The sequence below is a fragment of the Camelus bactrianus genome, chromosome 6 (assembly GCF_048773025.1).
Source record: "Camelus bactrianus isolate YW-2024 breed Bactrian camel chromosome 6, ASM4877302v1, whole genome shotgun sequence".
In the NCBI taxonomy this organism is placed as follows: domain Eukaryota; kingdom Metazoa; phylum Chordata; class Mammalia; order Artiodactyla; family Camelidae; genus Camelus; species Camelus bactrianus.
The window spans coordinates 64,262,772-64,524,851 of NC_133544.1; the positions used below are offsets into that span (position 1 = coordinate 64,262,772).

General features: G+C 37.8%; 5 protein-coding genes, 2 non-coding genes and 1 pseudogene across 26 annotated transcripts; 7 read left to right on the forward strand and 1 right to left on the reverse strand.

The window, feature by feature from the left end:
• Nucleotides 1–381: 381 nt before the first annotated feature.
• On the forward strand, nt 382–54,729 carry CHD8 (chromodomain helicase DNA binding protein 8). Of its 10 annotated transcripts, none has more exons than XM_010949637.3 (38): nt 383–485; nt 17,583–18,640; nt 19,513–19,884; nt 20,794–21,179; nt 22,130–22,244; nt 27,856–28,038; nt 28,120–28,188; nt 28,549–28,604; nt 29,121–29,238; nt 32,134–32,217; nt 34,727–34,864; nt 36,166–36,287; nt 36,431–36,674; nt 37,619–37,795; nt 38,788–38,931; nt 39,192–39,447; nt 40,040–40,250; nt 40,490–40,685; nt 41,184–41,351; nt 41,533–41,712; nt 41,878–41,988; nt 42,339–42,535; nt 42,788–42,987; nt 43,068–43,248; nt 43,337–43,426; nt 43,753–43,856; nt 45,125–45,254; nt 46,391–46,466; nt 46,921–46,975; nt 47,155–47,362; nt 47,792–48,000; nt 48,090–48,809; nt 49,026–49,177; nt 49,458–49,760; nt 50,599–50,712; nt 50,900–51,079; nt 51,471–51,587; nt 53,750–54,729. In XM_010949637.3, exons 2-38 carry the CDS (start codon nt 17,798–17,800, stop codon nt 54,314–54,316), a joined length of 7,776 nt encoding a protein of 2,591 aa, XP_010947939.1. In that variant the 5' UTR covers nt 383–485; nt 17,583–17,797; the 3' UTR covers nt 54,317–54,729. The 10 variants fall into 10 exon arrangements, with proteins under 10 accessions (XP_074221926.1, XP_010947939.1, XP_074221924.1 ...); XM_074365823.1 differs by having other exon boundaries at nt 49,029–49,177; XM_074365824.1 differs by having other exon boundaries at nt 43,092–43,248.
• On the forward strand, nt 45,732–45,842 carry LOC123615228 (small nucleolar RNA U6-53/MBII-28). Its single transcript, XR_006722797.1, has one exon. It is a non-coding gene; the product is annotated as a small nucleolar RNA U6-53/MBII-28 (small nucleolar RNA).
• LOC123615229 (small nucleolar RNA U6-53/MBII-28) lies at nt 50,290–50,398 on the forward strand. The gene has a single exon (XR_006722798.1). It is a non-coding gene; the product is annotated as a small nucleolar RNA U6-53/MBII-28 (small nucleolar RNA).
• A 1,154-nt stretch (nt 54,730–55,883) lies between the features above and the next one.
• Nucleotides 55,884–87,846, forward strand: SUPT16H (SPT16 homolog, facilitates chromatin remodeling subunit). Its single transcript, XM_010949647.3, has 26 exons — nt 55,884–56,070; nt 68,608–68,700; nt 69,706–69,876; nt 70,761–70,913; nt 71,473–71,619; nt 72,004–72,155; nt 72,834–73,006; nt 73,966–74,056; nt 75,019–75,092; nt 75,229–75,341; nt 76,787–76,852; nt 76,970–77,065; nt 77,149–77,264; nt 77,355–77,508; nt 77,999–78,126; nt 78,667–78,802; nt 78,907–79,033; nt 79,286–79,404; nt 79,936–80,061; nt 80,397–80,509; nt 80,801–80,876; nt 81,290–81,459; nt 84,800–84,929; nt 85,544–85,673; nt 85,801–85,878; nt 86,528–87,846. The coding sequence occupies exons 1-26, from the start codon at nt 56,005–56,007 to the stop codon at nt 86,671–86,673; spliced, it is 3,144 nt and encodes a 1,047-aa protein (XP_010947949.1). The 5' UTR covers nt 55,884–56,004; the 3' UTR covers nt 86,674–87,846.
• A 250-nt stretch (nt 87,847–88,096) lies between these two features.
• Nucleotides 88,097–148,228, reverse strand: RPGRIP1 (RPGR interacting protein 1). Its single transcript, XM_074365826.1, is given in 27 exon segments — nt 88,097–88,235; nt 90,560–90,690; nt 93,983–94,067; nt 96,580–96,772; nt 106,127–106,224; nt 119,549–119,684; nt 120,231–120,434; nt 120,727–120,908; nt 122,204–122,549; nt 123,008–123,159; nt 123,322–123,774; nt 125,808–125,925; nt 126,344–126,487; nt 126,952–127,112; nt 128,342–128,487; nt 130,044–130,117; nt 130,593–130,739; nt 131,616–131,639; nt 132,222–132,327; nt 133,810–133,941; nt 134,455–134,554; nt 135,714–135,735; nt 135,738–135,917; nt 135,919–135,988; nt 138,471–138,603; nt 146,576–146,674; nt 148,007–148,228. Coding segments are annotated over 26 exon segments (3,687 nt in total). The 5' UTR covers nt 146,613–146,674; nt 148,007–148,228; the 3' UTR covers nt 88,097–88,122.
• Nucleotides 110,827–116,160, forward strand: LOC141577842 (NACHT, LRR and PYD domains-containing protein 2 pseudogene; annotated as a pseudogene).
• Nucleotides 148,229–161,151: 12,923 nt separating the features above from the next.
• Nucleotides 161,152–206,788, forward strand: HNRNPC (heterogeneous nuclear ribonucleoprotein C). Of its 11 annotated transcripts, XM_045512615.2 has the most exons (11): nt 161,156–161,306; nt 161,923–161,967; nt 165,536–165,699; nt 166,029–166,054; nt 184,417–184,694; nt 189,283–189,397; nt 190,018–190,065; nt 205,110–205,270; nt 205,801–205,914; nt 206,159–206,319; nt 206,419–206,788. In XM_045512615.2, the coding sequence occupies exons 5-11, from the start codon at nt 184,454–184,456 to the stop codon at nt 206,500–206,502; spliced, it is 924 nt and encodes a 307-aa protein (XP_045368571.1). In that variant the 5' UTR covers nt 161,156–161,306; nt 161,923–161,967; nt 165,536–165,699; nt 166,029–166,054; nt 184,417–184,453; the 3' UTR covers nt 206,503–206,788. The 11 variants fall into 11 exon arrangements, with proteins under 11 accessions (XP_045368570.1, XP_010947955.1, XP_010947961.1 ...); XM_045512614.2 differs by lacking the exon at nt 161,923–161,967 and having other exon boundaries at nt 161,152–161,306; XM_010949649.3 differs by lacking the exon at nt 165,536–165,699.
• A 24,062-nt stretch (nt 206,789–230,850) lies between these two features.
• Nucleotides 230,851–243,322, forward strand: OR5AU1 (olfactory receptor family 5 subfamily AU member 1). Its single transcript, XM_074365836.1, has one exon. The coding sequence runs from the start codon at nt 232,853–232,855 to the stop codon at nt 233,786–233,788; it is 936 nt and encodes a 311-aa protein (XP_074221937.1). The 5' UTR covers nt 230,851–232,852; the 3' UTR covers nt 233,789–243,322.
• Nucleotides 243,323–262,080: the final 18,758 nt, after the last annotated feature.

Consider the following 262,080-nt stretch of genomic DNA (forward strand, 5'->3'; position numbering starts at 1 on the left):
TAAGTAGCCCGTAGAACGCCAAAGACGGCTTCAAATTCTTAAACACTCCTTCCTCCGGGTCCCAAGGCACTAGCCCGATCCAAGATGGCGTCCCAGAAACAGGTTAACTAAATGTTTTAGCTTAGAGCGCCCCCAACGGCGAGGGTCATGCTAAGATGCCGAGAGCTCTGTGTACCAAGCGGTCAGAGGCGAGCTACCGCCAGATTTTATTTTCAATCAGGCATATCTGTGGTTGCCTCAGCCTTCTAGGACCTCCCACCCTCAAGAGACTTCCTGGATGGCACTCACACTACCCTGCTGGGAGAGGCCGGGCGTCGGCCCTGCCATTGGTGGGTGGGAGCGGAGGTGGGCGGAGCCAAGGGAGAATGGACTACTAGCAAGCTAGATTGAGGCGAGGGCTGGCCATGCTCCGCCGGAAGGCGCCTTGTTCTCCGAAAGGGTGAGTTTAAACGCTGGCTGGAAAGGAAGCACCAGGACTTGTTCAGGTAGGCTTTCCGCTCACGCCCGCCGCACAGTCCTGGTCCAGGAGTCTTTGCAAAAGCTGAGGCTCTTAGAATTGGTTTCCATAACTCATCCTCCTGCTCGCTCCCCCGCCCTTGCCGGTCCCCCAGTTGTCGGGGATCAGGTGCTGGGTGATGCTCTGGACTGAACCATTCTCCTTTGTGAGAGGCCGGGGGAGAGGGTGGCTGCCGGCCCGCGGCGCCCGAGCCGGGCCGAGTCGCGTACGGAGCAGCCCCGGCCCCTGTGGAGTTTTTAGGGCTTGTCATTGAGTTACTGGGCATCGTGTGGATTTGAGGCAGCTCCTTGTTCTCCTTGCCCCTTCAGAGGAGGGAAAACTCCCCGGCTCCGTTTGGTTACTCCATACTTTGGACTCAAAAGTGGGAGGTTAGGGTTTTTCTTTCTTTCTTTCTTTCTTTGCTTGTTTTTTACATTTTAGTAGTAAGGTGGGTAGGAAAGCATGGAGTGTGCAGATTGTTTTACATTATTAGATGTAATTTCTGTGAGTCTTTGGGAGAGCAGAGCAGGCTTTGGGAGAGTGTTTAGGGATGGTGGGAAGAGAGGAGCTCAAGCCTTGCATTTCCACTGACAGGTCTGCAGAGCTCCCTGGTTTTCTCTTGCATTATGTAAACTCTTCACTGGCAGAAGACCCCTCCCCCTACCTCAGAGCAAATGCAATTTCTTTATTTACCTGTCTCTAGTGTCGCAGGAAATTTCCCTGCCATTGCAGCAACCGTGCAAATGCAGCAGCTCGTACCTTTTAAGTAGGAATCCGAAATGATTAAGGTCTTCAAGGAAGAGGTGAATAGTGATGTATAGATGTTTAGTGGACTAATGTCTTTTCAGTGACTGAGTGTAGTCAGTCAGAAATCGAAGACAGAACTGGATGTCTTTTTCTTTTAAAGAATAGACATAGTGGAACGTCCCCAAACACCAGAGGAACTGCATTATCTGTGTCTACTGCATCCTACCATCACGCCGGCATCCACAGATTATTTACTCTTCATATTGTTCTGAATCTGTCAATTCAGTCCGGGATTCTCTGACTGGGTTATCCTTAGCATCAGGTGAGGTCCTGTCTGGGGTGGGGCACTTTAGATACTAGAAGGTGAGTTTGTGATTGGAATAATGTTCTCTGTTGATTAGATAATGTCTGCTTAGGAATTTTTGTCTTAGTCACCAAATAGGTTTCAGAACAGACTGTGGTCTGTTCTGAATGTGGGAAGCTTCTCATTCTAAGTATTTTGAATGATCCCACCCCTTAAAAGAAGTTATGATAAAGAAGACACCATTTTTCATTTAAGAAGATAGGTTGCCAAAGTGGCATACCAGTAGGTCTGCAAGGCAAGATGAAGGACATTGGATAAAGAGAGGAAAGGGTAGGGGTGTGTGTGTGTGTGTGAAGAGACAGGCTTAGGGGAAGGTTTAAAACTGAAGTAGCGAAAGAGTAACGGGTTGGGATAAGGGATTTGGTGGAGCGGCGTATGGGTGCTCGGACAGTTCTCACCTTCTGCATGTTTGATCTATTCCATGCATCTGGCCTTTTGAGTGTGTCACTTCCCCAGTTGACAGAATCCACTTAGACATGGATAGAAAGTGATAGAAATCTGCTGAGCTAGTTGTGAATCACTAGGAAGCACAGATCTTGTATTTCCCGGGACAGCCTTCTCTGCAGTACCCGCTGGGTGATGGGCTGGAAGAATCTTGGCATTGTGGTAACCACCACTGCAGAGTTTTGGTTGTAACAGGAAAAAATTGACATTTTATGTGAAGGGTCAAGTTTCTGATAGGTAAAGGAGGATGGTGAAGGGGATCAGTCTTTAAAAGAAACCATAATACACATCTCCTTTAAGAAGAGTGAGATTTTTCTGGGCGAAACTACCATTTAAGATTAATTTGTGAGTGCCAAGAACTGTGCTTGCTTACTAAAGAATGAGATTTGATATTCTCATCTGTAGAAGGACTAACATTTTCACAGCATTCAGATGAATGCTGAGTGCTTTGAAGATGCTGTTTGTCTACAGCCCTGAAAGGTTTAAGCTTTATCTTCTGAGCCTAATGCCTGAAAAATAAACAGAAGACAGATATTTTTCTGGACCCTCCACCCTTACCCCTAGAAGTCAGTCTGCTTCTGAAGTTCCATTTGAGCAAGTCCCTGATCTGCAAGTCTTTGTGCGACCCACCCTTACACTATTGTAACCAACTTAGTATTTCCTATTTTACCTTTAGCATTAGATCCATTGATAGACTGTGGTTTCATATCTTACTCAGTTGAACTTTTTATATCTCCTCTTTAATTAATTATTCTTTTTCTTACAAATTGGTGGTCTTCCTTTCATCCTCCTGTTACGATTTTGTTCACTTTGCCTTTTGTTTTAATCCACTGACGTGCCTTTTTGCATCTGTCTTGTTGAGGCCTTTTAAGAATACAAAGAGACCCTAATTTTCAAGAAGCAGTTCTTTTGGTACCTAGTACCCAAGTAACAGTTGTATGCCCTCTTTACTACTGCCTAAAGGTTTATTTAACCATTTATTACACTCTAAATTTTATCCTGGATAACCTCCCTGCTCCCCCGCTATGTTGTTTTGTGTGTGCACGTGCATAAAGTTGTGATTTAGCTCTTTTTTTGCATTTTCTGACTAATTCCAATTGCCTTTAAGATTTTCATTGTATTTATATTGCAGAATAAGTCCACTTCTTTGTAGTTATTAGATGTTTTAAACTTAAATTGCAAAGTGTGTTAGTCTCTGAGATTTCTCATTAAGCTGTTCGGTAGGTGACATTTCTTTTGCCCTTTTTATTATCCATCTCTTTCTGTCCTTCACTACACTCCTGGTTGTTTAGTGTCACATGAAGCAAAATGGTCAACTTTAACATATCTTAATTCTTGCCTTTAGATCGCAGCAGGAGACTTTTCAAAATAAAGCACTTTATTTCTACCCAGTAATGCGTGTTACATGACAATTAAAAACCCAGCAGGCATAAGCAGAAAGACTGGCATAGATAATTGCTTTACATTCACCTTCAGCAGGGATGAATCCAGGAATATATTTCCAAGCAGTGGAGCAGTGTAGGGAATCTAGACACAGATCTAGCGTTTTCATGTTCAGATTGTCCAAGTATATTCTTATTAGTTGTTGGAAAACAATTCCCAGAACATCAGACTGACTCCTATTCAAATAGAAGTACAAAAAAATTTCAAAGACAAACCAAGGATTTTAAACATTCCATACTGTTAAGCATAATTTTTAAGAAAAGATTGGCTTTGTCATTGAAAGAAGGAAACATTCCTGATTTTGTTCCCTCAGTACATTTCCAGAGACATTTATTGTCTGACTTCTTTTTATTTGGTATTTTCAGACTTTATTTCATTTTAAAAAGGTAATTAAATGACATATTACTGAAATTACTATGTAATAATAGGGCTGTGTTTCTTTCTTTCCCTGCATGTCAGCCCCCTAAATCCAACAGTTCCAATCCTTTTGATGATGTCCCAATATTCCAGTAATGACTAATTCCGTACTGACACCTTTTTGTTTTGGTTTGGTTTGTTGTTCTAAAACTATGTCAGTAACTTTCTGTGAAAGGATATGTATTAACTGAATTTTTAATTTCATCTGAGAGGGAGGATATTCAAGATCTGTAAAGTCTTTGGGGTTTCTCAAACGGTCTCTCACAGTCATTATATACACTTTTGGAATATCCTGCCTCCTTTTTTTCTTCCCCTGTGTCTTTTGGGGATACACTGTATCTTTGGGAATTATTCCTTTGGGACATGGGTATTCAGAGGTACACGGTCCCAGTGGTGATGAGAATTTTTTTGTTTGGTTCTAAAAGAAACTAGTGATTTCAGGAGTTTGGCTGCTTGTTTGGAGCCCCAACTATAATAGGATTTTGTAATAGAACATGAAAATCATAGACTATGATAGCCAGCTATCAGATACACATCCGTCTAAGTGAACTGAATGGGAAGATTTTTCTGGATTTTTGTATAGGGGCTACCAAGTTGCATGAACACTGAACTTTCACTCTGTTCTATTCTTCATTGCTTCTGCTTAGCACCCAGTCATTCTTTGTTTATTTACACAGTCATCCTCCTATAAAGTATAGTGTTTTTCCCCATTTTTCAGGTATGCCTTCTGTTAGGGGGACTTTTTGCATGGTGTCTTAAATATATAGCAATAATAGTCACTTCCATTCACTGCTCTCCTGAAAGTCATAGGAGTCAAAAGTTGAGGCACCTGGGCCTGGACCTGTGAACTACCAAGGGACAGGCTAGTCAGTTGGAACCATAAGTTCCTATAGGCAAACACTGTGAAGTAAATGACACTGGCTTCATTCTCACAAACACAAAAAATGATTAATTGCATTACCGGCATGCTGCCCGAGATACCACTGCTGGTTGAAGTCTGTTCCGCGGTTTTGAGGTTAAAGGGTTATACTGCTCTCTCAGCACAGGAGTACTCGTCCTTTCATCCTGCCCAGCAGTCCTGCTATTCTAATTGTGCAACTCCTGCGTGTATTTCAGTATCCCACCATTCTGCTTAGCAGATCAGCTCAGCCAGATCTCTAAGGAGTAATTCTGCTTTGAGAGAAACCTTTAGTGGTACTCTTTTAAATTACTGGACAGGGAATAATAAACTCCTTTTTATTTGCCTACTATGTGCCAAACATTGTACATCACTTTTTAACCTTCAGAATAATCCTGAAAACGTACGTGATGTTAGTGTTGTTTAATAGAAGAGGAAAAATAGGACTTAGTGAGGGTAGGTAACTTAACCAGAAGTAGGATTCTGGTCTGTGGGACTTCAAAGCTGGGTTCATTATCATTTCCCCGCCTTTAAAAGTTCAGTGCTGACTCCTGTAGAACTGTCTTTGACCACAACATTAGACAAGGAGGCATTTTGTAGCCTGTTAAAGCTGTACCTTGGCAGTCATAGAACCTTGAGAATGTAAAATTTCTTTTTGTATCTGTTTGTCAAAAGGGGGAAAAAAAGAATAATAGTTTCTTTTATTTAACTTTGTAATTTTGAAGATAAGATTATGTGAAATTCTTTAAGCTTTGCAGTGGAAAAATCACTTGGTCATACTTGCAAATAACTCCATTTTTTTAGTCAATGCAAGTCAAACTAGCCCACTGAATTTTCATCAGTTCCATGTCACTGGGTCATTTTTTGTGCCTAGGGGCACGAATGTGAAAATAACAGTGTTTCTCCTCCCCTACTACCCACAATTTTTTAACATAAATGTTGCAGTGAAAACAATCCCTCATAAATAATTAAGTAAATATTTATATTTTTCTGTTAGGCTGAAAAAAATGTATGTATACTTGGTCCAGTTAAAGTACGATGTGCTGGGTAGTATGGGAGAGCATAAAGAGGACCAGGACTCTGTTACCTGAATTATATATATTGTAAGGGGAGGGTAAAATGGGCAAAGGGGACAACTGTATGGCGATGGGTGTAAGGTAAATTTTTGGTAGTGAGCACTCTGTAGTGTGTACAGAAGTAGAGAAATAGTGTTGTACACATGAAACTTACCTAATGTTATAAACCAGTATTACCTCTGTTAAAAAAAAATTGTATATATCATTACACTGGATATCCAAAAGTGGTATCATACAAGGTGGCTATTGATCCAGTTAGATATTCTTCATCTGGAACCCAAAATATTATTTTCATCTTGGTGAATATGTGCCAGTGAAGAGACCTTCTCCACATCCAGTCTAACTTGACCTAAGGGCAGTGATCCTTAAAGATTAGGCTTTTATTTCCTGTCTTCAGACTTAGACCAAAACTCCAGGGCATTACTGGAAAAAAAAAATCTACAATGAGGCTGACTCAAAAATGAATCCATGCACTATTTTTGAATCATATGGGTATAGTTTCATCCATTCAATTCTTGGCACAGGTTTAAATTGGCCACCACTGAGGCTTTATGGTCCCAAGCCTAAAGGAGGTAACTAAAATTTCATTGCTTTCAATAATGATTATTACACTACAGAAAATAGTCTTTGGAGTGGGTGGGTGTAGCTCAGTGGTAGAGTGCCTGCTTAGCATGCATGAGGTCCTGGGTTCAATCCCCAGTACCCCAACTTAAAAAAGAAAAAAGAGGAAATAGTCTTTTATGTGTATTGCATGCAGCTTCTTTGCTATATGAAAAAGCTGTGTCTGCTACAGGTCCTAAAAAGTGGAGATGCTTATGATTTTATGACGCCTCTTCTGAATGTTTCTGCCTGTGTACTATCCCAGTAGTCTGAGAGAAGCCCTTGCTTTTGGCCGGATGCCTCCGTATTACCCCTCTGCAGCCCTACTCCCACACACCGTTGGCTGGAAGTTGAGAATGCATTCCTTCAAGGAAAGTACTTTGAGTACCCATTACCACCTGATAAGCAAAGGAAATATCGTAAGAAGTCATATATAGCTCTTGCCTTTGTGCAACTTGGATTCTAATACGGGGGTAAGGGAGAATGGATATCAAACAATTAACTATATAATCATTTATTCAGTCTGCTATGAAAAAGTAATTATGGATGTTACAAGAGAATTTAACATACACCATAGTAGAGTTGGGTGGTTAAGAATGTGACCTCTGTGCCACATTACCTAAATTGGAGTCTGGCACCACTTTTCACTGGCTGTGGGATGTTGGGCAAATTACTTAACTCTCTGTGCTCGGTTTCCTCATCTATAAAGTAAAGATAGTTATTTCAAATTTAAGAAAATTAAATCTGTTAATCCATTTTCATCACTTGGAGGAGGGCCAGTTGTGTAATGTACACTCAACAAGTTTTTTGCCTGGGTGGTCAGGGAAAGCTTTTCTTCGAAATGACGATGTTGAAATCAGCTTTAAAGGATAAGAAAGAACTAAATAGGCAGAATGGAGGGGAGCCAGTAAGAAGGCAATTGGAATAGTCCGGGGAAGTGAGGATGGCAAATTGATCCAGAATGGTAGTAGAGGCAGAAGTGGATGGGTTTGAGGGGTATTTAGGAGGTAAAGGTAGGATTTAGAAATACTGGATGGAGTGGTAAGGAAGAGTTTCTGGGCTCTGCAGCCATGACTGAATAGGAGATGCTGGGTGATGATGACCCTCTGTGTGTGCACGCGTGGTGGTGAGGGTGGAGGAGACGAGAGAGACTACAAAGGAACCAGTCTTCTCAAGATCATAAGCCTCTTGGAGAGGTGGGGCAGCCGAGGAGCCTGGGGAGACTACCAAGAAGAGCTACTGAGTAAATAAACAAATGCATAAACAGGCCTGGAGTTCAGGTGTCTTGCACAGGGATACGAATGAGACATAACATACAGACTGTTGAAGAAAAGAATGAATAATAATTGAGGCCATCCATGTGAATTAGACACTCTTGAAAAGAAAATATAGAATGAGAAGAAAAGAGGGCCTAGGACCAAAGCTTGGTGAACTTCAGCAATTAAAGGCTGGTGGAGGGGAAGTGTAGCAAAGGAGAATTGGCCAGAGAGGTAGAAGGAAAACCAGAAAAGTGTGATGCCCTGGAAGCCATTCAAAGAAAGTGTCTGCAGGTGGGAGTGGTTTTTTCTGAAATCTTTATGACCTTTCCTTGGATCCCTGAAAGTTTTAATTTAGTTCTCTCACTACTCTACTCATTTTGGGCACCAGTGACTTGAAACAGCTCTAGCAGGTTTAGGCTGACTGAAGCCAGTTGGTTGAACATGATTTTCAGGCTCTAGAATCTAAAGTGTAGTTATTCCTGTGTGCCTTAAATTAGATTTAATGTAGAGGAAGCAAGAGCTGGAGTGCATATTCAAGCTCATAGATATTAGCCTGCTGAAATTAATGAATTATCTTGAAGGCCGTTAATCTAGGTGGTGATCCCCTCTAAGGCTGATTAGCATCGCCTAGGCAGGTGGAGACACTGGCAAAAACAAGTTTTTTCCCCAGCTATCCATCCAGTAACATTTGTACCTCCTAGAATATAGTGTTTATATACCAAGAAGTGTGCTAGGTATTACATTAATCCTCATTAATGGCCCTGTAATTTAATCCCACTTTGTACAGACTCAGAAAGGTTTATTTACTGGGTAGGACAGAAATCTGAACCCAGATCCCTCTGACTTTAAGTTCGTTATACCTCCAGTCCATATAACTAAAATATGAAATAGAAGATAATTATCCTAAGATTACTTAACAAAAATGCTGTGAAAGCTCCTATGGAGCTAATTACTTTTGGCTTGACAATGAAAAGTAGGGAACCAAAAGGCTTTCAGTTATTAAATCCAATGGACATTTTAAAGTTCTTATATTGTTGGACGTTTTTGCTTTGTTTGATGTAATTAATTACTCTTTCCCCCTCCCACACTCTACTCTCTTTGCTTCTGTGACATTGCACTCTCTGCTTCTCTAGCGTTTCCTTCTCTACCTGCTTAGTAGGTGTAGCTTATTCTGATTCTTAAATCCCGATGTTCTCCTGGGTTCCTCCTTACCTTTTCTCACTCCACACCCCAAATCTCAAATTTGGGGGCTTCCAGGTAAGGGGTTTGTTTAGCCTGCATGGTGTTTAAAATATTTTTTATAATTAGTTATCTACATTTAAAACCCAAAAGATTTACATAAAACTCCTTATTTCTGGCTTTTGGAAAATGTGAAGTTCTCTCTCAACCTTGGATGTGTGTTTCCATATGGCAACATTTCACTGGAGCTGAGTAGCAGCTACTCTCTTTGGAACAGACATTCAGTTCTAAACAGACCCCAACATTTTCCATTGTCTCCCCAACAGTAATTGGTGTAGTGATTCATATTTTTGCTCCATTCTTCATACACCCTGGGTAATACCCCCTCTTCAAACTGCCATTTGATACTGATAACTCTAAACCTATCATCAAGCCAACTAACTGTTAGATGTGTACATCCAACCTCCTATTGAATATCACTACTTAACATACTATGGGAACTCATACTTAACATGGCAGAACTCATCATTCCCTGTAAACTCTAGGTCTACCAATTTTTATCCCCTCAGTATTATTACTCAGCTCTGTCCCTTCCTTCCTATCGTTACATTGCTATGATTCAGGCTCTTACCCTCTTGTTAGGATTCTTGGTTAGGATCCTTTTTGGCTAACTTAAGCAGGAGGGGAATTTATTGGAAGAATATTATGTGGCTCACAAAATCGATGGGAATGCTAGAGAACCTGGCTTAGAAAATGATGTGAAACCAAGGGAGGTTAGGGACATGGAGAACATGACCAGGGTCGTACCACTGAATACTCTATGATGCTGCAGAATTCCAGTGTCTGCCATTGCTAAATATTGTCTAACTGGTTGGTTCTGGGTCTTTGTATTACCACTGCAAAGTCAAAGTTCTCCACAGGAGTGTTCACTTAAACTAGGCTAGGTCATGTGCAAACTACTTCTCTGACAGGAAGAGGAGGTAGGACACCCTCCCCTTCCCCCTCCAGGTGTTTCAATCCACCCCCCAACCCTGGCTTTGTAGTGGAAGGTAAGAGCCAGCCTTCCATTGAAGACTCTTACCTTGAGCTATTCCCCTGGTATAGGAAGGGGGCTTTTGATTGCTGAGCAGGAAAAAAAATAAATAAATAAAATATCCACTGTACAACTCTTTTGTGGACTACGTGGACTACCACAGCAGCCTCCTAGCTACTTCTGTGCCCTCTGCCCACTCACCCTGCAAATCTAGTCTCTCTCCGGCAGCCAGAGTTAGCTAACTAAAATGCGGTTCTGATCTTATTCCATATTTCAGTGGCTTCTCGTCCACCTATAAGAAAATGCTTTAATGTGGCATTGAAGGGTTTCATTGAAGGGTCTGGCCCTTACCTGCTCCTTCAATCTTACATCCTTCTGATTAATTTCTTTTTTCTTATTTACACTTTGGCAAGACTGAACTGCAGAGCTATTTAAGAGTTTCCTGTAACCAACTCATGCTGTTTTTCATTGCTGTGCTTTGTTTTGCCTTTCCTCTTTCTGTCCCTGAATACCTCTTGTAGCCCACCTTACCTTCCCTAGTTAATGCCTCCTCACCCTTTAATATATTTTTATTGACGTATATTCAGTTTACAATGGTGTGTCAATTTCTGGTGTACAGCACAATGCTTCAGTCATATAGGAACATACGTTTATTCATTTTCATATTCTTTTTCACCGTATCTTCCTCGCCCTTTAAGAAACAACTTCCTTGATACCTTTTCTCCTAAGTTATTAACTCCCTTTCATCTGTGTTCCTGAAGCAACCCCCTGTTTATGTCATTGCACGTTATCACCTCATAATTGTTTACATTTGCCACTGTTATGATAGTCCCTGTTCTTAACCCTCTCCCCACATTTATACACAAATATCCTACCTCTTGTGAGTTCTTTGTATTAGAAAACCAGAGAGTTCATCTCTGGTTTTCTAATACTACCATATTACTCCATTTATTGTATGCTCAGTAAATGTTGAGATAAGGAAGAGGCATTTGATGTGGATCTTAAAGGATAAGTAAGATTTTGATAAGGCAAAGAAATGAAATAAGGATGACATATAATTTGAAGGCAATGGTATTAGCTAGGCCCAGATGAGAAAAAATGTGACAATAGTAAGTTGTCTTTGGCTAGCATGTAAGTGTATATGTAGAACAGTGGGAAATGAGAGTGGAAAAGCAAAACGTGGTCTTAAGGATTATGTCTTAAGTAACAGGAAACTTTTGAAAGTTTCTAAGCAGGAGACTGATTTGGCCGTACTGTGTTTTAGGAAGTTAATCTGGTAGCAGAAAGGATTCATGGGGGAGAGATCAATTATGAGGCTTCTTTCTCTTACACAAGCAGCTGCATCAATGGAGAGGTGACAGCAGAAATAGAAGAGTGAGATATATGAATCCTGGCTTTGTCACTAAGTTTCGTAGTTGAATCACTCCACTCTAAGCCTCAATTTTTTCATCTGCACAAGAGGACTGAGTTGATATAATTGGCAAGTCTTTGCCAGTTCCAAAATTTGTAATATATTTGCAAAAGAGCCAGTGGGATTTGGCAGATGATTGGATGATGAATACAGGAGGAAGTTTCAGAGGCACCTTTGAGGTTTTGAGCCTGAGTGAATGGGAAAACAGTACTGCTGTTGATAGGAGTGGGGATTGGGTGTGTCCCTAGCAATAGTGGTAATGCTAAGATCTTGAGAAATAGGAGATCTAAGGCCAAGTTGATCTTCCTTGCTTGTGTCCTAGAGCACAGAAAATAGGATTTCAACGTTGTGCACAGAAAAATGGACTTCATTGTTGAAGGTGGTTACATTTCAGGGGAAACTAGTGGTGAGGAGGTAAGCAGCTATTTTCATTAAGTTTACTTTGGGAGTTTTAAGCTTACATACTATCATTCGGGGGCTGACCACTCTCGGGAGTTAGAGTGATCTCAAGCGGTATTGCAAACTGGATATTGGCCCATATGTCAAACGGGCTAAGTTTCAAGGGAAGCGAGGTGAGGGCCGGAGACCGGGTTTGGGAGTGAGGAGTGGGTGTGTGTTTTGGGCAGGCGCTGGGAACTGGTCGTGGGTACCTGGGATTACTTTCTAGGAAGTGATACTGCTGCCCAAGAGTTGGAGTGTCAAGAATGCAGTTTGGGTTGTGACAGAGAGAGTGCTTTATCTTTAAAGAGTAAAAGGCCCCGTGTTCCAGCAGTTGGGCTGACTCACTGCCATGATGGAGGGAGATTTGGCCCCTTTTAATGAGTAGAGAGGGATGAGGTGTAGTCGCTTCAGCGGAGGGGTTGACAGGGCTGTTAGAAGGCAGGGGATTCAGAGGGAGGCGGAGTTGGCCCAGCGTGGAACCCTCCCTCCCGAGTTTACGCTCTCTGCTGTGCAGAATACAGTGTAGGTGGTTGGAGAATTTAATCCCCAGCACTAGTTTTCCGCAGCTTGAGATCGTTCCTCTGGTTAGGCCACCCCTCCCCTTTTTTGCCCCCCCAAGCAAGCTGCAGGCTTCGCCTGGGCCCTAGAAACCGGATAGGCCTCTCCGTGCGCTCTCAACCTAACTCTGGGGTGGCGGGGGAGGGGGAAGTTCTGTTTAGTCCCGCCCTCTGCGCTGTTTTGCGTCTTTGCGCCTCTGTTGAGTGGCAGCGGAGCTCAGCCAATGAGGCCGCGGGGCGGGCAGGAGCATCAAGTTAGGCTGCGCAGGAGGAGGGGGAACTGGTGCTGGAGAGACAGCGAGAGGGGCGAACCGGCCCCCCACGGCCGCTGCAGGTAAAGGCACCTCTCTTACCCCGCTGGGGTGAGGCACAGCTCCTTTTCTCTTTCAGGGCTGGTCGGGCCTTCCAGCCTGTAGCTTCCGCCCTAACATTGTTCCCACCCGGGCATCCACACCCCCCCACCCCGCATCTTCCCGTCTTGGCCATCCCCACCCTGGAGGGCACCCTGCTAGCTCACTCCTTCAAGTGCATGTACCTCATCTCCATTTTGGGGGCTCCAGTTGCTAGAAATCTCCCGCCTCTGCTGTATGGGCCTTACTGGCACCAACCCCGGCAGTATGAGCAGGTAATGTACCCGGGTCCCCGCCACCCCCACCCCCAGTCGCGTTTCCCTCTCCATCAACCCCTCACTTCCTTACCTTGCCCCTTCCCTTCTTCCACATGAGTACATAATTTCTGTAGTTTCACCTTTACCCCTTGATCATACGTACATGCTTTTAGCGTTCATAGTTGCCTATTTTGCTTTCCCTGTTTATTCAGAAGGACTCACTTTACCAGCCATGTTTGCCCCAAATGTCCATACCCCTGACTGAGGTTTGAGTGCTTTTTCTTTCAGTATTTGGGAAAACAAAAACAGAGTGACCACACATTTGGCAGTGAGAATGGTGAAGATAGAGAAAAATGGCCTAGGATCTCGATCTTGAGAAAATCTCCGGAGTGGCTTCAAGTTAATAGCTCCATTTCTTATGGTCTCTGTCCTTCCATCCTGATCCTTTGCTGACCCTAAATTGTGATTACATTCACCTTGGATGTTTATAAGATTTGAGACCCCTTGGGTCTCACAAATGTCTTCGTGGTACAGTTTTTAAATCCTTCTCTTTTAAAACTATGTTGGTGATTTTCGTTTTAAGCCTTCTGATTTATTTTATTTTAAAGGAATTTCTTGAAACTGCTTCTACCCATCTTTTGTTTCAGTAACATGTGTTTATGTCTGTCTGCCACTGATCCTCTTGAAAGGATACAGTTTCCAATAACAAGACTAATACTTTGAAGTGAAATAGTTCTTTACTGAATCTGAGCTGTTAGAGGTTAAGGGGGCATGGCTGGTACTTTCTAAAAGTGCATATTACCAAAAAAGGTTAATGTGAACAAATATGGCATTCATTTATTATCCTCTAAGAGGATGGGCAGTACAGAGAAATCTGTAAATGGAGAATGGATGTCTATAGTTCAGTTTATATAATTTTTATCTATTAGACAGCTAATCTCTGTTGCATTGTTTTTCATCCGTCATAAACAATGAACTATGATAAACTTCTTTTTAAGAGACTATAAGAACTATTAATCTACCACAGAGATGTTGATAACCCTTCCAAACCAGTCATGCTGCTTCTTTCCCACCGCCCCCCCCCCATGCTGGCTTTTACAGAGCCTCACTGGCCAAGAGATACTGTCTAGTTTTACTGAATATAAATAACCTAAACATTGTTTTCCTTTTCCATGTGATTAATATAAAATTATGACATTCAATACACATTTTCAAAGTTTATGTACCTTCCACCTCCCAGTTGAGAATCACTGCTTAGTTGAAAGGTATGAGAAGATTGAGTTGGAAAGTACAGAGTAGAATTAAAACAAAGTCATTAACGATCAGACGGACAAGTTGTTACTGAAATGGGCAAGAGTGAGGAGACACGTGAAATAAGAACAGGAGAGTTGGTACTGTAGATTTCCAAAAAAAAGAAAAAGAAAAACACTCAGATGAACTATATTTAAGGTGGTAAAGTATTTCTCTGGATTGTTACTTGTAAGTTATAGATGGGTGGCCTTGGATTTTAATCTTCACTGACTAGTTAATTCTGCTTTCCCCAACTCCCACCTGCTAAGTTTTCTGTCATTAGTTTGGAATTAAGGAAAGTGATTAAGTGCAACCATCAAACTCTGTTTTTCCTTTTAGCGTATATGTGTGTTTCTCTTTGGGGCAATGGTGGGCAAAGACTGGCTTTTCATTCTCAGTTTGACAAAAGTCTACTATGATTTTTTTTTAAGGCAGTTGCTTTACTTAGGGATATCTTAAATGTTTCATATATTTGAATATTTAACATCTATTTATTTTTATTACCAGGATTTGAACCATGGAAGGAGAATTCATGGGATGGATGAGCTTGGTAGAATAGGCCAGATACTGATATAGCCAGGATGACCTATAAGTAGGAATAGAAGGAGGGGTGAAGAAAGTTGGAGGTATGTTTGGAGAAGTTTTAATTTTTCAAAAGTCAAGGACAACTTAGGTCAGTAGAGGTGAATTGATGGGATGGGACTGAGAAGCAGTGAAACTTGATGGTGTGGCATTAAGTCAGGTGGTAAGGTTTTTAAATTTTGAGGCCTGGACTGAACCAGGACAACTAGAAATTTGGCCCCCAAATTGGGAAGGGAGATAAATGATAAGTGCATTGACCTTTGAAAACTTACACTTGAGTTATATGGCGGTAAGGAAATACTTCAGAAACTGTTAGCCTTGTTTCTCCCATTAAAAAATGAGATTGCTCTGTATCTGAGATTGGGCAGTTGTGGAGGGAAGGAAGAGCATTTGGGTGAATAAACTGCAAGGAGTCATGGAAAGGACAAAATACCCCATGGAAGAAAAGGCAGGTTATAAACTGTTACCAGCATAAACTTCTAGCTCATGGAAACTTTCAGTGTAGTTTTTTTGTGATACCTAACTGTTAGATATTTAGTGTAACTTCTCTGACAGTGAATAGGAGATGAAAGACAGTAAGTAGCAAAGTAGGGTCATTAAGTAGAAAAAAGCTGATGGTGGTGTTGAGAAAATTTAGAAAATTACGGAGTAGATTTTGATTAAATCAAGAGACCCATAACTCTTCTGATCACCATTTTGAGTACTTTGGGGGCAGGTATTAGATAGGAGAGGCTGGAATAGTAGCCAGGTGTGGGAAGTGCTATGGACCCTGGTTAAAATGGGAAGGGTGTATATACAGTTGCTGAAGCTAGGAAGGTCTTGTTTAACATTGGTGAAGGTGCCATGTGTGCTTTGTAATTTTGACTGATGTGCTAACTACTGATGAGTCTGTTCTCTTTATGTCTGACTTTCTGGCTATTTACCCACATTATATTGTTTTACAAGGATAATTGGAATGGGTTAAGGAAGGGGGAGAAAAAAAATCTGGCGATTGTGTGGGTAAGTCTTCTTCAGTCAAGTCCGTACTGTGTCACTGACAGATTTCTTCTCTGATGTCTTCTGAAAGTTAGGAAAAATGGTGTTTTCAAGCAAGGCCCTCCTGGATTGACAAATAGTGCTATCATATACAAAGAGCAGACACTGCAGACACTACATTTTCATATAGTTTAGTTATGTGGTGATGTCTTAGTTTTTCCTTTTCCCAGCATTTTAAATGAACTTAAAGCCCCAAATGTGTATTTATTAAACATACTTTCAGTTATTTTAGGACTGTTTTTCAAGATGGGAAACTTTCTACTGTCTCATCTTAGAATCAGGGAATACCATTTAGCTTCTCTAAGGAGTGAATGGTTCATTCCAGACACTGCAAACAAATACTTTTATTCATTAAAAACATTTTTTTTGAGTAACTGCTGTGTATGTGATATCCTACCGGTTCTTTAGGGATCCACAGATAAGTAAGACATGGTCCCCACCATTCAGAAACTCTTATCTCTTGGGGAAAGGGGAGCTGGGCCACCATGCAGGATTGTGCAGGGTGTGCATTACACATGTTCATTATCATAGATAATATATTTAGTATGACAATTTTCCAGCAGATGGCAGACAAGTATCTTGAGGAGCAGGCAGCTTTTTATAATTTGCACAAAGGAACCATTTGGGCCTTCAGAGGAAATGGACAAGAGAGTTACCATTTTAATAAAATGTTAAATATAAATGCCTTAAATAAGGTGCAGACAACATTGAGTATTTAAAGAAGGTTAAGGGACCAAGTCATCACAAATTGCTCACCTTGTAGAGTTCAGGGCTCACCTAATGGAGTAGAAGACCTTTGAGGGTGGCAGAGATTTCAGCTGGAATAGATGTTGGGGGGGAGGAGGGTGAAGGGTATGTTCCAGGAAGAAGCTACAGCATAACAGGCAAAGTCATGCCCATAGGAATGTCATTGAGGGAACTGTATTATCTAGTTGGACTGAAATGTAGGGTATATATAGGAAGTGATAAGAGTATAGGAAGTGAGGAAAGTGAAAGTTGGGAACACAAACTGAAACTAAATTGTAGAATTCTTTTAATCCCTTGCAAAAGAAGGTTTTGATCTTAAATATGAGAAAGTGGGGAGGGGACTTCATAACAGAAATACTGTGTATACACTAATTGGTAGGTTGACTAGAATAAAGTTTGTGAAACTTCTTGGGTAAAATTATACTATAAACTTAGCGGGGTTGTGCTGTAAGCTTGGTCAAAGGTGGTAATTTTTGCCAGTAATAAGTTAAAGTATCTAAAATGCGAGGGAAACTTATAAAATACAGTATATCCAGAAACCTTTATCTACATTCACTGAAATGTTGCTGGTATATTGTTAAGTTCTGTCAGCTTAAGAACCTGAGATAGAAAGTAAATGAATATTAAATTTCCTGAGCTCCACCTAAGAATGAGAATTGTAAAAGGAAATGGACAGGGACAGCTGAGTGACCTTGACAGATAGAAACTTCAAAGTGTGTAGGTGTAAGAGCCCCCGAAGGGGGTTGGTTTGTTTCTTTTTTTTTTCTTTTTCAGTTTTAGTTTTGAAACAGAAATGTAGATGTTCTTTCTGCTGTGTCTCTGTCCTCAGATTACCTCACATTTCCCTCTTCTCTTATTATTTTGATGCTACTTGATATAAGGGTAGTACCTAAGAAGGAGAAATTTTCCCTGAGGTCACCTACTTTGCTTATTTGTCATTTGTCTTCCTACAACAGGAGTTCCACCATCTTCCTCTGAAGACCTAGCCATCTTGCTCCATGAAGGTCAGGACAATCTGACATGCACTTGTTTCTTGCCTCTTTACCTGAAGAGTAGTCCTCTTCCATTGTGTACATTTTTTTCTTAATAGGGGAGGGGAGGGGAGAGCCAGTACCCCCCCTCCCCTTCCCTCCCTAGACCTTGGGGAAGTATCCCTGATTGCTTTCCCAAGATGGCAGACCCCATCATGGATCTGTTTGATGACCCAAATTTATTTGGCCTGGACTCTCTGACTGATGACAGCTTCAATCAGGTCACACAAGACCCTATTGAGGAAGCCCTTGGACTGCCAAGCTCTCTGGACTCCTTGGAACAGATGAACCAGGATGGTGGAGGTGGTGATGTGGGGAATTCATCAGCAAGTGACTTGGTCCCCCCATCAGAGGAAACAGCCCCCACAGAACTTCCCAAAGAATCAGCAGCTCCAGCTCCAGAATCCTTAACCTTGCATGATTATACCACTCAGCCCGTCAGCCAAGAGCAGCCAGCCCAACCTGTCTTGCAGACATCGACGCCAACATCAGGACTTTTGCAGGTCTCCAAGAGCCAGGAGATCCTGAGCCAAGGGAATCCTTTCATGGGTGTCTCTGCCACAGCTGTCTCCTCCAGTAGTGCTGGAGGGCAGCCACCTCAGTCAGCCCCTAAGATCGTTATCCTTAAAGCCCCACCCAGCTCCTCAGTCACTGGTGCCCATGTGGCACAAATTCAGGCCCAAGGTATCACCAGCACAGCTCAGCCCCTTGTGGCTGGCACGGCCAATGGTGGAAAAGTCACTTTTACCAAAGTGCTAACCGGCACCCCCCTTCGACCTGGTGTTTCCATTGTCTCTGGTAATACAGTGTTGGCCGCCAAGGTCCCTGGGAACCAGGCTACTGTTCAGCGCATTGTCCAGCCCAGCCGACCAGTAAAGCAGCTGGTCCTACAGCCAGTTAAGGGTTCAGCTCCTGCTGGAAACCCTGGGGCCACAGGGCCCCCACTGAAGCCTGCAGTTACACTGACCTCTACACCTACCCAGGTGACTTGAGTGAAAGGGGGAGGTGAATTTTGGTTTAGCAGAGGGCCCAGCAACTGTGTGAGAGCAAGCACATGAGACCTGTCTCTAGGAGATCCTACTTAAATTCGGTTTTGCTTTTTATCAGTTAGTGTTGACAGCCACGTGTTTATTACTTGCTAGTAGAAACAGTGTTAACAGATGTTTTGAGTTCTTGCTACATGTTTACACTGTGCCTAGCTAGTGCTGAACAAGATAGACGCGGTCTGTCCTTACAGAGCTCACAGTCTGCCAGGAAATACAGACCTTAAACAGGAACTCACAATAATGTATGATGTCAAGTTTTACGAGAAATACAGGACGCTGTGGGAACAAAAAATCGGTTTTGGAAAAGTGTATTTGCAAGATTTAATAGAAGCTATGTGTATGTTTTCCCTGTTCTTATTACTAAGATTGTCCTCTCCCAGTGTTGCCCGGTGAAAAGGCTAGTTTCTATTGTAAGAAAATAGAGGCCCTAGCCTCTGAATCAAGGGACAGAAGAGCGTAGCAGGAGGGGAGGGCAGTACTAAGTAGGGCTGGTGGAAAAATATGTAAGGACGTGAATTTTAATTCAATATAAAGGCTTACTCTAATAGATTTCAAAAAATGGAATGATTGCCTTAGAAGATAGTGAGCCTCCCACCAGTTTTTCAAGGATAGGCTTGGTACCCACTGGGCAGAGGTTTTATAGAAAAGATTTTATCAGGACAGATAGGAGGATAAACAAACTGAATTGTACTGTGTCTTCTGACCCTCAGTTTTTATAATTCTAGGATGAGGAGAACTGGTATATATATTAAGGGGTATGCCATTCTTTAATGTTGTACCTCTCTTGCAATTTCCTGTCTTCACTCTAGGGTGAATCAAAACGCATCACACTGGTCCTCCAGCAGCCGCAGTCTGGAGGTCCCCAAGGACACCGACATGTCGTGCTAGGGAGTCTACCAGGCAAGATAGTGTTACAGGGCAACCAGCTAGCAGCCCTGACTCAAGCCAAGAATGCCCAGGGGCAGCCCGCCAAAGTGGTCACTATCCAGCTGCAGGTGCAGCAGCCCCAGCAGAAGATCCAGATTGTACCACAGCCTCCATCATCGCAGCCGCCACCCCAGCAGCCACCCTCAACCCAGCCGGTGACGCTCTCCTCTGTGCAGCAGGCTCAGATAATGGGACCAGGACAGGGCCCGGGACAGAGACTTTCAGTGCCACTCAAGGTGGTGCTGCAGCCACAGGTGAGGCTTCAGTAGTTAAGAAGGAAAACAAATCTCTAGTCCCTTTCTATTGTCTTCAGCAACCACTTGTTGAATGTGGGCCCAGTTAGACTCATACCTTGGAAATGAAATGCAGACTTTTATTTCTTTCACCCATGGAAACCTTGTTTTCATTGTATCATGGAAAGATTTGAGGGTTACTGCTGGGTTTGGGATAAGAGATGATTTGTCTGATGTTTGCCTTTGAGCTGTTTGATTTACAATCTTCTCCTAATATTCTTGTGAAATAAAAATGGAAATATCCTCTCATTTGAAAGATAAAGAAATAGTCTTAAACAGGTCAAGTGATTATCATTCCTCTCACCCCCAGGGAGGTAAAGGTAGGCCAAGAGTAGAACTTGAATTTTTTTACTTTTAGCCTAGAGACCAGTGTTGGCTGTATTGTTTGGAATTTTTCTAGAGTTGTGGAGATTAGTATTGACATTAGGAGCATGGCTAAAGGATATTGAAGGTTAGTTTGGCACAGTTCTTGCCTTTTCTTATCTCCTTTCCACCAGGAAACACACACACACACACACACACACACACACACACACACACAATGTGTCTCTAAGTTAATTCAGTAAGAGTTGGTCTGAGTCCGGTTCTTTTTTTAAAAAATGTATTTATTTTATTATTTTTGGGGGGAGGAGGAGGGAGGTAACTAGGTTTACTTATTTTGTGTTTAGAGGAGGTACTGGGGATTGAACCCAGGACCTCATACAGGCTAAGCGTATGCTCTATCGCTTGAGCTACACCCTCCCCCGGTCTGAGTCTGGTTCTTAAGGAGCTAGAGGCTGAAGTTTCTAGCCTGCCTGCCTCAGAGCTGAGTTTTCAGTCAGGTCATTTAGCTACAGGAGTGTTGAAATTTTAGTGTTTTTATTTCTGTAGGCCGGCTCTTCCCAAGGGGCCTCTTCTGGGCTCTCCGTTGTTAAAGTTCTAAGTGCCAGTGAAGTGGCAGCTCTGTCTTCACCAGCGAGCTCTGCTCCTCATACTGGGGGCAAGACCGGAATCGAGGAAAACCGTAGGCTGGAGCACCAGAAGAAGCAAGAGAAGGCAAATCGGATTGTAGCAGAGGCCATCGCTAGGGCCCGTGCCCGGGGTGAGCAGAACATACCTCGAGTGCTGAATGAGGATGAGCTGCCCAGCGTTCGGCCTGAGGAGGAAGGTGAAAAGAAACGCAGGAAGAAGAGCAGTGGGGAGAGGCTCAAGGAAGAAAAGCCAAAGAAGAGCAAAACAGCTGGTACCTCCAAAACCAAGGGCAAGAGTAAGCTAAAGTGAGTACCACCCTTGCTGTTTTGATGGGACATTTGAGGACAGTGCACTCGTTTTAAAGTTAATGTTGAGAGGAACTACTTGTATTTAGCAGCTGCATAGTTTAAGGTGATCTATCTTCCCTTTTTCTGACCCAGGTGAACACCAAAACACAGGAAAGATAGCCAGTCTTGTATTGGGTTACAGTGAAAAGCTGTGACTGTTTTTCTGTATTCTTCCTGATTTTGTATCACTATAGTGTGAAAGAGACTTCTCACCACCCCCCTACCACCCACACCAGTAAAGAGAGACATAGCTGCCCTGTTCTTGCATCTCATCTGTGAACTGGAGAGGATTGCAGGAACCGCTGTCAGCCTTAAGCAGTCTTGACAGATCCATGGCTTGCCACCTAATTCTTGTCACAATTGAGTATCCTCTCTTTCCCTTCCACATCTTGTAGCTCCGATCTCCCTGTCTTGCACTCGCTGGGATTCTTCAGGTTTTGTGGTGTAATTATAATAATGCTTTATTTGTATAGCGTGTTTCAGCTTCAAAAAACAAGTATCATATCTTTTACCATACTTGATCCTCAGCAACCGTCAGGCCAGGTATCATCAGTGTTTGCAAGTTAGAAAACTAATGCCAGGCTTGTGACAGAAGTGAACTAAAATGAGGCCTTGTAATTCTTAGTCAGGATCTGTTCTGCTGTGTTAGGCTCCCTTCCTTCAGGTATCTGTGAATTCAGTGGTGGCAGCGATTTGTCAAATCTGGTGTAAAGGTCTCCTAGTAGTTTAGGAGCCCCTGTATCTTCTTTGTTCAAACACCTCAATCAATAGCTGTATGTCACACTGACCGAATATCCTAGATACTAATGTATTGAAGCTTCATATGTGATGATTTAAATTAATTACATTTTCTTATTCCTAAATTTTCCTTGCCTTCAGTGTAACTAAATCTGGCCTTTCCTTTTTAGCACCATCACTCCTGTGGTGGGTAAGAAGAGAAAGCGTAATACCTCATCTGATAATTCAGATGTGGAAGTCATGCCTGCACAGTCACCCCGGGAAGATGAAGAAAGCAGCATTCAGGTAAAAGGATCCCTAAGAACTTAGTTTAAAAAAAAAAATCATGTTTAATTATGATAGACAAACCAGGATTAGATACGGAGAAACGATAAGCCGATGCACATTTTTCTAAACCAGTGGTAGGCCTAAAAGGTAAAAGAGGTAAGATTTGGTCATGGTCATATCTTTTTCATTTTAATTTTTTTCTGGCAAAAAGCATATTACTATAAAATTAGCAACACTCATTTTCTCAAACTCTAGTGTTTCAGAGGCTAAGCAAATATGAAACTCTGTCACAAGGTTATTGTTAGGGCTCTGTCAATACTTGGGTTTCTCTTAGAACTGTCCAGTTGTTCCTTTTGCCTTACTTCTTCCGCCCTTCAGGGTTCTGACTGTGAGCTGGGTACTTAGGCACAATGTTTTTGCTGCCTTTTGAAGATGAGAGGCATTGAGGAGAGAATAAAAGAAGCTGGACCAAAAGAACTTTAGTCTTCTATCTCTGTTGCTTTATGGTACCATCTTTGGCTCTAGTTTCTAACCATGAAAAGAACCAGGTATTAAGGTTCAGGAGACCCATGGTACTTCTAAGTAGCTCTAATGGGCCTGGCCGATTTACTTAGCTATATCTAAATTCCTTGTATGAAAATGGACATTTGGACTAAACGAACCTCAAGTGCCTCACTAGCTGTTAAAAATTATAAATGCCTCCCCTCTTGCTTAGTATACGTTCAGTTCATTGACATGCTGATATTTTGATTCTTCTTGGGGATATCAGCATGTGAGAATAGCCAAGACATTTTTGAAAAGGAAAATGAGGCAAAAACCAAGTTTAACAGACTTTAGAATATATTATGAAATAATAATTACTAAGAGTTTGAAATTAGAAAAGAAATAACAGATGAATTAAAGATAATAGAGACTAGAAGTAGATTCAAATAGTTCTGAGAATTTAGTATATGAGTTAAAAGGCTATTTTACATCAATGGAAAAAAGATTATTTAATGAATTGTGTTAGGACAACTGACTATCCCTTTAGGGAGAAATAAATAAAACTGGATTTCTTGCATTACTCTTCAAACAAAAACAAATTATAGTTTAATCAAATGTCTAAATGTAAAAATTGAAACCATGAATCTTTATAAAACACAGATGAGTTTTCTTTATAATTATCAAGTGAGATAGATCTAAAGAGAGTGTTAAAATTCAAGTCATAAAAGGAAAGATTGATACATTTAAGTGTATAAAATTATGCATTTATAACACCAGCAAAAATTCTGTAAACAGCAAAGTGGTTAAGACAATAGACTCTGGAGTAAGATTTCCTGGGTTCTCATATTAACTCTACTAGTTACTAACATTGTCACTACAGGGAAGTTTACTTAACCTCTTAGTGTGTCTCAATTTCCTCATCTCTAAAATGCAGATAATAGTATGTACCAAGTAGAGTTGTTAGGAGGATTAAATGTAAACATTTATAAAGCACATACAACAGTGCATAGATAGGAGAGCTTACTAAGAGTTATATATGTGTTTGTTAAATAAATAAACAAAGGGTTAAATAAAATATTTGTTAAATAATCAAAATACAAACTGAAGGCAGCTCTTTGTAATACAAGAGATATAAAAATTAGGAAAATTTAGAAAATGGTATATTAATTGACTAGCATTGCCATAACAAAACACCACAGACTGAGTGGCCTAAACAAGGGAAATTTATTTTCTTACAGTTCTGAAGGCTAGAAGTCCAAGCTCAAGGGATCAGCAGGCCTGTTTAACTCTGAGACCTCTCTCCTTGACTTGCGGAAGGCCACCTTCTCACTGTGTCCCTACATGGTCTTTCCTCAGTGTGTATATCCCTGGTATCTTTTCATGTGTCCAAATTTGCTCCTCTTTCAAGGATACCAATCCAGTTGAACTAGTGCCCAACCTAATTCAATCACCTCTTTAAAGACCTTATCCCCAAATGCATTCACATTCTGAGGTACTAGGGGTTAGGATATCCTCAAGCTAAGAATTTGAGGACATACAACTAAGTCCGTAATGATTGGTAATACCAGTGTTGGCAATGGAGTTGAGGGACAGACACTTTTCACACAGTTGATGGGAGCATTGAGACGATCTACTTGGCAAGCCAGTGTGTCAGTGTGTAACAAAATTTAAAATGTTAATACCCTGTGACAATGGTTCTGCACTTAGGAAACTACCTCATGAATGTATTCTTAATGTATGTAGTGATGTATATATTGTAGTAATATTTGCAATAGCAAAAATGTCCAAAATTTTAATGTCCACTGTTGAGAAATAGTTAAATAAAATTATGAAAATCCATGTAATAGAATACTACATGGCAATTAAAAACAATGAAGTAGGGGGAGGTGGATATAGCTCAGTGGTAGAGTGCGTGCTTAGCATACACAGGGTCCTGGGTTTAAATCCCAGTGCCTCCATTAAAAAAAGATCAAGAAAAAAACAAAACAGAACAGTGAAGTAGAGTAGAGTGTGCTAATATGGAAAGCTCTCCATATTAAAATGAAAAAGTCTGTGTAGAATAGCCTGTATAATGAGTGTGTTTATGTGCATGTATATGCATCCTTCCCCCCACCCCCCTCTGTGTAAGGATATACAAGAAATTTAAAGTATGTATCTTTGAGGAGAGGGGTTGAAGGGTAAGTGGGTCATGATTACTGTACTTTCATTTTTGTTCTTTGTAACTGAGATTTTTTTTGACACCTGGACTATTTACCATTTCATTTTCTAGGCTAAAAACATGTATGTATATGTGAGAAAAATTACAACAGTGCAAAAAGTAGACATTATGAAAGTCTTCCAGTCTAGACCCCAAGCTCACAGTCCCCTAGTTCTCTTCCCCAGAGGTAACCTCTGTTACCATTTTTGTGTGTCCTTTCAGAAATACTCTACTTTCATGAGCGCTCTACATCCGCTTCCACTTAACATAAGTATTCCATACCTAGTCTTTTTCAATAATATATCTTGGAGGTAGTTCTTTATCAGAAAAGATAGATGTAGCTGATTCTTCCTCCCACCCTCTTTTTTTATTATGAAAAATGTGAAATATACACCAGAGGACAGAGATTATTTAATGAAGTCCTATGTTCCATCACCCCAGAAGGTTCCCTTATAAACTCTTTCCAGTCAATTCACCATCCTCTTCCTCCACTGACCCCCATGCAACCACTGTTCTGATTTCCATTACCATAGACTAAATTTAGCCTGTTCTTGAACTTCACGTCAATGGAATCACGTAGTATGTACTTTTGTGTCTCACTTTTTTCAGGATAATGTTGTTCAGATTCATTCCATATTGTTGATGTACTAGTAGTTCATTCTTTTTTTTTTCTTGAGAAATACGCTGTTTTATGAATATACCACAGTGTTTATCCAGTCTTCTATTAGACTTTTGGGTTGTTTCCGACTTGGAGCTATTATGAGTAAGGCTGCAGTGAAGTCTTAGTACAAGTACTTTGTGGACATAGGTTTTCATTTCTCATAGCTAAATCCTCAGAAGTTGATAGACTGTTGGGTAGTTACACATATAACCATATAATTTTATGAGAATCTGCCAGCTTCACAAGTAATTGTCATTTTACTCTTCCACCAGCAATGAGATCCCGGTTCCTCATCTTCAACATTTGGTCTTGTCAATCACCCCACTCTTCTTAAATAGTTCTGTAGTATTCCATTTTTGACTATAGCAAATTTGTTTAACCATTCCCCTATTGGTGGGCATTTAGGTTTTCTCTGGTCTACTACCACAAGTAATACTGTAGAGATTTATATATATGCACAAATTTATCTGTAGGATAATATCTTTGAATTGGTATTGTTGGATCAAAGGGTTATTGTCAGATGTTCTCTGTAGGCATGTTCTTCATGCCAATATGTACTCTCACAGTGTATATATTCCTGTTTCAAATATCTGATCAAACTTTCTGATTTTTGGCATTCTGATAGGTGCAAAAAAAAAAATAGGTATCAGTTTAGTTTTCAGTTGTAAAATTTTATCATGAATATGAGCACCTTTTTACATTAAAAAGCCATTTGTATTTTTTTCTGTGAACTGTCTGTTCATTTTATTTGCCCATTTCTATTGTATTGATCTTTCCTCAGTTATTCAAAAGAACTCTTTATGCTTGGGAAATGTATCATAGCATTTTTCCCCCTAGTTCATTGTTTCTCTCAACTTTGTTTATGATGGATTATATTATGCAGATATCTCAAAATTTTTATAAGGTCAAATTGATCAAGTTGGTTTATTAGAAACACCTCTATTCCAGGATTATAAAAAAATTTTATGCCTTTTAACTTAAATCTTTTGATCCATTTATAAATTTGTTTCTTTCATCCTCTAGATAGCTAGTCATTTGTTTTTAATCCCATTTATAGAATAATCCACTTTTTCCTAACTATTTTTATCATGTTCTAAATCCACATAGTATTTTTAGTCTATATTTCAACACTGTTTCATTGACCTGTTTATCTCTTCTAGGAGAGGTACCAGGCTGTGTTAATTAGTATAGCTTTATATTGTCCTTAATATCTGGTAAGGCCAAGTATATTTTTTCCATATTTTTCTTGGTTATTCTTAGATATTTAGTTCTTCATTTGAGTTTCAGAATCAGCTTATCTAATTAAAAAGTTTTGTTAATTTTGTTTTGCCAAATTTATGTGATTAGGGAGGATTAAATCTTCTTATTCCAGAACACTGTATTTTACTATTTATTCAAGTCTCTTTTAATGTCTTCCTGTAGTGTTTTAAAGTTTTCTTTATATAGATTTTATGTATTTCTTACTAAATTTAATGTGTAAGATAATTAATCTTTTTTATATATAGAATCTTTTATTATGTTTTCTGACTTAATCTATATAAGAATGCTGTTGATTTTTAAAAATTAATTTTATGCCAGGCAAGTTTGCTCAATTTCAGTAGTTCTGCTGCTAATAGCTCATTTGATTTTGGGTTTTTCAGAGGTTATAACATGATTGAAAAATTATAATTTTGTCCCTCCAGCCTTCCCAATTTTTTTATCATGAGCTGCAAGTATTTCTTAGGTTACTTAATTAAAAATCCTTTACTCAACCACTTGAAAGAATAGGGTAGATATAAAATGTCTTCTTATGGAAAACACCTCCAAGAAAAACATTGACAAAAAAAGTAAGCAGCAGAACAATACATATGGTATGATCCTACTTATTAAAACCAACCAAAAAAAACTAAAGAAAACTATTTAGAACTAAAACAAAGAAAACAGTTAAAAACAAAGTATTCTTGCACTTTTGCACTTCAGGGTTGCTCCTGGTGTGAAGCTCATTTCACCCTGTAGGTTGAGAGTCCTGTTTCAGTTTTTCAGAGGCTCTTGAAAATAGTACCCAGATTACTTCCGGGTGAATTCTGGTTTTTTGATAAAACAATTCAGCAAATTAATATATATTCAGTACATAGTGTAAATTATGTAGTTTGACGTCACACAGTTTGGTAAATAAGCTCTTTACCATCTTTCGGTTTAACTTTTCATTTTTGGAGTCAAATCTATGTATATGACCATAGGCAAGTAGTGTTAAAGGTTTTCTGTTTGAGAGACCAAAGCAGTTATTTTAACCATTTTTGCCTCTACAGAAGAGACGCTCAAACCGTCAAGTCAAACGAAAAAAATATACAGAGGATCTGGATATAAAGATCACGGATGATGAAGAAGAAGAAGAAGTGGATGTAACTGGTCCAATAAAAACTGAGCCTATCCTCCCTGAACCAGTGCAGGAACCAGATGGCGAGACTTTGCCTTCTATGCAGTTCTTTGTGGTAAGCTGAGAACTTAAGCAATTTGAGAGGTTTGTCTTGCTGCTCACAGTCCCTGTTGACTGACTGCATCTTTTGCCACAGGAGAATCCCAGTGAAGAAGATGCAGCCATTGTAGACAAAGTGCTTTCCATGCGGATTGTGAAGAAGGAGGTGAGGTCTCAACTTTTACTATCAGCCCAAAATGCTACATTCACAGGCTGTATTTAATGAGCACATTAGGATGTCAGGATGTATTGCTGCAGTGTAGTTCCAAGAGATGGTGGAGAAAAGTTAGATAGAAAATAGGAACTGTCTTATTGCCTCTTCTTTCACTGTCTGTTTAAAATGCATAAGGGCTTACTTTCTCCAGCTATGGGTCCTCTAGTATTAAAGTTCCAGATTAGTTCTTTAATCCCTTAATCAGTAATATATCTTGGGAGCATTGGTATGAAGTCTACCATGTGTGCTTAAAATTAAAGGTTCTTTTTAACAAATAAGTTACCAGTAACTATAATTTCTTTTTTTTTTCAGCTTCCTTCCGGACAATATACTGAAGCAGAAGAATTCTTTGTCAAGTACAAGAACTAGTATGTGATCTCTGCAAAAAAGCTTTTCACCCCTAATTCCACAGGGTTGTAAAAAGTTCTCCTGTAGTCTATCCTGGGTGGGAATGTGTCCCCTTTTATATAGTCTCCTCACCCAAATTGTTTACAGTAAGGAAAATGTTAAGAGAGAAGTTCATGAATTGACATTACTCTCGGTATTACTTGTCGGAAGGTGGAGTGAGGGTGGTTCCTGATAGAATCCCTTGTGATCCTCTGTACCTTAATGCTTAACATTAAGACCTTGCTGTTCAATGTGTGATCCATGGACCAGCAGAATTAGCGTCATTTGGGTGCCTATTAGAAATGTGAACTTTGAAGCCCACCGTAGGCCAGGCGGTTTGTGTCTAAAACCAAATTTAAGACAGCCTGACCTAAGAGACTGTCTCTTCATTGAAGCACATGCATGTATGTCTGCTTCTGGCTAATCCCCACACCTCCAACACTAGCCTCCCAATTCCCCTTTCTCACACCCTGACTGGCTGTTTCCATCCCCTTCAGCTCCTATCTGCACTGTGAATGGGCTACCATCTCCCAGCTAGAGAAGGATAAGAGAATCCATCAAAAACTGAAGCGCTTCAAAACCAAAATGGCTCAGATGAGACACTTCTTCCATGAGGTAATTAGGAATAGGTGTTGCCTAGCATTTACTTCATAGACACATACATTACTCAGGTTATTGGCCTTGACTTGTTCTTCAAAAGACTTATAGTTGCTTTATACCCATATATATATATATATATATATATATATATATGGGTATAAAGTTTTCATTTTGATTGTTGGACTTTCCTTGCCCCATGCTTTGTTTTACCAGGTTTAAATATGTTTTTTTTTTATAAGTTATTGGGTATTTTGGAACTGCCTGGCTTGATAATCATGAAGGATTTTCAAAACAGATGATAAACTGACCTCTGGTCCACTTGAGGCATTCTTCTCCCTCTAGTGTCAGTCCTCAGTGGTTGATGGCATCACTAGACATAAGCAATCATATCATTAAGAGAGAACATTTATTTTCTCAAATTTCTAATCCAATATAACTAGAAATAGTGATAAAGGAACTTTAATTTCTAATGTCCAAATAGTGGATCATCTGTCAGGGTCTCCTGAGCATATTTTAAGTCTCCATTTTGCTTTGAAAGATTTGTATACATATCCACTTGCCAAAATGGGTTTTTTCACCTTTATTCGATATAAGTGCCTTGAGAAGAATTCTTTTCCAAAGCTTTTTAAGAGCTAAAGGGAAAATTCTAGTAAAAAAGATTGAAAGAAAGAATAATGTATAGCTTCAGCAAGAAACCAGTTATGACCAAATACATCTGGTAAAGCCAACTTTATATAGCAGGTTTGCTAAGTTAATTTTCCACATCACTTGCAGAGGGCAAGTAGGACCATGTAGGCTTTATAATTTCTTTTTATATGAAAATAATGCTAATTGGGTTGTGGGATTTTTTCATGAGCTTTTAAAGTTTAATTTGTGAAACGTACAATGAAACTGTAATCCCCATCCAGCTGTTATTAGATACGTAACTTGTGACCATTGAGCCAGGCTCTACTAACTCATATGCCAATCAGATTTGCCTTTGTAGGCAGGCCATTTAACCAAATCAGTCATTCATTTGTTCATTATTTATTATGTGGTAGTCAGTGTGGTAAACACACCGGATGTGGTCTGTGTTCTCATCTAGTTCACTGTCTAATGGGGAGAGAGATTTAAAAATAATTCAAATTGTGGTAAGTGCCAGGAAAGAAAGAGCACAAGAAGACATAAGAAAAAAATACCTACTTTGGTTAATTAGGGAAGTCTTCTCTGAGAATTGAATTATGAATAGGAGTTAGCAAGGCTATGAACACATGTAAATAGTTTCCCTGGCATGGGAAATAGCATACGTGAAGGCCTGAGACAGGATGAGGAACTGAAAGGACTGTGCGATGGTGAGTGAATGGCCCAAAATGAGGTTGGAAATTTAGGCAAGCAGGTACTTACAGACCTTTTAGTTCTGTTTCTCTTCTAAGTGCAAAAGGGGGAACCCTTGGATTATTTAAAACAGGTCAAAGGCATAATCCAGTTTTTACTTTTAAAAGATCGTGCTGACTTTGAAGAATGGATTAGAGAAGAGTAAGCATGAAAGGGTGAGCAGTAAGGAGGCAGTTGAAGTTTTCTGCATGAGAAATGATCATGGCTTACAGTAGAATGGTTTCAGTGGTTAGAGAGAACTGATAGGTTTGAATTTATTTTAAAGTAGAATTGACACGGTGGTGTGATGGCTTATATAGACAGGTTTGAGCAAATGGCTTCAAGTGGGGTCATTTATTGAAGTATGGAAGATTTTACAAGCAACTGATTTGGAGAAAATCAAGATTTTAGTTTAGACCATGTAAACTTAAAATTCTCTGACATGTGTCTAGTAAGGAGATAGATAAACAAACCTGGATTTTTTTAGGCTGCAATTAAAATTTGGAATGTATCAGCATATAAATAGTTCTTGAAGCCTTAATAGTGCAGCGTCACCTGAGAGAAAGTTCTGTACTTTCTAATAGTTCTGTAGTTTCTTATAAAAAGTTCTTTCTATAAGAGTATGGATGTAAGCCCAGAACCAAGCCTTAAGCAATTCTCTCAAATTTAGAGGACCAGGTGAAAGAGAAGGGACTATATGCCAGAGTGGTAGGAGAAAGATTAGGGGAAAGCTATGTCACAATAACCAGGGGGAAAATGTCTGAAGTTTTCTTTGAAGTCTTTCTTTGAAGCCTTGGGTTATTTATCTTGGGATACTACCCAAAGTTGGATACCATGACTTAGGAAAAAAAGATCCAGTGAGACTAAGAGTTGACCAAAACAAAAAACAACCAAAATAAAAGCTACCAAAGAAAATACGGTGTCTCAGAAAAGTCAAGGGAAGAGAGTGCTTTGGGGAGAGGTTGGTGAATTGTTGAGTACTTTGTAGAGGTAAATTAAGGTGAGTACAGAAATGTTTCCATTATATTTGGCAACTTGGAGATGGTTAATGACCTTGAGAAGAGCAGTTCTGTTGTGTGATGGAAGTCGAAGAGTGGAATATGTGGACAGCTGAGTGAAGGAGGTGATAAAATGGAGGTGCTGTGTCTTTTTCAACTCTTGGGAAAATTTGGCTATAAAGCAGAAGAGAAAAATAGTTGCAGAGGGATGTAGAATTAAGGAAGGTCTTTTTAAGGTGTGAAATAGTATAGCATGTTTGTATGTTATGAGAATGCTCCAGCAGAGGGGATTCCTAAGAAGGCAAGAAGAGATGGAATCCAGGACATAAAGAGAGAGAATGGCCTCTGTTAGGGAGAAGAGGCGCTTTATCTGGTAACAGGCAAGAAGATTGGTGCAGGCCCAGGTAAGTGTAGGACTTGATACTGTGAAAATGAGTAACTCTCTTATTTCCTCTTAATAAATTTTGAAGTAGGGTTATCAGCTAAAGGTGGGATGGAGAAGTGGGTTTCCTGGACAGTGGTCTTTTGGTCTTACTGTTTGGTTTCATAATTCTTCTAGGATGAAGAGCCTTTCAATCCAGACTATGTAGAGGTGGATAGGATATTGGATGAGTCTCACAGTATCGACAAGGACAATGGAGAGGTGAGTTGGGGCATGGAGGAACATGCAAGGCCACTTAAAGATTTCTGCTAGTCTGCTTGCCCATCCTTTAGTTTTTCAGATATGGCTGAAAAATCACTTGGATTAAAAAGCTACTTTTGAATTTTTCTGAGGGATCCTTAGAACGATATTGGGAAGATAAGGGAGTAGAGAGAGAGAGGCGAAAGGAAAGGTTCCTGTAAAGTCAAACATCTGGGAGCTATATATTACAAGCACTCATTCATCTTAGTCTCATTTTCTCTCAGATGTTATGTAGGAGACCCTTGACATTCAGCTGGGGGTGAGAGGTGGAGATGGGGAAAGGGATACTTTACAAATCTCCAGATTTATGAATATAGAAATACTTGCATAGACTCATAGCTCTTTCCATGTTGTTGTTCAGAATTGTTTTTTACCTGGACTTAATACCATTAGTTAAATGCATTTTCATTTGTCACTAAAACAGATATACTGCATTTGAATCTGTACTTTTAAACAAATTGTGGAGTCCTACTCCCAGAGATTTAGATTCAGTAGGTCTGGGGTGGGACCCAGGAATCTGTATTTTTAAGTTGGTTTTCCAAGGGGTTCTCATGTATAGCTTGATTTGGGAATTGTGGCACTAAAGCTTTCTTAGATTGAGGAGCAGATTTTACACTGGCTAAAACACTTGGTGATATGTTTTCATTCATTTTTTTTTCACTTTCCAAAGAAGAGGCATATAGATCTAAGCCAGTGAATTCAACATTCTCTCTTGTATTCAAACTTACTTAGACCATGAACCACCATTTTGTTAGAACTCTTCTCACTTCAAGTCGTGGTTGTTGGTTTAACTTTGCAGGGTCACATTTCACCAAGTGTTTATCACTTCAGTTAACTGCTTGCAGAGTGACTAGTAGGGAATAGCAGAGCCTTGTTAAGATGTCAATGCCGGGGAGTGGGCTGGACTCACTCACAGGCTAAGTGACTTGCTCCCACATATCATCCTTACAGGACCTAAAAGTCAAAGTCTTCCCTCTGTAAAATTTTAAGTTTATTTTACAAGCCTTCAGAGTTACTCAGAACCTTAGGTTTCAAGGCCCATTGCAATTCAGTGTCTTTAGATCCTAACAGGCATGCTTCAGATAACATATTTTCTATTTTGGGGGTTAGGGGTGGGAGTTACTGCTTGTTCATTTGTGGGAGGTGTATGTGGAATGGGCCAGTTATTAGACAGGACAGGTTAGCTACTGTTGAATTACTCTCAGCACTTTCAGGGTTTCAGCCTTCCCAGCCTTGAAAACCTTAATCCTCTCCACAGTACTTAACACCTTGACTTTCCAAAAGTAACTGGCCTCTGATTAGACCCCTCTGTAATGTATTGCAACTGGCATGACAGATGGAAATGCATCCTGGTAGTAATTTATGCTCTCAATATTGGATAAAAGCATTCTGTGTACCCATTTTTCCTCTCTCAAAAGGAGTTTAATTTGTCATCCTTTTTACATTACCTAATACTGGAAATAAATATTATAATAAATATTAAAGTTCTTGGAAAAGCAATTATGCTGGAAATGTGTGAACTGGATAAATGCCTTTATGTATAAAGTAACTTGAATACAAAAAAAAAAAAAGTGAAAGAGAAACTAGATTAATTCTAAGGATTCCTTGATGTAATTCTGTTGGGACACTTGCATCTTCATACTTCTTGCTGGCTATTTTAAGGGGTATTTTATGAATTGGTAATTAGAGATTTCTTTTGACTGCATGAGGCCCAGTCTAATTCTTTTTGCCCCATATAAGCCCAAAATGGAAGTGCAGTCAGTGCAATGATCATCTTGAGTAGTGAGAATAGGGGAATATTGGTCACTGCCCTTTGCCTTGTACTGGAATGCCTACAGAGGGCATCGCTCTGTAGTTGCAGCTCCAGCATTTCCCTTTCCTCTTAGTTCCTTTCACTCTTAGTTCTCTTCCGTGATACCTCTTAGAGTTCTCTCCTAGCTTCCTAGGGGTCGCAAGGAAATCTTTTTACCACCATATGAGTGCTCTTTGAAATAGCATCTTCACTCAAGCTCCAGGAGCGCAAAAGCCCAGTGATTTCAGCCCTGCTCTGCTCCTATGGGTTCAGCCTGTTCCTCATGTCTGAGTAACCTGGCTTCCACTGTATCATACTTGATGCCAGGAGACTAGTATGGAACACGGTCACCATATCTTTTAATCCCAACCTAACTCAACATAATAGAGGATTTCTTTTTTTTTCCTTCATCTGCTTAGTTGATGAGTCTAATGTTTCAGTGCCTTAGTGTTCTAGGTACTGCTAGGTAGAAATTTCACTTTTAGATTCTGATAAATTGCCTTCAAACATGATCAAAGCCACAAATAATACAGTGTCTCAGCAGGTGAGCCTGTGGTTGGTGTTTTCAGCACCTTTTTGGTTTGACACTTTGTGATCTGATTCTTTAGTCAAATTCTTATCTTTTAATCACAGCAGAGAACGCAGAATCTGTTAAGGCTTTGGCTTCTTCTCTTCTAGCCTGTAATTTATTACCTGGTGAAATGGTGCTCTCTGCCCTATGAGGATAGTACCTGGGAGCTGAAAGAGGATGTTGATGAGGGCAAGATCCGAGAATTTAAACGGATCCAGTCAAGGCACCCAGAACTCAAAAGGGTGGTAAGTATATTTGCATTTAGCGCATGATGCCTAGATAGACAGTTATTTAATTTTTCTTCTATAGAAGTTTGTGTTGTTGTTTTAGCTTTTTATTATGGAAATTTTCTAATATATGTAAAGGTTGAAGAAATAGTATAAGGTACTCATTACCTAACTTTAACAATGAACACATAGCCAATCTTGTTTTGTGTATTTCTCTACCCGCTTATCTCCATTTCAGATTATTTTAAAGTAAATCTCAGATCCCTTTATTTCATCTGTAAAATTTCAGTGTTTATGTGTAAAAGATAAATAATACCATTATTTTGCTTTAAAAATTTAACCGTCCGTAAATAATAATCAAATAACCAATCACTATATATTTTCCCGTAATTATCTTATAACTTCTGTTAAATTGTTTGAATTGAATTCTAAGTAAGGTCCATATATTGCTATTAGTTAAAATATCTCAAGTCTTTAATTATAGTTTCCCCTTGATCTCCTCTTCCTCCTTTGCACTTTTCCCTTAAAGAAACCAGGTGATTTGTACTCTAGGGTTTTCCATAGTCTGAAGTTGGCCAGTTACATTCCCCTTGTTACCTTTTCTGTTCGTTGTATTTCACATAAATAGTTAGATGTAGAGCAGTGCTGTCCATTAGAACTTTTCAGAGCTGTGCTGTCCAGTACAGTAGCCACTAGCCACATTTCAAATGCTCAGTAGTCACATGTGGCTCATGACAGATATAAAACACTTTCTGTCACTGTAGATATTAGATATCTTTGTAGTCATTAGATATCACTGTTCGAGAGGCTTGATCAGGTGGAGGAGAGAGACCAGTAAGTCTGCTTTATAGATGGTTCTAGTAGGTTGTCTCGTGCTATTATCAGCCATTTTTTGCTCGTTGCAGAAATCTATTCTTTAAGAATTTTAAAATGGTGATTCTGTCATTTCTTCATTTACTATCCAGAATCTTCTATAAAAAGAAATATGTTTTACCTACTCTTTGATTACCCAGAGGTACAAATGGTATAGGAATGGAGGATAAATACTTCATTTATTTATTTTCTCCTTTATATCCCAGTTTCAAAATAATGAAATACTTCCTTAGCATTCTCCAAAAGTGACCAATGGAATTTTCCTTTCTTTTTTCCTCTTTTTTCTTTTTTAAAGTGTCATTATAAACTCCTGAATTTGAATATATTTAACATGTGTTAATCCAAGCAATGTTTTTGAATTGACTTCAACTACTAGTACTACCTAGTAAGTTTGCCTAGTTTCGTTAGTGTCTCCACCTCATTTATGCAAGTTTCGTATTTTTTAGAATCGTCCTCAGGCAAGTGCCTGGAAGAAGTTGGAGTTGTCACATGAGTATAAAAACAGAAATCAGTTACGTGAATATCAGTTGGAAGGGGTCAATTGGCTGCTCTTTAATTGGTATAACAGGTAAATAAAGGTGGACCATAAGATATATAGACTTAGTCTGGGATTATTTTTATTTATTTTCTGTTGAAACAGTTTTTTTTAATGTACTTTTTAAAAAATGGTATCTTTTGACATGCTTTTCTTTTTCCATGATGAATCTGCAGGCAGAACTGCATCCTGGCTGATGAGATGGGATTGGGCAAAACTATTCAGTCCATTGCCTTCTTGCAGGAGGTATATAATGTGGGCATCCATGGTCCCTTCCTGGTCATTGCCCCACTGTCCACAATTACTAACTGGGAGCGAGAGTTCAACACGTGGACAGAGATGAACACCATTGTGTACCATGGCAGTTTGGCCAGCCGGCAGATGATTCAGCAATATGAAATGTATTGCAAAGACTCACGGGTGAGTTACACATCATGGGAATGTTACAGTTTAGAGAGCAAATACCTGGTGTTTTAAAGGCTTTTATGTGAATAAAAGACTTCTATTGATACTCTTTATAATTAAAGGCATTTTTGTCTAGACTGTGCAGGGCATTTTTTTGGCTTTGCTATTTTCATCCAGTGGACATTCTGATTCAGTGGGAGCTCTGACTTTATTTATGAATGTGTACATTTTAAATAGAATTTTATCAGCATTGAAAAAGTTTTCATTAAGAAAGTATATTCTAGAATGAAATTTATGTAGCTACTTTAATTCCTTGATCCATATGGTGGTGAACTAAAGCCATGTCCTTTTTTTAAAGTCTACTAAAATTTTCATCAAGATCAGTTCTTTTTTCTGTGTAAGTTTGAAAATATAAATTTGAATCATCCATCCTTAATGTTGAGTTAGAAGAGTTTTTCTCCCATTAGTTTTCTGTGGTTTTTATTTCTACCAAACCAAATTTATTCAAGTCGTATTTTGTTGCTTTTAATTTTGTTAAGATAATTCAATTACTTTGTCCAGTTTTAGATAATAACCAATTTTACCACATACTACATGAGCTATGTTCACTTTTAGTTTTGTCTTGTATGTTTCAGCAGTGCTCAACGTTTGTGGATTTTAGTGATGTAGGACTGAAATACAAGAGGTGGGCACGCAGCAGAGTCAGAAATGTCCAGCTTCATTCAGTGAGGCCTGTCATTTTCCCAAGAAGCTGAGTATGTTGAGGAGGCAGTGTATCTTAAATTCAGTGATTTGGCACTGTTTATTAGGAAGATAAGCAGAGGCAGAAGTGGGTGGTGGTGCAGTTTGTATTTCCTATTAAGTCTGCCTGAATGTGAAAAAGAGAATGTGTAGTTCAGAAGAGCTTGTCGTTTAGGTCCACTTCAGGCCTTTTTTGACTGCATTGCCTTCCTGCTTAGGGGCGCCTCATCCCAGGTGCATACAAGTTTGATGCCCTGATCACCACATTTGAGATGATTTTGTCAGACTGTCCTGAGCTTCGTGAGATTGAATGGCGTTGTGTCATTATTGATGAGGCCCATCGACTAAAGAACCGTAATTGTAAGCTGCTTGATAGTCTCAAGCACATGGATCTGGTGAGTCCCTCTCACTGACATGTGGGCAGAAACACCTGGAATTAAAATACCCTAATTCCCTCTGGAATTAATATAACCTTAATTTAGCAGAGAGGAAGAGAATCAGAATCTTGGTATTGGGGGTTGGGTATGGCCTATGGGAATGGTAACCTCAAAGTCAGATAAAATTCACATAAATTTTAGGGTTGGAAGGTGTTTATAGGTTAGTGGTTCTCTAGGTGGAGACGTGGGATATTTTATTACTTATTGCTGCATAACAAAATATCCAAAAATTAGTGCTTTAAAACAACTTATGTTTTTCATGATTCTCTAGTTCAGCAACTTGGGCTGGGCTCAGTGAGGCTATTCTTTTGGTGGTTTTACCTGGAGTCAGTAATGCAGCTGCAGCTGACGATTGGTGCTGATTGTTGGCTGAGTCATCTTCCACATGGCCTGTCACCCTCAATAGGCCAGACTTTGCCTCTTTACATTGCAGGGTCAGGGCAGTGTTCTAAGAGGGCAAAGGCGGAAGCCTTGTGCAAGGCCTTTGAGTTACAGGCTCTGAAACTCACATGATGTCACTTTTGCTACATTTTCTTGTCAGAGCAGGTTACAGTGCAAGCCCATATTCAAACCTTGATGGGAGCAACTGCCAAAAATGAATGGCCATATTTAATCTAGCATGGGTACATTTCCTAGAGGGGGACGTATTAGGGTATCTGTGGGAAGTTGAGTGTGGAGAGGTATATGTAACTGGAAAAAAAAAATTCCAAACGTTTCTTTATTGGCTTATAATCACAATATTAAAGATAATTCAATATGTTAAATAACATCAAGAGTTTTCTTGTGTGTTTTGTGTTCATCAAAAGAGGGAACAAATAAAACAAAAGTTAAGATAGTACTTGGTCCATTCCCATAATTTTATAGTTAAAGAAATGAAAGCAAAGTTAGAAAACCCCAGAAGTCCTTTGTAGTTTTGAGTTTCATGATTCTTCTGTTTTCTCCATTTATAGGAGCACAAAGTGCTACTCACAGGAACACCATTGCAAAATACTGTGGAAGAACTGTTCAGCTTGCTTCATTTCTTGGAACCTTCACAGTTTCCCTCAGAATCAGAGTTCCTCAAGGACTTTGGGGATCTCAAGACAGAGGAACAGGTAAGAAGTCTCTGTGATGTGATACTAACCCAGGACAAAAAAGGTCAAGTTTGTACTTGGCAGATGTCTACTGTCATAGACATCAAGGGCCATTCTGAACTCCTTGCATGAACCTTGTACCTACATCATTTGTGACATTGTCTAAAGTCTACATTTCTCAGATACTGGAAAACTCCCATTGTATTTCTTCATGTTTCCACGTAATGTGAGCATGTTTGTCCTCATATTGTTGATTTCTTTTCTCTCTGTATTGGTCACAGGTTCAAAAGCTACAGGCCATTCTCAAGCCAATGATGCTGAGAAGACTCAAAGAGGATGTCGAAAAAAACCTGGCACCCAAACAGGAAACTATTATTGAAGTAGAGCTTACCAACATTCAGAAGAAATACTACCGTGCTATTTTGGAGAAGAATTTCTCCTTTCTTTCCAAAGGGGCAGGTCACACTAACATGCCTAATCTACTCAATACAATGATGGAGTTGCGCAAATGCTGCAATCACCCATATCTCATCAATGGTGAGGAAATTCCTGGAAAATACCTGCATTTCTGTGTTACCTTATTTGCTTTCTAAGTGGTATTTCTCAGGATCAATAGATCTGTTGACTGATCATCCTCATTTGGAAATGGAGGAGGTTTCTCCTTTTAAAACAATTCTCATGTCGAATATGTTTCTCTAGTTCTTTTTACCCCCTTGATCCTGCATAATCTCCAAAATTAAAAAAGATTTGCTGTTTAGAATTTCATGAGTAAGAACTAAAGTCATTCTGTTTTCCATTCTCACTGGTGCTCTATTTTGCTGTTTCTGTTTTGGATGCCAGTAGGGTGGTAATAAATAGTAGTTTGTATATGCTAGTCTAGTCCTTGTCCTAACATTTACATATATTTTATCAAATTACAATCTTAAGCCTGACTTAGTGAAATATTTTGAATTGACAGAATTGAGGATGATTTAGGATTTGGGGGGGTGTTGAAATTCTGTGTGTGAGAAATGTTGATATCAAGTCAGATTACTTTTTTTCCTTTGCTTCCTTGTCTCAGTTATATGAACTGCAACTTTGGTTATGTTTCTCTGGAATTCACTGTTAAGTTTGATTTTTCTTTCGGCAGGTGCAGAAGAAAAAATCCTAACAGAATTCCGAGAAGCTTGCCATATTATACCTCATGACTTCCACTTGCAGGCCATGGTTCGTTCAGCTGGCAAATTGGTTCTTATTGACAAGTTACTTCCAAAACTTAAAGCTGGTGGCCATAAGGTTCTCATCTTCTCCCAGATGGTACGCTGCCTAGATATCCTAGAGGATTATCTAATCCAGAGAAGGTGAGAAAAGAGTCATTCTTCGCCTTTTGTGTACTCATAAAGTTGCAAAGAGTAGGAGGGCTGGATTTAATTAAAGTTGATCAGGACTGGGATAAGAGAAGTATTTAAGACTCTCACTCTCAACTTTCTGATAAACTTTCTGATAGAAATATAGCGATACTGATACTGATCTCAAACTGCTTTTTTGTTCTCTTTTTCTGCTTAGCTGATTAAACTTTTTTTCTGGGATTTCCATACAGGTACTTATATGAGCGTATCGATGGGCGAGTTAGAGGCAACCTACGGCAGGCTGCTATTGACCGCTTCAGCAAGCCTGACTCAGACCGATTTGTCTTTTTGCTCTGCACCCGGGCTGGTGGGCTTGGTATTAATCTCACAGCTGCTGATACCTGCATCATCTTTGATTCAGACTGGAATCCACAAAATGACCTGCAGGTAAAGGAAATCATTGTCTTAGGGCCTAATTACCTAACCTGGGAGGTTTTGCAACAGGATCAGAATCTCTTAGAAAGAGTTTTCCTTTAGAGAATATGAAATTGTTTGGTTAATTACGTGTGGCAGTCTGGATCAGAGGTCACCAAACCTTTTCTGTAAAGGACCAGATAGTAAATGTTTAGGCTTTGCAGACCAGACCATCTCTGTTGTAACTACTCACCTCTGCTCTTGTACTGCAAAAGCAGCCATAGACAATATATAAATGAATGGGTAAAACTGTGTTCCAGCTTTATTTATAGAAACAGGTGACTGTGCAGACAATAGTTTGCCAACCTAGGTCTACATGATGGGGCATTAATTTCATCTTGAAACTGACTTGATTTTGAGTTGGTCTCATGGCTGCTTTAAAGATGTGAATCGGTACTTTGAATCCTTCCCCTCCCCACTCCCTCTAATTTTGTTATCTTTGCCCTTCCTTCCACTTTTTTTTAAAACTAGGCCCAAGCACGGTGTCATCGAATTGGGCAGAGCAAAGCTGTGAAGGTGTACCGTCTCATCACTCGTAATTCTTATGAGAGAGAGATGTTTGATAAGGCTAGCCTCAAGTTGGGATTGGATAAGGCTGTGCTTCAGTCCATGAGTGGTCGGGATGGCAACATTACTGGAGTGAGTCTTCTTAATCTATAGTTTGTAGCAGGTCACAGTGATAGAGGGAGCTGTTTTTGAATAGGAACCTGACCTCTTGTTGAGGTTCTCAATTATTATTTCTTAAAATATAATAAAATGTCATGACATGGTTAGATAATATTCTCTTGTAGTCTTTTCATCTTTCTGTTGGATTTTGTAGATTCAGCAGTTCTCCAAGAAGGAGATTGAAGATCTCTTACGAAAAGGAGCGTATGCAGCCATAATGGAGGAAGATGATGAGGGCTCCAAGTTTTGCGAAGAGGACATTGACCAGATCTTGTTAAGACGAACCACTACTATCACCATTGAATCTGAAGGAAAGGGTTCCACCTTTGCCAAGGTATGTTCTGTCGGTGCTAGAGGCTAAAGAAGCAGAGGGAGGGAGAGAGAGACAGGAATTTCTAGAATTTAAATATATTTTTTAAATGCAGTTTTTAGATGTACTGTTTTTCCATTACTCAAAAAGAGTTATTGTTAACTTTACTGTTTTTTTGTTCCACACAAGGCAAGCTTTGTTGCTTCTGAAAATAGGACAGATATTTCTCTCGATGACCCCAACTTTTGGCAGAAGTGGGCCAAAAAGGCTGACCTGGACATGGATCTACTCAATAGCAAGGTGAGCTTTCCTTTTCCTGTAGGGAGAAGGTACTGCAGAAAACACGTTACTTTCAGGACTCTTTATAGCTGCTCTTGATTCTTCAGTACTGACCTTGGTTTGTGATAGTATATTATACACAAAGGCTATTGTAAAAATTTTCTACATAGGAGGCCCCAGAAAACTACTTAGATAACTCCTACTTAATTTTGCTTCATGAGTCTCTGTAGATTATTTTGCATGTCCAAAAAAAAAATCTCTTTGAGTATCTACATGTTACATCCAAGGCTGTTTCAATCTATGGTTGTCTTTCATTCCTTTCCCATGATCATATTGTGAAAGAGTTACTTCTGCTTCTGTTTCCTGCGTAGAATAACTTGGTGATTGACACACCTAGAGTACGAAAACAGACCCGCCACTTCAGCACTCTGAAAGATGATGACCTAGTGGAATTCTCTGATTTGGAAAGTGAAGATGATGAGCGGCCACGTTCTCGCCGACATGACCGTCATCATACCTATGGGCGCACTGACTGCTTCCGGGTGGAAAAGCACCTCTTGGTATATGGGTAAGAGCCCACCTTGCCATCAGAGGTAGTGCACCCCCATCCTGATTGACACCCTGTTTGATTTTCACATTGGAAGCTATGATCAAAGAGGGGATAATGGGAAATACTTTATTTTGTTACCATATTTTCCCAAGATCTTTTTGTCTCCCACCTTTTGGGAATTTTGATTCAGAGGGACTGGGGAATATCACTGAACTAGAGTCTTCAGGAAATTATATATAATGATATAATTTCTTTTTCTGTTTTTTCTAGTTGGGGACGGTGGCGAGATATTCTGTCTCACGGGCGCTTCAAGCGACGTATGACTGAAAGAGATGTGGAAACGATTTGCCGGGCCATCCTTGTGTACTGTCTTCTACACTACCGTGGGGACGAAAATATCAAAGGCTTCATTTGGGACTTGATTAGCCCTGCTGAAAATGGCAAGACAAAAGAATTGCAGAATCATTCAGGTAATTATCAACTCTTTGCTTTTCATCTTTCTGTAGGTTACCTAATACTTTTCAGGTCTAAGGGTTTTTCTCAATCCAAGTCTTCGACGTCTCCACTTTCCCAGGTCTATCTATCCCTGTGCCCCGTGGACGTAAGGGGAAAAAAGTAAAGTCACAAAGCACTTTTGATATCCATAAGGCAGATTGGATCCGGAAATATAACCCTGATACTCTGTTCCAAGATGAGAGTTATAAGAAGCACTTGAAACATCAGTGTAACAAGTAAGGACAGAATTTAGCAAGCTAAAGCATTTTCCACCTCGAGCTTTCTACACTATTATTGAGCCAGTTCTTCCTCTCTCCCTTCTAGGGTGCTGTTGCGAGTACGAATGCTATACTATCTGAGACAGGAGGTTATTGGAGACCAGGCAGAGAAGGTGTTAGGGGGTGCCATTGCCAGGTAAAGTTATGCTGTATTTTTCTTTATGCCCTGTCTTATTCCAGAAAAGATTGGTTTATTTATTTCATTCTAAGCTATGTTTGGGATACCTGACAATGAAAATCTGTATATCAGATCTTCAGTCCTGTATGGTTGACCTTTTGTGTCTGTGGGTTTTGCATCCTTATTATCCACGGTTGGTTGAATCCATGAATGTGAAACCCATGGATATGGAGGCCAACTGTATTCATTGTACTGCACCATTTTATATAAGGGATTTGAACATCCATGGATTTATTTTAATTTCCTGAGTTGCTCTGCTGACTCTGCCCTCTTCTAACCTTTAGTGAAATTGACATATGGTTCCCAGTAGTGGATCAGCTGGAGGTTCCAACGACATGGTGGGACAGTGAGGCTGATAAGTCCCTGCTCATTGGAGTCTTTAAACATGGTAGGTACCTTCTCTTAGTCTATTCCTTCCTTATTGTAGATTTATGTCCACAGATGGAATATTTAGCAAAATGCTCACGACCAGTAACTGAATTCTCTGACGTTCAAAAAGCTTATGTGTAAATGGGAAACTAGTTGTTAAATATCCAGAGCAAAGCCATTAGCTCCTATGAATAGATGTTCCAGAAAGACCAGATGGATAGTTAAATCCCAAGGTAGGGAGTCTCCCATCTGTTCTCTAATCACTTACCAATCTGCATGTTGTGGTAGCTAAAGGTCCGCAGATCAGGGGAGGTGTGTATGCCCACTCTTGTTAATAATAATCATGTTTAATTTGTGTTGTGTAAGTTTCCCGTGACTTGCTGGAAGTGTTCTACTTGTATAACATCCCATTTGTCAAAGTATTCAGCAGTCACTCTGATATAGGGGTGAACAACTGTGTTTGAGTGAAACAAAGCTAGAGTATAAAAAGGGAGGAGACTCCCTTTTCGGTCTTGCCTAATAACAAATTACAGGCAATTGAAGCAGTAAGTGCTAACTTCCAACCTAGTGACTTAGTGAGTTGGCATAGTGTTTCTTTTTTAATATACTTTTATGTTTACTTCTACAAAATAAAAATAATGGTACTTAATCCATGTTTTTGCAAGTTTATTGGATAAGAAAAGCTGGGCATTTGTAGTCTTAGATTTACTTGTGAGACATGGGGGTTTTAGAAGTGTCCAAACACCCTGAAGTGTGTTCCTTTGTCATTCATCAGGCATTCAGGGTGCCTGTTTATTTGCCGGTGCAGGTTTCTTATCCTTCATTTGAAAATGTGTGACCTGGGGCACCTCTCATCTGTGTGCTCGCTGTTGTCTATGGCAGTGTACCCCTAATAAACTCCTTTACCATTCTCCTCCTTAGAAAAAAAAGAAAGAAAAGAAAATGTGACTTAACCCTAAATTATTTGACTTTTCAAATTTCCTCATCTATGTAATAAGAATGTAGAAAGATTATCAGTTAAGTGGTTATGTAAACCTATCACTGTTTTCTATAAACACTGATTAAATTACTATTTTCGATAACTGCTGATAAAACTGTTTATGACTCTAAATTGCTGTAGAAATCTTAAATATAGTAACATAACCTAACAGCTGTCCAAGTTAATATTTTCATTGTACTTTGCATTGTGAGCAAAGTAGCCCACATTGTTATTCCAGCAGCATACAAAGTAAACATAAAGGCAAAATGAATCTCTGATTTTCTTCAGATTATGGCTTTTTCTCCTAGGCTATGAAAAATATAATACTATGAGGGCGGACCCAGCCTTATGCTTCCTGGAAAAGGCTGGTCGACCAGATGATAAAGCCATTGCTGCAGAACATCGAGTGTTGGATAATTTTTCCGACATAGTGGAAGGGTAAGCAATTAGTGTTTCACTCTCTCAAAGTCCTGTGTCCACCGTGTGAAGGTTGTCTGTTGCTTGTGCTAAGAGACAACATAATCCTAGCCTTGACTGAACCCACTGGGATTCTTAATGGTGGTTATAGTCTTGAATGATAAACTTTTAACAAAGAGCAGGACCAGCAGAAGGGACAGCATAAACTGGCCATACATACATACGTACACATTTTAACCATACATTGCCCTACAGTGCAACTAAGGGTGAAAAGTAATGTTATTTCCAGATGGCTTATTTGATGTTCTGTTCGATTCTCTTTGCAATGCTTTACTGTGCAGCCATAGTAGCTAAGAGGATCACTGGTTCTCTTGAAAGATAATAGCCATGCAGCAGTCCCACGCCACTTATGTGATAGCCTCAGGAACTTTTAGCCCTAGTTTATCATTTCCCAGTGGTAGCTGACACATGAAGACACTTACTCTGCCTGGATACATGCCTCAATGATGAGTTGCCATGCTAATACTGAGCCACCAGGTTAGGGCAGTGTTGCCCTGGTTTGGGTGCCAGTGAGTTTAACAAAACTTCTCATGTGGAGACCTGAGAGGCATGTAAAAGGGTTGGCTTAGTTCACGAATATTATCCCACTGCTTTGTGATTGGGAGATTTCTCTTTGATGATCACAACCTCAGTTTGCCTATTTTATGATCCTCAAAGGAAATTGGATTGTTTATTCATTGCAAATCATTTATAGTATCACTGTTCTGCTCAATAAAGCAAAGTAGTGAAAAATAAACGAGCAAGCATAGACCATTCAAGTAAAATGATAAAAGTAAATACTAGTTGGGAGGGAGGGAGAAAATGTGTTAAACAATAGAAAGAGTTTTTAAGAGAGAGGAAATGTGCTGATCAAAGTGTTTCATTTGAAATTCAAGCAATTTAGAACCGCAATTTGTCATTTTCTTCCAGTTCCTTGTTCTGTTGGATACTGTACCTAAATTACTCAAAGCTTAGCACCTGGCCTACTATTCCCTTGAGCATGAAAGAAAAGACTATTCCATGCTGGATTCTGTGTTTGGCCAGGTCTTCATCCTAGGTTCCTCTTAGTGAAAGAGAATATATTGTTAACATTGTCTCATGCCTCTGGATGATTTTAGGGTTGACTTTGATAAGGATTGTGAAGATCCTGAGTATAAACCACTCCAGGGTCCCCCAAAGGACCAAGATGATGAGGTGAGGAATTTTCATTTGAGTCTAGCTTTTCTCTGTTACTAATTAGTGCTCTCCCATTCCCTGAGTCATGAAGTATACTGATTATAATACAAACTGGAAAGTGCCATTTGAGAATATAAAGTACTAATGGAAAAGATTGTAATGTCAGCTGGGGGAGGTCAGGGGTGGCTCTGTGGAGGAGGTAAGGCCCAAGCTAGACAATGAAGTATATTATTTGACTTTTAAATTCTTGAGTCCCATTGTCTTCAAGCCATTGATAAGAACTGACTTTTCAGATTTTATTGTCTTATTCTTTTAGTTGGTTGCTTCGAATTTTCTGTGAGGGTTCCCTTCATTAGAAAATTTTCTTGATCCCTTGGTGCCATAGAAGGACACACAAGAAAGTGATTTCAGAGTGCCAACTTTCCCCCTTTCCCTCCCCCCTACATCCTGTGGGGCGGATCTCCTTCTCTAGGGTGATCCCTTGATGATGATGGATGAGGAGATCTCAGTGATAGACGGAGATGAAGGTAAACTTCTACGTCAACTAGTACAGTTTTGTGTGGGGCGGTGGGGTTGGGGAATTAACTGAATTCTATCCTTTTCAGGGATTTCTGAGAGCTTTTCCTTGGGGTGGGTTAAAATACCAGTATTATTAGTTCTACCATCTTTCCTGTACTTCCTATTTATTGTATTTTGGTTCCCACAGCCCAGGTGACACAACAGCCAGGCCATCTATTCTGGCCTCCAGGCTCTGCTTTAACAGCTAGGCTTCGACGCCTAGTAACAGCCTATCAGCGCAGCTACAAGAGAGAACAGATGAAGATAGAGGCTGCAGAACGTGGGGATCGGCGAAGGCGGCGTTGTGAGGCAGCCTTCAAGCTAAAAGAAATTGCACGGCGGGAGAAACAGCAACGGTAAAATATGGCTAGGAATTTGGACTGAGCTGTAAGCTTGTCTTCAACTATGGGCCCTATGTTGAAAAGCACCTTAGGAAGGATTATTTGGAATTCCCTGCAGAGGGACCATCTTTTTTGCATTTGTTACACCTCTACGGCATAAAACCACACTTAATCATAACTCCCGGGTAGGTCTCCTGTGTAGCCATTCTCACTGAGTTGTTTGCGTGCATCATTTTCCCCCTTCGCTTACTAATTCTTAAATCTTACACGTTATCAAGTACCTCTTACCACGTGTTCTGTTGTCTTCTGGGCTTTTTTTTTTTTTTTTTTTTTTTTGGCCCCTACTTTCATTTTTTGTGTACTCAGATATTCTAAGCCACACTAAGAAGTAACTGGTTTCTCTGTGTTCTCATCAGTGTTGCCTGACTCCTCTTCCTTTTGTAGATGGACAAGGCGTGAACAGACTGATTTCTATCGAGTAGTGTCAACCTTTGGTGTAGAGTATGACCCTGACACCATGCAGTTCCATTGGGATCGCTTCCGCACTTTTGCCCGACTGGACAAAAAAACAGATGAAAGCCTTACCAAGTATTTCCATGGCTTTGTGGCCATGTGCCGCCAAGTGTGCCGCCTTCCCCCAGCAGCTGGAGATGGTGAGCAAGACTGGAGAGTCTTGGGTGAGTGGGGATTGTGACAGAACCAACTCCTGGTTCATTTCTCTTTCCACTCCTATCTCTTGCAGAACCCCCAGACCCTAATCTGTTCATTGAGCCTATCACTGAGGAAAGGGCCTCACGGACTCTTTACCGTATTGAATTGCTTCGGCGCTTACGGGAACAAGTTTTGTGCCACCCTCTTTTGGAAGATCGGCTGGCATTATGTCAGCCTCCAGGTCCTGAACTGCCCAAATGGTGGGAGCCTGTTCGGCATGATGGGGAACTTCTACGAGGGGCAGCCCGCCATGGGGTGAGCCAAACAGACTGCAACATCATGCAGGACCCAGACTTCTCTTTTCTGGCTGCCCGTATGAACTATATGCAGAACCATCAGGCAGGAGCACCAGCTCCATCCCTGTCACGCTGCTCTACTCCACTGCTACACCAGCAGTATACCTCGCGCACTGCCTCACCACTGCCCCTGCGCCCAGATGCTCCTGTTGAAAAGCCACCTGAGGAGACAGCTGCCCAGGTGCCCAGTCTGGAGAGTCTAACTTTAAAGCTAGAGCATGAGGTGGTGGCCAGGAGCCGACCAACCCCACAAGACTATGAGATGCGAGTAGCCCCCTCTGATACTACCCCTCTGGTTTCCCGGAGTGTTCCACCAGTCAAACTGGAGGATGAGGATGATTCAGACTCTGAGCTGGACTTGAGCAAGCTGTCACCATCATCCTCTTCTTCCTCATCCTCATCCAGCTCCAGCTCCAGCACTGATGAGAGTGAGGACGAGAAGGAAGAGAAGCTAAGTGAGTGCATGTGACAGGCTGTTGGCCCTCTTCCCCATTCTTCCCTCTGCTCTTTCCCTTCTTTTCTAAATGCATCCTTGGAGATTCAGATTTTGATTTGATAGAATATCAAAAGAGATCTGTTATTCTTAGGGCCTTCATTTAAAGCCTATATAACACCATTTCTGTATAACTTTATTCTTTCATCTTTGCTCACATGTTCTGTATGATCTCTAGCAGCTGACCGGTCCCGCTCAAAGCTCTATGATGAAGAGAGTCTTCTGTCCCTCACTATGTCCCAAGATGGATTCCCAAATGAAGATGGAGAACAAATGACCCCTGAGCTTCTGCTGCTACAAGAAAGACAGAGAGCTTCTGAGTGGCCCAAGGTAACAGCCTCATTCCTGGATAGGTAGACTCTGAAAATACAGTGTGACATATACAGAGAACAAGGAATAGATGGTTCTGGATTTCTTTGATTGTGTTTAGTGCTACATGATTTTTCATGAAACTTCCCAGTTGGCTTCAGGATTTGAAACAATTACCTCCCTCCTTTCTGCCTAATGATTTTTGCTCGTCCTGATAATGATGGCCCTATTATTTGTCACAGGATCACGTACCTAGTACTCAGGCGCTAAAACCAGTATTGATTTCTTTTTCCCCACTCAGGATCGTGTCCTGATAAACCGTATTGACCTCGTCTGCCAGGCTGTACTCTCAGGGAAGTGGCCTTCTAGCCGCCGGAGCCAGGAAATGGTGACAGGAGGAATTTTGGCGCCAGGCAACCACTTGTTCGACAGTCCCTCATTGACTCCAGGAGAATATGGGGACTCTCCAGTCCCCACACCACGAAGTAGCAGTGCAGCTTCCTTGGCAGAGGAGGAGGTGTCTGCAGTCACCACAGCAGCAGCTCAGTTCACCAAACTGCGCCGAGGCATGGATGAGAAGGAGTTCACGGTTCAGATCAAAGATGTAAGCTGAGCATTTAGGCACTGGGAAGTGAGGAAGAATGCTGTAATTCTTGCTAACTAGTGTTAGGAACACAACACTAAGTTTGTTTGGTCAGCTAACTTTAAAAATGAGAGGAGAAAAAAAATTAGAGCTCACAAAGATCCATTTAGGAAAAGTCATTGTAGTAAATAAAGGAAAGGATCTTGACTTGTATCTCCTGAGGACTAGATTAAAAGACACCGCATTTTTAAAAGAACTTTAATTGACAAAAGGCTTTGAGTGGCTTGTTTCTAGATCCCAAAAACAGAGTTTTTAAAAATTGAAATCAAACTGTGGAAAAGCTATTAAAATGACACCCAAGTATTATAGGCCTTATTAAGTTTAAAATAAAAAGGAGTCATTCCAACTGAAATTAAATCAGTGTTAATTTATAGAGGGAAAACTTTATTTTTCCTGATGCTCTTCCCTGTTGAACCCTATTAGCTGGTCAGTAAGTACTCAATAAGAAAATTTTTTGAAATTAGTATGTGACAGGATTATCAGGATTTTGCCCCTGTGATGAGTTGCCATGCTAATTCTGAGACACCAGCTAGGGGATTTTTCCCGGCATTGGGTGTTGTTGAGAGAAGTTCTACTTCTCTTAAATCTACCTGAGGGGCACTAGGTCAAGAAAGGAAGTCTTTCTAAGGAAAAAATGTGTAAGATTTGTTGTATTTCTAATTTCAACCCATTAGTCAGATGGCCTTCCCTCTCACCATCATTGAACCAGAGGATGACCCTTACCCCAAGTCCCCCAAAGCATAATTTTTATTTAAAAATGTGCCTTATAATGTCTTGGGTGGGTGGGTTGTCTTCCTAGGAGGAAGGATTGAAGTTAACATTCCAGAAGCACAAGTTGATGGCTAATGGAGTAATGGGAGATGGACATCCTCTTTTTCATAAGAAGAAAGGGAACAGAAAGAAGCTAGTCGAGGTAAGTGGTAGAGAAAGTCTTTAATGTGGTGATTAGATAAAATATTTTTATTCCCAGTAATTGATGAAGGCAGTTGGGATTGAGGGAGTAGAAGATACTATTTTATGGCTGCCATTGGCTCTGCTCCCCTTCCCTCCCTGCCCAAAAGAAGAGTATGTGCTCATGGGGGTGGATTCTGGGTTTGCAGCTGGAGGTGGAGTGCATGGAAGAGCCTAATCACCTTGACGTGGACCTGGAGACCCGGATCCCTGTCATCAATAAGGTGGATGGTACTTTGCTGGTGGGTGAGGATGCCCCTCGCCGGGCTGAACTGGAGATGTGGTTACAGGGTCATCCAGAGTTCGCTGTTGATCCCCGATTTCTAGCGGTGAGTGGCAGTTCCATCCAGCAAGATTTAAAGTCATTCCCTTGGTATTTAAGCTGTGTGAGAGGAAGAAAGCATGCCTATTATGTCCCTGTTTCTGCATTGGCAAAATAGAATAATTATACCCAGTCTCCCTACTTCACAGAGTTATTGTGAGGAGGAAAGTAATGTTAAAGTACTTGTTAAACTAAATGCTAGGCAAATCATTACCATTAAATTATATAATCACCTTATTTTTTTTGGAGCGGTCTGGTTAATGTCAGTTTTCCACTAGGACTAATCCTTTATCCACACAATAAGCATTTATTGTCAAACTCTAGACACTACTACCTTAATAATTACTCCAGAGAAGATTTTTGATTCCTTTAGGATAACTGCAGCTTTTCTATTGCAGTATATGGAGGATCGCAGAAAACAGAAATGGCAGAGATGTAAAAAAAATAATAAGGCAGAATTGAACTGTTTGGGAATGGAACCAGTACAGACAGCTAACTCTAGGAATGGAAAAAAGGTGAGTGAGACTGAAACATTACCACTCTGTTCCCACACTAGGTATGACTGGAGAAATTAATGTTACTTATTTTTTTCCCAATGTACGTTTGAGAAAATTTATCATTAGTTCATGAATAAGGAAACCAAAGTATTTTTAGTGTATTTTTACAGTCCTGTGGCATCGCCATCTCCCGAAGAGCATAAAATTCTAAAAACTAGCTTTAGCACTTTAAGCATACTGAAATATAAGAATTAGTAAGACATGTTAGAACATTCAAGGCCTTATCTTGCTCTTCTACTAACTAAGGGATTTTTGGCAAATCCTTTAACTTTTTCAATTTGCATGTCCTGAAAAGTAAGGGTTTTGGAGCAGATAATCTCTTAAAAGTTTTATGATTCTATATATTTTAGAAGTGATTTGGGGCCTACTTAGGAAAATAGTCATGGGGTTTCCCAAAATAGAAGTTGAGAATCACTAATAATATATAATGGAAAAGGACAGAAAATCATGTTTTATAGTTTATATTAACAATTTGGGTCATTAGGCTATTCCATTATTTTCAAATGTACTTATGTTTTTATCATGGTTATAGACCATTTGGTAGATTAAGAACCTGTACTCCTTTCCACCAAAAGATAATTGCAGAAGTTCCTCTTGACTGTGTTTGCCTTACTTTGGGCAATAGTTACATTTTCTAAACATACAGAAGTCATGGTTTGGTTTGGTGAGCAGTCATTTAAAATGGATTAGCATTTGTATACTCACCTTATCTAATCATTCTTCATTTGATCTTTTATATACTTCTTTATATGTATGTGATATATATGTACACATGCACACGTGTGCACACACACACCCTATTTTATCTTCTAACAAAATTAATTTCCAAATGAAAAAATCTTTTGCATTTAACAAATACATTATTTTGCACATATTTATTTATAAATGTATACTTATTTATGAGGTGAATTATGAGGCTTGTTTATTTTTATATTGGTAAAATTATTGATATATAATTATTGATACCATAGAAGAATGTTTTAATTTTCCCTCTCAGCCTCCATGGGATCAAGGGTGTATGTAGTAAGCAGACTGGTTTATAGGGGAGGCTGATGGCTAGAAGGCTGATACCTTCTCCGTCTTGAATTTAGCATTATAGAGAAGCCTGTAAAAAGGCTTTTCCTCCAGGATTACCTATTTTTACCTCAAGTACTTTTGTACTTCTTTGTAGTCAGTTGATAACGCTAATAAAAGATGATAGGAAATCACAGAAAATTATAATATGATTAGTACAGAATTCTTAATGTAGAATTGATGGAGTATCTGGCACTACATGATTACTGGACTCTGCAGTAGTTTGGTGCTATTATAGTTCTATTTTTTAAGCCTGTACAGATAGAACAGTGAGGTTTTTTTCAGTCAGAAAGGTCAGGCTTAGATTGGGCAAGTCCAGAGACACAGGTACTAATTGTATGAGTTTAATGCCAGTTTACCCAGTATTGTATTTAGGTCTAGCAAAGTCAGAAGTTCCAGCTTTAGTGAACTTAATAAAAAAATGTATAGGGAGAACATCTAGAAGAAGCAATTTAAAATTCAACAGACATGTAAGTTTTTTTTATCAGTGTGGAAAAAAACTTAGTAAATTTGGTAAGGAGAGCTACCCATAACGTTTTTGGTGTTCCAGACATCTAGAATCTTAATCTGGTCTATCTGAGTTTACCCCATTGTGATGCAATGAAGGATAGTACTGTAAACGTCAACATAGTTGTGCTGCACTTCACATGGTAAGATCATGTGAACAACCTGCCATCAGTAAAGCATACTGTGCAAATACCGATTCATTCACTGTCTTACTCAGGCCCCTTATTAACAAAGGTAAGCAACTGTCAAATGGTTGACCAGAGTAGAGGTATAGCGTAATCATGGAAAAAACCAAAGCTCTGGTTCCCATGAGTATCAGTATCAAATCCTTGCTCTTAGCTTCAGCACCAGAATGCTTCAACCAGCTACATCCTGTTTTTCCTCCTCCCCATTTCCATCAAGCTTCATCTGACTATACTGGTTTTGCCCCTCCTAATGATAGATTCAGTGAAAAAGCATTTGCAAGCTAGGACTCCGTTGACTTCTGTTTTGCTTTTTTCCTTCCTTTCCTTTTACTATTTTCTATTCCTTCCTCCTAGGGTCATCATGCTGAAACTGTGTTCAACCGGGTTTTGCCAGGGCCTATTGCTCCGGACAGCAGCAAGAAGCGGGCCCGTAGGACGCGACCAGACCTTTCTAAGATGATGGCCCTGATGCAGGGTGGAGGCACTGGGTCCCTATCTCTGCATAATACCTTCCAACACAGCAGTAGTGGCCTGCAGTCTGTGTCTTCTCTGGGTCACAGCAGTGCCACCTCTGCATCTTTGCCTTTTATGCCGTTTGTGATGGGTGGTGCAGCATCATCCCCTCATGTAGACTCCAGCACCATGCTTCATCACCACCACCACCACCCCCACCCCCACCATCACCACCATCATCATCCAGGCCTGAGAGCCACTGGCTACCCTTCTTCACCAGCCACTACCACCTCTGGTACTGCCTTGAGGTTGCCACCACTGCAACCTGAGGAGGATGAGGACGATGAGGATGAAGATGATGATGATGATTTATCTCAGGGCTATGATAGCTCAGAAAGGGACTTCTCACTCATTGATGATCCTATGATGCCAGCCAACTCAGACTCCAGCGAAGATGCTGATGACTGAAGCCCCAGCATGGTCCCCATCGCTTGGGTGGCTGCAGTATTTTCATTTACTCTGGCCCTTGGACTATGGAAAAGTGGGAGGGGCAGGGGAGATGTGGGGATACCCAGGACTCCAGGAGGTGAAAAGGAAAAAAGAAAACTTGTACCTGATTGCTTCCAAATTTGAGAGGATTGGGTGGGCAGGGGAACTCCTAAAATAATACATGACTCCTTCCTCATTTCTGGGGAAGGAAAGGAGACTAGAGCAACTGATGTGCTCACCCCTCCCTAGACACCTCCATTAACCACAGACTATGTAGCGCTGGCACTAGCCTCTGGCAGAGCCTGTTCCTGACCGAACTGTGGATACAGCTGGAGGGTCAGGAACTGTTACCTTCCTTCCCCTTGGCATTAATAAATTTAAGTTAATCCTTTCCCACTCTTCCCTTGTTCAATATTTGCTCAAACCCAATATAAATAATTAATTTTAAGAGTTGATGTTCATGATGGATAATTTCAACACCACTTTCCTAAAGTTCATTATTGTTCATGCGAAATAACCTGGGTAAGGCAAGCAAGTCATCCTACTTCATTAAAGGATTATATATAAGCTAGGCTGTCCAGCTTGCCCAAGGCAAGGGAATGATCTAAGCTAAATAGGCAAAATGTTCCAGATTCAAACTCCAAATTCATGGAAGAGATGGGAATGAAGAATTTCGCCGAGACTGACACATATTTTGTTCCGAATTAACTGAAATAACGGTGCTCTGGGGAAGCCATAAAAATGGTGTCACTTCATGAACTGCGCCAAGGACTGGCTGACTTGAAAGATGCTGTCACGACTTGGGCACAGAGGAGTGGATTCTGTGAATTCCCTCAAGCCATTTGTTTCCTACGACTCTTACCCTACCATCCCAGCGCTCAGATGAAGCCTGGGCATTTTATTTCCCTCTCCAAGGCGAAACCTTTAACCCCATCTCGCGGGTCCTAGTGTTGTTAATTGGCAGGGTGGGCTCCCGCTCCCGGGTTTGAGCTCTCGGTCCCCGCAGAGCCCCTGACCTAGTGTCCTAGCACCGAGGTTCCTTCCAGCCCTGTAGCAGCCAAGAGTATTGCCTCCCCACCTTTTCTAGGAGGGGAACGCACCCAGTTACGCTGTAATCTTCCCACTCCCATCCCAAGCCAGATCCCGCTCTTTCCGCTTCCCCTTCCTTCGCCGATGGGTGGGGCCATTACACCCGCGCGCGGCAGCTAGTGTGGGGCGGGGCAGGCACGTCAGGCCTCCCGCCTTCTTCGCAATGCCCCGCCGCCGCCGCCGCAGCCCCGGCGAGAAGTCGGAGCTCCTGGGAACCGCGGCCTAGCGGAGAGTAAGGGCGGGGGCAGGGTGTCACGTGACGACGTCGACTCGCGTGCGGCCGTTGCTAAGTTGACAAGAAAACCCCGCGAAAATCTAGACACTTTCTGCGTTGCACATTTTGTTCATTTCTCCACTCTCTTCCTTCTTATCCTCTCCCTAACCTCCGGAGAGAGGATTTAAAAAAAAAAAAACCTAAAAATCCCGAGCGTTGCCGGGACCCGGAAGCGGAAAGGGCATCTTTGAGGTCGATACTTCCGGGTCACTGGGAGAGTGCGGGATTCCGGGGCCGAGAGCGGGTGGCGGAGCCGGGACCTCGCGTGATTCTCGGAACCCGAGGAGGAGCGGCGTCTGTGGCTATGGCTGTGACTCTGGACAAAGATGCTTATTACCGGCGAGTGAAGAGACTGTACAGCAATTGGAGGGTGAGATAGATCCCGTAATTTTCCCTAGGGAGCCCCCCATTTGCCATCCCATAATAACCCCGTTTCTCGGCGCCTTTTTTTCCCCTTTCCTTCGGGAATTCCCGGGTTCTGTTTCGGGCCCCGTTAGCTGCTCCAGGATCATTCACTGCAGGCGGCCCCGAGCGCCACCCGGTAACAGGGAATCCCCCTCAATCACCCTGCTCTGCGGCCACCACCATCTTCCCCGCGTGCCGGACCCCGTCATGCATAACAGCCACCTCTCTTCCCGCCCTAGAAGAGGCATCATCATCATTCCCTCCCACTCCGTAATCACGTCTTGCTGCCCCCTCTTGCAGTGTTCACACACACCCACGCACTCGCTCTGTCCTTTCAGAACCAGAGTGTTCCTCCCCAGGTCCCGCCAGTATTACAACCATTTCGTAAAGGATGGATGGAGGGGCTAGGAGGATGTGAACCAGTCTCTTCGTGTTTATCGTTTGCTGGGCTGTTGCTGGAGTTTAAAAAAAAAAGAAAATACGGCTCACGCGCAACCGCCTCATGTTCTGGGCCCTGCCGTGGGTAACACAGAAACCTAACGCTGAAAACCTGCAGGCTTTAGTAATACGAAAAACGATGTAATGCCTAAAACCTCATTAGTTTTCCTTCTTGGTTGAATATCCGGGGCACGTGTTCAGAAAAAGAGCTGTTAAAGTTCCCAGTCATTTAAAGATTGGGCGTTTTTGTTGCTTGAAAGATCCATAGTTAAAATTTTATTTTTATGATAGTAATTTACCAGTTGAAACATTTGATTACATTCTTTGGTGCATTGTGAGCTGCCTAGTTTGTCTGGCCTCTGAACTCTGTCCTCAGGAACAATAAAACTAATGAAGACTTTTTAAAACCTGAAAAGCGCCCTTAGAAAAATGTTCAGTTCTGATTTCAGCATTGTAAATTGCCTTTCAGATCAATCCTCTACCAAAAACTAAGCTATAAAAATTGGTCATTTCCTCTGCCTTTCATGTTAAAGGTTCTTGTGCATGCTTTGTTTTTTTGAACATAAATGCATTAGATATTGAAAGTAAAATGGATTCTCTGCATTTTATGAGAAACAAAATCAAGGACTCTATGCTAGACAGATCCTGAACATAAATCTTAAAAATTTTATTAATTCCTACCCAGTGTTTTTACAGCTTTTCTCACTGTCCCATTTTAAAATTTGAACCTGATTTATATTAGAAAATCTCTTTGTAATTACCTCAATAATTCCTAAAGATTAATAAGTACTGTTGTGTAAGTAATAATTGAAAGCCCTCTCTTCCATCCACAGACCCTGAAATTAAACACCTTTGAGGTGGACGTTGTTTCTGGTCCCAGTAATTCAGCTTATCAAGTTAGCCCCTCGACCATTCATGAAAGCTAAGATTAATTTAGAGCTCAGAGTTCCCCTACGTGATAGATGAATGCAAAGCATAGAACTGGGAAAAACTTGAGGCCTGAAGACAGATTGGCAAACTTCATTTCAAGTGACAGCCTTTAAATCCATGAAAGTTATTTGCCGTCATTTTTTGTTTGTTTCTCAAAAATCATTAAAATTTATCTTGGCCCTCCTGTTTAACTTGGTGAAATCATTTGAACAGGGCATCTTAGATGTTGATAAGGTCCTTATAAAGTTATGAGCCAGGTCAATATAAAAATGTACTCAGTAACAAAACTAGTGGCAAATCATGAAAAATCTTATTTGAATAGACTTTCTGCTTTTTGATAACTGTAAATTTTAATAGCTATGTCAGGACCCACCTGTAGAACTTCTTTCTGTATCCATTGTCTTTCCAGATTACAGTACTTTCATTCTCATCTGCTTAACTAGAGGTTTTCTGGGATAAGTTCTGGTTACGTATCCTCTAAATTGTAGCAGAAAGATAGTGAAGTATATAGGTGCAAGCTATATTTGTTTTTCTACATTTTTTCCTTTTATTGAGTAAGAAAACTGGCACAGAAATAAGAATAACTTGAAGTTAACTGTGTAAATCCCAAGCCTTGTGTTGTCAGCTCCTGTCTTCAAATAAATAACCTGTTACAACAAAACTTAACGGAAAAATTAGTTTGGGCTGCACACCCACTTTTAATACCCCTAAGCATTAACCTTTTAGTACTGTGGTTGTTTCCAGCGCTCTGCAACTGCCTAGAGTTGTAGAGAAAAACTACTAATCTTTTTTTTTTTTTTTTTCCAAAGTAAGAGTAGGTGCTAATGTGTCTCCTAATCTCACATATCTGCAAGTTGAGTTTGGGTAAGGTACATATTGTGAGGTTATTGTAAGTAAGATCTATTTCTGAATCACAGTTTTCATAACTTATGTTCTAGCAACAGCTGCAGTATCAGTGTATGAGTAGAAATTTCTAAAACATGAATTACCTTATACCTGACTGAATAGTCTCATTTCAGAGATAAGAAGATAGGCTCAGTCAGAAATGAAATAGGAGACCACTAGAGTGACTAGAACTTATTACTGTTTTCTGACTCTTCCTGGATGTTTGAGTCTAGTCCGGCCTCTTATTTTTAAATTAGGACTGCTACGAGAGAAAGGGCTTGTAGCACCTGTCTGTCTCTGCATTAGAAAGCCCCAGGTTGTGCTGTTGGCTCCTGAGAGTGGGCTGAGGGCTTCTCTGTCATCTTACACTTACCAGGTTCTTACTCAGGGCTTCCCAGCCTTTCATGATTGTGATTATTTTTAACCAAGTAATAGGCTTAGTACTGCGTAGGGTACAAGGAGGGAGGTTACCCTCTATCCTGGGGTCCCAGCTGCTTTGAGAGCTGAGGGATAAAGTATCCGTGCACACCTGTAACTCTTTTGAGACCTACCTGTTAGGACATTCTGCTGTGTGTGAACCTTGACTTCAGTCATCTGCCCTTTGTCCCAAAAGAATTCTGTTAAAAATCAAAACAGCAGCTATTTTCAAAAGAAATGCTGATCCACTGCATTCATTGATGAGGCTCAACACCACTGCTCCGGATTGAGGTGGTGAGTGGCTCCAACCTCGAAAAGGAAGTTTGTGCCTGTGGAGAAAGCTAACAAGCTGTAGTGTCAGTGTTTCTCTTGAGTGGTGATTGTTGGCTCTTTGCTGATTTTTTTGTGGATAAGTTTCTTGTTCTGGATTGCTAAGATTTCTGTGGTTTAGGAAGGTTCTATAAAATATGGGCATATTCCCATATTTCAGCAAGATAATGGCTTACTTCTACCCATCTCATTTATCTCTGGAGTGAGATAGGGAAGTTTTCTTAAATAATGCTTTGGTTTCAAGCTGGTTAGAAGTAAATGCCTGGACAGGTTGGGATTCGTTTATTTTTGGCTTACTCAACTATTTATTTTTTTATCCCTATTACCGAGTGCAGTATGTGGCATGTAGTAGGTGCTCAGTGAACGATGATGACTTGATTTCTGAGCTTTCATTCGTTCCTTTTTTGGTCTGAAGAGATTTGATGGAGGCTGTACTTACAGTGACTACAAATCCTGCCTTCCCTGGAAGTGTTCACTTGTTGTCCCTATGTAATTAATGACATATTCTTTTATTCTCAAAATTGTCTCAGATTGGATGAGGAATTAGATTGGTATCCTGGCTGTAACTAGAGACTTCAAAAATGTTTCCTCTTTTAATGCAGTAGTCTTCTGGTTCAAAGAAGATAGTTGTTCCTCTGCTGCAGTATTTCCCCAACTTTTATCCTTCAGATACCACCTTCACAATTTTTGCCAATTCCTTACCACCTATATTATTTACCTTTTGCTCTAAAAATTAGTTTTAATCAAGTAATAACATACCTAGGCTTTAAAAAACCAAATAGTTCTAAAAGCCTGAAAACAAAAACCAGTCACCTGCTCCAGAAGCACCCACTTGCCAGTTCTCCTCTTTCTTTCATATTTTGAAAATATCTATATAGTGTCTTTTCTTGATTTGTCAGTTTTAGATGTTGACTCTTGTTTTGGTAGATAAGGATATAAATGTAACTTTTTTGTATCATCACATACTTTCCAACTTCCCAATCTCCTGATACTCCCTGTAAAATTTCTTCTTGATACAGTTATGAAAAATTTCAACATGCAGGAAGATGAAAGAATTTTTCAGTGAACACCCGTATACCCACCACCTAGTTTATACAATTAATATTTTATTATACTTTATCACATGTGCACCCTTCTGATACATTTTTTCACAATTTTTAGTAAAAATCAGTAGTCAGTTTACATTATTGTGCTCATATAAATATTTTCACTGCTGGCTGAAGTAATAGAGTACAATTTCCTCTTTGCAGTTTTTCATTTTTCCTGGTATTAATGATTACTTCAGTTTTTCTTCTCTGTTTCATGTCGTTAGCCTTAATTTTTTCTGCAGATCTGTTATAATCTCATCAATCTTTTATTCTAAAATTTTCACATTCATCAGATATTTTCTTAGTTCTGTGTTTGTGTTTTAAACACCACCACCACCCATTCCAACCTTACATTATTCTGCTCTATCTGTACAGGTTGCTTTCCGGGCCTATTAAACCTTTGGATTCTTGAATGTTGGGTCCCTTATATCCTATAGCCCATGTCAAGATTTTTCGTTCTTTCTTTCTTTTGTTAGAGGATTTCTCCAAGAGCTTCTTAAGAAGGGATGTAGAGAATAGATGTTTCCTGAGCCCTTGTGTGTCTTAAAGAGTTTTACTCCATCTCCACTTTTGGTTAATGAAATAGTTCAGTGGGTATAAAACTCAAGGTTGAAAATCTCTCAGAATTTTTCTCAGAATTCTAAAGCTGTTTGTCAGTCTTTGAGCTTTCACTATTACTTTTGAGAAGGCCAATGTGATTCTATTTCCTGTTCCAGTATGTATGGCCTGTTGTTCTCTGTAAAACATTGAGAATTATCTCTTTATTCCTTGTGTTTTGAAATTTCACTGCCTTAGTATGTGCCTCCCCCCTCTGCCCCGTTGCATAAAGTTGGTAAGTGGGGGGGCCATTTTAGTCTCAAGTCAGTGCAGGACTTTTGTATTCTTTGATCGTTTTCTCCCCTTCATTTCCTCAGTGATCTCCTCCCCCTCCCCTGATTGATATTTAGTAAGGTTTAGACCTCTTGGTTTAAATTTTTTATCTTTCTATTTCATTTTCTACCTCTTTGTCTTCTACTTCCAGATATTGTTTCTTAACTTTATTTTACCACTTTTTATTAAAAAAATTTTTTAAATTTCTTAAGTCTTTTCTTGTCCCCTATCTTTTCTTATTTCATGGATGTACTATGTATATTTCTCTTACGAAGGGGTGGTTAATTTTTTATTTTCTGTTCTCTGCTGTGTCTGTTTCTTCTAGATTTGTTTGCTTTCTCTCTTACATGTTGGAGACTTCACAAAAATCAAAATGAGACTTGGCTACCCATCTTTATTAAGAATAAGGTAATAAGAAACTGATTGGAAGCTCTACACAAATAGGTTCTCTCAACTAGTAGAGAGGGGTTACCGCAGAGTGAATAGGTTGGCTTGTTCCATGGACTGTCAGTATCTGAAGTGTTTTCTCTGAGTTCAGTGATGTGCAAAGAAAAACCATCCAGTTCTTGTCTGGGGCAGTTGTTGTCATTCAGGAAACAGACTTTCATTTAATTCCTCAGTGTTCAGTACTTGCCTTCTGCTGGGCCTAGTGTCTGCATCTTGAGCCTTCTTGAGCCCCTTTATCCAGAGAATATGTTAAGTCTTTTTACAGAAGGATTAGGAGTTATCTCAGGGCTTCCGAGAACTAGAGACAAGCTTGCTGACCAAACCTCCTGGTCTTAGCCCTGAACTTATCCATGTACAATATGTCCCATTTCCCTTCTCTGATATTTGATGCCTCCTGCGTTTTGAGCCTATTAGGTAGGGTTCTATGAGATAGGCACACTTACCATCAGTTATCTTCTCACTGAGAAAGCTTGTCAAGCACTTAGTTGTTTACCACTCTGTCCTCTTTTCATTTCCCCAAAACTCTTTTAACCTTCATACATTCAGAAAGGGTACTTTGTATCACTATAAATGGAAAATTGTGTTGCTTTCCAAAAATAAAGGATAGCTGTTAAAAAATAAAGATCATGTAAGCACAATTGTGTTACTAAATTGTAGCAGGTGTTAAGGACTAGCATTAAACAGATGTATTCTTGATGTGATCAAGTAGACTAAAAGAGAACTAAAATATATAACTTTTTTGCTCTGTAATTGAATATTTAAAGCCATATCTGGGATCACCTGAAATCATCTCCTACATGGAGTTGTATACTTGGAGAAAATCTGCTCTCCTGTACATGTTGTGTACTGATTATGTAATCAACAGTGCATCTTTGACATCAGGAACAGTAGTGGTGTGATACAGTAAATTTCTGGGAAATAGCCATTTCAAACTTTTTGGTTGCGGTATGTGGGGGGGGTGATTTTTGAAATCTTTTTTTATTGCAGTATAGTTGATTTACAGTGTTCCATAAGTTTCAGGTATACAACATAGTGATTCACAGTTTTTAAAGGTAATATTCCATTTACAGTTATAAGATATTGGATATATTCCCTGTGCTGTACAATGTATCCTTGTAGCTTTATTTTATATATAGTAGTTTGTATCTCTTAATTCCTTACCCCTATCTTGACCTACCCCCTTCCCTCTCCCGACTGGTCACCACGTTTGTTCACTGTATCTGTGAGTCTGTTTCTTTTTTATTATATTCACTAGTTTGTTTTATTTTTTATGTTTCACATATAAGAGTATCATACAGTGTTTGTCTTTCTCTGACTTATTTCACTAAGCATAATACTATCCAGGTCCATTCATATTGTTGCAGATGGCAAAATTTCATTCTTTTTTTAATGGCTGAGTAGTTTTCCATTTTATGCACACACCACATCTTTATTCATTCATCTGGACACTTAGGTTGGTTCCATACCTTGACTATTGTAAATATTGCTGCAGTAAACATTGGGGTGCATATATCTTTTCAAAGTAATGTTTTCATTTTCTTCAGATACATACCCAGGAGTGGAATTGCTGAACATATGGTAGTTCTTTTTTTTGTGTTTTAAGGACCCTCCATACTGTCTTCCACAGTGGCTGCACAAATTTACTTTCCTCCCAGCAGTACACAAGGGTTTTCGTTTCTCCAGGTCCTCACCAACATTTGTTATTTGTGTTCTTTTTGATGATAGCCATTCTGACAGGTGTGAGGTGATATCTCATTGTGGTTTTGATTTGCATTTCTCTAATGATTAATGATGTTGAAAATCTTTTCATGTGCCTGTTGGCCATCTGTGTGTCCTCTTTGGGAAAATGTCTGTTCAGGTCTTCTGCCCATTTTCTAATCGGCTTGTTTGTATATTTGATATTTAGTTATATAAGCTGTTTATATATTTTAGATACTAACCTCTTTTTGATCATATCACCTGCAAATATTTTCTCCCATGTAGTAGGTTTTCTTTTGTCCATAGTTTCCTTTGCTGTGCAAAAGCTTTTAAGTTTAATTAGGTCCCATTTGTTTATTTTTGCCTTTATTTCCATTGCTTTACAAGACAGATCCCAAAAAAAATCTTGCTACAATTTGTGTCAGACAGTGTTTTGCTTATGTTTTCTTCTACATTTTAGTCTTTTATAATAATGATGACAAGTGCATAGTATTTACTGTGAGCTAGGCACTGTTCTAAGTACTTTATACACATTAGCTCATTTAATTCTCACAGCAGCACTTACAGATGTGAAGATGGAGGAGACTGCAGCACAGAGAACATTAGATCACAGTAAGTGGTGGGGTCATGGCTTCAAACCCAGGCGGTCTGGCTTCAAAGTGAGCCCTTACCCAGAAGGCATACTGTCTCTCTAAACATAGAAGGCAGACTTTGTTACCTATTGCTTGCAATTGCTGAAAGAAATTTTCGGTAATTTAGGAAGTCACTAATCCTAACATCTTACCTGAAGTGTTTGTCTGATGACCCTAGGTCTCCTTAAAGATAGATATCAGAAACCTTCCAAAGAAATTCATTTTTATCTGTAGGACCCTAATAAAAATATTGTCTTCTCTGATTTGTTAACTAAAGAGATAGAAAAGGTAGAAAAAAATACACCTTTGCCTGTTATTCTATGTTAATTGCATCCTAATGAAAAATATATATCTTAAACTTACTAGGTATATTTTATTTAGACTTTCAGCACCTTTTTTTTCAGTCTAAATCATCATTAGTGTGAGAACTGCCTATTTTGTGGGGGAGTTTTAAGTGTGCTAGGTCTTGATTTGGGGTTTTGGATATGATGATGCATGTACTGCAGCTAAAGTTTTATTGTAAGGATTACAGATAATAAATGCAGGGCGCATACAGAAAGTGCCTGCTCAGTGGATGCTGTTCCCATCTAAAACACCTGTTTCAGCAAGACTTGGCTGTTAAGTGTACCAGACAGACTGGAAGGCGGCAGAATTTGGGGTCAGAAAGGGTTTGGTGAATGTTGAGAGTCTGTACACCAGGGGTCACTGCTGCAAAATGGTTCGTCTAGAAAAGGGAGCACAGGAATCGTAGGTCCAGATTTGAGAAGGGCTGAGATCTGAGACCTACAAGTCCTCCCATGCAAAAGAGATCAGGTAGGAATCTGAGGCCGTTTAAGCAGCAGAGTTGAGCCCCAGCTGCCTCTGACAGCCAGCACTTGGAGCTGGCTGTAGGACGGGTCCGGGAGCAAAGGCTGCTAGTCTTGTGGGCTTTTTTTTTTTTTTTTTTTTTTTTTCTGCCAGACCCCTCCACTCTAGTATTTTTTTAAACAATTTCCAGACATAATTTAATCTGAAAATATGTTAGTATTATATGTAACTTTATGATAACGTTACTTTGGGTAACTTACCATGTAAGTTTTACAAGCAGATTATTAAAAATCTCCCACAGTTTCAGAAGACTATCTTCAGATGTAATCTGTATAAAGCATTTATAGTCCTCATAAGGTTTGAAAATACAAAATAGCATCCCAGATTTTGCTGTCCAAATATTTGACTTTATTTTAATATTTGACTTTTTCACTGAATCACATTTTAAGAAGAAAATTATTTAAGCTTTTTATCTTTAGATACTAAATTCTGCTGTTATTTATTTCTTCTGGTGTTAGAGCCCACTGGTATTTGTAAAGAATCAATCAGATATGTTCTGTGAAATGATCAGAGCAACTGGGTTCCAAATTAGGATTCATCCTCTTACTTTTTTGATCAACAGTGGAAAACCAGGCATTTTATATGAATTGAAATCCTAGAGATTTGATGGATTTGTTTTTCCTGCCTTCATTAAAAAAAAAAAACTGAATATGTGGGTCATTTTTCTCTCTCCCTATTTTCAGTTACATTGAGATCCCTTTGAATGATTTTCCCGTATTATTAAGAATTATTATATGATTATACTCTTCGTATACTCTTAAAAATGTATTACTGTGTATTTTTAATTTTCATACATGTTGATACCCTTTTTTTTGCTGAAAAATTTTGACTCAACCAAAATTTCAAGTATCAAAAAATACTAGAGGGGACTTTTTGGTTAGTTTCCATGCTGTGTTTTGTAGATAGATGTTTAGGAAAAAAATTATATATTTGTATTCAGAACACATAAGCATTAAATATAGGTAGTACCTGCTGCTAATTTTGGGAGATTAAGGTGCTGATAATACTGTTGCCACAAAATCCCATGTTTACTGAAGAATTGGAATGTATGTAGCAAAAGTTTGGGGAGGAGAGAATATTTGATGCTAAAGTTAGTGTTAATATATGTTATAGGACTCATATAGCACAATGGTTCTCAAACTCTGATATCAGAACCCCCTTACATTCTTAAATTATTCAGGTCCCCACAGAGCCTTTCTTTGTATAGGTTGTATCAAGTATATAAAGCAATTTGGCCTCATACATACATGAAGCTGGAAAAAAGGAGACTATTTTAATAAACTTTTCAGATAATTATGGATATTCTTTGTTATTACACTAGAACTCTAGAAGTGGTAATCTCTTAAAAGTTAGTTGTAATGTGGAATCCAAAACCACAACAGTGAACTTTTCCTACTCAAGTTATTGGTCTATCTTGTGTCTTTGATCCTTTACCCATGAATGACTTTGTAACACCATGCATTGCTTATTTGGGAAATACTGGTTCCCTCAGTTGTGCAAATCTGGTAAATGTACACATTTCATTATATGGTACTAGAGAATCATGTATGTTAATATCACCACTGATCTCATCAGAAAAGTCTTAAGTAGAAAAGCCATCAAGTTCACAATGATGGGTTCAGGTACAAGTATTTTTAAATTTTAAATTTTTTGCTTGAAAGCTCAGATTTTATCATTGACAACACATATATCATTCTTTTCCCTTGAAGCGATAGGCTCACTTTATTCATTTTCAAGAAAATGTATACCAGATACCCAAGAATGTTTAAATGGTTAGTTCAGTTTGTTACTCATGTGCTTTTCCTTGAGACAGCCATCATATTCATTGTGCTCTTGGAAGTGCTTTGTGTGTAGTTCCTGTTTCTTTACACAGAATATTAAAAAGACATAGACTCAAGGGTTAGGATTTATAATATTAATCATTTTTACTGTGGCAAGAACATTGTTTAGTGGAACTTTTTTCCCCTCGTTTTTTCTATGAGTGTGTGGTAGTGGCACTATGTTTGGTGCCACTGCTTTGATTGCTGCTAAAGCACTAGCACTTTTAATGACCATTGCTTTGTATCATCAGTAAGAACTAATAATAAAACTTAACCAACCTGAAGGGAAGCATTTTCTCTTTGAAAATCAGTGTGAGAATGCATACAGTTTGTATATAGTAACTTCTTTAGGTTACATATTTTGTTGTGGTAGAGAAATTCATTAGAACCCTTAATTGCTATTATATTTGGATTCTTACTGGCATCCAGAAGCCTTAAAATGTGGAAGAGTCTGAAGTGGATTTTTTTAATAGATAACATTGATTTGTAACATTATATATGTAGATGTTTTTCTTGACTTTATAAGGGAAGTCAGACTCTAGAGTTCACAATTACCAGTCCTTCGGTCTTACAGAGCTGTTCAAGAGTAGCTAATGGTTGGAGGACTCCACACACTTCTCAATTTCAGAACTTAATACAAAGCTGCAATAATCAAAACAATGTAGTATGAGTGTAAAGATAGACATGGAAATCAGTGGAATAGAATTGAGGATTCAGAAATAAACCTTTACATTTACATCATTTGTATTTTTCAGTGGTGCCAAGACAGTTCATTCACACCATACACAAAAATGTACTCAAGATGAATAATAGATCCAAATATAAGAGCTAAAACTATAGAACTGTTATAGAAGAAAGTATAGATAAGTCTTCATGTCCCTGAGTTAGGCAAAGCTACCTTAGATATGACATCAAAAGCACAGGAAAAGAATTTAGACTTCTTCAAAATTAGAAACTTTTGTGCTTCAAAGGAAAACATTAAGAAAGTGAAAGACAACCCACTGAGTAGGATAAAAAAATTGCAAATCATATCTGATAAGAGACACATATCTAGAATACAAAAGGAACTCTTACAACTTAATAATAAAGCAGTAACTCAGTTACAGAATGGGCAGAGGCTCTCAATATGCACGTCTCCAGAAAGGGTATACAAATCATCAGTAATCACGTGAAAGGGGGTTCAGTCAGCATCATTAAGCATTAGGAAAATGCAAATCAAAACTACAGTGAGATACAGCTTCACACCCATTGGATGACTGTAATAAAGATAACAAAGATTGGTCAGCATCTGGAGAAATTGGTACTCTAATACATTACTGTTGGGAATTTAAAATAGTGCAGGCACTTTAGAAAACAGTCTGGTATTTCCTCAGAAAGTTAAAGTTACCATAGGACCTGTAATTCCTCACCTAGATGTGAGGAATTCAAGAGAAATGCCTGCACACAAAAACTTACATGAATGTTTAAGCAGCATTATTCATGATAGCCCCAAAAAGGAAACAACCCAAATATCCAACAATTGATGAATGGATACATTGTGGTATATCCATTAAATGGAATATTACTCAGCAGTAAAAAGGAATGTGGTATTGATACATCCTACAACATAAATGAACCTTGAAGCGTGTTAAGGGAAAGAAAACAAACACAAAGGCCACATATAATTCCATTTATATGAAATGTCCAGAATAGACAAATCCTCAGAAACATGTGTGATTAATGGTTGCCTAGGGCTAGGGAGGGAAGGGGAAAGATGGATAATCATTGCTAATGTGTTTTATTTTTGGAGGAGGTGAAAATGTTCTAAAACTAGATTATGATGGTTGCATAACTGAATACACCAAAAGCCATTGACATGTACACTTTAAATGGGTGGACTGAACAGTGTATGAATTCTGTCTCATAAAGCTGTTTGTTAAAAAGTAACTAATGGCTGTGAGGTTGACAAGCAAACATGTACCTTAAATTTGGGATTTCTGTTAGGAAAAAAAATACGAATATCTTAGGTAAATACTGAAGTGTGTATTCCTGTTTTGCTAGTGTGAAAAGAAATGACCAGATTACCTACTCTGCTTTTCAGAAAGGAGAAGATGAATACGCCAATGTTGATGCCATTGTTGTATCAGTGGGTGTTGATGAAGAAATTGTTTATGCCAAATCAACTGCTTTACAGGTGAGAGATTTATAGCAGTTTTTAGCCCTGAGAGTCATTGAATCATCTGCTATACTGTTCAATATGGTAACCACTAGCCACATTAAAAATTGAATTCCTCCGTCCTCTCAGATACTCAGTAGAGGCTATCACATGAGACAGACAACATACAGAATATTTCTGTCATCACAAAAAGTTCAGTGAACAGCACTGATTTAGAACATAAAGCAAAAAGAAGAGAAATACATAAACTGGGATATATTTACCTTTAAATAACAGAAAAGCCTAAATAACAATGGGTTAAATAAAATATTTCTTTTTCTCTTGGATAGTCTTCAGGTACCCTGGTTTTTTCCAGGTCTCTACTCTGCCATCCATAGATGTACTCATTTTGCAAAATTTGCTGGAGCTCCAGCCATACCATCTGCATTCTAAGCAAAAAGAATGGAGAAAGGGAAGAAAATGGGAGACCACTTCCTTTTTAAAGGAGACTTGGCCTTGAAATCCCACAGAACACTTCTACTTAATAACTTTTGGCCAAAATTTAATCTAATGGTCATGCTTAGCTACAAGAAAGGATAGGAAATTGTATTTGTGCTGAGCATTGTGCCCAGCTAAAAATCCTGAGTCTTCTTAGAGAAGAAATGAATCATTGGTAGGCAACTAGCAGTCTTTTGGGGAGCTAGAACACATGATTTCCTGAAGTGCTGCTTCATCTCTTGTTTTAATGCATTTCTATCCAGTAATATACTTTCTGTGAAGGCACATTATCCAAATGGTCTTTATTATGGAATGTTTCAAACAAATAAAAGTAGATAAAATAATACATTGAACTCCTGTGTACCTATTATCCAATAAATTGTCAACTCCTGGCCAGTCTCATCTCATTTGAATCCACATACAGGTCCCCCAACCTCAGATTATTTGGAAGTTAATTCCAGATACCTTATTTTATAAATATTTGTGTATATGTACATTAATCTTTCTATCTGTACATACTGTTGTCACTGTTGTCTTTTTCCTTAGACATGGCTCTTTGGCTATGAACTTACTGATACTATCATGGTCTTCTGTGATGACAAAATCATCTTTATGGCCAGCAAGAAAAAAGTGGAGTTCTTGAAACAGATTGCTAACACTAAGGGCAATGAGAATGCTAATGGAGCCCCTGCCATCACACTGCTGATACGAGAAAAGGTTAGAACTGATTAATGTGTCGTAAACGTTAAAGAAAGTTTAGAAGTGGTAAACAGTAGATACACATTACTAGATATAAAATAAGTAAACAGTAAGGACCTACTGTATAGCACAGGGAACTATTCAACTTCTTGTAATGAGCTGTAATGAAAAAGAATCTGAAGTATATATTATATGTATGTATATGTATAACTGAATCGCTTTGCTGTACACATGAAACTAACATTGTAAATCAACCATACTTCAGTTAAAAATAAGAATTAAAAAAAGCAAAAAAAAAATAGCGAAAGAAGTGGTAAACAGAAAAGCCTTCTAGGAATTTAAAAAATACAAAGGGAAGATTGACTGTCATTTTTTTAGTTAGGAAGGGAAGAATTCAGTAGTTCTATCCAGTTTTGCAGCAAAACAAATGGGCTGTGAAATTCTGGTGAACGCTAACTTTATCCATTCTTCAGGACGCTGTCAGCTTGTTCTCATCTGAATACCTTAATTACAATAGATAGCTGTAAGTACCTTAAGGAAAATTAGGTATACCTTATTTCCAGTTTCTGTCAAATTAATTTTTTTTTGTTATACTGCCCACCTGACAAAGATTTTCTTTTCGAAATATTGTTCATCTGTACTTTAGAGTTTCTTAGCTATTCTAAAAGAAAAAGAATGGTCTTGCCAGCTTACCTGGCACTTCACTTAAGCATATAAAAATACCTAAAGAAATATTGTGTTAACTTCTGGTGTGTTACAGTCTGCTCTAAAGAAGTAAACAGGGGAAGGGGACGGTAGAGTTTATTCTGTCCATAGTTTAGAATATTCTCTGCCTGGTACTAGTAGAACATAGATGTCTAATTCTAAAACTAAAGCCCCTTTCCTCTCTGTGATGCTGATAGAATGAAAGTAATAAGAGCAGCTTTGACAAAATGATTGAAGCCATTAAAGAAAGCAAGAATGGCAAGAAGATTGGAGTGTTCAGCAAAGACAAGTTCCCAGGAGAGTTCATGAAGAGCTGGAATGACTGCCTCAACAAAGAGGGCTTTGACAAAGTAAGACGGCTCCCGGAAACACGCACGTTGAGAGTTAAGAAGACACACTTGTGACGGGCTTCCATAACGCGTAGTGCAGAGGGTTTGCTTTGGGAAAACTGTATATTCACAGTTCCATTTTTCATTCCCTCTGGCTGAGCAGTAAGTCAGTTTAACTTTCCAATTAGGAATGATGCATTCAGGAGATAGTCCAGCTTCTTCAGAGGGAAACTGAAAAAAATCTCTTGCCCCCAAAACTTTCTGATTTTTTCTTTTTCTTCACTCTCTTGTCTTCTTTCTTCAGCCTTTACAAAAACCTCAAGAGAGAGGCATGTACATTTGCATTTTAAGTGGTACATTAGTTTAAAGCATCTTAGAATATGCACAGTGTCATGGTAAAGGGCTATCTCAGATATTTATTCAATCCCAGAAGAGAATATTTATACATTCTGCAAACTGTTGATGAATAGTTTGCTAAATAACCAAATATCATCACTGATAGTATTCAGATTGGGAGAGATGTATTTCTTGAGCAATTCTGTATCTGCATGTTGGAAACTCTGTATGACTTTGACTGCAGATAGACATCAGTGCAGTTGTGGCCTATACCATTGCTGTGAAGGAGGACGGAGAACTCAACCTAATGAAGAAAGCAGCCAGCATCACCTCTGAGGTCTTCAACAAATTCTTCAAGGAGAGAGTCATGGAAATAGTCGATGCAGATGAGGTAAATGGAGAAGGGGAGGTCTTTCTGCTGTTTTAATGAAGGAGAAGCAAGTCCCTGCTGTGCAGCGTTTTTTGATGTGTGTTCAACTTCCTTTAAAACATAAGTTGATGTGTAATTGTGCTGGCTCTCTTTCAAAACAGTGATAAACCTGCACTGTAGTTTCTTGAGGTTACCCAGTATTCTATTTGCAAATCCACGTATTCTTTAAATTTGCTTTGCATGTACACCAGTGTATCAGCCGGCGTATAAACCAATCCATAAGACTTCTATAGCATCCTAAATGATATCAAGATATATCTTGTCTTCAAATGGTAGTGTCCAAAAATCCAACACCCGTCTGCCACCCTCTAGTAAGAATTATTTTATTTCTGTGTATACTTACAGAAAGTTCGACACAGCAAACTGGCCGAGTCTGTAGAAAAGGCCATTGAAGAGAAAAAATACCTAGCTGGGGCAGACCCTTCTACTGTGGAAATGTGTTACCCTCCTATCATTCAGAGTGGCGGCAACTATAACCTCAAGTTCAGTGTGGTGAGGTGAGTAGGAAAATTTCAAAATAGAACAACCACCAGGGCATTTCAACTTTTAGCTTATTTTTTCTTGGATTCATTCTAGAATTCAAAAAAGTAGGAGTAAAAATAACCATTAGTCTGCCTTCTACATTATCTTTTTCTCTTATTCTCTGCATATTTTTATTTTGTTTCACATAGTTACTTATTTCTCACTTGAGCATTTGACTGTAAGCATTTTCTAGATGATTAAAAATGCCTCAAAAAAGTGCAACGCATGTTGGAGAAAAACATTAATATCTTATTAGATGTATCATAGTGTAACTCCCCTCCTAACTTTTAAAAATACCGTAAACAATGCTGTTTGTCCTGGTTGGAAGGAAAGGACTAATTCAGAGAGAACTCATGGTGGACTGGTGGAAAGATGATGCCTCACAGCCATGCTGTTAGACCGCGATGAACAAGACCCAGTGTATCGTCTGCATGTTTAGGATGCAACAACTTTTACTGAATTTTTATCCTGAAAGTCTTGGTCCCTAATTTTGCTCCAGAACCTTTACGAACTGTTTTTTAAATTTAGATCCATTTTCCACTTCAGCTTTGGGGTGTAGCAGGGAAAGGCCGTGATTGCAGGTGCTGTGTGCTAGTGATACTAATGACTTCGCCATTTTGAGTAATGAAATGGTTTCCTCTTTTGGTCTCAAGTGACAAGAACCACATGCATTTTGGGGCCATTACCTGTGCCATGGGCATTCGCTTCAAATCTTACTGCTCCAACCTTGTTCGCACTTTGATGGTCGATCCTTCTCAGGAGGTTCAAGAAAATTACAACTTTCTGCTTCAGCTTCAAGAGGAGCTGCTAAAGGAATTAAGACATGGTGAGGTCCCTTAGAAAAGGAGGTTTAGCATTTGAGCAATCATGTAAGAAAAATGTCTGTAGTACTTTTTATTCCTGACGCCCTTGTACTATAAATAGAGTTAGATTTTACTAACTCAAATCATCCCAGCAGTTAGTTCTTCAGTCTCCTTTTATGCATGAGTGGTTGTGGTTTTATATTGATGTTTATAAACACCTTTCTGACTATTTAGGCTACTGTGTCTAGATCTTCATAAAATACCATGGCATTATTACTGTTTAGAAAGTCCTGAGGAGTATCTGTCCCAACAGAGTGTGTAATGTTAATCCTACATTGAATGGATACCAGGAATCTTAGTTTGAGAGCAGAACTAATAGCAACCCTGCTAGGCAAGCAACCGCCTACCTCGAGAGCTTGATACCTCTTTTGCCTTGAGACTCTCCACTCCCAATTGGCTAAATGGGACTTTATGTTTTCTGCCTTTAAACCACTTTGTAAGCCCACTCGTGTTTCCCAGAGCTTCCAGACACCATTCGCCCATGATTTCTCACATCAGTGAGAATAAAGACCCTCGGAGGCTACCCTATCTGGGTTCCTCTGGCTGGGAGTACATATTCATATCCTAGGTCCTGAACAATTAAGATCAGAGTTCTAACAGTGATTCACCCATTCAGTCCAGCTTTTCAAAATGTGTAATAACTTTAATATGATGCCATTATCAACTCTTAAATGATTTTACTGAGACCAGGTGGGGTTTCACTGGATCAGTGATTCTCAAACAGTGTAATTAAAGAATGACCAGGTAGTTTTTTAAAATGCAAATTTCTAAGCCCTACCACTCCTGCAGCTGCATGCCATATTTGATGCTTTGAGAAACCTTGCTTTAGGGGGACTTAATAGGTGAAAAAAAATTGATTTAAAAAATGTGATTTTTTTTCCCCCCAAAATGCTTTAATGTCTCCTTTCTGTCTTGTCATTAGGTGTGAAGATATGTGATGTATATAATGCTGTCATGGATGTGGTTAAAAAGCAGAAGCCAGAGCTGCTGAACAAAATTACCAAAAACCTAGGGTAAGATGCTCTGATGTACGTTGTCACTCTCAGTCAGTTTTCATGACTGGCAGTGGTCAGGCAAAATATTCTTAAATGATTCAACCAATATTTATGGACTGTTAAACTTAGTTGTGCATCAGACACATAGTGTTATCAGAGAATGTGAGGAATATTTAAGTTCTACTCCCAGTGATTGGGTGGAGATTTATCTAGACCAATGTAGAGATGCTAGTAGGTGTTCCAGGCTTAAGTTCCAAATATGAAGAGACATTAACATTACATACTATATTTCCTCTCTTAGAACACCTTAGCTCACGTTTACAAATTACTCTGAGATGTTCTACTGTTTAATGTTTTTTAAACTTTTATTTAATCCAGTGTTTCTCAAATGTATTTGACCATTGAATACCTGAAAGTACCTAATAACATCTTACAGAACCAAAAACATTTGAGAAACAAGAACTCTAGACAGTCTCCTTACATGGAAGCTAGTTGGGTATATAGTTTATTTCTGAACTTCTATGATGGACAGGAGGAAATATATTGACCTATACCAAGTCTTGGCCTAGCTGACTTAATGAATCCAGTTGTCAACATTCTACTAAAAATTCCTCATTTTATCCGATTATTACACATTCTTTTAGTAATGTGCCCTTTAACAGTCTCTGCCAAGTTGTTTATAGGAAAACTCGCAGCTTGATTTCATGGTAGATTAAAATGTAAATATCAATGAATAAGTTAAAAATAAAAGCTTGATATAGTAAGTGTTACATGTAGTACTTAATTAGGAAGTTATTTTCGATATATTAATGACCTGAAGACTCCTCATATTCACTTCCTTAACTGACTGATCAGCAGGGACAGATCACTCAACATGTTTGCCTGCTTTACCTTGAAAATTGTAATAGGATATATTGTACTTGACTCAGGTTGGAGATCTTTTGGCCTATTGTTGAAGTTTCTCTTCATTTCATTTTTAGGTTTGGAATGGGAATTGAATTCCGTGAAGGCTCTTTAGTAATTAATAGCAAAAATCAATATAAACTGAAGAAAGGTGAGTTTTACACATAGGCAATAGCAAAATAACTTTTTTTGAATAATCTCCTTTAGCTTCATCTCCTTTTCTGTATAAAATCTACACTTCTCCATCCTTCACAGTCATTGACTGAATTCCTGTTTTGCTGTTTTAGGAATGGTTTTCAGCATCAATCTGGGTTTCTCAGATCTGACTAATAAGGAAGGGAAGAAACCGGAAGAGAAAACCTATGCCCTGTTCATTGGTGACACAGTGCTTGTGGATGAGGTGTGTGTTGCTTCTTCAGCTTTGAGTGTTCATGAACTGACTTTGGAGCACATTTTTTACCCTATGGTTCCCCCCCCCCTTTTTTTTTAAATTGAAGTATAGTTGATTTACAGTATTCTGGTAGTTGAAGCAAAGTGATTCAGTTTTATATATATATCCTTTTTCAGATTATTTTCCATTGCGGACTATTACAAGATATTGAATATAGTTTCCTGTGTTACACAGTAATTCCTTACTGCTTTTCTGTTTTACATGGTTTATTCCTTTTTATCATTTGTTGAATGCTAGATAAGGGGAAAGAGATCCCTGTGACAGCCTGACCTAATATAGCTAGGAATAGAGGTTATAGTCCAAGCACAGGGTGTATATATATATTTCTTTTTTTTTAGAAGCTTTTTTGTTTGTTTTTTGAGGTATAGTCAGTTTACAATGTTGTGTCACTTTCTGGTGTACAGCACAGTGACATACATAGATACACATGTATTCATTTTCATCGTAAGCTGCTACAAGATACTGAATATAGTTCCCTGTGCTACACAATATAAACTTGTTCATCTATTTTATATATACCAGGCAATATCTACAAATCTCGAACTCCCACTTTATCCCTTCCCACCCTCTCCCCGCCGGCAACCACAAGTCTGTACTCTATGTCTGTAAGCACAGGGAATATTTAAACAAAACAAAACACTGTATCACCTTGTGACTTGAGCCTTGATGATGATAACATCAGGAACTGGTTCTAATAATGGAGGTGATTTTTTTTAATAATGGCTTTATTGACCTACAGTTTACATACCATGCAATTAAAGTATACAATTTAGTGGTTTTTAGAATATTCACAATTATGCAGCCATCACCACAATTTAATTTTAGAACATTTCATCACCTCAGAAAAAAACCCTGTGCTCATTAGCAGTCACTCTCCAATCCCCTCCCTCCCTGCCTCCCCAGGCCTAGGCAACGACTTTCTGTCTCTAAGGATTTGCCTTTTCTGGACATTTGTGGTCTTTTCTGACTGATTTCATTCACTTAGCAGGAACTGAGTCTTAATAATAGTAAATGCTTATTATAAGCTGAGGACTTTAATGCATTAATTCATTTAATCCTCACAATAACCCTATGAAGTACATACTCTTATTCTCGTATGCAGGTAAAGAAACCGAGACACAGGGAAGTCTTTAGTAACCTGCCAAATGTCACAGAGCTAGGAAGTGATTGAGCCAGGTTTCAAACCAAGCCTGTATTCTTAATCATTATCCCGGTGTTCCCTCCCAAATTGTAGTTCCCCGTGTGTGGTTGAGAAGATAAAAACTGTTTTTATTTGTTGTCAAAGAGTTTTTAGTATCCAGAAGCTTCAGAGCATTGCCCCGCTATTTACTAGGTTAGAAAGTGAAAGTGCTGAAGTTCTCTTACAGATGTCTGACTTCCTTCTTTTCTTCCAGGATGGCCCGGCTACTGTTCTCACTTCTGTGAAGAAGAAAGTGAAGAATGTGGGGATCTTTCTAAAGGTAGGAAGGCGGTAGATGAGTGGTAGAGGAAGTTTGGTACAATGAAGAGGACAGGCAATATTGGCTAAAAAAAAATTAAGGCCTGAGTTTCTGATTGTGATTTTTTTCCTCCCCTAGAATGAGGATGAGGAGGAAGAGGAAGAGGAGAAAGATGAAGCTGAGGACCTGTTGGGAAGAGGGTCTCGAGCAGCATTACTTACAGAACGAACACGAGTGAGTCTGCTGTCTTAAACTGCATGGATCTCCTATCTGTCGTGGTTCACATTTTCTGAGAACTTGGGTTTTCCCTTCTCTAGAATGAAATGACTGCAGAGGAGAAGCGAAGAGCACATCAAAAAGAACTGGCAGCTCAACTCAATGAGGAAGCGAAGAGGCGGTTGACTGAACAGAAGGGGGAACAGCAGATTCAGAAGTAAGAGTCTGCACTGAGCAGTAACGTTGTCTTAGGGTTACACATGATTTGCAGAAATTTCTCAAAAATATTTTTTTATTCCCACTTCAGAGCTCGCAAATCTAACGTGTCCTATAAAAACCCGTCTTTGATGCCTAAGGAACCACATATTCGAGAGATGAAGATCTATATTGATAAGAAATATGAGACTGTAATAATGCCCGTGTTTGGCATTGCGACGCCTTTTCACATTGCCACAATCAAGGTACTGACGTGGACAGGTTCCGTCTAAACTATTTAGAACCATAGATTATTGTTCCGTCTGCATCGTCTCCCCGACGCTCTGCTCCTTCTGACTCTAGCTTCCCTCGTTACTGGTTTCCCCCCTCCCTGATCTTTTGCTGTCATTTTTCTCTCCTTCCCAGTTTGCACTTTGAAGAAAGTTAAATGATCTAGTCTTAGAAACATAATTTGCCTGTCTCTCTTTAAATTTTAAGCATTTTTTAACATGTAGTCATACACGTGGCACAAGGTACGTTAAGAACTCAGTGATTCTTTTGGAAACACACATTCGGTCATATGAAAAGATAAGCTAAATGCTCAGTTTAGTAGCTTTAGATTAAGATTTACAGGCTAGGCTTACCAGTCAGCTTGTAACTACTAACTTAATTTTAGTATCTCTGTAACTACTTATCTTTATCTAGGGACAAAATCTATTTGTTTCTTTGGCTAATGCTTTTCCTTTGTTTGAACAGAATATAAGTATGTCTGTGGAAGGAGATTATACTTACCTGAGAATCAACTTCTATTGCCCAGGCAGTGCTCTGGGCAGGAATGAGGGCAACATCTTTCCTAACCCAGAAGCCACTTTTGTCAAGGAAATGTGAGTACCCAGGAAAGCAGCCCTCCCCAAATCTGTTGGCTGGAGTGGTCGGTACCTGCATTCTCTGTGCTGTGTCCTCCCCCATCCAGTGAGTGGCAGCGCCTCCCTCTGTGGCACTTGATTAGAGTCACCTTCCTGGCTTTGAACTGTTTTGAGGATGCAACCTAATTTAGAATCCTCATGAAAATGTTTTATCCTTACTATACATATTTTGTGATAAAATCTCAAATGTGTGCCAATTTGGAGTCTGTTCATTCATAATGTGGAATAGGACAATTTGGGGAAGTTTATGCCACATTTGAAAAATAAGTGTGATTCCCCCACCCTGTGGATTAGCCATTTGTAATATTTTCTGTTTAAAAGAGAAGAAAGGGAAGTTTGTTTTGTTTTATTTCGTATTCAGCTTTCCGGGCATTGTTTCCCCAGTCAGTGGTACCTTTTTCTCCTAAAAGATACTAAGCCAGTTATGAAACATAGTAGTAGATGCAGGTTACCTCGCCTGATAGAGCACCTTTCATAAGTGCTTCCCCTTTTCTGCAGTACATACCGTGCTTCAAATATGAAGGCACCTGGAGAACAGACAGTACCGGCCTTGAACCTGCAGAATGCTTTCCGAATTATAAAAGAAGTGCAGAAGCGTTATAAGACTCGGGAAGCAGAAGAGAAAGAGAAGGAGGTGAGCCTGAACACCCGCAGAGCACCCTTGTGCCTAAGGACATGTGGGTTTGGGGGGCATGGAAAGATACGTGAGGATTCACACTGATTTTCCCTCCTCCCTAGGGCATTGTGAAGCAAGACTCACTGGTGATCAACCTAAACCGGAGTAATCCCAAACTGAAAGACCTGTACATTCGCCCCAACATTGCCCAGAAGAGGATGCAGGGCTCCCTGGAGGCCCACGTCAATGGTATGGCTGCCCCCTCGCGTGCCTGGGCTTTGTTTTCAGGGGCTCCTGTGCGGGAGTGACAGATCAGGGAATGTTGTACGACACGGAAGTGCTGGGAGGAATCTGCCTTTACGCTGCTGTGTAGCCAGAAGGAAGCTCTGTACATCATTCATGTTTCCTCTGACCCTGTTCCTGTCAGCCGGGAAAACTGCAGTGCCTTTTGGCCCAACCTGATGTTCCTTGATACCCAGCTGCTTCCTTTTTTCCTACCAGGTTTTCGCTTCACCTCTGTCCGAGGAGACAAGGTGGACATTCTGTACAATAACATCAAGCATGCTTTGTTCCAGCCGTGTGATGGGGAGATGATTATTGTCTTGCACTTTCACCTCAAGGTATGCCTTCCTCATCGCTAGCTCGGAGCTTTGGGGCAAGAGCTTTCTGTCACACTCTTCCCTTGAGAATAGTGATGAAAAATACCACTTATCACATAAGATCTTCGAGAGGACTGAATAAAATAATGCTTATAAAGTCCACAGTGCCTGACATCTAGAAGGTGCTAGGCATGTTGGTTCCTTTGGTGTGATACGTAATGACCTCCGAATCATGTAAGGTTTTCTCCAAATTCCTGTTTCTAAAATAGAGAATTTTTACTTTAAACAGTTTATTACCAACATAATGTCCAAAGTCCATTCTGATGAATAGGAGTGCTTTTAAAAATTCTTACTCTTTCACAGTCGCAAAGGTCATTTATGATGACACCAGGGATGGTTTAACTGTTTGTACATAAATGCTATCCATGGTTACCAGCATAGATGTTTTAATATTTTTACATTTTGTTGTTATCTTGCTTCTTGGTCTGTCATGTAGACTTTGTCAAGGAAGTCTTACGAGTTCATTCTTGCTCTTGTGCTCTGTGCCCTCAGAACGCCATCATGTTTGGGAAGAAGCGGCACACAGATGTGCAGTTCTACACAGAAGTGGGCGAGATCACCACGGACTTGGGCAAACACCAGCACATGCACGACCGAGACGACCTGTATGCTGAGCAGGTGAAATTCGGTATTTCATTTGCAGGGTAGTGAGATAGGATGCAGTCCAAATCTGAGCTCGATAATTGTTATATTTTATAAATCACCCCTGAAACCGTCTGCAGAACTTGCCAAGTATCTGCTCGGGTGCTGTGCCTCCATGGCTTATGGATTAGACTTAGGTTTTGCAGGCTCAGCTCTGCGGTTAATGGTCTGGCGGCCTGTGAGAAGGTATCTGTGTTAGGGTCAGAGCTCTGAGAGTTCAGGGCTACAAAAACACTTCAGACTTTTTGAAGGGTTTACTATTAACAAGAAAAGTGATAGCTATCGTTAATTAGTATTTTTTTCTTTTACAGATGGAAAGAGAAATGAGGCACAAACTGAAAACAGCCTTTAAAAATTTCATTGAGAAAGTAGAGGCTCTGACTAAGGAGGAACTGGAATTTGAAGTGCCTTTTAGGGACTTGGGGTAACGTACCTCATCTTTTGGCCTTTAGAAAAATGTTATTCTTCCTTTAATAGTAATTTAACATATGCTGTCCTTTTTCTTATGATTAATAACTTGAGACATCCAATCCCTCTTCAGAATTTTTAAGGGCTGGGATGGATGGGTAGGACTGAGAGGCTTCCTCTGGAAGTCGGTCTCCAGCGAGCGGCTGGAGTTGTGTTTGGAATGGGAAAGGGCAAGCAGCTTACTGTGGGGACAGCAGCTTCTCTTGCAGCGAGCCCCGTCTTATGCGAGTTTCCTACTCTCTTTCAGGTTTAATGGAGCGCCCTATAGGAGCACCTGCCTCCTTCAGCCCACCAGCAGCGCGCTGGTAAATGCTACAGAATGGGTGCGTATGTCCGACTTCCTTTCAGTAAGAAAATTGTTAGAGAAAAGAAAGCAAGAGGGTAGGTGTTCTGAAAACTAAGTCCTCAGTATTTTTTACAATTTTAATTTTTGATATTTACTTATTGTAGATATAAAACTTATTGAGGAAATAATTCTTAAAATGTCTCTTTAAATAGTTTTTAAAAATAGTTTCTTTATGTAATTTCCTTAAGTGTATATTCCCCTTGAGGAAAGATTTTGATCTCACAGATTCTTTTATTAGGGCTTCTTGGTATGTTGTATTGCTTTTAGTGTTTACTCCAAAACGCAAACAAACAAAAATAGTTCAGTGATTTTTAGATCCTGGAACTGTTTGAAAATGCAGTGCTTTGTGGGAACTAGTTTTATGAAAATAATTCTGTTCTTCCCTGACAGCCACCTTTCGTGGTGACGTTGGATGAAGTGGAGCTGATTCACTTTGAGCGAGTCCAGTTTCACCTGAAGAACTTCGACATGGTGATCGTCTACAAGGACTACAGCAAGAAGGTGACGATGATCAACGCCATTCCCGTAGCCTCCCTTGACCCCATCAAGGAATGGCTGAAGTAAGTAAATCTGCCAGCAGCCTCCTATGTACCCCATGAGCGCTGTATTATAGAAGATAAATGCGGCATGTCGTCCATAAAATCTGCTGGTGTACTTAAGCGAGACTGCCTCTGGGTTGAGTTGCAGACCAGGACTTAAAAAGTGGGGATCCATTAGACGTAGAGCACTGTTTCTCGATTACCAAATAAGAGTTTGTGGGTACTTATGCAAGGAAAATCAGTCTAATACATTTTTTTGACTTGATAGATGTATAAGAAGATTTACACGTGTGTATAATAAATAATTTACAAAAAGTGGGTGCTGTTTCTTAGTAGTTCTCTATTTTTACTGAATGATGAGATAGAATATATTTTTACTTTAGCCTTACACATCCATATACTTATACTTCAACTAAAAGAACTTCTCATGGAAGCACCAGAATCCTAATAAAGAGGGAGCTGTCACTACCTAGGTAAAGGGTGAGGCTGGTGTAGCCATGAATCTAGTCGGCTCTGCCCTTCTTCCCCTCTCCAATTATCTGTGAAGGGGAGGTGCTATAAATTTAAGTCTCTCCTTTCTTAAGAAATGGATTGAGAGCTTAGAAGTAGACTGTGAGAAAGATACAAATGTATGGTTTCCATGAGGATTTTCCTAAAAAACATATGCAGGTAAGTGCTATGGTATCACAGATATTTATAAATTTGCATGACTTTTTAAAATCAGCTCTGTTGGAATATAGCTTACATATAATAAAATTCATCAATTTAAGTACATGATTTGATGGGTTCTAACAACTGTGTACACATTTGTATCTACCATCATTATCAAGATATAGAATGTTTCCTTTACTCCTAAAAACTCCTCATACCCCTTTGTAGTCAGTACCCTCCCTTCCGCCCTGTCACTGGTTTCTGTCACTGTGTTTTCTTCTAGAATTTCACATAAATGGAATCATTCAAGTATGTAATCTTTTGTATCTCCATCCTTCACTTGGCATAATATTTTTGAAATTTACCCAAGTTGCTGTACCCATCAGTACTATATTCCATTTTATTATTGAAGAGTATTCCACAGTATGGGTGTTCCATTCTTTGTTTACCCATCTACCAGTGAAGAGACGTTTGGGTTCTTACCATTTGGGGGCTCTTATGAATGAATAGCTGCTGTAAATAAGATGTTCAGGTCTCTGTATGGACGTTATGTTTTCCTTTCTCTTGGATAAACGACCTAAAAGTGGGATCGCTGGGTTGTATGGTGCATGGTTAAGTGTATGTTTTGCTTTGTAAGAAACTACCAAATCATTTTCCAAAGTGGCTGGAAAAGCTGCAGGATATGAGATTTGTAGTTGCTCCGCGTTCTCACCAACACTTGATGTTGTTAGTCTTTTCAGTATTAGCCGTTGTGATGGGTGGTAGGGCTGTCTCCTTGTGGTTTCAGTTTGCATTTCCATGATGACTGTTGACTTTGAGCATCTTTTTGTATGCTTATGTGTCATCCTATACTTTTGATGAAGTATATTCATGGTTTTTGCCTGTGTTAAAAATAGACTGCTTGTCTTATTGCTGGATGGAAGTCCATCGGACACAGGTTTTGCATATATTTTCTTCCAGTAGTTTCTATGCCTTTTCGTTTCTTTAAGTGTCTTTTAAACACAGAGTATAGATTTTTCATGAAATGTGTTTGATCAACTTTTTCTTTTGTAATTTGTGCTCTGTATGTCTTAACCTAATACATTTTGCCTAACCCAAAGTCATAGAAGTTCTCTATTTTCTTCTAGAGTTCCACAGCTTTAGGTCTTATATTCAGGTCTGATCAATTTTGAGCTAATATTTTACTGTGGTGTAAGGATCAAGGTTCATATTTTGCATGTATGTAGCCAATTATTCTAGTACCATTTGTTGAAAAGATTATCCCTTACCCATTGAATTACCTTGACATCTTTATTTTTTAAAAAAGAAAAAAAGCCATGTAGGAGAGGGGTCTATTTCTGGATTGCACTCTGTTCCATTGTTTTATGTGTGTCCTTACACTGGTAATGCACTGTCATGAATATTATAGCTTTATAGTAAATTTTGAAGTCAGGTAGTGTAAGTCTTCCAATTTTGTTCCTTTTCAAAGTTGGCTATTATATTGGCTGTTCTGCGTGAATTCTAGAATCAACTTGTGTCCCTCAACAAACTAGTTGTAAGTTACAATATTATTTCTGCAGTCTATGTTGATGTCCCCTTTCCTTCCCAATAACTAATCATTTCTTTCTTTTTATTGGCTAGAGATTTATCAAAAGTGGCTTACTTGGAGACCCTATATATTTGGGTCTCACTTTAATCCATTCTGAGAATGTCTGCCTTTTAATTGGGTTGCTGAGAACAGACCATTTACATTTAATATAATTATCAATATGGCTGGGTTTAAGTCTCCCATCTTTGTTTGTTTTCCCATCTGTTCTCTGTTGCTTTTCTCCTCTTTTTATGCTTTCTTTTAGATTAATTTTATGACTCTTCTTGATTATCTTCATAGTTGGCTGATTAGCCACGCCTCTTTATTTTACTTTCATAATGATTATTCTGAGATTTATATACACATCTTTAACTTAGCACTTTGAGTCTGTATTCAAATAAAGTTCCACCTCTATTGGAAATTCTTATGCTTCTGTTTATCTTCTGTCCTTTCTGCTGTTATCATATATTTTACTTCTAATATGCTATGAATTCCTCAGTTAAGTGTCATTATTTCAGCTTCAAAACAGTTATCCTTTAATTTACAAAATGGGACGGTGGTCTTCTATATTTATTCACATATTTACCATTCCCAGAGCTGTTCATTCCATTGTATAGTTCCACAAGGGTTTTGGTCCTATGCTGCTTTTTATCCAATATTTGAAAACTTGTTTCATATTTTATTCAGTTTTTTAGTTGTTTAAGGGGGAAAAGTAAATCTAGCCTTGGTCTCTCCGTCACGGCTAGCAGCAGAAGCTGCACTGTGTCTGATAGTGCATCTAGTGGATTCATGCCGCGCGCTCAGACAGGTTTTATGCTGAAGGTTTCTTGTGATCCTTTGTTGTTTTTTGGGTTTTTCTTTTCTCTTCCCACCCACTTTGATTGATTCTGTTCTCCTCAGTAGAAGTGGACAAATGTCATTTGAGCATTTCTTAACATAGTGCATTTGAAGTACTAAAGAAAAAACATGGTTACTTTGTCATGAGGGCCGGTCGAGTACATCCTGGTGGCTTAGGGCAAAGAGTACCTGCTCCTACCTATGAAAAGATTATCTGCTCTTCAGAGATGCGAACGACCTAGGTGACACAGGATATTCTCAAAATAGGGAGGATTGATTTTGACTCTGTAATGTTATTTTTTTCAGTTCCTGTGACCTGAAGTACACAGAAGGAGTACAGTCCCTCAACTGGACTAAAATCATGAAGACCATTGTCGACGACCCTGAGGGCTTCTTCGAACAAGGTGGCTGGTCTTTCCTGGAGCCTGAGGGTGAGGTGCGTGAGTGTGGGGTTTCTTTTCTGGTACACAGTGCTGCCCGTCATCATTTGAAGGGCGGTCAGGAGAATGCCAGACAAGTAGTACCTAAGGGACCAGACCACATGGGAGAAGCTCTGGACACAGCTTGGTATTGTTGTTTCGCAAGTTAGTTTGACAGGTAAATGATAAATTAATTGGGCATCGGGTAGCCACTGACAAGAGTTCTTTGGAATTCCTTCAGAACTTCCTTCAATTAGTTTCTTAGTACTGGGAAAAAATTCTTCAGGTCATCTTGCAAAGCAGTTTTCTGGAAAATGGTCTTCCCACCTCTGCATAAGGCATTGTTACCAAGCGTATTTCTGTGGTTAGTTTTCCTGGGTAAAAAAACAATGAAGTGAATCTTTAAGAAATATGAATTAGATATTTAGGGTATTTAATTGATTATTGTCCCTTACTAGTAATTTTAAGTTAAGTCTTTTTATTTCTTGATCATTCAGGTTTTTGGTCGTTTTATTTTTTCATATAAAACAGAAATAATGCTGGTTTGCTAAGTGGGTTGAATTAATTCATTAAGTTAATGTAGTGAATGCCAAAAACCTCCCGTCTATAGTATTATGCTCTGACTCACCAGGGGAGTGATGCTGAGGAAGGGGATTCGGAGTCTGAAATCGAAGATGAGACTTTTAATCCTTCAGAAGATGACTATGAAGAGGAGGAGGAGGACAGTGATGAAGACTATTCATCAGAAGCTGAAGAATCAGGTTAGTCTTTATAGGGAAAAGTTTTCACTACTTCTTAACCTCATGTCATTTTTGGAGGCTTGTAGAAAGGAAGAATTTTATTCCATTTCCATGCCTGTCTAATAACTAATGCTTAATTTTACTCCAGATTATTCCAAGGAATCATTGGGCAGTGAAGAGGAGAGTGGAAAGGATTGGGATGAACTGGAGGAAGAAGCCCGAAAAGGTAAATTTTTGTTGTTTTATCTTTTTTGAAGCACAAATTTCATTATTTCAAGAAACTATTTGCCTAGTAAGAGTAACATAAGAACAATGTAAAACTGGTGTGGAACCACAGCCACAACTTCATTGACCAAAGGAGAAATGAGGTCTGGAATGTTCCATATTCCCCACGTGGCGTGACTCTGCCAGCTTGGATGCTTTTTTCATCTGCTCAAGCCCTTGGTGGGCCCTTAGCCATGATAATCTTGTGAGACTCCAAAACTAGGCTATTAAGTTACCAAATCTAAGTCCTGTAATAGCCTAACTTTCTGGGCCTCTTCCGAGTTAGGAATGTTTTTGTAGTACTAGTTTTAGTTACTCTGAAACCAAATGCCAAGTGTAAGTTAAAAGATAAAAAGGAAATACCACTGTGCTGTATCCCAAGCATCGAGATGGGTACTTTGCATAGATTACCTTATTTAACCCTAAAACAGTTTTCCACAAAGCTCAGAAAGGTTAACTGCTTGCCCAAGATCACACAACTGGTAAGCAACCAAGTAAAGATTAAAACTTAAGTCTGACCTCAAGGTACAGTGTCTGTGTTGTTTCATGCTGCCCAATAGTATTAGGGACCTAAAGCTAACCTCCAGCTGACAGCGCCACTCTCTGTTTAGCCGACCGTGAAAGTCGTTACGAGGAAGAAGAGGAACAGAGTCGAAGTATGAGCCGGAAGAGGAAGGCGTCTGTGCACAGTTCAGGCCGAGGCTCTAACCGAGGTTCCAGACACAGCTCTGCACCTCCCAAGAAAAAGAGGAAGTAACTTCTGAACTTTGGCTCTCAGCTCCATTCTTCCTCCAGCCAATCCCTGAAAATTTTACATGACATAGAAACTGTATTTTTCCTTTTTTTCCTTTTGAAGTTTGGCCATATGTGTTTATGGGTTTAGGGGGCCATTTATGTGGACCAATCTACTCGGGGAATTCCAGGCCCACCAGGACACGTGCCAATGGCCCCATCCAGATGGCAAGGGAGGAGGTGTTCTTGAAGAAGGGCAGAGGCTTCCGCTGTTAATACCGTTTCATTCCTCTCTCTTCCTGTCACCTTCTGCCAGGACATCGTTGGCTTCCAACTTCTTGTCTTTCGATGTCTCAAAGCTCTATTTCCAAGACATTGGTACATGGTGACCCTTAAGTACCTGTACCATGGTTCTTGACCAGCAGATTTGATCCTCCATCCTTCCCTCCTGCCATGACCTTCCTCACATCTCTCTAAGTTCCCTTTTTGCAGTGCTCAAGAAAAGGTTCTTGGAATTTGCTAATGGTGTGATAAACCATGCAACTCGAGCTAGTGAGGCTGATCGGGCTGGGACCTCTGTCTGAGTTTTCCTGCTCTCTTGCCTCGTGCAGTTCCTGAGGTGCACCTGCTGCCTTGGAAGGCATAAGCAGCAGTGATGCTCCCTGGTTCGGTTTCATCTTCCTTACAAATTTCACACATGGTACAATGGTAGAAGCAAAATTACCACTGTTTCTTTTCTGATATGTCTGAGGAAGAATGGTGGTGCCTCATTACTGCTTCTAGTGAAATCTAGGAGGCTCAAAGGAGTCAACATTTAGATCTGGAAGGGGCAAGTCATGCCTTGGGCCTAGAATATCCCGGTGAGAAGAGAAGAGGAAGGGAGGCCACAGCTACAACACAGCCTCTCGTCACTGCTGCTCCTTATTTTTACTTGTCTTGCATTGTCCTGTATTTATCACATTTCTGTTGAACAGCTTTTTAAGTATTTGGGGAGTTTATCTTGCCATCCTCTCCCTCCTGGTTCTCTGTACCCACCTGTCCCCCTGCAGTTCCTTCTGTGTTCTGTGACTTTAAGAGAAGAGGGGGGAGGGGTTTCAGATTTTGTTTGTTTGTTTGTTTTTTTCTCCTTAGCAGTAGGACTTGATATTTTCAATTTTGGAAGAACTAAAAGATAAATAAACTGTGGGGTTTTTTTGTTGTTGTTTTGTTTTTGTAAATTACCTTTTGTGACAGTTCCTTTGCAGTCTAAAAGCAAGCCTGCTTCTCGCCTGGTAGAGTGCTAAAGTGTCAGAGAATAATCCTCTTATCCAGCTAGGATCACAAAAAAAGAAACTTTCATTATTCTAAGCTTTCATCGTTAAGTCGAGCGCTACTAGACATCACAGTAAACCAAGTTAAGGGTATAGCAAGTTGCTTTATAAGAGACTTTTTACTATGGTTCCCTCAGTCTAGAAATGGAATAGCGCTTGTTCCATCACGAAAACAAATCTCCAGTCATCTCCTTGTAAATGGCCTGGAGGGCGGCGGCCGCTTGAAGGGACACCTTCAGCCTTCCTATTGGGGTGCTCTGGTCTTCGGGGCTAACAACTGTTGGGAAAAGAAAGAGAAACGTGTCAGACAGCAGCGTCTTGCAGTTAAAAAAACACTTAACTACCTGGTGTTTTCCATGTCAGGTACTGGGGATGCTAAATAAACCAAGTTACTACCTCATTGTTTAGTGGGACTCAATTTGGTGGAAGCCAAAGGACAACGTGGTCATGGTAGTGCAGTATGGTGGGTGCTGTGGTGAAAACTCGGGGTGCTTTGGGAACACGTGCGAGTGGCACCTACAGTCTCTCAGTCTTCAAAAGTTAAAGGTATTCTCAGCAGGAAAGCGCATGCCAAAATGAGGGCAAGTCAGGAAAGCTGCAGGAAATGGTGGAAGTGAAGCTGTGCTGGTAAGCAGGGGCGAGATCATATCAGGCCATTTGCCTTCTAAGGAATTTGGTTTTAACTGAAGGGATTAAAATGGCAGTTTTTATTTGGATTCTAGAAAACCATTCTTTGGAGAGTACGTTTGAAGGCACAAGTAGATCAGGAAGGTAGGTTAAGAGGCCGTCACAGTAATTCAGGAGAGAGAGGAAGGGTTCTCAAGTAGGACAATGGAGGTGGGGACAGATTCTGAACATTTAAGAGGTAAAACCAATGGAATTTTGTGATGAAATCTTGGCAGTGAAGAAATCAGAGTCAAGGAGGACCATTCTGGATGGTGGGTAAGAGGAAACACAAGGTACGAAGTTGTAAGAACAAAGTTTAAGTGCTTCGATGGAAATCTGATCTTAATTGAAGAGTACAGGAGGCCCAAAATAAGTGCTGTGGACTGAACGGCCATGCAGCAATATTTCAAGGAGCTGAGTCCTGAAATGATGAGAGAAGGGAGCTGCAGGGTGAGAATGCAGAGGGTTTTTTTGTTTGTTTTTGTTTTAATTCAGACCAACATGTTTAAAGCCTGAGTGGAAGGAGGCCATAAGGAAATTACTACAAGTTTTTCTCTCGATGATTTAAAAAAAAACTCAAAAAGATGCATTCATTGGCTTCAGGGATTGTGAGGTCATCAGAAAAGGCTTAAGGTGGGTGTCCTCACGTGCAAGGGGCACGGGGGTCAGGAAGAGCGTGGCGTGTTTAGGGAGCAGGGACGGACAGAAATTGGGAGAGTTGGGAAACAGCCAACAGAGATGGCACTTGCCACGTGCCCCGAGCACTGTCCTTAAGCATTTTACTTAATCGTCCCTTAATCCTTATGACAACCCTGTGAGGTAGGATCTGCTGATATTCTCATTTTATAGTTGAGGACATAGGTACAGAGAGGTTAAATAACTTGCCCAACATCACAGTTGGTAAGGTACTAGAAGGATATAGTCTTTTCTACCAGCTGAAGTTGAACTTTGTAACCCTTGGTCTAAGAAGTACTCATCAAACATTTTTTATTACGATCAGTGAAAACAATTTTATATCATGACTCAATAAACATGTACACATGATTCACAAAACACTTACCTTATATGCAGTGTACTCTGCAATTTCCTACAGTTTTGGTTTGTTTGTTTTTTTCAAATTCTGGTTGTGATTTACTCCTCTAATGTCACCATCCACCAGTGGGTTGTGACTGGAAATGTGGAAACCATCGGTCTAGTGGGCAATGTTAAACGCCTGCGGCAGCCTAGCAGGCCAGCTAGATGAGCAAAGTCCCAGGTGTGTGAGGCGAGGGAGTACAAGGACTGCACGCAAATACTCAAATGCAAATATTTAAAAAATATCCTGGTCTTACAACAATCAATCTTCAAGACAGATGTAAAGAAGAACGCGGTGGTCACAACTGTACAGAAACACTAGTAGATGGAAATGAGGAGGAAGAAACCATGGACAGGACACCAGTTTAGGAAACCATAAGGGTAGTGGGGATGGAGTCCAAGACGCTTCTGCAATAGGAGGGGCGAGCTTTAGTAACAACACTGTGAGACATGAGGGAGGGGGAGAGTTGGTGTCTACTTAAGAGACTAGGTGCATGAAGACGCATTAAAAGAGAAAGAGTATTAGCTGCCTTTCCAAACCTTACATGCTTAGGAGAGGCCAGAAATTCTGATGTTTCAATTTGATTAAAATTTTAGAAGTGTGTCTTCAAAATTTCCCTATCTTAAACACCAGAGATTCATAATAGATTCTAGTTGTCATAAGGTATATGGGCTAAAATATACAACTGACTACATTCACGGTAGATCTAGAAATAACTAGCTGTAGGGATTTCCACCCACTGGGAACCCCGTCAGCTTCACAGCCGTAATTACGTAGTAAAGGTGTAACAGGGAAAGTACTACTGGGGTGACTCCCTTAGGAATAAGTGAGAGTGAGAAGCACAAAACTGTGCTACCCACCGTGGAGCTCTCGCTCTAGAATGTCCCTTCCGGAGTCCATGACCGGCCTCAGTTCCAGGAACGCGTATCCTACTTCTTGACACTCTTTCTCTTCCTCAGCCATAGGATCGCTTACCACCGTAAACCTCAAACTGAAGGGGAGAAAAATCCATTTAACTCAGTATTGCTGGTAGCTTTGGGCTATCAACAACAACAACAAAAGGATAAAAGTAATCATAAATTACACATTGTCTTCCCCGAATCTCTTTTCCCCTTTCCTCCATTTTATAAGACGGCAACAGCAAAGTGAGGAATCGGTATAATTTAAGGTAACAATAAGCCTTGAGGGAAATAAGACTTGAGATGGTGTAGTTGATTACACTGTCTCAAAACTGTTGAGATAAAATTCCTTTTAAAATGGTTTACAATTTTGATGAAAGATTTGATAGGGGCAGTGGAGGTGTTGCACAAAAACCAAGATTATAGGAGAAGTTAGAAGAGATTTTACATTTCTAAATAATAGTTTCTTTCTTTAAAAGCTTGTAGCAGGCCTGAGCAGAGTAAAGGAAACAGAAGGAATACAGAATTGCAAAGTGAATATAGAAACTGTATTAAGAGTTGTAGGTCTTGGTAGATGATACTATAAACAACACAGCACAGTTACTCCCAGTGAGCAGTTGACAGCAACTTCAGGACCCCACTCGCGATGCTCAAGTCCCTTATATAAAATGGTGTAGTACCTGCATATACGGTATACTTTAAATCATCTCTAGATTACTTATAACACCTAATACAATGTAAATGCTATGTAAATAGTTAGAAATATAATGTAAATATTACAAAAATAGTTGTCAGTGCATGGCAAATTTAAGTTTTGCTTTTTGGAACTTTCTGGAACTTTCTTTTTGGAACCTTCTGGATTTTTTTTTCCAGAAAGTTTTGATCCACTGTTAGTTGAATCCATGGATGTGGAACTTGCAGATACAGAAGATCGACTATATTATTACCTTAACTTACTCTAGCAAAGAATGATAAAAACAGAAACTGGTACCTATTAAATTTTTTTAGGTAAAATTTACATAGCATAACTTCATTATTCTCTCCATTATAAAATATACAATTCAGTGGGGTTTTTTAGTATAATCACAATGTTGTGCAACCATCAACCACTATCTAATTCCAGATCATGTTCATCACCAGAAAAAGAAATCCTAAACCCATTAAGCAGCCACTCCCCATTCTTCTCTCCCTCAGCTCCTGGTGACCACTGGTCAACTTTCTGTCTCTATGGATTTGCCTCTTCTGAACATTTCATATTCCTATTAATTTTTTAAAAGCAAATATCAGTGGCTAGTAGAGAGCGCTGAGGGAGCAAGAATAGGATTAAAAGGTCAAGTGTTTAAAATCACAGCTAAACACGATGAGACTGACAAGAAGAAATCCTGAAAGTGACACATTCATAGCCATTAAGTAACATTCATCCACGATGATGCTTCTGCATCGTTACTGAGAATGTCAGCAACGCAAAGGGAACACGCTGACTCGTCCACCCCAGTTTCCCCAGGAAAGGAATGGTAACCAGCATCACTGCACGCTGGGCACAGCACCCAGTGCTCCAGGCACAACACTATGTTACTTCAGTTTTATCTTCACAGGCGTCTTCAAGTTAAGTGAGATCTCAAAGATCACAGAGCTAGTAAGTGGAAGAGTCCGGACGCAAAACCAGCTGTGTGTGATTGCAAAGGCAATGTTCTGTCCATTCTATCATACTGGTAAAAAGAAAATCAAAGGTAAAATCAACTGAAATCTGAAATTGAGTAGATTACAAGAAGAAACAAAAAAGATTATCACTGTAAAAGAATAAAGGAAGAGAGAGTTCTGGCAGTGTTGAGAGAAAAAAAGGGGAAAATGCTAAATTTAACATTAATGCAGAAGGGAAACAACAAAATCACTTTCCATTTCCAAAAGTTATCACTAAGCTTATATCTGTTTAGGTCCACAGTGATACTGGAGTCAGACTCACTGTTTATTTCAGCTGGCTCCTTTTCCTTTGACTAGAGACAAAGTAAATGCAAATTAAGCAAATTTGTGGGACTTTTAGAAAAGTAATGGATTAGAACACAAGCCCCGTCATGTTTGTTACCCCCCACACACAAAGGAGGTAGGGTTACCAGATTTTGCCAAAAACCAACCAACCAACCAGATGCCCACTTAAACTTGATCTTCAAATTTCAGCTAAACAATGAGTAATTTTTTTCTAGTCTGAAGTATATCCCATGCATTTCATCTGGAGCCTCTAAAAGGAGGGCTCCTCAGGTCACAGGAGTAATAAGAACAAATGGCTTTCCTAAAACTTAGATTAGACTGTGGATTTACTTCAGTTATAGCAAAGGTGAAGTATTCCTGTAGAGAAAGAATTTTCAAATCAAAATATTAGATAATATAAATATAAAGGCATAATACTTGGTAAGGGAGCAATGGTACTATGTTTGTGAGAAATGAATCCAACTGTCTTAGGCTGTCAAGGCGTTTTGTCCGTTCCATATGGGGCACTGGCAGTATTCAAGTCAACTGCTGCCTCAAAAAGCACTTATCAGGGGCTGGCATGGGTGAGAAATGAACCAGACCAGTAAGATGATGTAATTTATCAGGCAGTCAGTCACAAATATAAATCAGACTCAAGTATACAGGGAACTCTATTCAGTATCTTGTAGTAACCTATAATGAAAAAGAATATGAACACAAATGTGTATATGTAAGACTAGAACACTGCTGTACACCAGAAAGTGACACATTGTAACTGACTGAACTTCAATTAAAAAAATATTTTTTAAAAGAATTAGGTCGATGTTTTTAGTTCTAATTAGTTAATGTTGGCCTGTTGTATAATTTTCTGGTGTTTTCCAAAATGGTCTATGCTCCGCAAAACATAACTTCTCCTTGTTCATATTCTTCTAGTACAGTTACAGTTATGAGTATAGTAAATAGCTATAAGGTTTGAATAAGACTTTATTTGTATATAATTTCTTTTTGCAAAATTGCAGGCCATTCAGGCCATTCTAATTTTTTGAAGTTTTCTCTTCTCATTACTCTGTGACTAAAATAGATGAAATAATTGTGAATTTTGACATATCATTTGATTCGTCGCACTGATAAGCATGACGATTGTATTAGAAAAGAAACCAAAGCATATAGTAGCATGTTTTGTTACTACATGCATGTAAATATTTCATGTACTTTCCAGGAGGCAAAAAAACTACTTTCATAGCAAAAAAAAAAAAAAAAAAAAAAAAAACTAGACTCAAGTAGATGGGAAATTCACTAAAAGTGTATTCATGTAAAAGAAGTTGTTAAAATATTCCGTATCAGCCCCAAAGCAAACTGAAACTGCTGCAGTCCCGTGTGCGCGCCTCCTGGCTTTTGCAGTGGAAGGCAGGTGCTTACTGTCCTCGCTCAGGGTCCTGTCCAGTCAGCACGGCAAACAGAAACTGCCTGCGGCCTTTCTGCTCCAGCGGGTCCAGGTCTATCACTGCGTTACGGGTGAGAGGGAAGAAAAGCAAAGCATCATAAACTGTTGCTATTTGGGCACTAAGACTTTCATAAATGGCTGTGTGAAACAGTGATGGGAAGCAGAGGCTGGCAAACGGGGCCCATGAGCTGGCTGCCTGTTTCCATTACCTTTTATTGAACAGAGTCTCGCCTGTCAGTTTACACGTTCCCTATGGCGGCTTTCCGACTGCAGCGAGAGAGCTGAATAATTGTCGTAGAAGAGTTGAATAGTTCTAACTGTTCGGCCCCAAAGCCTAAAATATTTACTATGTGGCCTTTCAAGAAAATGCCTCAACCCCTGAGACAAGGGAAGCCTTACCATCTGCACTGAAAGCTGCTCTGCCAAATGCCGAGGCGGAACTCCTGCCACTCCCCAGCTGGAAGAATTCTAGGAGACTTACGTTTTTTCAGGGCCACCTAGAGCTCTGGGTTTTGAGGTAGGTTCAACTCAAGGTGCCTGTCTCAACATCCATTCCGCTCCTCTTCCTCATTTTTTTATGGGAATGTTGCAGCCTTAAGTAAGTTAGCCTATGTCTTCCAGCCTCTGTTTTACCCAGGTGAGGCCACGTGATTGAGTTCTGGCCACTACGTTGTGTGAAATCTGCTATTAAGGACTGGGCAGCAGGAAGGGAGAGGGGATAACTGTGAAAGGATGGAAGACTGGAAGACAGACACCAGGTGGATAGGATGGCAAGACAGGAGTTTGGAGCCCTGATGGTACCACGCATGGAGCCTCAGCCCTGGACTGCCCATCTCTGAACTCATTTGATACAGGGGAGAAATAAGCTTCCACCTTGTAGGAGATAAGGACAGGGTATACTTTTTAAAAGGCGGGGGGAGGGTGGATAGAAAACAAGAAAACAGCTTTTAGAAATTTCAAATAAATATCCAACCAATGACTGGAAGATAAAATTAAGGAAATCTCCCCTAAAACAGAAAGAAAAAACAAAAGTAGAATATAGGAGAAAAATGATAAACTTAGAGGATCAATTTGGAAGATCCAAAATTCTACTAAGAAAATGAGAAAATGGAGGAGACAAAATTATCAAAGAAATGCAATAAAATTTTCCAAAATGAAAAGCCATGATCTTCCAGACTGAAAGAGCCCACTGAATGGCCAGAGCAATTAACGAAAATATATGCACATTATTGTTAAATTTAAGGACACTAAAAATAAAGAGAAAATGTTAAAGTCTTCTGGGGAGGTACGGGTTGGTTCTCATACAAGGGTTAGACTCCAGGCCTGGAGCTAGAAGACCATGGACCAACTGCTTTGAAATTCTGAATGAAAATGTTTTCAACATAGATTTCTATACTTGGTCTAATTATCAATCAAATATATGGGTAGAATAAAGAGATTTCATGCATGACTGTCTCAAAATATTTACTTCCAATATATTCTTCCTTATAAAGCTACTGGAATAAAATAGATAAACAACAAGATCCCACTGTATAGCACAGGGAACTATATTTAATATCGTGTAATAAACTATAATGGAAAAGGATGTAAAAAAGAAAAAATATACACACACATATATATATCTGAATCACTTTGCTGTACACCAAAAACTAACACAACTTTGTAAATCAACTATACTTCAATTCAAATAAATAAATAAAAATTTAAAAGCTACTGGAAAATATGATCAATTAAAATAAAATAAATCAGACAGAGAGTGACACAGGACCCAGGAGACAGGAGATCCATTATAAAAGAGAATTAAATCAAATTCTCCAAACAGCAGTAGTGGGGTAATAGCTGAACAGTGGGCTAGAGAGCAACAGGGAGATGAAGAGAGGTTTTCGGGAAAAAAATAGACAAGTTATTTGACAGGTTTGATTATTTGAAAACTTGGAAAAGCTGTTGGAAGATGTGCAAAGAATGATAGAAGGTATAATGAAAATAAAGCAAATGCAAAATTGAGACAGACAAAATAATAAACAAGAAAGAAATTATAATCATGGTGCACCACTTGGCTCTCATGCATTAATAGTTACATGTCCATACTCATAGGAACAATTAAGATTAATTAAGAATTAAATAAAATTAAAAATTATGACCCAGCTATATGGGAGGAAGGGGACAAGGGTATGGTGTGAGAGAAATTTTATGTGCCAAGGTAGGAAGTCAGCCGATAATGCTCAAACTTAGTGAGTCAGGAAACCACAACAGAAACATATCTCTGAAATTATGGGGTTAAGTAACAGAAGAAAAAGCAGAAAAAATGAAAAATGGTGTAGTGGGCTGAGGGGGGCAGGGAGGGGTGAAGGGGAGTGATCTGCAGAGAATGCATGGAGCAAAGGCCTACCTAATTTTAATCCATAATCTTTTCAGGCCTTTTTGATATTTTTAAACCATATGCACATACTACTTGGATAAATAAAAGAAAATGAAAAGGCGGGACCCAACAGAAGTCCAAAGTAGCTCAGGCCCCTCAGACTGAATGGCTGTCAGAGTCCCCCCAGCCCCAGCAGTCCCAGGGCGGCCTCACCCTTGCTGAAGTGGAAGTGGATCTCTTCTCCTGCCCTCGGCTTCCGCAGCGACACCGGAGTCTCTGTCTCCGACAAGGGCAGGTCGTAGAACCTGTACTCCACATACACTTGTTTTATGCTCTCATCACACATCACTTTAGCCTCAGGGTAGAAGGCCAGGGAGACAATTTCAATGCACATCTTCTCTGAATCCTGACAAGGAAAACAATTATTTCCTATAGGTTAGTGATGCTCTAAGTGTTTATACTCCGTGTAATGAACACACTGCTCTCTAGGAGTCCGTCACAGGCACACTCCATCTCACATGTCAATCCCTGAGAATCAGTTTATAGATACATAAAACCGGCCCCCAGAGACAACTTGACCGCACTGCCACTGCTAGTCTGTGGGACACGTGTAGAGAGAATCTGGCTGCTGGGGCTCCCAGTCCAGTGAATCGTTTCCCCAGACCAGCCTTTCCCAGCCATCTCTACATACGGAAAGAATCGAGAAACTTTCTGAACAGATAGTTTCCTTAAACTTTCTCCATGGAAACCAATCCAGCCTTTTCCCACAGTTAGGTCCTAAGAGACCTACCAGTTGAGTAGCTGTTTTAGCCACTATAGCCAAGAGCTGCCCAGTGCTTCCAGTGTCCTCTGAGCCTGCTGAGTGCCTGCCATGGAGCTGGCCACCGCCTTGCCACGCCAGCACTTTCAGGCCCGCTTCAGAGTCACTGCTGCCACCACCACCCTTGCTTTTGATTGTCCCTGTGTCCACATTCGCATTAGGGATACCAGGAGGAGGGCTGACTTCATGCTGGTCTCAAGAAGTTAACTGAGACCAACACTGTCTCCCTGCTCCTCCCACACACACAGTGTGGCAGCAAGTCAGGGTCCTGATACAAATAAGGAGTCAATCCAGGACAGCTCTCTGCCAGCCACAGGTCTCCCTTTAGTCTGTGGTGCCCCCTGGCTGCTTCTGTCCTCCAGGTTGCCGGGCCAGCGCCCTCTCTTCTCCAAATCTACCCCACTCCAACACATCTTTTCTTCTCTTTGGAAGCAAGTGCAGCTCCTGTGCCTTCTCCTAGGAAACTCAGTGAACAGTATATCTTGAATCTGCATCAAAACAATCTGGGTGCCTCTTGAAAATAAAGACACTTGATGTTTCCCTCTCAACCCCCATACAACTCTCCTACAATACTTATTATGAAAGCCATTAACTCTGAACAGTGTTTTCCAAAGTCCAGGACTAGACAACTTCACAGGTAAATTCTACCAAATATTTGGTTAACACATACACTCCTCAAACTGTTTCAAAAAATTGCAGAGAAAGAAAACCTTCTGGATTCATTCTATGAGGCCAGTATCACCTGGATACCAAAATAAGGTGAAAGAAAAGAAAGGAAGAAAAGAAAGAAAGGAAAGGAAAGGAAAGGAAAGGAAAGGAAAGGAAAGGAAAGGAAAGGAAAGGAAAGGAAGAAAGAAAGGAAGAAAGAAAGAAAGAAAGGAAGAAAGGAAGAAAGAAAGAAAGAAAGAAAGAAAGAAAGAAAGAAAGAAAGAAAGAAAGAAAGAAAGAAAGAAAGAAAGAAAGAAAGAAAGAAAGAAAGGAAGGAAGGAAGGAAGGAAGGAAGGAAGGAAGGAAAAGAAAAGAAAAGAAAAGAAAAGAAAAGAAAAGAAAAGAAAAGAAAAGAAAAGAAAGAAAATTACAGGCAAATATCGCTGAAGAACATAGATGCAAAAATCCTAAACAAAACATTAGCAAACTAAATCTAGCAACACATTGAAAGGATCACACACCATCACCAAGTGGAATTTATCCCAGGGATGCAAAAAGTTTTTAATTCCTACAATTCAATCAATGTGATACACCACATTAATAAACTGATGAATAAAAACCATATGATCTATCAGGATTAAAATGTCAAAATTTAAAGAGAGGATTCTATAGGCAGTAAGAAAAAAACAAAGGATCACTTAAAAGGGAACCCCCATAAAGCTATTAGTTGATTTTTCTGAAGAAACTTTGCAGGCCAGAAGGGAGCAGCATGATATATTCAAAGTCTTTAAAGGGAAAAAACTTCAACCTAGAATATTCTATCTAGCATACTTATCATTTAGAATAGGAGAGATAAAGAAATTCTCACACAAACAAAAACTAAAAGTTTTCAGCAATACTAAACCTACTGTAAAAGAAATAAAAAGATTGTAGATCACTTAGATAAGCCAGTACATATTAAAAAACAATCTTTTGGTAAAATTTTATACAGTTAACAACAAAAGAATAAGCATGAAGATGTAAAATAGGACATCAAAATCACAAATAACAGAATAGACCCGCTTAACTTAACTGATATCTACAGCATACTACATGCTCCCTCCCTCCTCCAATCAAAAAAACCCAGAATACACATCCTTTTCAAGCACACACAGAACATTCTCTAGGATAGATGACATGCTAGGTCACAAAACACACCTCAACAAATTTAAGAGGATAGAAATTATTTAAGCACCTTTTCTCTGATCACAACAGTATGAAACTAGAAACCAACCACAAAAGAAAAATGGGAAAAGAGAAAACACATGAAGATTTAACAATAAGCTACTAAAAGAACCCAATGGGTCAGTGATGAGATCAAAGAAGAAATAAGAAAATACCTCAAGACAAATGAAAGCACAACCTTGCAAAATCTATGGGATGCAGCAAAAACAGTTCTAATAGGGAAGTTCATAGTGTCAGTGCCTTCATCAAGAAACAAGAAAAATCTCAAATAAACAACCTAATGTACCACCAAAGAAAAGGAGAAAAAGAATAACTACAAAACCCAAGGTTAGCAGCAAAAAGGAAATAATAAAGATCAGAAAGGAAATAAATAACATAGAAAGAAAAAGCAACAGAAAAGAGCTGATTTTTTGAAAAGACACAATAAAAATCAACAAACTTCTAGTGAGGCTCACCAAGAAGAAAGGAGAGAGAAGTCAAATAAACAAAGAAATGAAAGAAGAAAAGTAACAACCAATACCACAGAAATACAAAAGATCATAAGAAAATACTATGAACAGTTATTTGCTGACAAATTGGACAACCTAGAAGAAATGGACAAGTTTCTAGAAACATACAGCCTGCCAAAACTGAGTCAAAGAGAAGCAGAAACTTTGAAGAGACTGATCACTAGAATTTAAATTGAATCTGTTGAAAAAAAAAAAAAATTCCTGCAAACAAAAGTCCAGGACCGGATGGTTTCACTGAGGAATTCTACCAAACATACAAAGAATAATTTACACCTATTCTTCTCAAACTATTCCAAAAAATTGAAGAGGAAAGAACACTTCCAAAGTCATTCTATGGAGCCACCATCACCCTGATACCAAAAAGAGACAAAGACACTACAAAGAAAGAAAATTTCAGCCAATATCTTTGATGAATATAGTTGCAAAAATCCTCAACAAAATATTAGAAAACCAAATCCAAAAATATATAAAAAGGATCATACACCATGATCAAATTGGATTCATTCCAGGGTCTCATGGATGGTTCAATATATACAAATCAATCAATGTGACATATGACAACAAAAGAAAAGACAAAAACCACATGATCATCTCAATAGACACAGAAAATGCATCTGATAAAATTCAACATCCATTTATGATAAAAACTTCTATTGAAGTGGGTATAGAGGGCACATATCTTAACACAATAAAAGCCACTTACAAAAAACCCACAGCCAACATAATACTCCATGGTGAAAAGCTGAAAGCCTTCCCACTCAATTCAGGAACAAGACCAGGATGCCCACTATTACCATTTCTATTCAATATAGTATTGGATGTCCTAGTCACAACAATTAGACAAGAAAAAGAAATAAAACGTATCCATATTTGAAGGAAGGAGGTAAAACTGCCACTCTTTGCAGATAACATGATATTCTACATAGAGAACCGTAAAGTCTCACAAAAACAGTTAGAACTAATAGATGAATTCAGCAAGGTAGAAGGATACAAGATTAATATACAGAAATCTGTTGCATTTCTTTACACTAACAGTGAAGTACCAGAAGGAGAAAGTTAAAAAAAAATCCTGTTTAAAATCATGTAAAAAAAAAAAAAAACTAGGAATAAAGTTAATCAAGGAGGTTAAAGACCTATATGCTGAAAACTATAGAGCATGACAAAGGAAACTGAAGATTCAGAGAAATAAAAAAATAGACCATGATCATGACTGGAAGATTTAATATAGTTACAATGGCCATAGTATTCAAAGAAATCTAGATTTAATACAACCTCTATCAAAAGACCCACGACATTTTTCACAGAAATAGAACAAATCATCCTGAAATTTATATGGAAGCACAAAAGATCCAGATTTGCCAAAGCAGTCCTGAGGAAGAAGAACAAAGCTGGAGGCATAATTTTATATACTACAAAGCTACATTAATCAAAACAGCATGGTATTGGCACAAAAACAGACATATAGACCAGCAGAACAGAACATAGAGCCCAGGAATAAACCCATACACCTATGGTCAATTAATCTATGATAAAATAGGCAAGAATACACAATGGAGAAAAGACAGTCTCTTCAGCAAGTAGTGTTGGGAAAACTGGACAGCTACATGTAAATCAATAAAATTAGAACAGTCTCACAAAGCATATACAAAAATAAACTCAAAATGATTTAAAACCTAAATTTAAGATATGATGTCATAAAACTCCTAGAAGAGAATATAGGAAAAAACATTCTCAGACATAAATTGTAGTAATATTTTCTTAGATCGGTCTCCCAAGGCAAAATAAATTAAAGCAAAAATAAACAAATGGGATCTAATTAAACTCAAAAACTTTGCACAGCAAAGGAAACCACTGACAAAATGAAAAGCAAATCTACTCAAAGGAAGAAAATATTTGCGAATGATAAGACCGATAAGGGGTTAATATGCAACATATATAAACAGCTTATACAACTCAATATCAAAAAAGGGCAGAAGACCTGAATAGACATTTTTCCAAAGAGGAAATGCAGATGGCCAACAGGCACATGAAAAGCTGCTCAACATCAGTAATCATTAGGGAAATGCAAATCAAAACAATGAGATATCACCTCACACCTTTCAGAATGGCTATCATCAAAAAGAACACAAATAACAAATGTTGGCAAGGATGTGAAGAAAAGGGAATGCTTGTACACTGTTGATGGGAATGTAAGTTGGTGCAGCCACTGAAGAGAACAGTTTGGAGGTTTCTCAAAAAAACTAAAAATGTAACTACCATATAACTGAACAATTTCACTCCTGGGTATATATCTGAAAAAACAAAAATGTTAATTCAAAAAGATACATGCACCTCAATGTTCACAGCAGCACTATTTACAATTGCCAAGATATGGAAGCAACCTAAGTGTCCATCAACAATGAATGGATAAAGATGTGGTAAGTATATGCATATATATACACACACAAAAGAATACTACTCAGCCATTAACAAAGAATGAAATTTTGCCATCTGCAACAACATGGGATGGACTTGGATGGTATTATGCTTAGTGAAATAAGTCAGATAGAGAAAGACAAATACTGTATGATATCACTTATATGTAGGATCTTAAATATACAACAAACTAGTGAATATAACAAAAAAGAAGCAAACTCACAGATACAGAGTACAAACTAGTGGTTACCAGTGGGTAGTGGGAAAGGGAAGGAGCAAGATAGGGGTAGAAAATTAAGATCTGTCTACAAGCTACTATGTGTAAAATAAGCTCCAGGGATATATTGTACAAAACAGGGAATATGGCCATTTTAAATAATAACTATAAATGGAATATAACCTTTAGAAATTGTGAATCAGTATATTGTGCATATGAAACATATAATATTGTACATCAACTATACTTCAATGAAAAAGGAAAAACTTAAAAAAAATAAAAATGCACTTTTTGGAATAACAGACCAAAAAATGTTTTGAAGAAACGGAGGAAGTTGATGAAGAGTACATGGTACCTCTCTGCATCTTTTTGCACCTGCTTACAAATCAATAAATACTTCAAAATAAAAAGTTAAAAAAACAGTAATATATACTGCTCAGTTACAGTTTAATGCCATCTATCTGAAAGCAAAAAAGACAAATACAAAACAGTATGAATGTTAAAGAAAAGTTCTTTTTTTCTTAAGATTTGAAAAGATAGGGGGAGGGTATAAAAAAAAAGATTTGAAAAGATAAACCCTAGAATTCACGACAATGGTTTTCTTGGGGTGGGGGGAAGAGGCAGCAGGGACTATCGGTAAGCCTTAGAGATGTAGCTTTATCTATAATATTCTCATTGCCAAAAGAAAAACGTATTCTTGCCTTAGTTGCAACTCATCCTGGGACAAATAATCAGAAATCTGTATTTATGCAGGCTATTTCAAGTTTATTCTGATAACAAAGGTGAATAGGAGGTTGAGTTAGATTAACATTTGAGCCAGGAACACGTGGAGGCTTTATTCATTCCTGTTAGATTGAACCACCTGAAACTGACAATAGTCCACTATTTTTTATTCATAAAAATGACAGTTTCATATGGTTTGTTATGAACTGAATGTTTTTGTCCCCCTTAGAATTTATACGTTGAAATTCAAATCTCAACATTTGGAGGTGGGGGCCTTTGGGAAGTGATTAGGTCATGAGGGTGGAGCCCTCATGAAAGAGAATAGTGCCCTTGTAAGAGGTCAGAGGGTTAGCTTCCTCTCTTTCTGCCACAAAGGACACAATGAGAAGTTGGCAGTCTACGGTCTGGAAAAGGGCCCTCACCAGAATCTGACCATGCTGACACTCTCTCATCTCGGCCTTGAGAACTTTGAGAAGTAAATTTCTGTTGTTTATAAGCCACCAAACCTATGGTACTTTGTTATAGAAGCCTGAATTGACTGAGACATGGTTCAGTCTAATATTTTGAGGGGTTCAGAATCCTTTACATGAGCTGTTTCCATTATATAATTTTATTGGGACTGAACAGCAAAATATATATAAAATTAGTAATATTAACCATATTTACAACTGAAATATATATTAACTCATTTGAACTTGCCAGCTGAACCCCTATGAGCAATTAGTTATGCAGCATTAGTGCCAGATAGACAGTTCTCTTTGGCTTATTCAGGTGTGCTAGCTAATCTGTCTCAGGGGCAGAGTTGCTAAAACTAATTAGCATACATAACAATTCAGAATATCATCTACCCCTGAAATTAAGAGCCCAAGAAAAGAGAATAAACTTTGAGGTTCTTGATACTAAACAACAGTAACCTGAAGCCACAGAACACATGGAAATGATTGCTCCCTTCTCATCAGGAGCTGTTAAGAAGGGGAGGGGAAAGTTTTATATGGTTCACTCAGAGTGGGAGATTAGTTCCTGAGACCAGGAATGGATGGAGCTTCATCTGGGGGAAACCATGGGGTTTGAGTTGAGATCTTTTCCTAGGTATTTTTAGAAGGAAGATAAGTACAGAGGGCCTTTAGAAACCTTGTGCTGATTACAGACAGAGCCTCCTGGGGAGCAGTCCTACACACACCCCGTGAACACAGGAAGTGTCCTAATTCTGGACTCACAGAGAGGGAGTTAAGGATGTACTGTGATTGCTTCACTTTTTTAGCAGTACAAGGGAGAAGACATTTTGGACGGGTCTTCCTTAAGTTGTACTGTTCGACCTATTCAATTGACCTGGCAGGTAGAAGGGAATGACACCCCTTTGCCTTGATCCCCTCCCCTTAGGACCTAGTCCTCCCTTGTAGGGGCCACTACAAGATCATAGAAGCTTGCCCTTGAGAACTAGACTATTTCAGAGAGGACAGACTATTGCCACCATCAACATCATCATCACTACCATTTAGTGCTGAATTTGTCTCTGGCACTTTGTTAAGCCCCTCTCACACATGACCTTATTTAAATCTTGCCACATTGCTATGAGGTGGGCATAATTAATACTACCACTTTACAGATGAGGAAACAAAGTCTAATAGAGGTTAAATAACTCCCCCAAAGCTGCACAGATATTAACAGCAGAGCCAGGATCTAAACACTTCTGTCTGAACCACATTTCCTTGCTTTTAAACACCACACTCTCCTGCCGCCTCCATCACCCTGGCTGGCTCCAGGCAGAAAAGGGACAGAGCTTAAGTACTGTGTCTGGAACGTCAACCCTTTCCATCTTTTCACGCCCAGCTATTCTGAAGTACAAAAATGATTATGTGTCTGTGTGGTAGCTTTAATTTGATAATTATGTAATTTTTCACTAACTGGGCTTAGTTTTCATATCTAGTTTATCAAGTAGCATTTTAGGGGTACGCAAACGTTTTCTAACAGGAGATCTTACTTAAGAGCCTTTAAATTTAGAGTAATATTTTTAATGTCATCTATCTGACATGTAGTTCTAAAACCTGCTGACCAGCTGGCTGCTTTTTGGGTTCATCTGAGATGCACGGTTTAGAAATCTTGACTCAAGTTCTAGCTCCTTCACTAAGTATCTCTATAATCTTGGACACATCACTTCACCTTGATGATGTCTAAGGTGTTACTGTCTAGTTCTAATAGTCTATGGAACTCTTCTTACAAACATTTCTCAAGATATTAATTATATAATGTCTATAAAAGATATGACAGATAAAAGTTCGGAAGATAACCTTAACTATTTGCTATATTAGCTGCCTGAGTCTACTGACTTTGATTTGTTTCTCCCTGCTCCAGTATCCTTTATTTTCCTGCAAGTCCTCAGTCCAAGTTATGACTTTCAAGGAAGAGTTTCCTGATTTCTATAAAAGCAACAATAATTTCCCTTTTCTGAATTCTTACAAACTTGAGCATTTGTATCACATAATCGACTCATCTGATTCTAGGTCACCCTATACTTTAATTGTTTCTAATGAAGTTCACAATCCTGAATTAGATTTTAATCTTCATTCACCCATTCAACAAATTTATTCAGTGCCTGCAAATGTACCAGGGAGCATTCCACCAGTTTGAAAGAGTGATTATTTTCTACCTCATTTATAACTCCACAAGATTCCAATGCAATGATTGTGAATCTATCGGTGGATATTTATTTATGTATTTGTGTGTGTCCTCAATTAATTCCAAAAGAAAACCAAGGCCCAAATGTTTAATAAACAATTGTAATTACAGGTTTTAAAGGTTTGGTAAAAACTTTCAGAAATTGAATGATCTCTCTAAGACCTCCCACAAACAATCCTTTCCTCTCTTCCAGCCTCTACCTCTTGATGTAAATCTGGTCTCTTTTGGTAGACCTGAAGAAAGGGGCATCACTCAGGCTGGGGCGAATCACAGAGCACAATGAAGGGATCCCAATAGGACAGAGAAGTGTTGAAGTAAGTCCTCATTTACAGCAAATCAAGAACATGATCCTTTCCTCTGTCTCTATCAACAGATTTCCATTCACTCATGATGTAAATTTAACTAAATAACTTGAATTTCCCATCTGGTTCATTAAAACTGGATTTGAACTTCACACACATGGTCATTTAGCCCATTGTCATTACTTACAATCTTGGCGCACACTCTGTGATTACCCCAAGTACTTACTGCCTTAGGGTGTTTCTGAGATACAGGTGTTATTATTTCATCACTGTCTGTTGTTTGTGCTTCACTGACTTCAGAAGTTTGTTCACAGGATTCTTTACCTGCGAGAGAAGAGACTAGAGTTATAGAATTGTTTCAGTGCACCCTGTCTAGCACAGGAAAGACCCAGTACCTACATCTTCAATTCACTGTTTGGTCACCAGTTCTAAGTACTTAGATTTTGGCTGCATTTACTAAGAATCAAACCCTCTTTTTCAAAGATTCACTTACTCAGAAGCTTGCCAAACCCACAGGGTTCACTTCTGAAAAAAAGGAAAGGGAAGGAAGGAAGGCAGGAAGGAAAGAAGCAAGGGAGGGAGGAAGAGAAAGAGGGAGGGAGATAGAAAGGAAATTTGTCCATTTTAAGGGACTGGAGAAAATGACTAAGCCAAGGAATAGCAGCGCAGTCAGGGTGTAGCAGATGATATTTAACAAAGACAGCCTCAAACAGTATCTTGCACACCACATGTTGGCTTTCTTGCAATACGATCTTGACACTTCTAATACATTTTATTGGACATTTGAATGTCCTTTTCACAGAATGCCTTTCAAATCTTTTGCTCATTTTTATATTGGGTTGATTTTTTTAATTGAAGTATAGTTGATTTATAATATTGTGTTAGTCTCAGGTGTACAGCACAGTGATTCAGTGTTATTGCAGGTTATATTCCATTATAGGTTATAACAAGATAATGAGTGCAGTTCCTTGTCCTATACAGTACAGTCTTGTTGCTACCTTTTTCTTATTGATTTGTAGGAATTCTATATAATTTATGAATTTAAGCCTTTTGATGGTTACATGTGTTAGAAATATCTTTTCCACTCTGTAGCTTGCCTATCTAATCTCTTGTTGAACAGAAATTCTTACTTTTAAGATAATCAACTTTATCAATATTTTTCATTATGATTGGTGCATTTTGTTTTTTAATTCAAGAAATTCTTCCTTACTCTGAATGATGGATAATGCTGTTATGAGTGTTTGCATAGAAGTCTTTGTGTAGACAAATATTTTCATTTCTCTTGGGAAGATACTTAAGACTAGAGTGGCTGAGTTGTAAACTACATGCTTAATTTTGTAAGAAACAGCCAAATATTTTTCAAAGAGGTTGTACTGTTTCACATTCCCACCCATAATGCACAAAGTTCCTCTTTTTTCCACGTACTCACTAACACTTGGTACAGTCAACCTCTGGAATACATCAATTCTTGTTGGTATGTACTAGTATCTCATGGTATTTTTTTTCCACTTTCCTAATGATTGATGATGTTGAGCATCTTTCATGCTTATTAGCCATTCATGTATCTTCTTTAGTGAATGTCTATTCAGATTTGTTGACCATTTAAAATTGGGATGTCTTATTATTGAATTGTAAGAGTTCTTTATAGATTATGAATGCAAGTCCTTTATCAGCAATGTGACTTACAAATACTTTCTCATAGTCTATAGCTTATCCTCTTTATTCTCCATTCATCTTTTGATGGACTTTTAGGTTGCTTCCATGTCTTGGCTATTATAAATAGTGCTGCTATAAACACTGGGGTGCGTGTATCTTTTTGAATTAGAATTTTCTCTGGATGTGTGCCCAGGAATGGGATTGCTGGATAATACGGCAACTCTGTTTTCAGTTTTTAAAGCAACCTCCATACTGTTTTCCATAGCAGCTCCACCAATTTACATTCCCATCAACAGTGTAGGAGGGTTCCCTTTTCCACACCCTTTCCAGCATTTGTTATTTGTAGACTTTTTAATGATGGCCATTCTGACCAGTGTGAGGTGGTACCTGATCATAGTTTTGATTTGCATTTCTCTGATAATTAGTGATGTTGAGCATCTTTCCATGTGCCTGCCAATCTGTATGTATTCTTTGGGAAAATGTCTATTTAGGTCTTCTGCCCATTTTTGGATTGGGTTGTTTGGTTTTTTGTTATTGAGTTGTGTGAGTTGCCTGTATATTTTGGAAATTAAGCCCTTGTCAGTCATATTGTTCGCAAATATTTTCTCCCAGTCCACAGGTTGTCTTTTTGTCTTCTTTATGGTTTCCTTTGCTGTGCAAATGCAGTTTTTAAAAAATGTTTCTGGCTTGCTTTGGTATCAAGATAACAGCTTTATAATTGAGTAAGTTAGGACATGTCTCTTGCTCTACTATTTTCTGAAAGAAACTGCAGCAGTATTACTTCTTCCTTAAATTTCGATAGAATTCTTCAATGGAGCTATCAAGGCCTAAACTTTTAGGTGTGGTAAGATTTTATATTACTAATTCATTGTCTTCACTTTTTATAGGTCAATACTTATCTATTTTCTTCTTGAGTCAGTTTTGGTAATTTGTATCTTTCTAGGAATTTATCTTTTCCATCTAAGTTGCATAAGTTGTTCGTAATAATCTTTTATAATCCTTTTACTTGTAGGCTCTGTAGTGACCCTACATTCATTCCTGATTTGCTAACTCGTGTCTTCATTCTTTTTCTCTTAATCAGCATGCCAGTTATCAATTTATTGATTCTCATATCCAAATAGAAACTTCATTGCCTGCTTTGAAATAATGGAGTTGGACCTTGTAAATATTTCCTCTTTGTCAGCTGGCACCATATTAAGTTCTGTTGGTAGAGAGCATTGGAGCATCATTGAAGGGGAAAAAAGGGTTCTCTCCCTAGTTCCAGTGTGCAAATTTGGGCAGGCTACTGCAGTAGATGTGCACTCTACCGACCAGGCTCCTGCAGTTTAGGGCCTGGCTCCAGCAGCATACATGGTTTCCTGCAGAACACAGTTTGAGTAGCACATGGCTTCTGCAACATCCAATTCCAGTAGCCCTCGGTGGCCAGTAGTACATGGTACCTCCCTATGAACAGTTCCCCTGGTACCCCTTAGAGTTTGCAGTGAAATGCTACTAGTTTGGCATTTCTCTGTGAATAGTTTACCCCCAACATTCCAGAGGGCAACTTCACAATTCTAATGTGTAGCCACGGCAAACTTCTGTGTCATCCAATAAAACATGACTTCACTCTCTCCAATGAGGTCTGGATTTCAGCCCTGAAAAGATCCTTATCTTCTCTGAGTGCTCCATCTCAGTTCTAGGGATTAGCGGATGCTTTTAAAATCTGTCACTCCTGTATTCTTTAGTTTGTTTTTTTTTTTTTTTTCCTTACCAATCAATCTTCATTCTCCAGGCTGAATCCCCTGTTATAGTTAATGACTTTTATATTACATTTTTCCTGTTTAAATTACTATGTAGTTTCTGTCTCATGGTTGGATCTTAATAGGTATAGTCATTCTACACAAAGGCATATCAAGTTTGTTGACCTTTTCGAACAATCAACTTTGGATCCATTGATTTTTTTTCCTATTCACTTTATGCTTTCTATTTCACTGTTTTCTGCTCTGCTCTTTAATATTTCCTTCTTTGGGTTTGAGTTTATTTTTTCCCCTAGCTTCTTAAAGTAGAAGTTTAAGTTATTAACTTTAGCTCTTTATTCTAATTTTAAGCATTTAAACCTATAAAACTTTCCTTATAAGCACTGCTTTAGCTGCATCCCATAAATTGTATGTATTGTGTTTTCATTTTCATTCAGTTCAATGTGTTTTTTATTTTTAAATTTTCCTTAGGAGTTTTTCTTTGATGCAAGGGTTATTTAGAAGTGTGCTGCTCAATTACCAAATATTTCTTTATTTCCTACATTATGGGTCCTGTCACAAATTACCATAAACTTGGTGGCATAAGAAAAACAGGAATTTATGAGCTACTTTTGGCCTGGAGCCAGTGAAAACATCTATATTGTCACCCAGAGATACAGGACACTAATTCTATAATCCTAAAGTCCTTGCAGGGCCATTTCCACACATGGTCCTACAGACATTAGGAAAACCACACTGGTAAAGAAGTTGATGCTGGGCTGGATAAGGGACAACCTTACAAAGATATTTAATTCTGACTTTTGTCTCAGCTGCAAAGAATTCAACCACAAAGGGACATGCACTTTTGCAGAGCTCAACTCCAGATATTGGCCTGAATTGCAGGATGCTGTTCCAGATATCCTAGTCCAAGCACAAAATAATCCTGTTCATTATCAGTGGTTCTGATGAGCTGAGAGTCCCCTCAGGGGCACTTATCCATGATATATGTAGCAACTGGAAGAAGCAGAAGCCAATGCCCATCCTCTTGGGTGATTGGGAGATGAGAAAAATGTTACCCAAGAGCACTTTACTGATCGCCAGGTGGCCCAGGGCCTTGAGAGAGCTCTGGCTCTTGGTTGAAAAGCCCCTCTTCATAGCGATGCACAGCAATGGAGGAGTTCTTAGAATTGAACAGGAAGGCACATTTCTTCAAATGCTATGAAGATAAGGATCAACTGCTGTGAGCTTTTGATCTAGTGAGGAGCAACGCACCCTTGTTCCACATGGGCTTGGTTCCTGCTGTGTGCTGGATCTTCTGCACTTGTCTGAAACTGAGATGGAGCACAGAGAAGACCTGTTCCTGACTTGCCAAACCACCACATCCCTGTTCCTGTGTTTCCTCTACAACCAGTTCATGCAGGTGCCTGGCAGTAACTCTAAGCTCCAGTAAAGGCTCTGTGACTCCTAGCTGCTGAGGTCAAGTGGATGCAGATATCTGTGTTTGAGGGAGGGAGAAGACCTGGGTCAAGGGAGTCTGATCTTTGTCCCTTCCTAGATGGGGAGTATTCTCCAGAAGGGAACAGACTGTGAAGGCTGCTTCTTCATCCACCTCAGTATCCAGCAGTTTCTTGTCATCATGGTCTACATTCTGGTGAATGAAAAGACAGGGATAGACTCAGGTGGGACACTGGGGATGTGCAGAAGCTGCTTTCCAAGGAATAAAGACTAAAGTACTCCAAACTGACCCAAGCGAGGTACTTATTCAGCCTCTCTAAAGAGAAGACAGTCAGGAGGCCACAGACAATGTTTTGCTGCCAAACATCAATGGAGGTCAAGTGGGACTTACTGATGTACAAAGCACAGCCTGATAAGAATAAACCCTTCTCCTCAGTGATGGACAAGAAGGTGGATTTGCACCATCTTTACAAATCTCAGGAGGAGCAGCTTGTGAACTATACAAAGCCCTATCTCAAGGAAATGTCCCTTTATTTGGAAACTAAAATAGACATCATGAACTCATTGTTCTGCCTCAAGCATTGTCAAAACTTGTAGAAAATTTTGCTGCAGTTAGAAAAGGGGATATTCCTGGAGAGAGATACTGCATCAGAATTAGATGCTCAAATTGAAAGGTTCCAGAACGTCAACAATTGCTTCCTTTCTGGATGGATCTTTGTTCCATGTTTGACTTAAACAAGATTCTAATATTTCTGGAATCAGAGCTTTCTTAGTACATCATTGGTGAGGATTCTTTGTGAGAAATTAGGCTGTATTACTGTAAGTTCCAGAAAGTGACCCTCAAAAATATTTCCCAAGTTGATCCTTATTGGAACTTCTGCCTCACTTTTGGTGGCTACAACACTCCAATGTATTTGGCCTGTCAAGGAAATGACCAAAATGATATGCTTTCCCCACTGTGTGAGGTCTTGAGACCCAAAATGTAGTCTGCACAATCTCATGTTGGTTGGTCAGAATAAGAGAATAAGAATCTCTTATTCTACTACCATTCATCAATGGGACGATCTCTCCTCCATTGAAATCAGCCAGTCTCTGGCATTCATGAACCTCATAGCAAATGAGCTCCTGCATGAGGGTGTCAAGTTGCTGTATGTGACTTTGAGACACTTAAAGTGCTTCCTGTAGAGGCTGACATTGGAAAACTGTCATGTTACAGTACCCTATTGCAAGGAACACTCTTCTGCCTTGATCATCAACTAGAGGCTGAAATACTTTTTCTTGGCAAAGAATGTCCTCAGGGATGGCAGGGTGAGACTTGTGTGTGAGAGCTGGAGTTACCTCAGTGTAACCTACAGACCCTGGTGCTATGGTGCTGCAACAAAATCAGTGATGGCTGCAATCACCTCTCAAAGCTTCTCCAACAAAAATCAAGCCTAACATACTCTGATCTGGGGCTGAAACAGAGGAATTACTGGACTGAAGTTTCTGTGTGAGGCTTTGAGGAAACCACTGTGGGAGATCAGGTAAGAAGGCAGAGTAGAAAGACCCTGAGATCACCTCCTCTCACAAACACACCAAAATCACAACTATTTGAAGAACAACCATCAATGAAAAAGACCAGAACCTACCAGAAAAGATCTTCTACAACTAAAGACATAAAGAAGGAACCACAACAAGATGGAAAGGGGTGGGTAGGCTCGCAATATAGCCAAGTCTCATACCCCTAGGTGGACAACCCACGAACCGGAGAATAATTACAACTGCAGAAGTTCTCCCAGAAGAGTGAGAGGTCTGAGGCCCACACTGGGCTCCCCAGCCTGGGGTCCTGGACTGGGAAGGCGAGCCCCTAGATCATTTGGCTTTGAAGGCCAGCAGGGCTTACTTTCTGAGTCGCAGAGGGCTAGGCGAAATAGAAACTTCTCTCTTAAAGGGGACACACAAAACCTCACAAGCTCCAGGACCCAGGGCATAAACAGTAAATTGATAGGAACTTGGATTAGTCCCACCTGCTGATCTTGGAGGGTCTCCTGGAGAGACGGTGGGCAGCCGCAGCTCACCCTGGGGATGTAGACACTGGTGGAAGCCACACTGGGAGCTCCTTCTACCACGCAGACACTGGTGCTAGAAAGAGCTATTGTAGAATCCTCATTCTGGATTATTAGCCCCAGCCCTGCTCGGGCCCAGTAGCATGCAGGCACTAGTACTGAGACACCTCAAGCTGGGCAACCAGACTCACCCATCAGCAGGCAGGCTGCCTTAGGACTCCCTGAGTCCAGAGCCACCTCTGGACATGGCCCTGCCCACCAGAGGGACTAGGACCAAACTCTAGCCACCAGTGCGCAGGCACTAGTGCTAGAATCCCCTGGGCCCTGGCCCTGCCTTCCAGAGAGTCTGCTCTAGCCTCTGGACAGGACTCATCCACCAGGGTGACAATACCAGACACAAGAAAACCACAATACCATGATGGCCTGCAAACCTAGCCTGTCCACCAGAAGGCCAAATCCTGCCCTGGGACCAGCTGGATCCCAGCTGTGCCCACCAGCATGCCAACACAAGCTTTGGGACACCTTGGACCCCATACCTAACTATGTCAGAAACTGGCCCCCTTTCCAGCAATCTGACACCAGCTCTGGGAGCCATGGGCCCTGCAACCAGACTCTAGGACATGGCTCTTCCTGCCAGTAGGCAGGCAGTAACCCCAGGACTTGCTTCACCCACCATTAGGCAGGAAATTAACCCCAGACTCTAACTCCACGAACAGCAAGCCAGCACTAGCCCTGGGACCTCCTGGGGTTACACAGTCAGCTGCTTTGTGACCTGGTCCTGCCAACCAACAGCCAGAAGCTGCCACACAAGGCAGGGCCTGGCAACCAACCAGACAAAGTCTACCCGACCAGTAGTCAGGCCTGCCACAACAACAGGACCCATGCAGCCCTCACAGTGGGAAACCCTAGAGCATACGGCTTCAGTGATGAAAGGGGAGGGCACTGCTGGGATGTACAGGACATCTCCTACAAAAGGCTACTTCACCAGGTTGGGAAATGTAACCAACCTTCCAGATACATGAAAATCAAACAACTCAGGAAAAATAAGGCAACAAAGGAACATGTTCCATATAAAGGAACAAGATAAAATCCCAGAACTAAGAGAAGTGGAGAAAGGAAATCTATCTAAGAAAGAGTTCAGGGAAGTGGTCATAAAGATGATCAAAGAACTCAGGACAAGGATGAATGCACAGAGTGAGAAGTTAGAGGCTTTTAACAACGAGTTACCAAATATAAAGAACAACCAGGGGGACGGGGTATGGCTCAGTGGTGGAGCACATGCTTTAGCATGCAAGAGGTCCTGAGTTCAATCCCCAGTACCTCCATTAACAAAAAACAAAAACAAACAAACAAACAAACAAAACAAAACAAAACAAAAAAAACAAGAACAACCAGAGATGAAGAATAACTAAAATGAAACTAAAATGAAAAATAAACTAGAAGGGATCAATAGGAGACTAAATGATACAAACTAATGAATCAGTGAGCTGGAAAACAGTAGTGGAAATCACTGATGCTGAACAGAAAAAAGAAAAAAAATTGAAAAGAAATGAGGAAAATGTTAAGAGATCTCTGGGACACTATCAAGTGCATCAAGCACACTAATGTTTACATTACAGGGGTCCCAGCAGGAGAAGAAAGAGGGAAAGGCACTGGGAACACATGTGAGGAAATCATAGCTGAAAACTTCCCCAGCCTGGGAAAGGAAACAGCCATCCAAGTCCAGGAAGCACAGAGAGTCCCACACAGGATGAACCCAAAGAGGAACGCACCAAGACACACTGTAATTAAAGTGACAAAAATTAAAGATAGAGAATATTAAAAGCAGCAAAGGAAAAGTAACAAATAACATACAAAGGAACACCCAAAAGGCTATCAGCTGATTTTTCAGCAGAAACTCTGCAGGCCAGAAGAAGTGGCACAACATATTTGAAGTGATAAAAGGGGAAAACCTACAACCGAGAATATTCTACCCAGCAAGACTCTATTCAGATTTAATGAAGAGATCAAAAGCTTTACAGGCAAGTGAAAGCTAAGAGTTCAGTACCACCAAACCAGCTTTACAAATGTTAAACTTCTCTAAGTGAAAAAGTAAAGTTCCCTTACTATATAGCACAGGGAACTATATTTAATATCTTGTAATAACCTATATTTGAAAATAATCTGAATATATATATATTTAAATGAATTACTTTGCTGTACACCTGAAACTAACACAATATTGTAAACCAACTATATTTCAGTTAAAAAACTCAAAAAGATATCACCTTACGCCTTCAGAACGGCTACCATCAAAAAGAACACAAATAACAAATTTTGGTGAGGATTTGGAGATCCTCCTATACCGCTGGTGGGAATGTAAATTGGTGCAGCCACTGTGGAAAACAGTACAGAGGTTCCTCATAAAACTAAAAATAGAACTACCATATGACCCGCAATTCCACTCCTGGGTATTTAGCCAAACAAAAACAAAAACAAAAACACTAATTCAAAAAGATACATGCACCCCAATATTCATAGTAGCATTATTTACAATAGCCGAGATACAGAAGCAACCTAAGTGCCCATTAGTAGAAAAATGCATAAAGAAAAGGTGTTACATATACACAACAGAATACTACTCATATATACACAACTCAGACTCAGAAAAAGAATGGATTTTGCCATTTGCAACAACATGGCTGGACTTGGCGTGTATTATGCTAAGTGAAATAAGCCAGACAGAGAAAGACACATACTATATGATATCACTTATATGTGGAATCTAAAAATAAAACAAAGTAGTGATTATAACAAAACAACAAACAGACCCACAGATTTAGGGGACAAACTAGTGGTTGCCAGTGAGGAGACGGAAGCAGGGAGGGGATTAAGAGTCACAAACTACTATGTATAAAATAAATTACAAGGATATATTAAACGTCACAGGGAATATAGCCCATATTTTATAACTATAAATGGAGTATAACTTTTCAAAATTGTAAATCACTATGTTGTACACCTGAAACTTATGTAATACTGTACATCAACTATTCCATAATGATGATGATGATGATGATGATGATGATGATGATGATGATGATGATGATGATGATGATGATGATGAGACTATTGTGTAACCTGAGATGTCTCTGGTTGTGGGGATGCACCATCACTTCTTTCAATTGTATAGACCTCTTGTCTACCTCTTCAGCAACCAGAACCTGATCACTCTGGACCTGGGCCAGAATTCCTTGGGGGAATAGTGGAGAGTTCAAAATTGCCCACTCTGGACACTCAGGTTAAAGATAGATGAATTTGATGCTTAAATCAAAGAGCTGACAAAAGAAACTGAAGGAAGCAACCCTCAACTGACTATTGAGAGTGATGGCCGAGATCCCAGGAAATAACACCTTCTTTTCAATACTTCTTTTTCTGAATGTATATCACTTTAAATAATGCCTCTGTCCCCTTTCTTTCTCTTCTCCTTCATTTAATTAAATGTAGATTAGACCACCTCATTTTACCCTTTATGTCTCTGTTTTCTTTTCTGTAGAACCATTCACTCTACAGTAAAGTAACACATCTTCAAGGTACTTCTTTTGAGTGCTCTCAGTGATGTTAGTTGCTGGGCCTGATGTTCTTTTAGCCTTGTTTGTGCCTCTGGCTTACATAAAACGTGGGCAAGTCACTTAACATTGTTATGGATGAAATGTCTACATTCCAAGTATTTTAAGTGAAATAAAGGTGAAAGCATTCATGAAAGAAAAAAAAAAAAAAGAACCGGAAATTCATTCTCTCACAGGTCTGGAGGCTAGGTGTGCAAAATCACGTCTGTACTCACTCCAGAGGCTCTAGAAGACAATCTGCCTTTTCCTTTTTGAACTTGTCTTTTCCAGCTTCTGGTGGCTCCAGGGATTCCTCAGCTTGTGGCCACATCACTTCAGTCTCTTCACGGTCATTGTTGCTTCGTCCTCTTCTGCATATGTCTCTCTGTGTGCCCCTTATCAGTATACTTTCATCGCATTTAGAGTCCACTCAGATAATCCAGGATAACCTCCTCATCTCAAGGTCTTTAATTACAACTGCAAAGACTTTTTTTTCAAATAAGTTAACATTTACAGGTTTTGGGGTTTAGGTTGTGAATGTATCTTTTAGGGGGGTCACCACTGAACCTACTACATTATTTATTTATATTGTGAATATATTTTAAACCCCACAAGCTAATATTTTTCCTTACACAGTCATTTAAAATTAACTTCTATTCTTTTCATTCCTTGTTGCACCTTTGTGTCTTCTTCTGGGATAATTCTTCTTCAGCCTGAAGAACAACCTTTAAGTTTTCTTTAAAATGTAGCTTGGAAGCAAGCTCTCCACTTTGGCTTGTCTTTAAATGTCTATTCTGTTTTCAACCTGGAAGGAAATTTTTGTTGTGCAGAGAATTCTTGGTTGGCAATCAGAAATTTTCTTGCAGCACATTGAAGTTATCTTGCCCTTGGTTTCTGGCTATAGCTATAGCTCTTAATAAGTCACTGTCCATTGATGCATCCATGGATGTGTCTTTTAAATGGATGCTGTCAATATTTTCTCTTTGATTTTACTTTCTGCAATTTTACTCTACTATGTCTAGATTTGGATTTAGTTTTACTTATCCTGCTTGAGTTTAATTTCACTGAATATTAATCTTTTGTTGGTTCTGGAAAACTCTTAAGTCATTATTTACTTTAAATATTGCCTTTGCCCCCTTCTTTCCCTTCTCCTATCTTTAATTAAGTGTTGCTTAGAACTCCTCATTTTATATCTCTTCCCCTCTTTTGTATTTTCCATCTTCTTGTCTCTCCTTGCTTTATTCTGGATATTTTCACCAATTCTCATTTTAGTTGTGTCGATTCTGCTTATAACCCATCTAGTTCCCTCATAAATTTCTGTATTTAGCAGTTCTATCATTTCTACTGATTCATTTCCAAATTTGCAATGTATTTTGCAAACATTTTATAATTGATTCAGGCAAAAAAAAAAATCCACATAAATGGATGCCAAAGTTACTTGGTGAAATCTGATGAAGAACAGATATTTACATGGACTCAAAATATCTTCTCATAGATTACTTAATAATTACAAAGGGAAAAATAATACCTTTATGAAGGAAAAATGTGGCAATGTTTTCTTAACCAAGTGATCAAACGTAACATCACCAATAATGGGACAAACTGACATCATGTAACTCCTCGTGTGATATAGTGAGGACACCATATCACTTTTGTGGCATTCTTATAAAAATTCATAACCTGAGTCTAATTATGAAGACACATCAGACAAATCCAGGTTGAGGAATACTCTACAGAAGAGCTCACCTATACTCTTCAAAAATGTCAATATCGTGAAGGACAAAGAAAAGATGAGGAACTGTTCCAGGTTAAAGGAAACCAAAGATACGTGACTAAATGTAGTTTATGATCCTACACCATGCTTAGATAAGGAGTTGGGGGGAACTCTGCTATAATAAACATTATTGGGACAATTTACAAATTCTGAAAAGTGAACTGGACACTGGGTAATAATCTATCCACGCTAAGTTTGCAGACTTGATAATTGTACTGTGGTTATAGAACATCCTTTTTCTTACTGAAATATATACAGCAGTAAGCAGGCCTGATATTCACAACTTATTCTCAGCTGCTTCAGAAAAAACATGATAAAGCAAAACATGTGAAAATGTTAGAAGTTGATGAATTTGCATGAAGGGTTTATGTGAATTTTCTGGTCTTATTCATGTAGCTCTTACGTAAATTTGAAATTATTTTAAAAGAAAATGTTTTTTTAAAACTTACAGTGTCAATTTTCATAGCCCCAGTCCCTGGCTAAAATTTTACAGTTCATCTTTTATCTTCACGAAAGTAGTAAACAAGGTTGTTATGCAAATTGGGTCTAATAACTCCAGACTCTGGAGTCCTGGTGAGCTTCAGGTCAGCTTTTTGTCCCTCTAGCCTGAAAGAGCCCAAAGCACAGACAGTTCTCCCTCTTAGAGTGTAAGAGGCTCAGAACGGTGCTGCCATTAGGCTGCCAGACCAGAGCGGGAAGTCCTGCCCTGGGCAGACCATCTGCCTACGTTGGGTAAAAACCAGATTCAGACTCTATCCCACTTTTCCACCCCAAAGTCCACCAAAAGCACGGTTCTACCTCTCCACTGCTCCCTCCTGAACAGCAAAGTCCCAGGGCGGAAGCAATTCCAGCTTCCTCTCTGACCTCCAGTCACCACCGTGATCTAGGCTAGGTGATTCCTCTCTCCTTTATTGCTTTTAAGAAACATTAAGATTTTTAAAAAATATATTAACTTTAGCTTTTCATTTGTCCTCAATAAGAGAGTTGGTCTGAATTACCTAGTTTGCCATTATTATAAAATGAAATCATGTCTACTTTTCATTGTAATACAAAAGCCTTGCCTTATTTTTAAAGAAACTTGGATTGACATCACAAATGAGCCAATCACACTTCTCTTATTTCTTTGTAACCATAATTCACAAGACCCTGGAGAGAACTGACATTTTAAACTTGCTAGCTAACTAAACTGGCTAGTTAGCTAGCTAGCTTTCAATACATATAAAGCTACTTTCTTTGAGAATTACAGCTTGGTTGGCCTAATCAGTACACTTGTAAAGTAAAACTCAGCCTAGGGTCTTCAGTACTAATTTTCCATGAAAATTTCAGCAATGCAAGATGAAGGAAGAAAGTAAGTAACTGGCTTGATAACATAATTCAACAATTACATAGCAAAGTCATACTTTAAAAAGACAATACCATTCACAGGATATAGGGCTTCCTTCTGTATCCGTGCTGAATGGGCTGATATCATTTCCTCTTCCTTTTGCTGATTCTTCAAACCACCATCTGCAGAGATCTTAAGCCCTGAGAATTTCCATTCAGTGTAGTTCAACTGTTTCAGATTCAAATAGAATTAAATATAAGTATATTGTATAGTTATAATAATTTAATAGAATTAATAAAATTAATATCACATATTATTAATTATATAACACAACAGAAATAATAATGTAATTATATAATTATGTAGTCATATAATAATATATTTATAATCTCTCTATATATGTAAGATATATTTTAGGCTACATAGTAACTTTAATCCAGTTTCCCACGAAGAAAAGACAGCATCAAGCACGTAAGCAAGTGTTCAATAAATACTTGTTCTTTATTTTGATTACAGTTGAAGTGGCCTGGTTAGGACTGTGGTACTAAAGCATAAGCATAAACTGCAGAGTCCATAATCTGTTGAATTAAATAACACTGAAATGAAGTGAACAGTTCAGAGGTTTATTAAACTATTCACATTTTGTGGAAACACATGCTAGCCACAAAAAGCCACGATTATTGCTTATCTTGTGTGCCTGCTTCTATCTCTGAGAATAATACATGGGGATGCTACAACCCATATTTTAGTTCCTCAGGGTTTCCAAGGCCTTACCTGTAGCGTATTTCCATTTAAGATGTTACGACTAAGATACTCCATTCTGTTCTTTCCTTGGATACCCATTCTTTTGCCATGTTTTCTTCTTGAGTAGGCTGCAACCTGGTGTTCCCTTTCCTTTATTTGTCCCACCTGAGGAAGTTTTCCCTTAGCTTGATACTGGCCAGTTTCAGTAGGAATCTCAACAGATACCATCTGGTCCTAAATAGAAGGATCAGAGACAGTCTTACAAGATGATAATTTAACAGCCTTGATATGCAAGAAAGGGATTTTTGAGCTAGAAATTTCATTTCTCTCCTGCCATAGAGCTGAGAGATGTCATCTCTCTCTCCTCACCACCCAGGGTTTTGTTCCATCAATAGCTTCATGGCATTATAAGGGATGTAGATTAAATTTGCAAAACACATGCCATTCACAGAAGGAATTTCTTTTATGCCAACTTTAATACAGTCTTCCTTAAATCCGCTCTACAGGATTGGTGGAGATCTGCTACCTGAGGAGGAAAGGCGGCTTTTTTCTCTTCAGTTGTGGTCTCTAAACTGTCCTTGGTGTTCTTCTTACTCTTAGCTTCTGGTTTTGGGAAGCTCTCTGGGGGCAGGTAGCAAGACTTCCAATCCAAGTGCACCTGAACAGATCCATTAGGTTTCCCTGCAGGGTCAGTGAGGTTAAAATCACCTGAGAAACACACAGATTATTAATAAGATCCAACCACATGAAATAGACAAATGAGTATGAGCACCTTATCTACTACCTCCCCATTTTGAATTTTATCATACTTCATCTGTAATTAATTAACATCATCAAATAATCATGATAATACTCTCAGAAGTAACATAATTTGTAAATCAAATATGCTTCAGTAGAAAAAAGTAACAAAATATCAGTAAATATCTATATCACTCAGAATATTCACTCAGAATATAAGAATATTTATAGGGGAAGATGGGCATCTCCAGGTTTCAGGAAGGGATAGTCAAAAGATGCACGAAGAGGTATAGCTTGCTTGTTGTCAGTCACCCAGCCAATAAACAAGAGCACATTCTTATTACTGTTACCAAATGGTTGTTATGCCTTAGGCATACCAATAAAACCATTATCTACACTCAAGTGGTCCCTATTTCTAAAATAACAAAAGCTAAGAAAACTTAAGCAAAATGGCTTTTTCCAAATGCCAGACTTCTGATTAATTTAACAGATGGCTCACATTACCTCTTCTCTTTGGCAAAGAAAGAGTTGTGAGCAGAAGTGTCAGCTTTTTTCTCTTTTTTTGTTGGGGTGGGGGGCCAGTGAGCAGGGCACCTGTAATACTGGGAGGAGCAAGGCCTCACACACTTCCTGGAACAGCCAGAAGCTTGTTACACATGGTTGGTACCTGGCTACACCCACCCACACGTCCTAATGGGACTCCACTGCCTCCCGCTCCCAGGACTGCAACCAGAGAGCTGACCCTGGGGATGAACACATGATAAAATAGTACGGAGTTCAGCTCCATACTGGGAAAAGTATCCAAGAAGTCTGTCTTTGTCATGATGTGGCATGGAAATCTAACTGTGCCTAATGTTTAAAAGAAGTGAGAGAATAACAGGGGAGGATTAAGGACACAGTTTATAATCTGATACCTAGTCACGCACTAAGAAACAATCGGTCTTAAGTAAAGATGATTACTGGGATAATTACTACATAGATGGAAAATGTTGGTTCAAACATAGAGGTATGAACTTCAGATTGGTGGATCTACCCACTTGGGAATCTTGCTTCTGTTGCTGAAAAGAAGCAGAAGAAGCCAATGTTTCCACGTAATCAGTGAGGTTCTAAGTCTTCTACTCTGTCACTCTTGACAATATTCTCAAATCCCTTCAGCAGGTTTTAAGAGAGACTGTTCCAAGCAAGTAATCAAAGAAGAGCAGAGTTAGGACAGGGAGACACCACTGGGCAGAGAGCATAAAGACGTAATAACCTTGAACTCCCACCTGTAATGGATTTGTTTTGTGCAAGAGGAAGCAAGGGCACTTGGACGTGGCCAAGGTAAGAGCCAGGCTCTGGGTCTTCATCATCAAAAATGTACACAGACAGGGCCTCCTGCCTCAGATACTGATCCAGGTCAGAAGTCATGAGCACTGGGAATCGAGCCTGGTCTCTGAAGTAGGGATTGTTACTGGCTGGGATGATGGTGGTGTCGTGGTCAGAAAAGGTAAAGAAGCGATACATGGCGTATGGACTGGGTTGGGCTCCCAGCTGCCGTCGACTCCGGAGGCCGTAGCATCGGATGATTTGCACCCGCAGCTCATTCTGATGCTTGCAAGTCTCTGATCTGGACTGAAAAGATGTTGGTCTTGAATTGAGGAAGAGGGCAGACTGAGAGAGTTGTTGCTGGTGAAGCCCATCACCCTTGATGAGGAAGAGCTATGACCTAGAGAACTGCTGACTCCTGACTGGGTGTCACAGAGAAACCTAATTAGTGACTTCCACCCGCCTGCAAACTGGCTCTGGCAGACAGTTACCTGAGGGAGATGCTGGCACTCAGACCTTAACTTAGAGAATGGAACGGAGAAGCTGTTTTGTTCACCGCAGGGCGAGAGGTAGCTAGCTCCCAGGGCATGACTTCATTTCAAATTCAAGCGTGACCAAGGGAAGAATCTGGACTAGTTGTGGTGTGACGGTTTTTCTTTCATTCACATTCAACAAGTACTTATTGAGAGTGGAAGACTGAGCTGTTCTCATGAGCTGCTTGGCTGATTCTCCTCTGAGATGCATGGGCACATCCTTTTTCTCACCTCGTCCTCCTGGGCCTCCCAGGCTCCAAGCAGATTGGCTGACAGGTAGGCCCGGGCTTTCTTTCGCTTATTGTATGCCTGTAGGCTGGATCTTATGGGGAAGCGCAGCCTCATCCAGTACTCTAGCACCCCGAAGTCTTCTCCACCAGCTCCTGGGTAGCAGAAAGTACGAAAGGCATGGAGGATACAGGTGGTATGGCGAGGATCGAGAATAAAGGCAGAGGAAGAAAACGGGAAACCACCAGAAGAGCAACTACACACTTGGGACAATTCCACACTAGTCCTGGGAGCTGTGGGAAGCTGACAGCACTTACCAATAAGTGTGACAGAGCCATGGACCCTCTCCACAGTTTCTAGCACCCTGTCAAAGCAAATCCATCCAGCTGCAAGGGTGTGGTGCTCACTGGCTATAGCCTGGTGTAGATCAAGCTGGGCTGAAGCCCCCTGAAGGTAGCACAAGAAGAGGGAATCTGTCTCTACCGCATACTGGGATGTGAAGTCATAGAGGGGCTGCGGCCCCACAGCTAGCGGGGTACAGTGGGTTTCAAAGTCATAGAAGGAATAGGTGCAGAAAGTGCTCGGTTGAGTGTCTCCAGCCTGAGCCAGGGCAGCAGATGTCAGAAAGGCCTGGTGGATGTGCAGTTCAAAAAGATTCTCACTCTGATGCCATGGAGAAATGTCCACCGTATCCTCATCTCCATGGGCTTGCAGTGGTTCCAGACATAATGACAACTGTCGGGTGCCATAAGCCACATCTTTGAGCTGTTCTAGAGGAGAAAGAAAACTGCCTATCCATTAAAGGGTACAGAGCTCTTCCTTAGGGTAAAGGAAGGTGGACAGAAGGAGAACAAAAACCATGGTGGAAGTCCAAGTGTGACTATTTCAAGAAACCATGTGATTCGAAAAGAAAATCATCAGAATGACAACTAGGTGCTTTGGATTCTGATGGTGAAATGACCCAATACCTGCTTTAGGGATAAGGCACAATATGAGTGATCAAAAAGTAAATGCTAAGCTCAGGAAAACACTGGAGGCACAATTTCATCTACAGATGACATTGTTTTGGCTTATGGCAAGATCCTATGAATTAACTGATAAACCCATTAGAGAAGCAATAGAAACACAAAATGTGAATATTTCCAAAAGTTTGGCCTATTGGCCATGGAGAGAATAGCAAGTTATGGTCCACGGTGTCTATTACGTTACACTGGGCCCCACTATGATGATTCCGCTTCTCCAGCCAGATCAATCACAAGGATCTTCATTCTGTTAAGAATTTGATTTCATTGTAATAAGGCAAAAAAAATCCACTTTAAGTCAAAGAGTAATATAGTAAAAAGTAGGAGAGGGCACTTTCTGGAAAGAGGTTGAAAATATTGGCAATAAGATGTAAAGCTATGTAAGACAGTCTGCTAAATCTGTATTACCTCCCGCATCCAACCAACCAGAAACTTTGATATACAGTCTGCTTCAAATCGGGGAGTATTTGAGTCATCACAGTGTGTTGATGGTGAAGGTCCTATTTTAAGAGTTAAAGTAGCAGAATAAAAATATTTTGGATACATCAGAATGTCTCCCTGCCCAAAATAAATGGAATACAGAGGTTGAGGAATGGTTTCTTAATTGATAAGATTAATATAACTAAATAAAATATATTTAAAAATTTGCATTACATGACACAAGGTTAATAATATTAAGCATACAAAGTACTTCTACAAATTAAGAACATATTATTAACAAATGAGTAAAGGGCAAGAATAGGCAAGTCTCCAAAGAAATAATATAAATAACTGGTAAACACAGGAAAAACTCTTTAGCCTTAGCAGCAATGAAAGAACTAAGTTAAAGCAAACGAATCTTCAGAAGTAGGTAATGGTATTATTTATCCTGCACTGTCCTGGGAGAAAGACCCTGTAAATCCGAAAATCATGAGAATTTCAATCCAAAAGATTTCCTTTGTTACATGGCAGGGACCTTTGGACAGACACCCTGGCGTGCATAAATCATGCCCCAGAACAACCCATCTCCCTTTACTCTAGTTCCATGCTCACTGAGTGACCTTGTTTTTGATTCCGCTTTCCAGAGCCACTGTCATAAAATAATAAATGAATATTCTGGTGTAAATACCAGTCTTCAGTGAATCTGGTTAGTATGAGTCAGATCTCTCACCACTCAGCATTATTATACCCAGCTACAAACAAACAGAGCCAGTTTTCTCAATATGCAAGGCTGGGACCAGATCCTGGTTGGCAGTGACTGTACTAAATACAGGAAGTGTCACATTTATGAAATTTGCATTAAGTTCCTAGCCAGCTGCCCTGTTATATAGACATCCTCAAACTGTAACAAAGAATTCAGGGACTTTCAGAGAGAAATCACAGAAAAGGATGATGAGAAATGAGTGATGAAGCTCTATTATCTCACAGAAACTGCTCTAGAGGCCTGGGCTGAGGAAACAATCCTGAGAGGGAGAGTAACACCGCGAGGGCCAACAGTGATATACTCTTACTTTCAAGATAGATTCAGCAGTTTCTGGGTACTGTTGAAACTCTCCAGAGAAATCAGGGAAAAGACACTGACATGATGGAGGGAAAGAAGCTGCTAACCTTGTATCAGAACAACCAAGATGACAGGATAAAGAGCAGGAGGGATAAGTCATATACCGAGCACATAAGAGGGGGCCCTCTAGACAGGTGAACGGAGGGGAGCACAGGCATTTAGCTGTGTGATAGGTCCCAAGTGAGGTGAACAAAGGACTAAGACTTGCCGGATATCGGAAGGCCATGGCTTCTTAAAATACCTTCCAGCTGATTGATACGACTGTTCTTGAGATCTAGGAGTCGATTCAACCTCTCCAGTTTTTCTTTGTGATTCTTATTTTCATTATCGGCTTTTGTCATCATTGCCTCCAGTTCCTCCTGAAACAAAATCATGTCTGAACTTTCCTATTTCAACGGCCAAGAACCAAAGAGCCCAGATAAAATGGTGGCACTCGCAGGGGAAAGGAGACTCAGCTCTCTCCTTAGCAGGGCAGATGCATCTACTAGAAAAAGGCCTGGGTTCCTCACAGACCCTTCCAGGATCAGTTTTGCTATTAGTGCCGTTGGGTAAAATTTGAACCCAGAAGCATCACACTTGCCATCTTCATTAGCTAGCCCCTTTACTGGCTTCTACGCCAAGGTGCCGTGGGCATGTGTGAGTCCTCAAGCTCTTCACAGGACAGTGTATCACCCTGCAACAGCCCTGGAAACTTGGGTCTTGCTTCAATCCCAGGCTTGTAAGTGGTTCCCAGGTGCCCATTTATCTATCCCCTTCCAGTACCATCTTTTCTTGCACCTGATAACACATGTTGATTTTGCGCTGCAGAATAAGCATGTCTCTGGTCTTTTCTAATTCCAATGTGGTCTCTGCATGGGATACTTGCAACTCTCTTAACATCTGGGACAGCTTCCTTTCTTCTTGTTTTTTGGGTTCACAGGGCTACAGAGCGAAAAGCATTGGAAAAGGCGGGTATAAATATGATAGGAACAGTTATAACTATTCTTTATAAAGCTGTTGGTAATGTTAAAATACCAGCAGCAGAATACACTCCAAAATGTAAGAAGTCCTGAGTTAGTTCACAAGTGTTCTCTCCCCTAGTTCCTCATGTTCAATAGCAGCAGTGAGTAAGTTATACAGCCCTCAATGGCTGTTTGCTCCTTAGCAGATAATTTCAAGTCTTCATCTGAAAAAGGTTCTAAATTTTATGAGTTCTACAGTGTGGAAAAAGTCTGTAGAGCTCATGAGGCTATCTCTACTCTCAGTCTTCTCATACCCTTCCAAATATTGTCCTCAATCAGGACAAAATGTTACTCAGTTTGTTTTCTAATCCTTTCATGTTTTCAAGGGATATTTGCCAGCCATCCCCCTGCAGAAGGGACTTGCTTAATTTAAGATGCTCTTACCTCTATCTGAACAGTCTCCTGGAATAGAACTGGGTAAGTGGCTGGCTCAGATTGCCTGTCAGGAGATTGGGAAATTGTGTCTTTATTTTGGAGTTCCTCTACTTCCTGCTTATGCTTCTGAAGCAGATTGGTGACTTCGAGCTTCAGATCCTTGTTTTGAGCTGGAGGAAAAAATAACACAGAAAGTTGAAACTCCGTGGTTACCAGTAACCATGTTAAAGTTGGACAGAGTGTGAATTAAATTTTCCCACTAATTTTAATTCATTTTATAAACTGGCCCTTAGTGAAGTAATTCTCTCTCCTACAAAGGTGTTCTAGCTTAGTGACCCTGAGTTGATACTTGGTCTCCAAAAACATAATCAAAAAACAGCGGCAGAACTGCAGTATGGAAGGAAGAGCAACAGCAACAACAAACACCAGAGCCACCTGACTGACTGGGAAAGTCCAGACTTCCTGACAGCACCATGTGAATCAATATCTCCCCAACTCCATTCTGACTTCTATGCTATTGGCTCGCTGTGACACCCACCTCCTCACCCACCCTGACCTGGAGGGAGGGAGGCTGGGCATTTGGACATTTCTGTGTGTGTGCGTGTTTGTGTGTGTGTTTCAGGAAACAAAGGTGATCAGTGTTTAGTGTGATTATTTCTGTATCATGCAGTAGAGAGGTTAAATTAGATTGCCCTAAAGGCTTCACAAGACTCCACTTGTACTACAAGATCCTTGGCATGAGCGCCTAAGCTCTATTTTTTTAATGGTTCCTGCCCTTAATTTTCTGGATGTCATATTTCTTTTCCTTCAACTCTTTTACGTGCATATACTAGAATCTGATGAAATACAAATTTGATAAGACCAAATATCAAAGACTAAGTCCAGGCTAGCAAAAAGAAGGGTGTCAAAGGTCTCTGATGGTATTTTAAAATCTTCAGAATAGCTACTGTGATCCAAGAATTAAGAAAAGGGAAATGGCAGTGGTAACCAAGAGCAAAAATTTGCTTCTTGATTTCAGGTATCAGGTGCTAAAACAGAACAAAACAAAACAATCCCCAATCACCCTAAAATGACTGATAAGAATAAAAGGCAGAACAGTTCACTTTCAATACTTTCAGTAAATAAAGTGAATGCTTAAAAACATTATAAAGTAAGAATTGGCACCCTCTCACATGGAAAGTCATTACATAGGGAGAAGTCTACGTGTGAAGTAGGTGTCAAGCTTTCTTGACTGTGAATCTGATCTGACTGTCAGTGTTCTTATTCTAGTTATCCAAGAGCCACGCAAAAAGAGAATCAGGTGTCAGGATCGGAGAAACGCTGGCCCCAGCTCCCTCCCCCCAAACCAGATGTAGAGGATCCCTCCTTTGAGAGAGCTCTTGAGAGAGCTTTGACCTACCTTTCTCCCTGGACAGCTGAAGTAAGACTTTCTTCTTCTCCTCCAGCTCAGCATCCAGCTGGTCCTGCAGCTGAGAGACTTTCTGCTGTAGCTGTTCTCCTACAAGCTCATTGCTCCACTGAGGCTGATTGCTGCTGTCCAGCATGCTGAAAATGGGAAGCAAGTGAAGGGGGAGGGGAGAGTTGTCAGATGGACACTCAAAGGTGTGTGATATGACGTCTTTATTACACAGTTTCAGCATCTCCTGGGCCTAGTTGACCATTCATTTCCCTGCACGTTTTTTCTGCCCCTGCTTTCTCTGTAACTGTCATTCACCAACTGTCTTGGAACTTTTGGGTCCTACTGAAGAGCTGCTTAGTATCACTTCTGTTTAGGTCTTGAAGATCCCACTAAGGAAGCTACACACATCATATCTATCCCCAAGGGACTTCTCCAGCATGATGGCTTTCTTTAGGCGGGGAACTGGCCTGCTGGATTAAAAATGAGAAACAGAATATTCCCATTTTCCTTACTCCATTCATCTGTCTACCATCATCAATGGCTTGTTTAGAGAAAACCTGCCTTTGAACTAGATTGTAAATTACTACACTGAAGGGCAGGAACTAAACTCTTCAATGACTGTTCCCTGCACACCACTGTATCTAGTGGTCAGGGCAGACCCATCTTGAGTGTAAAATGCACATTGCCAGTTCTTGATTATTTACACAAGTGAAGTAACATTGATAATCAATCAATCATTTCTACTTATGTCTTTGTCCTATTTATTACTTTAATAAATGTGGTCTACAAATAACTTGTTTAAGCCAGTATTAAGATTTCTTGGCACTTCCTGACATGATGATCTAAGAAGATAATGTTATAAATAATGAAGGGAAGAGGCCAATAGCCATCTTTGCCACAGGGAGTCTTCAAAGTGGGTAATCCCCACACTACCTTACTTCTCTGAGTTGAAGAGCATCAGCTGTTCCCAGGATACCCCCAAACAACCTCCCAATCTACCCGCTGCTACCGTTCACTGAATCAGAAGATATATTTAATTTTTTTAACTTCCAGGTATTTTTAGCTTCAAAAGTAATACATAAATATATGCTCACTGTGAAAATTTTAAATTATATACAAGTATATAGAATAAAATGAAGGTGCCTCTTTGACCTATTTCAATCCTTTCATCTCATTAAAAGTTTGTGGATACACACACACATGACATAAATAAGGTCACAGTTAACACATCCTTTTGCAGTATGATTTTTCTTCTAACAATTTATCTTAGGCATATGGGTCTACCTCATTTTTAACAGCTTTACACTGTTTCTTTGTGGGGATGCAACATGATTTATTTAGGCAATCCCTATCACAGGAAATTTGGATGGTTTCTATTTTTTATTTTACTATTACTAATTAAATTAACAAGACAATAATTAACATTCTTAACATTCTTATCTTTGCACACACATAAGAGGATTTCTTTAGTTTTGATTCAAAAAATGGAATTATCTGGCACAAAAGAGATGCATGTTTAACATTTTGATAGTGTCAAATTCCCTTGCAAAAAGACCCTGTCTATTTATATTCTTACTGACAGTATTAGTACCAGTTTCCCTGTATCCTTATCAAAACTAGGTATTTTTTTAAATTTGGGAGGTAATTTTCTGTTACTATCTTTTATAACAAACAATGCTCTGAGATCCAAATTCATACTCACTTTTCTAAGAGTTTGTCATAATTGTCATTCAGCAATTTTCGTTCTTTTTCCAAATCTTCAACTCTCTCCTGAAACTAAGAAGGACAGTAGAGTGCCTGAGATGTGATTTTCCAATCTAGAGCCTTGCATACATTCTCCCTTCTCTGTTGCAGGGTAGGACTCGGGTGGGAGATTTTCTATGTTTGTCTCCCACATCTATGAGGATCCATTCGACCAGAAAGACTTGAACCAACTGAAGGTGTGATAGAAAATTTTATTGGAATTAATGAGAATCCTCTGAATTAAATTTTCATGATATCTGGGTTTATACTGTTAGGGAAGCAGTAGGACATTGTAACAGAGTGAAGACTTTGGAGACAGACATAAGTATAAATCCTAGTTTTTCCCCTAATGGTGTAATCTTGAGCAAATTACTTAACAACTTGGCACCTCATTTTTCTCATTTGAAAAAAATTAAATACCCATACTGTTGCTAAGATACACTTTTTGACATCTCTGAAATTGGACTGTAACATACAACTGTATCTTTCAATTATTATTGTTACTTACCTCCTTCAGTGTTATCTGCAGGATGGACACATCCTCCAGTTGGCTCTTCAAGCTCACAGCCTTCTTGCTCTCCTCCTTCAGCTCTGCCCTGAGCTCATTCACTTGGCTGAGGAGGGCATCGTGGGCTGCACCCAGGATTCCCTCATTCTGGGGCAAAAAGAAAGTTGCTCTGGGAATGTTCATATCCCAACAGGAGTGGCCTCAAGATACCAGCAACCCCAGCATTCCCTAGTGGATGTCTCAAGAATGGCTTTGATTTACAGCATGTTGCCTTTGCTCTATAAGCTGACCTTGTTTTTCACCCTAGCATTTCTCAGGGAGTATCATTTCCCTGTTAGTGAGGCTGTTCCACTCAGGGAGACTATAATTCATCACTGGAGCCTTCATTTTCCCAAGGTTCGAATTCAACCTTGGCTCTAAGTGAAGTGCCACCTTTCTCAGCTGCCTTTACTTTCTAAGCTGTTCGGGTGATTTTTTATGATGAAATATTTCTCGTTTTGCACCTAGCCAACTGAGATGTTAACTCTGGAAGTTAAATGTGCATTTTTCTGGTGAACACTTCTGGTGAGGAACAGCTGTGGCTGGTCTTGATGGGAATTCTGCATCTGTGACTCTTAATCACGGACATTCACCCAGCTTCACCGGTACTCCACTCACAGGGGTGCAAATATTTGATAATACCAGTGAAGATTTGCAACCACTTTGTTATATCTCAGCAACTCCCACAGGCTAGAGGACTACTCCTAGGAATTTTTCATTAAAATGCTATCATTTTCTCTAGCAATAGGATGAAAAATATTATTCCAAATATTTCTCAACTCAGGTTTCATACTTCAACTTTTATGAAAACAGTGCAATGAGTATCTTCTGATAATAGTAATAATATCATTTGTCTTAGTAAAAATTATATAACATAATAACTTTGAGTTGTCTAAATTCTAGTGTTACTTGAAGATGAAGATTTCTTTGGGTTTCATTACTCTGATTACTAAAAAACAGATTTAAGGAATCTTTATTAAGTACCTTCTGGAGCAGAGTATCATAAGCCTGGAAGAAAGAAAGACGTATTATTCTATTGATGTATCAACTTGATGTTTATTTTGTTTATCTCCATAATACAAATTTTTTAATATTTATTTTAAAAGACATTGTAAAAAATTCTTATAAATTACATCAATTCGTGTACCTGTTTACTAATTGCTATTCCTTTACCCCTGCCCTAGCTTGCCAGGCAGTCTGTGAACGTAATAGATCATACCACTTCTTTAAAAAGGATGGAATCATTTTGTCATTTTTGAGAAGTTGAAAAGGACTCGAGCCTGCTTCCAAACAGAGGGATAATGGGAAGTACTGGAAAAGGAATGGACTCTGAGTTGTAAGGCTTGGATTTGAACACCACCTATAGATTGTGTGACCACAGATAAGTAACTTAGTTTCTCTCAACTGTGGTCTCCTGTGTGTAAAATGGAGAACATAACACTGGTCTGTGTTTTTAAATTGTTATTTCCTATTGGAGTTTTGTCAATTTACAATGTTAGTTACAGGTGTACAGCAAAGTGATTCAGTTACTAATCTCTTAACTAATTGATTTTTCCCCCCAAAAAAGAACAACTGATGATAGCAACTCACCACCTGAACTTCCGTTAATTGTGCTTTTGTCGCTGCCAAACAGGTATTCCTTTCACGTAAGAGCTTCTGAAGTCGTATCAGCTGTATATTCTCCTTAATGGAAGCTCTGGAGAAAGGAGACAGTGCTAAAACATTGTCTGTGAATGGACAGAGTAAATTACTTCCCCCCTCTGGATACGGACAGGGGACATAAAAGAAAATTATTATTTCTGAAACTAGGAGATCATGTTTTCTTTACACCTGCAAGGTACTGGGAAGGATTTGGGCTCACCAGACTGTCTCAGTGATCCCCTAGTCCTAGCTGCTTATTAGAATCATCTAGAGAGATCTTTAAAATTACACTGCCTCAACTCTACCCCCAAATAACTAAAAGGGAGTCTCTGGGGTAGGGCCCTGTCATTTGTGGTTTTAAAAGGCCTCCAGGTTGAAAACTTCTGTCCAGACAAAATATGTGCACATGGATGTTTATAGCAGTTTCATTCATAATTGCCAAAACTTGGAAGCTACCAAGATGTTCTTCAGTTAATGAATGCATAAACTAACTGTGGTACATCCAGACAATGGAATGTTATTTAGTGCTAAAGAGAAATGAGCAAGGAAGGGTGAGAGTATAGCTCAGTGGTAGAGCACGTGTTTAGCATGCATGAGGTCCTGGGTTCAATCCCCAGTACCTCTATCTAAATAAACAAACAAACAAACCTAGTTACCTCCCCCCACCAAAAAAAAAAAAAAAAAAGGGATGGTCTCAGTCTTTTTAAAATTAAAAAAAAATTTTTTTTAAAGAAATGAGCTATCAAGCTATGAAAAGACATGGAGGAAATTTAAATGCATATTGCTAAGTGAAAAAAGCCAATCTGAAAAGGGTATATGCTGTATGATCCCAATTATATGACATTCTGGAAAAGGCAAGACTATGAAGACAATAAGATCAGTGGTGCCAGGGGTAAGGGAGTAGGGAGGGATGAATAGGCAGAGCACAGAGGATTTTTAGGGCAGTGAAACTGTTCTGTGTGATACTCTAATGATGGATACTTGTCATTATACATTTGTCCAAACCCATAGAATGGGCAACACCAAGAGTGAACCCTAAGGTAAACTATGGACTTTGTGTGATTATGATGTGTCAGTGTAGGTTCATCCATTATAATAAATGTACCACCCTGGCAGGAGATGTTGGCAGTGGCAGAGGCTGTATGGGGGGAGGGGGCAGGACTAGTATATGGGAAATCTCTGTACTTTCACACTCAATTTTGTTGTGAACCTAAACTACTCTAAAAAATAAAGTCTATTTTTTAAAAAGTTCTCCAAGGACTGATACACAGTGGGGGCGGAGATCCCCTATCTGGCGATTAGGATGAAACAGTTGTGTTTTTTTTATTCATATGAAGTGAAGCAGCAAATCTTCTATTCTACATAAGCATCCCCTTTAGGTTAATCCATTTCTTAACCCACTTGGTACTTCAGGTCTACTTCTCAGATTGAATTCAATCCCAAGCATTCTCTTTTTCTCTGAGATGGAGGACAGGTTCAAGCAAGAATCTCTTTTCCAGTTTGTTACGACTCGAGGTATGGAATGCCACGCTCTTACCGAAGCTCTGTGGCCTTCTGAGCACACTCCAAAGAGCTCCTCTGTTCACAGTTTTCATCTTTGGACCACATTTTCTCAGGAGACTTGAGTGGTTCTTCCACTTCCATAGTATTGCTGGTCATAATGTGGGCACTGTTAGGCATGTGACTTTATGACTGTTAGACCAATGACTTTAGCCATAATTATGACTTTGCTAAAAGAAATTATACTGTTAGAATTAGGAACAAAAAGAAGAAACAGAAACTGCCGTTACAGGAGTTTAGAACTGGGCTCTCACATATATAAAAAGAAGGTAGAGGAGTTAGTAATCTTGGCATGCGTGGAGGATAATCTTAGAAAATATAGCTTTCAAGTATCAAACAGGAATATAAGTGAATTACGATCTAAGGGGGGAAATAAAAAGGGAAAGAGAGGGAATACCTTCAGTTAAGGAAAGGGCCTTTATTTTCCTTTCCTTGGAAGACAGAGAGATGCTTATTTTCCATTTTTAAGCAATGAAGTTAGAATTTGACCTAGGGTTGACTTTCATCTTCTCTGATTATGCTGGAAAGACTCAAAAATGCCAATATTCACTTGTTCCCTAAATGATGTTTTTCCAATTAAGGCTGAAAGAGTAATAGCACAGGATAAAGGAAAAGAACTCACAGTTCGCTGGGTTCACTGGCTATTTCTCCTCTGGCTTTTTCACTTGTCACATGTTCCTTGAATGTGGGAGGGGCTGTGTAGCTCAGCCGGTCCCTTGACTCTGAAAGTTTAGACAGAAGATGCAGACTCTGGCAACAGATTTCTCCAGAACATCAAGCACTAGAAATGGAACACCAAGTGCTGGAAGTAGGGAGCCTTGAGACTTGGGGGAAATCCTTATATGACCAATGATCCCAGAGGAGAGATTCTCAGTCTTTACTCCTGCATAGATAAGCAACTGCAGATCTAACAATTCAGCAGGAGTACAGACTCTTAAGTAAGTGAGTATAAAAGGGAAGAAGAAAGAACAGAGACTGTGTGTCTATGCATCTTTATCTCTAGTGCCTGGTATATAACTGGTATTCAATAATGCTGACGTTAAACTGAATTGAAATTTAGACTTACTTAGTTTTCCTACTTTTAGTTGTTTTCACAAGGATTTGGTTTGCTCAAGTAGGGAGCTTGAAAACACAGGGCCATACTGAACAAAACTTAACTTTGAACCCCCAGGATAAAGACATCCCATGCCCACAGACGTTAAGCAGGGATGAGTAGGCCAGGTGAAGGAAATTTACACACAGATTTGTATTGAATTCAATGTTGAGTTCCACAGCAGCCAGAGACTCCTAGCCAGAGACTTAGCCACTTGGAATATAGGAAGAGAAGAAGCTGCAACTCCTCACTTAATAGCCTGGACTTCAGGAATGGACTCTGGGAATCTCTGAATCCATGGACTGTATGCAAAGTTTTGTCTACAGGTACCCGTATGTTTCTTGGGAGGAAGCCTAGCTTTGCTTATGGTTTCAAAGGAGTCCACTTCCCCAAAAAGGCAAAGAATCCCAGTTTTAGAGGCATGGCCACTTAGCCCAGAGTCCCAGAGTCCCAGAGTCCCAGGAAAGGGACCTGTCTTAAGACCACTGCCTCTTACACCTAAGCAGGTCATCAAAGTTATCTCTGCTTTCTAGACCCTTCAGAACTTGATCGGTGAAGTTCAGTTTCCACTGTCTGATTCTCATCTCAGCAGTACTTCACGGTGAACTGAGAATTTTGAACCTGACATCCTACTCAGAAAAAAAGATTTTAGGGAGGTAGAAAGGAATGAGAACAAAAGAACAAAGTGGGGTAGTGTACGGAATGAAGGCAGTGAGGAGGAAATGCGGCTGGCAAACCAACCCTTCCCAGTGTTTTTGTCCTGTCGGGGACTTGGTCCTGAGCCTCACCCCTCTTGGGTTTCTCGGCCCCCAGCGCCCCTGCGGTGTGGAGCTGTCTGTGTCCCACGTGGACGCGAGGCTGGGTGCGGCGGGGAGCAGGGGGGCCCACGCGCTGGAGCTGCAGTTGCAGCCCGTGCATGGGAGGGCGCTGATGCTTGGCGGGGCGCTGCCGCCACCCTGCGTTCCGCCGCCGCCTAGCGGGCTCCCGGAGCTGCTCAGCCGTTGCTACCTCGGGCCTCAGGTCCCGGCCTGCCGCGGTTAGCCGGAGCAAGGCTGTCCTCATCCTACGGGCAAACATAGAGCTGGTGGCACGTGCCTTCTCCTACGACAGTTATTATTTACACAGTTTATTTGGCGGCAAATAACCCGAATTGATCTCTAATATAAACTTATGTACTGTTTATTGTGCAGTGATCACACACTCATCTTGGTAAAAAATAGGGCACGCCTCAATATATTTGTCTACTTATTTTTACATTATATACAGTTACTTCTATACTGATAAATTACGATCATTATAAAACATAAAAATGCTAGTTTTTTTAAAGAAAGATAATTAAATATAAGTAGAAATTTTAATATTTACTTCTCACATCCTAATTGTTCTTATACTCCTGCATATGAGCCCACTTTCAGGATTATTTCTCTGCAGCCCCCCTGGATACACGCAGCCTTACCTACAGTGGATAGTCAATCATTATTTATCATCTTGACCTAAAGTCATACTTTTATAACCATTACCATCAAATTCTGTGGTCCCATTGCCTGCCAATTCTGACATTTACTGACTATGCGGCCTGGGTCATGTCATTAGCCTTTTGTGCTCAGTTTTCTCATCTTTAAATAAAGATAAAAATACTACCTGCCTCATTGGATTGTTAAAAGTATTAAGTAAGTTAATATATATAAAGGGCTTAGAGCAATGATGGTGCAATGTAAGCACTGTAGGAGTTAGCTAGTATTAGTACAGATAATTATACCCAGATAAAGAAATCAAAGCATAAAACAGCTAGGGTAACTTGCCCAAAATCAGAGGGGACAGAATCCAATTTAGCCACCTAATATCTATAATCTCAAATGCTTTTTGGTTATCAACCAAGAAGCAAGAGTTTTTGGCCCATGCAACTATCTGTCTTCACTGGATTCTCATGTTCTCCACAATATAAAAGAATCTCCAACTCTAAAGAGTGTTGGCATATGTGCTGGAAGCCTGCAATCCTGCAAATTCTAAATGAGACTCTGAACCATTCCTGGAAATTACCAATGAGAAAGCACAAAGCTGCTTTTGACCTCGGGGAATTGGTCTGACATAGCTAGTCCTCAGTGTTGCTGGAAGGTGGCCTGGTGCTCACAGCTAGGCCATGTTATCCTTCTGTAGGACATAATCTCATGGAACAGCAACATCACACATTGTCACGCTGCGACCATGACCGAGTGATACAAAACAAGGCCGCTGCATACTTTTGTCTCAGCACAGAAACAAGGTCACCGTGCCACCCACAAAATACCAAACATGCACCTCTCCGGGCTAATATGAGTGACTGTTTCTTCTTTCCAAATTACAAATTTAGCCTCACTCTAGCCTCTCCTTCCTGTAGATAAGATTTGAGATATCCAAGCATAGAATTGCCCCTGCTTTCTGATAGCACCAAATCTGGAGCAAACTCCTGTTACCTTGGACCTTCCCCTAAATCACCCAGCTGAAGCACAAATCCTATAAATATGCTCTTTCTAACACATTCTCACTGAGATGCCGATGTGCATTTTTTCTAGCTGTAACAGTAATAACCCAACTTGCCCAATTAGGTGTGTTCCTGGTGGTCTTTGGCTGGAAGGCATTGACACCTGTATCTTCAAAATATATCCTAGAGATTAACCCCAGACTTTCCGGAACTCTCATGCTCCCTGTTTATCTACCCACACCCCATCTCAGATTCCTTTCCAGGTCTGCACCCAAAAGATACACTTTTGAAAGCCAATACCCTAAAGTCACTGTATATGGTATATTTTGGAGTTAAGAGCTTTCAGCTCTGCCACTCCCTAGCTATGACCTTGGACAAGTTACTTAACCTCTTTGTGCTTCCTTTCCCTCTTAATAATGCTTCTTTCACAGTATTAAGTGAGTTAATATTATTTATAATATTAAGTTAGTTAATACATATAAAGCACATGTAACATGCCTGCATATAGTAAATGATCAATATGATTTTCAGTTTGGTTTTGCAAATAAAAACCCCTTTTCTTATTTGCCCCTGCAGCCTTTATTCCCCTGAGATTTTGGCCATTCTCCTGTCCGCATTCTCTTTTTTGTGACCAGGGCAAGAGCCTTCCCAGTCTCTTGCTCTCTGGATTGGAATAACTGATGATGTTTTGTGGACTGTGGCCACAGTCGATTGATGTGTTTGGCAAGAAAACAGAATAAAGCAATACTGCTTCAAAAATTATTTTTGGAGTTAACCATCTTTGACATTTGAATTGTTTTCTGGTATAGACATTTCAGGAAAATGTATTCTTTTTGGTTTCTTGTGGTGTAGGCCTGGTGTAGATACTGATTTTCAAGACTTAAGGAGAACTCTAGGTACCTTTTTTTTTTTCTTTTCAGCTTGTATTCATTATAAATTATATCTGTCAGCATACCTCTGCAAACATCTTTATGTTCATGTAGTTCTTTTAGTTCTAGAAGTAGAGTTTCCGGCTTATAGGATTCCAGGGTTTTTTGGGTGTTTGGGATTAGCAGATACAAACTATTACAGACAGAATAGGTACCTTTTGATCTCATCCTGTTGCTTCCAAAAAAGCTCCTTCACCAAAATGTGCTCATCACGAAGACGAAATAAACTGTCTTCCAGTTCTTCCCGGCTCATCCTGCTCAAGGGCAGTTGAGTTTTTATATTCTTACCTAAAGTCCCAGGAGAGGGTAAATAGAGATTATTTTTACATTTAATTTTTTTTAACCTTTCACATCTCTTATCACATCTTGCCCAGAGGGCTTGAATCTATTTTAAGTCATGCGTTTAAGAGGAAATTCAGGAAGTATATGAAATGTGTACTAATGGACCTCTTTATCATTCCGTGTCACTCCTGGATATGGAAAATCATTCCATGTCATTCCAGCATATGACTCAACCTCCTGTCTGTAAAGTATATTCCCTTTATAAAAGTAGAAAATAGGACTTTTAGTCTACTTATTTTTTATTTTTAATCCACTCTTTTACTTTCCCTGCTCATTACGTAACTTGGACCTAGACAAGGATTGTGCCCACAACTGTCTTCAAATCCTCAGTAAGAAAAAGGATAGAAAACTTTCTTGATTATTGAGTCATCACCTTTGTTTTTGTGGTGTGGAGAAATTGTCCCCAAAATTGCCTCCTTGGAATAGAGCCTCTGTTTCATCTAAGCAGAGGAAACTACAGTACGTTGTTAAGTGTTTGAGTGTTCACTAGCCTAAGCCATCTCTGATCCCATGGAAATCACCCAGAGCTCAAAATACAACTCCTCCTCTGGAAGAAAGAGAGCTCAGAACCACCTCAGGTACCACTGCCACCTCTCTAATCTACCCTTTGGAAATGATAAAATGTAAGTTTAAAAAAAAAACAACTTTATTGAAGTATAATTGCCATGTTTTACATTGAACATATATAAAGTGTAAATTTTTATTAATTTTGACAAATGTGTGTATATATATATATATATATATATATATATATATATATATATATATGTATACTTGTGAAACCATCAGCACAATTACAATAATGAACATATCCATCATTGCCAGGTTTCCTCGTGCCCTGTTGTAATCCATTCCTCTCCACCCCATCCTAACCCCAACACCCTCACCTTTGTTCCCAGGCAAACACTGATATATATGTTTTATGTCACTTTAGTTTCCATTTTCTAGAATTTTATATAGATCAAATCACCTATTATATACCCAGGGTTGGGGTTTTTTTTTTGGTGTGTGTGTCTGACTTTTTTCACTCAGCATAATTATTTTGAGATTTATCCATGGTGTTTTATATATCAATAGTTCCTTTTGATTGCTAGTAGAATTCTGGATAAACTATAATTTATTTATCCATTTACTGTTGATGGACATTTGGATTATTTCCACTTTTGGCTATTACAAATAGAGCTACTATGAATATCTGTGTATAGGTCTTTGTGTGGCATATGTTTTCACTTCTCTGGGTATATACGTAGGAGTGATATAGTTGGATCATGAGGTAAGTATATGTTTAACATTTAAAAAATTTATAAATTGTTTTCCAAAGTGATTATACCATTTTATATTCCCACTAGCAGTGAATGAGAGTTCTAGTTCCTATACATCCTCATCAACACTTGGTCTTTTTAATTTTAGCCAACCTAGTGGGTAAATAGTCATTTTAAGTATATTAATTTGCATTATTAATTTACATTTTCTTAATGGCTAATGATACTGAACATTTTGTGTGTGCTTATGTGCCATCTGTATATCTACTTAAATAAAGTGTGTGTTTAAGTCTTTTGCTCATTTTTTATTGTTAGATTTTTTAAAAATCTTTTTTTGTTGAGTTGTTTGTAAATTTTAAACATAAGTCATTTGTTGGATGTACGTTTTGCAGGGTTTTTTTCTCCCGGTCTGTGTCTTGCGTTGGTCCTTCCAGGCAAGAAGCCTCCCTACTCTCTAATTCCAAGGATCTCTTTTTGTCAGGATTAGGAATGAGAGAAGATGAAAATAGAGCAGGTAACAGCAGGCATAATCACTGCAGCTTAAAATCATGCATATGAAGGAGAAATCTTGAGGTGAGGTGAATTCATGGAAGTCAAGGATTGGCTAGTCTCTGATTCTATTCCCTCCTCCAGGGAATCATTAACCCTTTAAGACCCAGATTAAGTCAACTATGTCTTGGATATCTTCCTTCTTATGAGGCTAAGATTTTCCACACAATGATTTTCTGTGAATGGTCTTCTCTGATTAAATGATAGTGAAAGACTGTCTCTTCAGTTAATGACACAGTCTTCCCCAATAGAGAATATTATCTGAAGGAGTTTGGATTTCTATCTACACAATCTATTTGGTCTCAAGAAAACCAGCATGAGCCCAGCAGTTCCTGATTAAGGCAAGTCATCCCCCTCCTTCTTTCGTCCAATCACCACTCTCTCCCCTGCCCCAATCAGTCCCTGCGGACAAATGATTTAACCTTTTGAAACCAAGTAAAACTCTCAGGCCTTGGCCAAGTGCTTGGCTTCCCTTCTGGAGACCCCTTTTTCCTCACCTATCTCACATGAATCAACTAGCTATGGCTCAACTAGACAGGTTAGTTGTAATTGCCACTACAGTTTATTCATTGCCATATGTTATAACATCTTCTAATTATTTTGTTCCTAAAAGAAAGGTAATAAATAATGTCTCTCTCCTTTTTTTGTTTATTTTCTTGTGACTTTTTTTAATTATAAGTTTTTTTCTGAAATATTTTCAAAATGATAAATCTTTAGCTAGACTCATCAAGAAAAAAAAGGACAGGACCCAAATCAATGAAATCAGAAATGAAAAGGAGAAGTTACAACCAATACCACAGAAATACAAAGGATCACAAGAAACTATTACAAACAACTATATGCCAATAAAATGGACAACCTAAAAGGAATGGACAAATTCTTAGAAAGATACAAACTCCCAAGATTGAACCAGGAAGAAACTGAAAATATGAACAGATCAATTGCCAGCACTGAAACCAAATAAGTGATTTAAAAACTCCCAACAAACAAAAGTCCAGGACCAGGAGGCTTATCAGGTAAATTCTACCAAACATTCAGAGAAGAACTAACACCTACCTTTCTGAAATATCCCAAAAAATTACAGAGGAAGGAACAATTCTGAACTCATTCCACAAGGCCAGCATCACCCAGATACCAAAATTAGACAAAAATATCACAAAAAAGGAAATTACAGGCCAATATTACTGATGAACATAAATACAAAAATCCTTAACAAAATATTAGCAAACCAAATCTAACAACACATTAAAAAGGATCATATACATGACCAAGTGGGACTTATCCCAGGGATGCAAGGATTTTTCAATATCCACAAATCAATCAATGTGATACATCACATTAACAAACTGAAGAATAAAAACCATACAATCATCTCAATAGATACAGAAAAGCTTTTGACAAAATTCAACATCCATTTATGATTTAAAAAAAACTCTCCAGAAAGTGGACATAGAGGGAACATACCTCAATATAATAAAGGCCGTATATGACAAACTGACAGTTAATATCACATTCAATGGTGAAAAGCTGAAAGCATTTCCTCTAAGATCAGGAATAAGACAAGGATGCTCACTCTTGCCACTTCCATTCAAAATAGTATTGAAAGTCCTAGCCACAGCAATGAGACAAGGAAAAAGAAAGAAAGAAAGAATGGTATTCAACTTGAAAGTGAAGTAAAACTGTCACTATTTGCAGATGACATAACACTGTACCTATGACATAATACTAATCCTAAAGATGCCACCAGAAAACTACTCAAGCTCATCAATGACTTCAGTAAAGTTGTAGGATAAAAAATTAATATACAGAAATCTGTTGCACTTCTATACACTAATAATGAACTATCAGAAAAATAAATGAAGGAAATAATCCCATTTTCCATGGCATCAAAAAAGAATAAATACCTAGGAATAAACTGACCTAAGGCAGTAAAAGACTTGTACTTGGAAAACTATAAGACACTGATGAAAGACATATATCAGGAGATACATGAACCTCAATGTTCAAAGCAGCATTATTTACAATTGCCAAGATATGGAAGCAACCTAAGTGTCCATCAACAGATGAATGGATAAAGAAGATGTGGTATACACACTCACACACACACTCACACACACACAGTGGAATACTACTGAGCCATTAAAAAGGATGAAATTTTGCTATTTGTAACAACATGAATGGAATTGGAGGGTATTGTGCTAAATAAGTCAGACAGGGAAAGACAAATACTGTATGATATCACTTATATGTAGAATCTAAAAAATTAAACAAATAGTGAATATAACCAAAAAGAAACAGGCTCATAGACATAGTGAACAAACTAATGGTTAACAGTGGGGAGAAGGAAAGAGAGGAGGGGTGAGATAGGGATAGGGGATTGAGAGGTACAATTATGTATAAAATAAATAAACTAGAAGGATATATTGTATAGCATGTGGAATATAGCCAGTATTTTATGATGACTATAAATGGAGTATAACCTTTAAAAATTGTGTATTATTATATTGTACACTTGTAACTTATATAATATCATACATATATTTCAATAAAAAAAGAAACAAAATATATTATGGTCCATCTAGCATCAATAATTGAACAAGCTCTAGATACTAGGTGGCTCTGATTACATCCCAGCTCAACAAGGTCTCACCATAGATCCTCCTTTTTTAAAAATTAAACTTAACATGCTTTATGTTACATATATTATGCAAAAAAAATAACATACCAAAACTTACAGGATACAGCTAAAGCAGGGATAACAGGGAAATTTATAGCTATGCATTAAAAAAGGAAAAAGATCTCAAATCAATTATCTTTCACCTTAAAGAATTAGGAAGAGGAGGAAAGTAAACCCAGAACAAGCAGAGAAAGAAGATAATAAAGATTAGAACAGAAATAAATGAAATAGAGAATAGAAAAACAATAGGGATAATAAAACCAATCTTTCTTTGAAAATTTTCTTTGAAAGATCACAAAATTAACAAAACTTTAGCTAGATTGACCAAGAAAAAAAAGAGGAGACTCAAATTACTAAAACCAAGAATCAACAAGGGGACATTACTACCAACCTTAAAGAAATAAAAAGAATTATGATAGAATCCTACAAATAATTGTATGTCAACAAATTAGATAACCTTGGTGATAACTAGGTCTATTCACAGATGATGCAATTTTTTAATCTAGAAAACCCTAAAGAATCCACTAAAAAATTTTTACTAGAATTAATGAGTTCAGTAAGGTTTCAGGGTATAAGATCAATAAATAAGAATCAATGGTATTCCCATATACTAGCAATGAACGATCTGAAAATAAAATTAAGAAAACAATTCCATTTATAATAGCACCAAAAAATAAAACACATAGGGATAAACTTAATGAAGAAGTATAAAACTTGTACACTGAAAATTATAAAACATCATTGAAAGGAATTAAAGTATATTTAAATAAATAGACATCCCATGTTTATGGATTTGAAGAGTTAATGTTGATAAGATGGCAATACTTCCAAAATTTATGTACAGATTCAATGCAATCTCTATCAAAATTCCAGTTAGCTCCTTTTTTTTTTTTTTTTTGCAGATATGGACAATCTGATCCTAAAGTTCATATAGAAACACAAGGGATCCAGAACAGCTAAAATAATGTTGAAAAATAACAAAGTTGGAGGACTTATATAGCTTAATTTCAAAACTTACTACAAAGCTACAATAATCAAGACAGCATGGTATTGGTATAGGATATGCACATAAACCAATGAAACAGAATTGAGAGTCCAGGGAGAAATCCTTACATGTATGGTTAATTGATTTTTAACAAGCATACCAAGAAAATTCAATGGGGGAAGAATAGCTTTTTCAACAAATGGCATTGGGACAACTGGATAGATACATGCAAAGGAATGAAGTTGGATCATTATCTTGCAATGTATTAAAAATTAACTTAAAGTTGACCATAGACCTAAATGCTAAAACTACAAAATTCTTAGAAGAAAATATAATACCTTTGTGACCTTGGATTATGCAGTATCAGATATGACACTGTGGAGTTAGACATGGAACCAAAAGCACAAGTGACAAAAGAAAAAATAGGTAAACTGGACTTCATCCAAATTAAAAACTTTTGTGCTTTAAAGGCCACTATCAAGAAAGTGAAAAGCCAACCCATAGAATGGGAAAAATATTTGCAAATCTTACATCTGATAGGAGACATGTATCCAAAAATCACAAGTAACTCTTACAACCAACAATATAAAGGCAAACAACCCAATTAAAAAATAGGCAAAGTATCTGAGACATTTTTCCAAAGAAGATAAATAAATGGCTGAAATATATGAAAGATGTCCAATGTGATTTTTCATTAGGGACATGCAAATCAATATCACAAAAAGAAAGAATAAATTAAAAAAACAAAACAAGAAATCAATGACAATAACAACTATTGGTGAGGATATGAAGAAATTGGAACTTTCATACATTCCTAGTAGGAATATAAAAGTGTACAACTACTTTCAAAAATAGTTTGGGAGTTCCCCCAAATAACAAAAAATTACCATATTTCCAAGCAACTCCACTTCTAGGTATATACCTAAAAGAAATGAAAACATACGTCTACACAAAAACATATACACAGATGTTCATAGCAGCATTACTCATAATAGCCAAAGAGTGAAAATAACTCAAATATCCATCAACTGTTAAGTGTATAAATAAAATGTGGTATTATAATTCAGCAATAAAAAATGAAGTGTTAATAAATGGTACAACATGGATTAACTTTGAAAACATTATGCTAAGTGGAAAAAGCCAGACACAAAACAATCATATATTATGTGATTCCATTTATAGAAAATGTCCAGAATAGGCAAATCCATAGAAACTTAAAGCAGACTAATGATTATCAGGGGCAGGGAGAAGGGACATGGAGAATGTTTGCATAGGGTTCATCTTAGGGGTACTTAAATGTTCTAAAATTACATAGTGGGGATGAACGCATAACTCTGATCATAGTAAAAATTAATGAATTGTACACTTCAAAAGAGTGAACTTTACAGTATACCCCAATATAACTATTATGTATGATCTATATGTATTATATGCAACATATATTATATGTGTTTTATCATATAAATGTTATTATATGTCATATTTATCTCACACATATAAATGAGGTAATAGAAGAACACATATGAACAGTATAAATAATAATAATAAAGTGTGCACACACATACATATAAGCTTAAGAAACAGAACATTACCAGGACTCTGTAATTCCTCACTCATACTATTCCCCTCTTCCCCTGAGGTGACCACTATCTTGACTACTGTGTTAATAACTGACTTATATTTCTTTATAATTTTATAAAGAAAATTTAAATTATTCAATGTATTTATTACAAAGAAAACAAATTTATTATTTCATTACATGAATATATATCAATGTATATTCATCTTCTGATCAGTGGACATTTATGTTGTTTCCATTATGGAATGGAGTGCTGCTGGAAACATTCTGGTATATGTCTCCTGGTACATGTATGCAAAAACCTCTGCAAATTTTATACCCAGAAGTAAAGTTGCGTGTTCAACTTTACTAGATAATGCTAAGCTTTTTTCCGAAGTAAATGTACCATTTATACACCCATGGACAGTACACAAAGTGCCTTATCTTTAAAATAAAATTTACAGAAGTGAAATCAAGTGAAAAGAATTAATAGTAGCCATGAATACGACTGAAGGGTAGAAGCGTACGAACAAAGTTACAAAAATATCTTAAAGGGAGTGTAGAAGAAGCACTAGTAGGGCCGTGCCCTTTCCTTTTAAATTGCCTACCTCTGCTTAGTGAGAGGGCTTATCACATGGATAAATGTATGTGACACACTCATTTGTTCTTGGTTTTTGTTGTGATGTTTGTCATGGTGGCAGTTAACTTTACTTCCTAAACCCGCACAGTAAAACTTTTATAAGACTATACGGATAAAATGTTGAGAAGTTTGAAGAAAAGAGCTGAGAGCAAAGCAGTCACTGTGCAGGCTAGCAAGATGCCCCACAATAACAGACTGAGAGCTGTTTTCATTCTAAGAGGCATCTATCCTTAGGCACTAAATTTACCTTTGGACGTTGGTATCATAGGAGATATCGAGTCCATGTCTCTAACACATCCTTGATGTACTTTCCGCCAGCAGATGAGATGTCATATCAGCTCCCAAGCTGTGAGATATCCCACAGGACACAAAAATAAAGAAAAAGTTCAGCCAATTACATACAACTTCAGGATGCCTTCTGCAGTCTGTACTTGAGTTTCAGCAGGAATCTCTCAACACTTATGCAATGGTATACGACACATCTTAGTCTTTTTAGTAGTGGTGTGGATCACTCTATACAAAGGGCAAGACCAAGCATTCAGTAATAATAACATTATTTATTCAAAATGAAATCAATTTTTCTGATTTTAGAATTGATGCATATCATTTTGGATCAATTTTTAACTGTCTATTCAGCCTGGAAGCTAATGACCACACCCTCTGACTAAGGAATGAGCTTCTGACTCCTCTCCCTACTCCATTTATAGGGATTGACCACCCAACAACCAGTTTATATTCCATGATCCAGTTCCTACAGTCATCGTTCATTAGACCAGGGTTAGACAACTGATCTAAGCTGGGCCAGATTCTCTTTCCCAGGCATTTGGAAATGGGGCTAAGAGTTAAATTAGCCTCTTTGGATGGCTAGAACTATTACGTAAACTTGAGAGTTCTGGGATGGCCATATTCTGCTTTGTAGCCTAAATAACTGGGGAAATCCTATCTGCTGAGTCACCTCAAACCTTGGTCAACATTCTTTTCTTGGATTATAGTATCCAATCTCCTGGCTGTAAATACTATGTGCGTGTAAGTATATAAATATTGCTTCCAAAATTTTTATTTCCAGTTCTGACCCTCATTTTTGTACAACTTCTTGTCTTCTAAACATTTCCACTTGCATGACTGCTAAATATCTGAGACTCCCTTGCTTCACACAGGAATTTTAACTTCTCTCTCAAATCTCATCTTCCAGGCCTTCTCTGTCTCCATAAATGGCATTACCATCCTACTAGTTCCTAAAGTTTTTTTTTTTCATTTTGCAGTTCTTTTCCCCATCTTTTAAAAATGTTAATTTTTTTAATTGAAGTATAGTCAGTTTACAATTTTGTGTCAATTTCTGGTGTACAGATAATGTTTCAGTTCCTAAAGTCTTCATTCCCTCCTTTCTGTTATCCATTAGCAAATCCTTCAGGTATCTCCTGAAAAACATATCACCCTGTTTCCAAGGTCACTACTATAAATCAAGCCACCAGTGTCTCTTACATCAACAACTACTACTAAAACAGCTATAATGTTTGCCTAACGCTCTCCCCATTTCCCTCTCTCCATCCCCCTCCCATCGATTCTCCCTAAAACATCCACAATGCTCTTTATAAAAACAACCCAGGTCATAGCATTTTCTGTTTAAAATTCTCCAACAGTTTTCCTCTACATTTAAAATAAAATCTAAACTCCTTACCGTGGTCAGTGTGGCTCTGCAGGATCTGACCTTCTTGTTTTTTCAGATCATACTTTGTATTTCTTCTCTTCCAGCAAATAGCACTCTTTGACACCAGCCTCCTCTCTGCTCCTGAAACCATCAAGTTCTTCTTGCCTCAGGGCCTTTGTACATGGCTGGAATGTTCTTTCCCTTGCTCTGTACATGGCTAGTTCCTTCTTATCCTTGAGTCTCTCAGCATCTTTTCATCTGCCAAGGGGAATTCCTCTGACTTCATAACTATAATGAGCATTTCCTCAGTTATGCTCTATCGTGTCGCCCTGCTTATTTCACTGGTAAATAACATTTTACCATACTCAGAAACTACCTTCAGTTATTTGTACTTTTTAATTGTCTTTTCTCACTAAAATATAATGACTTCAAAAGCAGAAAATTGGTTTATCTCATTTACCTCTAGAGTTCCCAGTACTTGAACAACTCCTAGAATGTAGTAGGCACCTAATAAATATATATTGAATAAATGAATAGATGAATGAATACACAAATCAAGAGACAGAATAATAGTGAATGGCTAAGATGAGTTAAAAGTCCTGAAAGCTTTCTGTCCCTGATTTTGGTCTTTTCCAAGGCCTGTCTCCATCCCTGTTCTTAGGTTCTATAGGAGAGTACTATGTCCTATCCAACAAATTCCCCCTTTTGCTGAAGTTAGCTTGACTTGTCAACTGAAGAAGCTTGTTCACAAGCTTATTCTGAACAGAGAAATATAAAGAAGGTAAAAAGCATGGTAGAGAAATTCTATCACTAGGAGACAACATTAACATTTTGTTGATCTACTTTCCAGACAATTTAACTTGAATTGAGTCATTCGTATTCTATTCTGTAATGTTTCATTTTTTTTAAACCACCGTAAGTGGAGAGCATCTTTCCAATGATGTAATTTTAAAAGGATCTATGCAGACTTCTACATTAAGGAAGCTGATAATCACCCAAAAGTTGAATGCTTTCACGTTAGAAATAGTCCTAGGATTAGAACAGAATGGAAGCAACCAAGGAAATCATGTTGTTTTAAAGTAAATCTTCACACTGATGTAGCTTTTGTAGGTTTGCTAGGTTACCCCATTTTCTTAGCCTCCTACTGTAGGGAAGTAAGGGAAAGCAAAGGGAGGGGTGAGTACATCATAGGCCTCATCCTCTAGACCCGTAACCATTTGCAAAAAAATGGAGCTGTAGTGGAGGAGGAGATGCTGTGTTTCTTTAATATCTGGACCCAGAAAAGAGTGTTCTGGTTTATGACCATTCCAAAATACACCACCATGGAGGGGGTGGGTATAGCTCAGTGGTAAAGTGCATGCATGTTTAGCCTCCACAAGGTCCTGAGCTCAATCCCCAGTACCTCCATTAAAAGTAACTAAATAAATAAAGTTAGATTTACCTTAAAAAAAAAAAGAGAGAAATGAACAAAATACACCACCAAAGCTGTATAGCACCGTGGAGCAACTGGAAAGCACCACTAAAAGTGGTCAAAGAAGCGCTAAGAATGAAATGAAGGGTACCAGAATGCCAGAAAAGAAAACTCAGGAAGGAAAGACTGTCAGAGAAAATGAGATGAAGGGACATCCAAATGCAATGAAGTGGCCAGACTGAATCTCTCAGGAAAAAAGGAGTGGAGAGTAGATGTAAGTAAGAAGAATATACCAATTGTTTTGCACTCAAGGAAATGAAAGACTAAGGAATTCCATTGCAGTGGTACTCAGAATTGCAGTGGACTAGGGCGAGGGTAGGTGAGTGAGGGTAAAGAACAACCCTCTAGTAGTGATAGATGAATAAAGCCAGTGTGATGACATCAGGAATTAAAATTACAAAGCCAGCTCTCCTTTCTCCGATTTGACACTAACCTCGATTAAACTTGGAGCGAATGAACTGTAAATAGTGTCTGTGGTCAAGAGCCCAGGAATAAGAAAGACATGGATTCACATTCTTCTTTTGTTTTGTGACCACAGGCAAGTTACTTAACCACTCTGCTTAGTTTCCTTACCTGTAAAATAGGGATGAAATAGTTACCTCATATGATTATGATGAGGATCAATTGAAATAATACCTATAAAAAGCTTTCATAATGCTTGGCACTTAGCACAGGCTCCATATGAGCTAAATCATAGCTGTTTTTGTTGTTTTTGCTGAACTACTCTCTGGCCAATTGATAATTCTATTGTATTTACCAGTATAGCTTAATGATTTACATTATGATATAGATCATATATATTATATATACAACTTTCTTGTGTATTGACTATTATGAGTCAGTTCCCTATAGTATTTATATATTATGTGTGTTCACTAGTCTGTAAGTCCTTTGGAGGATATCTTTATATATATAACACCTGAGTGCCTGATAATCTGCAGATACACAATCATTTTCAATCAATTTATTATTATCACATTGGATTGTGGCAGAAATTGTTTTCCTTTTTAGAATTGCTTGTAATAATTTTACAAGGTTTTGAACTAATTGTCCTCCACCCCCCCCCAAGAACACTGTGAAGTGACAGCCATAATGATGTCACTGATCTGAGTAGGAGAGAGAAAGAAGAAATAATTTAAAATCAAGTGAAACATCTGCTCAAAGGAATGTTAGTAGCATTTCCGTAGAGCATAGGAAATGATGCTGAAAAAAATATTCTGATCCTCTAAAAATTCATGGATTAAGTGGGCCTATGTGACAAAACATAAAAGTAGGGTTTTAACACTGCAAATTTAATACAGATTGGGAATTCAGGTCTTCCCATTACATAAGAAATTAACAGGCCCAATAAACAGTCAAGTTCCTGAAGGGGGGCTGCAGCTATGCTCCTTTGAGTTGAAGGTCTAGGGGAAGGAAGGGACAAAATTGTGAATAGACTCTAAAGAAAATAGTTTTGCAGTGAGTGAGGGAATTCTGAAGGAGCTGATCTTACGTAAGAGGACAGAATCAAAAGAGATGAAAGCATTGAGAAAGTAACTTGGAGACGCTATGAAGAAAAGTGTAGGCTCTGTAATTGTAGCGTCGGTTGCATGAATGCTCAGAAAAGATGACAGGAACTTCTGGAATTTGGATTGAACTTTCACCAGTATTACTGTGTGCCCATTTTGTACAGTTGCTACAAGGAGAAGAAAAATAAAGCCCTTGCTCTTAAGAAGTGAATAACTAATGAGAAGAGGAGAAATGAGAAAAGCACACTCTTAATGGTAAGGTAAGATATATAAAGCCTGTCAGAAGCGGGAGAGGACAGCTCAGTGGTAGAGTGCATGCTTAGCACACACAGCATGCACGAGGTCCTGGGTTCAATCCCCAGGACCTCCATTAAAGTAACTAACAAAACAAATAAATAAATAAAACCTAATTAACCCCCTCTAAAAAACCCCCAAAATTTAAAAGTCAATCAGAGAAGAACAAAGCAAAATGAGAGTGTGAAGGAAGACTGCAATTCACACGTACTTGAAGGATCAGGTAAAGCTTTATGGAGGGAGGGTTGTTGGAGTCTGGGAGGGATTTTGGCAGGTGGAGATACGGAGTGGTCTATACAGCGAGGACAGTTTGAATAGAGTCAGGGATAGGCAAAAAGCAGGTGGTCTCTGACAGCAGCAAGTAGGCATGACAAGTCTGAGAAAGAGAGCTGTGAAAACTGAAGTGAAAGGAAGCATATTTTGAAAGACCTTTCATATAAAGTAGAGAAGTTGTATTCATTCCGCAGTCAATGGGTGGGAATTACACATTTTGCGCTCAAGAGCAATAGAGTTAGAGATGTGGATGGGCTTTAGGAAGATTCATCTGGCATTAGTGAGTTAGAGAGACTGGCAGAGAGGAGGAGCGTTCAGATGGTCCTGTGGTTCAGGCAAGTGGCCTTGAACTAGGAAGGATGGTGGCAGGGGGATGGAAGAGTGGGAAGGATCACAACGGCACCGAGGAAGGAGAATCAAAAGATTTGCCAACTAGCTGGATGTGGGACAGAGTTAAAAGATGACAGGATTAAAGATGACCTAGTGATATTGTGCCTGGACACCTCAGAGACTGGCACAATACAAAATGAATAAATTTATCACACTCTTGTCAAAACCACCCCAGGGAAAGAAACGGAAGACTATGAATGCATATTAGATATAAACTTACAGTTCTTGCTTCCTCCAGAGAGCTCTCTCTAGATTCTTTTCTCTGACTGTTCTGGTGTCCTCTAGTCCTAGAGAATCCTCTTGTCCTCCTGGCTTGCTAAGAGAAGAGTTAATACAGTTCTGTTTAGCTCTTAAGATGTTAACTCTTTGTAGATAAGAGCTTGATAAGAGCTTGAAGGCTGTGCTTTTTCTCTATGTGTGATGTGGCTGGAGAAAGAGGAGCTAAAACATTCTTTAACCTATCAACTTTTCAACTAAAACTAAAACTGAAAACATATTTATTTGAGTTTAACATAAATTTGCTGGTGTTAGGAGAATGATCTTTAAATCTCTTTGTGAAGGGCAGCAACAGTGGGAGATTTTCTGGAGCTCTGAGATCTCTTTGAAGAGAACAAACTGCTCCATTGGAGGGATCAATGTGCTTGCTCAATCCACGTGTGCCAGAACCCTCTCAAGTAAAAAAAATGTATATATCCCATTTCACCGTGACCATAGTTTCCAAACCAAATACTGGGATGTAATCATGCAACAACAGAACTTGATATTTGAAAATTGGATGCTCTTAAAAATTCTGCACAGTAGGGTGGGTGAAGCTCAGTGGTAGAGTGCATACTTAGCGTGCACAAGGTCCTGCTGGGTTCAATTCCCACTATCTCCATTTAAAATAAATAAATAAATAAATAATTTTTAAAAATTCTGCATCCTGGTCATTGCATTCATACTATATACTAAGTAAAATATAGTCTCAATAGTTATGTGAAATCTTTCTTAAGCACACTTATTGTCTACACTGAAAAGGGATTTCCAGGGGGGGGTGAGCATGTGTTTAATGCCCAGCATGACTTCCCTATGTTCTATGAAGAAAATAAAATAAAACAAAATAAAAATCAGGGAGACAGGAAGTATAAAAATTATCCAGAACACATAAATCTCCTAGTGAAAATACAACAGCCCAACATATTGTTTTCCCAGGTCTAAGTGACAGAATTATAAAAATTGGCCTTTTCTGCACCCAAGATTTCTTCTTGCCCAAGCAATTTCTTAAGGATCTTAGGTCTTCTCTCCTCTTTTGGATGATCTAACCAGAAATAGTACTGGGCAAAATTTTGAAGTAGGCCAAGTTTGTGTTTTGTAAGTTTGTGCTCTCTTTTCTGAATCTCTGATTTTTGTTGATTTTCAAAATATTTCCTCCTACCCTTTCAGGCAACCAGTTATCTTCTGTTTATTACCCTGACATCCTCATTACATTTGTTTTGTTTTGTTTTGTTGGGAGGGAATTAGGTTCATTTATTTAGTTATTTTAATGGAAGTACTGGGGATTGAACTCAGGACCTCCAGCAAGCTAAGCATGTACTCTAACCACTGAGCTATACCCTCCCCACCCCCATCACCTTTTAGAGTGAATTTATACCATTTGAAAAATTTTTACTAGGCTTAATGTACTTCTAAATGTGGAATGCAAGACTTTGTTCCATGTTAAATGAATTTCAGTCATCAAGTATTTGGAGATAGAATAACATTCCTCTGATTTCAAAAATAATACATGTTCATGGTCGACATGAACAGAAAAATGAAAACAAGAAAATGAAATATATCAGTAATCCTAACACCCAGAGATAACAACTGTTATCCATTTGATTTATAGGTGCATAAAGACATATAAAATATTTAAAATAAAAATAGGATCACTTATTTTAGTTTTTAAATTTTATTTTTAAAAATTAAAAATTTTAGTAAAATATACATAACATAAAATTTACTCTCAATCATTTTTAAGTATAGTTTAATAGCATTAAACATTGGTACAAAAACAAAATTCAACTTGAGTAAATTTTAAACATCTTATTGGTTTCATTCAGTGACTCACGAATTAGTCAGCATCCTATCTAGCAGATAGAAAGGAACTCCGAGGAGCTGTACAAAATGAAAGACTGTCACAGGCGGAAGGGAGTGGGAGCAAGGAACTTGTACTAGACAAAAAAATGATTGTTTATTGCAAGGTCACTTTCCTTTAGGAGATGGCAGGGGTCTATTAGGCAGATTACCTAACTAATGTGGATTAGGCAATTCCTGAGTGGTTTACGATTCCATTTTGGGGAGAGCTGCAATTGCAGTTAAGTCAAGTCTTGGTTGGGTGACATAGGGCTTAGTATAAGCAACTCCATTTTGGGCCTGCTGTCTTATTTTTATCAGTATATTTACATTGCTGTACAACCAATCTCCAGAACTTTTTCATTTTATAAAACAGAAACTCTATACTCATTAAACAGCCTCCTATTTCCTCCTACCCCCAGCCCTTGGCAACCACCATTCTACTTTCTGTTTCTATGTATTTGACTACTCTAGATCATTTATTTTTAAAAAGTTTTTATTTGTCCATAACCGATATATAATGCACAATGAACATTTTAAAATATTATTAAATATTCTATTATATAATTTTAAATGGTTGTTTAATATTCTATTCTATAAGTGGATCATAACTTATTTAATCAATGTCCTACTGATGGGCATTTAGATTGTTTTTTATTTTTTGTCATTATGACCAAATGCATTAAAAATGCTTGTAGATAAATCCTTGCAGATAAATCCTTGCTTCCATCCATATTTATTTTTCTAAGATGAATTACTAGAAGTAGAATTGCTGAGTCAAAGAGAATGCCTATTAAAAAATGAAAAGAAAAAAAAAAGGGGTGGGGAGAAAAAAAAAAAGAGAATGCCCATTTTTAAGGTCTTTGATACTTACTTCTGAATTGTCCAACCAACTTTCAGAAATGTCATACCAGTTTACTCTACTTAGCAGTATCCATTTATCTTAGTATCAGGAGCATTTTTTTAAAATCTATTTCATAGATGAAAATATGAATTCACAGTCCTTTTAATATGCATTTATTTGATTGTTATTTGCCTTGAACTTTAAATATATTTATTATCATTGTATATTTCTTTTAAAAGTCCCTGATGTGTTAAGGATATTAGATTTTTGCATGTTTTCTATTTCGGTTGTTATATGTCTGTTGTACGTGTGTTATGAAACAGATTTAAGAGAGTATTTTTTAACATCACGGATAAGTTTTATGTACTAGACCTATGCCATCCAAAATGGTAGCCGTTAGCCACATGTGTTTATTAGGCACCTGAAATGTAGCTAGTGTGACTAAGGGACTAACTTTTTCATGTTGTTTCCCTATTTTCTTGTAGTTTTAAAAAACAACTTTATTGAGGTATAATTTACACATGCTCATTTCAGGTGTAAAACACAATGATTTTTTTTAGTAACCTCACTGAATAATGCAACCATCCCCATAAGCCAGTTTTAGGACATTTTTATTTCCTAATTTTATTTACTTTAAATTTAAATTTGAAAACTGCTACTTGATTCAGTAATTGGAAACCTTACTTACACAAGCTTAACAAGGCTTTCTTTTGCTTTTCAGGACTCAGATAAAAGGGAAGAGACTTAATGATCTCTCCTGCATTGCTTGAATCTGCCAATTCAAATTCATGCTACTCTTCTTTGTGATATCATTGTTCCTAATTCAGCATTCCTTCATATTTCTAAAATTTACTTTTTTTTGTCCCCTAGTGTTCTGTTTTTACCACACCCCAGAAGATAATGGTAGTCAGGCTTGTCCACATTTCTCATTTGGACAATGAGAAAGTGAGCAAGGGAGTATGTTCTGAGATTTTAGGTAACAGAAATATAAACTGAGATGACCAAAAGGCAGTATTTTGGGGGTGGAGTTGGGGAATAGGTAGTAATAAAGATAAGAATCATTCTATTGTAATGTTCCTGAGACATTAAGAAAGGTCTCCAAAATTGTGTTTAAAAAGTCCCTGGGTAAATTTTATAATGGTCAGTCATATGAAAGATAATTATCACGTGAAATAAAATTTCACATTTGAAAGGATTTGGGCCAGTTCACATAGTATTTTTTATAACATTTACACCTTTGCCCAAAAGGTCAATTTCTATCATTGTATAAAAATAAGCACTAATTATGAAATGTAAGATCTGTCAACTGAAAAGCACTCTGTAAGTGGTACAGAGATGAGCCTGATGAAAAATTACCAGAGGAGAAAATCTTGTGCTTCCGTGCCAGAAGGAGAACAGATGGCAAGAGTGTTAAAGAAGGCTTAATCCACAAGAAACCAGATTTAGGTCATCGCTGGGATGAAAATTAGAAGGAGAGAAGACAAAGGAAAAAAATGGAGAAAAATATTTGGTAGGAAAGGGAAAAAAAAGAGAAACTGAGGAAATAAGAAACAGTAAGTCTTCTTAAGTCATTTATTTTCACAACCTCTCCCTGAAGGGGCTGAGGCCTATATTATGGTTCCACAGCATCCTGTACTTATCTTTAGTAGCACTTAACACAGTTTATTACAAGCAATTGAATAATTATTCATTTAATACTTGACCCTGTTCTGAAGATCAGGGACTCCATCTATTTTTTTCCTTCTATGCGCTTGTGACCTAACATAATACATGGCACAACGCTGATTACACAGCATGTACTTCATAAATATTTGTCCAATGAATGAGTAAAAATTTTCCACCTTGGCAAACCTTACATTATTAATAACTATGTAATAGTTATAGGCACACACTCTAGAAATCATACTTCCTGGAGTCAGAATCTTAGCTCCATCAAAAGCTAGCTGTGCCACCTTGCGCAAATTACCTAACCTCCCTGTGCTTTACTTTTCTGATCTTTAAAATGGGGATAAGAAAATTGCCAAATGTAAAGTGCTTCACACATGGTATCTTCTCAATTAAAGTTATCTATTATTTTATTATTATTAATATAATGGTGGCCAATAATACTTAAAATCAAATATATGACCTCAAAACCACCAGATGTCATGATTCCGAATTGCTGTAATCTTTCTAATTTTTTCAAGCTTTGTGGCGAAAGATTTTTTTGCTTGTTTATTTATTTTTTACTTTTTAAGCTCAGGGTTTTGGTGATCAAGAAAAAGAGATGAAAAGAGTCCCTGATTAAATGATAATATTTAAGTAAAAATAAACTCATATATAAATTTTTTAAAATCTGTAAAATCTACACCAAATGGTTAAGAATGGATGTTTTTGGAGGACATATCACATAGAAGCTTTCAGTTTTTCTGTATTTCAAAGTTTTACAATAATCACAAATTATCAGAAAAAAATAGTATTTCCATTTGGAAAGCTTTAAAATAATAAGAGAGAAAAACAAAGCAAAACAAAACACTAGAAGCCTTTAGAAGGTGTGTATTTCAACCAAAGTGATCAGTAATGTTATTGGCAGTACCTAAAATCTTTTCTGTAGAATCTGTGACCTGTTGGAGGACAGCAGGGGCTGCCTAGGCAAAGGGTCTTGTGGAGGGGATAACACTGGTGGGTAATCAGGGGCCAGTCTGGGAAGATCTGTGACTGAAACAATAAAAATTCATAGGACTGGAATAGAGAGCTATTATAGGATTTTAGTGTGGGAGTCACACAATAAAAATGAATGCTTTCAGATGATCACCATGACAGCAGTTTGCAGGATCAGCTTGGGGTACAGACTCAGTGTGGTAGAAACAGGATACAGTAAAAGATAAGGGTCTGGAAAGTGGTGTGTAGTATCTTTATCATGTCACTTTTCAGGCAGAATATGGTTGCTGGTAGAAGATAGGTTGTGGTCAGAAAGGTCTCCAAATTAGTATAAAGAAGGATAGAGTAGCGTTGGATATTACAGAGCTCTGAGAATTTTAACTGAGTGCTTTGTCTGGATTCATTAAAGACCACCTCCTCAGTCTCCAATGAAAGATGCTTATGGTACCATCTTTAAATGATTAAGGATACAGAGGAAGAGAGGCAATGACAATGCACTAATTATGTTCTATTTGGCTTGTTGAATGGAATAAGGTAGACAACTAGGCATGCTGAGTGTAGGTAGGATGATAGCTATTGAGGACAATATTCAGCTAATAACTTAGGTAACAAGTGAATTAGGAATTTTGTAGCTGTTGCTGCTTTTCCTTCCTTCTCCTTCTACTTGACAGGTGGCTTAGAATTTGGAGGAAGGAAGGTTGCAGGGGATACATTACTCTGGTAATACCTCTAAGCCACATAAAGCTTTCTTCAAAGAGAATTCCTTTTTGCATTAAAGACAAAAGTACAGTTTTGTTTTTTCTCTTTAGGCCAAGATAAGAAGTTACTGCTCTTTGTTTCCTTACCTCTTCCCCCACTTCCCTTCCATTACTGGAGTCTGGCTCATGGCTTGCTTTCTTCTTTCTATACATAGCCACCCAATAAAAGCTTTTAACTTTAGAAGTTAAGGGTGTTTAGAGTAAGCAGAGTAAGGGAACTTTATACTCTCTAGTTCACCCACCTAGGTTCACAGAACCTTAAAACCAATAGTCATGAATGTTTATCATCAACATGGTGTTTTGCATTCCACCTTGTATCATGTTATTTTTGCACTTGCTTCCTCATCCGTAGGAAATTCAAGTTACTTGACAGAGAGTGGATGTTAATTCTTCTTGTACCCCACCTAGCATAGGAATGAACTCCTTGAAAACATAAATGCTGTCTCTTAAGTACTTCTGCACCAAATACAGTGCTGGTTAAAAAGTAGGTCATGACAAAGATCATGCAGTAGAACGGATTTCTGGTAAAATGAATTTAAGAAGTTTTCATTAACATTTTATAGACATTTTCATTCTTTGAGAACAATGAGTAATAAAACATATCAGTGTTTATTTTTGTTTACCTAAGTGAAGAATTACATGTTGACCAAGTCTCACAGCATCTGGGTCCCTCTATGTAAGTGCTATATAAAATATTTAATAAAAAAGGACAGTCTATTTGTTTGTCCTGGGAAGATAACAATTTCCCCTGATAAATAAAAACTAATGATTAATTAATTTAACACAAATTTCAAACACTCTCTGTGTAAGGCCCTATGACATGTAGCAGGCAAAGGGAATACAGAGAGGAATAAGAATTAAACTCTGCCATCAAAAGATTTACCATCCAGGAGGGGAGAAGAGATGAGTGGAAAAATAAACCACAGTGCTATGAGGCAGTTTTAAACTGCAATGTGGCAACTGAGCTGAGGCTTTAAACACATGGAGATGTTTTCTGTCTGATTACTTGTTCAAAGTTGACAATTTGCACGGGGAACCATATTCAATATTCTGTAGTAACCTATGGTGAAAAAGAGTATGAGAATGAATGTATGTATGTTCCTATGTGACTGAAGTATTGTGCTGTACACCAGAAATTGACATGACATTGTAAACTGTACTTCAATAAAAATATATTAAAAGAAAAAACAAAACACCAAAGTTGACAGTTTGGAAAACAGAAAAGCACAAGGAAGTGAAACAAAAAGGCACATATAATTCCTCCACCAGAAGAGAACCACCATTAACATTGTAGTATATTTTTTCTTACATGTTTTGTTTCTGCTTTTAACTTTTGCTAAATGCAATACATGCATATGGCAAAAAATTCCAATAGTATAGAAAGGCATATCATTGAAAAAGGTAAAAGGTTTGCTCCCCAAACGTAAGTCAAACTAAATTTCTAGGCCCACAGTGGAGTTGCTCCTGCTGGGGGAGTCAGGTCAGCAAACCCAACCTTTATGTTCCTGAAAAAGCTCAGTTTGACCAGAAACGCAGTAGATCCAGTCAGCCAATCCCCAAACGCCATATTGTTAGGCTCTGTACTTGTTTCTTTGTCCCTTAGTCTTTCTAAATAAGGCCAGATACGCAATGCCTGCCAATCCTGATTGCCTTGCCGCTTGCAATGCTTTATAAAACTCACTCGTGCCCAAACTCCCTGGGGAAGAGTGCTCCTCTGCTTATGAGACACTTAACTCTTCCAACCGATGTATTGTTTTCCTTTATGGAACTCCTTACTAAATTGTTTTGGTTCTGTCCTTTGACAGGTAACAACCAGCTTCCTTGTGAGTCTCCCTGGAATTCTGAGTTAATTCAAAACTAATGCATAAAACTGTATTCACATATACATACATCCCTTTAAATGTATACAGACGGAATCACATTCTCTAGACAGCGCTCTGCATTGTGCCTTCCCTAATCACACAAACAGCCTTCATTCCTAGTACAGCTGGTTCTATTTCACTGCGTGCATGGCTGCTATAACACAACCAGAGGGGCTGGCAGGCGATGACCCGAGCCAGCAGACAGCAGACAGGCCATTTCAGGACGCGAGGAATTAAGGGGCCAGATTTGGGGGGCGGGCGGGGGAGGACTAGAGCGGTAAGCCACTTTGGTTGGCATGTAGGGTATTAGTGAGATGATCTGGGGCCAGAGGATGGGTACTGCAGTCTTTCTTTACCTTTTTGTAGTGGAGAGGAATAAGGAAGTCAGTTGGTTTGGGTGAGATATGGGCTGTCTGAAGAAGGGCTTGACAGGCTGAGAAGTGGAGTTGTACAAGAGGGAGCCCTAGGGTAGGAAAAACTGCACGGCTGACGAGTTTTCTACTCTTTAGTGCTCCTTCCCCACTTAATTAAAAGCCTCTTCTTTATCCACGCCGCACGACAAAGGACTTACTGGTAGCTCTTCCTTTTATCTAGGCCCGGGGCTAGGGCAGATCCTCCGAGCCGGCTACCAAACAAAATCCCGCAATCCTTCCCCGCCCCCGCGCCGCGGGAATTCCGAGATCCGGGCGGGCCTTCCACCAGGCTCTCTAAGGCACAGACATAGGATACCGCGGCCGCCAATCAGACCCCCGGAGTACCCGGATGTGAAGCGGAGCGCGGTACAAAGGCAAGTTTCCTCCCAGCGCGTCGTCAGGTACAGTGGCCAATAAGCACTTCTCAGGGGATAAATGACAGGAAAGATAGCCAATTACAAACTAGTTTCTCTCACGCATGTGGAAATTCTCTTGCTTAGTCTAACCCACCACTGGTTGTGGTTGGACAGAGTTGTGAAGAGCGGTCGAACTGCCTAATTAGAAGCGGGAGCGAGAAAAGTCGCAGCCAATAGGAAGGTTCCCAGCAGTGGGGCGGGGGCTAGGCCTTCGCCTAGGCGGCAGAGGAGGCTTGGGGGCCATTTTGTGAAGAGGCGAAGATTGAGCGGTTGCGGCCGCATTGCTGACCTCGAGGAGCGGTCCGCTTTTCCACGTAGAACCCGGGAGTAGGAGATTCAGAATCGAATCTCTTCTCCCTACCCCCTCCTGGTAAGTGGAGGGGGCGGAAGCGGGGGAGGCGCTGGGTTCTTCGGGGAGCGCGAGGGGGTGTGGGAGAGAAGACGAGGGAACCCTCCCCTCGGTAGAGTAAGCAGGCCCCCATTCTGTTTGCACTGGGGGATTAGGTCCTAAATGCGGTGAGTTTTATAGGCCTCAGCCTTTGCGTAGATTTAACCTAGTGTCCTCTAGGCCACGATCGGCAGGGTAAATGTCCTTTTTCTGTTTCGCTCTCCTGTACTAACGGTTGATGTCTTTTCATTTTCTACGACCATGAGGACTTTGAGATCATGAAAGGAAAGATGCTCATTAATATAGTTTAAGTTAAGGTAGTGCCGATGCCTCCTGTTAAATTTAAAAATTGGGCGGGGAGGGGGTAGGGAAGGGTTATCCAGCAGATATTGTACCGCAAGCGTCTGGATTCCCGAGCGCACCGCAGGTCATAATAATATTATAACAATAGGTTAAATATTCTACTGAATACTTTCAATTTTACTGCTCTCTGAGCAAATGGCGGACCTCAGAGTAGCTGTTTTCAATTCTTTTTAAGAAAATTGAAATCTCACTTACATATTAACAGTAATAATTAAAGCTGGCTTTTTATCTGCAGGTTACAAATCACTTGAAATATATAAGTTAGTGGAACTTGCTTGAGGTAGGTATTACTATCTTTCTCAGACAGAAACCGAAACATAAGAGTGTTAATTGCCAGGGTCATATTAAATCAGTAGTGGAACTAGTAAGGAATTAGTGAAGTGGCTTTACCTACTTACTGAAATAGTGGGTACTAGAAGTACTATATTTGAATCTTTGCGAGGAGCCAATTACAGCAATCACTGGCGATAACTGGAAATTCCCACACTGCCCTTGGGAGAAATACTAAATTAGGAGAATTGCATTTATTTTTAAAGTAACGTCCTAAGACAATAAAGTTTGACTTTTAGGATATTCTGGCATTAATTTTCCAGACCGTCGAAACTTAGACGAAAACGCCTACGGAGTTTTCATTAAGCAAGTATTGTAGTGTTTACTACTTGCTAGATCCTGAAATTTAATAAAATTTTTGGCTAAGTTTGTAAAAATTACATAGGTTTCTAAGTAGTATCACATTCACTTACCTAAGAAATAGGTTTTTCTAAATCCTTGTGTAAGATTTAGTTGATTTTATTGTTCATAATGTGTTACTCTCACAAAAACTAGGATTATTGAGCACGGTTTAAACCAAAACTGCAAAATAAATTCATCCCTTAGGAAACCTGTTATAAAGTAAAAATACTCCTATTTTACATAGCTATGCATTTATTGATCTTTCACTGTGTAGATAATTGTAATAGGGATCAAAAGCATTACCTTTAAAAAAAATGCCTAGGCATTTATACTATGTGGACTTAAAACTAAAATGAAGCACAGAAGTGTCAGAAATGAGGTAAAAGCACTGATTAGTTAATTTAGGAAACCGTATCTAACAGAAATATTATTGGCAAATATAGAGAATTGTAAGAAATTAGTATTTAGTATTTAAGAACAGTTATTGATGGGAGTTGAAATTAATTGAAGGACGCTTTTCTTGCCTTAAGGTGTTAGAAATATGGATTCCTTAGGATCAGCATGACCTTTGAGTTAATATCCATCTGCAATGATTTGGCCACAGAATTAATGTATGAAACAATTCTAGATGTGTCTTCAAGTAGGTAGGCATTAGTAACATTTTCACGTTGGCTGGGCTAAGTTGTAGATCTGACCTTTTTGTGTTTCCCATGCTCATGCCTGGTGGTATTTGCTGTTTTCCTTCGTAGAGAATTTAAATATGCCTTATTATTTGTGATTAGGTCTCCAGAGGGTTTCACATGGTGTGCGGCCTTGTTTTGGATGGAATTGCTGTTAGAATCAAGCAGTAAACTCCAAAATAGCTACTTATTCTAATCTCAAGGATTAATTATGTTAACTGGTGAATGTGTGAGATGTTAACTGGGAGTGTGACAGTTAAAAGAACCTTGGCCTAGTTAAGAGAACTGGGTTTTATCCTCTTCCCCTTCTGATTATGTCGGGCAAATCAGTTAAACTCTCTGGGGTTCAGTTTTATACTTATAAGGGGGCTTAGACTTCTTACCTGTTTTAATTTCTAATTTCTGTAACTGAGGTCATTTGTTGCCAGAAGGCTAAAAAGTGTACAGAAATAGTTTTATTGTTGAAAGCAGTTTTTGTGTATTAGTAATTACTGTTAACTGCCTTAATAGCAGTATTTCAGTTTTCAAGCAATTTTATTAGTTGTTTTGGAGGAGCAATATCTGCTCATACTTACATGTACTCATTCATTCTCAATAGGATCAGGGAAGCTTATGGTTCTGTACATACTAGGTTTACTATAGAACTGACTGTGGTGAGAACCAGAACTATTTGATGTAGCATAACTGCATGTGTTCTCTTAGGTACTGGAAATAGGGGGGTTATAAAGGGGAAAAGGATTAGTATAGGGTTTCATAGTATGGTATAGCATTTACTATGGTAAGTTACTGTTCTTGAATTTATTTTATATTGATCTTTATTAAGGGATAGAGGTGTTCCCTATTAAGCTCTACAGAGTGGTTCTTAAACATGAGCTGACATTAGGGTCTGCCAGAGGACTGGTTAAAACAGATTGCTGGCGTCTCCGCCATCACTTTCTAATTAAGTCTGGGGTGGGTCCTGTTAATTTGCATTTCTAATACAAGTGCCATGTGATGCTGGTTGGCAGTCCTCACTTTGAGAATGCCCCCTTTGGAAGAAGGAATCCAGATCTCCCAGAAATTTGACAAAGTGTAAACTAGATATACTATTAATTGCAAAGATTACGTTTAAGTGCTGAAGTTTGTTGGCCTTTTTTATGAGTGGTAGCTTATCAGTTTAACATTGACATCTTGGGAGACAACTTCTTGAGGTTGAGAGACGGAAATGTTTTCTTCTAATATTAATTACTTATTTTTAAACTTATGTCTTGTAACACATGTACAAAGGATTTGTTTGTAGATAGCCACAGTTACTTAACATATCTTGAAATTTTTGAGTACCAGTTTCAGGCTATGACTCCAAAGAAGAAAATTGAATGTTTCACCCTTACTGACACCCCTAACACTGATGCAGAGGCGATAACATTCAAATAATGTACGTCTTCTACAATTTTTTCTATAGTTTGTACATTTGTCCAGCTTAATATATCAGTATAAGTGTAAAAGTAACTTATATGTCATGCCTAAACTCCTCTGCTACTAAAAAATTTACACTTAAAATTTTAGTTATAGTACCTATAGTCACTCATACATAACTGAGTCAAGGAACACTTTTTTAAATCTCAGCTTAAAATTTTTTAATTTACTAACATTTGAAAAGAATAAAATCTTATGGCCAAGTATAATGCAAGTATAGTCATTCTTATTTATTTATTCAAAGACCTGCAGTCTAACTGCAGATCTTGTTTTAGCTGATGATTTAGCGTGGTGTTACGTATCAGACTCTTAGAATTCCTAACTTGAAATTAGCTGTATATACTAGTTTATAAACAGTGGGACCACAGGAACAAATTTCTTAAGGGCAATAATTTACTTTTCACCTGTTTTGACATTATTCAGTAGCTATAGTAATCTTTTTTCCTTCATCTGTGGTTTTTCATTCTGTTGCCGAGTGGATTAATGTGCTCCTTATTTAAAGCTTTTTTCTCCCTGATAGAACCGCTCAGGTCTTGTGGCTTGATTGCACATTAGTTTTGAGAGTAGATGTCATCTCTAGTATGTATCTTCATGGTAGACCGTTCACCTTCAGTTTGTGTCATAGGAAAAAAACTACATGGACTTAAATTTTTAAAACCCACGAAATCTGCTTACCTTCATAATCTTGATGTTTGACTTTTGCTCACTTCATCTCTTTTGGCCTGGTTTTTCCTATATTTTCTTTGCCCAAACTGCTGATTATCAAGATGAATGTTTGAATATGGACCTTTTTTTTTTTGGAGATCATTAAGGGAATACAGGTGCATATTTTGTTAATTTTAGTCACCTACTGATACTGAAGAATTGTGAAGACAGTCACTGATAGAGGTGATGATTCTAAAGAGGCTGTCCCCATCCCAGTGGAATGTTATACTTTACCAAAATGTGTTAGATGCAATGGACAGATGTTTCTGTCTTGGGGGTTTAGGGCACAACATTTCTGAGGAACTCTGACTCAATCTGTCCCTTCTCCTTTCACAGGGCAGCAAGGCGAACCCCATCCCTACTCACTGGAGCTCAGCTTTGATTTTTAACCTCCCTTCCCCATCCTTCCAGAACACACACATTCCCATTCCAAAACTGATTTTATAAAGACATTTTAAACATAATGATGCAACTTGGTGTGCACTACGGCAAATTTACAGGTGTTTTTTTTTTAATTGTTTCCAAAAACGGGACTTGGATTTAAGATGTAATTTTTAAATTTCTATTTCTATTTTTTCTGCAGCAGTTGGGTTAGAGGAGGAGGAGCCTTTTAGCCTCTTATAAACTGACCTCTCTACTTCCTCGTGTATTTTTAAGATTGATTGATGATGTGGAAAGGGCTTTGCTTGTCTGCTACTGAGAACTTTACCCTTGCGGTTTTTGTGGAAACTGCTTTTGGAAAGAGAAAAGAAATGAACTTTACTGACTTGACATTTTTGCACCTCCCGTTTTTCTAATCTGGGCTATTTTTATTTTTGTTTTTTTACAGTGAGATTTTTTTGATCTTCAGCTACAGTAAGTTATTCCAATTTTTTTTTTACATTTTTCCTGACTTTCCGCTGATTTCCTTTTTATTGTTGTTACTAGTTACTATTATTATTTATTATTATACTTAATGATGGTGATGATGATGATGATAATAACACTGATGATTTTTAACCGGATTAAAATCGAGTTTTTCTGAATGTGCATAAGAATTTCTCCGGCCTTCTGATTGACTTTGGAGTTTTGCATCTTGGGAGAGAAGGTGAAGGCAGTAGCATTTTTAAGTGGATTGATCACATAAACCTTTTCTCTCCCAACCCTTCCCCTTGCCCTCATCCCCTTCCCCACGCTCGAAAGAATTTTACTGGCTGTTAAGTCTGTGACCTTATTTTTCCTGATCTTTAACTTAACTGTTTTAGAGCATCTCTGGACGTCTGTATTTTTTATTTTTTATTTTTGTTTTTTTTATTTTTAATCTTTCATTTGTTAAATTTTTAAACTGTGCTGCAATAAAATGTGTGTGGTACTACTTAACACCTATGATGGTGATGGCATTTTCCCAGAAAGCCATCTCCCTCCTGTTTCCCTTGAAATCCCATCCTGCTTTTCCTGTACACTACCCCTCACAAACCACAAGCTGCAGCAACATGGATGCCCAGCCTGGAGCAGCAGCAGCCAGGATGACCTGGAGCCAGGGGGGCCTTCGGAACAGATGCACACCCTTCCTGGGTGATGGTAAGAGGTGTGAGGTCCACTTGGTTTCATTGCGAAGACTAGGAAATACACTGGTTAAAGTTTAGTTGAAGTGGTGTAGGTTGACAGCTTCTGGAAATGTTTGGGTTTTTGTGTGTGTATCTCAAGAGACCTTTCCTAAGGGAGGCCACTTCAGGTTTTGGTAAAGTAATGGAATTATCAGTATCAAACTTGGGCTTGCTGAGAGTTTTTGATAATTGGAAAGAGTGACTGAAGTTTATATTTATAATGAAAATGCCTTGTTTTAATGATTAGCAACAAGATAAAGACATTAGGTGGTTCTTTGTTTTAGATTACAAATTAGTAAAAATTTTCTGTCTTTCAGGGTAATCCTTGAGTTTGTGACAACAATTTTGGCTTTTACTCTATTGAGACTTTTTTATCTTAGTTTTTAATATGAATCAAACCACAAGAGACATGCTGTGATATTAAAATCACAGCGTGAAGGTTTTTTAAAAAAAGAAAAGGTTAAGTAGTTTTTTTTAACCTCGGAAAGCAGGAAAATCTGTATAATCTCTGTATCCAAACCAGGAAAGATCTAGGTTTGACCTCTTTTTCAATGATGACTTGCAGTCTAGCTAGGTATTGGGGAATCCACTGTTTTCCCAATAGTAATAAGAAGAGATGAATCTGGTCTGTTCATTAGAATAATCCAGAGATTAATAAGGATGTAGGTAGCCAAAGAGTTGAGAATATTGGCAACCTGTAGTATTTAACTGACAACAGTGGAATATTTTAATAACTCACTTTAGAGTTGCTTTAATAGATTTTGAGCCAGATCGGGGCAGGTGGGAGTAGAATGATTTTTGAAGATGTATTCAGTGCTGTGGTACTAGGGTAAATCACATACTTGACCTCTTCCCTTACTCATACTCATGAGTAAGCCTGAAGGCAGCCTCAAAGGAAAACAGAATAGGAGAAAGTTACATAAAACATCCTGAGGTTATCTGGATGAGGAATGGAAAATTTTCTTTTATGGGTCCAAGTTTTATTGATGCCCTCTGTTGTATGAAACCTCTTTCTACCTCTCTCTGTCATTGCTTGGCTGCTATTCACTATAGGTTCAGTTTAATTTATTTCTTAATTCTGCAGATACACTATTTTGTGGGTCATGTTCTGGTTTGGGGGTTACATAAAGGTACAATAGTTGTTCAGGGATTCATAGTCTCATGAAGGAGACAGATGAGTGGGATAATGTCACCATGTGATAAAGGTGAGCACAGAGTTTATAGAACCATGCAAAGATGAGTACCTTGCTGACTCTTAAGAAGTCAGGAAATGGTTTTAAGAAAAAACAATTGGAACTGAATCTTGTTAAGACCCGATTATAAACATGCCAAGCCAGGGAGTTTGTGTTTTATCCAGAAACCAATAGTGAACTATTGAAAGATTCTTAACTGGGGAGTGACATCATATTTTGATTTTTAGAAATGTCATTCTTATAGCAGTGTGGAAATGGCATAGAGGGGAATGAGATTGGAAGTAGGTGATAAATAAGGAAGATACTAAAATGGAAGAATAGTGACCTGAACTGGCCAGTGGTTTTGGGGTTACAAATGGGTAAATTTCAGAGGATTTGGTGGTAGCTGTGATATGAAGAGTGAGGGATTTGTTTGGCATGTCTCCCAGGTTTCAAGTTAGAGGTATTTATTTATTAAACATTTGAGTGCTTACTCTGAAAATAACCATTAGGCTTGGGTATATACAGATGAACAAAACACTGTCTCCTGCCCTCTTTGTGTATTATAGACCACTGAGGGGAAAAATAAAGTGAAAAAATAGCACTTTCACAGTCTAGATCCCCATGAAGGAAAAGTGAGATGATAGTTAAGGGAACCAAATTTAGAGTATGGAGGCAGGAGGGTGCTGCCTTCAAAGAGACCTTGAAGGAGCTGATGTTGAAATTGAGATCTGTAAGTGGATTGTCATACCTGAAAGCACAGATAATGGCGGGGATTAGGGGAGGGGGGCTTGGCCTCGGAGCAAGGAATACTACTGGAATAGTATTTTTGGAATACCAAGAATGCATAGAGTAAGAGATAAAGTTGGAAATTTAAGCAAGTACCAAGCATAGTATACAGGTCCTGATAGGCCCATGTTTAAGATCTAGATTATCTTGGGCACAGAAGGAATCTGTTGAAGGACTTTGGAGAGTGGAAAGATCTGATTTTCTTGAATTTTCCTTCTGGCTGTTGTATGGGGAATGTTAGTAATGAGGACGTAGTGCAAGTAGGACTAAATAAATTAGAAGACCTGTTAAAGTATTCCGCTATCTGTAATCTCAGACAGTAATAATTCTAGGCCTGGGGCACTTGCCCTGTTTTTTCAAATGAATTTTTTTTGTGTGTATTAATGAGCATATGTAGTGTGTTTGAAGAGGATAGGTTAGTCAGGCTTTGGAAGTTACTAGTTATTTCTGTAACCCTCTTTTGGATCAGACATGACATAATAGCTTTCCTATTTGAAAGGAAAAATGAAGTAAAAGAACCCGAATTTCTTCTAAAAAGTAATAATCTGGACATTACTATGTGTCCCCTGCTGTCAAAGTTATTATGTTCACTTAGTCATCATCATAACCAAGTTTTAAAGTAAATATCATTGTTATGTATTTTGTTTAATTCACAGCACTTTAAATGGCATGAAGTGTCCAAGGTAATAAATTATTTAGGTGGATGTAGCTTTGCTGTGTAATTTTATAGAATCTTTGGATGTGACAACATTCTTTTAAGGAAGTAAACACATTTAAAAGTGAGTTTTAGTTGGGGGAAGAAAAGAAATAATTGTATTATTTATGGTTTGAAAAAAAAATACATACTCCAAAAGGATGTGTCACTAAATCCAGCAGTTCTTTTCAGTATTTACAGTATTTAAACAGTCGAGCCACTTTCTTCTTTGAAACATTTTTTTACTTAGCTCCAGGTTTTTGTTCTCTTTCTAGCTCTTCCTTCTCCACTCAGCTGGAGTACCTGTGGTTCAGCCTTTCCACTTCTCTTTTCTGATCACACCTCCCAGGTCATTTCACTCAGTCACATGATTTTATGTATATATCTATTAGCTGGTGATTCCCACACATATATCACCAGCCTGGACTTCTCTTTTGAATGACGTATTCATCATCCAGTTACCTACCTGACAACTCCTGAGAATATTCATATATCAATTTAAAATAAAAGTCCAAAACTGGGCTCCTGCTGTTCTTCCCTCAAACCAGTTTCTTCTGCAGTGTTGCCCATTTCAGTTGGTGAAACCCAAGTTTTCGTGTCAGGCCAGACTTTGGTTAGCCACCCTTGATTATTTTTTTCTGTTATACCTCACTTCTGGCCTTGTAGAAAATCCTGTCATCTCTGCCTTTAAAATATAACAAGAATTTGCTACCTTTTTCTTCTGTTGCTTGGTCCAGTTTCAAGCCATCATTGTCTTTTTGGTGTATTACTGGAGTAGGTTTATTTCTTTTGCCCCTCCACACCAGTATGTGTTATCTAGATCGATCCTATTAAAATATAATGCTGCAAAATGTTACCTGAAAGAATTTCCTGCTTGAAACTCACTTAATAGTTGACCATTTCAGTGTTGAAGTCAAAGTTTTATTGTGACCTACAAGACCTATGTGAGTGATCCTTTGTGCCCCTCCTCCCTTATTAATAGTATACTACCCTGCTCCAGTCACACTGGCCTCCTACTGAGGCTTGGACACACTAGATGTTACTACCTCAAAGCCTTGGAATTTTCTTCCCCTAGATGTTCAGAAGGTTAGGTTTCCTCAGTTCATTTAGATTCTTACTCAAAAGCGTTTTCTTTTACTTAGCCCTGTGAATACTCTGTAGCACTTTGTACCAGCTCACCTATTATAGAACTTTATTTCCTACTATATGTAAAGATACAGAGAAATACCTGGAAAGATAAGTGTGAAACAACATTGATTACCTCTGGAGAAGTGAGGGATTTAGGAGGGTTGGAAGGAAATTTTTGCTGTGTGTGCTCAAAGACGGAGTGTTAAAATGAGCAACACAGTATCATTTTGCTTCTGATTAAAAAAACTTATGACTCCTTATTATAGGTATACTTCAACAACTCTCCTGATTCTGTGTCTGGGTATAAATAGAGTAACTATAGCCTGTGCAGTAGGAGTTTCGTAAGCAATTTTTATAGTTAAACCTTAAAATAGGTTTGGCTGTGATGGAATGAGTCATGTTAGCATTTGAGTCATGTTAGCTGTTGCCTGTGATGGGGCTGTAATCAAAATTTGGAAGAACTTTATCTTTTTTTTTTTTTTTCCTCAATTTATTCTCCAGTGAGAATGCATAGCTACTTTAAGGTGTAGCTGCAGCAGGTTGTAGGACATCTCAATTTTTCCTTCCTACCAATTTCACCATTCTGAAATAGTCTTCTGTTTCCCATTTAGATTAACCTATGGCTTTTGAGTTGATTTCACAGTATAACTCTGGAAGTTCATTTAGGCTTTCCTAACTAGTCTGGAATAACATTTAGGAATAGTTTAATAGGATACATGTTAAATGAAATTTATCCCTTAGCCCTCTTACTAAAATTCTGTATTCTGAAAATGATGTAACCATTCATAGTGACTATAATTCCTTATATTAGTTCCTTAAATATAGTCATCTTCACCTAAGTGGGTTTGGTGTAACTTCAAAAACTGTATGGCTAAAATTGAGTCAGTAAAGTGTGCTTTTCAAAGAAAAATTTTCCTTTGTCCTTAAAAGTTTGTTGGCTTCCTATGTTAGAATTACAGTTGTTTATGGTATGTTTTAAAATGTAGTTTTATTGAAATAAAGGAAAAATAAAAGTTTCGATGTGTCCATTCAGGCTTTTTTTTTGCATATGTAGGATTTTCCAAAAGGCATGTCATTCATACAGCACATACATTTAAGTAGTAATTTTTTTTCTTTAACATGAAATTACATTAACATAAGATGTTGTTAGGTACAGCTCTTCAAAAATTTTAGTAGCTGCATAGTACTACATTGCATACTCATACAATATTTTACTTAACCAGTACTTATAGTTGAACCCTTAGGGACCACCCCCCTCAATTTTCCCTTTTATAAACAATCTTACAACTAAGATTTTGTAAATAACTTTTAATTATTTAAGCCCCAGATTGTTGAAGGGCATGCTTGTTTTAAAAACTTTCACTCTAGATTGGTTTCCCAAAAGGTGAAAACTGTTTGTCTACTTAATGGCAATGTAAATGACCACTAATAATTTCTAGTTTTGTGAATTACTTGGATCTTTTTTGATCTCCAAACTTGTCCAGCTTGAGCATTCCTTGGGTAATGTTGTTTCACCTGTACCTGTACCTGTACCCACTTTCTCCTCCTCATGTTATTTTGAGGTGAAATGTGATATATTTAGTCAGTAGATATTTCAGTATGTCTTTTTTAAAGGATAAGGGCTTAATAACAACAGTCATCATCACACAAAAACATTTAGTAAATGTATTTTAAGACCCTAAACTACTACTCTCAGGACTGAATAAGGGATTTTCCAATTGTGTTTTATTTCTGCAGAGATGGTAACATGGATGTTTTTTGCTTACATATGTGTTTTGCCTAGTGCTTTCTAGAATTTGGGAAGTTCTGTTTATTAGAGGTAAGTGTAGAAAAAATTTTTGAGAGAGAATATTGACATGGTTATCCTCATGAGTGATAAAATTAAGTTCAGGATAACAGAAGATGAGATTCCACTATATTTTATATACATTTTACTGTTAAATTCTGAAGTTAGGTATAATCGTGTTTTAGCTGATTAGATCTGAGTGATGGAGAATGTTGTAGTAATTTTAAGTTGGATTTCCTTATTAAAAATTATTCCTTTATAAATTATTTAGCGGTACTGGTCCAAAATCTATTGTTCGGAATTCAGAAATTCAAAAATCTAAGACAGTTTTTCAGCTTAGTTTGACAATGAGTTTGACAGACTCATTTGATGACAAAACTTGACTTCAGTTGACGTGAGATTATAGTCTGTTCCGTTTAGTGACTGCATATGCATTACTGCAGAAATATTAATATATTTGATTTGAGAGCTAGATGCTTGCCCAGAACCCACTGCGTGTTATACAGCGAAATTACAGTATTATCTTAGAAAAATCAACCAAAAAAATCTTGATTTTTGTTTTGTTTTGTTTTCCCTAACACAGGTCCCCAGGGGACCATGTTAGACTTTGAAAAGTGTATTTGTTGTATGTAACTCAATGCTCAGTTGAGTTCACTGATAAAATTGAAGCTTTCTACAAGATAATAAATAAATGAAGTCTTACTTATTTTTTAAATTTTGGCTGGGGTGGGGTTTGGGGAGGTAATTAGGTTTATTTGTTTTTGGAGGAGGTGCTGGGAATTGAACCCAGGACCTTGTGCATGCTAAGCGTGCACTCTACCACTTGAACTATACTATCCCCCCAAAGAAACGAAATCTTGTTGACCCTTGCTATTCAGAGTATGGTCTGAGCTTCAGCAGCAGCAGTGGCATCATTATCATCATCACCATTATCATCTGGAAGCTTCTTAGAAATGCAGAATTTCGTGCCCTGTCCTACAACTGTGATGGGCACATTAAAGAGATGTAGTAGTCTAGATCACTTTCACTCCTTTTTATTGCTTGGGTGTTAGAAAATTTGGAGGACTTTCTGGCAAGAGTGTTTTTGATGTTTGGGAGGAAAGTTGAGGATCATAGTGTAGCCACATTTTATATAAATTAGAAATAACACATTATAAAAATTTTACATTTTGTGTGCAAAATTTGAACTAACGACTGCCTAAACTACAAGTAGAATTAAGAATCACGTAATTTCCAACAGGCAGGCTGGATAAATGGTAATGCACTTAAGCTAGTCATCAGAAATAGATACCATCTTGAAATATGTGTACTTTGAATTTGAGCTCTTAGGCATATCATATCTGGTATAATGTGACCAATCTGTAAATATTTCTTGGTGATAAATGATAAAAGATTAACATTTAAAGAGCATAATTTTGCTTATCAGGGTGCCTCTCTGACTGTAATAGTTATTTCCCAGTCAACATTTATTGACCTTACTGAAGTAACTGAAATGTTACTCTTGATTCTCTCTCTTTTTTTTTTTTTTTTTTTTTTTTTTGGTGGGGGGAGGTAATTAGGTTTATTTATTTGATTTTTCAGTGGAGATACTTGGGATTGAACCCAGGACCTCAGGCATGCTAGCCATGCGCTCTACCAGTTGAGCTATACCCTCCCCCGACTCTTGATTCTTTTCCTGTGAAAAGCATTCTCTTACATATTCCTAATGCTTGTTTGATACTTGTAGACTCAGAAACCTCTTTTTTCAAAGGGCTTAAAATGTTCCTAGAGTAAATAGATGCTTGCTCATGTTGAGTTTTACTATATAGAAGCTGCTCTAGTTAAGAATATGTTGGGTTCTAAAATGCTGGTTTTTCTTTTTCTAAGTATGATGTAACGCTCATAGAAAGAGATGACAACACTTAAGATGGGCGGGGGGACAAATTAGGAATATGGGATTAACAGATTCAAACTATTATATATAAAATAGATAAGCAGCAAGAATTTATTGTATAGTGCAGGGAATTATATCCAGTATCTTAACAATAACCTATAGTGGAATATAATCAGTAAGAAAAAAATTACTATGCTATTCACCTGAAGTTAACGCAGTATTATAAATCAGCTTTACTTCAACTAAGAAAAAGTTTAGTGATAGCACAGTTGATTTTGAAGGTTGCAAATGTAGAGAGAAATATCCTTGTTGGGACTACCAATGAATTAAGAGACCCCAAATTATGGAACACAATATCCAGTGAGTTTCGTTATCTTAGAGATGTCCATTTTCTTGATTTTTATACAGGTCTGAATTGCTCTGTGAAGAAGAGAAGCACTCAACTTTTCTTTTGTTTAGGAGTTTCTAGAAAAGCTTTGCTGACTCTAGGCAAAGCTATGTATCATAATCATTAAATTCAGGGGTAGCATGAAGCTACCTTCGCAGAATGGAAATATGAAACTAATATGGCATGAAAGAACAATTGTGGAAAAAACTTAAAAACTTCACAATCCTACTACATCCTGAGATGTCGGAACTTTCCTGTATAATCTTCTAGATAAGTTGTATATCTTGCATGTGCTCTGTAACATCTTGAGCGTCTCTCAGTGTCAGGGTTAATTTTACATGCTGTAGCTTTTGTTCAGTTAGATTGATGTATTGAAATTCATTTAGTTAGTCTCATTATCATGCACTTGTTTTCTAATTTTTCGCTGTTACTATATCTGCATCCTTGATTCCTTCAATGAATTCTGAAAAATGAGATTATTGAGTCAAAGAAGATGCACAGATTTAAAGCTTTTGATAAAACAATCCAGTTGTCCTCTGAAAATATGGTACCAGTTCATACTATCAGAAATAGTATATGAAAATGATTATTTCTGTTTAAAATGTATTTGCTTTTTTGGTAGGTGAAGTATGGTATTTGGTTTAATTTTTATCTCATTTATGGTGGGGGTGAATTTTTTTTCCTAATCTCCATAGACCTTTAGTATCGTTTGTTAATCACCTTTTGTGTCCTTGTGTCTTTGTCCCATATTTTTGTTCGTATGTACCAATAATAGTAAATGATGTAGTAGTGGCAGCAGCTGTACTTGCTATGTGCCAGACACCGTGTTCATTGTTTTCTGTACCTTATTTACACCTCATACCGATCCTGTGAGACAGATACTGTACTCATTTCATGGTTGAAGAATCTGGTGTTTGAAGGGATTGGCTTTCCAGAAGGAAGTGCACACTACTTAAGTGCTTGAGTTTGAAATTGAAACAGGTCTATCTGACTCCAAAGCCTCTGAGCCATTAGGAAGTGTTGATCCATTATTTTCATACATTTTTATTAGTATTAAGGAATTGTGGACAAATAGGTACTGCACATGTGTGTCAGTTTTTTGTTTTACTGACCTGAGTCCTGTTCAAAACTAAACCAGGGTAGAGCTTTTCATCGTGCAGAACATATGCAGAAGGGCTTCTCAGTTGAGATTGATCTAATTATCCAAAGCTAATACATTACAAGAAATAAACTAACGGTATTGAAGGACAATTGTGTTAATCTTAAACTTTAAATGACATGAGTGAGACTACTCAAACTATGCTGAACGAATCAGTGAAGAATATATAACCGGGAGAGGTTGTTAATACTTCACACTACAAAATCAAATTCTGAAATTTTTTTCAGGCTGGAACCAGGGACTGTGAATTAGATATAAGAGAATGAAGCAGTATATGAAGTGTAAAGCTCTGCACTTGACAGTGAATTCTGCATGTGTTAACAGTGCCAAAGTTAGGAGAAATAATAGCATCTGGATAGCATCCAGAATGTGTTGCACTCTTGCAAGAGCAACCAAATTTGGACTATGGTGTCAAAGGGACATTGACAGGTTAAGTTGTATGTTGTAGGGCACCATTTCTTATTTTTATAGATGCTGGTCACAATTGGGAACAGTTTGAATAAGATGTTTTAAGTCAAAGAAAAAGAATAATTCAATTGCTGATGAATGGCATTAAAGAGAAGAGCTAAGGGAGGAAATTAGTTAGGAGTCAATTAAATTTTAGAGTATGTTCAGGGTGTGAATTCCTTGACTGAGGGCAATTCAAGAACCTTGATTATTGTTGAGTAAGGAACATCCACTGAACTACATGATTTAGTTTTTTCCATCATTGAGATTCTGGGAATATTTTCTTAAAGACTTTTGTTGCATTCCTTGACAGGAACAATATTACTATAAAAATGCTTATTAAAGAAAATTTGGAAGGAAACATGCTTACGTGCAGCATCAACACACAGATAACCACTGTTAATATTTTGATGTTTTGATCCATTCTTCTCTTTCATATCCCATATATATTTTTATATTTTTACAATATATTTTATATTTTTACCAATATGGAATCATTACTGTATATAGTTCTAGAACCTCTATATTGTAAACATTTTCCATTTAGTAAATTTTCTGCAACATGTTTTTATTAAGTGGCTAATATTTTTGTCATAAGGATTTACAAAACTTACCAAAGCTCAAAGTTTCTCTTTTTCAGTTCCAAAATAGGATGACCTGAAATTTATTTAACATTGTCAGTTGTTTAATTAGTACAACTATGTTGACCTACCCATTGCTTGGCACTTATATTTAATTAAGAATTTTCAAATAAACTTACAGAAACATGCTGGTTTTACTTAGGTGGTTTTAACATGGTGGAAGTGCCAGTTCCCTCCTCCACCCCATTGGATGATCGTTTATATTAACAAATCTCGTAGGAAAAAAATATAATTTTGCTGTTTTCTGGGAACTTGCTTAAGACTGTGTGACCTGGTATATATCCTTTTTTCATTTACTGTAGTAGGATCTTTAAAAAACTTTTGAACAGGTAATACGTACTTTTATAAAATACACCATCCTTGTTTCAGCCTCCCTATTCCGGTGGCAGCTGTCTAGATTACCATGTTTGCTTTCTGTGGTTTTTTTTTCCCTCCTGAATGATTTTAAAGTTACAGGGTGTGATGCTTGACATGGGAACTGCAATATGACTGCCTCCTAAGGATAATCTGTATCATGAAAGTAATTATCAAAGCAATAAAAATTAATGTTAATTCAATATTATCTCATATAGTCCACATTAAAATTCTCAGTTTTCACAAAAATGTCTCTCCCCCAATCCAGATTTCAGTCAGGGTTTTCACATTGTTTCTTAATTTAGAAAGGCCCCCTACTCTTTTAGAGGAGTCTCAACCAGTTGTGTTCTATTATGACCCGACAAATGTGAAATTGTCTGGTTGTTTCCCTATTGTAAAGATGCAGTTATTTTACCAAGACTATTGCATAGGTGATGTATGTTTCTTATTTTGTCAAATCATGAAGCATATAATGTTAGATCACTTGGTTTAAGTGGTGATCCCTGTTTCTATTATAAAGGTGCATCTTTTTCTCTTACAATCAGTGAGTAACCTATTGGATAATACTTTGAGACCATGTAAATCCTGTTTCCTACACATGCTTTGAGCATACATTGATATATATATATCTTATATTGATATAATCTTCACCAGTCCAACAGTTAAAAAAAGTGATCTCTTTAAAGTCTTTTAACTCCAATATGCTTTTCTTAACAATTTTTCATGTTTATGGTTCATTTTTTATTCCTGCCTTTTTTTTTCTGTGACTCACTACTTTTGGGGACTTGAATTTTGTCTTATTTAGGTTTTGACAATTGCATATGTAACTTTTTTTTTCATAGCTTAGGTGTATATTTACTGGTTTTTTTTTTTCTGTAGTTTTTACATTTAAATTTTGACCTGTCTATAATTTCTTTCAGTGTACAGAATGAGATTGTCCTCAGTTTTTGTTTTTAGATGGCTGTGTGGTACCATTTCTTAAATTACTCATTTCCCCCTATTTATATCTTGAAAATTCTTAGTTTTAATTCTTAGACATAGCAGTTAACATACTTTATCTAAAAATGGCCAACTTTGGTTTTTTTGTGGCCTAACAATACCCTAAAAATACTACGATGTGCAATCTTCTCATGCTAGCAGTCTTTACATGATAGTCTTTACCTTGAAATTATGTCTATGTTTTGCTAATAATTAGCTTTGGGTATGGAGCAAGTTAAAGTACGCGTCCCTGGTATCTGAGGGGGATTGGTTCCACGACCCTGATAGAACCCAAAATCTCAAGATGCTCAAGGTGTGGTATTTGTATATATTCTATATACATCCTCCCACATACTTTAAATCATCCCTAGATTACTTGTAATACTTAATGTGATGTAAATGCTGGGTAAATGGTATGCAACAAATTCAAATCTTGCTTTTTGGAACTTTCTAGGATTTTTTTACCCTGAATATTTTTGATCTATGATTAAATCTACAGACACAGACCTGCAGATAAGGAGGACCAACTGTACACTGGCTGACTGTTTGAAGATGCATAGGCAGTTTATTGTTGCCCTCTGAAGAGGCCAGAGGGAAATAGTTGATGAATGCAATAAAGATACATAGGAAGCAGAGACAGTACAGAGTGATAGAGTAACAGGAGAGCAGTGTGGGAAAGGGTACTAAAAGGGACAAGGGACTTAAAGGGGCAAAATAGGAGCTTCAGTATGTTGAAAACAGTTTAGATCAGGTGATGTTGCTCTAAGTAGGCAGAGAAATTTGTAGTATCCAGAAGGTACTGTGAAACTTGATAAGAAATTGTGAAAGACAATGTGAAATAGGTAATCTGTGTACCCAGCAAGATTGTCGTCTTTTTAAAAATTTGTCAACTCATTGCTGCCATCTAGTGACACTTTGTCTTTGAAATGTTTCAAAGAAAGATGGGAGATAGCATATTAGGCATATGGCAGTTGCATCTAATTTGAATTGAATGTGGAGACTGTTTAGGCTTTAAGGGATAGAAATAAATTCTAAGGTAGGGTTCTGAATTTTCTAGCTTGAGGTCAGTTATTTCTCTTGTTTTCTGGTTAGTGTGATTTGACATCTGATAAGCCATATTGATACCATCTTTAAATTTCTTTTTTTTTCCTGGACCAGTGGATAATGTGATGTGAGTAGCCTATTTATTGAATGTTGCAAACAGATAGAGGACTGGCTGAAATGCTCGATAGAAACATCTGGTGGCTTGTTTATGTGTTTTCTACTGTGTTCTGCGCCCCTCCCCTCCCAGGTGTGTCTAGAATGTGATATTGAACACAGTCTAAATGAATGACACTACTTTGTTAAGTATTTATCTTCCATTCCCTCAATCCCTTTCCTCTAAATTGGAGTTCTACTGTTTAGGACATAAAAGCAAGGGAACTGAAAACTTGATTCCAATTATAAATTGATTTTGGCTTAGCTCCCAGCAAAAACCAGGACTTTCATAATCTGTGTTTCTGAACCATTTGAACCTTAACATCACTCATAATTGTCAGATAGTGCAGTCTGCCTTTCCCACCTTGCTGTACCTCTTCCTAGCAGAATCTCCTTGAGACTTAATATGAACTTAGGAGAAATGGAGCAATTGGTATAAACGTTTCCTAAATTTTTAACCAGATTCACAATCCAAGCTAGGTTTGCTTCTTAAGAGGGCAGAGTCATGAAAACTCAAACTTTAGAATGAACGGTTCGAAATACAGTTGATAGGTTTGCTTGCATTTCAACCAGTTGTAGATTTTATTTGTGTTTTTGGGTTTAGGATGACTAGGATGGTAGAAGTGGGAATAGAAACACATTTCTATATCAGTGAAGCTTAAGCAGTTCTTGTCCTTCACACTGCCACTAAAATCTCTGATTTTATTGCTGCAATATAAAAATATGATCAAATGGACACATAGATCCTTTGGTGTAATAAAAGTAACTCAGTATTCCTGGTTTAACTTTTGCCCACCAGGTAGGGCTTGGTGATCCTTTGTTGATAAAAATTGTGGACATAAGAACCTGGGATGAATAATATGTATAAAATTATGCTAACACAGATGCATGTGTATCCAGGAGCTAGAGGTTCGAGTACCACTACCCAGTAGCCTCTAGGAAGATACTCAAATCTTTCTCTTTCTGTTGTCTGTACTGTGGTGGAATTCTGCTTTTCTGGAAACCAAATCCACTTAATCTCTACCACTGAATTAAACAGGATGCATAGTAACCAGGAAACATAATCATTTCAGAAATTTTTTCCCTTTTGGTTTTACTCTTTGAAACCAATTTTAGGGAAAGAAACTGGTTCTGTGTATTTTTTATTCTATGTACTTTTATTTACTTAGATCTTCTGTAATATTCAATATTGAGTTTGAAAAAGAAAATTTATCTTAATGGTTTGCTGAGAGTTTTTAAAGGATGTGACCAGAGTACTTTCATCTTTGAGAAATAGAGTATTTAGGATGTATGGAAACCTGATTTTCAAAAAGTGGAAGAAGTTGCAGTCTATAAACTCAGTCTGTGAACTGGATATCATGCTCCATTAAGATACTAGAATGGATTATTAAAGTTAAAAACTAATTCATGTAGATTAACGTTACTTCATTATTTAAGTGTTAAACTATTAGTACATATCTTTTTAATAAAAAAATTTTTTTTTGAGGGAGAAGGTACTTGGGCTGGCTGGCTGACTTACTTGCTTTCCCTTCCTCCCTCCTTCCCTCCCTCCCTTCCCTTTCATGGAGGTACTGGGAATTGAACCCAGGACCTCGTGCATGCTAATAAGCACACACTCTACTACTGAACTATATCCTCCTAAGATACGTAAGTGTATGTCTTACTACGGTAGTACATTTGATGTTCTTGAAACATTTGAATATTTTTATAAAACAAATGTTTAAAGACCTGGATTGTTATTACTAATGTGGCTGGCCTTTTTTATTTCTCTCTGCATTCCTGGTTAGAAGTTGGGTGCTTGACTTTAAAAATGGCATTCTCCTAACAAAACAAAACAAAATTTATGTTCATTGTAGAAAAATTGGATAATATATGACATATCATGATAATTTTCACATCATTTAAAATGATTTATAAATTTTCTAAAGACTATAATTGCTGATAATTAGAATACTGAGTTAAAAATGTATTTTACAATAATGTGTGTAGAATATAACCAAATACTATAGCTCTGTGTAAGATAAAAAGCAAAAATTGACCCCTTCGTCTGCAACTTACTTTTACATTTGAAATCTTGATATGTTTCTTTAAGACTATATATACCCTCTGGGTCTGGGTTTTTGTTTTTTGTTGTTTTTTTTTTTGTTTTGTTTTGTTTCTTTTTTCTTCTTTAAGCCAGTCAGAGCAACTTCTCCCATTTCGTCCTTCACTAATACTTATCTTTTAAAATTCAGGAGAAATTGACCTGTCCTATAAGGGGGACTCCTCCAAAGTATAAACTTTTATGATCCATGAGACAACTTCGGATAAACTCACTTAGATCTAGTTCTATTTGTCGTTTTTTTTTGTTTTGTTTTGTTTTGTTTTTTAAAGAGTAGCTTAATGAGTTACAAAGCAAAAACCCTTGTAGCTACTACTCAAGTTGATAAAACTAGAACTTGCCAGCAAGGTTTACACTTTGGAATGACTCTGACAGTCCAGGGATAAATGGAGTAACATATTTACAGAAAGAAAATGTGATTCAAGGATTTTATACCCAGTGAAACTGACTGACAGATATAAAAGGCACAGGAATGAACTGATAAACTATTCTCAAGTTCTTTTTAAGTAATATATTAGAGTTAAGCTTGAGACACCATAATACCTAGAGAGATCTGATAGAATTTAAACATTAATAACATTACAAAACGATGTCACCTGTATAATCTTGGAGAAGTGTCACATATGAGCCTGATCAAGCCTTTGGTCTCAGCTTCCTATTTCTGAAAATACAGAGGACAGAAGAATTGCAGTAAGGGTGTGAAATTCTGGAAAACGGGAGCAATTGCCCAGGATTCTTCAGATAAATTTTAAGTTAAAGGGATGGAAGAGACCTAAAAAGAATCTTAAAAGACACATCAATTTATTCTGATGGGTAAGACTATACTATCCAGGGATACACATTTAGGTGATAGAATTATTTAAAAAGGAAGAAAGTGATACTACTGTAAAGTTAGAATGGGAATTTTATGGGGGGAAGAAAGGAATCAAGAAAGGAATGGTGCACATAGAGCTTCAGAGTTAGTTTTGAGATTTTTATAGAAGCTAAGCTGCTCTAGCACCTTCATACCATTTTACTACAGTGCCTTGTACTAGCACTACTGGAGCTGGCAAAACTCTCCCTGTTGGAGCTGCTTTTTAAAAAATTAGTTCCTTTCCTTGCCAGTAAATAGCATCTGGATATCTTGGGATTCTTCAATTTCTGAATCTTTTAGGTTCCCAGTTGCTTTTTTTTGCTTCTCCCACAGTGGTAGATACCATGCATGTTGGCTGTTGGCTTGCCCTTACCAGCTTACATTTTGGAGTTTTGACTGGGGTGCCCTGACACCAAATTTTGTTGTAAATGCTGTCCAGGGTTTTTTTTTTTTTGCATTACCCACAGTTAATTTTTCGTTAAACCGAAAGAGATTTTTACCTATAATTGATATTGTTTGCGAAAAACAGTTACTGACAACTGGCTTATGCCCAAACTTAAATAATGGCAGACTTAATAACAGCAAACTTAATGTTTGAAACCAGTTAGGCATTTTAGTAGGTTTATGTTTTGATTTCTCTTGGTGTTTAAGGCTTTCTGGCACTCCCACTTAGGTTGAAAGGCTGTTGGTGATTCTCAGTGGCCACTGTTCGGTAAATTTTTACTGCTTAGTCAAAAAAATTAAGAACTCTTTATAAAGATAATTTAGAAATCAAATACAGTCTGTTTCTTGAATTTCAGAAAGGACAGTTGCAAAAAGCAGTTCTTACAGCTTTAAAAGCCAATATGCTTATGAAATGACTAGGTATTTTAAGGGTCAGAATGGCACTGATTGTGTATAAATGTTATACCGTCTTTTTTTTTTTTTTTACATGTATGTATGTATAAGATGTTTTTACATTATCTGTGAGAACTAGGTTGTCATGGTTCTCTCAAGGATTTGAAACATAACAAATGTTAGACATGATATCTTTTAATTTGAGGTTCTTCAGTACCTTGCAAAGGGATGAATAGGAAGTAATCTTAAGAATGTAACTCTAAATCTAAGGTGGGTCCATTTTAAACCCTGTTGAAGTTTGGTGGTTGGAGTGGGAAGGAGCAGTAAACTCATAACAAAAGTCAAAAAATGTCAAAACATTTTCACTTTAAGACATTATGATGAATCTCCATGTAATTATAATAGGATTGAGCCTCCATAACTTACATAAAGAAAATTAACTTGAAACTGTCTGAGGAAAGTTTTGTTCTCTTCCTTAATTCTCCTGGTCCTTTTTTGATACATGCAGTATTCTACCTGCTATTTTTATCATCATCACCATCCAGTATTAGTAAATGTCCAAGATATATTTTGTAGGTTAACACAGAAAAAGTAAGTAAAGAATCATTGCGTTCTATAAAAAGATAATATTGATACTTAAAGTATCTATGGAATATAATCACTTGAAGTACCTGAATTATTTCCACAGTGAATGAATCGGTTCTATTTATTGCCTTTGTGTAATAAAGCTAAATGAAGTGTGAAGTGTCAGTGGTCCGCATTCATCTAGCTGAAGAATAGTTTGTGGGCAGAATTTGTAGTTCTGTATTGAAGGTGGAGTTATTGATAAATGGCAAGGGATGGTTAGGTTAGCATGACTGGGGAGGTGAAAAATGTAAGGAGAAATTGGTGGTAGAGAGCTTAGGGGCTTCTAAATTTCCTCCAGGACTTTAAAATAGAGGGAATAAGTTAGTTAAAGAAGATTTTGTTGCCAAAAGTCTCTAAAGAGGAGTTTTTCCCCCTTGAAATGATAATCTAGTTTGCTGAAATATACTAAAGAGATTGAAATTCTAAAAGGATATATTCAAGGGCTCTAATCTCTGAATAGGGTTATACTTGCTGCTGTGAGATCCTTTTAAGTTGACTGATACTCTAGGTAGTAACAGTGGTTCTGAATAAAAGTAGAACAAGTTTTATCAAGAAATGTTTTCTTTTTAGCATCTTTTCACCAGAATGCATTTTTTTTTCTTTTCAGTTTTTCAGCTTTGTGAGGCACCTTATCATCAAAGACGATGGCCAGCAATGTTACCAACAAGACAGATCCTCGCTCCATGAACTCCCGTGTATTCATTGGGAATCTCAATACTCTTGTGGTCAAGAAGTCTGATGTGGAGGCAATCTTCTCGAAATATGGCAAAATCGTGGGTTGCTCTGTTCACAAGGGCTTTGCCTTCGTTCAGTATGTTAATGAGAGAAATGCCCGGGCTGCTGTGGCAGGAGAGGATGGCAGGATGATTGCTGGCCAGGTTTTAGGTAAGGTCTGGGTTGAATTAATTTTTTTTTCATTGATTACATAATTCAGATCTGAAGTGTTTATGTCCATGTCCTCTCTTTCCCTCTCTCTCCATAAAGGTAACAGTATGAGATGTTCTGAATGTTATAACTTGTTAATCAGCCTAATAAAAATGTGAAGTTTGTAAGTATAATAGGTTAAAGAGGATTTTATTAGGTCGTTGTATGTGGTAGAGACTGGTAACCCTTGGTTGGCAGTCTTGAGTAAAGCAGGGAAGATGGAAATGATTATATCATAGGCTACTATTGCTACCTAAATGGCTGTGTCTTACTGCTCACAGTGGACTGGATGAAGACAATGTAGCTTAGTCATTCGTGCTTTGGAGTTCGATTACTTGGCTCTACTTTGGGCTTCCCAACTTGTCAAGAGAATTTAGATAAATTGAAAAGATTAGTTGAGATGATTCTGAGAAGCTTCTAATTTTAAGTTCAGCACATTGTGCTCAATGAAATGTACTTATTGTTAAATCTATTTCAGTAGCATAAACTTTGATTATGTTGTTTTAGGTATTAACCCCCAGTAGGGATCTCCTTTGATGTAGCATGTTCAAATTTTGAGAAATCAGAGCAGAGCTCTGCTAAGATACAGTTTATATTCTAAACTTTAGATCTCATTACTTACTAAGACTATGTAAGTATGTTCCTGATGATTGTAGAATTTCATTTCATCTCCTATCTTTCTAATTACTTACCAATCTCTAGGATTTGCTGTTAGTTACAGTACTTTTGATATAGCTTGTATTTTCTTGGGTATGAATGTTAGGGAAGCTGAAGGGTTTCTAATACAAGTCAATTTCTTTTTGCTTTTTATGAATAAAAAAGCACACAGATGTCTTTGAGTGCTATAAAATGGCTAGTTCCATTGTTGGTACTATATTATTTACAATTTAACAAACTGTTTACTTCAGATTTATAAAGTTCATAGCAATTTGTAATTAAATGAGGTTTTTTAGTTTTTTAAAGATTATAGTAGTGGCTTAAATTTTTGCTTTGTTTTTAGTATTTTTAGGAGTTTTTATTTAATTTAATTTTAAAAGTATAATGTACAACATATTTGAAGTCCAGCTTCATTTCTTACTTGGCTTTCTCCTGATTGGAGTAGGTTTTTTTCCCCTTAAGTGTTTCCATATTAGTGTTTCCCTTTAATACAACTCAATACTTCAGCATTTCACAGTGATAATAGAATTTAATTAAAGTTTATAACAAATGACTTTGTATAGAAAAGTTCTAACAGCTTTTGAGACAGTTTTGGACATTTGGTTATTGTTTCTCAGTGACTTTAATTATAGCTCTTTCTAGAATAAAGATTTTGTGTACTTTGTATTTTATTTATGAACACTTCTCAAATGCTAAACTATTTTAAAAATCCTAATCCCAGTGGATTGGAGAGGGAAAATATTGGCAATTAGAGAATACACAGGAACTTCAATACCCATTTTTCCTGTACCCCAAAGTACATGAAAATGCAGCATACATAAAACTTTGGCATCTGTAAAATGGCTGTGACAAAAATGAATTATGATAGTTTTGTGAGAGGTCTTAAAATAAAGTCAGGTTTTTAATTATACTTATTTTTTTAATATGGAAATTTCCTAACATAAAAGTAGAGAGAAGAACATAAAGAACCTGTATGTTACAACATCTCACCTAGGTTAACAGATGTCAACATTTGACGGGTTTTGTTTTTATCTGTCAGTGGTTTTTTTGTTGTTGTTCAGAGTATTTTTAAGACTTCAGCATATATCTAGTGGATAAGGACCCACACTGCCCTTATCACAAACCAAAAATTCACAGTAATTCAGATTTCTTTTATTGTCTGAAACTTTTTCTGTAACTTGCTTTCTTCAGAATCCAATCCATGTCCAATATGTATATTATTTATTGCCCCTTGGATGTCTTTAAATGTTTCTCCATTCTCCACCTCTTACTTTCCCATTTAAAAAATTCATGACATTTAATTTGTCAAAGAAATCTATAGTATTTACCACACAGTGTACCGATTACTTCCTTGTGCTCTTATTTAGTTTGTTCTTTTCTACCTCTATTTTCTGTCATACTGGTAGATATAGAGCAGTGCAATCCTGTAGAAATATAATGTGAGCCATATATGTAATTTTAAATTTGAATGGCCATATTAAAAGAGAAACAAGTGAAATTAATTTTCGTAGTATATTTTATTTGCTCAGTGTACCCAAAATACTGATATTTTAATATGTAATCATATAAAAGTATGATTTGGGTATTTTACATTCTTTTTTCATACAAAGTCTTTGAAATCAGTGTGTATATTTCACTTAAACACATCTGAATTCAGATTCAGTACATGTCAGATGCTCGGTAGCCACTTGAGGCTAGCAGCTTACTGTCTTGGACTTAAGACTAGGGGCTTGATTCAGTTCAAGTCCTACTTATTTTGGTGAAAATATTTCATGGATAGTGTTAGGTACTTTGTATTGTATCACATCAGGTGGCCTAACATAACTGTCCCATTTTTAGGGATGTTGTGAATAATTTGTGGGTTCAAATTTTACATCCAGATCCATTCATGATAATAACGTTGCCTATCAACTTTTCACCTTTTGGTGATCATCCATTGATGATTATTGCTTAGGTATTTCACTGGAGGTTGCAAAAGAGTAATTATCTGTAATTTTTCTAAAATGAGTAACTTCTCACTTTTTGGTTTTTCTGAAATACTGGTCATATTGAGAAGTTAGGATAAATCTTTTTCAAATTCTGGCAAAATTGATATAGCAATCTTTATAATTGCTTTTGTTTAGTATCATTATAAATTTGTATATTTTAAATTGATGTGTTTCAGTCCATTGCGAATTATTCTTTAGAGCTTAGAATATTTCATTTTTGGCCAGTGGATCACCTTCAAGTGGTTCCTGTATCCTTGAGATCTTACTCTTGTAAAATTGCTTTGCTTCCTTGCTTTCTGGTATCACAACATATTCCAGGTCATTTGGTATATTTCTTGATTTATCCTGAAGTTTGTCCCCTTTTCCTAAGAGTCTTGGCTCCTTTTATTGGGAATTATTTAGAAACCACTATATACCAGTATTATTAATACATTTGTATTGCATCTGGTTAGTTTCAGTGGGCAGATCAGGGAACACTTATTTAGATTTGAGGTTCATTTTATTAACAATGTATATTCTGTTTTGGATATTGACTTCAGTACCGTTTTCCCTTGATTGAACAACACGTGTTTGAACTGCATGGGTTCACTTACACGTGGGTTTTTTTTTTTCTCCCAATAAATACATATTATAGTATTATAAGAGCATTGATTGAATCCCCCAGTGTGGAATTGAGGATATGGAGGGCTGACCAAAAAGTTACACACAGCTTTTCAGTTGTTCAGAGTGTCAGGGCCCCAACTTCCACATTGTTCAAGGGTTAACTATACTATCTAGTTTAGAATCACATGAAATAATTCTTCTTTTTAAAGGTTGTATAATCAACTTGATATATAGTCTAGTTCCGTTGTCTCATTTTCACATTTTAAAATTGCTTTTAAAAATTGCCTTTATTATAAAAGCTTATGTGTGATTCCAAAGTCAAACTGTAAAAGCAAGGGTGTTATAAACATTAGATACTAAAAATTAGAAATGAGCTTAGTGAACAAAGAACTCTGAAGATTATTCATAAATGTGGTGGTGTTTAACAAATAGTGTACTTAAAAATCTGTTTCTCATTTGGTCATTTGAACTGAGTTTTGGAGAGCTAGCTAGCTTTGGGCTAATTAGTTTTTGACAAATGGGCTCTTCTGTTAGAATAAGACGGAAAACATGAACTCTTTGGTAGGCAGGTGGCCTCTCTAGCATAGGTGTTTTTTAAATTATGTTGTGTATTTCTAAAGTTTTGTTTTTTAGTGAGAGGGAGGTAATTAGGTTTATTTATTTTAATATTTATATTTGGAGAAGGTACTTAGGGATTGAACCCAGGACCTTGTGCATACTAAGCATACGCTCTACCACTTGAGCTATACCCTCCCCTCTTTCTGAAGTATTTTTTATGAAACTTTAAAGCTTATCCTTTTTGTAAGAATAAAAATTCTCCTTTGAGAATAATAATTTGAGGTACCGTACTTCAACCATATTAATTCATGAAATGCCATATAGTTATGAGGTCTTCACTCTTTCCTAATGTATTTGTCTATGCTAATTTTAAATGCACAGTAATGTCTAGAAAGGCAACTGTTGGTCGTTGATACTTTTCTCCTTTAGTAGTAAGTGAGTGAATAGAGTGGGTGTTCTGAATGGTGAGTTTCATTTAACCGAGCAGAGGGTGGGAAATACCAAAGACAAACTTAATGTGTATAATGTAGGCTTTGTTGGTACAGAACAGGACGAAGGAATGGAAGATTAAGTCCTAACCTTGTAAAAATTCCTGAGCCTTTCTGTATAATAAGGGAAGATGTGACATGTAGTTAGACCGTTACTGATTTATTATGACTGTGTACACTTTAAAAAGCTATAGTTTGAGACTTTTCCCTCCCAACAGTTCTTAAAATTTCTGGGGTTTTTTTTTTTTCTTCCAGATATTAATCTGGCTGCAGAGCCAAAAGTGAACAGAGGAAAGGCAGGTGTGAAACGATCTGCAGCGGAGATGTACGGGTCAGTACCAGAACACCCTTCTCCGTCCCCTCTACTCAGGTCCGGAACTTTATTATTTATAACTGCATTGTGTCCATCAGTGGGCATCTTCTCTATCTGTTTTCTGGATGTGGGGAGGGTTAACTGTAGTATGTTTATTATGTGTAAAAATAATGCTTTATTAATTTTGTATTAATATACCTCCTTTCCCCCCATTTCCCAGAGAATTATTAGAATTCCCTGAGATTTTTACTATTAAAGAGTAGTTTCGTATTTAAAGCATAAATTGAAGTCCTTTAAGAGAAGTTATTTAGATTCTAAGATGCTGGGGGGTAGTAAGAAAGGGAAGGAGGATGACATAAGAATGTTTAATTTACTGTTGTATTTTTCAGTGTTCTTATTTTAGCTGTTATGTTGTATGTTGATATTTTAGCAGTCTTAAACCTAATCTGCAATTTGGCCACTGCATATCCAGTGACCTAAGGTGATTGGAATGTAGTGATCTGTTGTTTGACTGATTGGGCATTAGTCCATGCTAATCTCTTGATCTGCTTGTTGCCGTTAGTTAAGCGGTTAGTTAAGCGTGGGGTGGTTTTTTTGTTGTTGTTGTTTTTCCCATCTGCTGTTGTGAATTTACATCAACAGCTCAAAATTAATCCTCTTTGGTATTTATTTTTCAGCTCTTCTTTTGACTTGGACTATGATTTTCAACGGGATTATTATGACAGGTATGTTAAAAATGTTTTGTCTATTCTAGTTAAAAGCTATCTACTGAGAACTATTTTGTTTTTCTGTTTTGTAGTAATAAGTGCTCCATTTTGTAGTAATGAACAGCAAATACGTTTCAAACAACCCTTTCAAACAACTGCTTCCTGCCAGTAATGAAAAATACTTACTGAAAATCAGAGGCAGACTAGATAAGGGTGGCATTTCTATTGATTTCAAAGAAAGAGTTTAATTACTGTCGGGGCATATGGGGACATGTCCAGTGTTTTCTGGACTAATGGTTTTTCTTGACGGTTTTTGTTTTGTTTTGTTTTAATTTGTATGCCACATAAAAGCAAGTACTGACTGACTTGCCTAATGATGAAATGAGACTTAATTAGCAGTATCATGCTCTCTTCATTATTTCCCTATTGCATGCTTGCCACTTGGCATTGTGGGAGATTACAGCAAAACTATAAAAATTTATCCCTCCCCCCGAAAATGATCCCTAATCTTAAAAATGTAATAGTCTTCTCTGAAAATACCAACCAATACAAAATAGAATACAGTAAGCATATATAACGAATTAACCATCAAATTGCTTTAGGGGTTAATGTTGAAGTGTTCAGATTTGTAGTTTGGGGGTGATGATGATTCAGTTCTAAAAGGCAAGGAAGTTAGAATAATGATGATGATTTCTTGTGCCTTCAGAACAGAGTTAGCATTTGAAAAGTCATGAGAGATAAAATTGGAAGATGTGTGAATAGGTATAAGTTATGGATGGCTTTGAATGATGGATTTAGACCTGAGATAGAAACTAGTTATCAGGCAATGGCCTGATAAGCAAAAAAAAAAAAAAAAAAAAATTTAGTATAACATTGGTATTGATGACATGAGTCTTCACGAACATTAAGGAAACATTATTTGGTTTGCTACTTTTTAAATTATGTGTTATATGGGAGTATATGGAGCATGCTCATACTTTGGACTTTGTAAGAAATTGGTGTGCATTTTTTTTTTGTCTTAATTCTGATACTCTAATCATTAGTATTTTAAGTTATTTACATGTAAAAATTCCAGTTAGATCGGTCTCTGGTTTTGGAATAAAAGTAATAGCTTTCTTGATTTGGGAGTGTTTCACAGAAGTTAAACATTTGAATTAAGTTGATCAGTTATGCCAAGGGAGTTCAAGAAAGAAAAAAAGTCGGCCAGTAAACTATACAAGCAGAGACCTGAACACATGTGTACATTTTGTGTGTTTGAGAAATATCATATAGAACTATGGTAGCTGGTTATTAAAAGGCCAGAGAATAAGGCTAGAAAATAGTTTGGATCTACATTTCAGTTAAAGGTCCTGAAATGCCATGTTCAGGTTGTGTGATTTGAATCTCCTTCCCACATTGTCAAAATTATTTCATTTTGTACTTAACAGATTTCTTCAGATTTTTGTATTTATTTATGTTTCTACGTATTTTGAAAACTGTAGTGATTTTTATACTTTGAAAATAGTAAACTATAAACATGGCAGACCTTAACAGTTGAGAGAACAGATCTCATATCTACTGAAAACTTGGTCACCAAGTGACTTGAAGGCACTGAGACCTAGTGAATTTAAAGCAGCTGCCTTTTTACCCTTTTTCACATAGAAATTTCTTGACCATATTTTTAAAGTACTCGTGCCAAACTACACCTGTGGAGATTCTTACACACCTGGTCTAGGTAGACTCTTTAAGTATTTGTATTTTTTTGAAAAGCTTCCCAAGGAGTTCTAATGTCCAGGCAGGGATGAAAATCAGTTGCTAACAGAGAACAATTAAGTTTTATTTCTGTGATTCTTACCTATTTCTTTGTTATGGCTCTTAGGGAAATTCTAACACTCACTTTTTGGATATAATTTTTGGGGTATCAGAAGAAACTCATGTTTTAAATTGAGTGTATAGAAAGTGTTAACTGTACACTTCTACCTTCATGAGAATTGTCCTCTGAAGTTTTACTTTTGGTTGCCTTAGTGAAGCAGCGAAACTGACCATTCCTATTATTTCCATTCTAAATAAGTTTGGAAAACTTAAGTGAAGAATTTCGAAATTGGAGAAAAAAGATATAGGCAGCAAGGAATAGTGAAGACATTTAGACGCTTGCAGAAATACCTTCAAATTTCTTATCATTGCTATCTGGTCCTAAAAATTGGTGGAATCTCCACTATTGGCCTCACTTAGTTTTTCAAGAGGCAAGAGAATACCTTTAGTTATTCTCTGAATACATTTAGTTATTCTCTGTATTGCTTGATATTATAGAGTGTCAGTGAAAAGTAATGTCTTTCACCTTCCATTCTAATCTCATCCAATAGAAGACATTCTGATGACCAGTGGAGCAACCAAATATATTGTAGCTGGTAAAGAGCTCATTCAAATATATTACTGAGGTCTGGTGGGAAAATGAACATATTTAGTTAAGAATGGAAAAACTACTCAGGAAAATGGTATTAGTTTCTTCTCAGAAGTCATCCAGAAGATTCTTTATTATCCTAGTTGAGTAACATCCTAAATCAACTGTGTTAGATTATCTATTTTAAAAGATAGAAAATTGGCTCTGAGATATACTGAAAGCTGTGGGTCCTGTTATGTAAATAGGGGTTAAATCCGTCTACTTACTCACTTCAGTCTGTTAGTCATACCCTTAACATGAAATTCACATGGATATTTCAAGACATAAATTTGGCATTTCTGCTACCTATTATTAGGTTAGGGAGACATCTGATATGGAGCAGAGAAAAGAACAATTGAGGAATCCAAAGACTTAACACTTAACAAAAAAGGTTATGACCAAAGTCATATATATCATTTCAGTTATCTTATCCCTAAAAATGGAAGTAAAATAATGCCTACTAACAGAGTGGTTGTGAAGACTAAAGGAAACATAAAAGATAAATTGCATTATAGATAACCCCAAAACATTATTATTCTATTTTCAATCAGTCAAGAATTCTAAAGACTGGGGTCTTTAGTGCATAAGGATTTCTGTTTAATTATCAAAATAGCCTAAAGTTACTGAAAATTACACTTATGAATTACTATTTTATTAACACTTTTAACACTGACATACATCATTACTACTGCATATTTTGACACCAGTTATCAAAATGAAGGGAATCACGAACATACTTTTATTAGCACAGAAACTAATATCTCTAGCATAATTCAGATTCTTTGTGTCTGAAAAAAGTCTTCTTAACTAGTGCATAGTGAAATGAAAACTGGTTGGTGTTTGTTTTCCAGACATGCTTTTTAATAGTTATTTTAACTCAGCTGTACTCTATATTATGGAACGTTTTGATTCAAATATATATAAAAGAACATTGTATATCAGGAAAAGATAGACTGATTTTATGAACATAACCACAATACTATTCATACTTAATCCCATTAGTTTTCCATTGTTCTTAAGGTCATTACTGATGTAATAGGTGTTGGAAGTTCTTGGATGAACTTAACATAAATTGCCATTGTATGTGAATCTACAGTTTTGGGTACATTTATTAATATCTGACACTCGGAAACACTGCCTACTCTTTATATGCTATAAACTCTGTCATACATAGTTTATAATTACCCAAAGATGTGTTAAACCCACACATTTTTTTTGCTGGTAGGAATACAAGCCCTAAAGAAGCTTTCTGTTTTAGGATGAATATTCAAGGGGGTCTATATATAAAACTAGGAGAGGTTTTTCAGTCATCCTTGAGTAAAAAACCTATTGTTTGTTGAAAGTCTGATAACCTATAAGCTGACGAAGATCAAATTCCATTTGTGTTTTGTTGAATCTTGTTGCTTCTAGGAAAATTGTTACTTGCGTAGTTTTTGTTGGAGGACTTCCTGTGTGAAGCAGTTCCTTTAAGTGATTTTTCTTGCAAATTCTTTTAATTTATTTCTCTGAATTTATTTAAATTCTCTCTCCACATTGATATTTAGTCATTCACTTTTGAAATTATTGATCATTCGAAGGCAGTATGTGCTGTTGTGCCAGAAGTGTTGTAATAAAAATAACTGGGGGAGGAGGGGCATGGGAGGGGATAAATTGGGAATTAGAGATTTACAGATACTGATATATATATAGAATAGATAAACAAGTTCACGCTGTATAGCGCAGTTAACTATATTTGATATCTTGAAATAACTTATGGTGAAAAAGAATATGGAAACGAATATATGTATGTTCATATATGACTGAAACATTGTACTGTACACCAGAAATTGACACAACATTGTAAACTATACTTAAGTAAAAAAAAATACATATATGTAATAATTGGCATGTTGTTGGAGATAAACAGGCATTAAAGCTGTGGTTTTTGAGGAATCATCTTTCAGGCAAGAACACTGAGATATAGTAGAAGTAGATCTGAAAGTTCTTAGGTAGGCTAACATATACATGGGCTTGCTGATTGTCACAGCTAGCATGGCATTCTTTTAATCAGACTTGATCTGTAAGTGCTTTCTGATTTGTGCCTCAAATATTTACAGTGTTTTCTTAAGTACACATTTTTAGGAAACACTTTCAGATGTACTTTCTGTAAATTGTAATCAGTTGTATTCCCACTTTTCTTTCCCTTACAAGATCACCCATGAAAACGTTCTGAAATTACATAGTGATGATGACTGCAGAAGTTTATGAGAATACTAAAAACCACTGAGTTGTACATATTCAAAGGGTTTATTTTATGATTATGGTATGTGGATGATATCTCAGTTTAAATAAAGTTCTGGACAATGGAGTAATTCTTAATCATTTTTCTATATAGAGAACTTGGGAGCACAGGAAACGTGCTTAATTAGTTAGGGTTGATAATAGCTGAGACATGATAAATACCTGGTAAACAAAAGATCAGGTTCAAAAGGACCCTGGTTTTAGTTCAGTAGTCTTTGAGGACTTTATAATAAATAATTTATCACAAGTTACAAAAGGCAGTGGATAGTAATGTTGACAATGTATAAGTGACTGGACTGTAAAGTTGTTCCACTAGAGATTTTTAGAGTGCTGTTGTTACTCCATATCTAAAAGATTAATTGTGTTGCACTTTGGGGAGCTGTAAGCTCCTATGTTAAAATTTAAAGCGCTCCAGGTAGTTTCGTAAAGAGCTGTATTTGAACCTGCCTTTGATATTAAGTAGGAGGTTTTTAGGCAAACAGGCTGAAGATACATCCCTAATAAAGATACAGAGTAGTGAATATCACTAGCATATTTGGAGAAGCAGCCAAGAATAAAAGAATGGTTGGTTGTAAGAGGCTTTGTATAGCATATTAAGTTGTGTCCTATTAGCAGAGAGATGTTGAAGGGGGAAGATAGGCTGTTATATCTGTGAAAGTATGCTAGTAGAGAGTGGAGAAGAGTTCAGGTGGGGGAATGAAATGCAAGACAAGTGAATGAGGCTAACCATCATATTCCTTAAACTAATATTTGAGCCCTTTTTTTATTCTAGACACACAAAGTTTTAGATTTTGGATTAACAAGTCAAAAAAATATGGATTGGAGCTACTTTCTCCCGCTCCCCATCTTATTGTCATTAGAGGAGCTATCTTCTTGCTTCCGTTCTTTTCTTCCATTTTTCTGATATTTCTGAGCAGCACTGGATCTGAGAGATGGGTTTTGTATATGTGTATGAAGAAAGAATACATGAAATATTTAGGTTTTGAAGTTTTGAGAATTGAGTGAGACCATCTGCTTGGAAAGGCATATGATTCAGAGAGCAAGAGGGTTCTTGGCTACTTGGAAAAGCTAAGAGGTGCCCCTTTTATAGGTGTCACTTTTGATGACATTTTAGATATCATTTTAGGAGTAGGCTAAAATTTTTCATTTGCTCAGAGCCCTTCTGTTGTGTCCTTCTGGAAACCTGATCATACTGTCAGAAAGATTTTAGATGAGTGGATAGATGAGTATGATTATACTTTGAACATAAATGTGATACGATTATACTGAAATTTTTGACAATAATACATTCTTTATTTCACTTAGCCTTAGTTTTGGGCAGTTACCTTATTTTTATTGTTTCCTGGACTTTTGTTGAGTAAGGGGAAGATACTTACTTGAAGAGAAAACATTTAAGTCTAGATCAGAGAATCTGCTGTATGGCTCTGAATTAAGTGCTGTTTTGGTTATATTATTACCTAATCCAAAGGTAATCTCTGCTGTTTTAGGAATCTACTTCAGGATATTCTTCATCCAGGTATACTTTGTTAAGCTCCTTGATGTTAATTTTTATTTTTGTTTCTTTTTTTAACCTGTTGGGATTTAATTCATTTTAAAGTGCACAGTTCGTTTTATGTATTCAGAGTTGTGTAGTCGTGACCATGATCTAATTTTAGAACATTTCATCACCCCCAAAATAAATAATTTACCAGCAGTCATTCCCTATTCTTTCTCTATCCCCAGGCCTAGCAACCACCAATCCACTTTCTGTCTATAGATTTGCCTTTTGTGGACGTTTCATGTCAATGGAATCTACAGGGTGTGCCTTTGTGACTAATCGCTTTCATGAATGTTTCACGGTTGATCCGTGGTACACCATATGTTAGTACTTCATTCCTTTTTATTGTTGAATTATGTTCCATTGTATGGATAATACCACATTTTGTTTATGCATTCATTGGTTTGTGGACTTTTGAGATGTTTCCATATTTTGAATAATGCTGCTCTGATTATCGGTGTACAGACTTTTGCATGGACATGTGTTTTCATTTCCCTTGGGTATGTACCTAGTAGAATTACTGGGTCTTACAATAATTTTGTGTTTAATCTTTTGGGGAACTGCCATACTGTCTTCCAAAGCAGCTATATCATTGTACGTTCCATCAGCCATGTATGAAGGTTCCAGTTTCTCTACATCCTTGCCAACATTTGTTTTATTATGTATCTTTGTTATTTAAGCTATTTTAGTGTGTGGTTTATCCTATTGTGGTTTTGATTTGCATTTTCTTAAAAGCTGGTATTGAGTTTTCATGTGCTGATTGGCTATTTATCTTTGGAGAAACGTATTCAGATCTGTTGCCCAGTTTCCTAGTAGGTAAGGCTTTTTCATATATTCTGGCTGTCTCTGGATACAGGATCTGATACTGACATTTTTGAAGTTTATTTGTTTATAGTATCACCATTTGGCTTTGCGATCATAAGAGATGAGTGACCATCAATACTGAGGACATTTAGCTAGTTTGTAAAGATTATGGTTTTGTTATAGACTGAAAATTTAGAGAATTCTACGCTCTTGGGAAATTTTTCATAGACAGTAGGTAGATACCTATGGAAGGAACAAACTAAAATAGTGCTGTCCAGTAGAGCTTTGTGTGATGATGCCATATTCTGTATCTGCACTGTTGGTGCAATAGGCAGCCACGCATGGCTTTTATCACTTGAAATGTGGCTAGTGAGATGGAGGAACTGAATTCTAAATTTGTTTTAAATAGCCACACATGGCTAGTGACTACTCAGTTGGACAGTACAGGTCTAGAATGCTGCAAAGTTAGTCTTAACTGGGTCAAACATTTTGAGTAGTGTTCAGTATGAGAATTATGATGACTAAAGACTGCTTACCAGGAAGGAAATGAGAGAACCCAGACTGTACTTTTGGAACAAAGTTGACAGGATTATTGAAAGACTATCCAGGAAACTTAATGTTATTTTTCAAGAGAGAAAAAGAGAATCCTTTTGATAAATAGTGTAAGCTTATATTTGGTACCCTCTTAAGAATTGTAACCCAAGGAACAGGAACCAAAGTCCGCCAAATAGAATTTGGCTTGTTGAGGCATGTAAACTTTTCCAGGACCTTTATTACTGTACAGTGATAAATATGTTATTAGTATGAGATTAGTGGAGTTCAACAAGCAGAACAGATTAATAGGGTGCAAAAAAAGGGAAAACTCATCTATGGAAAATTGTGTTTTTGATTTCCTTACAGCAAGCATGACATAATAGTCTCGAATTAGATATATTATAAGCAAAAGATCCAATTTTTATTTTGTAACGAATAGCTTGAAAAAGGATTCAATTTTGCAGTAGATTATTATATTATTATATTATTATTATATTCAACTTTTGTCCTTATTTTCTCCTAATAGTCTATAAAGCTAGGAAAAAGGCAGACCAATCCTCCTGGCTTTCCAGTTATAAGGGTAGATTTGGTTTGTTTTCTGGTTTTGATTATGTGACTTATGATAAATTCTTTCCTGGAGGCCAGTTTTGGAAGGTCACTTTCTCAGCAAATATTTGTCAACATCTTATTGTGAGGTGTTACTGTGTGCACCAGGGGTACTAGTGAAAAAATACATGGCCTGAGAAGATGGATGGGTTGAACACCTCATATAGAGCATGTTAAGATGTTGTTTATCTTTAGTTTTTACTTTGAATGAGGGGAAGCCATTGGAGAGTTATGAGCAGAAGAGAGGCTCTTATTTGTAATACTTTAACAAGATTGCCCTAAAAATAGATAGTAAGTGGCTGATGGAAAAATTCAGGCAGTCACTTGGGAAAGGACCAGGGAAGTGACAATGGGAGAGGTGAGAAGTAATTGAATCTGAAGTTAATGCAAACAGATTTGCTCTCAGATCTATCTGAGGGCTGAGAGAGGAATCAAAGATGTCACCAAAGTTTTGGCCTGCATAACTAGACTGGGAGTTTATAGAGATAGTGATGGGGAAAGAGATAGAAGGAACCAGAGTGAGGGGTGAATATCACAGATGAATTTTGGACATGTTATTTTAAGCTCCTTATTGGACATCTACTTCGAGAGATGTTGACTAGGCAGTTGTTTATATGAGGTAAATGGCAGTCATCTGTTTATAGGTTGTACATGAGTGGAGATAGAAAATGGAGATCCCTGGAGACGGGAGTTCAGGAATGAGCAAAGATGACTGAGAATGTCACAAAGAAAAAAAGTTGGAGAAGAAACAAGTTGTGTGAACAGACATGTTATTTAAGTAATGTGAGAAACTGTCTGATTTAGCAAGTGTGGAGTTCATTGGTGACTTTGACAAGGGTAGGTTTTAATAATAGTGGAGGCACAAAACTTTGCAGGGAGATTCAGGAAAGAATGGAAAGAAACTGGAGACGGCATAGAAAACTTTTTTTATATACAGTTAAGTTTACTCTTTCAGTATACAGTTTTTACATGCATAGCCATGTATCTACCAGTACAATCAAGATGTAGATAGTTCCATACCTCTCCAAAAATTCACCAGGAAGCTCCTTTGTATTCAGTTACTCCCTCCACCCTGTCCCCTGACAACCACAAATCTGTTATTTCAGACAACTTAAAAGAAGTTTTATTCTAAGTGAAGGAGAGAAGTGTACTCTGACCTGACTTGATAAAATGAGAATGTAGGAATGAATGGGCTTATATGTTCTTAATATATGGTTTATAAACAATAATTTTCTAAATACTTTTATAATTTCAGGTGGGTTTTTGTTTTTGTTTTTGATAAAAATTGGACCACACTGACAATTTTAAGACATTATCTTTTGGAAAGGTGTTCAAAGTGACATTTGGGAATGTGTGTTTAGGACAACATGACAAATGAGTAATAGTATAATTCTTTGGAAATTCAGGGGTCTTGAAAAGATTATCATCTGGATGGGAAGTTTTATAAACAGAAGCAAAGGCAGGGGTTTAAATTAACATTGTCTTGCATCCAGTCCTGTTTCTAAAAGGATTGATTAAGGACTCAAAGCAATCTGCATTTTATCACCCAGATTATTTTATGCTTTCAGGTGAATTTTCAAATTGTCTTCCCATGGTACTTCTAGTTATATGTAAACATAGTTTCCTAATAAATCTATCAAGAAAATTCAGCGTATTTGCTTTGAGATGTAGCTTTTCATATTTTAAGATTTATGAAATTGGATGCATTTTTAAATGAGTATGTACGTTTAATATTTTTTCCCTCATAAAACTAAACAAATCACTGGGACAATTTTTAATGAAATGTATCTTTGAATTTGCAAAACTACCTCTAAGTACTAATACCAACAATTCTTTACAAAAGAAGATTGCAGAACCAATTATTGACTGGTACTATTGGTTCTACATATATACAGGTGCTATTGATTCCTACTGTTTGTAAGTAGCAGTGTACGTGGTGTTCTCCAACCTTGATCATTGTTATTTGGGCAAGGTTTGTAAACCTACAGAGGTAATGATAACCTCTTTTTTCCTTTAGTTACAAAATTCTTTAGTTAAAATTTGATAGTTTGGTTGCCCCTGTATATTGAATGATCCTGTGCAGCATACTGGTTTATCTTTTTAGTACCTTATCATTTAGATGAGCATTACTTGCTGTTTTTATATTTGACTGTCATACAGATAATCTGTATCTTTAATGGAACATAAAGTGCAACTATGCAAATTTACCTTGGTAATAGGCACTCCATCCATAAATTGCATTAGCAAAACAAGTGTAAGTTAACAGTTGTATCTAGCTTGGCTTCTCCCTGACTCATCAAGGCAATGTTGTGGAGGGGTGCCTGCACATACAACATTTAGCAATTCTCTTAATTTAGAAATAAAACACAAATTATAGGAATTTCCCTAGTTGATTTATTTTTAAGCACAATGGCAAGAATTCCAGCTACATCATGGAAACGGGGTTTTTGGGGGGATGGGTCAGTATTTGACATGACATAGTTTCATATTTTCATTTTAATGTAAACCTGAATTAAACATATTACATAGTCATTTTTAGCACTTTCTTCCTTACATAATTAAAGCAAAGTCAATGGCCCATTCATTTGTAAAATTTTGAGATTTAAAGAAATATACTATTACAATTACATTAGGGTAAGCTTTTAAAATTTTTGGTTTTCAATAAGTATATGTTAAGAATTGTATACCATAGTTTTTAATAACAAATTTCAGATAATTTTATTGTGTTAATTACTATATTAAAAAATGGTGAGATATAAAGTCTACTGAGGGGTTGTACCATCAATATCGTCCAGTGGACGTGTTTTGGGAGTTTTAAAAATGATTGGAAAGTGGTTCCCTAAATCATTCAAATACGGTTTCCCACTTACAAAGAGTGGGAAAGAAATACCAGAAATACATTTTATAATGTTTCAAATATGCCAGTTATTGAAGGTCTTGATTCTTGAACAGTTTTTTAAATCCTGGTTATTCATGAGGATCAGTAGTTGATATTCTGCTTGTGTAGTGTAACATGTCAGTACGCAGAAGGCCAAAGATAAATAAATTTTGTAAAATTTTTTTCTACAGCACTGTATAGCATAATGTTATGTGAAGGGTGTGTTCTGAAGGTTTGCTTTGGATGATATATTGGGAAACCTGTAACTGAAGTTGCAGATTGTTGTAAATCGGAGCACACTGGTAGGCACCAAACTCGCAGTGGTTACAGTAGCAGATCTTCACTCAAGGCTTTAGTTTAAGTTCTTTAAGTGAATTGTTAGTGTGCTGGTTACTATCTGTATTAGAGTCCTGGTGGCAGCAGAGTTTGAGAAAGGTATTGTCATTAGATAATTAGGAAATTATTTCACTGGTAATTACTAGAGCTAGGATGGAAAAACCTACACTTTCGGCTTTTAAACTCCATACATAATTTTTGCGATCTAGATACATTGTTTTCCATGGCTTTCTCTAGCTCTGTCCCACAGACTACATTTTACTGATACTTATTCACTGGAATTTTGTTCATCTTCACTTTCTTAAAATCATTCCTTTTGAATCTTACGAATTTGTACATACTTTCCTCTGTGCCTCTCTAAATATAAAGCATGTTTCTCAGAAATGAGCACATAGTATTCTAAATTTGATTCTGATTAGCTCAGATAGAATAGAATATTGCTGTTGTTTCTGTATGAGTGAGTTTTAACTTTGTGGATAGGTCCATTCACAGAATTTTAGCAGACGATTTCGGGGAGTCTCAGACATTCTAAAGCCCAAACATAGTAGCCTGTAAAATCAATTGCTTTTCTGGGGAAATCAAAGGTAATCAGAAAGAAACTTGAAAATTTCCCATTAATGAAAATAATGAAGTGGAAGAAAAAATACCTCCTAACCCTTGAATGAAATTATAAGGGGATTACATATTTAAAATGAATTTGATAAATCAGTATTATTTGGGGGAGGGAGAATTAATTTTACTAGGTTGATTGTTCTCACTTATTATTTTTTTCATATTGTATTTATTTTTTATTCACATTTTTATATGCAACAATGTCTGAAAATTAGTTTCCAGAATTTGATGATATGCTTAAAATTATTTTTAAACTATCCATATTTTTAAGACAGGAAGCAGCTGTGGTACATTAAATACATTCAGGAGTATGTAGATTTTTACTAATACTATATTCTAGTTGTTTCTACTTTAGTAGTAATAGAAATGTATTATTAATCAGGGTTTTTGAGACGCAAAGATTACTTTGTGTTACATCTGGTCATTTGAGAACCTTGTCTTTAAAAACCTGTACATTTAATAATTAATTTAATAAATTAATAAATAAAAACATTTAATAATAACAATTGTAATGCTTATGTTTTAGCTTGGAGATTAGGATAGAGGATTTTTGTCTTATTTGTTTAGAGAATTAGCTAGCTATTGTATGTCTAGAAATGTTTTAATTTTTTTTTAATGGTATTTTAACTGCCTTTTATTCTGACTGGATTTTATATTAACACTTAGTATCCAGATTTCTGATTTAGGGTACAGTTGTAATTCTCTTAGTGTTTGGTGCTTGTTCCTCTGGTAATAATGAAACCTTCATGAAGACTTTTTAAGGACTTGGGTTTTATCAGTATGGGATCAGCAGCTGTTTTGTTGCCTCGTGTGATTTACTGTATAGCTTTCTTTTGGGGAAAATGGTTACTTAATCTGTAGCTGATTCTTTAAGCTGTCGTATTTAGCTTCCTTTAACCATAAGGGTTATCACAGTAGGTATGGTTTTTCTCGGTGCTTTCTCCTCATGTTTTCAGAATCATGCACTTTGGCATTTTACAAGGCAAGATCTACTTAAACGTCCTTAAAGGAGTCTGGGAGTTATTTTGAGAGTCAATTTTTGCTTAAGCAGCAATTAAGTTCTGTGGCACTAAAAGCCCTTCGGCATTACTAGTTGATCTTTTTAAATACGTTTTTTTCCCCCCAGAGAACGAGAGCATTTGACTTCCATTTGTGTTCATGGGGCCATTACATAGATTCAAAATACACTGCATTTCTTGTTTCATTTTTGGTATGGCAGTTTACTCTTGTCAGATGAACTAGTATGGTTCAAAAAGAAATTCCAGTGCCAAGAAGTGTAGGGAATCTGGAATGGCTAGCTCATTGGTTTGGAGTGAGTGGATTGGGAGGTAGATTAGATCTCTGAATCCAACAGGGCTGAGGCATGAGCTGTTTCATGCCTTAAAATGGGGATATAACTTACATTTTTACCACCAGAAATTGTAGAAAGTATCATCACTTCATACAAAAGGAAATAGTTTCTGAACACTGATATTTTATGGTTTCTGAAAATTTGGGACCAAAATATGAAAAACTTTATGTAAAAACAGAAGATAGTAGTGATTATAAAAAGTTACTGTTAATAAGGATCTTGTTTGTTTGTTTTTGTTAATTCCCATAAATGAATTATAACTGACAAACAGCTCTGTTAATATTTGTCTACTGAAAAGAAACCTTTGCAGAAGCACTAAGGCCATCCTACTTTCTGAATCTTACATTTTCTTATTTCCTGGGGCTCAAACTTAAAGGTGTTCCTTATTGGAGCTTTTAAAACAAGATGTATGAGTGCTTTCGTAACTTTTACTACATCATTGATTCTTTGGTGTATGACAAGTCAGTAGCTACTTGCTTCACGGGGGAACATGTTGGGTGGTCAATATTAAAAACTGTTTTAAGTGTAGATTGGTAGTAAGTTGGGTTGAGCAGAAGAGAGAATTGTCTATGAGACTATAAAGGCAGTGTTCCCAGTACCAGCAGGAATTCCAAAGCTTTGAAGTTAGGCAGAGCAGCAGTTGGTGGGTTTTTTAATAGAAGAGTTAAGTTAGTAGCTAAAAAGGTGCAGAACGGGAATTATAAGAATTTGGGGGGGGGCGTATGGGTCAGATCCTGGGTTCAGTCCCCAGTACCTCCATTAAATAAATAAATAAACCTAATTTACCCCCCACCCCCAATTTTTTTTTTTCTACTTGTGTGTCTTACCTTTTATGCTGCCACACAGGCTTTTTGTAAAACTAACAAATGGAATGAAGAGACTTTCTAGAGCTGATATCCATGTGTAGGAAGTTTTTGTATTTTGATATTATTTCTCTTCATAAATGTAAGGGTCAGTAGCAAGCCATCGCTTTGGTATACCTTTAGCAATCACTGGAATACTTATCCAGTGGAAGCAGCAGTCAGTGATCTGGGGGGAACCAAATGTATGCTAGGCAGTGGATTTAGGCACTAGTGAATAATGAATAAGATAGACAATATTTTCTGTCCTTGTGGAGCTTATGCTAAATGTTGTTAAAATTGGTATTTACACCCAGCTAGCATAAATAGTTGTTTCTATAGGCCAAACAATGGTTAATGTTGGCAATCTTGTATGGTTTTTACATGGATTCAGCATAATATTACTAACTAGGGGTATTATTTCTATGCTTCTGTGGTTGAAAAGACCAGGGATTTAGCTAACAGTAGCTCTGTTTGTAGACTTGGTTAATTGGAGTCTTTTAATGAGTAGTTTATTTGGCTTATTTGAATTGTTCATTGTAGCAAATATATGAAAAGAATAAGATCTCTATAAAAAGTAATGTTAATAGTGCCATTATACAGAGGAGCCTTTTTATGTCTAGTGCTTAAGGCAACCGTGTCATTGCATTTGTATATATGTGTAGTATTTTCTTAAAAGTAGCTGCAGTATTAAACATATTGAAGAATTAAGGATTTTACTGGCCTTTTAAATGAAATTTAACTTAGCAAAAGGAAATGATTGTGAGACACTGGACAGTAATTTATTATTTTATAAGGACATCATTGTTTGAATCTTCCTGGCTTCATTTTAGTTGTGAAGGAATTGTTTTCCTTTTATCCAATAGGATGTACAGTTACCCAGCACGTGTTCCTCCTCCTCCTCCTATTGCTCGGGCTGTTGTGCCCTCAAAACGCCAGCGTGTATCAGGAAACACCTCACGAAGGGGCAAAAGTGGCTTCAATTCTAAGAGTGGACAGCGAGGATCTTCTTCAAAGTCTGGAAAGTGTATGTATTACTATTATTACAGCTTTGTGATTCTTAATATTTCTTGTGTATTGAAATCGGGAAATTAATGCAGTTAATAATGTTCAGGTTTTGAACAAATGGCTTTGCATAATAAAAATAATGGAAGAAAAGAAAGTAGTGATTACAAGGCCAACCCTAGACAGTCTTCTATCCCTAAGACCTTGGTAGTTTGAAAAAAAGTAATTAGATTTTAGGAAGTTGAGGCACCTATTCAGTGTATGAAATATTGTCAGTAAAACAGTACAGAAAATGCTTTAAAATAGAATTGAGGTCTTTAGCAGGCATACAAAAGTAAGAATGCAGCTGCTAAGGGAGTAGGCACATTAGATTCAGTTTTCAACTACCAGCTAAAAGATCGAAGGTCCCCATTACTAGGACAATCTGGTGCTGACTCAGTTTCTCTCTAGGGGATCTGTTGGCTGCTGGTGTATAGCCTGGTGGAAATGTGTATGGTAACTGGTAGCTTCTGGTACATTTGGTTCTAATCTGGGGTTTTGTTTGTATTAAAGTGAAAGGAGATGACCTTCAGACCATTAAGAAGGAGTTGACCCAGATAAAACAAAAAGTGGATTCTCTACTGGAAAGCCTGGAAAAAATTGAAAAGGAACAGAGCAAACAAGGAGGTAAATGGTCCTATTGCTTGTTGGGTGTAAGTAAGGGCTAGTCACCTAAGATAGTTGAAAGTATATGTTGGAATAGTGGGATATAAAGCAATTGAATATGAAACTTGTGGAGTTTGACTTGGGAAGGGCATTTGTGTGTGGGAGGATTTAGACTTGTGCTGCAGTTCTATGATCATTAGTGGGGATTGTCTACATCCTGTGGACATTACTTGCCCCTAGACAGACTTGTCCTTCTCATCCCCAGTAGAGATGAAGAATGATAAGTCAGAAGAGGAGCAGAGCAGCAGCTCCCTGAAGAAAGATGAGACTAATGTGAAGATGGAGTCTGAGGGGGGTGCAGATGACTCTGCTGAGGAGGGGGACCTACTGGATGATGATGATAATGAAGATCGGGGGGATGACCAGGTGAAAACCACGGGAAAGGAAAGAAAGAGGTGGTGGAGGGGGGATCAGGGACACATGGAGTGCCTCTAACTCCATCCTATTTGTGTCTGTTTCTCACAGCTGGAGTTGATCAAGGATGATGAAAAAGAGGCTGAGGAAGGAGAGGATGACAGAGACAGCGCCAATGGCGAGGATGACTCTTAAGCACATAGTGGGGTTTAGAAATCTTGTCCCATTATTTCTTTACCTAGGCGCTTGTCTAAGATCAAAATTTTCACCAGATCCTCTCCCCTAGTATCTTCAGCACATGCTCACTGTTCTCCCCATCCTTGTCCTTCCCATGTTCATTAATTCATACTGCCCTGCGCCTAGTCCCATTTTCACTTCCTTTGACGCTCCTAGTAGTTATGTTAAGTCTTACCCTGTAATTTTTGCTTTTAATTTTGATACCTCTTTATGACTTAACAATAAAAAGGATGTATGGTTTTTATCAACTGTCTCCAAAATAATCTCTTGTTATGCAGGGAGTACAGTTCTTTCCATTTATACATGAGTTCAGTAGTTGCTTCCCTAACTGCAAAGGCAATCTCATTAGTTGAGTAGCACCTGAGAGCAGCTTTGAGTTAGAGGTATGTGTGTTATACCCCACATAAGAGTGCTGTGTGGGGCTGTTCAACACAAATGTAACAATGTATTTTTGTGAATGAGAATTGGCATGTCAAATGCATCCTCTAGAAAAATAATTAGTGTAATAGTCTTAAGATTTGTTTTCTAAAGTTGATACTGTGGGTTATTTTTGTGAACAGCCTGATGTTTGGGACCTTTTTTTCTCAAAATAAACAAGTCCTTATTAAACCAGGAATTTGGAGAAAAAATAAACACCCTGGTTTTTTATTTTTGTATTTTATAATTGTTTACTTCAAATTGTTTGTTTCGCAGCAGCCTCCACAAACTCCCTAGAATGTATCACATGTATTTTTCTTTGAGTCAGAATTACTATGCATACCAACATACACTACTCAGCTTATGCCTCATTGCAGTGGGTGAATTGAGACCAGTAACTTGGCTGTGGAATGGAGATTCTTTTGCAAAAAACAGCTTCTATATCCTAGTGAAAAAGTTTGGAAACTACATTAGGCCTTTTCATTAATGTTTTGTGGTCCATTTGGCACCCTTTTTGAGATTCGTTTCATGTGCTAAATTGTTCCATCCTTAAACAGAAGCGGCTCAAACATGTCAAGATTTTAGGAAAAGTGAAACAACTGGAGAACGAAACCTGTTTTCTTCCATTTTGTCCTTTTAATTGCTATCTATAGCCCCAGTTACCCTCTGAATTCTGAGTCTGTGCCTTTCTGGGTAAATGAGAATATGGAGTTGTACATTTATTTTACTTTCAGTTCAGCCTGTATGAACTAATTTTTGCCCCTTCCCTCCCAACTTGAGTAATTGCAATGATCTTTAGGCATGTTAGTAGTTAGCACCCAGACTTCTAAGAGTGGATATATTAAACAGCTGTCAGATTGGTGATGCTTCCCTAGTCCTGAATGGTCCAGTTATTTGTTTTATACTTCAGTTTTTCCAGCAGAGCATGACAAAAACATGGTTAATTTGGACTATTATTCACACAAACCCATACTGTTTTATAGTATGAGGCAATGGCATTCCAACCTACTATGGGCAGGAGTCCTGTCCTATTTATAAGAATCTCATAAATCATTTCATATAACAGATAACAAAGTAGAATAGAAGGGAAAGGCTGAACTGTGGACTGCCCTTGGGTCTCAGATCCACAGTATATAAGTAGCTTTTCTGTGATAATTTGGTCAAAATAACTTTTAACCACCCTATTTCCTGACTTTATACGTTCTTCATATGCTACACAAACTCACTTTTAGCACATAACTCATGACAAACTCGATGCTTAGAAGAAGGGTCAGAGTTCTAAGACTAAGATGCTGATAAAACCTGTTTGAGATTATAATGTTAGCCATCAGTATTTTAAAAAGATATACTGGGTCAGTTAGCCCAGGCATGAAAACCTGTTTTTAATTCCATATGAAACCAAGTATTGAAAGAGACTGGAAAGCCCTTTTTAATAGCTAGAGAAATAATCGTACACTCTTAGAAAAGACACACACACACACACACACGTGTAGGCTTACTGATAAAATAACCTTTGTCACTGACTTGTATTGATGAGGAAGAGTCATTTCACACTCTAGGTCTCAGGCTACTATGAATTACATTTCCTCATGTAACTTAGAACTTTACACTGGTTTGTATAATCACAGGTGTGCTCTTAATACTTGGAAATTCAGGCTTCTACACCAAAACTACATTATGTTACATATTTTTAAAATTCTGATCAAATGCAGATATTACAGACTTTTTTTAAAAAAGAGGCTAGTGTTCTTAAAGGTCATTGATTAGATGGTAGGCTTATCTATAGTCACTGTTAACATTACCTAACCCTGGGTCCCAGGAAATGAGATTGGAGTTGGTTCAATAGAAATTACAGAGACAAAGCAATAGGGTTGACAGTGTAGGTAAGGATGGAAGACTCGACAGTTTCAGAATCAACGATAATTGTTTAGAGAGTATTTGGGTAACCTGACAGTCTCAAAGACAGGCTTTATAAACTTCAGTGGAAGTAAGATTTAAAAGTAAAATAAGGTGATGCATTTGTTTGGGTATAAAATTTAGAATAATGGATTTTCTCAATATCTCATGAAATCTAAAAAAAAATCCTGAAGGCTTTTAAGAATGCAATTTCCAACCAGGTTGGAAAGCAAGAGAAGTAGTTTGGTTGAAAAGGAATCCCTGTGACACATTTCTGATGGTACATAATTTTTAATTGGGAAACTTCTTTGGAGCTCACCAGTTGGAGTGGATGACAAATTTGGAATGCTTGAAAAGGGGTTCTCATTAGATTTTAGTTCAAATGATACCCCAGTATCTGAAACCTGCAAAAATTATGAATATCAGTCAATCCGTGTTTTAAAGCTCTTGTACAGAGAGAACTGCATATAACGGAAAAGGGAAATAATGCAAACAGGAACGAGATTGTGGTAAATTGGAAGGAAATAAACTGAAGCTCAATGAGGATTGAGAATGTAATGGAAAGAGTAGAACAAAAATCATTCAAGCCATACAGTAAACATAAAATGTCAATGAAGGAATCTACTAGACAACTTTAGTAGCATTATGTTCAAAAGAATAAAGAGCTAAGGAAAGCAAAGCCCCAGGGGTATGATACGGAAAGTAAAGAAACAGAACAGGTGACAAACTACTTCACAAGTACTGGTGTTTTTAGTTAATGCAAATGAAAGATGGATGTGTCGTGGAAACAGTTGGGGAGTAGGAAATAGCTGTATATTTAATGAGATCAGTTAAAAAATGTAGTTTGCTCTGAGAACGTGTGGCTGGCCTCTGACAGCACTGACTGACCACTGATGCACTAATTGTATTTCCAGGAGAGAACCAGGAAGCATCTATTACCAAACTGTGGACTGGGAGAATGAAGGACTTAGCCACATAAACTTTCCTACTGACAGTTGACCTTTTTATTTAACATGAGGAAAATTCAGCTGCCCTGGTGTTAAATGGGGTTTGAATTTCTGGACCCTAGTTCAGATCACCTTGGCCAAGGAAATGCATTTCAGTTGAGAGGGTTGGAGAAAAATTCATAGTACCCTGATTGAGGAAACCAGTTAACAATATAGTAAACAGATGTGACTTAGAAGTGAGAGTGCCCAGTAAATGTTACGTATAATATGCAGAGTGGGATACTAAGTAACTAAAGAACCTCACTTTGTCAATGCTCACAAGACAAAAGGTATTTATACTATGATGTTATTTGACTGTAAGAAGCACTATGTTGGAGAATTTCTAGTGTTTGGAAAGACATTTGGAATAAAGTAGAAATTTGGCTGGTTAAACTATATAGAGAAAAAGCTGGATATAGATGTATACCTGATTGAGATGACAATTCCAAATGTTTAGAGAGAGGACTAAATTAAGGGTGTTTGAAAATTCTAAGTTATTCCAAGAATTCTTGTTAATCAAATCAATCCTACTGAATTAAAGTAAATCAAGGAGAAACTCTCAAAACAACATGTGGTTGCATTAGTATTTTTAAGTTAAAGAAAAAGCCCAATTATGAAAAGCAGGACCTGTTGAGAGAATGTTGAGTTAAAGCCCTGTTGTGAGCTAGAATGGGACTCTTCCCCACCATTTAAATTCCAAAACAGTAAGAAAAAAGAAGGGCTAGTGGAATGTGGTAAATGCCAAAAAGGAAGGAGTTGTAGCCCAAGGTGAATGGGGTATAAGAGGGCGCGACGCTCTCAATTTCAGTCCTGAGCATGCCAGATTATTTTTTAGGTACCACATGGGAATCAGAGAGGCTAAGGGGAATTTGACAAAAATTTGCTTTTGCAAAAAATAACTCCTACAGGCCTTTTCACAAACCTAAAAATGTAATTAGAAATCATTACTAGTATATTTGCAAATTAGTTGAGTAGTTCTCAATCTTGGTTGAGCATTAAAATCACAAAGACTAATATCCTAATACCCAGGTGTGCACTCCAGACCAGTTAAATCTCTGCAACTGGGACTCTGGCATCAGTATATTTTCAAGCTATCAACATGGAGAACCACTGTGGCAAGAGGCAGAAGTGCCCTCTGGTAAATAAGGTGAAAGCGGGAAGGATTAGGAAAAGGCTTTGCAGAGAGGGTCTCTTGAGAGTGGCTAGTAAGGAAGTCAGTAATAGAAGAATTTTATTACTTGCAATATGATGAGTGTCTTAAGGCAGGTGCTTGCAATAAGTTACAGTGTTATGCTTCATTTGTGGAAAGGGTGCATGTGCCTGCATTAAAAATGACCAATGAATTGAGAAGCATCTGGGTAAGGTTACAAGTTGAAAGACTAGGGTTGAGGGAGAGGCAAATCCTTGTTCTTGGAGGCTGCAGGAAAGCATGTTGGATTTGTCCACCACCCCTGCTACTTCAGGGTACAATGGAACTTTCTGTGTTGATGGAAATTTTTCATAATGCATTGACCATTGATGGGAGCTCTGTGGCTGAGCCCTTGAAAGGTGGCTAGTGTGACTGAAGAGTTGGATGTTTTTACTTTTTAAGTTAAATAGCTGCGTGTAGCATGCGGCTACTTCACTGGACAGTATAGTGTTAGAGTACTGAGCAGTTTGTACACAAGTGCAGGTACTGATTTCTAACTGAAACTTATGTGAACAAATGCGACTGTTTCCAAGATATTTCATGTCTTGAGTTCATTGAAAACACTGTTTACAGGCCCTAGGCACTAACACTGAAGACTTCCCGGGAACACCGCTGGACCCTGACAGCACTGAAGGCTTCCCTAGCATGAGCACATGTACACTTGCAGGCCTAGTCCGTGTTGGTCATGCCTTGACTTAGCAATGCCTCATGCAGGATAAAGTGTATTTTCAAGTAGTAACCTGTCTTGTCAGTTGGGTGGCCCGAGGGTTTACAGAGGGTTTCACGTGCACCGGCATGACGCTGGGCAAGCTTTTAACATACACAATCTTACTTCATTCTCACAGTCTTATCACATATGTATGGAAGTTGTAATTGCTGTGTTTCATAGACTTTCAAAGAAATTAAATACCTTGTTTAAAGCCCCATAGTTATTAAATGGCAGCACCAGCATTTCAACCTGTGATCTGACTTAACATGGATGTCAGCCCTTAGGAGAGGGCATGGTGTCTTGAAACCTACATCCTGAATCCTGGAAAGTGACCACTATTTCCAAACTACAATAATCTTTTAGGATCCCAGCACCTATTCTCCTAAACTTAACAAGAGAGAAAATATCCTTACCATTTTTCTTTACATTCTGTTTACCGAGTACTGAAGTGGTTCATAGACCTAATCATCAGGAAAGCATATTACTGGAAAATGCCTGGCTAAGAGTGGCAACGCTGTTGTTTCATGCAGTGTGGTTGGGCTTTAGAGATACAGCAATACAGAATACATTCTCTCCCACCCATTTCCTTACCTCTTCCTAGGGTACCCAGAACCCCTATTTTAAACCATTCCTTCCACCTCAAACAACATATGCTTTCTATATATCTTGTAAAAATCATTCTTTGTCAGGACAGTACTCAGACTGTAGAACTGGGGCTCTGTACGTTGACGGCTGCATGGCTCATTAGAAGCACCGTGGTGCCACTGCAAGAGTGGCCTGCGAAGGAAAGACTGGCCTTTCCCAAAAAGGACTTATTAATGTGAAAGGGGTTCAATGACACAGATTGATTGACCTTTGCAGGCCCGCACAAGCCACAATAAAGAATTCCTCTTTTTTTTTTTTAACATTTTTTTTTATTGAGTTATAGTCATTTTACAATGTTGTGTCAAATTCCAGTGTAGAGCACAATTTTTCAGTCATACATGAACATACATATATTCATTGTCACATTCTTTTTCGCTGTGAGCTACCACAAGATCTTGTATATATTTCCCTGTGCTACACAGTATAGTCTTGTTTATTCTGCATATGCCTGTCAGTATCCACAAATGTTGAACTCCCAGTCTGTCCCTTCACAATAAAGAATTTCTGATGTGAATTTGAGACAGTAAAAAAAGTGACCTTCCTTAGTCCTTGATTAACAGCTTTACAAGTTTCCATCCAGGCTGGACCACTGACGTCTTGGATGCTTTTTTTTTTTCCCCTTGCCTGCTTTGTTCCTGCCTTGAAAGTTGACTTGCTCCAGAGAATTGTGAATGAGATACTTCAAATCCTCTCTTGGCCCCACTGGGAGAAATAACCCCAAGCAGAGAGCCTGTAGTGAGACAGGTGTTTTGCTAAATAGCTAGCCAGAGGCAGCTGCCCGCCCAGTCTCACCCACAATATTCCTCACTCTGCTTGGAACCTGTGTTACTTTTTGTTAGCTTCCTCATCAGCCAAACCTGCCCTTTCCCCGGAATTTCATATGCGTTCTCCACAAACGCTGTTCTCTATCAGCAGCTAGGTTATTCTGAAGGCCCCAGAAGTCACTGGGGTTTAGTTGCCAGAAAAGTTCTCTACATAACTGCTGGAAGTGCTGTGGTGGTCTGCATTGTCCTTGCCAGGTCCCCCATCCTGGACTGCCCCTCAGCATTTTTCCAACTAGAGGTGTTCCAACTCTGTGCCTTTGGTGGCATCTACTCCCCCGGGGAAGTCTAGCAGCATCCTCACTCTGTTTTCTCGTGACACCTTTGGAGATGGCCTCAGTGTTTGCTGTCTGTTTTCACTCCCTCTTACCTGGGCATACAATCCTGATCCACTCGTGGGGCCCAGCAACTACCTGGGTACATACCCAGGACTGTACTGTCTCCCCCTAGCCTGGGATCAGGCCTGTGGCAGCACTCCTTCCAAAGTTTCTGCTGTCCTGTCTTTGTAAGCATCCACCTGAGTGTAAGTATATACAGCTTTTCTTTAAAATATTTTCATCCCCCAGTAGAGTCCCTCACTTTCCCAAGGATTTTGCAGTCTTCATGCAAATACCTTGAAGCTTCGTTTTCCCTAAATCTCCACAGACTCTAGGAAGCTTTGTCTTAGCTTTGGTGTATCTGGAGTCCTGTTTCAACTTTTTTCACCAAGATGGCAACCTCCTGTCTGCCTTCTGTACGCTTGTTTTTCATTTTGCCTTCTTTGCGACGCCCTTTGGGTGTGTGTGTATGTGTGTGTTTTTTTTAACCCCATTGGTGGTTCCATAGCCGTGTTCTCCCCTGCACCCTTTTTTAGCAACTTTATGACTGTCTTCAGTTCTTTCCTTAAGCAGTGTTGGTACTTAGCAGCTTCAGAATATCCTGGGCACAATTCATTTGCAACATGCCACCCACCTTTTTCCCTAGGAAATGTGCTAGTGAAACAATAACAACCAAGGCTAACAATATGTATGTTTCTGTATCTAGCTGATATAAACACATGCTTATATTTGCTCAGTTCAGAAATAAAGGTGACATACCATATTTTAATAGCTACTGTTTAAGCTCATTGCCTCCTAAATATCTGTTCAGTTGTTTTGTTTCTCTCCATCTTGGCTGCCACCATCCCAATCCAAGCATCACCTTACTCCTGGCTTACTGCAGTACCTTCCTGTATCCCCACATCGACTGTGATCCTTTTCCAGTCACTTCTCCACACACGAGCCATAGTGATCTTTTCAAAACACACATAATATATCATGGCATGTCTCGGCTTAAAACTCCTCTGCCTGTACTTGCCCTTAGGATAGTAACTTCTTAACAGTGTATATGGGGATACATTCTTCCCTTGCCCATGTGTCCAGCCTCTCCACCATATGCTCCTGCTCTTTCCCTGTTCCAATGACATGGGACTTTCTTTGTCCCTTCTTGCTCCCCATGCTCTCCCCCTCCACCTTTGCCCATTTGGTTCCCTAGTTAACTTCTGTTCATCCTTAGAATTTAGCTGAAGTGTCACCTTCTCCAGGAATCCTCCCTAACCTTTCCTAAGTAGACCAGTAGGCTCTAGAACCAGGAGTCTTTTCTCTGAGGAACTGATTACAGTCACACTCAATTTGTATGATTATTTGATTAATAAGGTTTTTAAATTATTTATTAGAGTGGAATTCAATGAGAGCAGGAGCCACATCTGTTACTGTTCACCAATATCCCAAGTGCTTAACATAGTGTCTGAAACACAAATACATGTTGAATGAATGAACGGGAAAGGGAAAGGAAGAAGTGAGGTAGAGTTAGCCTAGGGTGAGGCAGTCTTAGAAACAGGCAGCAGGAATGCCAAGCAAGGCTGAAGAACTGACTTCACAACACAGGAGGAAGGTAATGCCTTTGCCTGTCTCGAGGTGCTTTCCTAATGTGAATTTCAGTGCCTTTGCTTCCCCTACAATGTTTCACAATCCTCTCCCAATGTCAGCCTCCAACAAATCCCTCAATAATCTTGTCTGATCCTAAGGATGAGAAATAAACGCGTTATCCAAAAAGATGGATATGCTCATTGCAACGTGCAACTGACCTGTCTTTCAATATCTTTAAGCCCAGTTTCCCTTACATAGCTCACTCTCCCCTTGGTCGGCACCTCTCCCATCCCTCAACACCTGCATTCTTTAATTTTTAAAGTGTATATATATATATATATACAGGATAAAATGCATACATTTTAAGCATACAGCTTGGTGAAGATTTCCAAAGTGAGTATGTTCCTGTTTAAACACCATCCTGATCAGGATATAGAACATTACCAGTACCCACAGAAACCTCCTTCATGCCCCCTCCAGTCATCATACCACTAGGTAACCACTATTCTGACCTGTATCGCTATGGATAGGTTTTGTCTGGTTTTGAGCTATATGTGGATGGAACAGTATTGCATTGTTGAAGTCTGGGGTCCCCCTGAGAGAACACTGGATTGTAGTGCACTGGGGAGATGATTCCAGGAGACAGGAGTGTGAAGCAGGAGGAGTGAGTCAGTGAAGGAGGAAAAGCCAGTATAAAGGTGTGATACTTAGACGGATACATAATGCTTCCCACAATTGTCTGAAGGGTGGGAGAACAGCTGGGATGTTCATCCACTGACTCCCGTTCCCTGGAAACTGAGGATGCCCCAAGGAGGTTAATGTCCCTGCAGTTCTGGACTGTGACTGATCTTAGTAGACTCAGGCACCAAGGCAAGACATTTGGGTTGTTTTTGGTTGGGATAATACTGCTGTGAACATTCTTGTACACGTCTTTTGAGAACACATATGTACACATTTCTGCTGGGTATATAATTGGGTAGAATTGTTGGGTCCTATGGTATGTGTGTATTTAGCTTTAATAGATATTGCCGAACACTTTCCCAAAGTGATTGCACTAATATATATTCTTACTAGCTGTAAATGACATTTTCAGTTGCTCCACATCCTTGCCAACACTTGATCTTGTTAGTCCTTATGATTTTAGGTTTTTTGATGAGTGTATCTCACGGTGTTTGCTTTTTGGTAAACTTTTTATTGAAGTATAGTTTACATACAGAAAAGTGCACAAATCACGTGCAAAGCTGTTATTTTTCACACACTGAACACATGCACACAAGAGCTAGAAATTAAGAGTTGGAAAAACACCAGCACTACAGCCCACTCATGCATGCCCTCTTCCCGCCACTATGCCACCATGCCAAGGACATCTATTATCCTGACACCAGAGATTCTTTTTGCCTGTTTTTGAACTTCAAATAAATGGAATAATATATTATGTAGTTTTTTGTGTCTGGCTTCTTTGATTCAACATTATGTTTGTGCAATTCATCTATATTGTTGCATGTCGTAGTTCATGCTGTTGTATAGTATTACATTGTATAAATATACTGCAGTTTATTCCTTCCTGTGAATAGGCATTTGAATTGTTTTCAATTTTGGCTGTTATGAATAAAGCTGCTATGAATATTCTATAGCGCATGTCTTTTTGAACATATGTATCTATTTCTAAAGCTAGTTATAAAATTGAGAATGAAATTACTGGGATAAAGAGGATTACCCCACCCCCTTGCCTACTTGCTATTTCCTCTCTAATTTTAAAGGTGACTAGTGGTGTGTCTCTTTTTATTTTAATGGTGGGCTCTACCACCGAGCTGTACCCTCCCTCTAGTGGTGTCTCATTTAAAATTTGTTTTTCCTTTTACTTTTTAAATAAGCTTTTAATGTTGAAATAATGTTAGATTTACAGAAAAGTTGCAAAGACAGTACAGAGAACTCCTTGTATATCCCTCGACCAGTTTCCCCTGATGTTAAATTAACATCTTAATACAACATGGCACAACCTAAAAAACCAATACTGGTGGATTACTATTAAACTACAGATCTTACTCAGATTTCACCAGTTTTTACATGCGTGTGTGTGTGTGTTTCTGCACAATTTTGTCGCATGTATAAAATTCATGTAACTATCACCACAATCAATACACAGAACTGTCCCACTATCCCAAAGGAACCTTTGTATGCTTTATTGTCTCAACACACCCCTATCCTCCCACCAGCATCCCTAACCCCTGGAAACCACTAATCTATTCTTCATCACTAGAATTTTGCCATTTCAAGAAGTTCTATAAATGGCACCATACAGTATGTAACTTTTTAAGAATGGCTCCTCCTCACCCTCACAGCATAATGCCCTTGAATTCCACTCAAGTTGCTACATGTATTAATAGTTTGTTCTTTATTGCTGTGGATGTACCAGTTTGTTTAAAACTATTCATCTGTTGAAGGGCATCTGGGATGTTTCCAGTTTGGAGCTATTACAAATCAAGCTGCTATGAATATTTGTGTATCAGTTTTTGTGGACATAAGTTTTCATTTCTCTAGGATAAATGCCCAGGAGTGTGGTGATTGGTGAGTAGTATGGTAAGTATGTACGTGTTTAGTTTCATAAGAAACTGCCAAACTATTTCGCAGAGTTGGGTATTATTTCCACTGACAATGTGTAAGAGATCCAGTTTCTCTGCATTCTTGCCAGGATTTGGGACTGTCACTAGATTTTATTTTCACTTTTCTAACAGGTATGTAGTGGCTTTCTGTTTTTGTTTTTGTTTTTTGCTTTTTGTAATTTTTGTTTGCTTGCTTGTGTTTCCCTTATGGCTAATGATATTGACCATCTTTTCATGTGCTTATCTGCTATCTCTGCATCCCTCTTTGGTGAAATGTCTGTTTATGATTTTTATTCAGTTTACGATTGGATTCTTTTTAAACTGCTGAATTTTGAGACTTCTTTATATATTCTAGATACAGGTCCTTTGTCAGATGGTTTGCAAATATTTTCCCCCACTCTGTAGCTTGTCTTTTCATCTTTTTAACAGAGCCTTTTGTAGAACAAAAGTTTTAAATTTTGATGAAGCCCAATTAATCTTTTTTTTTCTTTTATGGATCATGCTTTTAGTGTCATTTCTAAGAATTCACCAAGACCTAGGTTCTGACAATTTTCTCTTGTGTTTTCTTTAAAAAGTTTTATAGTTTGAACTTTTATGTTTAAATCTATGACACACTTCAAGTTATTTTTTGTATGAGATGTGAGGTTTAGATGGAAGTGTTTTTTGTTACTTGTTTTTAATATGGCTATTCAATTACTCCAGCACCATTTGTGGAAAAGACTGTCCTTTCTCCACACTGAATTGCTTTTGTACCCTTGTCAAAGAGTAGCTGAGCATACTGGTGTGGGTCTGTTTCTGGGTTCTCCACTTTGTTCCATTGATCAATGTCCATATCATATCCATTTGTCCATATCATACTTTTGTTAACTCTAGCTATATAGCAAGTCTTAAATTTGGGTAGAATGATTCCTTCCACTTTGTTCTTTTTTTTTTTTTCAAACTTGTTTTAGTTATTTCCTTTGCATTTCCATATAAATTTTAGGATATGCTTATCTGTCTGTTAAAAAAATCTTACTCGGATTATGATAGAAAATGTGTTAAATCTGCAGATCAATCTGAGGAGAATAGACATCTTTACCATGTTAGGTCCTCCAGTCCATGAACATGGTATAAATTTCCATTTGTTTAAATATTTTATTTCTTTCACCAATGTTTTGTACTTGTAAGCATATAGCAAAGCTGATCCTGTACCAGTTTTGCTAAGTTTACAGCTCAGCATTTTGGCTCAATTTGCAAATAGTACTGTATTTTAGTTTCAGTTTCTACATGTTCATCGCTGGTATATAGAAGTATAGTTCATTTTTATATCTTGATCTTACATCTTGCAACCATAATGAACTCTCTTATTCTAGGAAACTTTTGTAGCTTCACTGAGAAATGAATTTTCTCAGTTCATTGAGAATTTTGTAGATTCATCTGCTTAGACAGTCATGTCATCTGCAAATAGGGATCCATAGTGGCCACTGTTTCATTCTTGGTATTTCAAGACTATCAAAATATTGGTAGTTTTTGTCTTCTCTTTTTTTGTTTTGCTCTTTTTCTAGTTTCTTGAGGTATAAGCATTTACTGCTATAAATTTCCCTTTCTGCTCTGCTTTAGCTGTGTCAACAAAGTTTGATATGTTGTATTTTCAACTTTATTCAGTTCAGTGTAATTTTAATTTCCCTTGAGATCTTTTTTTCATCCATGGATTATTTAGATTTATGTTGCTTAATGTCCAAGTGTTTGCATATTTTCCTATTCTCATTCCATTATTGATTTCTAGTTTGTTGCCATTTATGATCAGGGGACATAGTCTTATATTATTTAAATCCTTTTAAAGTCAAGGAGGTTTGTTTTATGACTCAGGATGTGATTCATCTTGATGGCTGTTCCATGGATGTGTAAAAAGAATGTGTATTCTACTCTTGTTTGGTGGAGTGTTGTATAAATTTCAATTAGATCCTGTTGGTTAACAGTGTTGTCCTCATAGTCCGTATCTTTGTTTTTAATCCAGTAATTATGTACATTGTTTAGAGAGGGATACTGAAATTTCAAACTATAATTATCAATTTATCTATTTCTTCTTTCTGTTCTATCAGTGTTTGCCTCAAGCATTTGAACTTCTATTGTTTGGTCCAAACATGTTTAGGATTGCTATGTCTTCTTGGTCAATTAGACTGCTTACATTAATGTTATTATTAGTATGTTTGGGATTTAGTCTGCCATTTTTTTTTCTGTTTGTTTCCTCGGTAATTTGTTCTCCCCATCTCCCCCTTTTCCTGACATCCAGTGGGTTACTTGAACACTTTTTAGAATTCCATCGTAATTTAGTTATGGTGGGCTTTTGTGGGTAATTTGGTTAATCTCATAAAATGTTTTTAGAAAATAGTCTTTTTAAAAATTGTAACAAGGTGGGGAGGGTATAGCTCAGTGGTAGAGGGCGTGCTTAGCATGCAGGAGGTCCTGGGTTCAATCCCCAGTACCTCCTTTAAAAAAAAAAAAAAAGCATATAGTTCTGTAGCATTAAGTACATACATTCACATTGTTGTATAACCATCACCACCATCCATCTCCAGATCTTTTTCATCTTCCCCAGCTGAAACTCTGTACTCATTAAATACTAATTCCCCTTTTCTCCCTCCTCCCAGTCCTGGCAACCACCATGCCACTTTCTGACTCCATGAATTTGACTGCTCTAGGTACCTCATGTAAGTAGAATCATATCAAATTTGTTCTTTGGTGACTGGCTTATTTCATTTGCCCTAATGTCATCAAGTTTCATCTATGCTGCAACATGCATCAGATTTCCTTCCTTTTTAAGGCTGATAATAAATAAGTCTATTTCATTCTAGCACTAAACAATTCATTCTTGTTTTCCAACATCAACTGGGTGTTCGGAAATTCAATTCAATTCTGACAGTTAACTCCTGGAGTTAGTGCAGACCCCACAGGTTAAGGACACAGTTCCACAAGACTGTTCAATTTCAGACAGCAGCTGCAAATGCAGTGCCCAAGTTAGGCACAGTCTGCTTCATCCACTACAAATTTGAGGGTTCGCACCACCTCCACCTCCTGCCTCAGGTTCAATAATTTACTAGAACAACTCACAGAATTCAGGAAAGTGCCATGCTTACTATGACAGATTTATTATAAAGGATACAACTCAGGCACAGCCAAATAGAAGAGATGCATTGGCAAGATGTGCAATGGGGATGGGGGGCTGCAGAGCTTCCATAATCTTACCAGGTACACCATCCTCCCAGCACATCAGTGTGTTCACTGACCTGGAAGCTTACTGAACCCTCTTGTTTAGAGATGTTTATGGAGGTTTCATTACATGGGCACGATTGATTATATCATTGGCCACTGATGAGTGAGTTCTCCAGCCCTCTCCTCTCCCCAAGGGTTGGGAGTGAGGCTGAAAGTTCTAACCTTCTAATCACATTGTTAGTTTTTCTGGTGACCAGCTCCCATGCTGAAGCTATCTAGGTGTAACCACCTCCCTGTGAGTAATCTCATTAGCAAACAAGAGACACTCTTTCCACGTAGGAGATCCCAAGGGTTTTAGGAAGTCTGTGCCAGAAACTAGGGACAAGGCCCACATATTTAAGTTTCTGCTTTCACTTTTATTGGGGGTATATTCTTTGAAGTTGAATTGCTGGATCATATAGTAATTCTGTTTAATTTTTTGAGGCATTGCCACACCATTTTTCACAGTGGTTGCACCATTTAAAATTCCCACCAGCAATGCACAAAGGTTCACATTTCTCCACACCCTCACCAACACTTACCTTCTTTTTTTTCCTTTTGAGAATAGCCATCCTAACATATGAAGTAGTATCTCAGTGTGGTTTTGATTTGCATTTCCCTAATGATTAATGATGTTGAGCATTTTTTCCTGAGCTTATTGGCCATTTTTATATGTTCTTTGGAGTAATGTCTATTCAAGTCCTTTGCCCATTTTAAAAATCGAGTTGTTTGTTTTATTTTTGTTGGGTTATAGGAGTCCTTTAAAAATTCTGAATATCAGTTCCTTACAAGCTATATGATTTTCAAATATTTTCCTTCATTTCGTGAGTTGTACTTTCACTCTGTTGACAGTGTTCTATGATGGTTTTTAGTGATTGCTCTAGATATTACATTATATATACAAAACTGATCATAGTCTACTGACTTTATTTTACAATTTTGAGTGAAATTTTAAAAACCTTATTTAGATCCCTTTACTCTCCTCCTTCATAATAAAATTGTCTTAAATATCTCTATCTACATAGAGAAACACATCAATTTTATTTTTGCTTCAATCATCAAACAGAATGCTTTTTAATTCAAGAGAATAGTGCATTATGTTTAGTCACATTTTAATCTTTCCATTGTCCTTTTTTTTCATTAATAGTATTCCAAGATTTCTTCCTTTATCATTTCCTTTCTTTTTCAAGAACTTCCTTTAGCCATTCTTTAGGGCAGGTTGGTTGGCCAAAATTCTGAGTTTTCCTTCATTTGAAAATGTCTTTATTTAACTTTCCTTCCTGAAGGATATTTTTCCCTGGATACAGAGTTCAGGGTTGACTATTCTTCCAGCACTTAACGTGTGCCACTTCTTTCTGCCTCCATTTCTCACGAGAAGTCTTCCATCGTTTGAATTCTTCTTCCCCTATGGGTAATGTATCTTTTCTCTCTAGTTGCTTTCAAGTGGTTTTCTTCATTCTTAGTTTACAGAAGTGTAATTTGGATGTTCTAGGTGTGGATTTCTTTGTATTGTTACGTATTATTTGCTAGGCTTCTTGAACCTGTAGGTTTATGCCTGTCACCTAATTTGGGGGAAATTCAGCCTTTTTTTTTTTTTTTTTTTAATTTAAAAAATTCTCATCCTCTTTCTGCTCTTCTGGGATTCTGATCATACAAATGTTAGGTCTTTTGTTATTGTCCCGCATGTACCTGAGTTTTGGGGGTTTTTTTCTCTTTTTTTCCCTGTTTGTTGTTTAGATAGGGTAATTTCTGTTGTTCTATCTTCATATTCACATATTCTTTCCTTTGTCATATTCATTTGTAGTATTGAGCCCATCCAGTTAAATTTTAAATTTTATTGATTTTTAAGATTTCCAATGGAAATGGAATTTGGTCCTTATTTGTATCATCTTTTTTTCCCCTGAGATTTTCTATTCTTTCACTTGTTTTAAGCATGTTTATAATTTCTCATTGAAGCATTTTTATGATGGCTGCTTTAAAATCTTTGTCAGATAATTCCAAGATCTGTGTCACTTTGAATGTTCATACCTGTTGCCTCATTGAAGTTGAGGAGTTCCTTGGTTCTTGGTACAAGTGCTTTTTAAAAATTATATCCTGGATATACTGGCTATTATTTTATGATTTTCTGGATCTTATTTAAACTGTGTACTTTAGTAGGCCTCCAATGACCTCTTGCTAGTGGAGTAAGGGAGGACACCTCCTTTATCCACCAAGTTGGGGTAGAAACCCATGCTCCCCCTCAGCCTCTGCTGACGTGGGAAAAGATGCTTCATTCCTTCTGGGTAGGGGTAGAAATTTAGATTTTTGATTCAGCCCCCACTGATACCATGAGTATCCAGAGGGGCACTTTGTTACTGTCAGATAGGAATGGAAATCTAGACTGTCCATTCAGCTTCTGCTGACACTGCAGGGAAGGAGAATGGTACCTCATTACTGTCAGATGGGGTGGAAGTTTAGGTTCCCCATTCAAGTCTGCTGACTGCAGTTTTTGCTTGGTGTTTTGGAGTAGTGTGAATATTGTCAAAAGATTTTCTATCCTGCTAGGCCATCCCTTTACCAGTACTTTTGCAAAAAAGAGGATTTTTGAAGCCTCCCCCCCACCTTTTTTTAATCCTAGTATAATTTTTAAAACAGCTTCCAATTTCAAAAGACAAACTGCTGAGATTTTGAGTTGGACTGAATGTAATCTATAGATCAAAATGGAATGAATGTTTAAAATTTTGATTCTTTCAATCTATGAAAATAATATAACTCTCTTTATTTAAGTCATCTTTGATTGTTTTAATATTATCTAGTAGTTTTCAGGTTAGAAGCCTTGCACATCTTTCATTAGAATTCATTAATTTTGGATACTGATATAAATGCTATCATTTCAGATGTTTCAGGAGGGAGAGTGTAGCTCAGTGGTAGAGCACATGCTTAGCATGCAAAAGGTCCTGGGTTCAATCCCCAGTACCTCCATTATAAATGAATAAATAAAGACACTGAATTCCCTCCCTCCCTCCCCGCAAAAAGATGTTTCATTTCCTAATAACTTTTTACAATAATTTATTTTTGATGCATTAACTTTGGATTCAGGTCCTTGCTTGCTAAGTTAACTTATTAATTCTGTAGATTTATTTTGGATTTTCTATGTATTCAGTAATGTCTGTGAATAATAAAATTTTGTTTCTTCTTTTGCAATACCTCTTATTTCTTCTTGCCTAGTATACACTGTTGAATAGAAATTGTCCAGTTCAATGTTGAATCAAAATTGTCATAGAGGACAACCCTTCCCATTCCTTAGCTCAGGGATAAAGTTTTGATTATTTATTGGATTTTAATAAAGCAAATAAATACGATGTTTGCTATAAGATTTTTCCATTTATCTTTTGATAGATTAAGGATATTCTTTTTATCACTAGTTTGCAAAGATTTTTAAAAACCATGAGTGGCCATGGAATTTTGTCAAGTGCTTACTCCATCAATTGTGACAATCGTTTTTTATCCTTTATTTTGAGTATTCAATCAACTTTGCCTTCTTGTAATAAACTCAACTTGATGTAATATTTTTACCCTTATATATATATTGCTATATTTGCTTTGTTAATATTTTATTTAGGATTTTGGTATCTGTGTTCAAGAGAGTAATTGACCTGTAGGGTCCTTTCTTGTAGTATTGTTTCAGGTTTTGCTTGTCAAGGTTATACTGGCCTCTTGTAATGGATTGAACAGAATTTCCTCTTTTTCTATCCCCTAGAAGTTTTTGTGTAACATAGATGTTATTTATTCTTTAAATATTTGGGAAATTTTACTGATAAAGCCAGCTAGACCTAACATTTTCTTAGTAGAGAATTTTTTAAGTAATGGATTTCAATTTTTATTAACTTTAGGAATATTTTGATTATTTATTTCCTCTTTGTTTTGGTGAGTCATGTTTCTAAAAGAATTTTTTCTATTTTAATTAAATTTCAAATTTATTGGTATAATATTGCTTATAATATTCTCTTATCTTTTTAATCTTTGTTTTGTCTCATTAACATTGTGATTTCCTTTTTTGACTCGGGTTATTTAGAAGGCAGTCTATTACTTAATTTCTTTCTTTCTTTTTTTTTTTTTTTACTTTTTCTTTATTGAAATATAGTCAGTTTACAATGTTGTGTGAATTTCTGGTGTACAGTAATTTCTGAAGTCTATTGTTTAATTTCAAAGTGGAATTTTGTAGTTCTCTTTTTTGTTTGTTTATAGCTCAATTCCACTGCATTCAGAGAACATACTCTGTGTAATTTGAATCCTTTGAAATTTGTTGAGACTCACTTCATTGTCAGGTATATGTTCCATTTTGGTAAATATTCATATAAGCTTAAAAAGAATGTATATTCTGTGGTCTGGATGGTCTCAGTATGTCAGTTCGCTTGATTGTTATTCATAGCCTTCCTATCCTTTGTGATTTTTTGTCAGGTCATTCTATCATTTACTGAGAGGGATGTGTTAAAACCTCCAACTATGATTGTAATTTCATCTTTTTCACCTTATGTTCTGTCATGTTTTACTTTATATATACTTGAAGTTGTGTTATTAAATGCATATAATTTGAAGATTATTACATTCCCATGTTGGATTGGCCCTTTTATCATTATGAAATGTCCTTAGTCCCTAGTAATGCTCTAAATTCCCTTAAAGTCTACTTTAGCTGATATTGGCATAGCTAACTAGATTTCTTTTGGTTAAAGTGTGCATGATATCTATATTTTCCATTATTTTTCTTTCAACTTTTCTTTGTCCTTATGTTTTAGATGCAGCAGTTCATGTAGGAAATGCAGGATACACCTTTGATTCTTTCCCTTTATATATTAGTTTTCAAGATATTGAATTAATTTCCATTTAACTTCCAAATATGATAGCCAGCTCCCAACGACCCTTACCAGGGAGCTGACCTGGGTAACCAATAGGATACTGTGCAAATAACGATGTGTGCTTTCCGAGGCTTTCAAGGTCTTAAAATACATAGTGGCTTTCTCCTTGCACTCTTTCTTTGTTCACCTCCTCTGCAGGGAGGCAGTCATCATGTCAGGAGGACACTCAGACAGTCCTGTGGAGTGATTCATGTGTAGAAGAACTGAGGCCTCCTGCTGACAGCAGCACCACCAGCCATGTGAGTGACATGTAAGCAGACCTTCCAAGGTTTCAATCGACAGTAGCTCTAGTTGACATCTTAACTGCAACTCCTTAAGAAAGCCAAGGTCTCTCAAACTTCTGACCCATGGAAATCATATGAAATATTAATGTTTATTTTTTGTTTAAGCTGCTAAATTTTAGAACAATTTGTTACACAGCTATAGATAACTAATACAGAATTTGGTACATGGAAGTGAGATGTTGACCTAGCAAAACCCTAAGAAGTTAGAGTGTCTTTGACAGTGGGAGGAAGCTGAAAGAACTTTGAGGAAAGGGTCAGTTAAAATCTAAAAGGCCTTGAAGAGACTGTTAGCAAAATTCTGACAGCCTTTGAGAAGTCTGCCAGTGTGTACTTAAATAAACATGAGGAAAGTGTAGTTAGAAACTAGAGGGGAAAAAAATCTTTGTTATGTAGTGGCAGAAAGTATAGCAACACTGTTGCCCGCAGGAATACAGACAGAAGAAAATGTACCTAGTGAAGTGAGTGCTCTATCTAAAGATTTCAGGAAGAATGTTGAGACTAACAAGTGGTAAGTGGGAAAGAACGGATTTAGGGCACTCTCGGGAAAATACTGTCTAAAGACGAAGCTGAGGGTGACAATAACATCTTTTGTTAAGACCTTAGGAAGATCCAAGGTGGTGCCTCAGAGAATAGTTCAGTCAAACCATAGGACTTCTAGGAAGCTGCAGACTGCTGTCCCTTTAACAGTCTCAGCAGAAGCTTAGGGTAGAGCATTATCTCAGAGAGATTTGTTAACGTGATTTTTGTCTAGCGGAGTCTAATAAGATTCACAGAAGACTCTCAAAGTTTTTAAGAATGTCATGGTGGCAGAACTACCACCAGCTTGAACAGTAAGACAGTAGAAAATGAGGAGAAGCCTTTTAATCTCCAAACTCCTTCAGACAGGAAGTAAGCTGAGAAAATGACTCAGCTACAAACACAGGCTAGCTTTCATATAAAATGAAGGATAATTCAGTGGCAGATCTATGAACTCAGAGGTGAAGCCAAGAGCTGGAGAATTATTGCTAGGATTTGAATCCCAATCACGGAATTGCCACAAGGAAATCCCAGAAGTGGATTTTAGAATTTCTGTGACTCAGTGACTCTTGTGTGCCTACCTTCCCCCACCTCCCACTTTTTCTATAGTGGTTGTCCTCTAGCTGTCCTGCCATTCTACGTTTCATGTGTGTAGAAGCCAAGTGTAACTTGTGTGCTTACTGCACACTCACCTGTCTTATGATTGCGAGGAATTGTACTCAAGAAACTCTGCGTAAGGAACCACACGTGATGAGCTTCTCCATACCTGTACCTGATTTAGATGATGTGATCATGGACCTTGAGCTGATACTGTAATAGAACATGACTTTTGGGGTTCTTGGGAGGAGGTATATCTCGCATGTAAGGTGGACGTGAATCAGTGAGGGCAGAGGGAGGACTATGATAGCCAGTCTTTGAGACGGCCCCAGTGATTCTCAGCTCCAGGTATTGATACCTTTCTTAGTCCACTCCCACAGTGAACAGGGCTGACCTGTGTAACCAACAGGATATTGCAGTTACAGTCCTATGTCACTTCCAAGAGTATAAGATATGAATGTTTATTGATTTAAACTCCTAAATTTGGGGATAATTTGTTGTGTGGCAATAGATAACTAATCCAGTGACCAATTAATTTAAATATCATTATGAACTCATGGATTTAAGCATATTTTATAGGCTTTATTAAATTAAATATTATTGTTAAATATTTAAGAATAACTACTGATAGAAATGGAGGAATCCTAGAAGGGAAAAACATGCACTGAAAAACAAAGAAAACTTAACCCAAAGGGAAATTGGAACAGTGTCAGAGGGTGGGGAAGGGAAGCAAACTGGAAAAAGTTTGATAAATAGAAAAATCACAATGATATATAAAAACAAATTCAATATACTAGAAAGCCCCAAAAGTTATTTTTAAAGAAAGAGAGAAAAGCAAAAAACCAAAATCTCACCTATATAAAAACAGAGATACTCTGATTTGTTAAAAGAGAATATTCTAGATGTATGCTGTTTCTAAAAGGCACACACACCTGAAACTTTGAGTACTGGTGCCCCAAATGATTTTAATGTGAAACAAGCTAACAGACACACAAATAAAGGGCACAAATTCCTTAACTGTAAGTGAAGGATGTGAGAAATGAACTGAATAAAGATTCCTGCATAGAGAAGACACAGCACCACTCTATCAACGTGACAGTTATCTCTGGCATTCAGAGCTCACTCAGCTGCCTATGATACAATCTGATTGGGGTGAGGATTCCATCCCAACCTTCACAAAGTTGCCTTTCACCGCTTTTGTTTGATTTCTGCCTGGTGCATACCAGCTCTTCCGATAAAGCCCCCAAATATTCCTGTGTGTCACGGTACATCTGAAATCAATTCTCCAGGTATATCAACATCCAGAAGACCAAGATTTCAGATTTGCTTGAGGAAATTCTGCAAACATAATGGTGCAGAAAAGTTGAGGATAAAGGGTTAGTAGTAAAGAGATGGAAAAAGATATACCATGCTAAAAGTAATCAAAAGAAAACCGTAGTGTCAGCATTAATTTCAGAAAAGTCTATTTCAGAGCCAAAATATTAGCAGGCATAAAGAAGGTCATTTTATAATGATAAGTGGGGAAATTTAAAAAGAGGACATAACAATCTTAAATGTGTATGCACCTCATAACAGAACTGTGAAATACATGAAGGAAAACTGAAAACAACTGCAAGGAGAAATAAACAAATTCACAATTACAATTAGAGATTTCAATATACTCCCCCCTTTCAATACTTTATAGAAGAAGAAGGCAGAAAATTATAAAGGATATAGTCGACTTGAACCATACTATCAAGCAACATGACCCAACTGACAATTACAGACCGCTTGACCTAACAGCAGCAGAATATACATTCTTTGTAAGGGGTCATGGAACAGTCACCAAGACAGACCATATTCTGGGCCATAAACAAGTCTCAATAAATTCAAAAGCATTCAAGTCATATGAAGTATGTCCTCTGACTACATGCTATTAAATTAGAAATCAATAACAGAAAGATCCCTAGAAATTCCCCAAATATTTGGAAACTAAATCACATACCTCTAATGTTATTATGATCCTGATGGGCAGAGAGGTCATCAGCTGTAATCTAGGTCACAGTGTACATTGGTTAACTGGCATAAAAGAAAGAAAAACTGTAAAAATTGCATTTTTCAGCATAGAGGAAATACAGATAATAATTAGCCAAGACTTAAATTTGGGGTTGAGGTAGAGAAGTCCTTTGGGGCTAATGATCAGCATATGGGCAGGGATCTGGTGTAGATCCATTCCTTTCGTTCCCAGTTTCCCAGTCCCAATTCCTCAAGGGTTGAGACTCTTGGAGATGCTAGTAACTTTGCAAACACTTTAATGGGTCTACATGGGGCCAATTATTCTGAGTTCTTCACCTGCCTGCTAAGGCCTCATCAGTGAACACACTATCCTCCCCAGCTGTGAACTGATGGGCTGCCTGGGGGGAGGGAAAGATGGCTCTGGGGTGTCTCTCACCAGTACAGGATCAGTTGTGAGTGCCTCTCAGGGAGGGGCTGCCTTCTGTCCCCTCACCATGTAAGAGGCTAAAGTCAGTAGCAGGCTCTGATCCCAACTCAGTCTAGAGGCCCAATGGGTCTGGCTTTATCTCTATGATTTTTCTAATGTGTGTTCTGACCCCCATAGCAACAGTTCTGCCATCAAGTCATGTGCTTTGTTGGAATTAAATGGTTGGTTTAAGAGCATCTCAAGCAACCTTGAAGGAGAAGATTCACTAGTGTTTGATTATCATCAGGTAATACTCAGGTTTCTGGGATTGTTAACTATTGATATGTACTCTAAAAGGAAAGGAAAACCCAGGACAACCCTCCTACCCATGGGCTGATTTTCTAGGACACAGAGAACTCTAGCAACTCGTAAAAGGATATTTATATGTGACTCAGGAGGAAGGTCTATTTGCTCCTGAAGGTACCCCATTGTTTAGTGTTTCTCAAAGCGTGGTTCAGAGACTACCTGTTTCAGATTCACCAGATTCAAGGGCCTGGACTACAGACTTACTGGATCACATTTTCTGAGATCAGGACCTGGAATCTGCCCATGCAATGAGTTTCTCCAGTGAACCGTGTGGGCAGGGCACCTTAACGTTTAAGAACCATTGTTTGGGATCCGTGTTGCTCAGAGACATTGTCTGCTCCCTCCGGCTGCCTGCTCTCTGTTGTACTCTCACTCTGCTATACGAAGGTGAGGGGCCAAGAGGTAGGTAGAAATAAAGCCCCTTGCCTACTCCTCCCTTATGTACAACCCCCAGGCACCTGCTCTCACTCATACACTCTCTACTTCACAATCCATTTCCATATGATAAGAACACTCAAGTTTTCTTCCTAGTTTTCATTCACAGGTAACACACTGCAGCCAACAGATAGTGGTTACTCCAGCATCCTTTGAAAGACTGCCAGAGATGTCAATTTCTCCACAATCCCTTGTTTGACTAACTCTCTCTATTCTGAATAGTTTTGAATTTAGTGAAGACTGGAGAAGAGAGATGAGATAGGGAAGGGGAGGAGGAGAGAGAGAGAGTGGATTAATAAATCTGGAGGCTCTGATCAAATACCCATTGTGTTACCCACCATCCTACCCTACCCCCCCTCCCACATCCTCGCCTCATCTACACCATTCGGAGTATTGGCTCCATTCCTATTCTTATCCACTTTTGTCCATTCTTTTAATCATAGCAATACTTGCAGACCCATTACCCATCCTGCAACAGTCTATTGAGGAAAGATGTGAAGCTGGGTCTTAAGGAGTTCTACTTCACTCTTAACCATTCCTCAACTCCCTCGAAATTCCTGTAAGTTATTCTATCTTGGGACTGTTACAGTCATTTCTTTGAAGTCCTTGTAATTTGCCTTGAAGCTGCGTTGGCTTTTGACACCAACAGGGCCAATGACATTTGCAACCCAAATCTCAGGCTGTTCACATGCCTGCACTAAAGGGGTTTATTATAAACTAGCAGCTGTTGGGTTAAGAATGGCTGAATGTTACATCTCAGTGACACCAAATAAATCACTTATATTCCACGTGCTCTAACAGAAGTTACCAATGCTCTGTGTTCAAATTTGCCCCCTTGTATTTTAAGTGTCTCAACTTCATTAGGGTATGTTACCTCTTTGGGCACTACAATGCTTTCTTCTTGTCACCACTCACAGTGTTCTATCAACAGCCATTGGTGCCTTCATTACCTACTTGACAACTAAATTTAGTTATCCATATGTCTGGAGTCTTCCTCTGCCTGGGCAGTTTGCTGATTCTGGAAATTCTGCCAATGGAATAAACTGCAGCTCTTTCCTCTCTGGAATCCTCCCAACGTCTTTCACAGCTGTGTTATTCATTTACTCTCCTCAGGACAGGAGGAGGAGGCTCAATTGTGCCCTTTTCTACCCTACCCTGGTCACATCTGCGACCTTCAGATTCTTCACAACTGAGGGTCCTCACCAAAGAGCACAGGGCACTTAACTGACACCAGAACCCAGAGGCAATTCAGGAACATGGGTGGCAGAGCAGCCCATGGAGCAGAAGGGAGTGTGGTGTTGTAGGTGATGGAAACTCGGCTTTCATCATTCTCTGAATAGAAGAGGCATTTTCACAAAGCCCTGGTCCTGGAGAGAGGCTGTCCCTTCCCTGCTGGCCCCAAAAGCCCTTGAGAACAAGGTGATTCTATTCACTGGAAATGATGGTGCCTTGGTGAAGGATGGGTGACATTTTCCCCCTTGGCTGATGCTCCTGAGAGCAAGGTTTCAGTTTGCTCTCTACAGCCCCACACCATCCCCATCTCTCCACATCCCAACCCTCACCATCTTTAGAACCCACAATAGTGCCTGGCTTGTGCCAAATTCAGGGAGGCAATTTTCTAGCTGAGCCAATGAACCACCTTCAACTCCCCTAGAACATTCAGGATCCTCTGAAGGTCTGTTTAGTCACTGTTCTTAGGGCACATGTCTCTGTCTATATTGTTTGGTGGTAGGTTGCTTGCCAAATTTTGTCATTGTTTCATTTATGTATTTTATCATTGCTTAGTTTCATGTTAGGTCTCTCCAACAAGAACAATCAAGGCTATCATTCTTTCTCGGTGTGCTTTGCTCAAGTATGTTACATTGAATTTTTACAACGATCCTTTGAGAGTGGTGCTATTATCCTTATTTTACAGATGAGAAAACTGAACATTAGAGAGGTTAAAAAACATTCCCAACATTCCACAGCTAGTGAGTGGTGAGGTCCCAGCTTGGAACCTTGGGAGTCTGACGCCAGAGCCTGTGTGCTTAAACACAAAATATACTTGTATCTAGAATATAAACTTCCTGAGATCAGACACTCTTGAATTCCTGACAGGGAAAACACAGAGCTAAGCATATGGAAGATGGTCAATCAATATTTGGTAAGTAATTATTTCATCATTTAGAATTTTTTAGATCCCTGAGAGACCAAATTGTGTATATTTCTTTTATATTTTTCCATTGCTGCTCAAGTAATGCTTCCTAACTAACCAACCAGCCAAGTAGAGCAGACCTTCTCTGATTGAGTTCCATTGACTAAGCCAGGGTTCTGCAGCAAGACTGGTCTTCAGGAGGCTGTCCTTGGGGCAGAGCTAAACCGGAGAGCCCCCAGGTGTTTGACCTCATTTCCAGTGCTCCCCTCTTTCCACATCCCAGGGCACTGGAGAAGTATGGGAGAGGCAAACCTGAGCCGAGGGATTGAGTTTGAGCTCCTGGGCTTCACCAGTGACCCCCAGCTCCAGATGCTGCTCTTCGTGGTGTTCCTGGCCATGTACATCATCACGCTGCTGGGGAATCTGATCATGTTCCTTCTGATTCACGAGAGTGCCACCCTGCACACACCCATGTACTCCCTTCTGAAGAGCCTCTCCTTCTTGGATTTCTGCTACTCCTCCACGGTTGTCCCCCAGGCCCTGGTGAACTTCTTGGCCGAGAGGAAGGTGATCTCCTATCCTGGCTGCATGGCTCAGATGTTTTTCTATGCGGGTTTTGCCACCAGCGAGTGCTATCTCATTGCCGCCATGGCCTACGACCGCTATGCTGCTGTTTGTAACCCCCTGCTCTACCCCATCACCATGTCTCCTGAGGTCTGTGCCTCTCTGATTGTGGGCTCCTACAGTGCAGGATTTCTCAATTCTCTAATCCACACAAGCTGTATCTTTAGTCTGAAATTCTGTGGCGCCCATGTGGTCACTCATTTCTTCTGTGATGGACCACCCATCCTGTCTCTGTCTTGTGTGGACACCTCGCTGTGTGAAATCCTGCTCTTCATTTTTGCTGGTTTCAACCTTTTGAGCTGTACCCTCACCATCTTGGTCTCCTATCTCTTAATTCTCATCACCATCTTGAGAATGGACTCAGCCCAGGGCAGATTCAAGGCCTTCTCTACCTGTGCTTCCCACTTCACTGCTGTGTGCCTCTTCTATGGCACAACTCTTTTCATGTACCTGCGCCCCAGGTCCAGCTACTCCCTGACCCAGGACCGCACAGTTGCTGTGATCTACACAGTAGTGATCCCAATGCTGAACCCCCTTATCTATTCTTTGAGAAACAAAGATGTGAAAGAAGCTTTAAGAAAGGTTTGGGGCAGAAAAATAATGGAATGATCTCAGTTCATCACCACATGTCTTTACAAAGCTGAGGGAACTTTACGTGGCATCAACCTGAGCACAGTCCCATGCTCTCCCTGTTCACAGGGGGCACTCTCTGGTCTGCAGAGGCTTCTGCATCTACCTGCCACGGAAAGAACCAATGGCATCACAGAGACGAAAAAGAAGGGAGGAGTGTCTGCTTATTGCATAAAATTGAACTCATTAGCAATAGTCATGCCTTTGTTCAAATGCTTCATTCATATTTCCATGTTTTCAAATATTTTATTATTAGAAACTGATATTTATATTCTATAATGAAGTTCTCACCTTAAGTAACCCAAAGACCTTCACTGCTTAGAGAAGTCCTCCCCATTCTCTATAATCTCCTCTTTATAAAAACTAACTCCTTAAAAATTTTTTTGATTGTCTAATTATTTGAATGATACTGTAACAACAATGTCAAAACTCATGTGTTCTTTATTGGCTTTTTTCCTGGCCAAGTATCTACTTAGTCCCTTCCAAACTGGATAAACTTGGGCAAGTTACTTAAATTTTCTGAATCACATTTATTTCATCCTTTAATTGGTGTGAGTTTTAAATTAAATATTCAGTTAGATATTGCAGGTAAATCATTCAGAATGATAGGCATTCTATGTTCCCTCACCTGTTCCTTTATATTGGCCTCTAAGCTCTCACAGAGTCAGAGAGAGGAGGACACATTCTGCCTTTCTCAAAGGTTGGTTGTCCTGTCAGCATTCTGTTCTTTGTAGTTTATAAGTTGTAATTGAATCAAAATAAATCTTTTTAAACACGATCAGTCACATAGAGGGAGCTCAGGCAAGCATGATATTCCTGGGCTCTATGTGCTCATTGATACACTTGAGGAAAATTAACAGGCATGCTTGTTTCATCCCCTCACAAGGGGAGACCTGCCTCAGTCCAGTGCATCCATGACTGGGTCAGCAGGGTCGGCCTCGTCTAGACTTTAGTTTCAAAAGACCGTTTCCTGCAGATGCAATCCGTGAACTCTAATCTAGCCTTTAACAGTAATACAGTTGACATTTTGCTCCCTGATTATCTCCTATGCTTTTTCTAAATTGTTCAGAATCATGAGGGGAAGATGGTGCTATACAGTGACACACCCACACAAAGATCCCGACACTGATCTTGTTTCTGCATTTTAATAGAAATTTCTCCTTTTATTGTAGAGTTTACTGTTAGCCTTTAATAATTAATGTTGATCATATGTAAGTATAGTGACTTTTTTTAGTACTAATTAGAGATTTTCTTAGAGGCAGTGTAGTACAGCTGATACGGGTGCAGGCTCTAGAGCCACACTACCTGGTTTCAGATTCTGGGTCCATGATTTCCTACATGTGGGACAGCATTTAACCTCTCGGAGTTTGTCTTCTCTTTTGTAAAATAGGAATGATAATAATTGGAGCAATACAGTTGTTGGGAGAATTAAGTAAGTTAATGCAAGCAAAGCACTTGGAACTAATGCCTGGCACATAGCAAGCACTTAAACATCAGCTGTTATTATTAAAAACGGCTGCTGGCTTTTATCAAATGCCTTTTCAGTAATTCTTGATATAATCATGTCATCTTCCTCCTTTATTTTGTTCCTGTGGTGAACTGAAGACATAGATTGTCTAATGTTAAACTATTATTGTGTCTTGGAGCCCTACTTGGTCATGAAATGATTTTCTTTTAATAGACTTGGATTTGATTTGCAAAGATGTTATTTAGACTTTTGACATCTATATTCACAGATAAAGTTGATCTACTGTCTTTTTGTATTCTCTTGGTATTATGTTTTAGTATTAAAGGTAAATGAGTCTTGTAAAATGTATTTAAGTTCTTTTCTTCTTTTTCTATAGTGTGGAATAATTTAAATAAAATAGGAATATCTTTTCTTTAAAAATGTTATATACTCAGCAATAAAACCACCTGAGACTGATGCGTTTTTAAAAGGTAGATCTTTAATTACTCTTCCAATTTCTTATGTGATTACTGGTTTCATTTTAGGGTTTTTTTCTGCTTATTAAGTCAGCTTGATTATTTGTATTTTGCTCAAAATTTATTTCCTTCTTCTAGACTTTCAATTTATTGATGATTTATGTGAGTTGCACATAATATTCTCTTCTAATGTTTGTATTTGTTCTCTAGGTCAGCACCATCTACACTTACTCCTCTAGGTCTCTCCAGACAATTTGTTCAATTTTTTATGACAATCCCCAAAAGAATCCTCTACTATAAAATAGAAAGATGGATTAAGTGGTCTGTAAGGATCTCTGGACTCTAATATTCTATGAGATAGATGTTTAAAGAAAGACAATATTGAGGAATGATTAAACATATATACTGCCTAGATTCCAACCCCAGCTATGTCACTCACTAGCAATGTAACCTTGTGGAAGTTACATGGTTAACCTCTCTGTGCTAAGTTTTTTTCATCTGGGAAATAGGGATAACAATAAAATCTATCTCATGTTATAAAATTTGTGAAAATTAAATGGCATAATATCTAAAACTGTATCTAACAGAGTAACTCTTTCATTAGTGTGTATTAGCTACTTTTATTTCTTTTGTTTGTATCTGTGGTTCTATTGCCTTACACATTCTTAATATATTTGTTTTATTTTCCTTAATAATGCTTAACAGAAGATTTTATCAACCTTTTACAACATCCTATTTTTTTTAAAATTAGGTTTAATTTAGGTTTTTTAGTGGGGAGTGAGGTAATTAGATTTATTTATTTATTTAATTTTTTTTAGAGGAGGTCTGGAGATTGAACCCAGGACCTCGTGCATGCTAAACATACGCTCTACCACTTTGAGCTATACCCTCCCCCACACAACATTCTGTTTTGTGGTTTTTCTTCTTATTTCTATAAGTATCAGTTTCCCATTTTATTAATGTCAGGTTTTTCTTTATGAATCCCTTCTTTCTGCTTTCTTTTCATTTATTTTGTTTTTCTTTTGTGAAGTTGTTGTTATTAAATACTGAAAATCTACAAAAGATTATTTTAAATGTATTTATGTCTACCTACCATATAATGATTAAAAATAAAATACAATCACTCACAATCCAGCTAAAGAGATAATATTACAAGTCCACTAAGAACTGTTCTTGTTTTATCTTCTCTGGGGTGTTTATTCATAATTCATGTCTTTTTTTTTTTAGTTTTTTTTTTTTTTTTTTTTGGTATGCTGAAAACTAATTTTTATTGATTAAATGTGTGGCAAATATCTTCACCTAGTTATGTCTTTTAAAATGTAATTTATATTTACTTTTTTATGATGTGTTGATTAACAGGTCTTAATTTTAATATTAGCAGATTTAGCAATATCCTTTCTAGTTTTAATTTTTTAATGCATATCTTAAGAATCCTTCCCAAATGTAAAATCATAAAGATATTCTCCTATGTCTTCTTCTAAATATTTTTTAAAGTTTTGCCTTCACATTTGTTTTTGTCATTAGGTTAGGATTAAATTTCTCTTTTTTTTAAAAAATGGATACCCAGTTATCCCAGACCATTTCTTGCATAGCCACTCAATACCCCACTGATCTGCAATGCCAGTTCTGTCATAAATCAAGTTCCAAACATGCATGAATCCTTTTCTGGGTCATACATTTTGTTTCATTGGTACACTTGTATCTCTCTGCATTGGTACCACACTGTCTTAATTACTTTATCTTTTCAATTAATAAGTATCTTGTGGGCACATATTCCCTCTCCCCCATCACCTGGCCTCTAACTTAAATCTCTTTAGATGTATCTTGGCAACTATTGGCCTTTTGCCCTTTTTTTCTACATTTAAAATTTGTTAGCCTGTTAAAAACTTATTAGAATTTTGATTGGAATTGTACTGAAATCATAGATCAGTTTGGGAGAATCCATTATCTTTATAATGTCTTTCTATCCATGAACATGGTATATCTCTGCATTTATTTAAATTATCTTTACTGTATTTATTAAAGTTTTAACTTTTTAGAACTTCTGCATATCTATGGATCTCATATTTTTGCATACCTATGTACCTTATGAATCATATTGCAAAAAATAACACCACCTCGATGTTTGTTGCTTGTGTACAGAAGTAGAATTGTCTTTTGTATATTTATTTTTGTCCAAATACATTGCTAAACTTTATTAATGCCAAATTTTATTTGTAGATTGGGGGTGCCTTAATTGGATAATCAGATTGTTATCTTCTTCCTTTCCAATCCTTGTACCCCTTGATGTTGGTTTTTTCTTGTTTCACTGCATTGATTTGGAAATTCAGCATAATATTGAATAGGAGTGATGAAGAAAGACTCCTTGTCTTGTTCTTGGTTTAAAGGGAATTTTTTTTAACAATCTGACTGTTAAATGTAATGTGTTATCCAGGTTTTTTGTAGAGAAACATTAGCAGGTTAAGGATAGCACTGTTTAGTATCAGTTTGCTAATGTATTTTTTAACAATCATGTTATTTAATTATCTCATTAATTCTGCCATTCTTCTTTATTATTTATTATTTCCTATGTGCCATTTAACCTGCATCTAGATTGGAAAGGGAGAAAGGAAATTGTCTTCATTTATAGATGGTATGAATCTGTATGTAGAAAATCCTAGGGAATTTACTTAAAAAAAAAAACAAACTGGAACTAATAAAAAAAGTTCAGTAGCATTACAGGATATAAAATCAATACAGGAAAACTAATTTTAGTTTTATATGTTAGCAAGGAAAAATCCAAAAATGAAACCAAGGAAACAATTATTTCCCAATAGTATCAAAAATAATTAAATACTTAGGAATAAGTTGAGTAAAATAAATGCAAGACTTGTACACTGAAAACTGCAAAACTTTGCTAAGAGAATTAGAGAAGATCTAAAAATAGAGGTTTTCTATGTTTGTGGATTGAAATAATGATTATCATTAACATGGCAGTAATTCCCAAATTGATCTATAGATTCAAAGCAATCCCTAGGAAAGACTCAGCAGGCTTTTTCTTTAAAAATTGACAAGCTGGTCCTAAGATTTAAGTGCAAATACAAAGAACCCAGAATACCCAAAATAATTTTGAAAAGAAGGACATATATGAAGAAATATATACTCAATTTCAAAGCTTCCTATAAAACTATAGTAATTGAAACAGTGGGGTAGTGGCATAAGGGTAGGCATGTAGATTAATGGAACAGAATTGAGAATCCAGAAATAAACCTTTGCATTTATGGTCAATTGATTTTTACCTGAAAAAAACCTGATACAACACAAAAGATCTGTACACTGAAGGCTATAAAATACTGCTTAGATAAATTAAACAATATCTAAATAAATAATAATATATACCATGTTCTTTGTTTACAAGTGTAACATTACTAAGCTGTGACTTCTCCCCAGACTGATCTTTAGACTCAATGTAATCCCAATCAGAATCCAAGTAGGCTTTTTTAAAGATATTGACAAATTGATTCCAAAATTCATATGGAAATATAAAGGACATAGAATAGTCAAAGCAACTTTGAAAAAGAAAGAACAAATTTGAGGCTTAACATTACCTGATTTCAAGGCTTTTTATAAAGCTAAAGTAATCAAGACACTGTCTTATAGCTCTAAAGACAGCCAAATAGATAAATGAAACAGAATAGAGTCCAGAAATAGACCCACAAATACAGTTGACCCTTGAACAATAAGAGTTTGAACTGTGTGGGTCCACTTATATGCAGATTTTTTTTTCACTAAATACCTACTACAGTACTCCACTGTCTTCAGTTAACTGAATTTGCAAATGCAGAATTATGGATATGGAGGACCAACTGTAGAGTTATATGTGAAATTTTGACTGCACGAAGAGTGGGCATCTCTAACCCTCACGTTGTTCAGGGGTCAACCGTATATGGGTAGCTGATTTTTCACAAAGGTACCAAAAAATTCAGTGAGAAAGAGTCCTTTCAACAATGTCATTATAATATTTGGTTAGTCATATGCATAAAAATGAACTTTGATTCACATACCTCACATCATATAAAAATAAAGATGGATCATAGGTCTAACTGTAAAAACTAAAACAACAACACTTAAGAGAAAACATTTGTGACCTTGGGGTAGCCAAAGATTTCTTAAACATGACACAAAAAGCACAATCCATAAAAGAAAAAATTAACAAGTTGATCCTCATCCAAACAGAACATAAAAAGACACCGAAGATAGTGAAAAGACAAGCCAGAGGCTGGGAAAAAATATTTTCAGTCATATATCTGATATAGCACTTGTATGAAGAATACATAAAGTACTCTCAAAGCTCAATTAAAAAAAATAAAGCCCAATAAGAAAAATGGCCAGTGATTTGAAGAGACAGCTCACCAAAAAATATATACAGAAGGCCAAAAAGGTTCATGAAAAGATGTTAAATATAATTAGTTATCAAGGGAATGCAAATTAAAATCACAATGAGATGCCTCTAGAAACCTAATGAAATAGATAAAATTAACGAAAGTGAGCTTACCAAGTGTTGGTGAGGATGTGGAGCAACTGGAACTCTTAAACACTACTGATGGGAATGGAAAATAGTAAAACCACACTGGAAAACAGAATGGTAGTTTCACAAAATGCTAAATATATACCTACCAATTGCTTTGCTTAAGAGTGTGTTGTTTAATTCCCACAGTCTGTGAGTTTCTCAATTTTCTTTCTGTTACTTATTTTAAATTTTATTCCATTTTGGCTGGAGACTATACTAGGCATTATTTATATCCTTTTAAATTTATTGAGGTTTGTTCTATGACCTAGTGTGGGGTCTACCCTGAAGAATATTCCCTATGTACTTGAGAAGAATGTATATTCTGATGTTGAGTGGAGTGTTCCAAAGATATCTGTTAGGTCTAGTTGATGCTAATCTTCTGTATCTTTGTTGGTCTTCTGTTTAGTTGTTCTATCTGTTATTGAAAGTGGGATATTGAAGTCTTCAACTATTGTTTCTCTTTTTTAGATTATAATTTCTCTTCTGGGAGAGAGACACACATATGTTTTGGTAACATATTTAATACACAAAATACTATGTATGCTTGAGAAAAAATATTCATTATATGGTGATTCATTATATGGTATTCCTCAATCACATTTAATTTAATTATACTCCACTTTTCCTATATTTTTACTTTTAAAATTAACATTTCCTAGATGCACCCCAATGTTCATAGCAGCACTATTTACAATAGCCAAGACATGGAAGCAACCTAAATGTCCATTGACAAATGATTGGATAAAGAAGTTGTGTATGTATGTGTATGTGTATATGTATATGTATGTGTGTGTGTATCTCACACATTTATACAATGGAATACTACTGAGCCATAAAAAAGAATAAAATAATGCTATTTGCAGCAACATGAATGGAACTGGAGATTGTCATACCAAGGGAGGTAAGCCAGAAAGAGAATGAAAAACACTTTATATGTGGAATCTAAAAAAAATGTCACAAATGAACTTATTTACAAAATAGAAACAGACTCACAGCCATAGAAAACAAACTTATGGTTACTAGTGGGGAAAGGGGAGGGTGGAAGGATAAATTGGGAGTTCAGGATTCACAGATACTAACTAGTATATATAAAACAGACAAACAACAAGGTCCTACTGTATAGCACAGGGAACTATATTCAATATCTTGTAATAGCCTATAATGAAAAAGAATATGAAAAGGAATATATATATATATATATATGAATCACTATGCTGCACACCAGAAATTAACACAACATTGTAAACTGACTATACTTCAATAAAATAAAATAAAATAAAATAAAATAAAAAATTAAAATATTTTAAAATCACCTAGGATAATTATTTTTCTGCAGAAAGTGAGACTCAATATTCATTTTTTTCCAAAATGTCTATCTAGTTATACCAATAACATATAAGTAAATTGTTTTATTTTCCACTTTTTAAACGATAAGAATAATATATATTAATTGCAGAAATTTTGGAACATAAATATGTAGAAGAAAATCAAAATTGCCTATAAACCCGTTACCCAAAGATAACAGCTGTTAACATGCAATAATACTTCTTTCCAGATGTATATACACATCTATTGTTACTTTTTTAAAAATCAGCATAATATCCTTCTTTCATTTTGGCATTCTGCTTCTTTTTCCTTTCACTTAATGTTATATCATGAGAATTTTTCATGTTACTAAACATTTGAAAACATAATTTTAATACTATATCTTCTGGATATACCATAATTTGTCTAACCATTTTCCTCTTAGCATCTAACCATTAGTATAATTTGTAACAAGCAACAGAACTCCCAATTCAAATTGACTTATGTAATAGAAGAAATGTATTGACTTGAATACTGAAAGATTCAGAGCAATAGAGACTTAGGTAAGGCATGACCAGAAGCACAGTGATGATAATAAGGCCATTTTATGGTTCAGCTTCATCCTGAGGTTCACTTTCTCGTGACCACAAGGAGTCAACCAGCACCATGATGGACTACATACTTTGTTTTTCATGTCAGGTGGAAAAGAGGGAGCTTCTTTCCCAGAAGCTCTCAGCAAATTTCTACTCCTATATAATCGGCCTCAAATGGCTAAGTAATCATTTCCAACAATCACGTTGGCCAGGCATGTTAGAACACATGGATAGGATGAAGCCAGTTATCTCCTTCTCACCCTTTGAACACTGCAGCTTGGGTGAAATCTATCTTACCTAACGCACATGGCTGGGGTGACCTTTAAAAGTGGGAAGATGGGGAATGGATATTGGGAAGACAACAAATGTCTACTATTTTGGGTCTTATACTGTTTCCAAATTTTTGTTAAAGCAAAAATTCTTGTATATAAAATCATTTCATGGTTCTATGACCACTGTTTTAGGGTAAATTTTCAGAAGTGGAATTAATGAGTAAATGACTATAAATATTTTAACATATCTTTAAAGGATATAATTCATTATTTTTAATAGCATCTTTGACATATAATTCATATACCATATTATTTACCCATTTAAATTACCTATATAACTCTATTTCTTCCTTCCCCTTTTTGTGCTATTATTATTACACATATTATATCTGCATGTTAGAAACCCAGTATTTGTTATGATTATTACTTTATATAATTTTGTCTTTTGAAGAAACTTAGAGAAGAAAAGGGTAGGTATATATTTACAGAGCTTGTTGTATTAACCTTCTTACTTACCATTTCAGATTCTCTTAATTTGTTCTTGTGCATTTGAGTTACTGTCTAGTATCCTTTCTTTATCCAATACAGTCTGCTCCCACCCACCTCCTTTGTGCTGTTATTGTCAAATATGTTACATTTCTATATTTTACAAATTGGACAATACAACAATATATTGTTTAATACATTTGATTTTACAACCAGTTAAGGGAAGAAAGGAGAAGAAATATGCATTTATGCTGTCTTTTATAATTACATGATTACTTTTACAAGTGCTCTTAATTTTTTCATGTGGATTTTAATTACTGTCCAGGGTCACTTGCTTTCATTCTGAAAATTTTCCTTTGTCTTTCTTATAGGCAGGTCGACAAACAACAAGTTCAGTTTTTGTTTCTCTGAGGACGTCTTTATCTGACTTTTTTGAAAGGCTGTCGTGTTAGATAAAGATTCTTGGTTCACAGTTTTTTCCTTTTGGGTATTTTGATTAGGTCATCCCTTGCCTCCTGGCTTCCATTTTTTCTGACAGAAAGTTAGCTGTTAATCTTATTGGGGTTCCCTTGCATGTGATTTATTTTTCTTTTGCTATTTTCAGTATGTTGTTTTTGTCTTTCAACAGGTTTATTATGATGGTCTGTTTGTGGATCTCTTTGCACTTATCCTAGTTGGAATTCATTAAGCTTCTTGGGTGTGTAGATTATTATTTTCATCAAACTTAAGAATTTTTAAAACATTATTATTTGAATATTTTTTCTTCTCCATTCTCTCACTTCTCCTCTATTTGTACTCGTTATGCATATGCTGGTGCCCTTAAGTATGCCTCACATTTTCTGAGTCTCTCTTCGTTTTTCTTCACTTTTTTCTCTCTGTTCTTTGTATTGCAAAATCTCTATCAATCTATCTTCAAATCACTGATTCTTCTGCTAATTTAAAGCTAACTTTGGGCTTCTTTAGTAAAATTTTCTTTACAGTTATTTCACTTTACAACTTCAGAATTTCCACTTGGTTCCTTTTTTGTAATTTCTTTTCATTTATATTCTCTATTTGATGAGAAATTGTCATCATAGCTTTCTTTACTTCTTTAATCATGATTTCCTTTGGTTCTCTGAATATACTTATAGTAGCTGCTACTAAGCCTCTGGTTGCTGTGTCCAATATCTGGGCTCCCTCTTAGGCAGTTTCTGTCACTCTCCCCCACCCCAAACCCCTATGTATAAGTCACACTTTCCTTTTCTTTACATTTCTTGTAATTTGTTGTTGTTGAAAACTGAACATTTTAGATGATAAAGCAATTTTGGATTCTAATTTCATCCTCTTCATCCAGGGCTTGTTGTTGTTTGTTTGTTTATTTAGTGACTTTATTAGAGCTGGCAGATAGCTAGATATGATAAGAGAAAGGGGAACACAGTCCAAATGGCAGGAATTGGGCAAAAAAGGAGAGGGGCATTTAACTGTTGAGTCTGATCGTACCTGTGGACCTGTCATATATGGCCACCACACTCTTTTTTTCAATTAAAGTGAGTTCACTTGGAGACCTCTGTTCTTAAGAACTGCCTCTACCACTGAGAAAAATCTCAGCCACTGCTTCAGAACTTGGGTGAAGACAGTAGCCAGCTTCTCCTGGAATGATTCCTTGGTTTATGAGCAAGGCACTGGGTAGAGCAGTAATCTCTAATCTTCTTGGCTTGCCTTGGTTGGTGTGGAACTCCACCCTACTACCACCCTACAAACACACTGGGGTGAGGGTAGTTGGGGCCCCAGTATTCTCAGCCTGCCATGTCTCAGGCAGAGCCTTCACTCAACGAGTGGGAACTAGGTGGAAGAAGGGAGGCTTTGATGTCTTGGCCACATTTGCCGCAACTTAAGCCTCTGCAACATGGAATTTGTAGAGATGAGAAATGCTGGTAGCATGCCTCTCGCAGTGAGATATATAGTCCTTGGCTGGGATTTGAGGGTAGACAGTGCCCTGTCTTACTGGCCAAAACTGCTTGGAATGGACTTTCCATCACACAGTGCTGGGAGGGTTTAGAGAAGGAGCAGGACATGGCTCAGTTGCCATGGACTCTTGTTCTTCTTACTGTGATTTAAATAGATTCTCTTGAATAAGTATTTCTTCACTTGATGTATGTCCTTGTGAGAATTTCCAGAAATTGTAAATGTTCGCTTGTTTGTTTGTTTTATAATTTTTACCAGTTATGGTTGTTTCACTGGGGAGCAGATCTGGAGAGCTTCTTCTGCCATCATTCTGGAAGTCATCTGATATAATTAGTTATTGATAAATTAATCATTAAGATATTTAAGATTATGTATTTTATTAGTGTATTTATTATTTATTGATTAATGAATACATTTATCATGTTTAAGTAGGTTTACAGGCACATGGTTAAAAGCATTAAAACTGTATTACAAGAAAAATGTCAGGCTCCATATTAGTTATCTATTGCTGTCAGTGAATTACTGTAAACTCAGAAGCTTAACACAACACACTTTTTATATCATTTTCTGTATGTCAGAAACCTGAGCATGGTGCATCTGAGTCCTGGGCATGGCTCATCTGGGTCCTCTGCTTCAGGGTCTCACAAGACTGCAGTCAAGTTCTCAGCCAGGACTGGAGTCTCATCTGAGGCTCAGCTGGGGAAGGATACACTTCTAAGTTAACGCCATTGTTGAAGGATTCTTACCTTGTGCTTGTGGAATGCCAGCCAGTTTCATCCTCAGTTCCTAGGCATATGGGTCTTTCTGTAAGGCAGTTTACTTCATAAAATCCAGCAAGGGTGAGGTTCTATAGAGGCTGCTAGCAAGATGAAAGTTACAGTCCTATTTTACATACTCACAGAAGTGACATCCATCACTTTTGTTGTAGTCTATTGTCTAGAAACAAGTCACAGATCCTGTCCACACTCCAAGAGGAATGGATTACACATGGGCACGAATATTAAGAGGCAGGGATGATTTGGGACCATTTTAGCATCTGTCAGTCACTGCTTCTCACTCCGGATCCCTAGTTCCTACCTTCAGGGGACAGCTCCTATTACCTATTCCTTGTGAACCCATCCAGATATTCTATGCATCTATAGGAAATCACCCCCTGCCAACACACACTCAAAATTATAATATCATATTCACCGTGCTCAGCAGCCAGATTTTTTCATTTAACAATGTATATGTCTCGAAAAATAGTCCATATTAGTACCTATAGATCTGTTTCGTTCTTTTTTTATGACTGCTCTTCCATTGTTTGGATATTCTATCACTTATTTAACCAGCTCCGACTTTCATGGATATTTAGGTTGTTTCAAGTCTTTTGCTATTGCAGACAATGCTGGAGGATACACATTCCTGACCAAAAAGTGTATGCATTTAATATATTGATAGCCTTTGTTAAATGGCCTTCCTACAAAGTTGAACCAATTTACGCACCTATCAGCAATGAATTACAGCACCTGTTTCTATTCAGTTTATGTTCTAGAAATACTGATCTATTTGTATTTCCCAGAGTACACCATGCTTTCTCAAGCCTTTTTTTCTTTGCCCCATACTGTTCTCTTTCTTTGCCTGTGACATTTTCTTTGTTTACTTTCTTTGAAAACTGAACATTCAAGTTCTCTGCTCAAATGTTAACTTTCTGTGAAGCATTCTTTTGCTTAGGATCCTAAACTCCTAATAACCTTGTGCATACCTCTTTTAAGGTATGCAATTATTTTGATTTACAGTATTATAATTATAATAAGATAATTCCTCTCCTTCCCCACTAGAGGGCAGGGACAGATTCTTTTCTTTCCTTTTTTCCCCCCTACCACATAACATCACACCTGGCTTACAATAACCATCCAAGTATCTGTTGAGTTAATTAAGATGAATCTTAATCCACAGTGTATTCCCTACCCCAAGTTCTAGAACGTGGCCAATCCTTGTAGTGTGTCCTAGCCTAAGGGGTCACCTTGGAATTTTATTATCATCTGAGTTGACATAGTTTGTTGGAGAAAATGAGTGGTCAAAATGGTGCACTAAATCAGTTATGGCTTTTCTCAGCCCTCTCGTTTGGTTCTTAATAACATTCCCACATGCTTAGAGGTCATATAGAAGAACGTCATCCCCAGTGTAAGAATTTTTATGACAATGTCCATGGTATGGCCCTCTAGCAGACTCAAAACTCAGTTAATTGGGAGCTCTCTGGCTCACTTGGATGACCATTCCTAACTAATATTAGATGGAAGCTGGCCTCCAGATTAGCTTTTTTTTTTTTTTTTTTTTTTGCTTGAATTTCAAGATTTCTTTTTCTTTTTCTTTTTTTCCTTATAGAGTAGGGAATTAGATTTATTTATTTTTAGAGGTACTGAGGAATGAATCCAGGTCTTCATGCATGCTAAGCATGCACTCTACCACTTGAACTATTCCCTCCCCCTCCAGCTTAGCTTTAACCTACTGGTATCTACTCTGGTCTCTGAAGTCACACAGGTCTTTATGGTGATCCTTTTCATTTCCCAAGTTTTCTCTTCAAGCTAAACAACCATTAGACCATCATTTTTCAATGTGTGGTCAGTGGACCTTTTCCTTTAGAATCAACTTAACAGTTTTTTTTTTTTTTAAGAAAATGAAAATTCCTGAGTCCCATTCCCTAAAAAATGAATCTGCATTTTTAACTTGTATTTTTAATCAATTTACCAAGGGATTCCCATGTACACTAAGGTTTTAGGACCATCACACTGAACTTTATGAGTCAAGGGACCATGCCACTCTTGTCCACCACTGTAACCCCCACACCTAGCATAATACCTGGAATATGGTGCTCAATAGTTATTTATTGCATGCATGAATGAATGAATAAATTATGGCAATCAGTCTTGATTATTCCTTCAGAAACTATGTTCTCTTTATCTTAGGGCAATGGTTCTCAAACTTTCTGGTTTCAGGTTCCCAAAAAGCTTGCCTTAGAAAATTCCAGAAAACACAAGACTATATAAACACATTTTCTATTAGCCATTAAAATGATGATGTCATCACACTTCCTGTAGCCTCTGGAAATTTCCTCCATATATTCATAATTGAATGAAAATGAAAAAGGGAAAAAAATTTTAGTGTTATTTTGAAAATAACTGGACTTCCTGAAAGGATGACCCTTTGTGAACCACTGCTGGAGGGGATGTTTTGGCCACAGAGAGGGTACAGCACAGTTAAGTGTATGAACTCTAGAGAAAGGACTTCTGGACATGAATTGGCTCTTTCACTGAGTAGCTGCGTGACATTAATGTGTGGCATTATTTAACTTTCCTGTGCTTCATTTTCCTTAACTATATTACGGGGAACATAGTGCCTGCTTTTTAAGGATGTTATGAGGATTAAGTGAGTTAAAACACTACAAGTGCTTAAGACAAGGTCAAGCACACAGTAAGCAAGACAAAGGTACATGTAAATATTATTAGAAATGAGGGTATTATTATTATTATAAATGCTACATGACTGCTCATAACTGCTGTTTTCTCTGGCCTCTTCTGAAGGCTTTTTCATAACACAAATCACATTTGTGGCCATCTGTCCTGCAACCCAGTGGCCAGCTGTCATCAGAGGTCACAGGTTTGTATAATAGTTTTCTAATTTCTTCCCTGCATTCTTTTTAAATTCCCTGGCACTGTTTGTTATAATCTATTGCAAAAGGAACTTCTAGCCTGTACCTCTTAATGTGATTCTGTTGCATCCTCATTCTCTTTTCTTTGCTTGCCTTTCTCTTTTTGAAAGGTACTTGTCCCCTACAGTGCCATCTCTGACTCTGCTAGTTAGCTATGCAAGAGACTTTTTTCTTTCTAAGCACCTGCTTACTTGTCTCCCTGAATGTTCTCTTCCTCTTTCATTTTAGTAGTTTCCAGATTGTTTGGTGTTATTTACCTTTAAAACTTTATCCTTTAATTTTTCCCCAACTAAAGGTTTCATTTAACAAGTAAAAAGAATTTTTGGCTCAATATAAGGAAAAAAATTTTTTTTTCCATCTCAACAATCAACTTTCATTTATTCAGTTTGATTGGGAAGTGGCATATTTCTTTTTTTAATTTTATTTTTTTAATTGGGGTAATATTAATTTGTAAAATGTATGTTTCACAAGTACAACATTGTAATTTGACCTCTGAATACACTACAGTATGTTTTCACCAAAAGTCTAGTTTCCATCCATCACTATACGGTTGACCCTCTTTACATATTTCATCCTCCCTCTTAACCCCGTTCCGTTTTGGTAACCACCAATCTGTTCTCTGTATCTATGTGTTTTATTTTGTTTTGTTTGTTTGTTTTTTCCACATAAGTGAAATCATACAATATTTGTCTTTCTCCATCTGATTTATTTTACTTAGCATAATACTCCCAAGGTCCATCCATGTTGTTACAAATGGAAAGATTTCATCTTTTTAATGGCTGAGTTGTATTCCATGATATATACATATACCACATCTTCTTTATCCAGTCATCCATCAATAGGCACATAGGTTGTTTCCATATCTTGGCTATTGTAATTAATGCTGCAATGAACTCAGGGGTGCATATATCTTTTCAATTTAGTGTTTTTGTTTTCTTTGAAAACCCAGAAGTGGAAGAACATATGGTAGATCTAGTCTTAATTTTTTGAGGAATCTATATACTGTTTTCCATAGTGGCTACACCTGTTAGCATTCCCACCAATAGTGTGTGAGGATTCCCTTTTCTCCACAACTTCTCGAACACTTGTTATTTTTTGTCTTTTTGATGACAGCCAGTCTCACAGGTGTGAGGTGATATTTCACTGTGGTTTTGATTTGTATTTCCCTAATTATTAGTGATGTTGAACACATTTTCATGTGCCTGTTGGCCATCTGTATGTCTTCTTTGGAAAAATGTCTATTCATAGCCTCTGCCCATTTTTTAATCATGTTGTTTGTTGCTGTTGTTGAGTTGTATGTGTTCTTTACATATATTCAATATTAACCCCTTATCAGATATATGATTTACAAATATCTTCTCCCATTCAGTAGGTTGTCTTTGTTTTGTTGATGGTTGCCTTTGCTATACAGAAGCTTCTTAGTTTGATGTAGCCCCATTTGTTTATTTTTTAGTTTGTTTCCCTTACCTGAGAAGATCCATCCAAAAAGACTAGTGTCACAGAGCATATTGCCTATATTTTCTTCTAGGAGTTTTATGATTTCAGGCCTTACATTCAAGTATTTAATGCATTTTGAGTTAATTTTTGTATGGTGTAAGGTAGTGGTCTAGTTTTATTCTTTTTCATGTCACTGTGCAGTTTTCCCAACACCATTTATTAAAGAGACTTTCCTTTCTCCATTGTACATTCTTGGCTCCTTTGTCCTAAATTAATTGTCCATATATTTGTGGGTTTATTTCTTGGCTCTCAATTTTTTTCCATTGATCTGTGTGTCTGGTTTTCTGCTGATAACATGCTGTTTTGACAACTCTAGCTTTGTAGTATAATTTGAAATCAGGAAATGTGATACTTCCAGATTTGTTCTTTTTCCTCTGGGTTACTTTGGCTATTTGAGGGTTTTTTGGTGGTTCCATATAAATTTGAGGATTTAAAAAATTCTATTTCTGTAAAAAATGTTATTGGGATTTTGATAGGGATTGCACTGAATCTGTAGATTGCTTTAGATAATATGAACATTTTAACAATGTTAATTTTTCAATCCATCTGCACAAAATATCTTTCCATTTCTTTGTGTCTTTTTCAGTTTCCTTCAACAATGTCCTATAGTTTTCAGTGTTCAAGTTTTTCACTTCCTTGGTTAAATATATTCCTGAGTATGTCATTCTTTTTGTTGCATTTATAAATGGGATTTTTTTCTTAATTTCTCTTTCAGATAGTTCACTGTTAGTGTATGGAAATGGGACTAATTTTTTGTATATAGATTTTGCACCCTGCAATTTTACTGTATTCATTTATTATTTCTAGTAGTTTTTTTGGTGGCATCTTTAGAATTTTCTATGCATAGAATCATGTCAACTGCAAATGGTGCCAGTTTTATTTCTTTCTTTCCAATTTATATTTTTTTTATTTCTTTTTCTTGCATAATTGGTCTGGCTATAGCTTCCAAAGCTATGTTCAATAAAAATAGTGTGAGTGGGCATCCTTGTCTTGCTCCTGATCTTAGAGGGGTAGCTTTCAGTTTTTCACCATTGAGTTTGATGCTAGCTGTGGGCTTGTCATAAATGACTTGTTTTGTTGAGGTATGCTCCCTCTATACTCACTTTATTGAGTATTTTTATCATTAATGGATGTTGAATCTTGTCAAATTTTCTACAACTATTTTATGTGATTTTTATCCTTCATTTTATTAATGTGATGTATCATGTTGATTGATTTGCAGATGTTGAACCATTCTTGCCTAACCAGAGTAAGTCCCACTTGATCATGGTGTATGATCCTTTAAATGTATGATTGTATTTGGTTTGCTAATATTTTGTTGAAGTTTTTTGCATCTATATTCCTCAGTGATATTGGCCTGTAATTTTATGTTTTGCGTTGCCCTTGTCTGGTGTCAGGGCAATGGAGTTGTAAAATGAGTTAGGAAGCATTGTGTCCTTTTCAATTTTTTTGTAATAATCTGAGAAGAATTGGTATTAAGTCTCTTTTGAATGTTTGGTAGAATTCACAGTAAAGCCATGTGGTCCTTGGACTTCTGTTTCTTTTTTTTGGAAGTTTGTGATCACTGTTTCAGTCTCCTTACTAGTGATCAGTCTATTCAAATTTTCTTTTTCTTCATAATTCATTCTTGGTTGTACAATTGTATGATTCAAAGAATTTATCTATTTCTTTTAGGTTGTCTGATTTGTTATTGTATAATTGTTCATAGTATTCCTTCTTATAGTAATCTTTCATATTTCTGTGGTTTCTGTTATAATTTCTCTTCTCTTGTTTCTGATTTTATCTGAGCCTTCTCTCTTTTTTACTTAGTGAGTCTAGCTAAAGATTTGTCAACTTAGTGTGCCTTTTCAAAGAACCAGCTCTTAGTTTTATTGATCTTTTCTGTTATCTTTCATTGATCTTTTTTGTTATCTTTTTAGTTCCTACTTCTTTTATTTCTGCTCTGATTTTTATTATTAACTTCGTCCTACAGACTTTGGGCTTTATTTGTTCTTTTTCTAGTTTGTTTAGGTGTAAGGTTACATTGAGTTTTGGTTTTGGGTTTGGGTTTTTTTTTTTTTTTTTGTCCTTGAGGTAGGCTTTTTAAAATTGACACATAGTTGATTTACAATGTTGTATTAGTTTCTGGTGTACAGCATAGTGATCAGTTATTATATAAATATTATACATATATAATATATATATACACACATATGTTCTTTTTCATTATAGGTAATTACAAGCTATTGAATATAATTCCCTGTGCTTTATAGTAGGACTTTGTTTTTATCTACTCTGTATATAGTAGTTTGTATCGGCTAATCCCATACTCCTAATTTATCCTTCTCCCCACCTCTGCTTTCCCCTTTGGTAACCATACACTTGTTTTCTATGTCTGGGAGTTTATTTCTGTTTTATAAATAAGTTCATTTGTGTCATTTTTTTAGATTCCACATAAAAGTGATATTGTGTATTTGTCTTTCTTTTTCTTACTTTGCTTAGTATGATAATCTCTAGGTCCATCCATGTTGCTACAAATGCCATTATTTCACTCTTTTTATGGCTGAGTAGTATTCCATTGTATATATACATATACACCACATCTTCTTTATCCATTCATCTATCAATGGACATTTAGGTGGCTTCCATGTCTTGGCTATTGTAAATAGTGTTGCTATGAGCACTGGGGCACATGTATCTTTTCGGACTGGAGTTTTCACTAGATATTTGCCCAGCAGTGGGGTTTCTGGATCATACGGTTACTCAATTTTTAGTTTTTCAAGGAGTCTCCATTCTGCTTTCCATAGTGGCTGCACCAAATTACATTCCCACTAGCAGTGTAGGAGGATTCTCCCTACATTTATCATTTGTGGACTTTTTAATCATGGTTATTCTGACCAGTGTGAAGTGATGAGGTAGGCTTGTATTGCCATAAGCTTCTCTCTTAGTACTGCTTTTGCTGCATCCCACAGATTTTGGTATGTCATGTTTTCATTTGTCTTCAGGTATTTTTTGATTTCTCTATTGACCCAACAGTTTTTTAGTAGCGTGTTGTTCAGTTTCCACATATTTCCAGCTTTTTTTTTTGCAGTTGATTTCTAGTTTCATACTGTTGTATATAGAAATGACATCTGATGTGATTTTAATCTTCTTGAATTTATTGAGAATTGTTTTGTGTTTCAGCATCTAGTCTATCCTTGAGAATGTTCTATGTGCAATGTGCATTTGAGAAGAATATGTATCCTACTGTTTTTGAATTGAGTATTCTGTATACATCTATTAAGTCTATCTGATCTAATATTTCATTTAAGACTGATGTTTCCTTGTTGAATTTCTGTCTGGATAATCTATCCATAGAAGTAAGTGAGATGCTAAAGTCCCCAAATATTATTATGCTGCTGTCGACTTTTCCCTATAGGTCTGTTAATAATTGCTTTATATATTTTGGTACTTCTATATTAGGTGCATATATATTAATAAATGTTATGTCTTCTTGATGGATTATCCCCTTTGTCATTATATAATGTCCATATTTGTCTCTTGTTACCTTTTTTCTTGAAGTCAATTTTGGCTGATATGAGTATTGGTTACACCACTTTATTTTGGCTGCCATTTGGTTGGAGTATATTCTTCCATCCCTTCACTTTAAGCCTGTTTTTCTTTAGAACTGAGATGAGTCTCTTGGAGGCAGCACATAGTTGGGTCTTATTTTTTAATCCATCTGGCCACTGTGTCTTTTGTTTGGAGACTTCAATCAATTTGTATTTAGGGTGAGTATTGATAAGTGAGGACTTAGTCCTGCCATTTAACTTTTGTTTTCTTGTTCCTCTTTATCTCTAGTGTTTCTTTTTCCTTGTGTTTCTGTCTGCCATATTGATTTGGTGGTTTTCTATGACATTTTTCTGTTTCCTCTTTTTCATGTTTCTTGTCTCTGCTCCAAAGTTTTGTTTTGTGGTTATCATGAGTTTTGTATAAAACATCTCATAGATAAAATAGACCTTTTTCTGCTGATAGAATCTTGTCTTCATTTGCCTATACAGGTTCTGTCCTTTTAACCTGTTACGATCTTGTTGTCACAAATTAGCTTTTTTTATGTTGTGAGTTCACTACCAAATTTGAAGTAGCTATAGTTATTTTTAATTCTTTTTTCCCTTTAACTTTTATGCTGTAACTAAATGTTTAACAATCTATTCTGATACAGAGTTGTAATTTTCTGATTCTGTCTGGCTATTTACCACCTTACTTAGAGTTTTGTGTACTTTTGCCTTTTTGTTTCAGGTAGAAGAGCTCCTTTCAACATTTCTTGTAAATAGGTCTAGTGATGATTAATTCCCTCAGCTTTTGTTTGTCTAGGAAAGCTTTTATTTCTCCCTCATACCTGAATGATAACTACTCTGGAAAGAGTATTCTTGGCTGATGGTTTTTATCTTTCAGTATTTTGAGTATGTCATTTTGCTCCCTCCTGGCCTGTAGAGTTTTTGCAGAGAAATATGCTGATAGCCAAATGGGGATACCTTTGTAGGTTACTGTCTTTTTTTTCCCCACTGGCTGCCTTTAAAATTCTTTCATTGCCACTGACTTTTGACAGTTTTAATCTTATATGTCTTAGAGTCTTTTTTGTGTTGATATAATTAGATGTTGTATTAGCTTCATGAACTTATATATCCAGTTCCTTCCTCAGGTTTGGGAGGTTCTCAGCTATTATTTCTCTAAATAAACTCTACTCCCCTCTTCCTCCCTTCTCCTTCTGGGATACCCATTATCCTTACGTTGCCTTTCCTAATGTAGTTAGCTAGCTCTCATAGTTTCTCCATTTAAAAAAAACTCAGTTCTATCTCCTCTTCTATGTGAATTTTTTCTAGATCTCTGTCTTTGGCCTTCCCTGTGGTCTTCTCCATTTCCAGTGCTTTCTAATGCATTCTTTATCTTATTTATTGAGTTCTTCAGCTCCAGAATTCCTAATAGTTATTTTTTAGTTTCAGTCTCTGGTAAATATTTCTTCTGTTCCTTAATTTTATTCCTAAATTCATTGAGCTGTCTTTCTGCATTTTCTTATAGCTGGTTGAATTTCTTCATGACAGCTATTTTGAATTTTCTAGTAGTCAGATACAATCTTCTATGACTTTAAGTTTTGTTTCTGTTGAATTTTCTTCCTTTTGTGATACTGTGTTACTATTTTTTTTTATGGTGCTTGATGAATTGGTCCTCTACCAGCACATCTGAAGTAGTGAACACCTTTCTTATTTAGGTAAAGCTTTGTTACTTTTGATTTTAACAATTTAACAGGTTGGTCATTAGGCCTTTCTTTTGTTTTTCAGTAGGTGGCGCTGTAGCACATGTTTTTGGTTTCTCTTCTCTAAGCTGCTCTGTTATATTTGGGAATCAGTACTTTCCACCCTCCACTGCCTCTGCCAAAGGTGTAACTGGTGCCCATGTCATAGCTGCTTGTGCCTCTGGGGTTGCTGATGCCTTGCTGCTGCTGCTGCTGTTGCTAGCATCACTACCAGGGGCACTGGGATGGCAGGTGCCTTTGCCTTGTCCAGGGTTGCCTGGGTCACAGGCATTGCCACAGCAGTGGGGGGATGGAGCAGAGTTGTGGGCATCACCACAGCTGGAGGAACCAAAGTCTTGGCCCCACCAGCACTGCTGCCCAGTTTCCTGTGGCTACAGGTATTGTTGCAGCTGGCTGGGAGGCTGGAGTTGTGTCTGCTGCCCCTTCTGCTACTGGGTTCTCTTGAGGCTGTAGGGTCAGCTGCTGTGGTCAGGGGGCTGGGACCATGGTCACTGCCTCTGCTGTCCCCCCACCTTCCACCTCCTCTATGTGTTCCAACCCACCCACCTTCTCATGTACAGACGTGTGGATCTCTCTGGCATCCTGGTGTGTTGGACAGAGAATTTTTCTCGAGTTATGGTTGCTTAACTAGTTGTAGATTGAAGGGGAGAGACAAAGGGAGCTTCTCATGCTACTGTGATGTTCATGTCTCCCCCAAGAAAACTTTAAAATATTTAAAATCTAGATTATGGAGGTTCTATATATATAATATAATATATATATTTTATATATAATATATACACACACATATATGTATGTTCACTGAAGGAATTTTGAAAATGTATTTTTTAAAATAAATAAAATTCACCTATAATCATCCCACTGAAATATGGCCATTAAAATGTTGGCATATATACTTCCAGTAGGTTTTTGTCCTATGCAATATGTGTATTTTTACAATAAAATTGAGATAATTCAAATATACCAGTTTGGTTTAATAATATGTGAATATATTATGAACATGCCTCTATTTCATGAAATATTATTCTACAGCATGTTTTTAAAAGGACTCAAGTAATTCAAGATTATTGTAGAAAAACCAGAACACTAGTCCTAAATGACCACCATGGACAACTGGAGCAGTTTGACATTTATCCTTTTATACTTTTTTTCTTTGATATACTTCTAGAAAAACAAAACCAATTTACTGTTTTGCAATGTGCTTTTTTTTTATTATGATAAAATACACCATTTTAACTATTTTAAAGTGTAAAATTCAGTGGCATTTAGTACATTCATTATGTACAATCATCACCACTATCTAGTTTCAGAACATTTTCAGCATCGCAAAGGGAAACCCTGTAGCCTTTAAGCAGTCATGCCTCATTCTCTCCTTCTCCCAGCCCCTGGCAACCACTACTATGCTTTCTGTCTCTATGGATTTGCCTATTCTGGACATTTCAGATATATCAAACAATATATGGCCTTTTGTGTCTGACTTCTTTCACTTAGCATAGTATTTTCTGGGTTCATCTATGTTGTAGCATAGTGGAATAAGAAATGTTCCATCATATGGATATACACCACATTTTGTTTATCCAGGTATCAGTTAATGGATATTTGAGTTGTTTCTACCTCTTGGCTATTGTGAATAGTGCTGCTATGAACATTTAAGTGTAACTTTTTGTTTGAACACCTGTTTAGTATACACCTAGGAGTGGAATTGCTGGCTTATTTGGTAATTCTATGTTTAACCTATTGAGGGACCACCAAGTTATTTTCCACAGCAGCATTCACATTCCTACCAGCAATACACGAGAATTCCAGTTTCCCCACATCCTTGCCAACACTTGTTCTTTTCCATTGGTTGCTGTTGTTTTTATAGCTATCCTAGTAGGTGTAAATCGGTAAAGTGGTACCTCATTGTGGTTTTGAACTATATTTCCCTAATGACTAATGCCCCGCAACATCATTTTCATGTGCTTACTGACCATTTGCAATGGTTTTGTTTTTAAGAAATGTCTGTTCAAGTCTTTTGCCATCTTTTTTAATAGGATGCAATGTGCTTGCTTGCTTGCTTTTTTTACTTAAGACTATACCATGGACAGCTTTTATTCTTTTTTATGCCAGTATAATGTACTACAATATTTCACTCTCTAAGTTGATTATACTTTAAAAATCAATTACCTTACTGTTAGATATTCAGAACTACTTGCACTTTTCAAACTAATTCTGTAATGAATGTTACAATAAGTAACTACACATGTCCAAAAGTATTCCTGCGAAAAACTCCTAGAAGCAGAATTGCTGGGCCAAGGGTAGGAAATTTGTAACCTGTAGATTCAAGATGTTAAATTGCTTTCCTCATTACAGTTGTATCAATTTACAGTCCTGTCAGAGGTATAAAAAAGTGCCTATTTCCCTGCATACTCATAAACAATGGGTCTTATGCATTTAAAGACGGTAATGTGAGTGGCACAAAATGTCATCCTGTTTTAAACTCCATTTATTTCTTACTATGAAAGTAAATATCTTTCATAGGTTTTATTAGCCATTTAAATTTCTTTATTTTTGGTAAATTGGCTGTTTTGTCTTTATAAATTTTTCTGTAAGATACAAGAGTAATACTAAGAATTTTTTAGCTATATGTTACCCTCTGTCATCCTTCTTAACTTTTACCTTTATTTATTATGATTTTTTTGGATAGAAAGTTTAAAATTTTTCATATAAAGTCAATCTTTTTGTTTTTAGTCTCTGCTATTAGTGTTAGAAAGATCTCATCTGCTCCAGGTTATATAAATATTTACCTATATTTCTTCTCATATTTTGATAGTCTTGATTTTCTTCCTTTTAATCTTTAATTTTTAAAATTTACGTCTAGAATTTACTTTGGTGTATGGTGTATGATAGAAATGCAGCTTAATTTGCAAGTCATTATGCAGTTGTTCCAACATCATTTTTCGAAAAAAATCAGTTTATGATTGACTGATAAGAAACAGTGCCACTAAAATATATTATACCTTTGTATATATTTGAGCTCTTTATTTTACTCTATTCTGTTCCATACCTCTGTCTATTCTGATGTCAATACCACACTGTTTCAATTTTTTTGTCTTTATAACATACATTAATAGCTGATAGACAAAGTCTCACCTTATTACTCTTCAGGTTAGAAGCCCTTTCTTCTTCCTTTCTTTTCTCTTTCTCTTTCATTATCATTTGTTTATTCTTCCAGATGCACTTTAGAATAACTACTGAAAACAAAGTAAAAAAAAAAAAAAAAATGAAGTAGCAGTTGTGGAAATGGAGAACTGCCAATAGCAGTATTGTGGGGTTGCCTTTAGGATCTAGTTGCAGTTTGAAACCATGAATTTGCTGTGGCACCAGCTGCCATATTTGAATGATTTTCTCCAGTGGCACCATTACTATTAACATTTTAGCAGAGACTGAATGACTGTCAGAATGTTGCACAGGAGTTTCTATGTTGAGTAGAATGCTTTCTAAAGTTCCTTCTGACTTAGTCTATTTATTCATTCATTCAGTAAACATGTATTGAATGACTCTTATATGCCATTCACTTGGCTAGGTTCTGGGGTTGAATAAAACACAGTTGTTGCTTCAAAGGTGGGCACATAAATGATCCTTTCAACAGTAGGGTGGGGGTTCTTTTCTCTGTCCCCTTAGGTTTAGTAGCTGGAGCTTGCAAATTAAACTGACAAAAGCCAAGTTAACAGGAGAAAAGGCATACACATTTTATTTGATGTTAATATTTTAATTTTTATGTGCACAAAGGACCCTCATAGAAAAGAAGAAGACCCAAAGAGGTGATTAGACACAGGGGATTATATACCACTTTTTAAAGGGTGAGAAATTGTGCAGAAGTGACAAAAGAAAGGGGTTTTGAGCTTCTTGGGGTGGTAGATTGCAGGAAAGTAAATATATGGCGGAATGTGATGGAAGATAAGGGTGATTTTAGTGAGGTTTATTTGTGTAGACCCATCATGGTGCTGACTCTGTCTGCAGTGTAATGGTTATTTTTCCTCCTCCTGCTTTGAGAGAGGGGAAGGGAAAGACTTTCACAAAGGGAAATTTATAGCCTTCTTTTAGGCAGATAGGGGGAGGGCAGAGAGCTCTTTCTGAGTTTGCTGCTTCTTATTTGCCTTCAGCTCAAAACAATCTCCATGCCAAATGGCACATTTTGAAGTGGTGCATTCCAATCTGCTTCACAATAAGAATAGATATGTGTGTAGGGCACTGTAAGAGTACAGTCTTGGTGGTGATGGGAGAGGTCAGGGAAGCTTCCCAAAGTAGGTGAAGACTAAGCTGAGTCTTAAAGAATAGGTAGCAGGTAGCAATACTAGATACAACAGCTTGAATAACGTATGGAAGTAAGAAATATATGTGCCAAAGTGAGATGTTTTGACTTAGCTATTTTGACATGATATGGCTTTGACTTCTCACTGCTGTTTTAATTGTTCTGACTTCTCACTAATGTGTGCAACAAACAGCCCTGACCCCCGCCCACCCATCACTGAGTCATTGCTGTCATCATCATCATCCTTGGGCTAATCAAAAAGGGAAAAAAAAAGAGGTGGAAGTGTTTATCATACTAATATGTATCATTAATAATTTAAAAAATTTTAAGGCTGCACGCCAATGCCACCTTCCTCAGATTGCTGTCACTGAAGAGTGAAGTGCAAGGGAGGGGATGTGGGAGATGACATTGGAAAGGCAGGGGCCAGATCACAGGGGTCACTGCACCATTTTTAAAAAGCTTGGACCTGACTTTACAGGATGGAGACGACTGAAAGGCTTTTAAGCAGGGAAGCTATGTGGTCACATTTATGTGTCTATGTGGGAGATGTATCTCAGAAGAATAATCCTGGAGGCATAGAAACTATTTAGGAAGCTTTTGCTGGGGTTGAGGTGAGAAGTGGTGAGGGCCTGAACTAGGGCAGGAGTGGTGGTGATGAGAGGAGGACTGATTCTATAGCGTGTGGTGAGCATTTGGCTATATGAAATGATGGAGAGGAGTTTGTGTGATGAAGCAGTAACACCGGTTAAGATAGAAAATTCAGAAGGGGGAATAAGGGGCACAAGGAGAGGATTACAGGTTTTGGATGTGCACTATAGGTCTTTGTGGGTTCTTTTTAAATATGAAAATATTTTTTAATATTCTTGAAATATTTCTTATCATATCCCTCTGGACATTGGTTTTCAAGGAGGGGGCTATTTTGCTCCCCAGGGGACATACTGCAATGTCTGGAGACATTTTTGGTTGTCACAACCAAGGGGAGAAGTGCTACTGGTATCTGGTGGTTAGAGGCCAGGGATGCTGCTAAACATCCTGTAATGCAAGGGGCAGCCCCCCACAAAGAGTTTTCTGGGTCCAAACGTCAGTAGTGTCACAGGTGATACTCTGTTCTAGGGACAAGACGGAATACTTGATACCTTACTTCACAATTTTGCCCAGGGCCAGTCATTCAGATTTAAAAGTATGGATAGGTCCATTAAAAAACATTACCACTGCTGAGAAACCAAATCTTAGTGTTAGAGAAGAAATTAAAGATCATCTATTCTAACCATTCAACTGATATTTGAATACTTGCTTCAACCACCTATCTGTGCAGAAGTGCACTGCACAAAACCCCTCAAACATACCCAGAGGTTGAGAGCCTAACTTTAAAGCAGCTCATCTTAGAAAAATGTTCAGTTTCTCTCTCTCTCTCTTTTTTTTTTTTTTTTTTTGGTTCTAAAATCAGCCTCTCTATAATAAGTAACCATTGGACCCAGCTTCATTTTTTAGATTCATAAAAACCGGTTTCCCTTCCTCATTATTATCTTTGAGATTTACAAAGACATCAATCCTATTTCTCCTATGTCATGACTTTAAGTTCTCTCGCTTTACCTAAAGCATAAGAGTCAGGGGACAGCATTTTCTTTATACACACAGGGAGTACATAATTAGAAAAATGCAAAACAAATTAAATCATATCTGGCGAGCTTGGACTTGTGGAAAAATATTTTAAACAAGAAAACTTTACAAAGGCAAGGATGACTAGATGAGAATCAACAATGACAACTCATTTACTTTGGACAAAACAGAGAGAAAGTTTCTGATAAGAAAAATAAACCAAAGATTCCAGTGATAAGTGGAATCAAGAATAACATGCACCATAAAACATAAATGAAATAAGACTGAAAAAATGTAGGCAAAGAAGGAAAAACAAAAGAAACAGAAGACAACTCCCATTAAGTAAATGGCTTCTGAATTTTAAAGAGCAGCCACACACACCAGCTTAGCAGCCTGGGAAATTATACAAGGAGACCCCCTCCCCTGGAATTTTCATAGAGGGGAAAGCAGGTTAAAACAAACACTAAAGGCAGCAGTTCCTCCCCCGCCCCTCCCTTTTTCTCCTCCTCCTCTCTTCCTTCCTCTTCCTCTTCCTCCCCCACTTCTGGGGTTAGGGGTAATGGGAGCACACAGAGTCAGGGCTCCCCACAAAGGATGGAACATGTGGAAAGCATACAGCAGGGGCTAACAACTGAGGGACAGTTCTACACATTTACTTTAGCAAATGGAAGGTCTTTAAACACATTATAATAAAAATTTTATAAAGGGGGGGAGAGAGAAAGAGAGGGCACGAACTACACAAGTTTTCCTGCCTTCCCTCCTGCACCAGTCGCTCACTGCTCAGTCACTGGTAGCCCAGATTCCCTGTGCCCTGGAGATGGACCTCTATCACTACAGTGCTCAGAT

Excerpts from the sequence above, each read along its gene's own strand:
- CHD8 (XM_010949637.3), top strand. The coding sequence starts at position 17,798 with ATGGCAGACCCCATCATGGATCTGTTTGATGACCCAAATTTATTTGGC. Across the intron at positions 36,288-36,430 it reads CTCTTTAATTGGTATAACAG|GCAGAACTGCATCCTGGCTG; the intron begins GTAAATAAAGGT and ends ATGAATCTGCAG. Across the intron at positions 47,363-47,791 it reads CGGCGGGAGAAACAGCAACG|ATGGACAAGGCGTGAACAGA; the intron begins GTAAAATATGGC and ends TTCCTTTTGTAG.
- SUPT16H (XM_010949647.3), top strand. The coding sequence starts at position 56,005 with ATGGCTGTGACTCTGGACAAAGATGCTTATTACCGGCGAGTGAAGAGA. Across the intron at positions 77,509-77,998 it reads TTCACATTGCCACAATCAAG|AATATAAGTATGTCTGTGGA; the intron begins GTACTGACGTGG and ends TTGTTTGAACAG. Across the intron at positions 80,510-80,800 it reads GTGCCTTTTAGGGACTTGGG|GTTTAATGGAGCGCCCTATA; the intron begins GTAACGTACCTC and ends ACTCTCTTTCAG.
- HNRNPC (XM_045512614.2), top strand. The coding sequence starts at position 184,454 with ATGGCCAGCAATGTTACCAACAAGACAGATCCTCGCTCCATGAACTCC. Across the intron at positions 190,066-205,109 it reads CAACGGGATTATTATGACAG|GATGTACAGTTACCCAGCAC; the intron begins GTATGTTAAAAA and ends TTTATCCAATAG. Across the intron at positions 205,271-205,800 it reads TTCTTCAAAGTCTGGAAAGT|TGAAAGGAGATGACCTTCAG; the intron begins GTATGTATTACT and ends TTTGTATTAAAG.
- OR5AU1 (XM_074365836.1), top strand. The coding sequence starts at position 232,853 with ATGGGAGAGGCAAACCTGAGCCGAGGGATTGAGTTTGAGCTCCTGGGC.